This window comes from Aphidius gifuensis, linkage group LG3, assembly GCF_014905175.1.
Source record: "Aphidius gifuensis isolate YNYX2018 linkage group LG3, ASM1490517v1, whole genome shotgun sequence".
In the NCBI taxonomy this organism is placed as follows: Eukaryota; Metazoa; Arthropoda; class Insecta; order Hymenoptera; family Braconidae; genus Aphidius; species Aphidius gifuensis.
The window spans coordinates 21,126,283-21,369,283 of NC_057790.1; the positions used below are offsets into that span (position 1 = coordinate 21,126,283).

The 243,001-nt window shown below is 24.6% G+C and overlaps 42 protein-coding genes and 2 long non-coding RNA genes across 86 annotated transcripts in view; 20 read left to right on the forward strand and 24 right to left on the reverse strand.

The window, feature by feature from the left end:
* Positions 1-6,305, reverse strand: part of LOC122852733 (myosin-VIIa-like) — a 7,769-nt gene extending 1,464 nt beyond the window's left edge. The window contains exons 1-7 of the mRNA XM_044152687.1: positions 6,187-6,305; positions 5,998-6,111; positions 3,476-5,610; positions 3,239-3,413; positions 3,126-3,176; positions 2,768-3,046; positions 1-2,682 (exon numbers count right to left, since the gene is read on the reverse strand). The exon at positions 1-2,682 is cut by the window's left edge and continues 434 nt beyond it. Of these exons, the coding sequence (XP_044008622.1) occupies positions 1-2,682; positions 2,768-3,046; positions 3,126-3,176; positions 3,239-3,413; positions 3,476-5,610; positions 5,998-6,111; positions 6,187-6,207 (5,457 nt within the window). The 5' untranslated portion in view covers positions 6,208-6,305. The remainder of the gene's footprint in view (positions 2,683-2,767; positions 3,047-3,125; positions 3,177-3,238; positions 3,414-3,475; positions 5,611-5,997; positions 6,112-6,186) is intronic.
* A 4,102-nt stretch (positions 6,306-10,407) lies between these two features.
* On the forward strand, positions 10,408-11,377 carry LOC122852734. The gene is made up of 3 exons (XM_044152688.1): positions 10,408-10,463; positions 10,560-10,907; positions 10,998-11,377. The coding sequence occupies exons 1-3, from the start codon at positions 10,410-10,412 to the stop codon at positions 11,286-11,288; spliced, it is 693 nt and encodes a 230-aa protein (XP_044008623.1). The 5' UTR covers positions 10,408-10,409; the 3' UTR covers positions 11,289-11,377.
* Positions 11,378-19,266: 7,889 nt separating this feature from the next.
* Positions 19,267-21,063, reverse strand: LOC122851036 (neprilysin-11-like). The gene is made up of 7 exons (XM_044150085.1): positions 21,050-21,063; positions 20,700-20,758; positions 20,568-20,619; positions 20,461-20,495; positions 20,208-20,377; positions 19,946-20,116; positions 19,267-19,852 (listed from the first exon to the last, which is right to left on the reverse strand). Exons 1-7 carry the CDS (start codon positions 21,061-21,063, stop codon positions 19,673-19,675), a joined length of 681 nt encoding a protein of 226 aa, XP_044006020.1. The 3' UTR covers positions 19,267-19,672.
* A 117-nt stretch (positions 21,064-21,180) lies between these two features.
* On the forward strand, positions 21,181-27,811 carry LOC122851037 (adenylate cyclase type 10-like). The gene is made up of 23 exons (XM_044150087.1): positions 21,181-21,185; positions 21,606-21,754; positions 21,842-22,117; positions 22,175-22,298; positions 22,372-22,649; positions 22,738-22,957; positions 23,027-23,458; positions 23,772-23,877; positions 23,953-24,461; positions 24,532-24,681; positions 24,760-24,850; positions 24,938-25,076; positions 25,140-25,280; positions 25,345-25,576; positions 25,631-25,818; positions 25,955-26,169; positions 26,234-26,396; positions 26,478-26,557; positions 26,624-26,760; positions 26,849-27,141; positions 27,210-27,408; positions 27,463-27,602; positions 27,663-27,811. Exons 1-23 carry the CDS (start codon positions 21,181-21,183, stop codon positions 27,809-27,811), a joined length of 4,416 nt encoding a protein of 1,471 aa, XP_044006022.1.
* Positions 26,941-29,022, reverse strand: LOC122852739 (39S ribosomal protein L36, mitochondrial). Of its 2 annotated transcripts, none has more exons than XM_044152694.1 (2): positions 28,878-29,022; positions 26,941-28,688 (listed from the first exon to the last, which is right to left on the reverse strand). In XM_044152694.1, the coding sequence occupies exon 2, from the start codon at positions 28,686-28,688 to the stop codon at positions 28,305-28,307; it is 384 nt and encodes a 127-aa protein (XP_044008629.1). In that variant the 5' UTR covers positions 28,878-29,022; the 3' UTR covers positions 26,941-28,304. The 2 variants fall into 2 exon arrangements, with proteins under 2 accessions (XP_044008629.1, XP_044008631.1); XM_044152696.1 differs by lacking the exon at positions 28,878-29,022 and adding an exon at positions 28,745-28,795 and having other exon boundaries at positions 28,215-28,688.
* Positions 29,023-29,162: 140 nt separating this feature from the next.
* LOC122852738 (ATP-dependent Clp protease proteolytic subunit) lies at positions 29,163-30,206 on the forward strand. Its single transcript, XM_044152693.1, has 4 exons — positions 29,163-29,300; positions 29,380-29,514; positions 29,594-29,984; positions 30,063-30,206. Exons 1-4 carry the CDS (start codon positions 29,262-29,264, stop codon positions 30,179-30,181), a joined length of 684 nt encoding a protein of 227 aa, XP_044008628.1. The 5' UTR covers positions 29,163-29,261; the 3' UTR covers positions 30,182-30,206.
* Positions 30,207-30,552: 346 nt separating this feature from the next.
* LOC122852736 (protein limb expression 1 homolog) lies at positions 30,553-32,883 on the reverse strand. 3 transcript variants are annotated; one of them, XM_044152692.1, is made up of 5 exons: positions 32,865-32,883; positions 32,272-32,380; positions 32,000-32,169; positions 31,774-31,930; positions 30,553-31,699 (listed from the first exon to the last, which is right to left on the reverse strand). In XM_044152692.1, the coding sequence occupies exons 4-5, from the start codon at positions 31,922-31,924 to the stop codon at positions 30,963-30,965; spliced, it is 888 nt and encodes a 295-aa protein (XP_044008627.1). In that variant the 5' UTR covers positions 31,925-31,930; positions 32,000-32,169; positions 32,272-32,380; positions 32,865-32,883; the 3' UTR covers positions 30,553-30,962. The 3 variants fall into 3 exon arrangements, with proteins under 3 accessions (XP_044008627.1, XP_044008625.1, XP_044008626.1); XM_044152690.1 differs by lacking the exon at positions 32,865-32,883 and adding an exon at positions 32,454-32,597; XM_044152691.1 differs by lacking the exon at positions 32,865-32,883 and adding an exon at positions 32,454-32,597 and having other exon boundaries at positions 32,000-32,380.
* Positions 32,884-33,945: 1,062 nt separating this feature from the next.
* LOC122852735 (G1/S-specific cyclin-E-like) lies at positions 33,946-37,439 on the forward strand. The gene is made up of 3 exons (XM_044152689.1): positions 33,946-35,197; positions 35,772-36,378; positions 36,464-37,439. The coding sequence occupies exons 1-3, from the start codon at positions 35,184-35,186 to the stop codon at positions 37,193-37,195; spliced, it is 1,353 nt and encodes a 450-aa protein (XP_044008624.1). The 5' UTR covers positions 33,946-35,183; the 3' UTR covers positions 37,196-37,439.
* A 1,737-nt stretch (positions 37,440-39,176) lies between these two features.
* On the forward strand, positions 39,177-46,214 carry LOC122852740 (interaptin). 3 transcript variants are annotated; one of them, XM_044152697.1, is made up of 4 exons: positions 39,177-39,482; positions 39,580-39,728; positions 42,681-45,514; positions 45,602-46,214. In XM_044152697.1, exons 2-4 carry the CDS (start codon positions 39,597-39,599, stop codon positions 45,795-45,797), a joined length of 3,162 nt encoding a protein of 1,053 aa, XP_044008632.1. In that variant the 5' UTR covers positions 39,177-39,482; positions 39,580-39,596; the 3' UTR covers positions 45,798-46,214. The 3 variants fall into 3 exon arrangements, with proteins under 3 accessions (XP_044008632.1, XP_044008633.1, XP_044008634.1); XM_044152698.1 differs by lacking the exons at positions 39,177-39,482; positions 39,580-39,728 and adding an exon at positions 42,116-42,604 and having other exon boundaries at positions 45,602-45,859; XM_044152699.1 differs by lacking the exons at positions 39,177-39,482; positions 39,580-39,728 and adding an exon at positions 42,116-42,598 and having other exon boundaries at positions 45,602-45,859.
* LOC122852741 (probable WRKY transcription factor protein 1) lies at positions 46,205-49,361 on the reverse strand. Its single transcript, XM_044152700.1, has 3 exons — positions 48,884-49,361; positions 46,954-48,698; positions 46,205-46,876 (listed from the first exon to the last, which is right to left on the reverse strand). The coding sequence occupies exons 1-3, from the start codon at positions 49,005-49,007 to the stop codon at positions 46,652-46,654; spliced, it is 2,094 nt and encodes a 697-aa protein (XP_044008635.1). The 5' UTR covers positions 49,008-49,361; the 3' UTR covers positions 46,205-46,651.
* Positions 49,362-49,483: 122 nt separating this feature from the next.
* LOC122852742 (protein FAM214A) lies at positions 49,484-61,505 on the reverse strand. Of its 2 annotated transcripts, none has more exons than XM_044152701.1 (4): positions 61,065-61,505; positions 55,034-55,272; positions 51,695-54,885; positions 49,484-51,611 (listed from the first exon to the last, which is right to left on the reverse strand). In XM_044152701.1, the coding sequence occupies exons 2-4, from the start codon at positions 55,268-55,270 to the stop codon at positions 51,443-51,445; spliced, it is 3,597 nt and encodes a 1,198-aa protein (XP_044008636.1). In that variant the 5' UTR covers positions 55,271-55,272; positions 61,065-61,505; the 3' UTR covers positions 49,484-51,442. The 2 variants fall into 2 exon arrangements, with proteins under 2 accessions (XP_044008636.1, XP_044008637.1); XM_044152702.1 differs by lacking the exon at positions 61,065-61,505 and adding an exon at positions 55,425-55,761 and having other exon boundaries at positions 50,257-51,611.
* Positions 61,506-62,120: 615 nt separating this feature from the next.
* Positions 62,121-62,605, reverse strand: LOC122852743. Its single transcript, XR_006373860.1, has 2 exons — positions 62,492-62,605; positions 62,121-62,252 (listed from the first exon to the last, which is right to left on the reverse strand). It is a non-coding gene; the product is annotated as an uncharacterized LOC122852743 (long non-coding RNA).
* A 74-nt stretch (positions 62,606-62,679) lies between these two features.
* On the forward strand, positions 62,680-63,689 carry LOC122852746 (dihydrofolate reductase). Its single transcript, XM_044152705.1, has 5 exons — positions 62,680-62,859; positions 62,936-63,091; positions 63,164-63,287; positions 63,368-63,477; positions 63,553-63,689. Exons 1-5 carry the CDS (start codon positions 62,777-62,779, stop codon positions 63,629-63,631), a joined length of 552 nt encoding a protein of 183 aa, XP_044008640.1. The 5' UTR covers positions 62,680-62,776; the 3' UTR covers positions 63,632-63,689.
* Positions 63,677-64,435, reverse strand: LOC122852747 (histidine triad nucleotide-binding protein 1). Its single transcript, XM_044152706.1, has 2 exons — positions 64,123-64,435; positions 63,677-64,004 (listed from the first exon to the last, which is right to left on the reverse strand). The coding sequence occupies exons 1-2, from the start codon at positions 64,336-64,338 to the stop codon at positions 63,735-63,737; spliced, it is 486 nt and encodes a 161-aa protein (XP_044008641.1). The 5' UTR covers positions 64,339-64,435; the 3' UTR covers positions 63,677-63,734.
* A 647-nt stretch (positions 64,436-65,082) lies between these two features.
* LOC122852745 (cyclin-dependent kinase 4) lies at positions 65,083-68,521 on the reverse strand. Of its 2 annotated transcripts, none has more exons than XM_044152703.1 (3): positions 68,146-68,521; positions 65,687-66,647; positions 65,083-65,597 (listed from the first exon to the last, which is right to left on the reverse strand). In XM_044152703.1, exons 2-3 carry the CDS (start codon positions 66,623-66,625, stop codon positions 65,220-65,222), a joined length of 1,317 nt encoding a protein of 438 aa, XP_044008638.1. In that variant the 5' UTR covers positions 66,626-66,647; positions 68,146-68,521; the 3' UTR covers positions 65,083-65,219. The 2 variants fall into 2 exon arrangements, with proteins under 2 accessions (XP_044008638.1, XP_044008639.1); XM_044152704.1 differs by lacking the exon at positions 68,146-68,521 and adding an exon at positions 66,852-66,887.
* Positions 68,522-70,742: 2,221 nt separating this feature from the next.
* On the forward strand, positions 70,743-80,367 carry LOC122852748. Its single transcript, XM_044152708.1, has 8 exons — positions 70,743-71,748; positions 76,265-76,562; positions 76,633-76,935; positions 77,020-79,308; positions 79,383-79,508; positions 79,585-79,792; positions 79,872-80,114; positions 80,198-80,367. Exons 1-8 carry the CDS (start codon positions 71,652-71,654, stop codon positions 80,312-80,314), a joined length of 3,681 nt encoding a protein of 1,226 aa, XP_044008643.1. The 5' UTR covers positions 70,743-71,651; the 3' UTR covers positions 80,315-80,367.
* A 1,552-nt stretch (positions 80,368-81,919) lies between these two features.
* On the reverse strand, positions 81,920-84,740 carry LOC122852750 (protein N-terminal glutamine amidohydrolase-like). The gene is made up of 5 exons (XM_044152710.1): positions 84,630-84,740; positions 84,401-84,562; positions 82,542-82,695; positions 82,169-82,439; positions 81,920-82,062 (listed from the first exon to the last, which is right to left on the reverse strand). Exons 1-5 carry the CDS (start codon positions 84,731-84,733, stop codon positions 81,923-81,925), a joined length of 831 nt encoding a protein of 276 aa, XP_044008645.1. The 5' UTR covers positions 84,734-84,740; the 3' UTR covers positions 81,920-81,922.
* A 273-nt stretch (positions 84,741-85,013) lies between these two features.
* LOC122852749 (F-box protein SKIP2-like) lies at positions 85,014-87,399 on the reverse strand. The gene is made up of 3 exons (XM_044152709.1): positions 86,462-87,399; positions 85,929-86,386; positions 85,014-85,860 (listed from the first exon to the last, which is right to left on the reverse strand). Exons 1-3 carry the CDS (start codon positions 86,799-86,801, stop codon positions 85,120-85,122), a joined length of 1,539 nt encoding a protein of 512 aa, XP_044008644.1. The 5' UTR covers positions 86,802-87,399; the 3' UTR covers positions 85,014-85,119.
* Positions 87,400-90,821: 3,422 nt separating this feature from the next.
* On the forward strand, positions 90,822-92,665 carry LOC122852751. Of its 2 annotated transcripts, XR_006373861.1 has the most exons (6): positions 90,822-91,071; positions 91,326-91,397; positions 91,638-91,711; positions 91,969-92,075; positions 92,186-92,326; positions 92,408-92,650. It is a non-coding gene; the product is annotated as an uncharacterized LOC122852751 (long non-coding RNA). The 2 variants fall into 2 exon arrangements; XR_006373862.1 differs by lacking the exon at positions 91,638-91,711 and having other exon boundaries at positions 92,408-92,665.
* A 2,905-nt stretch (positions 92,666-95,570) lies between these two features.
* Positions 95,571-109,267, reverse strand: LOC122852752 (serine/threonine-protein kinase 26). 3 transcript variants are annotated; one of them, XM_044152713.1, is made up of 7 exons: positions 108,524-109,267; positions 108,341-108,432; positions 99,556-99,780; positions 98,335-98,500; positions 98,073-98,230; positions 96,754-97,994; positions 95,571-96,676 (listed from the first exon to the last, which is right to left on the reverse strand). In XM_044152713.1, exons 2-7 carry the CDS (start codon positions 108,353-108,355, stop codon positions 96,667-96,669), a joined length of 1,815 nt encoding a protein of 604 aa, XP_044008648.1. In that variant the 5' UTR covers positions 108,356-108,432; positions 108,524-109,267; the 3' UTR covers positions 95,571-96,666. The 3 variants fall into 3 exon arrangements, with proteins under 3 accessions (XP_044008648.1, XP_044008647.1, XP_044008646.1); XM_044152712.1 differs by lacking the exons at positions 108,341-108,432; positions 108,524-109,267 and adding an exon at positions 103,931-104,172; XM_044152711.1 differs by lacking the exons at positions 108,341-108,432; positions 108,524-109,267 and adding an exon at positions 101,196-102,524.
* A 431-nt stretch (positions 109,268-109,698) lies between these two features.
* On the forward strand, positions 109,699-113,428 carry LOC122852754 (UPF0430 protein CG31712). Of its 2 annotated transcripts, XM_044152716.1 has the most exons (6): positions 109,699-110,054; positions 110,156-110,299; positions 110,447-110,494; positions 110,731-110,956; positions 112,901-112,984; positions 113,062-113,428. In XM_044152716.1, exons 1-6 carry the CDS (start codon positions 109,912-109,914, stop codon positions 113,227-113,229), a joined length of 813 nt encoding a protein of 270 aa, XP_044008651.1. In that variant the 5' UTR covers positions 109,699-109,911; the 3' UTR covers positions 113,230-113,428. The 2 variants fall into 2 exon arrangements, with proteins under 2 accessions (XP_044008651.1, XP_044008652.1); XM_044152717.1 differs by lacking the exon at positions 110,447-110,494.
* On the reverse strand, positions 113,110-117,820 carry LOC122852753 (tubulin glycylase 3A-like). Its single transcript, XM_044152715.1, has 13 exons — positions 117,707-117,820; positions 117,464-117,631; positions 117,084-117,397; positions 116,800-116,927; positions 116,456-116,729; positions 116,172-116,385; positions 116,020-116,110; positions 115,539-115,709; positions 115,170-115,423; positions 114,909-115,090; positions 114,582-114,839; positions 114,350-114,514; positions 113,110-114,274 (listed from the first exon to the last, which is right to left on the reverse strand). The coding sequence occupies exons 1-13, from the start codon at positions 117,798-117,800 to the stop codon at positions 114,041-114,043; spliced, it is 2,547 nt and encodes an 848-aa protein (XP_044008650.1). The 5' UTR covers positions 117,801-117,820; the 3' UTR covers positions 113,110-114,040.
* A 1,001-nt stretch (positions 117,821-118,821) lies between these two features.
* On the reverse strand, positions 118,822-121,627 carry LOC122852755 (sulfhydryl oxidase 2-like). Its single transcript, XM_044152718.1, has 3 exons — positions 120,943-121,627; positions 120,631-120,877; positions 118,822-120,499 (listed from the first exon to the last, which is right to left on the reverse strand). Exons 1-3 carry the CDS (start codon positions 121,205-121,207, stop codon positions 119,164-119,166), a joined length of 1,848 nt encoding a protein of 615 aa, XP_044008653.1. The 5' UTR covers positions 121,208-121,627; the 3' UTR covers positions 118,822-119,163.
* An 830-nt stretch (positions 121,628-122,457) lies between these two features.
* LOC122852756 (protein O-mannosyltransferase 1) lies at positions 122,458-124,779 on the forward strand. The gene is made up of 2 exons (XM_044152719.1): positions 122,458-124,511; positions 124,593-124,779. Exons 1-2 carry the CDS (start codon positions 122,488-122,490, stop codon positions 124,777-124,779), a joined length of 2,211 nt encoding a protein of 736 aa, XP_044008654.1. The 5' UTR covers positions 122,458-122,487.
* Positions 124,780-124,858: 79 nt separating this feature from the next.
* Positions 124,859-127,758, reverse strand: LOC122852757 (BTB/POZ domain-containing protein 6-like). Its single transcript, XM_044152720.1, has 3 exons — positions 125,837-127,758; positions 125,580-125,759; positions 124,859-125,506 (listed from the first exon to the last, which is right to left on the reverse strand). Exons 1-3 carry the CDS (start codon positions 127,058-127,060, stop codon positions 125,342-125,344), a joined length of 1,569 nt encoding a protein of 522 aa, XP_044008655.1. The 5' UTR covers positions 127,061-127,758; the 3' UTR covers positions 124,859-125,341.
* Positions 127,759-127,847: 89 nt separating this feature from the next.
* Positions 127,848-134,110, forward strand: LOC122852758 (rho-associated protein kinase 1-like). Its single transcript, XM_044152721.1, is given in 8 exon segments — positions 127,848-127,985; positions 128,526-129,012; positions 129,108-131,081; positions 131,409-132,717; positions 132,719-132,794; positions 132,874-133,090; positions 133,168-133,384; positions 133,848-134,110. Coding segments are annotated over 7 exon segments (4,062 nt in total). The 5' UTR covers positions 127,848-127,985; positions 128,526-128,831; the 3' UTR covers positions 133,936-134,110.
* On the reverse strand, positions 133,993-145,949 carry LOC122852760 (schwannomin-interacting protein 1 homolog). Of its 5 annotated transcripts, none has more exons than XM_044152725.1 (10): positions 145,664-145,949; positions 144,139-144,204; positions 143,691-144,058; positions 143,308-143,627; positions 142,972-143,235; positions 142,340-142,873; positions 137,217-137,328; positions 136,780-137,144; positions 136,493-136,704; positions 133,993-136,114 (listed from the first exon to the last, which is right to left on the reverse strand). In XM_044152725.1, exons 2-10 carry the CDS (start codon positions 144,192-144,194, stop codon positions 136,105-136,107), a joined length of 2,241 nt encoding a protein of 746 aa, XP_044008660.1. In that variant the 5' UTR covers positions 144,195-144,204; positions 145,664-145,949; the 3' UTR covers positions 133,993-136,104. The 5 variants fall into 5 exon arrangements, with proteins under 5 accessions (XP_044008660.1, XP_044008658.1, XP_044008659.1 ...); XM_044152723.1 differs by having other exon boundaries at positions 133,993-136,064; positions 145,664-145,939; XM_044152724.1 differs by lacking the exon at positions 145,664-145,949 and adding an exon at positions 144,722-145,110.
* Positions 145,950-147,626: 1,677 nt separating this feature from the next.
* On the forward strand, positions 147,627-154,558 carry LOC122852761 (uncharacterized transmembrane protein DDB_G0289901-like). 20 transcript variants are annotated; one of them, XM_044152746.1, is made up of 7 exons: positions 147,627-147,750; positions 147,907-149,040; positions 149,869-150,399; positions 150,745-151,455; positions 151,509-152,534; positions 152,592-153,645; positions 153,811-154,558. In XM_044152746.1, the coding sequence occupies exons 1-7, from the start codon at positions 147,696-147,698 to the stop codon at positions 154,316-154,318; spliced, it is 5,019 nt and encodes a 1,672-aa protein (XP_044008681.1). In that variant the 5' UTR covers positions 147,627-147,695; the 3' UTR covers positions 154,319-154,558. The 20 variants fall into 20 exon arrangements, with proteins under 20 accessions (XP_044008681.1, XP_044008676.1, XP_044008669.1 ...); XM_044152734.1 differs by having other exon boundaries at positions 147,628-147,750; positions 147,907-149,928; positions 150,136-150,399; XM_044152738.1 differs by having other exon boundaries at positions 147,628-147,750; positions 147,907-149,523.
* Positions 154,559-154,689: 131 nt separating this feature from the next.
* LOC122852764 (growth hormone-inducible transmembrane protein-like) lies at positions 154,690-156,578 on the forward strand. Its single transcript, XM_044152751.1, has 5 exons — positions 154,690-154,874; positions 155,049-155,283; positions 155,497-155,608; positions 155,732-156,364; positions 156,462-156,578. Exons 2-5 carry the CDS (start codon positions 155,088-155,090, stop codon positions 156,547-156,549), a joined length of 1,029 nt encoding a protein of 342 aa, XP_044008686.1. The 5' UTR covers positions 154,690-154,874; positions 155,049-155,087; the 3' UTR covers positions 156,550-156,578.
* LOC122852763 (TBC1 domain family member 25) lies at positions 156,421-160,323 on the reverse strand. 2 transcript variants are annotated; one of them, XM_044152750.1, is made up of 7 exons: positions 160,133-160,323; positions 159,770-159,985; positions 159,596-159,705; positions 159,414-159,509; positions 157,423-159,342; positions 157,188-157,360; positions 156,928-157,154 (listed from the first exon to the last, which is right to left on the reverse strand). In XM_044152750.1, exons 2-7 carry the CDS (start codon positions 159,809-159,811, stop codon positions 156,937-156,939), a joined length of 2,559 nt encoding a protein of 852 aa, XP_044008685.1. In that variant the 5' UTR covers positions 159,812-159,985; positions 160,133-160,323; the 3' UTR covers positions 156,928-156,936. The 2 variants fall into 2 exon arrangements, with proteins under 2 accessions (XP_044008684.1, XP_044008685.1); XM_044152749.1 differs by having other exon boundaries at positions 156,421-157,360; positions 160,133-160,302.
* A 447-nt stretch (positions 160,324-160,770) lies between these two features.
* Positions 160,771-164,854, forward strand: LOC122852766 (equilibrative nucleoside transporter 1-like). 2 transcript variants are annotated; one of them, XM_044152752.1, is made up of 11 exons: positions 160,771-160,917; positions 161,609-161,728; positions 162,793-162,913; positions 163,004-163,085; positions 163,162-163,286; positions 163,364-163,509; positions 163,613-163,698; positions 163,781-163,927; positions 164,014-164,313; positions 164,385-164,590; positions 164,678-164,854. In XM_044152752.1, exons 2-11 carry the CDS (start codon positions 161,635-161,637, stop codon positions 164,799-164,801), a joined length of 1,431 nt encoding a protein of 476 aa, XP_044008687.1. In that variant the 5' UTR covers positions 160,771-160,917; positions 161,609-161,634; the 3' UTR covers positions 164,802-164,854. The 2 variants fall into 2 exon arrangements, with proteins under 2 accessions (XP_044008687.1, XP_044008688.1); XM_044152753.1 differs by lacking the exon at positions 160,771-160,917 and adding an exon at positions 161,031-161,209.
* Positions 164,848-167,917, reverse strand: LOC122852767. The gene is made up of 5 exons (XM_044152754.1): positions 167,699-167,917; positions 167,521-167,607; positions 167,155-167,421; positions 166,509-166,667; positions 164,848-166,413 (listed from the first exon to the last, which is right to left on the reverse strand). The coding sequence occupies exons 1-5, from the start codon at positions 167,772-167,774 to the stop codon at positions 166,265-166,267; spliced, it is 738 nt and encodes a 245-aa protein (XP_044008689.1). The 5' UTR covers positions 167,775-167,917; the 3' UTR covers positions 164,848-166,264.
* A 4,349-nt stretch (positions 167,918-172,266) lies between these two features.
* Positions 172,267-174,791, forward strand: LOC122852768 (TBC1 domain family member 20). Its single transcript, XM_044152755.1, has 5 exons — positions 172,267-172,937; positions 173,029-173,272; positions 173,339-173,542; positions 173,621-173,840; positions 173,930-174,791. Exons 1-5 carry the CDS (start codon positions 172,631-172,633, stop codon positions 174,233-174,235), a joined length of 1,281 nt encoding a protein of 426 aa, XP_044008690.1. The 5' UTR covers positions 172,267-172,630; the 3' UTR covers positions 174,236-174,791.
* A 13-nt stretch (positions 174,792-174,804) lies between these two features.
* On the reverse strand, positions 174,805-177,284 carry LOC122852769 (phospholipase A2 group XV-like). The gene is made up of 6 exons (XM_044152757.1): positions 176,746-177,284; positions 176,491-176,633; positions 176,180-176,414; positions 175,648-176,047; positions 175,461-175,583; positions 174,805-175,376 (listed from the first exon to the last, which is right to left on the reverse strand). Exons 1-6 carry the CDS (start codon positions 176,846-176,848, stop codon positions 175,154-175,156), a joined length of 1,227 nt encoding a protein of 408 aa, XP_044008692.1. The 5' UTR covers positions 176,849-177,284; the 3' UTR covers positions 174,805-175,153.
* A 145-nt stretch (positions 177,285-177,429) lies between these two features.
* LOC122852770 (tudor domain-containing 6) lies at positions 177,430-187,658 on the forward strand. 4 transcript variants are annotated; one of them, XM_044152758.1, is made up of 6 exons: positions 177,430-177,608; positions 177,704-179,999; positions 180,220-180,291; positions 180,502-182,647; positions 183,132-183,299; positions 183,615-187,532. In XM_044152758.1, the coding sequence occupies exons 2-6, from the start codon at positions 177,868-177,870 to the stop codon at positions 186,987-186,989; spliced, it is 7,893 nt and encodes a 2,630-aa protein (XP_044008693.1). In that variant the 5' UTR covers positions 177,430-177,608; positions 177,704-177,867; the 3' UTR covers positions 186,990-187,532. The 4 variants fall into 4 exon arrangements, with proteins under 4 accessions (XP_044008693.1, XP_044008695.1, XP_044008694.1 ...); XM_044152760.1 differs by lacking the exon at positions 183,132-183,299 and having other exon boundaries at positions 183,615-187,658; XM_044152759.1 differs by lacking the exon at positions 180,220-180,291.
* A 1,585-nt stretch (positions 187,659-189,243) lies between these two features.
* Positions 189,244-191,021, reverse strand: LOC122851039. The gene is made up of 2 exons (XM_044150088.1): positions 190,577-191,021; positions 189,244-189,466 (listed from the first exon to the last, which is right to left on the reverse strand). Exons 1-2 carry the CDS (start codon positions 191,019-191,021, stop codon positions 189,345-189,347), a joined length of 567 nt encoding a protein of 188 aa, XP_044006023.1. The 3' UTR covers positions 189,244-189,344.
* A 168-nt stretch (positions 191,022-191,189) lies between these two features.
* LOC122852771 (probable RNA helicase armi) lies at positions 191,190-195,359 on the forward strand. Its single transcript, XM_044152762.1, has 2 exons — positions 191,190-191,397; positions 191,503-195,359. The coding sequence occupies exon 2, from the start codon at positions 191,880-191,882 to the stop codon at positions 195,279-195,281; it is 3,402 nt and encodes a 1,133-aa protein (XP_044008697.1). The 5' UTR covers positions 191,190-191,397; positions 191,503-191,879; the 3' UTR covers positions 195,282-195,359.
* Positions 195,349-197,650, reverse strand: LOC122852772 (eukaryotic translation initiation factor 3 subunit E-like). Its single transcript, XM_044152763.1, has 8 exons — positions 197,478-197,650; positions 197,227-197,343; positions 196,987-197,148; positions 196,794-196,916; positions 196,487-196,719; positions 196,294-196,411; positions 196,013-196,224; positions 195,349-195,934 (listed from the first exon to the last, which is right to left on the reverse strand). The coding sequence occupies exons 1-8, from the start codon at positions 197,565-197,567 to the stop codon at positions 195,676-195,678; spliced, it is 1,314 nt and encodes a 437-aa protein (XP_044008698.1). The 5' UTR covers positions 197,568-197,650; the 3' UTR covers positions 195,349-195,675.
* Positions 197,651-197,742: 92 nt separating this feature from the next.
* Positions 197,743-200,285, reverse strand: LOC122852773 (F-box/LRR-repeat protein 14-like). 2 transcript variants are annotated; one of them, XM_044152764.1, is made up of 4 exons: positions 200,063-200,285; positions 199,161-199,986; positions 198,652-199,094; positions 197,927-198,568 (listed from the first exon to the last, which is right to left on the reverse strand). In XM_044152764.1, exons 2-4 carry the CDS (start codon positions 199,309-199,311, stop codon positions 197,927-197,929), a joined length of 1,236 nt encoding a protein of 411 aa, XP_044008699.1. In that variant the 5' UTR covers positions 199,312-199,986; positions 200,063-200,285. The 2 variants fall into 2 exon arrangements, with proteins under 2 accessions (XP_044008700.1, XP_044008699.1); XM_044152765.1 differs by lacking the exon at positions 200,063-200,285 and having other exon boundaries at positions 197,743-198,568; positions 199,161-199,576.
* Positions 200,286-200,399: 114 nt separating this feature from the next.
* Positions 200,400-204,795, forward strand: LOC122852776 (zinc finger protein Xfin-like). Its single transcript, XM_044152766.1, has 2 exons — positions 200,400-200,484; positions 200,584-204,795. Exon 2 carries the CDS (start codon positions 200,830-200,832, stop codon positions 204,760-204,762), a length of 3,933 nt encoding a protein of 1,310 aa, XP_044008701.1. The 5' UTR covers positions 200,400-200,484; positions 200,584-200,829; the 3' UTR covers positions 204,763-204,795.
* A 773-nt stretch (positions 204,796-205,568) lies between these two features.
* On the forward strand, positions 205,569-207,585 carry LOC122852795 (rac GTPase-activating protein 1-like). The gene is made up of 3 exons (XM_044152805.1): positions 205,569-205,887; positions 205,962-206,107; positions 206,187-207,585. The coding sequence occupies exons 1-3, from the start codon at positions 205,612-205,614 to the stop codon at positions 207,520-207,522; spliced, it is 1,758 nt and encodes a 585-aa protein (XP_044008740.1). The 5' UTR covers positions 205,569-205,611; the 3' UTR covers positions 207,523-207,585.
* Positions 207,586-208,012: 427 nt separating this feature from the next.
* On the forward strand, positions 208,013-209,870 carry LOC122852818. Its single transcript, XM_044152891.1, has 4 exons — positions 208,013-208,480; positions 208,573-208,986; positions 209,054-209,162; positions 209,230-209,870. Exons 1-4 carry the CDS (start codon positions 208,301-208,303, stop codon positions 209,640-209,642), a joined length of 1,116 nt encoding a protein of 371 aa, XP_044008826.1. The 5' UTR covers positions 208,013-208,300; the 3' UTR covers positions 209,643-209,870.
* A 951-nt stretch (positions 209,871-210,821) lies between these two features.
* Positions 210,822-220,686, reverse strand: LOC122852777 (neither inactivation nor afterpotential protein C). Of its 2 annotated transcripts, XM_044152769.1 has the most exons (20): positions 220,388-220,686; positions 219,020-219,604; positions 218,768-218,952; positions 217,122-217,226; positions 216,315-216,703; positions 216,145-216,235; positions 215,984-216,079; positions 215,728-215,913; positions 215,474-215,662; positions 215,206-215,405; positions 214,780-215,120; positions 214,503-214,713; positions 214,284-214,425; positions 213,752-214,222; positions 212,878-213,669; positions 212,290-212,811; positions 211,799-211,950; positions 211,642-211,732; positions 211,483-211,564; positions 210,822-211,421 (listed from the first exon to the last, which is right to left on the reverse strand). In XM_044152769.1, exons 2-20 carry the CDS (start codon positions 219,549-219,551, stop codon positions 211,336-211,338), a joined length of 4,863 nt encoding a protein of 1,620 aa, XP_044008704.1. In that variant the 5' UTR covers positions 219,552-219,604; positions 220,388-220,686; the 3' UTR covers positions 210,822-211,335. The 2 variants fall into 2 exon arrangements, with proteins under 2 accessions (XP_044008704.1, XP_044008702.1); XM_044152767.1 differs by having other exon boundaries at positions 210,822-211,564; positions 220,388-220,684.
* A 1,071-nt stretch (positions 220,687-221,757) lies between these two features.
* On the reverse strand, positions 221,758-229,314 carry LOC122852811 (protein Wnt-10b). Of its 2 annotated transcripts, none has more exons than XM_044152877.1 (5): positions 229,284-229,314; positions 227,553-227,691; positions 224,853-225,106; positions 222,982-223,268; positions 221,758-222,434 (listed from the first exon to the last, which is right to left on the reverse strand). In XM_044152877.1, exons 2-5 carry the CDS (start codon positions 227,654-227,656, stop codon positions 221,856-221,858), a joined length of 1,224 nt encoding a protein of 407 aa, XP_044008812.1. In that variant the 5' UTR covers positions 227,657-227,691; positions 229,284-229,314; the 3' UTR covers positions 221,758-221,855. The 2 variants fall into 2 exon arrangements, with proteins under 2 accessions (XP_044008812.1, XP_044008811.1); XM_044152876.1 differs by lacking the exon at positions 229,284-229,314 and adding an exon at positions 228,446-228,706 and having other exon boundaries at positions 221,759-222,434.
* Positions 229,315-243,001: the final 13,687 nt, after the last annotated feature.

Consider the following 243,001-nt stretch of genomic DNA (forward strand, 5'->3'; position numbering starts at 1 on the left):
TGTATCATTTGGAAAATAAATACGATGAAATATTTGTAAACTTTTAAATCTAATTGCCTCAACTTCAAGAATATATGGAGCATATTTTCTATTTCCAATTTCATTAATTTTTTTTAAACGTTCAATACAATTTTCACTAATAGAATTTGATGATAGTTCAAGAAAGTTCATGACTTCTTTTCGAACTAGACTTGAACATGTCATTATACCAGTTGCCAGCCACATTAACTCCCAGCCTCTTTCTTCACTCAAACGAATTTTATTGTTTGTTAATTGACGTATTATTTGACAATATACTTCATCACAAATGTCTAAATTTTTTAATGCTGGTTCAAAAATAAGATCAGTCCAATCAGTACCACCTCGTTGTTTATTACTTGGCATATCTCCCATGTATTTTAAAATATTTGAAAATATTGATACACCAATTTCTGATAGTTCTTTGCTTTCACAAGTTTTTAATAATAATGGAGATTTTATTGGTGTTCGTGTGTGTTTCCATAAAGTTTCTGGTACTGTTCCTTTTGCTGTTTGTAAACTAGAACTTTTTGATACAGTAACATTGTAACTTTTACGGAAATATATATTAGCAAATTTCTTCAAAGTATATTCATGATTCTTGTTGTTACTATTATTATTTAATATTTTTTTTCTTGCCAGAGTATTATTTTTTGTGTAGATATTTTTAAAAATTTCCATAACTGGTGTTGTTGGCTTTACCAATGTTGGAAGAACATGCACACATTCTGATGGAAATTTACCTTGAATACCATTAACTTCACCAGTTCCCCAGGTGGAATTTAAAAGACTCAATCCTCGACAATCATTTGTTAATTTTACTAAATCTCCTCGAAGTAAAGAAAGATATTTATTCTCTTGTTTTTCTAAACCATCATAGTTGTTAACATAATCCTGAATTGCCACAGCATAAATAGATTTTTCACGAAGACCATCCATTAAATAATTAATCAATGATGCTAAATCTTCAGCTTCAAAAATTTTAAATACAAATTCTTCTCTTTGAATTGTCGTTAATACAATATTTTTTTTTGTATCAATTATTAAATCAGCCAATTCTGGAAATGAAATTTCTAGCAGTATTTCTTCTTGATTATCAATAAGATAAATTCCAGTCCAATTGACAGCAATAATTAAATTATTAACTGAAATTTCTGGTCCAGAAATTTTAACAGCTTCATAAAATCTTGAAAATAAAATTGGCCAAGTTTGTTTGGCAAAATAAACAATGTCATCTTTAGCTTTTGCAATTGTTGATTTTTCCATGATATTTATATTTTTTTTATATGCTTCTAATATTAGTTTTTCCCATTTTGGCAATGCCTCATTAGCAGCTGATTGTAACAGATGATCAGGTATATACATGTGAATAGAATTTTTAATATTTTGTTGAGTCAATGCTGATTGATGTTCAATGTATAATTGTTGTGCAACAATCATTGCAACATCAGCCTCATTGTTACATCGATATTCACCAAATTTAATACCTCTTATTATTTGATGATAAATTAAATTTGTTGATACTGAATCAAGACTTGAATCATGCCAAGGTGAAAATATTTCTTTTCTTAAATATAATTTCCATTTAGCTGAACGTTCAGATTGTCCTTGTTCTCTTGAATATTGTTCACACTGACAAATTGCATCTAATACATGATCTTTTCCAGCACCAAGTGATAAAATTTTATCATACAATGTAATAAATAATGAAAAACCAAATAAATCTTTTAGCTTAATATTATTTGAAATATTATTTATAATTTCTTCTGATGTACTTGCTGAATCAGCTTCAATTATTTTTGTATTTCCATCCATAAAAATGATATTTAAAAATATTGGCTTTTTAGTTTTTGTTGCATCAAGTTCAAGCCAACTTGGTGGTTGTTTTCTAGCACCATTTTTATATGTTCTTGTTAATTTAATATCACAATATGATGCAAAACCAGGTGGACCAGAATTAATAAATGTTCGTAAATAATTTATAAAACGTTGACTTGGTGGAAAACAACTTAAACATAATGACAATAATATCCATCCTCTTGCATGTGAACTTTTTGATGGATTATTTATTAATTGTTTAACAATTTGACAATAAATTTCATCACGAAGAACAGAACGAAGTATTCCATGTCCAATTATAAAATGAAGTTTTTCTAAATTTGTTCTACGTGTATTTAGCCAATTTTTATAACTATGATTTATAAATTCATCTTCAATGATACCTTTACGAATATCATCACTAAATTTATTTTGTCTTTTCAAGGTCATTCTTATAATACGTTTTTCATTTCTTTCTTGATACATTAAATTATGATAATCTTTTGAAAGTGCAAAGCTCTTTGATAATGTTTCTGTAACAGTTGACATTACAGTTTTATTTGCAGGTACTTCAATTGGATTTCGAGGCTCTGATAGATCACCCATAAAACGTAATATTGTTATCCAAACTGATGTTGCTGATAAATGATCTGCTGGTAATGGTAAATCAAGAATTGCTTGTTTTAAAATTTTTTGAGAATATTGAGCAGTCACATTAGAGGCAAAGTACATTGCTGCAAATTTGCTAAAATGATAAATTGAAAAATCCAAAGTTGTTGATGCTTCTTTAGACATTTTTAAAACACTCTTTGTATCTTCAGAAATTTTTTTCTCTTTCGACAAGTCCTGAGGTATAATAAAAAGTAAAAAAAGCATTTTTATTTATTAAATAATTTGTTGATATATAATTATTAATTAAAACAAAACTTACTGCATAAATATCACCAGGTAAATTTTGATTATTAATTGATACTTTTCTATCATTTGGTAAAAAATCAAAAATATCATCAATATTATTGTCTGTTGTTTCTTTTTCGAAATTTTCATTTTCATTTATTTCGAAATTCGACAATGTTTTACGAAGCTCTGCAATTCGTTCATTCATTTTTTTTTCAGCTATAATTTTCCATTCAATTTCTCCAGTTTCTTTGAGGGTTTTTTCATCGGCAATTAAAAGCTTTTGATTCTCTAACATCTTAGTGTGTTTCCACTTGATTTAATTTCAACAAAATTATTAAAAAATTATTGTTAAATATTTTTAAATTTAATTCATCATTTAAAAAATTTACCTGTAATTTTTTCTTGAAGAGAATTCGTGCAAGATTACCTCGACAAAGTGCCTGTAATATTACATGTAATTTATTTATAAAAAATTAGTCATTTTTTTATACTTAAAAATTACCTGAATTGCTATAATAATTTTTCTTTTATTTTGAAATTGTCTCTGTAAAATTCTCGATCGAATACGAGCTTGCAATCTTTCATATCCTAATTTTAATTTTGCATATTTTTTTCTCAACTTGTAACCCTTCCAAATTCGTTGAATCAGTACAACAGATTTCAATATATTCAAGTATCTAAAAAGAAAATATTTTTTAATTAATTACAAACTCTTAAAACCGCAAAAAAAAAATACTACCTTTTTCTTACGATCCATGTTCTAACAGTACGTTGAATAATTAAAATACTTTTTTGTAAAATCATACTTCTTTCTCTTTCCAAAATAATTTCTTTTTCTTCTTGAAGAAATATTTTTGTATTACCAAGTTGATAATCTATTCCTTCTCTATTATTTCCAAATACACTTGAACAAATTACACCAGCAGTAGCTCTCAAATTACCATCAATTCTTTTTTTAACAATAAATTTAAATCGTTCAACAAAATCAGGATATCCATGTCTAATTGGATAACCAGCTTTTCTAATTTTAGCTGTTTCCATCATTCCCGAGTATCTCAATTGACGACAACAAAGTTCTCTATCAAATATACCAGCTTTTTTTTCTTCATTTGGTTTAATACATCTTACAAAAAATGGATTACATGCTTCCAAAGTTTTCATCAATAATTCCAACGAGTTTCTAAACTCCAATGAAACTGATAATGATTTTTTTTTTCCATCAATAAAAGATACATCAAAATCTTGTTTAAAAATCATTTTTAAAAATTCATTATCAGATACAGTAACCAACTGTTTTAAATCAGCTGAAAATGTATCACGATTTTTTTCTAAAAATCCATTAACATTATAATTTACTGAACCAGCAAAATGACAAATACCAAATGCTTTTACAGAATCTGATTTTGGCTTTAAATAATTAACATTATTTAAATGTATTTGATGTAATTTATCAAGCAATGTATTATCATTACCTTTTGGAAATTTACTCTCTTCATCAATTAAAGCCATAATATTTGATGACTTGATACCAATAAGATCCAAGACTAATTGATTATCAATAAAATTAATATGCTTCCAAATTATTCCTTCATTTGTATAAAATTCTTGTTCTAATTTAAATATATGATGAACAAAAAATTGTTGCAAGTGTTCGTTTGCATAATTAATACAAAGCTGTTCAAAGCTATTATTATAAAAATTTTCAAAACCAAATATATCAAGTACACCAATTGAATTATTATCTTTAATATTTTTTTTATATATTGTATTATTTATTTTATCAATAATCATTATAAATAAACGTTCATAAATTGCTTTAACAAATGCATCTCTTATTTCAATTGCTTGTGTTATTGATAAATTACTTTCAACTCTTTCTTCATATGCAAAAATTGTTTTTTTACTTAATGATTGTTTTAATATATCATTATTAACTTTTAATATATTACAAATTAATTTAATATTTATATCATCAATTATTTCAACTGCATCAATATTTGATATAACAACTGATTTATATTTTATATTTCCAATATGTAAAATAACAGATAACAATTTAATGATACTCCAAATTTCATCATCTGTAAAATTTAATATTTTTAAAGCTGCTTTAACATTTGTAAATTCTTTGGTATCATTTCTATCATGACATTTTATCATACCATTACATAAATATTTATAATTATTACTTGTTTCAAGACCAATTGTTTTTTTTTCTTCTTTTGTAAGACCATTTAAAAGTGCATAAAATATATGATAATTACGTTCACCATCAGATTGATAAACTAGACGACATTTTTCAAGTAAATATTGTTCAATTTTAGCTCCTTCAATATTACCATTTTTATTAAATTTAATACTAATATATTTTCCAAATCTTGATGAGTTATCATTACGTATTGTCTTGGCATTACCAAATGCTTCGAGAATTGGATTTGCTTCAAGTATTTGTTGTTCAATCCATGAATGTTCACCAGATATTGCAGCTAAATATTGAAGTATTAATTTTGTACTTTCAGTTTTTCCAGCTCCACTTTCACCACTTATTACAATACACTGATTAATATTATTTTTCATCATTTCGGTGAAACAATTATCACCAATTGCAAATATATGAGGTGATTCATCACCAATTTTTTTATTTCTATAAATTGATAGTTCATTTTTTGTATATATATTTAATATTTCATATGGATTTATTGCAACAAGCATATTACCAGTGTATGTGTAGATATTATTTTTACGATAACGTATATGAAGATTTTTTAATATTGCATATTCTTGTAAATCACCTAATTTAATCATATCTTCTACACTTGAAATTGACGTTGGATGCATTTGTTTAATTATTTGATTTGAATTTATAGTCAACACCTGTTAAATATTAATTTTATTTGTAAAAAAAATTAATATAAAATAAATTATGTTTATTATTAAAATAGATATAGAACTAGTTAATAATTTTTTCTATTTGAAGAAATATATTTTTATCAAAGTAAATAGATTTATTTACAGAATTTTTCATGTATAAAAAATGAAAAATTAACTAAGTAGTTTATTTTTTCGAAAGTGTTATTCGCACCGATACGGGGAAATTTTACGGGAAATACGGGGACTTGTGTAAATGTCCCCGTAAATTCCTCCGTACTCGGTGCCAATAGCGATACCGTTATTTTTTTTTTTTTGCTTTTTTGTTTTCTATATTTATTTACACGGAAAAAAAAATATTTAAATGATAAAAAATAAAAAAATTAGCTTTACCTTGTCATCATCATTTTGAACCTGGAATGTTTTTCCAACCATACCAACAATTTTACAGCCTTGAGGAACATTAAATTCACCTTGGGATGTTCCATTAATCCAAACAAAGTCACCCTATTTTTATTAAAATAAAACTACAATTAGTATCTTGAGTTATATTTTTAATTAGATGTATATATATTTACTTACCACTGTGTATTTAATATCCATGGCTATATTGGGTAATTTTTTATATATACAAATGAATTATAAATTTTCTAAATCCATGAAAACTTGAGACTTGTTTTGATAAACTTGCACAGTGGAATAAAATTTTTCAACTGATTAGTTATCATTTATTATCAATATGTTATCAATAAAGTGCATGACAATATGTGTTCATATATTGCAATGTAAACATCAAGTATATATTAATCCATAATAGCTAGATAATTTTTTATTCATTTTATTCATGACTCATGAAATATTGACAAACAAAAAATACAATCTTGTATTAGATTAATTATATGAACAATAATATTTTTATTTATAATCCAGGTATTTTAGATTAAAAAAATAATAACTCTAAAATATAATACTTAAAATGGTTAAATATATTTTAGAGTTAAATATTTTTTTTAATTTAAAATACCTGGATATATATTTTAAAATTTTAATTGAGCCAATTCCGGATAAATATAAAAAAAAAAAATGAGATAAGGAAAATAATTAAAGGAAAAACCTGGAGAAATAATTTTGTCGTTAAACTTTGTATATTTAAATTGCTATAAATATCCCAATCGATCAGAAAATCTATTTAACGATTTTTTCATCGACAAAATATATAAATAATTTTTTAAAAATATAACAGCATAAAAATGTCATTAAAATTTCATTAATTTTGTTATCTTTCGTGTATGAATTACGTGAGAATTAGCATGTATTTATCCAGCATAATAACAGATGACATAGAATTGTGTTTAAAAGAAAAAAAAAAAGCTCTGAAAAAGAGCATTAAATGTTATATTAAAAAATAGACATTTAATAGTATACTATGTATCATTTATGATAAATTAATATTATGTAAAAATAATTGTAGAATAGTTCTTTATAGTATAAATACCATAAATTTGAGTTATATTCGTTTAAATAAAAAATTAAATGGTTCAATTACTGTCATTATTTATTTATAGACTAATAGTTGTTTTATTCATAAAAAAAATTAATTGAAATAAAAAAAAAGACAATAGCTAAAATGATTAATGATTTTTCGAATAATAATTAAATTGTATAAAATAATATTAAATTGTATAATTAAAAAATAAAGCATATTTTGTTCCCGTCCAAGCCGCACACTTCGGTTGAGGATCAAATTTTATAGTACAAACCCTTTACAGAATTCATTTTCACGTATGTCTAAACTAAAAATATTTAAAATGATATTTGACGGTAGTGAGGATCTACTTGATTCATTAAAAGACGTTGTGGATACTTTGAGTGAACTCACTCTAGCATATTGGAGTGGATACGTAACTTTCGATTTGTATTTTAAAAAAATAAAACTTTTAATTTCAATTTATTTTTTTGCCATGTTGTACGCTTAAATAGTTTTTCGTTTTTACCGATTACTTCCGAAATTTTTTTAACATGCAATACATACAGTAATAATACAGTAGTAATAATATTACTACTGATATACGGGCCCTTTGTGGCATAAATATTGGTTCAGTAACGCAACTGGAAATCAAACTTAATAATTTTTTTGAATAATAATTGGATTGTATCAGGAACATAGAATAGGCGAAGAGGTTTTTGATGTTTTATAAACCCGTTTTTTAAAACGCAGCTCACGCAACTTGTAATTACCACTTACTCAAAATTGGCTCCTAGACAAAAAAAATATGGCTCATTTTGTTCCCGTCCAAGCCGCATAGTAGCGCATAACGGTTTTCAGTACCTGCAAACGCAAATAGTATTTCTAGTCTTCTTGCTGGTGACTTTGGACAAGAATAGTCATTTAACCACGTGCCTTCAACGTTAATTTCAGCTGATCATCTAAAGTACCAACTGTCAGTTAGTAAGCTATCCAAGTAAGTTAATAACACTAGTAAAAAAAAAAGGAAAAGATACCCAGCTATACAAACTACAAAAATTTTTTATTATGACGGAGTTTAAAATGTTGAGTGATTCAAAGTCGAGAATAAACTTGAAAAGAAAATTTGAAGAGTCTCCAAGCCCAATTTCAAGACAGTCCTCGAACAAAAAGCGTAAGATGGTAATATAGTAATTTATTAACAATATGGTTGTAGATTAAATATTTAATTCTTAGTAAACATAAATATTGACTATTCTTTTTAGATCGACTATCAGCATCTTATAATAGATAAGCGTTTTAAAAATGATTGCCTGGCTGAAATATTCATGTATATTCCAATATATGAAAGACCAAAAATTGCACTGGGTATGATATTTTTAGCACATCAAAAATTTAAGCAAAAAAATTATTTAGTAATCGTTATACATATAATATAATATGTTTTTATTTGATTAATTTTTTAGTATGCAAACAATGGAATAGAGCCTTTCATAGTAATTGGTACAGAGTCAAACAACTTAAACTGTCTCATTGGCAATATGATAATCATCGAAATATTTTTGAGCGAAACATAAATACTGATGGATCACGTTTTTTAAAATTTCTACTTCATAATTGTGGTCCTTATTTAACAGAATTAGACTTGGTGGCCTATGATGTTTCTGACATAGTGCCTTTTGTTAATAAATCTTGTCCAAACCTTGTAAAACTTCGGTTGAGGATCAAATTTTATAGTAGTAGTACAAAAAAATTAAAAAATTCATTTTCACGTATGTCTAAACTAAAAATATTGAAATTGATATTTGACGGTAGTCAAGGTATATCTGCGACTGTACTTGATTCATTAAAAGACGTTGCGGATACTTTGAGTGAACTCACTTTGGCATATTGGAGCGGATACGTAACTTTTAATCGTGAATTCCCGAAATCATTACCTGCTGTAAGTTACATTTAATAATTTATTACAAAAATGAAAAATATTTTTTCCACACTTACTCATATAAATAATTTATTTTACAGATAATTTCTCAACTTAAAAACCTACAAAAAATTGAAATTACTGGTATGAAGATTACCAGCAGTTTATATGAATCTATAAAAAATATTGGGTTAAATAGATTAATCGATAATCATCAGGGTATTTGTACAAAAATATCCAACATATTTATAGTTATAAAAACGCTTGATTTGATGAATTACGAAGTTACAGATGATCTTCTATATACTTTTGTCAATAACATACCATTATTAAGATCAATTAAGGCATTGTCTACACATGTAACCGATGTTGGTATACAAACAATTACCAAGATCAAGCTTTTAAAATCTCTCTATCTTTACGGTGATAACCAGCACATTACAGACTCTTCAATCAAATTACTTAAAAATCTGGTAGAATTACGTTTACCATACAGTAATAAAATTACTAATGCTTCAGTCACGGAAGTACTTAACAATTCACCTAATATGAGGTGGTTGTCGATTATGCACACAGGTGTAACTCCTGAATTTTCAAAAAAAGCATCAGAAATTGCATTAAAACGTGGAAAGGATTTGATACTATGCGTTAGTTTTGATAAAAATATTTTTTCTTCGAATGGATATCAATTACCATATTTGACGATTCATTACCACGACCAAAATATTGAAGCAAATGAAAAACTTCGTGAATGCTTCCCTGAAAGAGTACTCTAGTCGAGTTAATCTAGTCAAGTATGAATAATTTAAATAATGAATGTTATTTTTTTTTATTATTTTTAGCATGTAAATAAATAAATAAATAAATAGATATATAAATAAATTTAGTATGTCAATTATTTAAAGTCAATTATTCAGCAATACTATTTTTCATTTAATTTCTCCAGTTTCTTTTGAGTGTTTTTTATCAGCGATTAAAAGTTCTTAATTCTATGACATCTTTGTGTGTTTTTACTTGATTAAATTTCAATAAATTATTATAAAATTTTCGTTAAACATTTTTAAGGTCCACCAATCAATCACTAAAATCAATCTATTTAACGATTTTTTCATCTACAAAATATATATAAATAATTTAAAAAAAAAAATAACAGCATTAAATTGTCATTAAAATTTCATTAGTTTTGTTATCTTCTGTGTATGAATTACGTGAGAATTAGCATGTATTTAAAAAAATAAAAAAATTTGTTTGTTGTATGTAAATACACATACGTGACAAATGTCATGAACCAGTTGAATAACCATCTTTTTATTATGAAATCATACATGTGATCTAAATAATAAAAAGCAAAGTGGGAAAAAAAAATTCGAGTATAAATACAAGATGAAAACAAGCATAAGCTTACAAATTAATTTCACAATGAATCAACTACTTATTTGTTTTATTTTATTGACAACAGCTGTTTCCATTCAGGTAATTTTTAACTATAAAATTTTATATACTTAAATAGTTCAATGTGTTGTAATATAACTAATATTAAATAAAATGTTAATTTGTTTAATTTTTCAGTCACGTCTGTTGGACAAAAATCAGGTGAATCCTTATATTGAAAAAAATATAGGGCAAAAATTAAATTCCACAATGCAAAATCTTCACGATGCATTGATAAAAAATTCAATGAAATTATCAGAAATTCGTGTTAAATTTTTATTGAATTTAGAAAATAATTTTAATAATGTTACTGAAAAAATTAGTACACAAAATAATTATAATGGTAAAAATAAAACGTATGATCGATGTACTAATTCTGCCTTGAAAAGAATTTTTAAAATATATAGTCATATTCGTAATGAAACTAGACAAGTTTTTAATAGTAAAATTAATGAGATTGAAGATATATTATCCTTGGAATTTCAAGTAAATAGAAATAGATTCATTTTTTTTTTTTAATTTAATTTTTATAATAAAAATAAATAAACATACTTGATTATTTTTATTTTTTTTTAGATGTCAAATAAACAGCTGTTAAAATTTCATCCAGAAATGAAAAAATGTACAGGTGAAGAAAACCGTGGTACTTTGAGTTGTATTTTTTATCAAACAAGTGTCGCTAAAAGTAATATAAAAGAAACAATTGAAGACATAAATGATGTAAATTCATTGGGAAATGAATTATCAAAACAATTGGAAGATTCAAACGTTGAACATTTAAAGGAATTTTATCATTCATCCAGCATAATAACAGATGGCATAGAATTGTGTTTAAAGGAGAAAAAAAGCTCTGGAAACAGGCATTAAATGTTATTAAAAAATAGACATTTAATAGTATACTATGTATCATTTATGATAAATTAATATTATATAAAAATAATTGTAGAATATAAATACCATAAATTTGAGTTATATTCGTTTAAATAAAAAATTTAATGGTTCAATTACTGTCATTATTTATTTATAGACTAATAAATGTTTTATTCATAAAAAAAAATAATTGAATTAAAAAAAAGACAATAACTAAAATGATAAATAATTTTTCGAATCAGGAACACAGGATAGGCAAAGAGGTACTTGATGTTTTATAAACCCGTTTTTTAAAACGCAGCTCCGGCAACTTGTTATTACAACTTACTCAAGTTTCCGTACTTGTTCCCGTCCAAGCCGCAGAGTAGCGCATAGCGCTTTTTAGTACCCGGCAATAAAGTAGGTATGAGCATATTTACCTGGCAACTTTGGTCAAAAACCATCATTCAGCTACACGTGCTTTCAACGTTAATGTTAGCTGATCATTGAGTTCAGAGGTAATCCAAAGTAATCCAGTAAGGTTTGTTTTTTGTCTTTTTTAATATAAATACATATAATTGACGGAATTTAAAATGTTGATGGGTGATTCAAAGTGGGAAATAAACTTGAAAGAAAAATTTGAAAATGTTGCAAGTCAAATTTCAAAACAGTCCTCAGGTGAAAAGCCTAAGAAGGTTAGTAGAATTTTGTTTAAACATAAATATTGGGTATTCTTTTTAGATCGACTGTCAGCATCCTATAATGGATGAGCGTTTTAATGATGATTGCCTGGCTGAAATATTCATGTATATTCCAATATATGAAAGACCAAAAATCGCACTGGGTATGATATTTATTAACACATTAATTATTTAAGCAACAAAATTATTTAGTAATCGTGATACTTATAATATATTTGTAATTGATTAATTTTTTAGTATGCAAACAGTGGAATAGAGCCCTTCATAGTACTTGGTGCAGAGTCAAACAACTCGAACTTTCTCATTGGCAATATGAAAAACATCGAAATATTTTAGAGGGATTCAAAGAAACTAATGGATTACTTTTTGTAAAATCACTACTTGATAATTGTGGTTTTTATTTAACAGAATTAGATTTGGTAGCGTATAATAATTCTAACATAGTGCTTTTTGTTAATGAATCTTGTCCAAACCTCGTAAAACTTCGTTTGAGATTCCAAATTTTTAAAGATGAAGAATTAAAGAATGCATTTTCACATATGTCTAAACTAAAAATATTAAAAATGATATTTCACAATTCTCATCATATACCTGAGACTGTACTTGATTCATTAAAAGACGTTGCGGATACTTTAAGTGAACTCACTCTGGCAGATTGGAGCATATTCATAACTTCAAATTATGACTTCCCAAGTTCATTCGCTGCTGTAAGTTTCATTTAATATCTATTACAAAAATAAAAAATTTTCTTTCCATGGAACTGACATATAAATAATTTGTTTTACAGATAATTTCTCAACTAAAAGCTCTGCAAAAAATTGAAATTACTGGTATAAAGATTAGCAGCAATTTATATGAATCTATAAAAAATGCTGGGTTAAATCAATTAATCGATAATTATCAGGGTATTTGTAAAAACCTACCCGACAAATTAATATTTGCATATGATCTCCATTTGATGAACTGCGAAGTTACAGATGATGATTTATATACTTTTGTCAATAGCATACAGTTCTTAAGGTCAATCAAGGCATTGTCTACACATGTAACCGATGTTGGTATACAAACAATTAGCAAGATCCAGTTTTTAAAATCTCTCCATCTTTACGGTGCTAACCAGCACATCACAGACTCTTCAATCAAATTACTTAAAAATCTGGAAGAATTACGTTTACCATACAGTAATAAAATTACTAATGCTTCAGTCACGGAAGTACTTAACAATTCACCTAATATGAGATGGTTGTCGATTATGCACACAGGTGTAACTCCTGAATTTTCAAAAAAAGCATCAGAAATTGCATTAAAACGTGAGAAGTATTTGATACTATGCGTTAGTTTTGATAGAAATATTTTTTCCTCTCAAGGATATAAATTACCATATTTAAAGATTCATCATCATGATAAAAATATTGAAATTGATGAAAAATTCCGTGAGTGCTCTTCCGAGAGAGTTGATCTAGTTTATTATCAATAAGTAAATTAATAAATGTTATTTTTTAAATTGTTTTCATCATTCAAATAAATAATTGTATAAAAAAAAAATTTAGTGTTTTCGGTAGCTTACTTTCAATATACTCAATATTCCCTTGATTATTCGAAAAATTTCCTGTATATTGTTCAAAAAAAATCATAAATACTATTAATTTGCGAGTTATAATTTGTTTAAATAAAAAATCGAACAATTCAATCACTGTCATCATTTATTTACAATAATATTTGTTTTATTCATAAAGGATTACTTTATAGCTCTACCCTATAAACCCGTTTTTTTAAAACGCAGCACTGGGAGCTAGTAATTGGTTCCTAGGAAAAAAAATGGAGCTTTTTGGTTCCGACCAACTTTATTATGTTTCAGTGGTTCCGTCTAAGGCACATCGTGGCGCTTTACTTTTTTTAGTACCTGGCAACAACTGGCAAAAAACGTCTTTCAGCCACGTGCTTTCTATGCTTTCTATGTTGTTGGTTGATTTAACAGCTCATTGTTGCGTATATATACGAAGGTAGTAACTTCTGGTAATTTCTATTATCTAACATTTGTTAGTTTATAGAAATAAAATTGAATAAAATATTTCAGGTTATGCACAAATTCATTGCGGGTGTTGCGGGGCGCTTCTGACGTCACAGACAAAACTGAGATCGGGCTACACTGTAAAAAAATAAAGGAAATTGAGTATAAAGCGCCAATATATGTGACTGTGTATGTGTGTGTGTGTGTGTTTGAACTTGCCATACGTTGCCCGATCCAATTTTTGTAGAGTTTATAATTAATTACTCATTTATTGACCGATCAACATATGAAAATTTTTTGCGCAATTAATAAAACTTGGTTTCTAGTATATGTGTGATTTTTTTCAAGACTTTTCATCATTTTTTCTATCCGAAAAAAATGGTTGAAATCTCCATAAGAGCCAATGTTAAATAATATTTTCAATAATTACAAAAAATTCAACCGATCAACATAAGATATTAATTATACCGTCGTATTCAGAATAAAAAAATCTAACTGTGTACAAAATTTCAGAACATTATCATTATATTTAAAAAAAAAAGTGTTAGCTGCATTACCTCCTTAACAGAAAAAAGTACCAATCTATAAAAACTACAGAAACTAATCTACAGTCACTATAAAATATAACTAAAACCAAAAAAAAAATCGATTTTAGGTTTTAACCCTAAACCCAACTCCGCTGACCATCTATTCAGCAATTTAAAAATAGGCTTTATTCTTGGTTATTTTTCATTATGACGGAGTTGAAAATGTTGAGTGATTTAGAGTTGAAAATAAACTTGAAAAGAAAATTTGAAAAGGTTGCAAGTCCAATTTCAAGACAGTCTTTAGACGAAAAGCGTAAGAAGGTGAGTCCAGAAATTATCAATATAGTTGTAGATTAAATATCGGATTTTTATTAAACATAAATATTGACTATTCTCTTTAGATCGACTGTCAGCATCCTATAATCGATGAGCGTTTTAATGATGATTGCCTGGCTGAAATATTCATGTATATTCCAATATATGAAAGACCAAAAATCGCACTGGGTATGATATTTATTAACACATTAATTATTTAAGCAACAAAATTATTTAGTAATCGTGATACTTATAATATATTTGTAATTGATTAATTTTTTAGTATGCAAACAGTGGAATAGAGCCCTTCATAGTACTTGGTGCAGAGTCAAACAACTCGAACTTTCTCATTGGCAATATGAAAAACATCGAAATATTTTTGAGCGATTTAAAGAAACTAATGGATTACTTTTTTTAAAATCGCTACTCGATTATTGTGGTCTTTATTTAATAGAATTGGACTTGGTAGGCTATAATAATTCTGACATAGTGCCTTTTGTTAATGAATCTTGTCCAAACCTCGTAAAACTTCGTTTGAGATTTAAATTTTTTAAAGATGAAGAATTAAAGAATGCATTTTCACGTATGTGTAAACTAAAAATATTGAAAATAATATTTCAATATACTAATAGAATATCTGCGACTGTAATTGAATCTTTAAAAGACGTTGCGGATACTTTGAGTGAGCTCACTCTGGCATATTGGAACGGATACGTAACTAATTACGATGATGAATTCCCAAAATCATTTTCTGCTGTAAGTTTCATTTAATAATTTACTACAAAAATGAAAAATATTCTTTCCACACTTACTCATATAAATAATTTATTTTACAGATAATTTCTCAACTTAAAAATCTACAAAAACTCGAAATTACTGGTACAGGAATTACCAGCAGTTTATACAATTCATACAATTCATACAATGTATACAATTCATACAATAGCAGTTTGTATGAATCTATAAAAAATGCTGGGTTAAATAGATTAATCGATAATTATGAGGGTATTTGTTCAAACCTACCCGACAAATTTATACTTGCATTTGATCTTCATTTGATGAATTATGAAGTTACAGATGATGATTTATATACTTTTGTCAATAACATACAGTTTTTAAGGTCAATCAAGGCATTGTCTACACATGTAACCGATGTTGGTATACAAACAATTAGCAAGATCCAGTTTTTAAAATCTCTCCATCTTTACGGTGCTAACCAGCACATCACAGACTCTTCAATCAAATTACTTAAAAATCTGGAAGAATTACGTTTACCATACAGTAATAAAATTACTAATGCTTCAGTCACGAAAGTACTTGAAAATTCACCTTCGATGAAGTGGTTGTCAATCATACACACAGGTGTAACTTCTGAATTTTCTAAAAAAGCATCAGAAATATTATCAAAACGTGAAAAGTATTTGATACTATGTGTTAATTTTAATAGAAATATTTTTTCTTCTCAAGGATATAAATCACCATATTTGAAGATTCATCATCACATCACGACCAAAATATTAAAGCAAATGAAAAATTTCATGGATGTTCCCCCGAGAGTTTATCTAGTCTATTATATGAATAATTAAAATAATGAATGTTATTTTTCAAATTATTCTTATCATGTCAATAAATAAATATATTATTATAAATTGAATAATTTAGTATTTTTAGAAGCTTACTTTTTTTTACTCTATGTTTTTCTGTTTATTTCGAAACAGTGTTTTTATAATAAAAATACCACATATCAAGTATCAAAAAACATTTGTAGCAATTAAATAATACGCAAACATCAGACACATAAAAAATAGGTAACCCATCAAATGGTTTTTGAATTTACTGAAATTCATGATTGATGGTGATTGATGGCATCTATCGTTGACCAACGCTAGCGTGAGATCTGTGAGTAAGTTACCATCGCATCATATATTTACATAGCACGCCATCTTTCTTATCCTTCTGTCAACTTTGAGCCACTATTACTTTACTACTAATATAGGACACGTTCTTATTGACTAAATCTACACTATGACGCATTTTTACGCAATGTTTTTCTAGCCTAATTTCTTTACTACGTTTTTTTATGTATCTGCATTTTTTTATCGTCATATTTATCTTTTTTTTGATAAATTTTAATAATTATTACCTAAATAATTAATTAATATTTGGCTAAGTTGACAAAACAAGTAACAATGTTTACCTCTATTAATAAAAAATTGCAATATTTACACTGTAAACAACGTTTTGTTTATAAAAAAGGTAACAACATTAATACTATTATTGTTATTGTTATTAATTAATAATACATGCGTTTATTGTTTGTTACTTAAATTAAATATTAGTTTACCAAAAATAGAAGGATGCCTGGAACATTTGACCTTGATTGCCAAATTGTTGATAAAAAAATATAGTGAATATAATATCATTTAGGTTCAATTAACCTTAATCAATCAAGAAGCACAATTGATAATTAATTTACATCATTTTTTGAAGGTAATTTATAATATCAATTTTATTAAAAAAATCATTATTTATTTATTCTCAAATTTATCAGTTATTGTAGTTTAGCAAATTAGTTTTTAAATAATTTAATAAATAATATGATTCTTTGAAATTAATAAAATAAATTTTGTTTATTTAATTTTCACTTTGTTGTGATAAGTTTTATCAATTATTTCAAAATTTTTATATTGAAAATTAATAAACAAATAAAATTGAATATAAATATTGATTTTTGATAATAAAAATATTCATTTTTAAATATACAAAATAAAATGAAAATAAATTTTAAATTTATTTTTCCTTTGATTGTATAGATTTTAAAATTGATTATTTTTAATTTTATTTTTATTTTGCTGTTTCTTATTGTATTATTCTAACAGAAAAAATATCAGTTTAAAGCTTGTCTTGCATTGATAAACACGTATATTTCTTGATCAAAAAAATAAATTAAATTAAATTAAATTGTTGTCTCGAAATTGTATTGTTTTTATTTGCAAGTGTTTGTTCAAGTATTAAAGTTAAAAATCATATAAAAAATAAAATTTAATAAATATAATTTTATAATCTTTGAAAAATGTCGATTAATGATCTTAAACCAAGATATCTTGCTTTAATATTCCAACAGTTACCCTATGTTGATCGTTTAAATGTGGAACATGGTAAAATATTGGTTTTTTTTTAATTTAATTTATTTATTCATTTTTTTTTTAATTTTTTCATTATCAATCAAAAATTTTAAATTTAAATTTTTAACTGTTGATTTTTTATGCAACAGTAATAACTAGCTCCCATTATTTTTTTTTTTTGTTAAATTTATACATAAAATTTTACCAATTAAATTGATAAACTGCTTTTGTTTTTTCGTAATAGCTATCAAAATATTAATTCCACCAAGTTTTTCTCAACTTGCTCATCACAGTTTAATATATCTCCCACTGTATTTATCATAATAATTTTAATATTAGTAATTTGTTTTTTTTTTTTACTTGTGCATTTTACAGTATGTGAAAAATGGAAGCATGTAAGCAAGTTACATGCTTGGAACAATGTAAACAAATTTTTTGGCGGTGACTTTTGTGCTTTTAATATTAAACACTTTAGAACAAAAAAACCATCACAAGAAGTTATTAAAAGTGTTATTGAAAGATGTGGTCACCATTTAAATACACTCGTTTTAAATGACTATATCAAATCTACCATATTGGCCTGTGTTGCATCAAATTGTCCAAGTCTAAAGTATCTACAATTGGGTTTAAATAAATATGATCTCATCGATTTTCAAAATGTAATAGAACGTCTTCTCAACTTGGAATGCATATATATTACAGTAAAAATAAGAAAAAAATGTAAATCATTTTATTGTTCTGTTAATACAATTTATTATTCAGGTGCAACATATAATGAGCTTGTACCAGACAACAGTTTTGGGATTATTTTCTCTCATGTAAGTCATTTTTTAATTATTATTTATTTATTTACTTATTTAAATTAACTTGACCTACATTTAAACGCCAAGCACCAGCATAATTAGAAATGTAAAATAATTTTTTCGTGTTTCAGGTAATTGATTATCTTTCATTGCTAAGCTCAATAACACTCAGTGATATAATCATTGATAGGAATATTTTCGAAGCCATATGTAAGAAAAATACTTTGAGCCATTTGGGTTTAACTGTTTGTCGCTTGCCACCAAATTATAAGCACATCAAAAAGCTGACACAATTGAAGAGTCTAGATTTACATCGTGTTACAAATATTAAGCCCAACTTTTTCTCAGTAATGTGTAAATATTTAAATGAGCTTAAAATTCTAAGTATAAAACAGCTGCTGTCGCCAAAGTTATCAGCAAAAAGTATTACCGGCCTAGCTAACCACAAACTTAAATCAACTACGTTTATGCATGATGGAACGTGAAATTATCACAGTATTTTTTCAATTTCAAAATTTAATAAAACTAGAATGTTGTGGTTGTCAATTAGTGACTGATGTTGCTATTCAAAGAGTACTTGAAAATTGTCCTGCACTTGAAGTTTTAAATGTCATGGGAACTGCTGTAACAGTTGCTACTATTCAATTGGCTGATAGAGCAACACGTCATCGTTTTGGTAATGCATCAAAATTACATGTATTTATACATCAAAATATCATCAAGGACTTTGAATGTTTAAACACACCGGCCAATAAATATCTTGTACTTCAACACGATGTTTTTTGGCAAAATCAAACACGTGTTTTTAATTAATTCACAAAATTATTATTTGTCATCATTATTTTAATAATAATTCAATTATACTCTTCAATTTAAACGAGCACGTAGATAGCAAGTTTGTATAATTTTAAAATTTATTTTTAATACCATAAACCACATTTTGTTTGTGGATTCATTATTGTTTTGTTGGAACATTCAAACACATCAGAAAATTCTTTCATATTTGAAAGTGTTCCAGTCATCCGAAAAGGAGCTGGTGAATGTACATCAGTCATCAACATATTGAGCATTTTATTTAAAGGCATTGCTTCACAAAATGACTGAAAAATAATCATGTAAATAGAATTAATTTTTTGAATTGAAAAATATAGAGAAAAAAAGATATTGTTAAATTAAATTTTCAAGTTGCTTACGTGTGCATATGAAAGAAAAAACAATTTTCTGGTGTTTATATTTTCCAAACCAATTAGCCGCATATTATTTGATGAATATTTTTCAACAGAGTGTTTTTCAAATGCCTTAAATACAGCTCGTATGCCTGTTGAATCAGCAATATTTTCTGACAATGTTTTTATTGAATTTAGCTAAAAAATAATAACTCAATAATCAATAATTAATTGTATGTAACTTGTTTTTTTTTTTTCATAAATGTAATATTTAGATTTTTTTTTTTACCTTGTAAGTTGTATTCTGCGAAACAATTGCGTATTTTTTAAATTTTTCCACCAAACACCAGGCTCTTTTTTTATAGTCATTAAGTGTATTATTTGACCACCAATTTTTTAAATTACCATTATTGTCATAACGACGTCCAATGTCATCAAATCCATGAGAAATTTCATGACCTTAAATTGATAAAATAATTATAAATAAAAACAATAGATTAATGATGATATATAAATGCTGTTATTATTAAATAATATGATACCTATTACACCACCAATCCCTCCATAATTGACAGCACTAAATTTGTGAAAAAAATCATATTATTTTTATATTTATTATTATTCATTATGTTAGTAAATAAACACTCACTCTGGTTGTTCTTTACTGTAAAATGGTCGTTGTAAAATTACTGCTGGAATTGCTACAAAAAAAAAATTCTATGTTCATGATAATTATATGTAATATTTAATTAAAAAAATATTTATATTATTATTTACTTACACAAAGAATTTTCTAGATAATCATAGTAGGCATTTACAACAGTTGCAATTAGATTTGACCTTTTTATAAAATAAAAAATAATTAATAAAACAAATTCAATTCAAATTTTAATATTTATAAATTTAAGAAAAATTAATTATACTTTTTTCTATCAACTGGTGTATTGAATAACTCTAGATTATTTTTAATATTAAATTCACGAATTGATAAATAATTTTCCATATAATTATCACCAATTTTGAGCTGAAAGAAAAAAAAATTTATTTTTATTTTTTGCATTAAAAAGATAAGATAAACATAATTAACTAAATTATAGTTAATTAATATAATAATAAATAAATAATTTTTACAGCTTCTTTTGCATTATTTGGAAAGTATTTTTTAATATACACATGTGAAATTGCATATTTCAATTTATTTTCTGCTGTATAGATAATCCATTTAGTTATTATGAAACAAAAAAATAATAAAAATATACATGATGAAGCAATAGATGTTTAACAATAAATAAATAAATATTATACCTCGGTTGAATTTCTGTCGTTACTGGACTAAATTCTCTTGATATATTTAACATTTCTTGATTTGTATAAGACAAGAGCTCACTTATCAACCACCAGTGCATTGTGTTAATTAAAAAAAAAATTTAACGACCACATTTTTTTAAATAAAAAAATTATTTTAAAAATTAAAATAAAGAAACGAGAAAAAAAATTTATTTATTTCATTGACAACGGTTTAAGAAAGAAATACAAATAGTACGAGAGTGAGAAGAAAAAAAACTTTATTATTTATTTCAAGATCGCTGACAACTTCTTGTATAAGGAAATTTAAATTATCAAATAATATTATTATTTAAAAAAAAAAATTAAATAGTCAAATATATAAAAAAATGATAACGTTAAGTGAAAAAAGAAGAAGACCATCTGAAATAACGAAAATTGAAAAACACACTGAAATATTTGCTTCAATGTGTCCAGATGAAATTTTAGATTTTTATAATGATTATAACACACGTGATTATTATACAACATTGATGCTGGGCGATGTCTCAGGTTTTCAAATTAATTATAATTTATAAAAAAATAAACAAATCAATAATAAAAAAATTAATTATAATAATTTTACATAATCATATTTAGGCTTTACAGAATTAGCTGAAAAATATACAAATTCTGGTGAAGGTGGTCCATCAAAATTAACTGAAACACTTAACAATTATATTGGTCCAATGATTCAAGAAATTTTATCACATCATGGTGATGTATTAAAATTTTCTGGTGATGCATTTATTGTCATGTGGAAACTACGAGATGGTATTGTGATGCGTGATTTAGCAACAGATGCAATGCAAACAGCTTGTGTTATACAAAAACATTTTGGAACATATGAAACTGATGTTGGCGTAACACTACGAGGTATATAATTTTCATTAAAATAATAAATTAATTAATATAAATAATTTTATGCTACAGTTAAACTTGCAATAGCATCTGGTAAAATTTATTTTACATCAATTGGTAATCCTCAAACAATATCTCATTATATTATAACTGGTAAACCAGTATGGGATATAAAAGCTGCTGAAGCATTATGCAAGTAATAAAATAATAATAATTAATATATTTATATAATTAAAAATTAATAAAAATATATACATGTAAATTAATAGAGGTGGTGATACTCTTGTTCTACCAAGTTGTTGGAAATGGGCTGATTTAAATGATTATGTTTATAAAATTCTTCCTGATGGTATTCATACGCTAATTATTGATTCAATAATTTCATGGGATAATCCAAAAGAACAATACAGTGATATTGATGCTGATAGTTTACAAGATACAACACCACCAAAAATTTTATCATCAATACTTGAATCTAAACGTCAACAAGATGGTAATAATTATACTTATGAAATTGATCAATATCAATTTACTGTTGATTACAGTCGTAAGTACATTATTATATTTCTTATATACATGGATAATTTTATTAATTTAAAATATATATATATTGCTTTATATTTTAATGATTTTAGTTAGACCAAAAGTAATACAAGTTGCAAAAAAACATTTAAAAGAAGATTTAAAAAGTTACATGTTACGACCAGTTATGAGATCAGTTGAATTAGATGAACCTTTGGAACATTTAACTGAAATTCGTCAAGTTGTTATTGTTTTTATAAATATTGTAACAAATAGTATTGGAAAAAAAAGAATGATTGATTTAATTGATTCTGCATATAAATTAATATGTAGGTAAGATTTAAAAATAAAATTAAAAAATTATTACAAAGATATGATAGATAATAATTGATTATTTTCAAGTATTGTCAGTGGAATGCAAGGATGTGTTAATAAAACATCATTATTTGATAAAGATTTAATGTTTCTTTGTATATTTGGTTTAAGAGGTGATAAACATGATTTTGAAGCACAAATTGGTCTTCGTTGTGCTGCAAAATTACAAAGAGAATTAAATAAATTAAATAATATTAAATCAATATCAATTGGTGTTACAACTGGTATGACATATTGTGGTGTTGTTGGACATATATTAAGACGTGAATATACTGTTATTGGAATGGCTGTTAATAAAGCAGCAAGACTTATGATTGCATATAAAAATAAAGTTATATGTGATAAAGATACATTTTTACATTCAAGATTTGAAGCAACACATTTTACATTACAAGAACAAAAATATTTAAAAGGAATAACAAATGTTGGACCTATTTATGAATTTATTGAATATACCAAGTAAATTTATTACTAATTACTTTACATTTAACTCAATGAATTTATTAATAAATTTTTTTTTTATTAATAGTATACCACGTAATGAAATAATTCATAATCCATATCCATTATTAAGTCGACATATTGAGCTTAATTTATTTAAATTAATGATGACAGATATTGCTAAAAATTGGAAATTTAAAATTCAAGGAAAAAATTATATCAATGATTTTAATGTTCTCATAGTAAGGTAATTTTAATTCTTCAATTATAATCCATTTTTTCTTGTTTAAAATCAATTTTAAAATTTAATTATTTATTTTTTTCCCACAAGAGGTGAACCAAGAATTGGCAAGACAAGATTATTGGATGAAATATCTTTACAAATTCCAAAAGAGCTAGCTTGTAATTACATAAATTTAGTCAGCAACTACACTGATGTAAATTAAAAAAATATTTTATAAAAATACATAATGAAATTTATAATTAAATTCAAAATGAAATTATTCTATTAGGTACCATTTGCATTGATATATTTAATATTCAGTGCACCACTAGATTTTACAACTATTTCAACATCAAAAAATCGTGAAGAAAAACTCAATTATTATCTTAAAGATTCTTACAATGAAAAATTTTTTTGTGCTTTAAATCCAGTATTTAATGTTAACTTTAATAATGATCCTGAATATACACAATTATCAAAAAATATAAAATACAAAATTAAAAAACAATTGATTGTTTTACTTATGCGTAAATGCTTCAAGGATCTTTGGATAATAATTGTTGATAACATTGATAATTCCGATAAAGAATCATTAATATTAATTGATGCAATTGTTCAACAAGATCATGTATATTTTGTTTTAAGTTGTGGTAAAAAATGTATATTTGATAATCATAATCATTCAAATATTATTAAAAAATCAAAACTCATTGAATTAGTTGGTTTGGATAAATGGTTTCATGCTGGTTTAATATGTCAAATATTAAATGTCACAGCAATACCAGCTGAATTAGAAAAGTAAAAATAATTATGCTAATTTTATATGTTTAAATATAAATTATAAAATTTAAATATTAAAAATTAACAGAGTTATACAAGAAAAAAGTATGGGTAATCCAGGCTGGATTGAAAGCTATTTAATAAGTTTAATACAAATTGGAGGAATTGTATTGAAACAAGTTATGAAAAATAAATTAAAAGAAATGGGACTTGTTGTACCAACAATTATAACAGACACGTAAGTTTAATTTTTTTTAATTAAATTTGTACAATCTTATCTAATTGTTTTATATATTTTTTATCATTGGACAATTAGTCAAGAATTAAAAAATTTAATATCTAATGATGATTGTGATGGTACAGATGAACGTTCAGATGGATGGAAAATGTATAAAACTAGTTATGGGGTTTGTTATTAAATAAACAAATTAATAATGACATAATTAGCATTATTTTAATAAAAATATTTAAAAGAAATTTTATTTGTTATTTAGGAAAGTACACCAACTTTAAAACATAGTAAAAAATCATTGCCTTCAATTGATAGTAATATTTCGAATGATAAAATAACAGTATGCACAATACCTCGTGGTTCATCTCTAGAAGAAATAAATCCAGAAATAGCAATGGATGGTAAATTAATAATTCAGCTTAAATATTTCAATGGAAATGATAATATTTAATTTTTTTATTTAGTTATTATTATTAAACTATTTGATTCACTAAGTCCATTGGATCAATTTCTTTTAAAATGTGCAGCTGTATTGGGTGAAATTGTTAATCGAAAAATGCTTGAAAAATTAATGGAAGGAACACCAACTCGTGATATTGCTCTAAGTAATAGCTAAATTAAATATTACATATTATTAAATAATGGTTTTATTATTATAATTAATTATAGGTGTTAGGAATTTATTTGAAATGAGAATAATTGGCTGTGCTGCTGGTGATTTTTCACAAAATAAAGATACATTAACAATTTATCGTGGTGCTAAAACACTTAATGGAGAAATTAAAATACGTTGTGCTTGTATGGGATTAGAAATATTAGAAATTGTATCTGATTTACCAAAATATGCATCTTGTGGATTATTGATATTTAAAGTTGAAACATTTCGTGAAACAACTTATAGGTAAATTTTCTAAAAAATATCTACTAGTAAATAATAAACTAATTACTATTATAGATTACTAACAGAGTATCAAAAAATAGAACTTCATAGAACAGCTTTAAAATATTTAAAACGTAACACAAAAAGATGTGAATCATGTGGTGGTGGATCATTTACAATATTACTTGGTAAATTTAGCAATGAAACACCAAGAACAACAAGAATTTTCAATGAAAATGATGATACTATTTTGTCTAATCAAAGTATGAATTATTTATTTTTCATATAAATTAATAAAATAGAAATTAAATATAATTTATTTAGTTTTAGTTAATAAAATTAACAATGAAAATTTGATAAATGTATCAAATGAATTGTCAAATAATTACGATGATAAAGTACCAAATACATTTTCAAATATTGATTTTAATAATTGTCATTGTAATTTAATTTTAATAACTGCATATACACAAATATTGGATCATTGTTGGGGTATTGATCGTAAAGACAAAGCTCTAACAGCAATATTAGAATTTGTAGAAATTCTATTAACAACATCAAACATACCATTAGCAACAAAACTACTAATTGATGCTGAAAAAATATTAAATCAAGTAAATTAAAATACAGAAAATAAAAAATAATAGTAAATTAATAAGCTTTCTTATTTTTATGTAGTTGTATAAAACAGATATTGAAGAATTAGTAACATATTTATATTTAAAAGGAAAAATAAAAACACTTGAGGGTAAATGTCATCTTCATTGTGGTCTTATTGATGAATCATTAGCACAATTAACTGAAGCAATACAAATATTAGGATATAAATTTCCAAAATACAGTGGAATTATTAAATTAAAAGGAAAAATACTATTTGAATGTAAAAAAATTATGTTTAAATATTTAAGAATATATGCCAAAGAGACTGATGATGATGATGATGCTGCCAATTACAATGATCAATTAGCAAAAATATTAATTTTGATGTTTGATATATTTCAAGTAAATCACAATTGTCCAATGATCAAAATGATTTATCAATTAATGAATATTGTTGTTTAAATTTAGATTAAAAGAATGACAAACCATGCAAGATTTGCAGCAGTTTGGGCATTAAATGCAGCTTTAAAATCTTGTAAAGATTTTTCAACACTTTGTTATGCATATGGTAATATGATAACAAGTGCACACAACAATCAATATCAGTTAATAAATAATAATCTTAATATTTTTCTTATATAAATAATAAATATCAAAATAAATATTTAAATATTTTTTTAAAAAAAATTACAGTGATATCATAAGACATCTTGAAAAAGATGGTTTAAAATTATGTAATAAAAAAAAAAATGATATAATTGAATTACATGAAACAAAAGCAATTGTACATTTATATAAAAATATATTTTTTTCACGTTTTTTACGTGGTAATATTGAGGATGCATATTCAATTGGTTTAATATCACGTAAATTATCATCTAATGTTAAATCAATAACACAAGAAATTATTATATTAGCACGAATAATACAATTATTAATTATTAAATGTCAATATTCAAAAGTCATTGAATTACTTAAAGAATTACGTGAGTAAGCTATTATTATATTAAAAATTATTACTAAAAAAACATAAATAATTGTATAAAATAATTAGGCTCACTTGCTGATGTTGATATTGATAAATCTGGACGTACTTGGTATTATGCATTTTGTATTGATTTACAACTTGAAGCAGGTATAACAATATTATCATTTGAAAAATGTGAACAGTATTATCTTGAAGAAGGTAATACGATGATTGATCTATTAGATCCAGAAGCAGAAAAACGTTATTTTACATCAATGTGGCTTTGGTAATAATATAAATAAAAATTTACTTGTATAATTTAAATAATTTAAATTAACAGGTGTATCAGAATGAATAAATGGGATGCAGCAACAATTTGGAAAAATCGCAAAACAAGTATAACTTATCCAGTTAATGATTTAACAGTTGCTGCTTCAATAACTGTTTTAAAAAATCTTGAAGGACATATTATATACTATGGTAATTTAAATATAAATAATTATTATTATCAATTTAATTAAATTTTATAATTTTTTTAAGTGTGTCGTGTTTATAATCAATTTAAAAAAAAACCAATGAAAAGTATACTTGATGTTATTCAACAAGATTTTAAATTAATTAATAAAAGAAAACATATTTTAAAAATTACACTTGCTAGGTTTGTTAATATTTATTCTTTGATCAATTAAATAACGTAATTAATATGCTGAATTTTATTGTTAGATATAGTCTATTAAAAGCATACTATCATCTTGCAAATTTTAATCATAAAGAGGGTATGAAATATCTTAATCAAGCTAAAATTTATTCAATTAAAATGGGAATAAAATTAATATACAATTGGGCTGAACATCTTGAAAAGGTAATAAATATTATTTTAAATATCAACTCATGATAAGAGACTTTTTTAATTAATTTTTTTCATCAAGGCTTGGAGCAATAATGAAAGCACTTATGATAAATGGAAAGAAGTATGTTTAAAATCCGAAAATATCGACACAATTGTAAGCTACACTTTACCATTACCTGAATGGTAAATAAAAAAAATTAATAATAAAGGAAATGAGTAAATAAAAAAAAATAATTGTCAATTTGAATATACTAAATTTTATACTTTAATTGATGAATAATAATTTTAGTAATAATAACACAAAATTGATGTAATTATTTATGTTAAAAATACTACCACCATGGTCTTTTTGGATGTTGACAAACTGATGTTAATATCCAAGTATTTCTTTCAGCTTTTTGTCGTTGTGCTTGTTTATGTCTTGGATGAGTTTTACATCCAATATGCCATCTTCCTTTTGCAGCATAAAAATAACAATCTTTACAACGACGTTGTAATTTACCAACAACTTTTAATCCACATGATAAATTTAAATATGTTTGACTTGGTTGTAATAAGCTTTTAACACTGCTATTATTATTTAATTGATTTAATTTACTTATTAAATTTGTATTTAATGAATGAAATCCATGACTTAAATTCATCTCATTATTTTTTGGTAATATTGGCAATAAACGTGTGACATTACGATGAACTGATCTCATAAGTACATTCATCTAAAAAAATATTATAAATTAATTTTTGTTATTAATAATGTTTGTGTTTTTTGTACCTTTTTAAATTAATAATGTAAAATTTTTTTATAAATAAAAAATAAGCTAAGGTAATCTAACCTATAAAACAAAATACAAAACTAATATCAATATAAAAAAATTAATTAATGAAATTTTAAATAAACAATGTACCTTAAATTTATTGTTTATTGATGTTTGTTAATTTTTTATTTACTTTGTTTTGTTTATATTAAAACTTGTTCTTTCAAACAATTATTATTAAAATATTAATAAAAAATTAATTAAGGCTTGTGTACATTTTTTTAACGACAAGATAATATTGTCGCTCTGTCAAAAACAGCTGTCGCAATTTACATGGCCACCTGGTGAAAAGAAAAATAATTAGTTCAACTAGACAAGAGAGAGAGAGAGAAAATAGATCACTATCTAAAAAACCACTCAAAATAATAGAAAAAAAAGAGTAAACAAAAATATTTTAATCAAGTGATAATACTTACTTGATTTTATTAATTTGTATTTTAACAAATCACCAAAACAATTAATAATTAATTCACTATGTTGTTGAAAAGAATTTGCAGTGTTTTACAAAATACAGTAAGTATTAATGTAATTAATTATATTTATAATGTTTAATTATAAATAATAACCTTGTTTTTTTTCAAATTTCTTACAGAATAATCGACAAATAATATTGAAAAGAAATTTAAATCTAGTACCAATTGTTGTTGAACAAACTGGACGTGGTGAAAGAGCATATGACATTTATTCTCGACTTCTTAAAGAGAGAATTATATGTCTAATGGGTCCAGTAAGTATTTAACTTGAATATTTACATAATTTCGATGATTTAGTTGTATTATTTTTATAATTGACATTGTTGTTTATAGATTTCAGATGATATATCATCATTGGTTGTAGCACAATTATTATTTTTACAATCAGAAAGTAGTAAAAAACCAATTCACTTGTATATTAATTCACCAGGTGGTAGTGTTACTGCTGGTCTTGGTATTTATGATACAATGCAATATGTATTACCACCAGTTGCAACATGGTGTGTTGGACAAGCATGTTCAATGGCAAGTTTACTTTTAGCTGCTGGTGCACCAGGTATGCGTCATTCATTACCAAATGCAAGAATAATGATACATCAACCATCTGGTGGTGTACAAGGACAAGCAACTGACATACAAATACAAGCTGAAGAAATTATTAAATTGAAAAATCAAATTAATCAATTATATGTTAAACATACTGGTTTAGAATTATCAAAAATTGGTAAAAGATTTTTTTATTAAACATTGTTATATTGATTATTTATCAATTTATTTTTTATGTTTAAATTTTTTTTTACAGCAAGTAACATGGAACGTGATAAATTTATGTCACCAGTTGAAGCCAAAGAATTTGGAATAATTGATAAAATTTTGGAACATCCATTACAAGAGAAAGAAGAAAAAAATAACTCAAAATAAAGTGTGATGAAATAAATTCAATATACATTTGGTAATATTATAAAAATTATATTTAAAAAATAAAAAAATTTTAATAAATTTTAAGATTAATTTTCTGAATAGTGATAATAATTGTTAATTATAAAAATTGTTATAATTATATATTATTTATAAAATCAAAATTTTAATTTCGATATTTTTTTTTTTCATTACTAAAGAAAAAATAGTAATATTATTAAAATAAAAAAATAAACTTCAACAATTTAAGATTTTATCACATAGCAAAATAATTTTTTTTCTTTTTTTTTATTCTGCAATACAGAGACTTAAAATTACAAAATTAATTTTAATATATTTTTATAAATGTAAAAAAAATAATGAATAGTGCAATCATTTAAAATTTGATCAAATTAAATCCAATTGGATTAATTGAATAATTAAATCTTATTTTAATTATCGAAATTTTTTTTCAATTATTAAAATAGAAGTGAATAATTACGAAAAGATAGTCTACGATGAATATCACTTGGGCAAAATAGTTGTAATTTCTCGCGAAAAAAAAAATGCCCAAAATATAACAGTACAATATAATTTTTTTTTTTTGATGGAAGACTTTTACAACAATATAATCCCACAATCCCAATATATAGGTATATACAGTAGTATGAAAAAATTAATCTTTTTCCTTGAATTCAAATAATTAATCAAATAACAAATCGAAAAAAAGAAAAGTAATAACTAAAATGATTATTCATAGTGAGACGAAATTGTTTGTAAATAATAATTTCCTTTTTTTTTTTTTTTATTGAGAACATACTTGAGTATGTGCAAGCATAAGTATATCTTTTTTTTCTTTTGGAAATCTCAATTCACGTCCAGCAAGTCTTGCAGTTTCTAATTCTCTTTCAGCAATAGCAAGTTCCATTGACACAATACCACCACCATTTTCATGTTCTCTAGCAACCCAATCAAGTGCCATTTGACTACGCATATCATCATCAAGTGCACGATGACTATAATGTGCAACAACTTCTTGTCTACTACATTGTCTTTCTCTCATTGCCTTTAATGAACCATTCCAATGTAATAATTGAAATACAGTCATTAATTCTTGAAATTCAAGCATTGTTTTTTCTCTATTACATTCCAACATAAAACGAAATGCACCAATACCAGTATTTGGATTTTCTTTTTCATCATTACAATTAACTTGTCCATTAATTGTTGTTGGTTTAATAAAACTAGCTCTTGCTTCACCAACAGCTTTTTCAATAAATTCATCAGTTATTTTTCTTGATGGATGTTCATTAAATACAGAATTCATAAGTGCTATTTTAGCTGCTGATCTTCTTGCTTCAGCTTTTGTTGGACAATTTTGAAAACTTCCAAAACATGAACCACCAGGTAATGTAACATAACAAACATATGGTGGACTTGAACCAGGTACTGATTCATAAATAACAAGTGCACCATTACGTAATTCAGCACCACGAGTTTGTTTCATTTGCCAAAATTCTTGTAGTGCCTCAACAACATCAACTATCAAATTACAAATATTAAATATTAAATTTAATTAAATATTTATCTATTAATTAGCTTATCATATACATTACCTCTTCCATATCCTTGTGTATGTTTAGCAAAACTATTAACAACAGCATCAACAGCTTCACGTAATACTTTTTTAGCACGTGCATCAACTAAACCATCAGAAGCACCCATATTTTCAGTGATCCTTGACTTGTTGTTACTCTTCACCGGCATAACGCCCTGTAATAATTAAAATTAATTAACATTATTATAAAATTAAATAATATAATAATATTAAACAAAACTTACGAGAAGAAATAATCCAGATTATTTAGATAAATTTATCAAACTATTATTGTTATTTGTATATATTTTTTGACGTTTCTTTTTTTTTTGTATTATTGTTTCTTGTTGTTTTTTTTTTCTTTAGTTTAAGTACACGTATACACTAGATCATCACCTGGTATTATGGATTGTACCTGTTGATATTTAATCATGTAGATATATCAATATGTCTATGTATAGGTATAATCGATTATATTAAAAAAGTAGATCAATTCTCACGCGTCGTAGATCAGTACCTGTACATAAACTGATGAGAGAGAGTCGAAATTCCTTTCGTTGCAAGTATAAGTGTGTATATGTGATGATGATGATGATGATGATGATGAATATTTTTCTATGAATCACCTGTAAAAAAAAATAGATGATAAAGTATCTGTTCTAATTTTAATAGTTTTATTTAATTTTATATCTTTGGTACTTTTGCGTGTGCAATTGTTGATATGTTTAATAAAATTTATATATAATATATTGAAAGATACAGTAAATGCGTTTAATGGCCCCGCAGACCCCTTACAATTTCCAGAAAACCAGGGACGCCTTACATATTTATTTATGCCCCCTTTTTTGGTACTCCAAAAAATATATAATGTTAAATTGTTTATAAAAAATAAATTTAAGCATCAACAATACAATTAAGATACTTTAAAAATTATAAATAATATCTGCATATATTTTTTTGGAGTATTATTCATTTGTTTTAAATATTAGCTTTGTTATTTTAGATAATTTAAAATTATTGTTAATAATTAATCATGTTTATATATAATTTATCAAAATGTACACAAGTGATATTATATCACTTTGGCTTAATTTATTAAATTGATTATACCTGTACACAAAATCACTGTGGATTACTGGCGTATCAGAGGTTCTCATTGTTGTAATATTTAATTGTTGATAATAAAAAAAAAAAAACAGCAAGAATAATTCAACTATTAATTGAACTAGTAACTTTTTAATTACCTCTAATATTCCATTTATCTTTATATGTATTTTAATTGTAATAAAAAAATTAATATAATTAGACAATTAAAAAATTACACTTAAACAAATATTATTTTTTATCAACAAAAAAAATAATTATTATTACTATGTTATTTAATAATAATAATAACAATCAAATATATGATCTACTTATATAGTGACCTTGTAAAGAAAATAATGTCATTTCATAATCAATTAATAAATTTCATCATTAATTTACATAACTCATTGTTTATATTATATAAATATAAATAAAAAATAATGCATTGTTAACATTTTACATGAAATTCAGTTAATCAAATATTTCCAAAATATGCAAATAAATAATGTAAAATATATTTATTATAATTAAATTCAATATTTCAATAATAAACTAAATCAATAATATTAATTATTGTTAATTAAAAAATTCCAGAAAAAAAAAAAAATTTCATTAAAATTTACAATTAAACATGCATGAATAAATTTTTAAAAATTATTAAAAAGCATATATATTGAAACTTAATGTATTGTTAATATTTATTTATAACAAAAATGAAAAAAATAAAAAATTTATGCATTAAAAATTGCGTCTACGTGTATATAAAATACGTGGCATATTAACGTCGGCATAAATGTCCTACAAATAAGTTTGGCGCGATTATAAAAAGGGGAAATTTTACGCGGGTATATTTCCCGCGTTGGTTTTTTCATCTCACTTTAAAAATTTTTTACCCTTACATTAATCTCTTCTCTCTACTCTCTTCCTCTCTCGACGCCATTGTTGAGACACCCCAAACGTTTTTTTTTTTAATATATATATGTATGTGTTTTATACCTGTGGCATGCAGCTTGTTGCTGTTGTTATATTTGTATGTGTTATCGGCTCGTTGCCCCCTTTGCGGTAGTGATCAGCTGAGTGCCAGCTGTGCCGCAATATTCAACCAATCGTATTACATTATTTATTTGTGTGTGGTGTCTATACAACAAGGGTGACTAAAAATGCTCAAAGTGGCGGTGAAAAGCGCCATAAATACACACAGTCACATATAACAACAATTAATTATATTATTTAGGGTTATTATATTATTATACAATTATTATTTTTCAATAAATTCAATACCTTGTGCTGAAAAACATCAATAATATCAACAATTTTTTGGTTATGTTACTCAATTTTTTTTCATTGTGTACATAAGTGCGCGTTGTTTGGGTTTGTTTTGTGTGTATTTTGTTGATTAAATTTTTAACTTTTAACAAAAAAGTATTAATATATTTGTGAATTTTAATTATACCTAATGTGTAGTTAATTAATTTGACAATTATTTGTGAAGGAAAAATGTGTAAAGTGATGTTGATGTTGTTGCTTGAAATTTTGTTGTTGACACATGAGGCCATTTTTTAGTACAATATTTAAGCCAAATTTTAACATATAAATAATGTATATTATTGAATTTTAATAATTACAATTGATAGCTTAATATTTTAAAATATAATTGGAGTAATTTTTTTTTCGGATAATTAGTGAAAATTAAGGGTAAAATTGAAATTTTCCAAGCATTCCAAAAATTTGTGTGTGTTTGTTTCATGACATTTGTGAATTATTGGCTGTTGCTATTTGTTTATAATAATCAAGAAGACATTATAGAATATTGAAAATTAATATATTAATTGGAAAATTGCTAATTTTCACTAGGTTATGGTGTATACAGAGGGCGTGAGTGTACCGGGATTACAGAGGGGTTGGTCATAGTTTCGCGCGCTGGTCTCCCGCGCTCTGATTATCCAACTCCCGCATTTTTTATTCTAATAAACAATAATTTATTTATTTATTTATATAATATAAATTTTTTTAAGTTAATAATATATATAACAAACTAATATAATGTGTAATTTAATAATTAATTATTAAATAAAAAAAATAATTAAAAAAAAAAAAAAGTATTTAAGTGAAGTGGTAAATGGACAAGGGAGAGACTTGAGCATTATGGCGATTCATTGATATACCCAAGCATCGCGCGCTCTTAATATTTATTAATTTTTTTATATATTAAATAATTAAATAATATATATAAAATTAATTTTTATAATATTATTAATAAATAAACAATTGGATATATTAATTTTATAATTGTCAAGTAATATTAAATACAACTTTATCACACGTCATCAAATCATAATCAAGATGCCACAGACTAGGTGAGTGACGAGACATACATATTTTTAATTTAATTTTAATATAATATTTTATATATTATATTATAATAATAATATAATTATTTTTATCAATTAATTTTAATTAATAAATATACAATAATAATAATTAAATTTTTTAAAAAAATTAATTATGGAATGTTGAAGAAAAAAAAAAAAAAAAAATGTCATTTGACATGGAAAAAAAATTTACTGCTCTAACCTGTTTTTATGTGTGCAGTCGAGGGCGTGCACGCTACACATATTTATTTAATTTTAATAAAAATTATTAATATAAATTATTGTTATAATAATAAATTAAAAATTTTATTAATTATCATTATTTTATATATTTTTTTTGAGCCTATTATTGCCACCATTTTAGTCTCTAAATTGATAATATATTTGGTCATATTGAGACAAAAAATTTATTTGGACAATGGCGGTGAAGTGAGAGTTGAAATAAATATTTTTTTTTATATTAATTAATATATAACTAATTGAGTAAATAAATATTACATGTAGTTAATAAATAAATTAAATACATTATTAATTTTTTTTTTTTTTTTACATTGATTAGTTTGCAAGAAAAACACCAGTCACATTCTTACCTTCAAGCAATGAAATTATCACAATCATCAAAACGTAAACGTAAAAATACTGAACCATGTGAAGATTCAGAAAATATATATCCACCAAAAAAAATAACAATTGGTAGCAATAATGTTGCTGATACACCAAAAACACCACAGTCAAATATAATAACATCATCATCATCATCAACATCATCATCATTATTTAAAGAACAACGTGAACCATCAACATGGACAGAATTACGTACAGCAACATGTTTTTTAACACCATCAAGTTCATCAAATAAAACATGTCCATTACCATCATTTCCATGGGCAGATGGTTCACAAGTATGGTCAGTAATGTGTACTGGTGATCAAAAAACATTAACACAAAGAGATCCACTTATGTTTCAACGACATCCAACATTACAACCACGTATGCGTGCAATATTACTTGATTGGTTAATTGAAGTATCTGAAGTTTATAAATTACACAGAGAAACATATTATCTTGCAATGGATTATATTGATAGATATCTTTCAACTCATCAAAATGTACCAAAAAATCAATTGCAATTAATTGGCATAACATGTTTATTTATTGCTGCAAAGGTATTGTTTATTTTTCATAAGATAATTTTATTGTAATTTAATTCATTTAATTAAAATTTAATTTTGTTTATTTGTTTTGTTTTAGGTTGAAGAAATATATCCACCAAAATTATCAGAATTTGCATATGTTACTGATGGTGCATGTACTGAAGAAGAAATACTTGGTAAAGAATTAATTGTATTAAAAGGACTTGGTTGGAATTTATCACCAGTAACACCACCAGGTTGGTTAAATGTATTTATGCAAATTGAATCTGGTGATTGGTCAAGACCAAATGCATTTATTTATCCACAATATAGTGGATTACAGTATTCACAAACAGCACAAATATTGGATTTAGCAACACTTGATGAAGGTAGTCTTAAATATCCATATAGTCATATGGCAGCTGCTGCAATATATCATACACTTGGACGTGAATGTTCATTACGTGTATCAAGATTAACATGGGAACAATTATCACCATGTGTTAAATGGTTAGCATCATTTGCAAATACTGTTGCTGATGAAGGACAACAATTATTATTAAGAACAGCAATACCATCTGTTGAAATTAATTCTGGTTCTGGTTTACGTGCAGCAGTACCAAATATTGTATTAGATGAAACACATCGTATACAAACACATGTTGTTGATTTAAAAATGCTTGAAAAAGCACAAACAAGACTTATTAATAATGATTCAATTGATAATAATTCAAGTCTTGATATAACTGATAGTCCAGATAAAAGTGGTATTTTAACACCACCATCAAGTAGTCAAAAAAATTCACCATCACCACCAAGATTACCTCCACAACTTGAACCATATACATAACAATTTTTTATAATTTTTTTCCTTGTAAGTAAAATGAAAGAGAGAGAGGGAGAGAAAGAGAGAGAGAGAGAAAAAAAAAAATGAAAATTATTATGGAGGTGTTTGTGTGCTTGTGTAGGTGGATTGGTGGGTGTGTTTTTTTTTTTTTTAAGTTTATTTTTTTTTCTCAAAATGCCTTGATGCATTTTTTGATTGCTCTTTTAATTGTCTAGTAATATTTTTTTATCGAGGGCGAGGCATCGTGACTTTAAAAAGCTATCATCAGTGATAAGAAAAAAATAATAATCATTATTAAATAAAAAAAAAAAAAAAAACGAATAAAAATATATATATTTTAAAACCATGTTAGATACAATTATTTAGTGTTGCATAAAATGTTCTAAGTCGGAGTATTTTTTTTTTTTTTTTTTTTCTATGCCGAATAGTTTTTATGATAGGAAAATTAATAAATTGCTTGATACTGAGCTAATATAATGAAATTGAGACTCGAATTAAGTAACAATTCGTCAATACGCTTTTTCTTTTTTTTTTTTTTTTTATTTTATTTTGTTAAAAAAGAAAAAAAAAATGTGAGTGCTAATTTTTTTGGAGAGAAATGATAATAAATTGGTTAAAAAATTGATAACGAACATGAAAAAAGTGCCTTTTTTTCTGTGATTAAATAAAAGAATCAGCAAATAATTTTAAAAAAATAATAAATCATAATATTTGCTTGCTGAAAAAAAAATATAATCATTATGCTAACCAATTTCAGTGCCTTAATTTTCTACTGGTTTTTTTTTTTTTTTTTTTTCTTAACAAAATAAATATATATATATTATATTTGATAAGCAAGAGAGAAAAAATAAAAAAAAAAGAAGTTGTAAATAATCTTTTATACAAATTATGAGCATAACATAAATTTAACAATCAGTAAAAAATTAAAAAAATTAAAAATATGTTATATGATTAACTTGCATTAAGAAAGAATAAGATAAAAAAAAAAAATTTAAAAATAAAAAAAAAATAAAAAAAACTTTATTACGTGTAAATAGTAACATTTATATAGTGTGATTATTGAGAGTGTATGTATGAACAAGTATTTAGTTTATAATAATGAATGAATTTAAACGAAAAAAAAAAAAAAAAAAAATGAAAAAAAAACAAACAAAATATCTGAAAAAAAATTATATATATATAAATAATTAATTAATAATACAACAAAAAAATATCTAGTACACTTATTTCTATTATATATTTTTTTTTTTTTTTTTTTTTATATACAAAGTAACTCATAAAACTTGCATAAAAAGTGTATGAATTTATTTATATAAACCCTCATTTGTAAAAATTAATTTGACAATAAAGATTCATAAATCCACATGATATTTTATAATTATCATAAAATATAATATTTTTACTTTAATAATCAATAATAATATTATGAAAATTAATAAATTTTCATTCATGATTTTGTCATTGTTTTTAGTACTAAAGTAAACAATCTCAAACGACAGATGTGTTACTTTTTTGATTCAAGTACACGTGCGTTTTAAATCCCGCGCAAACTGTTTTACCGATTGAGTTGAAGTGATATATAAGTCATCATTATCAATGTTATCTTTAAATAACAAACTACTAAATTAGTCTAGTCATGTCTATTATCTACGACCCGTATTATCTGACACAGCTCAATACGTGTTCAATTAAAATAACACGTATTAAAAAATGGCCAAATAAATTTTGAAGCAAAGGATGATGATCGTCGTATTAAAAAGCGATCAATATTAATTATTTAAAAAAAAAAAAAAAAACCAGTTTTAATATTAATAAATCCTTTTCCAAATAACTTTCCATTATTATTATTATTTTTTTTTTTTAATAAAATTGTCTAATGAAGCACACAAAAAATACCTAATTTTAAATTTAAATAATCCCGCACTTTTAAAGACGGCCATGTTTGTTTTGTATATCACGTGATAATATTGTCGTCATTTTTAATCGCGAAGAAAAAAAATTATCGTTGCGACATAACGATGCAAACGCTCTCAAGTGGTGATGTTTAAAAGTTATGATTAATTTTGATTGGTGCATTTGTTTGCATTCAAGAACTTGTCAAACGGTGTGTGTAACAAGAAAAGCCGTTGATAAAAATTTTTTCATAACCAACGCAATTGTGTCTTTCTAATAAAAAAAAGCCGGTTTTTTTTATAAATAATACTACAAAAAACGATACTACACTACGTATCATCAACAAAATAATTTATATAAATATAAAGGATAATTAAAGTTCGAGCTGAATTGATTGGTAATATAATTATTTAAATAATCTTGTATGTTGGTTGTCGGTTGATGATGACATTTTATCAAATCAAGTTTAAATAATAAATGTTGTTTTATTTTAGAATATAAATAATATACAATGGATAGTCCAGCAGGACAACATGATAATCCTCTGGGAAATAATAATCGTGAAGGTACCAGAGTTATTTTACGTGAAATAACAGCAACGCTCCAAAATTCACCACCTTCAAAAACGCCAACAAAAAACAAGGTACATATTTTATTATTAATTTATTTAATTTTTTTTTAAATATCATTTGATATTGTCAATTAATTAAGGCTATTTAATTTAAATCCATCTAATGAAAAATGTATTTTTATTTTATTTTTATTGAAGCTTTTATCACGTGTTAGATTTTCTGTACTTTCTTTTGTTCCCTCCAATGGCTCCAATGGCTCCAACTTCATCACCCATCTTGCTTTTTTTCCCCACCACTAATAATACATATTTAAAATATTATTCTTGACTTTTTGTGTCTGACAGAGATAAATTAAGATTTTTATTTATTTTACATTTTTACAACTATCTATTTATTTTATTTTATTTTTTTGATCTAAAAATAATATCTATCGTTGGGTTATAATATATACATATATATTTATAATGAATTTTTTTAGTTCTTCATTATCTTCTTTTTTTTGTGTATTTAGAGATATAAAATAATAAAAAAAAAAACAAAGAATTATTAGTGACTCTGACCTTCCATTTGTGTCTAGTCTATTTTCTCAATTTAACACTCTATACATATAACAACTTGGATCCTTTACATTGGGTTATTAACCCCTTTGTATTTTTTTTTTTCAATTTATTTTAATTAGATTCACAAATAAATACTTATCGAGTTTAATCTATTTTCATTACACAACTATTATCTAATAAATTCTTTGTACTATTCTTTAAATGACCTTGATCTTATGTTTTTCTTTTTAAATTTTTTAAAACTAATTAAATGTAATTTCTATTTAAAAAAAAAATTAAACTCATTCAAGTATTAAAAATATATTTATAAATTAATTTAAATTACATTTTTATAAAGTTATTTTAAACAAAATTATTATTTTTTATAGTAAATTTAATATTTAAAGTAGAAAATTTTGAAAAACTTCAATTTAAATTATGTTTGAATAATCATTATTTTATTCTGCTTATATTTTTTTAATTAATCAATTTATAATTTAATCAGTAACATCATTAATAAACCAATATTTATATTCAATTTAATAAATTTTTTTTTCTTGTTATCATTACAATTCATGTAGAGTTGTTGTGACAAGTAAAAAAAATTCTACTGTATTTATCTCCTGGAGATGACGCCACCAGAATAATACAAGACCACATATATTTTTTTTTTTATATCAATTTAATCTATATATAAATTTTTATATAAACTTGAAAAAAAAAATTAACTATCTTTATATTCAATACCACCTCCAGTCAATATAATATACCATATTTGGTGATGCAAGTACTAAACTATACATTATCTCTCCTCACACATACACACATACAAGCCTTGATAAGTAAGATAAAAAAATAAATAAATAAAAAGTATAGGTACTTTAACAGTAAAAAATAATTAAAAAGAAAAAAAAAAAAAAAAAAAGGAAAGAAAACCTAATATTACCGAGCGTGCGCGATATTTAACAATAGTTACAAGTGCAGAGGTTTTGCGGCAAGTAATGATAAATTAAATTCATTAAAATATCATTGAATTAATGCATAACTAAATAATTAAAATATTAAAAAATCAATATACAATTATATTTATTATATAATTATTATTATAATAACAACAAATAAATATAAGGTGAGCAGTGTTTTTTATGTGAGTACGTGTTATTTTTTTTGGAGTTCATTTTTTTTTTTTTTTTTTAATATATTATTTACATGAGTGTACTGTACACAAATATATTTACAATTATACAACACACTCATTGCAAGAATAATATGTAGGATGATACATATCTATTTGTAATATTAAAATTACAAATTTTATTTTTTAGTTTTTATTTATTGTAATTACGTTAGTAATAATAATTTTACTTAGGACAATTATTTTTTTTTCTTTTTCTATTTGATAAAATATTTGAAATTTAATAGTTTTAATAGAAAAAAAAATAGTTTAACTAGATGAATAATTGGGCAGGGCTTCTACCAGATGGGAATGACTCATTTACGTTTCTGTTGCTGTCACGGTCATTTCCTTATAAAGATACTTACTCTTGTTTTACCAAGATATATATTTTTTTTTTTTTTAATTTTGTCCTTGTTCATAAATGCAAGTTATATTTACAATTCAATATATATATTTATAAATAAAACACCAACGCATTGGGTGTGTGTTTTTTTAAATTTCGTTTTAACAAGAAAAATAGAAATAAAAAAAATATGACAGGATGTATACGCTCTGTAGAATTTGTTGAATGAATTTATGGATTAAGTTACAAATATATATATATAAAAATAAACAAGGTAAATAAAATATAGCTTAAACTTCATTTTAAGATAATTAATTTACTTGAATATTAAGACAGTTTAAGTCTAGTAATAATGGGAAATTTAATAATGCGTTTGGTAATTATTTAATTGATTTTTTTTTTACCTGTCATGATATTCACGTGGTTAATGAATTTATAAAAAAAAACATATAGATTAAGGTCATTGTCATGTTTAAATATTTATTCTAAGCAATGTTTACACTTTGAAATTTGACAGTCAACTGAATTTTAAAAAATATCAACAACGTAGTCTTGATCAAAGAAATTCGATGCCAAAAAAACTTTATTATTAGATATTAGCAAAACGAACCTGGTCAATCATTATGCAATAAATATAAGCTTTGTTTGCTTATTTTTTTAAAAATATATATGTATTTTTTTTTACCACCACCCTGATGTGTCAAATCTATCAGCTGTTGTTTTTTGTGTTTAAAATAGTTTTAGTTCTTTGTTAATATACACTGAGTTAACATATTAGTTAAAAATTCCATCAAAAAAATAAAAATGGATTTAATTAATCGTATATTAAAGCGTAATTCACCAAATTCATCAAATTCAACAACACCTGAACCTCCAATTGAGGTTCCTGTAAATAGCATAGATCATTAAATTAATATAAAAACAAATAAAAACTTATCTAATTATTGTATAATTTATTTTACAGACTGGTATTGATGTCACAAGAACACCAGAACATGAAATCAAAGTAAAATTTGCACGTGAATTTATTGAAATAACTGATGATCAAATAAAAAAAACAGATAAACAATTAAATGATAATAATAGTTTATCATCAGCAAGTAGTTTTCAAAGTTTAACAAGTACATTAAGTACAAAAAGTAGTAGTGGTATTTGTATTGATAGTCCATCATCAATATCATTTGATACATCATATGCTAATTCAGATATACCAGGTTTAGATGATTTATTAAGTGCTTGTGCTGGTATACGTCTTGAAGATTCATATGCTGATGCATCATTTGCATCAGCAAATGATCAAAGTAATCTTGATATAACACAAAATATAGCTGAATATAAAACACATGATAATTTAAATAAAACACAAGAAATTTGTAAATTAAATTTAACACAAGATATTGCTACATCAAGTGTTGATATATTTTCAACAGATTATAAAAATTCAAGAGAATCATTGTCTCATACATTGACTGATGTTGATACTGATGCATTAAAAGCTGATAAAACTATTGATTCAATTCAATCATTACCAGTTACATCAGACAGCTGTTTGTCAAGTGACAGTGAACATACATTTTCATCATCAATAATAGATTTAAATAAAACAAAAGATACAGTTAAAGAAGAAATAATATCTCAAGCTCAAAATAATATTGAATTTGATAACTGTAAATTTGTGGTTAATGAAAATATTCATATACCAAGTGATGCAAATAATTTATCATTTGTAAAAACTGATGAATCATTACAAGTTACTGATACTGAATTAATTGTTGATGATAATAATGTTGTAGAAAAAAGTGAAGTTGCTGTAAATCAAGTAATCAAAGCAGCTGAATCATTGTCAATTGAAAAAATTATTGATAATCCAGAGGATAATATAATTACAGATAAAGTTGAAAAGTCTGTTGTTGAAAAAACAAATGTTATTTATACTTTAAATCAGACTGTTGAATTGACCGAGTCATTGGCAATTGAAAAAGAACTTGATCATAAAGATAATATAGCTACAAGTGAAATTAAAGAAGCTGATGAACAATTAAATTCTGCTACTGATTTAAATCAAACTATTGAATTATCTCAACCATTGGTAATTGAAAAAAATATTGATAATCAAGATAATATTGAATCAAGTCACGTTGAGCAAACTGATGAACAATCAAATGTTGTTTTTAGTTTAAATGGTACTTTTGAAATATCTGAACAACAATTGGCAATTGAAAAAGATTTCGATCATCAAGAGAATATAATTTCAAGTGAAAAACCTCATGAAAAATCAAATGTTGTTGTTGATAATTTAAATAATACCGTTCAAGTATCACAGCCATTATTAAATGAAAATAATATTGATGATAATATTATTGTAGAATCTGATGAAAAAACAATTGTTGTAGAAAATATATCAGCTAAATTTGATGAATCAAAAACTTTGTCATTTGATAAATTAAAAAGTGAAATTTTTGAAGCACTTGCAGCTGAAAAAATAAGTGATGATGTTGTATCAATTACAAACGAAGTAACTTCACCATTATTGATTGATAATAATCAAGATTTTTCACAACATCAAGAACAGCAACAACAAAAAAATACAACACTTACACTTGATGATACTGATGATGATACATTAAATTGTGCTAATAAAAATACAACAGTTGTAAAAGAAAATACATTTGATGAAACAATTAATGTAAATGTTGATAAAGATAAAAATTCATCATTAAATTGTGCTAATAATGTATTATTGCATGATGATAATAATACAGGATTTATAAATTCAGATTATGATTTTGATAAATTAAAATTAGAAGCACAACGTGTTGCTAATGATTTATATAATACATCAATTGATTGTACTGATGATAAAGAAGAAGAATTTGTATTAGCATCAACTGATTTATTTATTGATCCAATGAGTGTTGATTTATCAAGTTTAAATTCAAATAAAACAAAAAATATAACAGATAATACAGCAATTGATAGATTACGAGCTGAATCATTATATGTTAAATTTGATCCACTTGTATCAAGTATAACAATGTTGCCACAGGGTAATATATCAACATCACAAAAAAATGATACAACAATTAATGGTGATAATAATGATACTTGTATAAGTGAATTAAATTCTTCACCAAAAAGAAATCCAGCAATTGCAGCACTTGATAGATTATTAATATACAGTCCTCTACCACCATCATCAATTGATAAAAAAAATAAAGAACAAGAAAAAATATTAACTAGAGAAAAAACACCAGAACCAATAACAATTATTGATACAACAATGGCTAAAGAACTTGAATTAGTTAGAACAAATGTATTACAATTAGAAGAACAAATTGAACAACAAAAAATTAAATATCATACTGATATTAAAACAATTAATGATGATAAAGAAAAATTAGAATTACAAAATATAACATTACGTGATACAATAAATCAATTAAAAAAAGAATTACAACAAGAAATTAAAAATAAAAATCAAGTTACAATTATTGTTGATGAATTTCGTAAAACAATTGAACGTTTAAATATTGAAAAAGAAAAAGATAAAAATAATTATGATAATATTAAAACAAATTTATATGATGAATTACAAGATGCTAAAAATCATCTTACAGCAACTGAAGCAGCATTTAATGATGTACATGCTAAGTATGAAAAATTAAAAATTGTTGTTACTGAATCAAGAAATAATGAAAAAGTACTTAAAGAAAGTATCGAGGAAAATATTGAAACAATTAAATTATTGGAAAATCGTTATGAACAAATTAAAAGTCATGCTGCTGCGCGGCTAGAAAAGTAAGTTGTTAATTTTATCTGTCTATCCAATTGTTTAATTAATATTATTATTTAATTAATATGTATTTATTTATTTTTTTTTTCAAGGGCTAATCACGAGTTGGATACAATTAGAAAACAGCATGAATCTGATAATGTTAGAGTTCGTGCAATGCTTAGAAAAGAAGAACTTAAAAGTAATTCATTGGCTGAATTGGTTGAACAAAAAACTAAAGAAAACAAAGAACTTACACAAATTTTGGATGAAGTTATATCAAGAGTTGGTCAAAAATCTGATGATTAATCAGAATAACATCAAAAAATAAATAAAAAGAAATCTCGTTATTTAATTTTTTCAAATTATTCTTTCTTAATTTTTAATTATATATACTTGATTTAATAATTTTTTATTTTCAACATTTTAAAGTTAAAATAATCATTATTATTATTATTATAATTAGATTTAACAAATAATAATAATAATATAGTTTTTAAAAAAAGAGTTAAGAAAAAAAAATTTGTCACTTATCTTTTATACTTGAATAGTGTCTCGATTGATGCCCTATTCAAAGAATAGTTCATCCTGTAAATGTATATCGTTTATAATAAAAAAAAAAAAAAAAACAAATAAAAAATATAATTATATAATATTGATACTAAAAAAAAAAAAAAAATGAAATCATTAATACAAGAATAAAAGAATAAAAAATATTTATCATTTAAACATAATTATTTTATTTACAAATTTAATTTATTATAATAATTTTTTTTCGTAATTTAAAAATATAATTTATTTATAAATGTAAATATATATAACCGATTTTTCTAATAACCACAAAATTTTACATAAAAACAAAAAGGAAAAAAAAAAAATGGGTAATTAAAAATTCGACAAAATTAATTATAAAGTCGGACAAACAAAAAGAAAAAAAAAGCCGTTAAAAATCACAATTTATTATTTAAACAATATATATTATTCCTAATAATTATTATATATATAAAAAAAAAATAATAACACAACAGTTTTATGACAACTGTATATTTAATTGAAATAAAAAAAAGCAAAGCAAAAAAAAGATAATAATTATTTTTAGAATAATAATTAACATGATTAAATAATACAAAGAAAAAAAAAAAATAATAATTAATTAAACAATATCAAGTTTGTGTTGCTGGTTCAACAGTTAATATAACTTGCCTTTTAGCATATTTTAACATTCTATCAGTTGTACTACCAGGTTTACGTGGAATATTTAAATTTTCTAATTCTGGCATTGAATTTTTAACTTTTTTAGCAATTTGAGTTGCATATAACTTAAATTTTGGATGTGTCATTGTGATACCTCGTAATCTTAATGCTTGTGATACAGCCCAAAGTAATTTCTGTAAATAAAAAAAATTATGAATTAATAATTAATTCATTATATTTAATAAAAAAAAAAAAATGAAAATATACTTACTTTTCTATTGGTATCACTCATTTCAGTTGTAACTGGTTGTGATACTGATTGTGTTTTAATATTAACAGAATTCATTGAATATCTATCATTCCATGAATTATTTTTTTGATCAAAATTATCAAATGATAAACTTTTTGACCATTTTAATTTTGGTCCATCAAGTTCATCACAACTTTTACGTTTTTTAGACAAATTATCATTATCATCAATTTTAACTGGTGATTTAAATAATGTACGTTTTATTTTTTGATTTATTTGACTTGGTCCAGGACGTTCTGTTGTTGCTGTTGTTGTAGTTGTTGTTATTGTTGTTGTTTTTGTTGGTGGACTTTGAAATAATGCACGTTTTGATATTTCTAATTTTGTTTTACGTGGACTTGATTTATTATCAATTGATAATCTACGTATTAATTTTTTTTTAGCTGAATTACGTGGACTTTTACCTTTTTTATTTGTTAATTTTTTAATATTTAATACTATTTGACGTTTATCACTCATACCTTGAAGATTTGCACTTGAAAATGTACGTCTACGACGTGCAAGATGACTTAAACGTTTACCAGGACTTTGTCCAATATTACGTTTACATAATACACCACGTTTTTTAACACTATTTGGTGGATTTTTATTAAACCATGATGTACATGTTGATTGTGTTTCATTACCAACATATCTTTCATATAAATTAATTGTTAAATTTTCAAAATCTTCAATATATTTATTTCTATTATAATGTATACCTGGTGCTTTATGTCCATATGCTAATGACCATGGTAAATCCTTGGCATTAATAACATCAATTGTTTTAAATATTGCTAAATTTTCATTTTGTGGTATATCAAATTTAACACGTTTTATATTATTATTATCATTTAATGGTGATTCAATGTAACTTGTTGCTGGTGGTAAACTTGTTGTTTCACTATTTGTATGATAATTTATATTATTATCAATATTATCATTTGAATTTATTTTTATATTTGATATTGATGAACTTGATACATCACATTCATCAAATGCATTTGTTAAATTTCTTAAACTAGCTGGTTTATTTATTATTTCATTATTTTTTGCCTTTATATTATTATCTTTATTGCTGTCTGTTGTTGTTGTTGTTGTTGTTGTTGCTGCTGCTGTTGATGATAATGATGATGATGGTGGTGGTGATGATGATGATGATAAATTTAATTCATTATTATCACTTATTTCATTAGTCGTTTTATCATCTGTCATAAATGGATTATTAATCCAAAAAAATCTATGATTTTCTTTGATTAATGTTAAAAAATCATTACAATCTTTTTGACAAATTGTATGTCTTGGTGGCGGTGGTACACCAGATAAATATTTATTTATTTTAGTCATTAAATAATTATCACTTTTTAATATCATTTCTTCTTGACTTGGTTTATATGGTGGTGTTGTTTCTTTATTAAATTGTTTTGATAATATACGATTAAATGTTGATCTTCTATTATTTGCTTTATCATTATTATCATCAACATTGTCATCATCATCATCATCACTGTCAAACATTTCTGGACTAGATGCTTGTTCAATAACAGACTTTATGATTTTTTCTTTATTAATTTTTTCAGGATAACAACAATCCATTGTTTCTTCATTTAAATAAACAACTTTATTTGTTAATTTATATTGTGTTTTTTTTTCTTCATTTTCTTCAATTGTTAATTTATATTGTGTTGATTCATTTTCACTTGTTTTTTCAATTCTTTGTAATGATGCTAAAATTATAAAATAAAAATTATTTAAAATAAATAGTTCAAGTAGGTATATTTTTTAATTCTAACCTAAAATTAAATTTATTTTTAATATTATAAATAAAAGAAATGAAAAATTCAACAACTCTTTTACTTAATTATATAAACAAATAAAAATATATATTCAAAAAAAAAAAAAAAACAATTACCAATTGTTGATGAACTCAGTGCAAGATCCTCTTCCAATATGGAGATATTATTTACTCCATATTTAATTGAGGATGTTTCAGAATTATCCGCTGATTTAACAGGTGTATTATTTTCCAAAAACATAATTATTTTGTATCTAATATATTATATCTACTATTTATTGACTATTCAAATCACTTGTATCAGTAAACATACTTACTGATAACGTATTCAACAAGCATTAAATTTCAACACTCAATTATTATTATGATTGTTAATTCTTTAAAATATAAAGAATTAAATAATAAAATTATTTTTGCAATTTTAAAATATATTTTCATACAGATTATACTACAATGATTAATTTATTGTTAATTATATTAATAACACACGTGTGTTATATTTTTTTTTGTCGATGTTTTTATATAGATATAGAAAAAAAAAAGATTAATTTTCGCAGAGTATCGTTACGACAGCGTTGTCACCACTTTTCTCTCCTTTTTTTTTTTTTTTCACGTAAACATGTTCACACACACTTACACACACATGCATCAACAATTTTATCATTTTTTTTTTCTCCCACAATTCTCCCGCCAAAGTCATCAGCTGGCCTATGTATATCTGCGCTTTAAAAAAAAAAAAATATATATATATCCAAGCCAATGTGAAGTGACCTAGGACACGCATGTCAAATTGGTGTTATTTAAATGAAATTTAAAAAACTTATAAATTAGTATATTGTTTTTATAAAAAAAAAAAATAAAATATACAATTAATTATTAGCTTCAAATTGATGTCATATTTTATATTTTTTTTTTTCGAAATTTATTATGAATCTTTCGTAATAATTACTTTGGCTTTATTTTTATCATTAAAAATTATCAAATTTTTTTTTTTTAATTTTTTCTTATCAAGATTCACGTAATGACACATTTAATTAAATTTTTTGTAAAAAATTTTAACGTAATATATAATTGCAAATAAATTAACATATTTTCAAAGAATAAAGCTGATTAATTTTTTAATTTTATTGCAAATAAAGCTATACCATACATAAATTGCAAATAAAATTTTTGTCATACAATATAATCACAAATATACATATATATATATCGATATGCAAAATAATTATATTCATCTATATGCGAACTTGATTAAAAATAATTTAAACTAAAAAATAACGCATGCGAATTTGGCACCTCGTGTACACAAAATATAGGATTATTTTATATATTATTATTATTATTTACAACATCATTTATATTGATGGAAAAATAAAGAAGCAATTACTTTTTTTTTTTTTTTAAATTTTTTGTTATGTTTTTATCATCAATTAATTTTTGAAATATATCATTCAAAACATCAAGAACTTTTTTATTTATCACACTGGCTATTAAAGAATTATTTTTTTAAATTATTTTGATATTCATTGTTAAGCTGCTGAACACAAATTTTTTATTTAACTTGATTAAAAATGATAGTGAAGATTGAAATTTTGAAGCCTCACTTAAAACTAATTTATATTTTTTAACGTTTTTAAAAGTTTCATAAACCTTTTTTGTATTTAATTATTTGTTATATTATTATTTCCTTGAGCCTGTTTTATTCTATGAAAAATACAGGACGCCATGGCAGTGGTTTATGCAAACAATTATTTCGTCATAATATATTTATTAACATCAACAAAACTACAAGAACCACATAATATTTTAAAATATTATTAATAATTAATTTATTAATTTATATTAATTATTAATCATTTAATTATTATGCTCGATGATAATTTTATTGCTATTAAATTAGAATTAATTATTATTGAAATAAAAATTTTTAAAGCAACAAGTGATGTTAATTTAAAAATAACTTTTTTTTTTTTCAACTATCAATTTTTTATGATTTAAAAATACGATAAATAAGACATTTAAAGATAAATATAATTATGGAATATTTTTATCCATTTTAAATATGTAATTTATTATTTATTTATATTTTTTTTATACTTATTCAATACATTCATCACAGTGCTACAGACACAAAAAAATGTGTTCTTTTATATTATTAATAATATTAATTGTCTATTTGTTTTTTTTCTTTTAAATCTTAAATTATTCCAAAATATTTTTTTTATTCTTTTTTATTTTTTCATCAACATAATGGCAAGGAAAATATTTTTATTATTATTTAATTAATTTTGTTGATATATATATTATTTAATTTGAATATTAATCTCTAATTTACTTTTATTTATTTACAAATTTTTTTCTTGTTTTATCATAGAATCGCTACCCATGGCAGTATAAATTCAGTAAACGTGAATGAATTATTATTATTGTATTTGAAATTTCGAAAAAAAAAAAAATAAAATAATATTTACAATTTTATTCAAAAACAATAAAGTCATTATTATATTTTGCTTGATAATTTAATAATGAATTGACAATGATTGACTTTATAATTAACTATTGATTTTGAGATATTTCGTTTGTTTACTGTCAAATAATAAATTACACATGAACGCTGAGGGTAGGACTAGATATACGAAAAGGTTGACAACATCCCCACGTTATAAACCACGAGGCTCAGCATCTTGGTGAAAATTTTGGATTAGTAGGACCGTGTATATAACTTCTCAATTCTTTTTGTGGTTCTAATCCAAAATCTGATGCAGTATCAACATCTGATTTTCTACATATTATTATTCTTATATCAGTATGTAGATAAATTCTTCCAGATTTACCAGACATGAATCTAAAAAAAAAAATTAACAATTATTAGTATACATTCATCAAAGCTAGTATAATATATTAAATTATTAATAATTTCATATTAACCTGAGATGAATGAGGTAGCGTAATGTTTTATCTCGAAGTGTACGTTGACGTAAAAATGTATGTGAACGTGGTGGCATATCAGATAAATCATAAAGTACAACAAACATTTTAACAACAGTACCTAATGGATTTAATAATGTAACTTGTATTGTACCACTTCTTGGTACTTGATAACCTTTTTTTTCAAGATTAATATGAGCTAAATATGGAGTTGATACTTTATCATTATCACCAAGTGTATAAAAAAATACAGTTACTGGTAATTTTCTATGTTTTGGACAAAATGAACCACTTGCACCAATATCAGCAGTAAAACCATGAACAGTTGATACTGGCTCAAGTCTACCATTTAATGCTGATTCTTCAAAATTACCAAGTAATGCATGACTTTGTGGACGTATACGTGATGATAATGAACGTTTTTTTAATTTATTATCATTATTATAACATATATTATCAACTTCACGATCAGTTTCTTCTAATGATACTGCACCTGGACTTGGTGGTGTATTTAATTCAAATATAGCACTACGTTTTGATGATACTGTATTTAAACTACTATCATAATCAAAACAACAATGACCTCTTCTTAATGGTGCTGGACTTGATGTTAATGGTAAACCAGTTCTACTATGAAATACCATTGATGCTGCATTTTCAAGTGAACGTCTAAATTTTTCTTGTTCAATAACTGATGGTACATTTCTATCATTAATATCATCATCATAATATACATTATCAACTTTATCTATCACATCCTCGTCATCCTCATCATCATCTTCATCATCATTATCATCATTATTATTAATCATTGTTTCACAGCCATATTTATTCATTTTTTTTTCATCTGTTTTATTATTATTATTATTTGTATCATTAACAAGTGGCTCATATGCTATATTAAAATCAGCAAAATCAATTTTACGTTTTACTGTATTATTAATATTATTATTTTTTTTTAATTTACGTAAATCATGTTTAGCATTGCCATCGTCATCATCATCATCATCATCATCTTGTGATATATCAGTATAAATTTTTGGCTCTTGTTCTTTTTTAAATAATTTTTTAATACGTAATAATGGTTTATTTATAACTGATGGTAAAAATTTTTCATCATCTAATGGTTTTATTTTTAATGATAATAATTGTCTTTGTTTATCATCATCATCATCATCATCATCACCACCATCATCATCGTCATTCGTTGTTGATGATGATGATGTTATTGTTGATGTTGACGTTGATGTTGATGTTGAATCAATTGAATTTGATGTTATTGTACATTTACCATTTGATATATCACTTAAACCTTTTCTATCATTAACACGTAATATTGCACCAAGTAAAATATCAGCTTTATTATCATTTTTTTCACATAATATTGTATCGTTATTATTATTATTTTTATAATTAATAATTGTATTTGTTTTAATATTATTTTTATTTTGTTTATTAATATTATTAATTGTTGAATTTTTAATATTTATTTGTTCATCAAATTGATATTTATCTTTTTTACGTTGATTTTTAACTGGTGTACGACGTTTACTTGATGTTGTTTTTGTTCTTAATACAGCCAATACTTCATTAAATTCACGTTGACTTAATTCTAAATTACAATTATTACTATTAAATTTTTTATTTTTATCTTGTTCAATACATTTATCATTATTATTATTATTATTAACATTAAGTACTCTATTTGGTACTTTACTAATCCAATCAATAATACCAACTTCATCTTTAATATATTTTTTTGTTTTATCTTTTGGAAATGATAATTTTGACATTAAATGTGTTATTTCACCAGATGGTAATATTAATTTTTTTTCATTATTATTTTTATTAATATTATTATTATTTTCAATAATATCTTGTGGTTTTTTAATAATTTTATTATGAACGTTACATGGTGTTAATTGATTATTATTATTATAATTTGATGGTCCTGGATTATTTATTGTTGAATAAAATGGATTAACAATAACATTTGTTTTTAATTTATCAATATTATTATTATTTGTATTATTTAATAATTGATTATCATTTGTTAATTTTAATGTTTCAAAATGTATACAAGCTTCAGATGATGGTTTATAACGTTTTTCATTATTATCATCATTATCATCATTATTTGATTGATAATTTATTGTTGAATATTTATCATGATTATTTAATATAATATAATTTAAATTATCACTTGTTAATTTATCATTCATTATATTATTATCATCATAATATATATTACTATCATCATTTTTATCAATTATATTATTATTATTTGTTGAATTTACTTCTGATACTGATGATAATAAATTATTATTTCCAAAATTTGATGTTGATGGTGTTGTTTGATCAGATGGACCACATGGTAATGATCTTCTACGTTTTCTTTCACCATTTAATTTTATTGATGGTGATGGTGGACTACTTTCTTCATCTTCACAATGACAATGATGTTTACCAGATTGTTCACATGATGTTTGTAATCTATCATCAACAATTATTGGTAATATCATATTTGCATTATCATTATTACCATTGTTTAATGTTAAAAATGATGCTGATGATGATGTCGTTGTTGTTGCTGTTGCTGCTGTTGTTATTGCTGTCAATGCTGTTGTTGATGGTGTTAATGCACATGCAACATTATCATCATCATTATTAACAACAGCAATTGATTGATGAATTGTACATAATAGCTCTGGTACATCTTCAAGTCTTGGTAATGCCCATAATGTTACTTCAACTGAATTACCATCACCAATTGATGCCAATGGAAATGTATGTTTAATTGGTGTTTCACGAAATTTACGTAAATTATCTTGATTATTATTAACAATACGTGTTGATATATATGATGGTTTTGTGCCATTACTACGTGACCACCATGCAGCAATTTGACTAAAATGTAAACGTGAACGTACAGCTTGATATAAACCTTGAATATTCATTGTTTCTGAATTTTTACTTGATACTATTTTAATACACCAATATTCAAGTACAATTTCTGATGTATTTGACCATTGTAATAATGTTGATGGTATTGATGATGATACTGGATCATTACATGTTGCTGTTGCAAGACCACATGGACAATCAGAACACATAAATACTTCAACACATAAACTTGTACCCATTGCTGTTCTATCAGCTATTTCTTTAACCAGTATGACATATCTATTACACTGTAAATAAAAAAACAACAAAATATATAAATAATGATTAAACAACTATTATAACAGTTATTTTCTTAAGGACAATGACCTAATAACGACTATGTATTATTATTTTTCTATCAATTGACAATTTTAAAAGATAAATAAAATTAATTACCATGTAATCATCTTTTTTACAATTATGTTGATTTATTGGTGATTGAAGTGGTGCAGCACAATGTGGACCTTCTCTATAACCACGTGGTGAACCTTGAATTCTTCCTTCACATACTAATACTCCAAGTGCTCGGATTACACTCAAAATACCTTCTCGATTTGCACTCATACTTCCTAGTGGTGATGTACTCATTGTTGTCATTGTTGAGCTCTCCGTAACACCACCAAGACAATACATTTCTTAATGAAAAAAATAAATAAATAAAACAAATTAATATTATTTTATTATTAATAAATATTTATATTTTTAATTTTTATTATTTTAATAGCTATCATGCACACACGACAGCTGATAATATAATATTTAGATAAAGAAAATATAAAATTCTCACGTTTAGACAGACTTCCAAAAAATCATATAATAAAAAAAAAAAAAAATACAAAGAACTTTTCTGATGGGTGATTACACATTTAGTGTCATGCGCAAATGTAATTCTTTGTTTTCTCAATATAAACTTTTTAAAATAAAATAAACTTTTTAGAAACTTTTGTGATTCATTTGAAAATAAAATAAAAAAAACAAAACAAAAATTAAAAACAAAAAACGTAATATAAAAAAAAATAATATTAATAAATAATAATAATTATTATTTAATTTATTAACTATACACATGGAAAATGATAAAATAAATTTTAAAACAAGTTTTTCAAGCAAGTGTAGATTTTGTCAAACTGAGAAGCATGTGGAAAAGTTGAAATAAACAACTCATAATATTGTGATGACGATGTTAATGACGATGATGATAATGATGACGATGATAATGATGACAATGACCAAGTCACGTGGAATATTATTGTCATAATATTATTGAATAAAAATACAAGTTGTTTACTCGCATGTTAATAATTGATTAAAATAAATTTTCAATATTATTAATAAATAATATTGAACGAGAGTCAATGGCAGAAGAATATGATCAAAAAAAATAAAATAAAATATATATAGATGGGTAGCAAAAGAGGACGTTAAAAATTGTTAGCAGGGGATTCGTTCACCTCAACCAACAACTACTGGGGCCAGACACAAAGCGAACACAGCAGGTTCAACGTCCCTTGCTTCGAATTTCATGTACATCACAACAACTTGTATACACAAATGTACAATAAATATATATATATTAACATTTAAATATATAAATACAATTTACGCATTTAAATATATGATTTACATTCAAAATATTATTAACATTTGTTAATGAATTTAATTATATTAATTTATTTTTTTATTTTTTTCCAATGAGATATTGAGAAACACTGGTTGATTAAGGGCATTGTGCGTTTTATATAAATTTAACCAGAGAAAAAAAAAAAAAAAAACAGAGGGAACCAGAGGAAGCCCAATTTTTAAGCATATAAATTTTTATTGAAAAAATTTATTTAACGGATGTTTTGAATTGGAGCTCGACAATAAGAAAAGAAAAAATAACAAAAAATAATTTTACAATTTTATTTTTATATATTATTTTTTTGGTAATAAGTAGAAAGACTAGTAAGTGCTAGTGTAATTTAAATTAAATAGAATAATATTATATGTTTTAAATGGAAAATTTAATTGGAGAAAAAAAAAATGTATTGATATAATTTTATCTTGTTATTGTTAGTGACGTATTTTTATATTCAACTCACATTTCTAACAAAATTCAATTTGTTATTTATTATTTTCATTACACTATGAATTGCCTATTATTTATTGATATAATTTATAGCTTTTATTTATTATTATTATCATAAATTTAGTATTTTAATTTATGTGGCATTTTGTTAAAAAATCAAGACATGGATTATCAAGTATTTTCAAGTGATACATACAATCACATTTTAAATACACTTGTAATATTGAAATGGAAAAAAAAATATAATTAAACTCAATCTAAATACTTGATGGAAAATTTTATACTTGAAATGAAAATAAAAATTTTTTTTTCAATGAAAATTCTTATCTGATTATATAGAAATATATATTTATAAATTTTTCATGAATTTTTTTCGATAAAAAAACAAATCAAACTGGCAAAAGCAAAATTTATATAAACACAAATTTATTTTAATATACCGGATTTAAATTGACTAAATATAAATTTAAATAAAATATTTAAAAAATAATAACAAGTGATTTTACAATAATAAATTATAAAATTTAAATATTCTTTTTTTTTTTTAAATGAATAAGCAAATATAATAATAATAATTACAAATTACACGTCACTCAAATTAAAAAATCAAGGTCAAATGTTTTTTTCTCTTTGTGTCTATTATTATTATATTATAATGACTAACTTTGGAGTAATTGTTATAGAAAAATAAACAAAAAAAATAAACAATTAGTTTAAAAAAAAAAAAAAAAACAAACTTCAATGACGATTAAAATATTTGCTTGATTTTAAAATGAAATATTCAAATGCAAAAATATTCAAGAGTCAAGTATCCAATCAATCTTATACACACATAAATATATATATTTTTTTTTTATCTACACATGTGTATATTAAAAATATCTTAATTGATATTGAGACCCCAGGCTAAGAACTGTGCGGGAGTTTTAAAATTTATTTTTCATTTATTAATAAATAAATAATAAAATTAATTTAAAAATGAATATTTTTTTGATATTTAAAAAAAGGAAATAACAAGGAAAATTTTAACACAATGATAATTCTAATTAAAAAATCAAATATTATATATTTTTAATAATCAAGTGTGTATAACAAACGTCGACGTAATTTTTTTTTTTTTTTTTTCATTGCGCAACATTTATGCACGTGTACATGATATTCAATGCTCTCGTGTAACAAACGCAAGGACACCTTTGTGTTTCGCCTTGTCAATATTGCACTGTCTAAAAAAGGAAATAAAAAAATAAAAAAAAAAAACTAACAAATTGATTTAACAAATAAACTAATAAAATTGTTATAAAAAAAATTAATCAAGAATATCAAGGCTTTATTGATTTTATCTACCAAAAAAAAAAAAAAAATTGATAAAAATACAACTCAAGCCTTTATTTTTAAATCGTAAAAATTTTGCATATTTTTTTGCATTAAATATACACAAGAGTGCACAAGAGAAGGGATTTAATTTAAATAGCAATTTGAATGTCATGAATAATATATATAAATATTTTGAAATAGAGTGTCAATAAAAAAAAAACTTTATATAACATTTAAAAAATTGTTTTTTTTTTTAAATCTTTTTTAAATGACAGTAGGAAAATTAAATGACAGCTAGTAAAAAAAAAAGAGTGGGGATTATTTTTAATTTTTATATATGTGTATGTTTAATTTTATAAACATATATTTGTGATTTGGGTGGTGGTGGTGGGTGGTGGCGAGGTCAGCTGTCCGATCGAGCCCGCACAGCTGGGACGAGCCCTACAAGATGGCCGACAAAACAGCTGATTGCACAATTAATGCGCATGCGTTATTTATTTATTTATTTTTTAAATAACACTAAAAATATATACGAAAATTTTTCAATTTAATTTATTTAATTTATTTAATTATTTTATACTTTTTTAATTATTTGTTAAAAAAAAAATTATTTAATAAAATCTAAAATTTTTCTTTTTAATTTTTTCTTTTTGTAAAATAAATTATTATTTTTAATTTTTAAACAATAATGTTAATGTTTACAGATATTATTATAAACGTCAAATAAAATTTACCAAATGAAAGTTTAAAACAATTTTTTTAAATAAAAAAAAAAAAGAAAAAAAAAAAAAACTAATCTTTACTTTTACTTGGTTTGCTTCATTTATTTAAAAAAAAATTATTAATAATTATATATATATATGTATATATTAACACGTGTTATCGAAGCACGTGTCCTTTCACTCCTTCAACAAAATGGCGTATTAAAATTTTCATAAAGATATAAATGTGCATATGAAAAAAAATAAAAATATATATTTCCAGTTATTTCCTTTCCATTTATACGCTTTCACTGGTATGATTTAAAAGAAAAAAAATTTATTATTTAATAAAAATTTATTAACAAATAGATTAAAGTATATAGATAGCACAATAATTTATATACAAGTAAGTATTATTTGTGCAATCGACATTGCAAATAAAAATAATATACATGTATAAAAAACACACATACAAAAAAACAACCATGCATAGATTTAATATAGCCATAATAATTTTTAAAATTTATTAAAAATATAATTGCAATTTCATATGCTAATAATAATTTATTAATTTTATTATTTATTATATTTCAATTGGAGTAAATGATATACTTTCGACCTATATTTTACATTCAATTTTCATAATTTATTTCTTTCAAATTTTATTTTTGTATTTTTTTTTTTTTCTAGACTACTTGATTTTAGGCCTATCGTATTTAGAGGCAATGGAGAAAGGTATATAATAGATATATACACAAGCTTCCAAAGTCTCTAGTTGTGTAGCATTTAATATATCTGGGTTAACCCGCATTTACTATGTTGACATTATGCAAGTATCCCTGCTGACAACATTATCGTATTGAAAATAATCTATCAATTCAATCCATCAAAAAAAAAAAAAAAAATATATTTAAATATCAATATATTTTATTATTAATATAAAGAGTAATTAGATTTTTTTTTTTTTTAAATTATGGAATTTGTAACTTGATACAATATATACCGTTATGACAAACCCGGAAATGCGTCATTACTAAATAAAAAAATTTCTACATCATCTATAAATGAAAAAAAAAAAATATTATAATTACAAAAAAATATATAATAAATGTTCATTAATATCTCGTATTACACAATGTGTTAAAAAACAAAATCTATTTTATATACGAAAGAAAAAAATATCCAATTTAACTGAAAGCAAAAAAAAAGATAAAATATTGAGAAAGTAAATATTGACGAATAATAAATGAAAAAAAAAAAATGTTTTATTATTATTATTTTTTTGTAAATTTCATTATCAGTGATAAGAAAAAAATCATTGGCATAGGTCTTGAAAGAATTATAATTAATAAAACATACATTTGCGTGATATTTAAAGAGATTAATATTCGTGAAAGTTTTAAAATGATAATTAACATTTAAAAAAATTAATAATAAAAAAAAAATTAAGGATTGGCCATCATCATCATCACAATAGGTCTTATGTCGAAATAAAATTAATAAATATAATAAGGTGTGTGTTATACAAGTGCACCATTGAACGTCATTTTGATTTGAAAAATAAAAAAAAATAAAAATGTAGGTCAAGTAAAGTCACAGTTCTTCTGAATAGAGTAACATAGTTAACTTCTAGCATAGTTATAAAATCTGTACGTGTCTTGACAACATGTTAAAAAAACATAATAAAAATATATCATTAATTTTTTTAATTTTTCTTAAGCTCAATTTACAAGGACAACACACAAAAAGAAGCAAAAAAAAAAAAACTGAAGCAAGATGATATTAAAACCTTGAGAGATATAAATAAATAAAGTTGAAAAAAAAAGGGTCAAATGAATTTTAATAATAATAAAGGTACAACGAAGGGAGTTTGCGCAAGAAAAGGGATCATTGAAAAAAGAAAAGAAAAAAAAAAAATTTGACATTAAATTGGATGGTAACAGAGTGTTGTCAATTTGTAAATATATAGGTGTGCTAATTGTCATATGTTACATGACATTATTTACATCAATGCATGTCCTTGATATTTCCATATTATTGTCTTTGTCTATGTTAATAAAAAAAATATAATAATTATTAATTAAATCACATGCTAGTCATAATAACATTGACGTTCATTGATGATGATGATAATAACAGGAAATTTTTCTTTTCCTAATAATTAGCAATAATTTTTTCTTGTCTAAATTAATAAAATTATTTTCCTTGTACAATATGGTGTCCCATACGGACTTTCAACAACACTTTCACAATATTTTTTTTTTTTTTTGCTAGTAACTAGCGTCATTGTGTGCTACAATATATAATTTTATTATAAATAATTAATTTGTAATATATTACTTACCGATTTGGTAATAACTGACAAAAAATAACACAATCAACCGAGCAAGGAGCTGATCACTTGGGTCAAATAATTTCGTCAGAATCCATGTCCATATTATCACACCTCTCAATAAAAACTACACAATGGATTTTATTTTTTTTTATTTTTTAAATAATAAAATTAAATGGCGTTTTTAATATTAAAAACGCAATAAATGTTTTTTAAAAATCACTTATGTTTTAGATTGAGTAAAAGAAGCAATTATTGTAATGATTCAACACAAAATAAAAAATAAAACAGACAAATAAATGAAAAAAAAAAACCTCGTGTAGTGTGTGGATCTTTGGACAATGTATAACAAAAAAAAAAAAATATTATTAAAATGAAACACAACCACCGATGGTCTGTTGCCAACTGACCCAGGCAAAGTGACAGTTCTCTGCAATGGAAACATTGCAACCATCAAGTAAATAAAAAATATTCCTAGTTGTATTATTAATTTATAAGATTTTCATAATTTTATCATCTATATTTCATTAATATTTTATTATTAATATTATTTCAAATGATAAAATATTATTATTATAATGATAAATTTAATTTTTAATATTTATTTATTAATTTATTGTTTAAATTATATTTTAGGGAATTTTTTTATCAAGTTGGCTACTTTATTGATCATATGGCAATCAGCTGTGTGCTTTATTTTGGAAAAAAATTTACCAGAAATATCAATTTATCTATTAATAATAATAAAATTATGAAAATTTTAAAAAATATATTAAATTATTTACTACTACTACTACTTGAATGAATAAATAATCATTTGTTTATTAAGATGAAAATAATTGAAAATTTATTGTACTAGTTATTTTTTTATATTGTACAAAGAAGAAAAAAAAAATTTGTATTTTCTTTTTACCAATAAGTGAATGATTGAGTTTCATTGTGATATTTTTTTTTTTTTGTAATCTTCATTATTGTTGTTGTTATTATTATTTTTATAATTTATATTACTTCTTGCCAGATTTTTTAATTCCACCAGTTACAAGTGGACCTTTTTGTCCGGCTTTTTTAGCAGCTTCAGCAAGAGCTTTTTGTGCTTCCTTCTGTTTTTGCTTGAATGCAAGATCATCTTCATCAAGATCCTTGACTTCTTTTTTTGGTGCTTTTAGTGGCTTTTTTTTGCCTCCTTCACGACTAGACATTCTGTAAATTAAAACATTTAAATTAATATTATTATTAATTTATTTCTCTGTACATTACATAACCTCCAAAAATATTAAACATAAAAAAAAAAAAAAAAAAGAATGACCACGCTTTGTGTTTAGGTTAATAAAACTATCAAAATGTATTTATTAAATTTTATAAAATAAATATTTTAAATAAAATATCAACACTAATTATTTCTTAACTTTTTTTTTTTATTAATAATTTATAAAACTTACGTGATTAATTATTTATATGAAGTTTTTCAAATAAAAAATATATCAATTCGACAATGATGGATGCTTTATTGTTGCTTAATTTCCATGTGTCGTTAACGACTACTCCAAAAAGTTTACAAAAAAAAAACTTGGCAGCACCTGTGCACGAGAAGTGCTGCCACCTGACTTGATTAATTACACATAAAAACATCAACAAACAAACATTTGTTGTTGTTGTTGTACTCATTTTGAAGTAAATAGTAATAATTATTTATCTATATAATTATTAATAATTAGATTGTTAAAATGGAGCTTAAATTAAATTTAATTGCAGCAGCATGTGAAAATGGAGGTATTGGAATTAACGGTCGTTTGCCATGGTCTCTAAAGTATGTTAAATATAATTAATTAAATAAAATAACAGGAAAAATATAATTGTTTAATTAATTTGTAATTTTATTGCAGAAGTGAAATGAATTTTTTTACAAATATGACAACAAAAACAAAAAATATTAATAAAAAAAATGTTGTACTTATGGGCAGAAGAACATGGGAATGTATACCAAAAAAATATCGTCCACTTGAAAATAGAATAAATATTGTTCTAAGCAGTCAATCATTGTAATTAAAAAATTAATTTAATAATATGTCTTTAATATATTTTAATCAATATGATTATTTTTTTTTTCCTAGAAAACTTGGAGATGAGGCATTTGTTTGTAAAAGTATTCCATCAGCTCTTGAATTTATTTCAAAATCAGATTTAAAAGATCAAGTTGAAAATGTCTGGGTCATTGGTGGCAGTAATGTTTACAAGGTTTTTTTTATATAATTTAAAAAAAAGGACACTTCAAGTTAATGTAAAAATAATAATTAATACTTTATTTCTTTCAACAGGCTGCAATGGAATCACCTAACTTTTATCGTCTTTATCTGACTGAAGTTAAAAAACACTTTGATTGTGATACATATTTTCCAAAAATACCTGATGACTTTGTTGCAGTTGAGTATGTTGATAAATTTTTTTATTTTGCAAAATAGTAATTTTAAATATGTGTATTTATTAATTTATCAATTTGCAGAGATTTAAATGTACCACAAGGTATTCAAGAAGAGAAAGGAATCAATTTTGAATACAAAATTTATGAAAAGAAAAATTGACAATTGATAAACAACATGTTAAATAAAAATAAAGACAAATTATACTTTTAATTGTTTCAAGTTTATTATTTGGAATTATTTATTTTTTATTATTATTAAATAATTAACCAGGTGGCCATTGTAATTGTCTACCACCAAGAACATGAAGATGTAAATGATAAACAGATTGTGCACCATCTTTTCCATCATTAATTACCAAACGAAAACCATTATCTAGACCTTGTTCTTTTGCAATTTTCCTTGCAACAATCATCAAGTGTCCAAGTAGAGCTGCATCATCATCATCTGATTTTGATAATTGGGCAATTGGTTTACGTGGTATTACCAAAAAATGAGTTGGTGCTTGAGGATTGACATCATTAAATGCAACACACTAAAATAAAATCATAAAATTAACAAAAAATTGAGGTTATAATATAATAAATTTAATTATTAACATGTAATATTAATATTTTTAATGATAATTATATTTTTTTAATATAAACTAATACCTTATCATCTTCATGAATGAAAGTACATGGTATTTCTTTTCTTAATATTTTACCAAATATTGTATCACCACCGGCACTTGCACTTTGTGATTTTTCAACTTCAGACGCCATATTGCAATGACCAATTCCATTGATAAATAACGAATTTAATTTATTAGAATTTAATAAAGTTGCATATTTTGGTAAACGTAAAAATGTACTAGTTAATAATTTCATTGTATTGTAAAAAATTAATAACAATAATTATTCAGTTGATAAATTTTTTGTGTTGAACAAGTTTCTTGACTTAAAGTCCACCATCCAAGGCCACAAAAAAAAAAAAAGAAAAAACAATTTAAAATATATGAAATTAAATAATTCAATAATAAATAAATTTTAAAATTATATCATCATTTGCAGCTGGCATATTGTTTTGATATTAAATTTTAAATAATCCATTAAAATTTGACACGAAATTTAAAAATAATAAATTATCAATAAACATTTACAAAATATATTTTACTTTATTATTTTTAATAGTTAAATAAACATTAAATTTTAATAATAATGACAAAAAAAATTTGTTATCTGTTATTATTATTTGTTTCTAAGAAAAAAAAAAAATGTTATTATAAATTTTTAGTTTATTTACTTTTTTATAATGATCATAGTTGATCCCAGTCTTAAATATTTTAGATGATAATAATATTATTTAACTATCGTGATACTGATAATATATCAAATGATAATTATCAATTATTTTTATAAGAAAAAAAAAAAGAATATAAACTATTTTTACATATTAAAATTAATTCATCTTATAAATATATATTTAATTATACGCCAAGTCTTCTCAAATAATAATTATTATAAATTGTTTTAATTATATAAAACAATCAACTTAAAAATATGAGAATACTTAGTGATAATACTCATTATAATATTACGGACGTTTTTTAAATTACAATTATATTTAGAAAAAAAAAAAAAAAGTTTTTATATTGAAAAATGAGCTGTAAGTAAACGCCAAGTATTTAAGTCTTATTATTTTTTTTTTTTGTTTAAATTATTTTGATTCTATGTTGAAAAAAAAAAAAAAAAATGTATATATAATAATATCAAGATTCAGTTTGAAAATAAGCATGACTGAGTGCTTGAGCAGCTGTTAATCGTACACGTGGATTAAATGTCAACATATTTGTGATAAGTTGTAATGCATTATCATCAATATTTGGTATTATTGATTTAAGTGATACTCCTTGTCTTTGTGGAAATGCACTCCAACTTAATGATACATCATTTGGCCATTCATCACGACTTGGTGTTCCTAATATTTGAAATATACGATCCAATTGATCACCCTCACTTGTTCCAGGAAATAATGGATTTAATGAATTTAATTCAGCAAGTATACAACCAATTGACCATAAATCAATTGGTGTTGCATATGTACAACCCAATAATACTTCTGGTGCTCTATACCAAAGTGTAACAACCTGAGAAATAAAATAAATTAAATAAATAAATAACAAAATAACATAAAAACTTTACAAGAAAAAAATTATAAATATAAAAAAAAACTTACTACTGATGTTAATCTCATATCAAAATCATAACTTTTAGCAAGACCAAAATCAGCAATTTTAATTTTATTATCACGTGTTACTAATAAATTTTGTGGTTTAAGATCACGATGTATTATTCTATTTGTATGTAAAAAATCAACACCAGTTATAATATCATTTGACATACTTTTAATTAATGTTTTTGATATTGATGTATTTTTAAAACTACTAATATATGATGCAAGATCACGTTCAACATGTTCAAATACAAGCCATAATGTTAATGAACTATTTAATATATCACATTTTTCATTATTTAAATTTTTATTTGGTGATTCATGTGAATTACCTTGACATACATCAAGTAATCTAACAATATTTGGATGTTCAAAACGTTCAAGCTGTTTTAAACTTGATATTTCACGTAATGTTGATGTTGGTAAACCATCTTCTGTTATTGGTACACGTACTTTTTTTAATGCAACAATATTACCACTTGTTATATCTTTTGCTTTATAAACAGTACCATATGCACCATCACCAATTAATGATAATTCTTTATAATTTTTATTTTCATTTATAAATGTTCCAATATTTGTATTTATATCAATTATTGATTTATCATCAGCTTTATTTTTATTATCAATATATGATGATGTACCTGGTAATGATTCATTTTTATTATTAATTTTTTTATTTATATTACTTGTTGTATTTTCTGGTGATAATAATCTTTCATTTGTTTCAAGATTTTCAGAACAATCAATTTCATCAATACAATCTTCTTTATTAACTTCTGGATATTTTGATTTTTTTGATGGTGGTGATGATGATGATGAAGAAGAAGATGATGATGAAGATGATGAGGATGAAGTTGTCGACGACGATGATGACGATGATGACGATGGAAATAATACTGATTGAGGCTCCATGTTTGGAAGCCTTCGTCTTTCTGCCATATTACCACATAACTATTTTAATCTGAAAAAAAAATATATTCATTAGTAACTATTCTATATTTTTTTATATAATAATAATAATTAAGTATGGGGGCTTATTATTGACCTAAAAAAAATTCATCTTAGGTAAATAAATTCCCATATGAAAAACGATACAAGACATAATAATAATAGTGATAAATAAAATAATGAAAAAAAAAAAAATAAATAACATCTGCTTTAGCACCTGCCTGGTCTCGTTGACCCTGTATAATATTGACGGCCCTGACTAAAATAACGTCTTGTCGTCTTTCATTGTGTAGCACCGCCTTTGTTTCGATGATCAAGCATTCGAAATGAAAAATAAAATAAATATAATAAAGCTAGCCGAATGAAAAAAAGAAACCATATATAGACGAAAAATAAATTTAGCTTTATAATTATTTCATAAATAAATATAATTTTACGGAAAATTTTATGGAATATTTTTAATAATTTTATATATGTCTTATTGTTATATTTAATATGTCTTTTTTTTTTAATTTAAAATTTTTTAAAATAATCTACATACGTATTTGTCAATCGGAAGTGCATCCGTAACGATGTCATTTTATTTATATTAACTATATCAAATATATACATAACGTTAGATAAATAAAATATGATAAACTTTATCATTTATAAATAAAAAAATACAGAAAAAATTTTATAATCAACTTCCGGATAAAAAAAATATTTAAAAAAAAAAAAACAAATTTTTAAACTTTCATTGAAAATTGACATTATTTTAATTCACTTAAAAATTAACTTTTACAGTCTTTTAGATCGTGGGAAAATTTTTAAAGGATCATCTCGTCATCATGAATGAAATACATAATTTTTATCACATTAAAAAAAATTTTTTTTTTTTGAATATAAAATTCTACAACTGTTTACGTTGTCATATTGATAATCTTTCATAATCTAAAATAGAAAAAAAAAGAAAAAGATATACAAAGTAAAAAAATAAATAAAAAAAAAAAAAAATGATAAAAAGCCTAAACAAATTTGTCATTAATTGAATAACAAAAATAGTATACCTATTATTTAAATTATTTATTTAAAATTAAATAACAAAAAAGAGAAGAAAAAAAAAAACTGTTAATATCAATGAAAATAGTTTTAAAATTAATTAAATATATATGACACATAAAAGAGAATAAAAAATGAGCAAGATGACACTTGATATTATCCCACGCTCTCATTCAACATGTTTATACATATATATTTATATTTATATATATAAATTATATACATATATATACTAAAAAGATAACCCACGTGGTCAAATTGTGAGCCGGATGTCTCAGCATCTTAAAAAATCTATTCATTTTATCATATTAAATTTTTTATTTTTTTTACTCAATTTTTAAACATCAATATTATCAATTTGTCAAATTCAATTTAAATGACCAAAAATAGAAAATAAAAGCCCCTTTAAAATTCCAGGAAAAAATTAAATTTTTAAATTACATAAATAGAAAATAAAAATTTAAACTTACCACTAATTTCACCACAATAATTATTATTTTCAATTAAAAATAAAAATATTTATTTATAAACACTTTTAACTCTGAAGAAAAAAAAAAAGGTATTTTTTCTTGTTTGTTTATGAAATTTATGATGGAATATTTAAATAATAATAATAATGAATTTTAAATATTGTATATTTCGAAATTTCGAAATACTTGAAAATCGAAAAAACAAATTTGCATCAATAGTGTATTTATAATTGGATCAAGTATTCAATAATAATGAGACAAATTTTTTTTAATAACTATTATTACAAATATATTATTAAAAATAATAAATTAAAAGTCCTCATCGTCCGGACGACGCTCTCATACTGCGTCGCATCCGTGTGAGTTTCTCTCTCGATGGCAGTGAAACATGAATGGAATGCTTGACTGCTTTTTGCTTCCACCTTCGAGCAACAATATTTCGTTTGAGCCTGGGGGACACACATATTTTAAAATGTATACATAAATGTATATATATATATATTAACTATATAACAAAAGTGTGCGGTGCAAAAGAGAAATAAATATATACAGTTTGATGTACAAACAATAAAGAAGAAAAATTGAAAAAATATAATAAATAAAATAATAATAATAAAAATTAAGAAAAAAAAAAAAAAACATTATTAGAAAGAGATCGTTGAAGATTCTCTTTTCAGGAGCGTTGTCACTATTTATTGGTGCCCTTTAAATTTTAAAAATTTAATTGGAATTTTTTGGAGTATTTTCATCTTCCCCATTCTCGAAATACTCCAAAAAAAAATTAAATTAAATATATATTTTTGTAATTTTATTAGTTAAATAATTAGATAATTTAATTTTAGTTAGAAAACTTTATATGACAATAATAATAATAATAGATTTCATTTATTGAAAAAAGAAAAATTTTAATTTTAGTTTTTGAATTTTATTTTTGTAAATATTTAACTTTTGAATAATATAATGAAAATTTAATATAAACACAAAATATTGTGTTTATATATTTTCTTTTTTTTTCTTTTTTTCATCAAAAAGTTTATATTAAATAAATTGATGATGATGTAAAACGATTTCAATAATGCATAACAAAATCGAGTTAAAAATCTGAGAATGCCAAAAATGCTGATGACCTCGTTAAACTAGATATAGCAGACAGGTTCGTTATTTTTTTTTATTATAAATTTTTTGTTTAAAACCCTTGAAATATTTGACGTTTTGTTTTAAATTTTTTATAAACAAATTATTATATTTATTTGAGTTAATAACAATGATTGAATTTAAACGAAACAAAAAAAACTTCAATTATATAAAAATGTTAGAAAAAAAAAGAACATTCACACAAAAAATTATAACTAAATAATATAATTATTAAAAAATTATTTAAATTATTAAATTAGTTTTATAATAAATTAAAAATTTCATTATTTCAAATTTTTCAATTCGATTTACTGTAAGTTTTTTAATAAACTGTATGATTTTAAAAAAAAATATTATTTTGAATTTTTTTTTTTTATTTTTATATATTATTAGTTAATAATAGATATCTTATTTAATGATAGTCGATAAATAGCTTGATATTGATAAAGTAGAAAAATCGTAGCAACAAAAAAAAAAATAATAATAAATTATATTATTTAAACAAATCACTAATTCAAAAGAAAAAAAAAATTCTTTAATTTGTAGTTTAAAAAAGAAAAAAAATAATTGAGCTAAAATTTTAATATGATATTATTTTTATTGTATAATTCTAGATAATTATATGATCATGAAATATTTTTTTATAATATGATATAGTTTATTTTAGAGTACCCAAGCTTGAAATGTACAGAAAAAAAATAAACAAAAATACATCATAAGCAATTTTTACTAATTCAACTCAATTAAAAAAAAAAAATACATATATTATATTTTTTTATTAATATTAACTAAAAGATATAAAGCAAAACTAATGATAATTTTTATTTAAATTTTTTTGTATTTACGTGGATAATTTAATTTTTAAATTACCTCTAAAAAAAAAATTGAGGACAATGTTATTCAAATAGATAAGATAACAAAATTTTCTAAAAAATAAAAAAATTCTATTTTTAAAATTAAATAAAATTTTTATATATATTTTTTAAAATGGGATGAATCTTTATATACAGGAAATGATTTGAAAGAAAATCATCAGACCAGTTTTCACCCCTCATTTTCCATTGGAATGCCACAGCCCCCCCAAAAAAAAGAAGAATAAGATACAAATTATCAAAATTTTCCTTCCAAAAAATCTCAAGTATATAAAAAAATTTTTACAAATAAAAATAATTGAAAAAAATGAAAAAAAATTTATAAATTCATTCTCCATACAGAAACATCAATTTAAAATTGAAAAAAAAAAAAAATTGATACGGCCAATCGTCTGCAGGTAGTCATAATAACTCTCAGGAAAAAAAAGCACATAAAAAACTGAAAAATATATGTTATTCACTCACGAGTTACCTGTACCATCATCACCATCAACATCAACGTGGCTAGTCTTATTTCTCCTTCTCAAATAATAATTTTTTTTTTCATTTCTTTGCCTTTTTTTTTTTCAAAACCATCATCATTCCACTTCATTCCTTCCTTCCAACATGAACAACAAGTGGTAGGTACCAGTTGTGACTTTGTGAGAGTGTATAGTATAACAAACCAGTCATTTATATATATATTTTTTTATATACATTTTTTTGTGCCCCTTTACCTGACTTTATCATAGGTGTATTTTGTGTCTGTGTTGAATAAATTCAAAGTGGGGAAAAGGTGCATGTTATGGAGGGTAATCCTTCTGGCAAATGCCTATGGCCATAGTATATTCCAATATTTCAGTGCAATAACCACGACGCTGTTCAAGTTGAATTTTTCAAAAATATTAAATAAATATATCATAAATTTATAAAATATATTTTCATTTTTATAAATATAATTGTTTAACTAAAAAACAAAAAAAATTCAACAAGTGTTTTTTCTAATAACTCCAAAATATAGTGATGATTTTTACTTTTTTTAAATTTCATTTGTTATTTAATTAGCAATTAATTAAATTAATAATTTTTTAAATTTATTATGGAAATAAATATAACTGGTTTTAAGGATTGAAAAAAAAACGGAGGTTTTTTTTTCTTTTTTATAAAAGTGGGTCAATCGTTTCAAGAGCAAAGACCCGCTGAGTTCAGTGAGACACATACAATCTGTTCACATGTACACGCAATTATTGTGATAATATATTAAAAACAAAAAAAAATAAATAATAAGTTAAGTTTTTTAAAATTTTCATAATGCAGATTTATGATGGGTTTATGTGTGATGATGGTGCAAGTGTATTTATTAAAATTAAAAATTGACATTGGACCAAGAAGAATCAAGTCCATCAAGAGTCAATGAAGATGGCGGCAGTTGGATAGATATTGAAATAAAAAAAAATATATATATAAAATTTTAAAATATATAATTTGTTATAATATTTACACAACAATAACATTATTGTGATGATAATTAATATTTTTAAGTTTGTTAAAAATAAAAATATGAAGGGGAATAAATTTTTACAATTTTATGTTGTCACTTTGTTGCTACATATAACAAGTAAGTTTATTATTATTTATAAAATGCTATTTTTTTTTTTTTGATTCCTACTTCTCATTTTATATGAATTTATTTTTTTCAAAGCTTTATATGAATAATATTATTCATCTATTTATAAATTTACATTACTCATAATACTAAATAATTTTTTAAACTTAAAATCATAAAATCATAAAAAAAAATATACTTTCTTTTACGTGATTATATGAGTCATCATGGACGAGTTGAGGTGTTTCGAAAGTCAATGACGACAATTTCATCTGTATATCCTGGTGCTATTATTTTTATTTTTTTTTATTTTTCAGAATTTTGTAATAATTTTTATATTATTACTAAGTTAGTGAAAGTTTTATTCTTTTTTTTTTTCTTATTTCTATTTAAATAAATATATCAAAAATATATTTGAATCATTGTTTTATAAATTCAATCAATTTAGTTTATTCTATTTTCATTGAAATAGGTATTTTTCAATTTAATCGTGGAGCTTTTCAAGTCAAGGCAAAAAAAAAAACCGTAGAAATTGTAAAAAATATTAAATAATGCTATTAAAAATAATTAAATTAAATTAATTAATTAAAATATTTTTAATTTCTAATTTAATCTAGAAATTTCAATTAATTTAATAAAAAATTTTAAACAATAACCGAGAAGATGCATCTACCACAAGTTGAAGACATATAGAAAGTTGAGTTTCGCATGACGTCGCAATTTTATTTCGATTCACGGGTGTTGATTTTTTTTTTTTCTAAATATATATAATTTTTCTATATATTTATTTATTTTTTTTATTGTCTTTAAAATGCAACCCGCATGAAAAACTCATTACACTTAAGTGTGGTAAAAAAAAAAAGTATTAACTTGTATGAAAGCAGAGCAAAAAATATTTTCACCTTGTTTAAAAAATTTAAAAAAAAATTACGACGGTTAAAATTAATTTTAACAAACAAAATATAAATTTTATAGTTTAATAAATTTATGGTAAAATTATTTTTTCTGTATTACTATTTAATAAAAAAAAAAAAACAATAACACTCTAATAGTAAAAAAAAAATTTCCATTTCTATTTTATTATAGTCATGAAAATATTTCTCCAGGTTTTTTTTCTATTTAAAAAAAAAATCAACCGAGTAATCAAAATAGCTATTTTCACATTAGAATAAAATTGATAATTTTTTTTGATCAATATTTAAATTATTAATTAAAAATATATAAACAAACTATCAGTGATAAAATTTGAATTGGTGATTACTTCCTGCAGTAATAATGAAGATGGAAGTACGCGTGGCCGCAGCCGATTTGCTTTATTTCATCGGCTGTATCAAAGTACCGTAAATATATTTATTTATTTTTTTTTTCTATTCGTTTTGTTGTTGCTCATACAGAAACACATAATTTTCCAGTTTTAAAACACAAGAATTATCAGAAAGATAATTTTTTTTTCCATTTTATTTTCATCAAATAGTATATCTATCCATATATATTGATTATTTTCCTTTTATTTTTTTCATCAATATAATTTAAAAAATTAACAGAATAAAAAAAAATAAAAATTATTCATGTGCATATTTATTCATCCGGTTTATAATATTATAAATAAACACATAAGTATTGTCGCGTGTGTATTTCGTCATTTGACTTTCGCCTTGTTGTATATTGTTCTGTGAAAGTGTCACAATATCATCATAAACATATTTTTCTTTGCATTGTAACAACTAAATAAATTTAATTTAAATATATCATATTAACATTAATCATTGAAAATATTTAAAAAGCCTATAAATATTATTATATTAGCTATAAAAAAAAATTGATTACTATTTAAATATTATTGTATAGCTTAAAATTTATTATGTAATTTTTAAAAATTAAAAATTAATAATTTAACGATAAAAAAAAAAAAAAAAAAAAACGGTAAAAATAATATTATTCATTAAATAAATTTAACATTCGTTTATTTAAAAAAATAATACAAAAAAGTTACTCAACTAAATTTAAATTTAAAATTTTTTATGCAAAAATAAAAAAAATTCAAATATAAAAAAAAAATGATCCGGTAAATAATAATTATTTAAGAATGTTAGAAAATAAAATTAGAATAAAAGCTTGTAAGGCCTAACCCAGTGTGTGTTGTCAAGTGAAAAGAATAAATATTGAGCTGGAATGGTATAAAGTACCGCTAAGCCTTCCGTTAACGCCTGAAGAGATACAAGCCAAACCTCTTATTCCACCGATTCTATATATATTATTTTTATATTTCACATATGACTTTACTTACACGCATTATTTAAAATATTAAATTCCATCGAATAAATAACAACAATATACAATAAACCAAAGAATTCGCGTATTCGCATATTCATCGATGCGCGATCAAACGTAACCACATAACAAAAAAAAAATATAGAAATTCGAAAAAAAGAAAAAAATCATTACACCATGCGAAATAACAAAATAAAAAACCCAGTAAAATTTACAAAATTACATTATAATATAGAAAATTTAATAAATACTTAAAAATAAAACAAAAAAATATTTGTTAAATAATAGAAAGAAATTTAAAAAAAAAAACTAAGTCTCAATCGAAAATTTCTACAAAAATTTCTACCGAAACAAATGATTAATTACATGTATAAATTATAAATATAATAATAAACCAATTAAATATTTTCATTTGTAATTAAAAAATAAAGGTCATATCCCTTTTTGCATTTACTATAATTTTTTTTCCTCACTTTTTGTATATATAAAATAGTATATAATGTGTGAGTTTTAATCCTGTTATGTTGTGTCTGATGATGCACCAATACAAGACAGCAATTATATTATTTTTATAAAATAAAAATAAATAAATAATATATATATATATATACAGTGAGGTAAATAAATTCAAGTTTGTATTTGTGAAGATTATGATCGTGAGACCAGTTTAATACTTGTCTTGTAGTCTTGCTTGTCTGATGATGATGATGATGATGATGATACATACCTGTTGCTGTTTTATATATACACACATAAACATACTAATAATAATTAGTATAATATGTGTGTGTGTGTATACATGACCACAAGAGACATTCCATTCCACCCATAATATTTTTTTTTTTTATTTTTAATAATAATATAGTATGTTAAATTTGCCCCTAAGATAAGAGTGTCTCGAGGACGACTCACCTATATTCACATGGTACTTTTATTTAAATCATGTATGATGAATTATTTTGCACTCAATCAACACGCAATATTTTTATTACTATATAATTATTTTGCAATCATATATTTAAATAGAAAAAAAAAAAAAAAAAAAAAAATGAATAACAACTTTCTTCAATTTATATTTTTATATTTTACTAATATTATTATTAATTTTTTTTTTTTTTTAGCAATTTTTTTATTGTCATTTTGTGAAAGTAGTTTAACAATAAATTTGTATTGGAATGCTAAACTTTTTTTTTGAAGCAAATTTAGTAATTAATTGGCAAAAAAAAAAAAAAAAAAAAAAAATCGAAATAAATTAGAGAAATATTTCTATAGAAATAATTTCTATCGGATTTATTTCGATTTACTTTGGAGTTAGTTGAAGAAAATTGTGAATGAAAAAATTTACATTAAATTAGAGAAATTATATAAATTTTTTTTCGTTTGATTAATGAAAAAATTCAAGTAGTATTTAAATAATTTATATACACTAATCTTTCAATCAGTATGTGAAAATGAATTATTTTATACATAGACCCGTTAGTAATCCGCTATACTACTTTGTTATTATTCTCTTAGAATATTTTATTATATACTACTGTGACATGGCCCATTCTTGCAACTATATATACCGTGTGACCGTTAATCCACTTGATAATTATTTAAATAGTCAATTTTTCATTGTCATAATAATTATTAATTACTTTGATATATATATATTAAAATCATCAACTGTTAAAAAATAATTATTGTCATCACTTTCTTGATTTACAATCCAATTAGTCTAATTCCCTGTAAATTTTATAACTATTTTGCAAATTGTGTGAAAATTTAATTTACAATTTGTTATTGTTTTTCTTTTTTATAATTTAAAATTATACGATTGAATAGTGAGCTTGTATTATTTATATATACAAAATAAAAGAAAAAAAAAATAAATTTCATGAATAATAAAATATTAAATCGATGACAAGTCACGCCCGAAGGGGGCAATGATCTTTCTCTTCTTGTAAATACCAGGAAATTCATGGATCAAGGTTTTCAATCATGCTATAAGGTAGAAAAGAAGAGTCGCTTTTATATACTCGCGTAATATCACAAGTACCTTAACTTGTCGTTTCTTTTTTATATATATAAAGAAAAATATACCGTATTATTTTTTATATATATATACCTATATACAAGACTTGTTTGATCAATTTATTTATTGTTATATTTGGCACGTAGTCATTTTTGCATGACACTTCTATATACGTACTTAGTTTGAAGGCAAAAAAAATATATTAATTTTCATTTGTTATTTTTTTTTTTTTGTTTCAAGGTTCAACTACAATTCAAAATGAACCAACATCATCAAAATCATCAAATGATGATGTACAACTCAGTGCAAGTTCATTTACACCAGAAAAAACTAAAGATTATAATAATAAAAATATAAATGATGTTATGAATAATTTTGCAACATCAAAAATACCATTTTTATTAGAAAGTTCAAAAAATTTTGATATTAATTATGATAGTCAATCAGATATTTCACTTGATGAACAAGCAACAGCATCAAAAAATGTTAAAGATATTGATGAAAATAATATTGAAAGTAAACCTGGTGATTATTTTGAGTAAGTATTTTTTTACTATAAAAAACAAAAACAACAATTATATTTATAATTTATTTAATTTAAAAATTAGATTTTCAACAACAACAACAACTGAATTGTCGGGGGAAGGGCAGGGGGCTCTGCAAGTACACTTGAACTTGTCGGAGCCCCAACAGCCGGTTGGATTACTCCAACAAAAACGGCATGGACGTCAAGAAATACCGAGGATTTATAATAATCGTGAAATTGAATCAAGTATGCAAACAGTACCATCAAATAGACAAGCTAATCCTGATATACAAGATATTATAACTGGAATTGTTAAATTACTTAATGGTAATGTTAATGTTGCTGTTAATACTGTTCGTCCATTAAAGCCAATTCAAGCAACCAGGTAAACAAAAAAATAAATACTAAAACAACAAAAGACCATCATTATTTATATGATTTATTAATTTTAAAATATATTTTCATTTAGAATAAATAATAGAGGACCACCAAGACTATCTGATCTTCCACAATTACCACAAGATTTTAATACACCTGGTATGAATCCACCACCTCCACCACTAGCACCAGAACATCCATATCCATTTGAAAAACCACCACCAGAAAGACCATTAATTAATCAACTTCCACCAGCACCAGAAAGACCATCAATGCGACCATATGTAAATGGAATACCAATTCAAGAAACAACTGTTTCAACAAATACTAATCGTCCATGGACAAGACCATATCATACAACTAATAGACGTCCACGTCCACCATTTAAACCACTACCAAATCACAATACAAATATAACAATTGAAAAAAATGAATTTACAACATCACTATCAACTGATTTATCAACAAATAGTGATTTATCAACAGAAATTTTAAATGAAACAATTATGGAAGTTACAAAAAAACCACCAAAATATCAATCACCATTAAAACAAGATAAAATAAATAAAGATAATACATTGATACTTGGTGGTGGTGAAATTCAACCAATTCCAATTCCAATTGGAACAATAAAACCACATGAAAATATAAATGATATTAATCATAAAATTCAAGAATCAAAATTAAATACAAAAGAATTATCATCAACAGCAACAACAACAACAACATCAACAACAACTTCAAAAATTGAAACAACATCATCAATTTTAAATATACAATCAACAAGAAGTACTATTGAAATTCAACCATCAATTGTATATCTTGAAAGTACAACAGATAATAATAAAAATTCATTAATAAGTTCATCAATAACTCCATTGACAATAATTGAAACAACAAAATTATTAGAACCAAGTAAAATAATTGAAGAAACAAATGATAAAATAAATATATTTTCATCAATACCAACTGAAGAATTACCAATAAAATATCAAACATCATCATCAACAACAACATCAACAACAACAGCAGCAGCAACAACAACAACGATATTAAATAAAGTTGAAAGACCAATTCAACGTCCAACATCTATGACAACATATCAAAAGCCAACATTACAAAATTCATATTCTCAATATCGTCCTCGTCCAGGAATTGTTCTAGATGATACATTAGATTATACAAAATCACAAAGTCATGCAACACAAAGACCTTTTAATCCACCTCGACATCCACAAATTGGTGATATATTTGATGTAACAGTTTCAGCAATTCAAGGACCAGGAGGTGGAGGAGGTAATCAAAAAGATAGTGTTAGAGTATCTGTTAATCAAGGCACTGCTGATGTTATAGTAACATCAGCTGTTGAAGGACAAAAATATGTTAGTATTGATGGTAAAAGAACATATCTAAATTTATTTGATGGCAATAATAACAATGATGAAACATCATTACCAACACAAATACAAATACAACCAAGTCATACACAAGAACCAGCTATTATTGGAACTGGTCATGTTGTACCACAGCTAGATGTACAATCATCATCATCATCATCATCACAAAGACCAAATTTACCAGCAAAACGACCAACATTTCATCGTCGTCCAACACAACCACCAGTTAGAATTGATACATGTATTGTTGGTGATACAAGTACTTGTGATATAAGTCAACATGAAGCATGTGCAACTGTACAAGGTGTATCAGCATGTCATTGTAAACCAGGTTTTGCACGTATAATACATACATTACCATGTAAAAGAGTTGTTAGTATTGTTGTATCAATAAGAATTGATCGTATATATGATCGTGATGTTGTATGGAATAATGAACTTGATGATAAAGATTCTGAATCATATCAAGTTATTGCATTTGAATCAAATAAAGCAATTGAATCAGCAATGTCAATGACACCATTTTCTGATGAATATATGGGATCATTTATAAATAGTATTTATCATGGTGATGTTAGCCAAGGACAAGGTGGTGTATTTGTTAATGCAACACTTAAATTAACATATGAATCAAGAACAGCAAGACCATCACTTGCTGGTGAATTACAAAAACAATTACTTGGTGTTATACATAGACGTTATAATAATTTTGGTGAAAGTGCTGTTTATGTTAATTCACCAGCTGGTTCAATATCAAATCTTCAAGATTTAGATGAATGTGCATCATCAGAATTAAATGATTGTCATTCATCAGCAATTTGTACAAATACATGGGGTGGTTTTAATTGTGTATGTAAATCAGGATTAAAAGATCCACATAAAGATGATAATGATAAATCAGGAAGAAATTGTTTATCATGTCCATCATCATATTGTAGTAATCGTGGTATTTGTTCTTATCAAGGAAATGAAATGCAATGCACGTAAGTTATTTTATAAATTATATTTTATAATAAAAATTAAAACATTTATAATTGATTGATTTTTATTATTCAAGATGTACTGGAAATTATTATGGTGAAAAATGTGGTGTAGATGGTGAAGTATTGGCTGTATCAATTGGTGCTTGTGTATCAGCATTAATAATCATAGCACTAACTGTAATTTGTTTAGTTATGTGGAGGTAAGATATTTGTAAAAAAAGTAAATACAAAAAATTAAAATAAATTTTATAATAAAATTACTTTTTTTTTTAATAGCCGAAGATGGTCACGTGAACAAAAAGCACTTGGTTCACCAGTATATGGTTATATGCAAGGTGGTATACCAGGTACATTACCAAATACACTTGCACGTGTTGGATCAATGGGTACACTTGCATCAATAAAACAAGGTCCACCAGGTAATTTGCCACCTTACATGTGGGGACATATTGCTGATCATATGGCAACAGCAAATTTATATGCTGTAAGTTAAAAATTAAATTTTAAATATAATAATAATTAATAAAAATCAATTAAATGTATATATTATTAATTTAATTAAGGCTGAACCAATGGGACCAACACGACCAAGTTCAGCTGTATTTGGTTATCCAACAATGAGTATGCATGGTACATTACCACCAGTACCATTACCAAGACTTCAAGCACCACCAAGACCAAGACAAAGACATCAACCTGAACCAGATAGTTCAGATTCAGAACCCATGGATAAAGATAGAGCTGATCTTATTCCACAAAATAATGGATTTCATGTGCCTAGACCAAAGTCAAGATCATCCTTGGCAGTAATTATTTTTTTTATATATATTTAAAAGTTTATTTATATTACTTTGTTTTTTTTTATTAATTTATTTAATTATCATTTCAGAATCAAAGTGAAATTTATTATGATGTTCAATATGATCAGGGTGATGCTCATCATCTCTCCAAAAATAATATACCAATGTCAACTTACAGCATGGCAAGACCGTATTACAGAACGTAATTTATCAAAAATAAAATAATAAATTACAATAATATAAAATAAAAATAATAAAACAATATTAAAATTTTTTTAAACATCACAAGTGAATGATAGTCGTTGATGCCAATTTATAATTGGTATCCTAATATCTTATAGCTCAATAAATATTCTTAATTTTAAATAATATAATTTCATTTTATAAAATAATAAATATAAAAATTTAAAAAAAAAAAAAAAATAGTGTTTATTTTGAATTGAAATTATTATTTATAAATGAATAAATTGCAATTATTTTTCTTTTTTTTTTTTTTACGAATTTTCAATGGAAAAACTGTGTACTGAGAAATTTCGAAATAAAAGAAAATTTTTTGCAATTTTAAATTTGTAAAAAATCTTTAATAATTAAACACTGTTGAAGGATTAATAGGTTGTTGTTTGCCAGTGAATATTTTTTTATTTATTTAATTGATAAATATTTTCTCCAGGCACACAAGCTTTAATTAACATTGATAAAATTGATAAAAAGATTTTTGCATAATAAAACTGTGACAAATATAAAATTTTATATTATAATAACAATAATAATAATAATATATCTGTATTTTTAATATTATATATTGATAATTATTAAATAAACTGAATGATTTTCATAAATAATTTATTTTATAATATCGAAATATTATTTGAATATATTTAACAATTGTAAAGAGATGTTAATAATAAAAAGAGTCATGCTTTTTTGCTATTTTAATATTTTTTTTTTGATAATAATAATAATAAATAAATTATTATATGTATATTATAATAATGATTGAAAGATTATAATTTATTTGAGGACGTGTTTTCTATTGATATATATTTTTTTTAAAATGAATTTCAAAAAAATTTAAATAATTTTAATTTGCCTTTTATTTTCGTTGTTAGATTTTTCTTTAGAAAAAAAAAAAATAATAATAATTATTGGTCAATGATTTTATTTATTGCCTAAAAATATTAAACAAATTTTTTTTTTTCTTTTATTTTGAATTATGAAAATCTATATAATTACATTAATTTGTTTTTTTATTTCTATCGAAACTTTTTGTTGAATTTATCCTCCTCTTTTTTTTTTTGCATAAATAATATTGTTTGTATAAATAATCATCACCAATTACGAGTTCAGTCTTGAATATTTGTACAAAATAAAAAAAAAAAAAAACCCAAAATATGACTGACAAAGCATTAATTAATAACTATTAATTATTATGATATTTAAATGTATTTTATCAAGTAAATTATTAAATTTTAATTTTTGTAAATTCCATCAAGGCAATATTACTTATTTAATTATTATAATATCAATAAAGTGTTTTTTTTTTTATTTAAAAATTATCATAGAAATTGAATTAATTATAAATAGAGAAAATTTTACAAAGAAGATTTCAAAAATGTATTTTATTTTTTTTATTTTTCAATGATAAAAAATATTCAAGCAAATATTTATAAATTCATTATATGAATTATTTTTTAAATATTAAATTATTCATTTATTTAATATTTTTATACCATTAAATAAATTCTTAAAATTATTGTTGTTTCAATTAAACAACAATAAAAACAAAAAAAAAAAAAAAAGTAAATTGTGCTTACTTATTTTGTAGTTGCTTGAGACTGAGATTGATTAACTTTTTGTCTATAAAATTTATTAACAAATTGTTTAAGACTCAGTACAGTACCAAATCCAGTTCCAGGTTCCATGTTGATGAAGCTATCAAGATTGTCTTTGCATGCTAAAATATATTAAATATAAATATTAATTATTCTCATTGACTAAAATGCCTAGAATTTTTAATAACCAACCAAATAAATAAATAAATAAATATTAAACAAACATACTTGATGTTGATATTGGTGGATAATTTGGTGGTGTTTTAATCCAACTACCATCTTGACGTTTCATATGACCACGATCAGATGAAAAATTTTGTAAATAAGTTAATGCTGGTATAACACGAAAACGTCCATGTAATTTTGGATGTAATACTTCATCTGTTCTAAATGTTTCATTAGCATATTTCCAAAAATATGTTGGAAATGGTAAATCACTATCTAAATCATAAACAACAGCTCTTTCATCTGGTGCATATATAAATATAACATGATAATCCTAAATAATAGAAAAAATACATTTTTTTTTATTTTTTATATACATATTTATAAATCAATATTATTATTATAATTAAATAGGGGAATATTATAATTTATTTACCCAGAATATGACCTTGTTTTCATCTTTTCCATCTCTTTGACGTAATAATGGTACACTTCGATTGTCATTACTTATAAAAGTAACATAACAAAAAGGCAATTCAGATTGATTCTTTGTTGCAACATCCTGGCATAATTTCCATACATTTTCTTCACTATAAAAAATAAAATTATATTAAAATAAACATAGACCATGTATATTATATAAATTTATCAATTATTTAATCTTATTTTTTTTTTTGACATTTAATTATTTTTATCTAGATTTTATATCACTACAGAATTACTTTGGCTTTTTTTTTTTTTATATAAAAGTATATTTTTTTAATGCATATTTAATGAAAATAGCGTGTTTAACGTTAACAAATTTCATGTGTTTAATCTCTCACATAAATTATTAATAGTCAAGTAATGTTATTGAAATAAAAAAAAAAAAATATAATAAAATGTCAAGTTTATAAAAAAAAAAAAAACAATTTACTAAAAATGAATTAATTAAATTAAAAAAAAAAAGCCATTGTAATTTTATCGTTATTTTTAATTATAAAATTTATGATTTTAAAAAATTATATACTTAAATAATAATAATAAATTAATTTGAGATGAATCTTTTGTCTTGGAGAGAGTTTATCGATCCAATGAATAATTGACTATACTGCAGTATTTTGATGAGAAAAAAAAAAGCAATTTATGAATGAAATATAAAAAAATAAGTAATACTTAATTTATAACATAATGATATTTATTTGTTTAATCCACTTACCAATAACAACTTGTGTAAACACAATCAGCAGCTCGTGGAAATAGTGGTGCAATAGGCTTTGTTGTTGTTGTAACACGATTATCCAAAGCCATTATTATTTATTTACAAAAAATATAATCACTTGTAACTATTAAAATATTCTAAATAAATACTCCAATTACACAATTTTAATTTTTAACTAATTATTTATTACTGAGTCAAAAAATTATCAAACTAAATATTTATGTTGACTTTTTTTTGTTTGGTAAATAAAATTTATAATTGTGGTTAGAATTTTATTTTATCAATCAATTGTTTTGAATTAAAACAATAATACTATTGATTGATAATTCAAGTACTTGTTGATTGATAATTTTTTTCTTCTTTTTTTAATTAGAGTATACTTAGTTAATAAAACACACTGTTGTTGAGAAACTATTTGATACTGTGGAGGTGGACTGTGTGTGCTCAATGCTCATATCAATAGCAAAACTATTTTATATATTTGTCGGCGACAAAGGTTCAAGTGAAAATACACCTTAATTTGTCGAAAAAACAATAATAAATACGCCACATTCGAAATAGTTAAATTGTAAAAAAATTGTATAATTAATTATACAGACAATAAATGTTTAAATAAAATGAATTATTATAAATATTAATTCACTGTTATATTAAATATAAATTGATGAAATGAAGTTACCTGAAAAAATAAATACAAGTTATTAAATAAAATAAAGACAAACTTTGACTATTATTTTATGTAAAAAAAAAGTTATTTTTTATTCTAAATCAAAAATGAATCAATCATACATGACAATAAATAAAAAAAAAAAGACAAACTGTTATTATGATATTAATTTATTGAATTCCAGTTGATCCAAAACCACCAGCTCCACGTTCAGTATCATTGAGACTTTTGACTTCTTCAAGTTCTGGATAAGCAATTTTTTCACAAATTAATTGTGCAACACGATCACCAGGTGATACTTTAAAATCAACATCACTGTGATTAAAAAGCATAACTCTTAAATCACCTCTAAATAAACAAATTAAAAAAATAAAATTAATAAGCATATAATTAAATTAAAAATAATTATAATCATCAAATAAATTACCTGTAATCAGCATCAATAACACCAGCTCCAACATCAATAAAATTTTTCCAAGCTAACCCTGATCTTGGTGCAACTCTACCATAAGTACCTTCTGGTACTTCAATCTGAATATCAGTTTTAACAAGTTCCTTACCCTTGGCAGGAATAACATACTCGTATGCACTATAGTAATTAAAAAAAACAATTATTAATTTAAATAAAAATCATTAATTAATTTATATATATTAACCTTCTTAAATCATATCCAGCAGCAAGAGCTGATCCTTTTAATGGTGCAAATGCTTTATCACTTAATTTTGCAAATTTCAAAACACAGCTTGATTGAACAGGCATTTTTAAATTATTATTAATACAACAATTAATATTGAATGTAAAATAATTGTATGAAAATAATTCAACAAGTCGTTGACAAACAGCAAGCAACAGTTGTTGTTTGGTTATTGTTTGTTAAAGCCGATTAAAAAAGCGCCAAAAATATACATCTCTAAACCAGTGAAAATAAATTCACAAATTCTCAAATAGATTGACAAAATTATATATATTTTTTCTTAGCCATCAATTGGAGATCCACAATACCGACCAAAAAAATCAAAGCACCGACACACATATATAATTTTTGTTGCATATAGTGATTATTATTTTTTTTCCATTATTACAAATTAATATTGAATTATGTAAAATTAAAAATACATAAAACAAAATTTTTTATTTATTATAAATTAATGGATATTAAAAAAAAAAACTCTTCTACCACGTCTATATTGAATATTATAATTAACATGATTTCTACGATTATCAGTAATAATTTTTTTCTTTTTTTTGCACTCTTCAATAACTAAAAATTTTCCAATATTATTAATATCATCATATTTTTCAATAAGTTCATCTCTTGCAATAATATATAATTTTTTATTATTATTATTAATACGATTTTTAGTTATATCAGCTGCTGTTTTTAATGATAATATTGTTGTACCAGTATCAGATATATCAAGACGTTCAATATTTGGTGAATTATTTAATATTCCAATAATACCAGTATCAGTTATATCAATACAACTACGACATTCTAATATTTTAATATCATGTAAACGATTAATAATACTATCATCAAAATTAAGAATACCATTTATTAATAATTCTTTAAGACTCTCAGATGTACCCAAATGATTTAGTGAATATTTTGTAATATCAATACAATTACTGATATTAATATGTTTTATAGATTTGCAATTATTTATGATATTTCTTAATAAATCATCATCAATATTTTGTACATCACTGACATCTAAATATTCTAAATTATTTAAACTTGATAATGATTCAGCATCAATAACTTCACAATTTGATATATCAAGATATTTTAATGTTGTTTTACGTCCAATAACTTTAATAACTTGTTCTTCAAGACTCCAATGTGATAAAGTCAATGATTTAAGTGCCGTAAACTTTTCAAGTGACTAAAAAAACATATTAAAATTACATAAATTAATACAAAAAATATATAACAAGATAAAAATTTACTTACACTAGCAAAAACTTTTGCTAAAGCTGAATGACGTAGTGATGGTGTTGAAAATGTTATTTCTTCAATATCAAATGGTAAACTAATTAATAATCCATTGTCATTTGTTATACCAGATATACGTTGTCTAATATAATTTTTAATTTTTATATATTTTAGTTTATCCATTTTTGAAAATGCATTTATAAAATGTTCATCATAATAAACATTAAAATAAAGTTCAAGTTTTGTTAAATTAACACAATGTTCACTTATATATGACATTATTTCAGAATTATATTTTGGTACAATTGATAAATGTGTTAAATATTTACCACATTTTAATAATACTTGTATTAAATCTGATTGTAACATAAAACGTTTACCAAAATTTTTACGTACAAAATCATAATCAAAACAATTTAATATTGTTACGTCATGCCAGCCAAGTTGATCAATAGCATCTTTCCATTTAATGCATACTAGAAAAACAAAATTTTAATTAGTATATTGCATATTTTTTTTTTTTTTTAATTATTAAAATATATTTGCTTTACCTTTTTCAGCATTGAGTCTTTCACCAATTGATAAATATGATAATACATTTGCAAGACAATCATAATTAAGTACATCAATTGTTAATAATTTTTTTTCCTCTATTTGTTCATCAATATCATCAATATTATCAACGTCATTAATGTCATTAACATCAACATCAATATTATCTGACTGCATTTTAATTTGACAAATTTCTGTTGTATCATTTGTTATTTTTTTTTTCTTCAAATCAATATCACAAATTAAATTAGTTGATGAATTATTATTATTACAAGCTTGGTTTTTAATTTTTAATATATTTTTTACATTTATTATTGAAGATAAATTTTGTTCTTCCATATGTCAATTTTATAATAAAATCTTTATCAAGTTTTTTTTTTTTTATATATTAAAAAAATGGTTAATACTTAACCTTAAAATTTTAATTTTAAAACAACACAATAACTAAAATAATATCTCTTGGTTAATTTAACATTTAACAATAAAATTTTACTGATTACTCAAATTTTAATTTGTTTAATATATATTGTTTAAATATATTTTTTTTTTGATCAAAATAGTACAAAAGTAATGTATTTATGTTTTTTTTTTTTTTCTCTATCGAACTGTATCGAACTTTAGCCTTGTCATTTGTCAATAATAAATGCTACTTGCGCGCACTTCATGAATAATATTTATTAATTAAAATTGAAATTAAAAAAAAACTGATAAAAATTGTTGACAATTAATATACAATTACTAGAAAATGTAGACATTTAGACAATAAAATCGAGACCAAGACAAAACTTAAATGACGGCAAATGACGGAGTGTGACGGAGTAATTTTTTTTCAGTATAACATATATATATATAAAATATAGTTTAGACATTACCGACTGTCAAAATGCGTTCTCCGTCTTTTCCTTGAAAGTCTCCATGAATTATTTTACAGACTAGATTATTTTTACAGCATTCTTTTCTATTAAAAAAAAAAAAAATACTCTGTCAAATAGCTGTAAAAATAATCTAGACTGCGAATAAATTCATTTGGCAAGATTCTTTCTTTAATATATATAGAGGAGGAATATATAAAGGAAACTTTTAGGCATTTTCACTATGCCACTATCACTTGCTATGATAGGACATTTTTAGCAATTTTTAGCCTTGATTAAATGTGCACTATCACTATACTCACTATAATATAGACATTTACGTCACACCTTTATACTTTATATATCACTATTAAATTTTAAAACCCGGAAAATACATATAATCCCGAAATATTTTGAATATAATTTTTGGAAAAGTGCATTTAATGTCAAATGAATAAATCTTACATACTAACATACATTGCAATTGGAAAAGGGTGATAATTTATCTATTATAAATTATCACGATAGATAATAATAATACATCCTAATCACCCCCGTCTACTCTGTTTGAGGAAGACAGGGTTAATCCATTTTGACTTTTATATACTATGTATATACCAACATTTAATTTGTCATTTTAAAATTGAATATTATTTTATTAAAAAAAATCAGTCAAAATGAATCTAAACAACAAATGAAATAATAAAATCCTAATCACCCCCGTCTATTCTGTTTGAGGAAGACAGGGTTAATCCATTTTGACTTTCATATACTATACCGCACCATTTAATGTGGCATTAAAATTGAATATTATATTTATTTAAAAAAAATCAGTCAAAATGAATCTAAACAACATATACATATATATCAAAAATATAAGTTTGGAACGACAAGAAGCTACAAAAAATAAAAAAATAATTTTTCGTAACTTCAGGGACATTAAAGCACTTTTCCGGGATAGGTTAATAATTACAACTAGTCAGTTTCGATCTAGAGGAACTTACCTTATGTGCAAAATCTTGTAGAAGTTGTCCACCAGGTAGTCTGCAATAATCACGTTGAATCCTCTCAGCTAAGCCATGTAGTTGTCAATGTAAATTCCAATATCATCCTCTAGTATATCCTCTCGGTGCACTTCATAAAGTCAGGTAGGTGTAATCATTATCAGCAACAACAACAGGCACTATATTTACACTTGTATACACTTTTTTTGTAATAACTAATTCACAGTAATTTAACAAACACCACGTACACATTTAAAAATAATAACGACACTTGCACTATATCACTGTCACACTTGAATGGCCATATTATTATTATAATTTTTAAATTATTCAATTGAAAAAAATTTTTATATTAATTAAACACTTGCACACAGTCTAGATGAAAAAAAAAAAATCGCACAATACAATTTCAGAAAGAAAAAAAATTATATGATTAACACTTAGTCACGATAGTGATAAAAGTTTATACACTTGCACTTTTTTGATAAATAAATAGTTTATATCGTTTATAAATTAGTTTAGTCATCTCACCTCATATATTAAATCATTTTAAATATTATTTTTAACGCTATGAGTTGAAAACGATTTATCAAATTGAAAAAAAGGATCTCAAGCGGGCTGTACAGCACGGGCTATAATATTCTTCACATTTTTTACTACAGAGAGCAGTGCGGACAGTGCATTCTCGCAACTCTGGGGAGGTCAATTGAGTTCAATTGTGAGAGTAACATCAGCAGAGTTTGCCTAGAAAAAATTATAATCAATTTAACACACAAGTAAATATTTACCAATAATAACAACAATAATAAATAGTAGTACATTGAAAAGAACATAAAAATAAATCACACCAAAACCATTTCAGGGTCTACCATTTCGTAGTATAAAAAAAAAAAAAGTGAAGTTTTCTCATAAAATCATAACAAATAATTCTTGAAGTGTTGAGATTCATTCAAATATTTTTCATGCTGTTGCTGTTTCATATGATGATTGTTGAATTAATTTTTAAAGCACGAATGATGATTTAGATGGTACAATTGACAATGATATATAATTTTACCTAAGACAAAAATAATGATAAATATCAAAACAATTTTATTTTTTTTTTTTTCAATAATATATAATAAATTTTTAATTTCAAGTAACTGTTGTTAATCAGCTCGGATAACAAATCATGGAGGAAGCTGAAAAATACTCTGTTGGATTTATCTCAGCACGGGGCTTCACAAGGGTCATAGTTGAATTTTGAGTGGTGATGATGGTGTCACGATCATCGTCATTTTTACCACTTGCTCAATCGTGATGAAACGGCACACTTACTCGTCAAATAGTCTGACTGTAATTGTAAACAAAAAATATTTTAGTCAAGTATTCGATAGAAAAATATTTAATTAACGATAAATATTGATATATTTACCATCATTTGTTGTTTAATAAAGTGTCAAGATCTTTGTCAGCAACAACATCCGCAAGCCCCGTCCTCACCAACGCTGCATGTTACCGCCCGCGTCCTGTGATGCACTGGTGTTCTGTCTAGAAGCCAAGACTTTTATTACTGTAATGTCATTTTTCCAAATGATTCATGGTTATCTTTTTTGAATCTGTAAACATTTTTATTGCTATTATTTATTCAAATATTTTGACAATCAACATTGCATGTTTAATATTTATTTATTGCAAAAATTTGTAAACAGATATGCAACAACAAAACCTAATCTGTATTGTTTTTCACTATAACTCATTATTTAATACTTTGCTAGTATTATTATCAAAACAGCATAATTTGAACCTGCTACGATTTTGAGGTTATTATTGTCTGTTTTTGACAACTTTACATATTCGCGATATTCTGTAATTTCACAAAAATATTTAAATAATGGTCCTTAATATTTTATATAATAATATTGTGTTTAATTATTTATTGTGTCAAATATTTGATTTTCACACGTCAATTTAAACCTAATCAAATTTTTGGGCTATATATAATTATTTATTTATATTTTTCTCTTATACGATTATTGTTCGACAAAAAAGCTAACAATAATAAAAATATTTACCTGCGGCCATTTTGTATCATAAAATTTCGATGCTGGACGCTTTAAATTTAAACAATATTTTTGCCAAAATAGACATCCAGCAATAATTATGCATCTCACCAGTTATGAGTTAGCGAATCGATTTATTATAAATAAACATTAATTGTTGCAATTTATTGTTATCACTTGAAGAAAGAATCTTCACGTAATTTTTTTTTTGTTGAAACTGAAAATATTTTTTTTTATAAGAAAGTCATAAGAATTTTAGAAAACGACTGCAGCGCCGCCACACAACAGGAATATAAACTATTACCGATCGGTAATTTAGAAACACAGCGCTACCACGCGGCCGGAGTATCAACTGGCCTAATGTGATTTACCGACTGGTAATAGTTTATATTCTCATTGTGTGGCAGCGCTGCAGTCGTTTTCTAAAATTCTTATGACTTTCTTATAAAAAAAAATATTTTCAGTTTCAACAAAAAAAAAATTACGTGAAGATGTGCTCCCGTTTCACAGTGAAATTATTAACAATAAATTGCAACAATTAATTGTTTATTTATAATAAATCGATTCGCTAACTCGCTGGCTACAATTTGAGTGCATAATTATTGCTGGATGTCACGTATTTTGGCCAAAAAATGATATTGTTTAAAGCGTCAAAAAGTGGCCGGGTCACAAAAGGGACATCATGAAATTTTATGATACAAAATGGCCGCAGGTAAATATTTTTTATTATTGTTAGCTTTGTTTTTGTCAGACAACAAATAATCCGTATAAACAATAGAGAAAATATAAATAAATAATTATATACCTATAGCCCAAAAAAAAATTTGAGGTTAGGTTCCTTTGTCGTTGCAAGTTGGGCAAAGTCAAATGACATTTTTTGCAATAAATAATTGTTAAACGTACAATATTATTATATAAAATTATTAAGGAACATTATTTAAATATTTTTGTGAAAAAAAATTACAGATATCCTTGAATATGTCAAAAGTTGTCAAACCTGGACAGACGCAATGGCATTTACTCCAAAAATCGTAGCAGGTAAAAATTTTTTTTTGTTATTAGCTTTGTTTTTGTCCAAGAATTAATAATACGTATAAACAATAGCAAAATTATTAATAAATAATGAGTTATAGTGAAAAAACAAATTTGAGATTATGTTCCTTTGTCTTTGAAAGTCAATTTTCAATTTTTACTATAAATAATTATAAACAATGCAATGTTATTCTATTAAACAATAAAATATATTTGTTTAAACATTTTTGTTTTTTAAAATTACAGATTTTCTTTGAATATGTCGAAAGTTGCCAAGCCTGCATGGATGCCATGACATTTACAACAAAAAGTGAGAGCAGGTAAACAATTTTGATTGTTATTAGCTTTGTTTTCATAAGACAATAAATAATACGTAAAAAAAATAGTAAAATTATAAATAAATAATTAATTATAATGAAAAAAACAATTTTAAGATTAGGTTTTTTTTGTTGTTTCATATCTGTTTACAAATTTTGCAATAAATAAATATTAAACATACAATGTTGATTGTCAAAAATATTTAAATAAATAGTAGTAATAAAAAATCGAAATAATCATCAATATTTAATGTTTACAGATTCAAAAAAAGATGACCATGAATCATTTGGAAAAATGACATTACAGTAATAAAAGTCTTGGCTTCTAGACAGACACCAGTGCATCTACGATTCTGTATGACCACAGGTAAATGATAATTATTTATTTTTATCATGCAACATAATTTTCAATAATTATTAACATCAAAAGCAGAGTAAATATACATAAAATTATAAATTGTTGTTTAATGTTTATAGATACAACAAAAGAATGGCCAAGAATTATACGGATAAATGACACCCTGAATGTCAATTATAGCTAGGCTAAATATCATTATTTGGAAAATATGCCTTACTAGCTGACAAAGATCTTGGCACTTTATTAAACAACAAATGATGGTAAATATATCAATATTTATCGTTAATTAAATATTTTTCTATCAAATACTTGGCTAAAATATTTTTTGTTTACAATTACAGTCAGACTATTTGACGAGTAAGTGTGCTGTTTCATCACAATTGAGCAAGTGGTAAAAATGACGATGATCGTGACACCATCATCACTACTCAAAATTCAACTATGCCTCTTGTGAAGCCCCGTGCTGAGATAAATCCAACGGAGTATTTTTCAGCTTCCTCCATGATTTTTTATCCGAGCTGATTAACAACAGTTACTTGAAATTAAAAATTTATTATATATTATTAAAAAAAAAAAAAATAAAATTGTTTTGATATTTATCATTATTTTTGTCTTAGGTAAAATTATATACCATTGTTAATTGTACCATCTAAATCATCGTTCGTGCTTTAAAAATTAATTCAACAATCATCATATGAAACAGCAACAGCATAAAAAATATTTGAATGAATCTCAACACTTCAAGAATTATTTGTTATGATTTTATGAGAACTTCACTTTTTTTTTTTATACTACGAAAGGGTAGACCCTGAGATGGTTATGGTGTGATTGATTTTTATGCTCTTTTTAATGTACTACTATTTATTATTGTTGTTATTGGTGAATATTTACTTGTTGTGTGTTAAATTGGGTATAATTTTTTCTAGGCAAACTCTGATGTTTCTCTCACAATTGAACTTAATTGACCCCTCAGAGTTGCGAGAATGCACTGTCCGCACTGCTCTCTGTAGTAAAAAATGTGAAGAATATTATAGCACGTGCTGTACAGCCCGCTCGAGATCCTCTTTTCAATTTGATAAATCGTTTTCAACTAATAGCGTTTAAATAATATTTAAAATAATTTAATATATGAGATGAGATGACTAAACTAATTTATAAACGATATAAACTATTTATTTATCAAAAAAGTGCAAGTGTATAAACTTTTATCACTATCATGACTAAGTGTTAATCATATAATTTTTTTATTTCTGAAATTGTATTGTGCGAAATTTTTTTTTTCATTTAGACTGTGTGCAAGTGTTTAATTAATATAAAAAATTTTTTCAATTGAATCATTTAAAACTTATAATAATAATATGGCCATTCAAGTGTGGCAGTGATATAGTGCAAGTGTCGTTATTATTTTTAAATGTGTACGTGGTGTTTGTTAAATCACTGTGAATTAGTTATTACAAAAAAAGTGTATACAAGTGTAAATATAGTGCCTGTTGTTGTTGCTGATAATGATTACACCTACCTGGCTTCATAAAGTGGACTGAGATGATATACTGGATTCAATTTGATGACATTGGAATTTACATTGACAACTTCATGGCTTAGCTGAGAGGATTTAACGTGATTAATACAGACTACCTGGTGGACAACTTCTACAAGATTTTGCATATAAGGTAAGTTCCTCTAGATCGAAACTGACTAGTTGTAATTATTAACCTATCCCGGAAAAGTGCTTTAATGTCCCTGAAGTTACAAAAAATTATTTTTTTATTTTTTGTAGCTTCTTGTCGTTCCAAACTATTATTTTTGATATATATGTATATGTTGTTTAGATTCATTTTGACTGATTGAAATATAATATTCAATTTTAATGCCACATTAAATGGTAGTAGTATATGAAAGTCAAAATGGATTAACCCTGTCTTCCTCAAACAGAATAGACGGGGGTGATTAGGATTTTATTATTTCATTTGTTGTTTAGATTCATTTTGACTGATTTTTTTTAATAAAATAATATTCAATTTTAAAATGACAAATTAAATGTTGGTATATACATAGTATATAAAAGTCAAAATGGATTAACCCTGTCTTCCTCAAACAGAATAGACGGGGGTGATTAGGATGTATTATTATTATTATCTATCGTGATAATTTATAATAGATAAATTATCACCCTTTTCCAATTGCAATGTGTATGTTAGTATGTAAGATTTATTTAATTGACATTAAATGCACTTTTCCAAAAATTATATTCAAAATATTTCGGGATTATATGTATTTTCCGGGTTTCAAAATTTAATAATGTGACGTAAATGTGAATAGTAATAGTGCATTATCATGGCTAAAAATGTCCTATCATAGCAAGTGATAGTGGCATAGTGAAAATACCCAGAAATTTCCTATATATCAAAGTTAATAATTATTTTAAATAAGTGTAAAAAGTGTATTTATATATATACCTATAGGCATCTTTTAGATACAAGCGAGTATGTATTTTTTCTTCTACATATTTTCTTTTTTCGAAAAAAGTTTAAAATTCCATTGAAATAATCATATTTATTTTCAGGTGTTGTTGATTAATCAACAACAAAATCGTAACATATATACTAAAATATTGATAAGAAGTAAAATCCAAAATGAACAAGTACTTATATGTTTCATCAATTAATCGACAACAAATAGTAAAATTATAGCAAATTAATTAGCAGCAATTATGACAACACAAATAAGACCAATAAGTAGAACAAGTTCATAAAATTCATTATGATATTATTAATGTTATTAATGCATGACGGAGAATGCATTTTGGCAGTCGGTAATGCCTATAACTTTGCATATGCGCTATAACAAGTGGCGTTCACCTGAAGATCCAGGTAAACACAGGTACCCGATAAATAATAACGACATAAGCTAGCGCCAAATGGAAAATATGTGAAGGTAAAAATATTATTATTAATAATTATTTAATTATTAATAAATTTATTCTATTGTTATTTTATGATTTTTACATTTATTAATAACAATATCGATATAAAAATCATAAAAATAACAAAAAAATAAATTAATCATTGATTTTTTTTTTTTTTTTTTTTTTTTTTTTGGTTTTTTCGTTCTATATTTTAAAGTTTTAAAAAACCAATTCAGTGTACACACTCATCAATTAGATGAAAAATTTATCATTCATTATTTTTACTTAATGAAGAAAAAAAAAAAGAAAAAAAAAAAACAATTCACATTTAAAATAATTAAAACAATAATAATATTTATGAACGAATTATAATTAAATCTTAATTATTAATAAATAAAAATATAATTGTAAAATAAAAAAATGATTAATTTTTGATTATTATCATTAGCTTATTTTACTTTTTTATTTTTTTTTCGATAATAATATAAAACTTTTTCTAAATTTATTTTTTTTAATTAGAGTTTAATAAACAACACTAAAATTTTTATTAATTAAACGCACAAATAAATCGTTTATGGAAAACTACCTACACTTTCACCCTGTTTTTTTTTTATATTTCTTTTTTTTGTTCTGTTTACTTTATAAGATTTGTGTGTTAATTTTATATTTTTTTTCTCTGATTTAACATTTTATCTAAATCTCGTTTTAAGAACAAGAATAAAACTGAGAGTATTATTTAAATATTTTATTTATTTATTCAAAAAAAGGATAAACAAAAAGAATAAAAGAAAAATGTTTATTTCTTAAAGTAGTTAATAAATGTGTGGAAGAGAAAAAAAAAGAAAAGAATATATTAAAAACAACTTGTCCAATGTTTTATAGGTGTTAAGAGAGGGTAACATTTTATACCTTATCTTGAACGTTTTTTTTTTTTTTCTTTAATATATCTATAAATATATTTTTGTGGAACAAAACTCCCATTGTGGGTGTCAGAACTTGGGTGGAAACAAGTTGACAGAATATTGTCAACCATAACAATAATTAATTAATATCTTATATTTCTAAATACATATTTACATGGCATTTTTATTTTTTTTAAATTTATTATTTTTATATCAGTAATAAATATATTACTGATTGCCTTTTTTTTGTTTTAATTTTTTATTTTATATATAAACTAACTCTAGATGCGCAACGATTAACAAAATACTTCAAAACATTTACTGCCCATAATGGTAAATAATTTTAAACTTTTTTTTTTTTTTTATTATTACCAGCCTATATTAAAATTAAAAAATATAAGAAATTATATATAATAAAAATCAACAACTTGAGAAAAAAATATATTATTTGTTTTTTTTTTTTCAAAAAAAACAAACAACTCAAAGAAAAATATACATCTAGATTTTTTTTTTTTTTTTTTTAAATAAAAATCGTCTGCATCAAATTAATTATTATTTTGTTATTTTTTTTTTTTCAACTTTAAAATAGGCAGGAATTTGAATAGACCACTGGCACGTGATTATCATTATCGTGATTTTGTTAAAATGGGTCATCCAGTATTATCAGCAAATAATTTTAATCGCATATTTAATTACGATATATTATATTTATAATATATATATATATTTATTTTCACAACGTTAAAGTCTTGAAAAATAACAGTCTCTTGGATAAATTTGTCCATGCCTGTTCCTACGTGTCCCTAAAAAATTAACAATAAATAAAATTAAAATTTATAAAATAGCAATTTAACAATAATAATAAATCAATTAAATTTACCTTAAAATAACTTTTTCCATGAGCATAGACAATCTACTGTCTGAATGATTTGCTGGTAATAATGCCTTAAGAATTTCTCTGACAAGTGCTTCATTAATACCAGGTGATGTTCTTTCAGCAATTTCAAATGCGCTTTTTAATTCATCAATAGCACCACTACTACTATTATTATTATTATTATTTATATTATTATTTATATTATTATTATTTAAATTTCTTCCAGTACTAGATGTTTCATTATTATTATCTCTTGTTGAATATTGATATTTTCTTTGTAATTCACTTAACAATGGTATTATAACAGATGTTAATACTTGACTTTTAGATGTTTTAGAATCTTGTGAACTTCTTGGTCTTTGTTTATCATCATTTTGTAATACTGTTATATCAGTTTTACTATTTTTTTTATCTTGTGTATTATTATTATCACGTTCACGTATATCTTTTAATTCTCTTTTCCATTCACAATAATCACGTTTATCACGTAATTCAACTGGTGGTGCTGGTGCAATATCATGTGGTCTTACAGGTGTATTATTATTACTATTATTATTATTTGTATTAATATTATTATTATTATTATGTTTACTTTGTTGTCCAATATCATTTCTATAATGTTGATTTATTGTTATATCTTTTGATGGTGATTTATTAATACCACTAATATTAATACTACTACCACCATTTGATGTTGTTGTTGTTTTTAATAATTGTTGATTATTAATATCACCACGATGATTTATTGTTGTTGTTGTTGTATTTGTTGTTAATTTATTTTGATTTAATGAACATGATTGTTCATCAATTTGTGATAATACTGTTGATACAATATTTGTTTTACCAACATGTGGTCCTTTAACAGTCATAATCCATGGTTCATCTAAATCACTATCTTGTTTTGATTCTTCTGAATCTGAATTTTCACTTTCAGTTTCAGATTCTTCACTTCTTTGTGATTTCCATTTTTTATATCTATCAATTAAATCAATAAGATATGAATTTTTTTTAGCTTTACGTATAAATTGAAATTTTAATAATTCTTTTGCTGTTGGACGATTTTCTGGATCTTTATTAAGACATGCTTCAACAAATTCTTTAAATTGTTTTGTATAATTTCCAGTTAATTGAGGTGGATTATTTTTTGGTATTAAAAATAATACTCTCATTGGATGTAATTCACTATTTGGTGGTTCACCTTTTGCTAATTCAATTGCTGTTATACCAAGTGACCAAATATCTGCCTGAAAAAATTTTATAAATTAATTTAAAATTAACCAGGAGGATACTTTTTTATTTAATATTATATTTATTTAACTTACTTTTGAATCATAGGCAGATTGTTTAATGACTTCTGGTGCCATCCAAAATGGTGTACCAACAAATGTATTTCTTTTACTTGTTGTATTTGTTAGTTGACCAGCAACACCAAAATCAGCCAATTTAACATCACCCATTTCACTCAATAAAACATTGGCAGCTAAATAAATAAATTAAATTAAATTAATTGATTAAAACAAAAAAAGAAAAAAAATACAAATTTACTTATTTTAATATTATTATCATCATTATTATAATCATTACCTTTAATGTCTCGATGAAGTTTTCGTTCACTGTGTAAATAATCAAGGCCTTTTAATACTTCACGTAGAATAACAGCAATATGCATTTCCTCAAAGCTTCCGGCTTTCATGAGATCTAATGCTGATCCACCACCCAAATATTCCATGATGATCCATAATTTCGTTCCCTTAAATAAGCATAATTAAAAAAATATAAATAAATTATAAAAATTAATAATCCTTAGAATGCAGATTTTTATCTTGCTTTTTTCTTTCACCATCATCATCATCATTTTTTTTCAAGTTAGTATAAAAGAAACAAGTTGAAAAAAAAAAAAATACAAGTAGTGTAAATAAATATGAAATGTCAATGACGTTGTGTGAGTGTAGTATCATTTAAATAAAAATAATTTTATTAAAATAATGCTAAAGCTAAGAAAACTGTGCCACCAATCATCGCACACCGTTATAATTATATTCATATAATCATCATCGATGATGAAGACACCCAATACACACTATGATTCTATACGTTCTAAAGTATATCCAACTCTTTATATGTACAAACAACAACAACAACAACAACAACAACTGATACATGCTGCTTTATTTTATAATATATTGCATGTGTCAATAAATAAATAATCCAGTACACGATGGTTTAAATCCCTTGTGTTATTAATGCCCAATGGTTCGTACAAGGACAATCAAGATTTTTATGTTTTTATCATTATTTTATTTTCATGACGTTGTTTCATTAATGAATAATTTTTACAGCTATTTATGCTTGCATCAACGAGATGATAAAAATTTATTATTAGTTATTTTTTTATTTATTTATAATATGAAAAAAAAAAAAAAAAAAAAAATTCATTTATACAATAACCAGGACTTTTATATAGTTGAAAATTTTTTTTTTTTTAATATAAAATTTTATTTATTCTTTGGAATTTTTATTTGTCATTTGGAATTTTTTATTACTAATAATAAATTAAATAAAATATTTATTGATATTTTGAATGAATTTTTTGTTGTTGTTGTTGTTAAAAATATTAAACAAACAAATTAAGAAAAGAAAAAAAAACGACTCGTATTTTTATGACTTCGAAACCTTGTTAACTTGTCATTGGTATTTTTAAAAATTATAAAATCAAACAAAAAAAAAATGATAAGGCAATTAAAATATGAGTAAATTAAAAAGTAAATATTAAAAGATTAATTTTTTTGTTTTTTTTTTAAATACCTTGAGATAAGATCCATAATATTTTGTGACATATGGACTGTCGCACTGCGACAATACCATAATTTCTTGCTGAATATCCTCAATTTCATCTTCAGCTTCTTCCAAATCAATGATTTTAATAGCAACAACTTGCTGACTTCTATTGTCAATACCCTTGAATACCTCTCCAAAACTACCTTTTCCAATTCTTTCTTGTTTTGTAAATATCAATTCTGGATCAACCTTCTGCAACAAAAAAATAAAATAAAATTAACAATATAAAAATATAAAAAACACAATGAATCTAAATTTTATAATAGAAATAAATATAGAAAATAAATTATTTTTAAAAAATTCACACACACGTGGGTCTAATAATTTTTTTTTTCTTCAAGTCAAGTCATTGTTATTTCATATTACGAAAGTATCAATGAAACTTACAACAACAATGCTGTTTACCTTGGCTCATTTGAAATTAAATACTTATAGAAATACAAATAACGAAATAATCATCAAATATAAAGAGACGAGTAATCATAAGAAATTTTTTTTTTCTTCTATTTCTTCAACTCCTAGATAAATAATCCATTCCTGGACCTTGAGTATAAAGACAATAATTTGTTACTTGTTTTTCAGAAAGCGAAAGTACGATACTAAAATAATCATCAAACTAAATTAAACATCAATAGAGTAATCAATAAATAAAATTTTTTTTCTTCTATTTATTTCTTCAACTCCTAGATAAATAATCCATTACTGACACTTGAGTATAAAGCAATAATTTGTTACTTATTTTTCAAAGTTTTCAGAAAGTACGAAATACTATAATTCACTATTATAATTCAATTACTTCATTCATTATCAATTTTCATTTACTTTACTTTTTACTTAATTGTATATAAAAAAAAAAAAAAAAAAATTTCACATTTTGAAACACTTAAATACATATTTGACATTCAAATTCCTTTGGCGAAATAATATACATTATACAATTACTTTACATGTCGAATTTTCTTTATTGTATAGTTTCTAAAAAAAAAAAAAGAAAAAATTGAATTAAATAAATAAGGATATTTAATTGAAAAAAATATAAAAATTTTAGGTCGTCTAGATTTCAAAGCGTGTCGTATTCATACATTGCAAAAATATCAAATACGACGACATTCCCACGCGACTTTAGTGTATATATGTATCATGATTCTTCATCTCATTCGACATGCAGGTCTCGAATTTTTTTTATAAAGCAAAAAGAAAGAAAGGACATCGTGTTTTGAATGAAAAAATAAAATTATGATTTTCTCTTTAAAAAAAAAAGATAAATAAAACTCTAATAATAACCGTTATAAATTTAATTTAAAAAAATATATATAAATAAAATTGATTATATATATATTTTTTAATCAATATTATTATCAATTTTCATATAATCAACATGTGTACATGTGTGTGTGTGTTATCAGATATGAACAATATCTATACCATTTGAAAATAATAAAATTACAAAAAAAAAAAAAAAAAAATATTACACACATGTTGAAATAATAATAACAATAATAATAAATGATTAAAATTATTATCATTATTATTAAAAATACACACACATAAATTTTAAAATGTGTTTTATAAAAATTTATGTGGGTTTATTTGACGTGGTGACTCACCGAGGGCGTCGTACTTCTTGTTTGCGTGATTCGCGATCGCGGAAGAGAATTATTTTTTGATTGTTGTTGTTGTTTTTGTTGTAATTGTTGTTGTCCACCATTAATATTACGTTGATGTGTTGTAGGAGATGCTTGTGATGATGACGATGATGATGACGAGGATGATGATGATGATGTTGTTGTTGTTGTTGTTGTTGAGGGTGATGGTGGTGGTGGTGGATGAGAAATAGGTCTATTACTACCATTACGTCTTTGATTTTGATTTTGTTGTTGTTGCTGTTGTTGTTGTACAGTTTGAAATTGGGACCAGGATTGACGAGACACATAACCGACATATCCGCCGGATATAAACTGTGCCGATCCGTTCAGGTGAGGCGGCGCCATCACCGCTGTTTGTTGTGCCTGAGCTCCGTTTCGCATTTTTATTTTTCTCGTTTAGCTCTTTTTTTTTTTTTATTTTTAAATTTTAATATGGTTTTTTTTTTTGTTGGTGTTGTTGTTATTATTAACAAATATATTGATAATTTTTTATTCAGTTTTTTTATTGTTGTCGTTGTTGTTGATGATGATTACTTTGGCTTTTTTTTCAAACATGTTTTTATGGCACACCTTGTACGCATTCTTTTGTGTATACTCTAAAAATATACAACGTCAAGTCATGATATGCTTGAGTGCATTCACGATGTTCATTTATGATGACAATTAGTGCACAAATATATATTTTAGTTATTCATCAGTAATAAATTATATAAAAAAATATTTATATTTATCTGTATATATCTAACACCTGGTGAGATATTATTCAATGTGTTTTTTTTTATATCAAATAATTCTTAGCTATTATACCACTTGTTGCTCCAAAATGAAAAGAAAAAATTGATATATATTTTAAATCCTCATTTGGATAATATAATATAATTATTTTCACCTGAGCTATTTTATGCTCTAAATAATTCACAAATATATATCAAGTAACAAAATTTAATATGCAAAATTATTAATTTGTTATTTTAAATAACAAAGAGAAATTAATTTAAAAATCCACTTGTGCACAAAATAAAATTATGAAATCAATGCACAAACACAAAAAGTATGTAATGCAATTTATACTTTTATCATTATATTGTATAATGACGTTTAAATAACATAAACTTATACGTTTAAATTGTAAAAAACACTATGGTTTATAGAAAAATATATAAAGCCCGTTATGACTGGCACTCGGATGCCAACTGACAAGCAACCAAAGGAACCGTGATCGCGCAAAGAAAAGCAGGAGTTGGGGATTTGTGTGTTGGTTTGCCAACGAAACTATGTGTCTCTCCAACAAATCCAGTTGTATATACCATAAGAAAGGTAAAAGATAAAGATAACCAATCAAATGATAAAGACAGGTAGTTAAATCTCACAGTTGTACATAAGCTTGTATATGTGACTAATACATAAAAAAAAAAAAGAAAAAAATAAAAAAACAGACTGAGACGTAACAACCAAGTTGTTGTACTAGTTGGTATTAAATAAAAGTATATATTTTTTTTTTTTTTTTGTATTTTCTACTCAACTGTCAGTTGAATAAAATTTATATATGAATATAAAAAAATAAATAAATTAAAAGAAATTCACTTTTTTAAAATGAATTTTTAATTAACGAAAAAAAAAAAAAAAAAAAATACAAATTATATTGCAGGTTTATTTATATATAAATTTATTTTTTCAATTTTTTAATGATTATTTGATCTAGATTAATTGATATTTTATAAATCAAATGGAAATATTAATAGAGAGTATATTTATTTTATTTATTTGATTTTTTAAAAAAGACAATGATGTTGAAAAATAAATTATGTGTGGGTTAAAGATACTAACAGCAAAAAAAAAAAACGACACATTGTGTTAGACTAGATAATGCATTGTTCAGCTAGCATTGCATATAGTTTAAATGGAAAAATAAAAAATGAGGAGTTGCAAGTGATGGTAGTGGTGTTGGTCGTCGTCATCGTCATCGATGGTCTGATGGTCGCACATAGTACTGTAAATATGGCCAAGTCACCAAGTGAAAGGCGACAACACACATACACACAAACAAACGATCGCTGTTTCGATGATGCCAACTTTGCTATTTTATATTGCAAATTTTTTTTTTCATATACATTTTTATTTTTTAATCATTTTAACTCGGCACAACTCGGTGCATTTCGTATCGTTTCGATTTTGCATATTATAAACTTACATGAAATAATAACAATTGCATAAAATATTATATCCTCAATGCAATATATATATATATTGAAAAATAATGAAGAAAAATAAAAATAAACATGTATTTATCATTTATTTAAATGACAATTTATTAACTATCAATTAATTTTGTTTTTTTGATAGAAAAAAAAATATATTAAATATACAAATTTATAAAAACAAGAATTAAAAAAATTAGTTATTTAAATTTAAAAAAAAATAGAATTAATTATTTCAATTTTAATGGATGATTTAATAACAATAATTAAAAAAACAAATAGAAAATATTTTCATTGTGTATAATTATTTTACTAAATACTTGAAAAATAATAATTTGATGAATTATTTATACGAGGCAAAGACAGTAATAATTGTTTAATAATATTTTTTTTTTTTTCTTTTTTTGTTGTACTGTATTATCAATAACAAGGATAATTTATAAAACGTAAATTAAATATATATAATCTTTTTGTATATATATAAAGAAAACAACTCACCGTTGTTGCACCAAATGCTCGATTTCGATTGTAAACGTAGTTATCATTAATACGATTATTATCAATTAAATTGATAAAATTATTATTGATAAGATTCATTCGTATTTTATATTTTTTACTTGAATTACGTCTACCATTATCATTATTTTTATTAATATTTTGTTTCGAGTGTTTATGAAGAACCATTGCAGCAAACATTTTATATTAAATTCCTTAAAGACTGCACACTCACACACTACGATCTTTCGAAATTAAAAAAAAAAAAAAAAAACAACAACAATGAAGGTTACTTATCTTTAATTTATTTATATATAATATAAATGACAAATCGATTTAAAAAAAAAAAAAGTGACACGTGTATGTAAAGAAAGAAGCAAAAAAAAAAAAAATCGAAACACTTTTAAAAAGTTTGTAAAATTCGATAGAAAAAATAATAGCAAATTTTTTTTTTTTGTTAATAGAAAAATATCGACAGGTGGTAGAATATTTATCCGGCTTTTTGTGTTACTTTAAATAATAAACTTTTCATATCTATTTTGCATTATATATATGCTAGATTGAAATAAAAGAAAAAAAAATAATTTTATCACGAGAGAAAATTACATCAACTATTTTTTGATACAGTAAAATAATATATATATTTTTTTTAAAAAATTTAAAAATAGTTATCGAAACTTTTGCAGCAGTTAAAACTTGACATGAAGATCGATAGCCGACTCGTAAAGTTGCATGAGTGCAATTTGAACTCTGGGTTACTTTGTTCTATGTTAAGTAAAAATGCAAATTAGACCCAAAAGGACAATCAACTTTGAATATTGAATTTTATTATTATTAAATATTTTTTTCACCCAAGTTTTTTTTTTTTTTTTTATTATGAAAAATATATATTAAAAAATTTTAAAAATTGTTTTTTATTTTTTTAAATTTAAATAAGAGTTTAAATTAGCAACGAGTTAATGTAAAATTATAATTACTGTATCTACAACGAGATAAAAATAATGAATTTATAAAAAAAAAAAAAACTTGATAAGATTAAAGTCTACATTACAAAATAAAATAAGCTAACGTATTTTAATTGAAAAAATTAAATAAATAAAATATTTATTACTTTAATTAATAAAAAATTTAAAAAAATAATTTTATTTAAATAATTAGACAAATATACGTTAGGTAATATCACGTAAATTTAATTATTTAAATAAATTTTAAATAAATAAATAAAGATGACACCGATCGAGTCAGTTAAAGCGTCGCGTGTCAACTGAAAAAAATAATTTTTTTTTTCATGATACAGAAAAGTAAAACCAACCCTCTCATACCGCCTCTCTTTCATCACTTATACACCCCAACGTTGAGCATCGTTTTTCCATAGTTTTCATAAGTAATATATATATACATTCACATACAAAAAGTATATATAAAAACATCCCTTCCATACATTATATAAACCCTTTAAGCGTCGGCGCAAAAAAGTATGTCTACATTTATCTAGATGTGTGTTCAATCACCTGGTCTGTTTATTTTTATTTTTGCCTCGTCTATAACGTCACTTTTTTTTTTTATTTTTAATTTTTTTTCTCCACTTTCAAGTGCCAATTTTTCAAGCACTCTTTATCAATTTTTCAATACAAAGTCTGATTATATAAAAAAAATTGATAAAAGTCTTTTTAAATGATTTAATTTTGTTTTTTGATTGAAGAAAAGAAAAAAAAAAGATAGCATTATTTAAATTGAAAGCATGAATAAATTAAAATAGAATTTTTATTATTAATTATTTCATCTAGTATTAATATTTTTCAAAATTAAATTAATTTTTTTGTTATTTTTAAATAATTATTATGTTATTGTTATAAAATTACTGAGATAAAAAAAAATAAAATTCAAAATAAAGAAAAATAAAATTACATGGAATGGCAATGACATTCTAGGATAAAATATAAAAAAAAAAAAAAAATTCGTAAAAGTATGGATGCGAGGGTAAAAGTTGTGTCTGGGCATCGACCTGTATGTCTGGCTCCTGGGGCAAAGACCTTGGCTTGCGTCCCGACGACGACGACGACGCCGCAATAAGGATCTTTCATTCTCTTTATCATCCCCAATCATCCAGAGTTATTTTATATATTTTTTTACCCCAATAAAATTCATCAACTATCATAAGATTAACTACCAAGACTTTTTCTATTTTGTAAAAAAATAAAACTCGAATCATTTTGATAAATATCATCGTGTAAAATGATAAAATTAATTTTTTAGAATTTTTTTTATATTTTTTAACATAAAATAATAAATTGGAAAATAAAAAATTTACTCTATCAAGGAAAATATTATTTTTTTCTTTTATTATATTCCAAGTTTATGTATTATGATTTTTTTTTTTTTCTTTTTAAAATTTTTATTTTTCAAGTTGTTAAACTATATGCCTGTACTAGCATGTGGCTATAAAGAGGAGTAATATAAATGGAAACCGTAGTGAGTTGCGATAAGAAAATATTTTTTTATATATTTTTTTTTTTCCTGGTTGTGTTTGGCCGAGCAACTAAACGGTAAATAAACCGCTCGATTCATGGGTTACACATACTGTATGTACCACAAACGACAACAATTCAACACATTTTTTTTTTATCAGTAAAATAAAAAGAGAAAAAAAAAAAAACAAATTTCAATACACACGTTAATTTAATTTAAAAAATTTTCATTGTTTATTTTATCAGATTAATTTTTTTTCCATTTGAATTAAAAAAAAAATTATATCATAAAAAAATAACCATTTCATGGTGTTTCAAAAAAATTTAAATAAATGAAAATTAAATTATTTTCCTTGTTTATTTTTATTATATAAAAATATTTTAAATAAATAAATAAAAAAAAAATGTAAATCAAGAAGAAGAATGACCACTTCTCATTGATGCTATATATGAAAAAAAATTAAAAAAATTCAAATGAATGGAAACGAGGGCTAGGCTGATATCCCGTTAATAAATTTATATATTTATTATTTAAAGTGTATTAAATATATACATCTTGATATATATTTTATATAGAAGCCAGTAAAGTACTAGTTTTATATTTTTATAGGCTAACGTCCCTACACTGTCAGTATATATAGTTTTCTATGGAATTCCGGCGAAAGTCAGAATTATTATACTACACAATATATATTTATTTTTAAAATATATATAATATTTATTATTTTATTTGTATAACGTCAATAAAATTAGGTTAACAATAATAATATTTAAAAAATAAAATTACTAAAATAACAATAACATTATAATTATTATTATTTATGTTAATTTTATTTAAAAAAAAATAATAATAAAACATGTAGGCTTTATCAACTACTTTTTTTTTTTTTAGTTTCATAAATAATTAATTAACGTGACCTTGTACTAAAAATTTTGGATAAATTATTGAATATATATTTTATGTGAGTATATATAAAAAATAAATACAGAACAAATAATTAAAATTTCAGTTGAATAATAGTATATAGATCGATTAAAAAAACGAGGCAATTATATACTCTTTTGTTTGGTGATGTTATTTATTATTTTTTGATTGTGCAACAGTTTGAAAAAATAAGAAATAATAAATAATTACATGTCTCGAGGGGGTATATAAGTCAGTCATCAGAATTATATGACGTGATGTAATCGCTCGAGTGGGTAGCCAACTGACTAATTTCAATTCAAATATTATTATTATCATTAATACATAATAATAATATAAATAATATAATATTTTTTTGAAAGATTAATTTTGTTTAGAATTATAGGTATATTTTTTTAAATGATTTTAATGTCATTGGTCAGTAAGATAATCAACACGTGACAGTATCTAATAAAGTTATCTAATTGAAAAAAAAAAAAAGTAATACATATTGTTGATTAACTTGTAAAATAATTATTTTTTTAAAAAAATTTCATTTTAATTAATTTTATAACTGGATAGTTAGAAAGCGAAACATAATTTTAACATGTTGATGATGTTACAGATAATATATTATAATGACAAAATTTTAATTTTTTTTTATTTATAAATTTAATTTAATTATTAAATTTTAATGTTGAAATATTTTTCATGTTATATAATCAATTGATTTTTTTTTTTTTTGAATTAAAATGTGTATCAGCTGGTGCGCAACCATGTGAAGATTGATTATTTTTTTTGTTTATATATTAGAATTAATTTGGTTGAATAATAAATTTAGTAAAAAAAAGATTAAGTCAAAAATAAAACCACATAATTATTGTATAATAAAATGTATAAATTTAATATATAAAAAATATAAAAAATATATTGACAGCTGGAGTTGTAAAAATAGGTTATGTTTTGTCATATATTTTTTATATTTTTAATTGACGTATTATTGATATATTAAAAAAAATATTATAATTAAATTAAACTCACCTCATTGAAGGCCATTTTTGAAATTATTTTATCCGGTGGTTCAACCCGGTTGATGTAACCTGCACCTCCTTGTCCCACCTTGTCAACTTGACCTACAAATAATCAATTTTTATTGAAAAAAAAAAAATCAAGAATTATTTATAATTTCGTAATAATTAATTTAATTATAAATAGGTACATTACTTTTTTAATCTTGATAGTATTATCGTCGTCGGCTACCTTGCCGACGGCGTCAACGGTTTTTTAAAACTTCCTGGTGATGATTAGATATATATTTTTGTTATCACTTGATTAACATTTATTTTTTTTCATTTATCTTAGTTGCCTTGTAGTTTATCGTTTTTATATTATCGTTTTTCCCTTTGACAAATTATTATTTAATATTGTTGATTGATGATTATATGGTTGTTAATAATGTTGTTGTTGTTGTTTTTGTTGTTGTTATTGTTATTGTAGCGTGATTATTTACACACTTGCGTCACAACTCTGAGTGTACCTTGAACCTGTTTTTTTCTTTTTTTTTTTCTTCAATCTTTTATTCTAAATTAACTATTGATACTTTTTAATTTTTTTTCTCACGTAATTGTTGAAATATTTACTCCAATATTCATTGGTAGAGTTTTGTAAATTTTTTTTATCTACTTTTTTTTAACAAAACGTCACACACAAATATATAGACTCGTGGAAATTTTGATGAATTTTTTATTTGTGTGTGTGTGATTTTTGTACAAATTTTTTTTTTTGTCGTATTTTTTTGTCTAATACTTTTTCTAACACTGCAATCTTCAAGCTGTTACGTTGATTTTTTTTATAATTTAATTATTGTGAAATATATTTATTAGCACTATATTTTTTTTTGTTCATGACTTTTTTTTTTTTTTTTTATAATATTAATGTTACATGTATTTACATTCTTCACAACTCTACACACATAACCACTGAATCACTAATACACCGCATAACACAGTATTATATCGCAGCACCATCTTTGTTTATTCAAAAAAAAAAAAATAATGGCGTAATTGACAGTAAAAAAAGAGCGGCAGTTTTGAAGAAAAATATGTAATTATTTTATTCCGCTTTATAATGTGTCATTTAAAATGGTTTGAAGATTTAGTGCAAGTGTTTTTTTTCATTTATTTATTTATTTTTTGGTAAGTAAATATTTTATTTTTTATTATATAATACTTTTATAAAGTTAGTCGAAATATTTTTTCGTAAATTTAAATAATGGGCCATCTTAGAAACGAGAAAGTTATAGTTGCGCCATCTATCCATCAAATTACCAATTGCTATATATTTTTTTCTGATCTCTCTTTTTTCATTCTTGAACAAGTCACACACACCTTGATAATTAATATACACATTACACATATGTAAATCACATACAAACACATGCTTTGTTGCTGCACTGCTTGACATTTTGTTAACAAACTATAAATAATAATTAATTTATAATAATATCAGTATCATTAACAAAATAATAATAATTGTGTGGTGTGTGTTATCAATCAAGCTTAAAAATTGATTGTTTAAAATCAAAAATAATTGAAACAAGTAATAGAAAAAACATGGGTAGATCAAGAACACGTAGTAAATCGCCAAGTAGACGGCGTCATAAAAGCAAACATTCACGTAAACGTTCAAAATCAAGAGATAAACATACTAATAATAAATATATAGAAAAACCAAAAGAAAGAAGTTCAAAATCAAGGTAAGACTTCAAGATTTCTATAAAATATTGTGAAAAAAAAAAAAATATCAACACAATAAATAATTGGTATATTAACATTGTTATTATTTTATTTTAATTAGAAAACGTTCACATTCACCATCATTTAGTGCTGATTCTGATGTATCTGATGATGTACATATTGTTAGTCATAAAAAACGTTCATACAGAGATAGAGAACGTAAAATGGATGAGGTTGAACGACTTGCTGAAATGGAAAGACAAAGGTACATTAATTTATTATGATAAAAAAAATTTAAAGATTATTATTTTTTAACTGTTATTGTTTTTTAACTTCAAAAATGAAAATTATAATTTATTGATTAAAATTTTCTTTTACAATATTTAAATATTTTTATGCTTATTTTTATCAGGAAAAAGAAAGAAATAACGAATAATATCCTCACCACAAATACAATTCGGTAAGAATTAATAATTAAAAAAAAAAAAAAACGAAAAAATTAATTTTAACAAATAATAAATGCCTATAAATTAACATTTTATTTTTTGCAAATTAAAAAACATAATTATATTGCTTATTAATAAAATTCTATATTCTTTCTTTTTTTTTTTCTTTTTTAAATATGATAATTAATTAATTAATTAATGATAATTATATTTGTAAAATTTGTTGATAATGATTAATTAATATTTATAGAAGACAACGTGAATCTGAACAAAAATTAGTTGAAGAAGAAACAGCTAAAAGAATTGAAGAACTTGTACAAAAACGTGTTGAAGAAGAATTGGAAAAACGTAAAGATGAAATTGAAGCTGCTGTTCATAAACGTGTTGAAGAGGCTAAAAAAGCCATGGAACGACAAATGATGGAAGAAATGGAATGGCGCCAAGCTAAATTACTTGAAGAGGAAAAACGTAGAGAGGTAAGACCAATCCAGATAAACATTGGAAAATATTATTTTAAAAATCTTGAACGATTAACATTTGCATTAGGCTTATTTATCAAATAAAAATAAAATATACACATACTCTAAATTAATTATCAATCATCATGTTTATTCACATTGATAATTAAAGAAAAATTAAAATATTAATTAACGTAAATGTGAATAATCATGAACAAATGGAAAATTAATTTTTTCATTTACATTCATTTGTAATCGTTCAAGTATTTTGCAATTTTTTTTTTTTTTTGTTTTTTTTTTCATATATTTATTTATCAATTTTCTATTCATGAAAATGAGATATTTTTGTCTCCATCTGTTTCTTCATGTTCCAATTGTAATCAATTTTTATGAAGATTATTTTTTTTTTTTTCTTTTTTGTTTATTTTTATAAATGTTTTTTCTTTTTTTTTTTTTGGTTTTTTTTCCATTGTTAATTATCAGGAAAAACAATATGATACTTGCTAAATTAGCATGTGTATCAAACGTAAGTGCAGACTGACAAATATATTTTAATTATCATATATTTGTGTATGTTATTAAAAATAATTTAACGTAAATTGCGTTAATGAAATTTGTCGATCAATTTTTTATATTTAAATAACTATTGTGACTAAAAAAATCAAGTATAAAAAATTCAAAAAAAAAAGAAAAGAAAAATTAATACGGAAATTTCCCTGCGTTAGCAAGTTGACAAAACGTGTCTGATTGAAATCTTGATAGTATACCCTGATGATGATGTTTTTTTTTTTTTTTTCATTAAAAAAAAGAAAAAAAAAAAAAACAAGAAAATAAATACTGATTGACAAAGAAAATATTATAAACGGAATTAAAAATCCGGTTAAAATTAAAATAGCGAAATAAATCAACTGATTAAAATCCCAACGAAATAGCATAAAGAAAAAGAAAAATAAAATATAGGTCAGCTTGATAAAATGAACTACCAAGAGAAGATGCCGGTTAATAACTCACTGCCAAGTGATTGCCGATGAAGCGAAGGCATCCCCTACGTGTGTCCTGGCGTGTGCTACATTCAGGTATTATCCAATTTATAATTATTTCATTATATAAATATTTTAAAAAAATTAAAAAAAAAAAAAATATTTAATCATTGTTATTCGTTAATATATATAATGAGATACATGATATACATTATTAATAGAAATTAATTCTATTAATTGTATTTATATGCTTATAATTTTTTTTTTTTTTTTTAACATTTATTTATTCATGTTTTTTAAAAATATTATTCAATTTTTTATTTAAAAAAAGGTATGTCGTCAATTTTAGGAAACAACAATAATTTAAAAATATTTAATATAATTTAAGTTATTTTTTTTATTTATAAATATGATATATTTTTTAATCTCTTTTATAAAAATTTTTTTATAATTTTATTTTCATACAGCTACTTATGAATGGAGTGATATTTAAAAAAAAAAGTACAAAAATATGTATAACAAGAGTAAGAACCCTTCATACTTGATAAGAAGTTGATAAATTGCCCAAAATTAGTATAATTATTTTTTTTGTTTTTATTAATGGCAAAAAAATGTAATAAAAAATTTTTGTGGCATTTGTCACTTGAAGTTCAGTTTGTTGGGTTTTTACGTACAATTAACAACACAATGAAACATCAAGAAACTTTAATGTATATTTAAATCAACAAGAGGATTATTTAAGTCAGCCCAACATGTGAGGAACATTAATTCAACTACGTCGAGGTCTATTTGTCATTAATGAAAACATTATTTTTTAGATCATATGACCATTTTTATCCTTGTTTAATTATTTATTTTTATTTATTTACATATAGTTATTAAATATTATATTAATTAATAATAACAGTGTGATGATGACTAAAAATGTCAGGGTGAATAATTAATTTTTCGTTGCGTAAACTTTTTAAATTGTCGTTTGTAGGAGGAAGAGCGGAAAAAACGTGAGGAACTTGAAAGGATCATGGAGGAAAACAACAAGAAAATCGAAGAAGCACAAAAGAAACTGGTTAGTATTATTTTTTCTAATTATTATAACTAATTAATTAGTTTTTGGATATTTTAATTTAAACAATTTTTTTTTAGGCTGAGGAAAGATTGGCAATGGTTGAAGAACAACGTCTCATGGAAGAAGAACGACAAAAAATGAAAAAAGAACAGGAAAAACGTGTTAAAGAAGAACAAAAAAAAATACTTGGAAAAAATAATTCAAGACCAAAATTATCATTTTCATTGAAACAACCTGTTACGTGAGTCGTGTGAAAAAAAAAAAAAAATAAAAAAAATAGTGTTATTATTATTATTAATTAATTCTTTCTTTTTTTTTTTATATATTTTTTTCTGTGGATATTAATTTTTATTGTGATATATTGAAGATGATGATAATGAAGATGATTATGTGAATCGAGTGAAATTTATTTGCGTGACGATTCAAAAAAAAAAATAAGGGGAATTTTATTAATTATTATTGCATGAATAGTCAATTTGTAAATTAAATGAAAAATTTTATTTATTCCTTTTTTTTTTTTCCTCGTTCAATTAACTTTGACTAATTTTTGTTTAAATATTTTTCATGAATATCCTTATTGATTTCTTAGATAAAAGAAAAATACGCAAGATCGTTGCTAAATAAATTTTATAATGATCTACATTTTGTATACAATTAAAAAGAAAAAAAAAACAAATTTAATTCAGATTTTAAATAACTGAATTATTGAGTTTAAAGTTTTTTTTTTTACATAAAAAAAAAAATTCTAATTGTTTTTGATTAGGGCATTTAATTTAATTTATTTATATATATTTTTTTTTTCGTTCTGATAGGAAATAAATTGACAAACAAATAATTAATAAAATCTTTCTTTTTTTTTTTTTCGTCTACAAGATTGATAAATAATTTAATAATAAACTAGATTCATTAATGATAATAATTAATTTTTTTTTTTTTCTTTTTTTTTTTTGAATATAATAAATAAAATAGACGTTGTATTTTATTGCCAAAACATTTATTATGTACAGTTTGTGAAAGAAGAAAATAAGAAGAAATGAAAAATTATATTATTATATTTTATTTTGTTATGCCAAGACCAACTGCGTATATATCATCAACAACTGATGAATCTTTGACTTTTTTAATTTTACTTTTTTGACGTATTTTATTATTACTCAATGATGATGAACGTGTTACTCGACTTATTGATTTTGAAGGTACAATAAGTGATGGTAGTGCTGGTACTTCAATCGATGATGTTCCATATATTTTATATTTATTCATAGCATTTTTCATTGCCAAACTAATTAACTAAAATTACAACAAATTTTATTAAACAAAAAGTTTTTTTTTTTTTTTGTTTAATACTTAATTATTTTGACTTACTTTTTCTTCACTTGATATTTTATTTTTTATTAAACTATCTGTTCTCAATTCACCAGCAGTTTTAGCAATTTCACGTCGATTTTTAATTTTTTTTATTGAATTTTTTTGTTGTACATCATTGACTTTTTTAAGTTTTATTATTTTACTACTATTTTTTCGACTTGGCTTTTAATTAAAAATAATATTTTTCATTAATTAACATAATGATTAAATTTAATTATCAATTTTTTACCTCTGGTGATTTTGTACTTGATGCAATTCCATTTATTCCATTTGTTGTTAATTGATTTTTATCAATTTTTAAAGAAGTACTTTGTGGTGATATTGATGATGATATAACTGGTGATGAATTTACTGAATCATCTGGTGATTCTAATTTACAATAAGTTTGTAATTCTCTATCTAATTGAATTTCTAATTCTTCAATTAAATCAACAATTACTGGTCCAATATAACTATTAGCATTTAATTTTTTTTTTGGTAAACAGCTCTATATTAAAATAAATTAAAATAAAATTTCATTAAATAACATAGTACCTATTAATTAATAATTATTTACCATTGGTAATTTTGGTACTGTTTTTGAATCAATATATAATTTTTTATCATTTGTTGTTATTTTTTGTCCTTGAACTGATAATGCAGTACCTAAATATGGCTGACAATTTGGTATTTTTTGTTTATAAATTAACTCAAATAATCCAGTATCAGAATTTTTATCTTCACGATAATCCACAACAACTATTTTATTATATAATAACATAAAAAATATAATTAAAAATACTTGTTTAGGTATTATTATTAAAAAATAAAAAAATACCTTTTATTGTATCTTCCATGACTTGTTTACATAATCTAGTTGTAACACTTGTAGAATTACTCATATCTGGATGACTATTTATTTCAATTAACCATACTGTAAAATCATCCATTATCATAAAATCAGCTCCATATAATTCAAAACTATTTTTACGTCTATCCATAGCTTCTTGACTAGCTAAAAGTGAACCAACAAGTCCTTGTTTCATTCCAGGATATATTAATTCATCCCATACATTTGTATGACCTTGTGTACTATAAATTAATCAAACATATTATCTATTCAAGGATAAATTAATTCAAAAAAAAAAAATTAACTATTTATATTGATAGATATTATTTTTGTCTCAATAATTAATTTAATAGTTACTCTAAAAATTGCTTAAATGTTGTTGAATCCCACATGTTATCAATTGGAAGAGCTGGATGACGATCAGTACTATTTTTATATTTACATTGTATTGCATTATTACAAAGATGTATTGATTCATGAAGATCAGCTAATTGAAAATTTTGTGTACAAAATCTTAAATAACTTTCTCTATAATAAAAAATTAAATTCATCAAAAAAAAAATATCTATATCATGCAAATAATTATTGAGGTCAAATTCATTGTAAATTTCAATATAAAAAAATTAACATTATATATTATTTTTTAAGTAGATCAAGTAGTTGAATAATAAAAAAATAAAATACGGTCAAACAAAGTTTTTTTATGAGTCAAGTAGATTTTGTTATTAATAGGAATAATCAACTTGATTTTAATTTTACTGCAAGTTAAATTATCAATCTATTTTTAAATTTATTTAGACACGCAAGAAACTTGTGTTGATATATATAATAAACACACCTGTACATCCATAGAGTTAATGGTTGTGCACATGTTACAATAAACCATTGTCGAATATCAAATTTTGTATTGTATATTAATAATGGTTTTTCTGTAAATTAATTTTGAAAAAAAATTAATATTTATACTTAATAATTATTTTTATTATTTACCAATATATTTTTGTACAACAAAACGTGTATCTGATTTATTTGCTGGATTAATTTTAGCAATAACATCTTCAATTTTATTAACTAATACAATACCACGTCCTCTACTTTTATTTCCTGGTTTTAATATCCATATATTTTGAATACCATCCATATCTAATTGTTGCCAATAAATACGCATTCTTTTTAAAATATGTTTTGATGCTTGATGATATTTCTAGTTAAGAAAAATAAGGATTAATTTGATAGATATAATTTAAAAAAAAAAATAAATTAATAACACTAACATTGAGTGAAGTATTTATGCTAATAAATAATTCATCATTTTGTATTATTTTATAATAACAAGATATAAATTGATCCCATTGATGTTGCCAAACTCTTTCTCCATCTTTGTCAATGTCTTCATGTAATAATGCCTCAATATAATCACTACATCTTTTAATTGCAAAATCCATCATTTTTAATGGTACTGTACCAGTTGATGAAATTATTGTATTTTCACCTTCATTATTTATTTTATCAACAAACCATTTTAGCAAACTTAAACAAGCTGTCATTCTAAAATCAATATACTTATTATTATTTTAATTATATATGTGTATTATAATATTTGATTGATTTTTAATACCGAAAATCTTCAATAAATGCATGCATATGATCAGCTTGACAAATATTATAACATCTTGGAAATAGTGTATTTGCAATACCTGGTTCATAAAACCAATGCATTTGTCTGACATTTGTACATAATCCAATCTAATTAAAATAAAATGGTGTAATTACTTTTCTATAATTTAATTTACAATTATTTTTAATGATGATAACAATGGCTTGATGATAAAAAATATAATAATGATTACTTGCATATGGTTAAATAAAAAAAAAAAAAAAAAAATCAAATAATTGTATTACTTTTGATGTGAATGCAGCTCTAGTAAAACGATTAAAAATTGTTTTTTTATTATCTTGTGATGGCCAACCAGGCCAATCAGATCCAGAATTCCATAATAAATCAACAGTATAATTTGATAACATTTTTGACATTAATAAACGTTGACTTTGTTCATCTTTTAAATCACCAACACCTGATAATAATATAACTGGACTTGTATCAATACCCATTGTTTGTTGATTTGTTAATCCTTGTAATTGTTGTTGTTGCTGTTGCTGTTGTGATTGAAGTTGTTGTTGTGGTTGTAACTGTTGTTGTTGTTGTATTTGTTGGTCTGTTGAAAAATTACAACGTGAACGACGTAATGTACGTATTGTTAAATTATTTTTAACTTTTTCACCATTACTATTACGACGATTTAATTTTTCAATCCATCCTCTTTTTAATAAACATTCACGTATTATTTTGGCACGACCATAAATCATAAATGTATGATGTTGTAATATTGATCTTTTAACAATTTCTTTTATACTAAGAAAACGTTCTTGTAGTGTTGATGATATTGGAGCTTTTTTTTTTAAGAAAAATAATTAATCAATTAATTATAATTAATGAATAATTTTATGAGAAACAAAATTCTTACTTTCAAGTCTTGCAACAACAACTAAATCATCTGGATTATCATTAACATCATCAATATCATTTGTCTTTGAATTTATTGTTAAATTATTTATCATTTTTTTTTCATCTTCTTTTAACATTGTCATATTTTCAATCATTTTCGTATTTTTTTTTTTTTTTTTATCAGCCTCTAATTATCTCATTAAAAAAACTTTGAAAAATAATATTTAATATAAAATTGATAAATATCATTATTAAAAATTTCAACTACCTGTTGCTGTTGTTGTCGTTTAAAACTTGATGAATAATTTTTATTGTAAGCAGCATCCTGAACTTGCAAATTTTTATTATTCAACCAATAATTTTGAAAAAAAAAAAAACAAATATATAATTTACAAATTAATTAATTAATCAAGAGAGATAATTTATTTTTAAAATATTAATATTAAAAATAAATTAATCTAATTATTTTTGATATAAAAAATAATACTTTAGGCAGTTGTTGGAAGCCCTGACATTTGTAAACTCATGAATGTAAATTTTTTGTATATTTTAGTTTGTATATTTAGAAATTCCACAGGCGCAGAATCACTAGGTATTCGTTAAATAAAATCAGGATTATTTTGATATAATAGTAGAGGGGTTTACAATTGAGGCACGTACCAGCTAGCACCCTTTTCACCAGTTAAAACTTTTATTTTTCTTTCTCTTACAAATTTTAATCTTTTATAAAATAGAAGAATAAAAAAAGTACTCAATGAAAGTATTGAAAAAGAAAAAAAAATATCATGAAATTATATATGACCTCATTTTATTATATTTTCTTCATTGTGTCAACATTATTTTATTTTTTTCAAACTTTTAAATCATGACAACACATCAACCCCTATTATTATCCTTCTTTTTATTCTCCAACGACTTTGGCCTTTTTTTTTTTTTATATCTAAATTTAGATTCAACCTATTGACCCCGTAAATAATTTGATACGAAAAATTTCACGTTAAACCAATGAATTAATGTTACTTAAAATTTTATTTATCTTTCTTTTTTTATTCAATTAATTTTTTTTTTTTTTTTCATATAATTTTATAATCCAAATGACATATAATGAAAAAATAAAAAAAACATGCTACAATCGTTATTTAACGAATTCATTTATTATCAAAACAAAATTAAATTAATTTATATAAACAACTTGTTATTGACATAAATAAATTAAATGTACATATTGAAAATTATAATTTTTATTTTGTATTAACAACAGGAAGATAAATATAAACAGTCATTAATATATTACATAAAAAATAATATCCGTGGACGGTGGAAAAAATGGAAGTTATATAATTATTAATTTAAAAAAAAAAAAAAAAATCATTGGAAAATTATTATTTTTTTTTTGTTTGATATTCACATTAATTAATAATATATTTACAAAATAAAAATAATAGAAATAATTGATTAAATAATTAATTATTATTTCTATTTAATATAGAATGCATATAATTTTTTTTTTTTACCATAACGTTTACCAAAAAATTTACAATAAACAAGTATTATAATACAAACAGATACAAAATAAAATATAACACAAATACTAATATCAAAATCCGTAAAATTCCATGTAAATATATTTGGTTTTGAATTATTATTATTTAATGATTCATATTTTGTATTATTATAATATTTAATTGATGTATAGCCATGTTTATTTTTTAAATAATCTAATACTTCATCTTCATTCCATGTATAATCATTATTTCTACATTTTTCACAATATTCTCTTGGTGGATAACGTACTTTTGGAAATTCTGGATCTTCTGATTCATCACCAGATAATCTAACATTAACAATATTATGTGCACGCCATAGCCATAATACAGAATCATCTGTATTTTCAATATCAAATATTTTATGTTCATTTGACATTAATAAAAAATGTTTAACACAATTATTACAGCCAAAAAAATTTTTAATATAACCATGTATTGCTGATAAAACTTCAATTGGTTCATTTATATTTAATTTTTCATTTTTATCAGCATGATTAACAGTTAATGTATGAAATAATGTCCATAAACCACATGGATAACCACGATATTTTTCTTGACTACCTTTACATTTTATCCATTTTTTATCTTTATTCCATATTTTTGGTAATTTATTTTCATAGCTATTGATTATATCCAAAAATGTTTTACCACTTATTGATTCAAGTTTTTCAATATCATTATATATATTTAATAAATAATTATTATTATTATTTAGGGGATAATATTTTGATAATATTTTTATATAATTTTTTAATGCTATCATTGATTCATTTTCAATTAATTTTTTTAATGGTATTTCATTTTTTAATGAATAACGTAATGCATATTCTAAATCAGCTTCATAAACATCATCATTTTCTGGATATTTATTTATAATATTTGTATTATCATTATTTGTGGTATTAGCTATTTTTTTTGACTCTATTTTATCATCTTTATCATCAATCATAATATCATTTGATTGTAAATATTTATTCAACACATTTACGATTTCATTTCTTGTTGATGATGTTGATGGAAGATCTAATTTTAATTGTTTATTTTTTCTATCCATAACCATTAGCGTTGGAAATTTATTATTTATTTTATACATCATTGTTAGCCATAAATTATCACTCATTATTTTACGTATTTTAATTTCATTTATTTTATGCATATCAAGAATTATTTCACTACCAAGTGTTGAATTTACTTTATCAAATATAAAAAAATAATATTTTACTGTTTCTGGTGCTGCATGCCAAGCATCTTCCAAGTCGTCATTTCTGTTGAATAATTAAGTAAATATTGTTTTAAAAATATTGACATAAATGATATAAAAAAAGCAAGCCATCATAAGCCAAGAGTTAATTAATTTATTTGTTATTTTAAATTCTAAGTAAATAATTCTAAATACCTAAATGGTGATAGATTTGGCCAAGAATGTCCTTTTTCTTTTTGTTGATCATCTTGTAGTTTTTTAACAAGTTCACGTCTAAGAGTATCAACTGTTTTTCCTTTTTGTACATCAATACCTTTTGTTTTGTCATTTGGTGAAAAATATCTAACTGTTGGATATGCCATTATTTCATAATCACGACAAATTGGATTATTATCATCATTAGCACAATCAATAGCACCAATTTTTACAATATCATTCCATTCTATAAATTTTAATTATCATTAATAAACAAAAAAAATAATATAAATTATAAATAATTAACATTACCATTAACATCTTTAGCAAATGATTTCCATATTGGAGCAAAATTTTGACAAAAACCACACCAACTACTGTAAAATTCAACTAAATATGCTGAACTATTACTGTGATAAATTGTTGAATTTAAATTTGTATAATTTAACACAATAACATAATCACTTGAATTGTATAAACCTTGTTGTTGGTCAATTGCTCTTGCATCACCATGTCCAATAATAACAATTAAAGTAAATAAATAAAAAATCCATTTAATTAATAAATAATATAACATTTTTATTCACAATATTATTATTTATTTATTTTTTTTTTTTCAAAACATCTGTATAGAAATTAACCTCAACAATTTTGTTTGTTGTTGTTTTTGTTATAAAAATTTTTTAGTAAACATTGGAAAACATTATATCAAAATGCCACGCTATACACAAAAAACTATTTAAAAAAAAAAAAAACACCTGAAAACACCTAGCTGACAAGAAGAAGAATTGTTTAAGTGTGACGTGTCTGTCTAATATTTGGTGTTTTATACCTATATAAATGGGGGGATATATAAGAGTGTGTATGTGTTATCATCTATCTGTCAATTGAACATTGGTTCATGTACAATAACATGTTTTTATTATCAATTTATCACATGTCAGTTTATTCCAGATTAAAATTATTATTGTTAATTTAAATATTAAATAAATTATTATAATGAATTTATAATTTATTATAATATATATTAATTAAATTATCATGTAAATATTATGATGATTTATTAATTAAAATGCTCTATTGTTGTTGTTAATGATGATGATGATGTTGATGATGATGAACAGTATTGTTTTATATAAACATATACACTTGAATATTCTTTACCGTTATTTTTATATAGTTTTAATATGGAAAATACTTGTTTTCTTAATACCTCCCCTTCTTTTTTATCATCATCATCACCACCAGCACCAGCATCATCATCATCTTCACATGTATTTCTGGTAGGATCCAGAGAAACTTGTTGATTGGAGCAAACCATTGGAATTTCTTGACATTTTTTATTTCTTTTTATGTTGAATTTAATTCCAGAAGATGAAAAGAGAAACAAGTTGGGTTTTTTTTTTAATTCTTCTTGGTCTTTTTGAACGCGTGTCAGTGATTTCTTTCTCTTTTTTTTTTTTTCTATCGTATACCTATATGAACGTCATGTCTGACTGGAATAACTGTTTATTTACTCTTTAACTTGTTAAATCCAAGCACTGTGTATTTTAAAAAAATATATTTTCGAAAATTCATTAGTTTTAGTTAATGAAATAATTAAAAATGGATTTGAGAAATCGTAAAACAAAAATACATGATAATAATAAACAATGTTCAATTAGAGATTATAATAAAAGTGTTGAAAAATGTGAAGAAATAAGTGATAATTATGATAAAACAATTAAAAATATAAAAAAAAATGAGGTAATATTATTATTTATTTATTTCATCTATTTTATAAAAATTAATTAACAAAAAAAATCTTTATTTCTTTATTAGGTAATAAATGATGAATTAAAAGCACAAGAAAAATCAATGATAAATCATGAAAAATATATTAATCTATTACAAGATGCTTTTGAAAATTCAAAAAGAATTGTTATAAATTTAGAATTTGATGTTGTTGCATTATTTTTATTTATTGCTGGTATAATAACAAGATTATATAGATTAGAAGAACCAAAAAGTGTTGTATTTGATGAATTACATTATGGTAAATATGTTGGTTTATATATGAAAAAAACATTTTTTTTTGATACACATCCACCACTTGGTAAACAGTTAATAGCAGTAGTTGCTTATTTAGCTGGTTTTGATGGTAATTTTAAATTTGAAAGAATTGGAACACCATATGATAATAGTGTACCATTATTTGCTCTACGTTTAGTACCAGCAATATTTGGTAGTTTAATATTACCAACAACATATCATTTATCACGTGAATTAGGTTTAAAACCTTGGAGTGCAGCAAATGCTGGTTTAATGTTACTTTTTGATAATGCATTTTTAACACAATCACGTTTTATACTTATGGAAACTATGTTAATACAATTTTCATTATTTGGTCTTTATTGTTTAATGAAATTTCGTAAAATAATGGATAAACCAATAAAATTATCATGGTGGTTTTGGTTAACAATGTCAATAACAAATTTAACATGTGGTTTATGTGTTAAATATGTTGGTATATATTCATTATATCTTGGTATATATTTAATTGCTAAAGATTATTGGAATTTAATTGAACGTCGTGTATTATCAAATATAATATTATGGTTTCATTTATTAGCAAGAATAATTGTTATAATATTAAGTATTATAATAATATATTTTGGTGTATTTTATATACATTTAACTGTATTAACAAAAGCTGGACCACATGATTCTGTTATGACAAGTGCATTTCAAGCAAGTTTAGAAGGTGGTCTTGCTAGTATAACAAAAGGACAACCAATTAAAGTAACACATGGTTCACAAATAACATTAAGACATTCATTTGGACGTGCATGTTGGTTACATAGTCATATTGGTGTTTATCCAATTAAATATCCAGATGGACGTGGTAGTTCACATCAACAACAAGTAACATGTTATTCATTTAAAGATGTTAATAATTGGTGGTTTGTTAAACGTCCAGATATTAATGATTTAGTTGTTAATAATCCAATAATACCATTAAAACATGGTGATATAATACAATTAGTACATGGTATATCATCAAGAGCATTAAATTCACATGATGTTGCTGGACCAATGTCACCATCATGTCAAGAAGTATCATGTTATATTGATTATAATGTATCAATGCCAGCACAAAATTTATGGAAAATTGATATTGTTAATCGTGAACAAACTGGTGATAATTGGCATGCTATTGAAAGTCAAATACGTCTTGTACATGAAGTTACAAAAGCAGCATTAAAATTTAGTGGTAGACAATTACCTGATTGGGGTTTTAATCAACATGAAGTTGTTGCTGATAAAATAATTGAACAAGATGATACTGTATGGAATGTTGAAGAACATCGTTATACTAAAAGTGATGATCAAAAACAACGTGAACATGATTTATTAAATGCTGAAATGATACCATTAAAACCAACAGTATTAACATTTTGGCAAAAATTAATTGAAATACAAATTAAAATGTTTTTTAGTGGTAATGATAATCCAATGAGTCATATGTATTCAAGTAGTCCAATTGAATGGCCATTTATGAATCGTGGTATTGCATATTGGGTTGCAAATGATAGTAATGCACAAATACATTTACTTGGTAATATTATTGTATGGTATTCTGGTACAATATCAATATTTATATATACAATATTATTAGTATTTTATTTAATAAGAAGAAGAAGATGTTTTTATGATATTAGTGATTATGAATGGCAACGTTTTACAAATATTGGTGAAGTATTATTAATTGGTTATGCAATTCATTATATACCATTTTTTTTTGTTGAAAGAACATTATTTTTACATCATTATTTACCAGCATTTGTATTTAAAGTTATATTAACTGCAGCAACAATTGATCATGTTTATTATTTAATCAGGTAATATATATATTAATATATATAATTTTATATTTTTCTAATTGAAATTATAATTAATGTGTGTGGTTTTTTTTCTTTCAGCAATAATTGTAAACGAAAGTTAATTGTTTCTATTGTTAAAATAACAATATTAGCATGGATTATTATTATAATTTACGTTTTTCGTAAATTTTTAGTATTAAGTTATGGTATGACACCATTAAAAGTAACTGATATCATGAAACTTCGATGGAGTGATACCTGGGATTTTATTGTTCATAAACAATAAAAGTACTATGTTTGATGACTGAAAGGATATTTTTAAAAAAATTAAATTATCATTAATATATTTTTTTAAATAATACATATAGTTTATAAATAAATTTTACATTATTTTATTAATCACAAAAAAAATACAATTTTGTTCTACAAATTATTAATATTTATTTATCAAGAGATTGTGCAATTAGTAATTTATCTTAATGAATAATTTAATGAGTATTTGTACATTAAATCAAAAGACAATCATAAGTAAATATATCATTTTTTTTTTTTCAATTTTAATATCCTAATATTTGTTTTTATAATTTAACACACAAGATTGTTTTTTTTTTTTATTTTAACCAATATGAAGAAAATTGCACTGTAAAATTTATAGTTATTTTACAGTGATTTTATTTATTTATATTTTTTTAAAATATTGCATAATAATTTATTCGATAAATAAATTTTATTTTAAATCAAATAATAGACGTTATTTTTTAAAATTTTTTTACAGCATAAATTTTTTTCATTTTATCACAATTTTTAATGGAGAAAAAAAATAAAAACATTTGAAATATGATTATTAATTAATGATAGGTAAATACAATTGAACGAATTAGACCATCTCTAATTGAATCAGCACTATTACCAACACCAAATGAAAAAAATACAGTGTCACAAGTCATTCTTTGTACACAATAGCCCATTGGATACCATCCAGCTTTATTAAATACAACACCAACTCTATAAACCTTTAAAAAAAATATCAATTAATATTATTTATTTAAAAAAAACAACCCCCAAAATTAATGTAACAATAATTACTTTATTTTTTTGTATATAAACTGGACGATCAAATCCAATTTCAACAAGATTACCAGTTGTAGCTTTTGTTGTATAATGTGTATAAGTTAATCTTGAACCATCTGAGTCTAATAAATGAGCATATAAAACTTCAGTATATGAGCCATCAGTAGACCAACATGATCTAGTTGTTGAACCAGCCTAAAAAATAATAATTAAATATTATTAAATAACTTGTTGTTTAATGTATATTAATTATGAATAGAATTTTTAATTACTTCATATGGTACTTGTGTTGGTACTTGTACTCCAATAACACAAATATTTTTATCAACACTAAATGTTACAGAACAATCAAGTACACCAGAATTTAAACAATCAGTTTCTTGTCCCATTGTTCTTAAACAATAATATTTTTGTGGATCTCTTGATGTATTTTCCATTGATGAATTTTGTGCAATTGTACGTGTTGTTGATGATGATGTTGATGCTGTTGATGAATTATCATGTTGTTCATTTCTTATATTTCTCATATTAATTTCAATTGGTTGTGGCCATGAATATTTATCAATACTTGGTTTTTTTGGACGTCCATTACAATGAAAAAAATTTGTCATTTGTTCTTTTGTTCTTGTTGGATTAGTACGATGTAATGGATTTTTAGAAAAACCATCAGGCATTGGTATATCACTATCACTTGATGATACATTCATTAATATTGCAAATGCTTCATCACGTGATAATAATGGTGATTTACCAGGACCTTCAGCAAATTGTTGTGGTGTTAATGTTAAAAATCTAATTTTAGATAATGCATTACCAACAACTGATTTTAATGTTTTTGAATCAAGTGTATCAAGTGATTTTCTACTACATTCAGCTTTTGCCCATTTTTCAATTGCTGTAAATAATTCAATTTCATTATCAATATTTAATTCATCTTGTTCAAATACAGTTAATATTGTTCCTAATTCAACTTCTTCCCAATTTGTTTCATTTAATATTAAATTTGTATTATTACATATTATTGATAAACATTTTTCCATTAATTCTGGTTCTTCAAATAATTTTGCAAATTCATATGCTCTACATGCTTTATTTAATGTTAAATCAGACCATAAAAATTTTGTACATTCTTTAACAAGATATGGTAACATATATTTTTTAGCACAATAACAAAGTTCACATGCCAACTCAAATGAACCAAGATTTACTTTATCAGTATATATATATTCAAGTAATGTTTTAAATGCTTCTGGTTGTACATCACGTATTGGTATTGGATCTAATTTTTCAGCCATTGAACCATAAAACATTGCTTCAAATACTGGACTTGACATTGCTAAAAATAATTTATGTCCTTCAAGTATTTGTTGTTGTGGTTCTTGACCAACAATAAATTTACAATCAGACCATTGTCCAGTTTCTAATATATAACGTCCTCTTTCTGTTAATTTATCTCTGGATATTTGCCAATCACACGGTAAATTCATTTTTTTCATATTTTTTTTTATACTCAATAATCACTGAAAGTTATTATTAAAACACAGCTGAATTACCTAATTTTTCTATAGGTATATATAAAAATAGATTATATGAATTTTGCAAATTTTTGCTATTTCAATTGGTGTGATGATGTTTAATCAACAATTCACAATACAATTTATATTTAATGATGATGAAAAATCACAATTGGTAGTTTAGTACTTGTATTTTGTTGCTCTTTTTCTCTCAATCAAATAAAAAAACACTTTGCTTATCTCATTTTTTTGACAGTTCTAATTTTATGTGTAAGAAGAAAAAAAAAATATTTACTTTGTCAAATTGCATGTATTAAGACTTCTATACAAAGTATAAATAACCGTTAAATTACTTTGTCAATATATAAACAAAACAAATAAAAATTTTATTATTATAGGTCATTAAAATAAAGCAAATTATTATTCAATTTATATTTTTTTTTAATTATTATTTTTACTGATTTTTACTGAATTTAAATATTATTATTAAAATTAATTTTTTCTTTGTTTTTTAATCTTGTATATTTTATTTAACAAACTTTTTTTTATTGTCAAGCTAAATTATATAAATTTAATTGAAATTAAATTAAATTAATTACTCCAAAAATAAAATAACTCCAAAATTTTTATGATTTATTTTGATTTTGTTCATTGTTGTTATTGTAAAATAAGCTTTATTGTGTTCTAAATATTCTGATTGGTTGACGAAAAAACAACAAGATAAAAATTGTGGTTTTTTTTGATATACGTAGTAGATTAATAACTCGAATGGCGCATGCACGGCTCAGCTGGTATATACCAATAAAAAAAAGGTTATTTGCCGAATTAAAATAATATATTTTTTACTTGTTATTTTTTCAATCAAATAAAACAAGTGCTGGACACTGTAATATTCATAAAATAGGAGGTATGTTGAATTATTATTTTTTTTTTTAAATTATTTAATAATTTAATTGTTGATTATATTTATGAATTGAATATGTGTATGACTCTTTTGTCCATGATGAACAAAAAAAAAAAGAGGAAAGATAAAAAAGGAAAAAAAAAAAAAAGTTGCAACCTGCCTCTTTAGAGACACCACCTAGCTCATCTTTTTTATTATTATAATATTACTAATTGAAATTTACTATCAATATAATAATATATATTAATCATGCAACAATGTAAACAATCATAAAACAATCAACTTTTAATTATTATCAACAATGTGCTTGTGTGCATGTGTGTGTAACCAAAAAAAAAAAAAAAAAAAGAATTTTATTTATTTTTTATTTTCAAAAATGCTGATAGATAAAAATCACCAACACATATATAAAATATATTTATGAATCTATTTTTTTTTTTTTTTTTTTTTGTTATTGTTCATTGTTGAATAATTAAAAAAAATTAATACATGGAGTATATTTTTATTTGTTGATAAATTAATGTATGTTATTATAATTTTCAGATAAAATGGATTTGAATGATGTGGTATTTGTTGATGCAAAAGTGTCATTGCATCATTGCACTTAGTTAATGAATGAAAAAAAAGAAAAAGAAACCTATAAATTCACAAGGTATCATTTACAATATTATTATTTCTTTTTTTTTTTTTTTATTTATTTATTATTTTTAATGAGTCAACAAGACAAGTGGTGGAATAAGTTAAACGTGTCATTGTGAAAATAATAATAAATATATAGGTGTATATTATAAAAATTGATAGTGTGTGAAAAAAAAAAAAAGTGTAAAAGAAAAACAAATAATAATAAATATGGAGGGTGTTCGTGATGAAGATAGAAACAAACGTTTAAAAATGTTGGAGGATAAAATAAAAGATCCAAGAAGTGTATCAAATATTGATTGTTTATTAGATACTGTACAGGCACTTGTTGCTGATTGTGATCATTCAAGTGTTAAACGAATGAAAAATATTGAAACTTATATGAATCGATGTAAGTATAAATTTAATTTAAATCAATGTTGATGTTAATGTTAATAAATTTTTTATTATTAATCTAATTATATTATTGTAAATTATTATTTACAGATGATTCAGTTGCTCGTGATATATGTAAAATGCGCATGCGTACTGATGATTTTACATTAATTAAAGTAATTGGACGTGGTGCATTTGGTGAAGTACAATTGGTACGTCATAATTCAACAAAAAAAGTATATGCTATGAAATTATTGAGTAAATTTGAAATGATAAAACGTTCAGATTCAGCATTTTTTTGGGAAGAACGTGATATAATGGCACATGCAAATTCCGAATGGATTGTACAATTACATTTTGCATTTCAAGATAATAAATATCTTTATATGGTTATGGATTATATGCCTGGTGGTGATTTAGTTACTTTAATGGGTAATTATGATGTACCAGAAAAATGGGCAAAATTTTATTGTGCTGAAGTTGTATTAGCACTTGATGCTATTCATAATATGGGTTTTGTACATAGAGATGTTAAACCAGATAATATGTTACTTGATAAATATGGACATTTAAAACTTGCTGATTTTGGTACATGTATGAGAATGGATAGTGATGGTTTAGTTAGATCAGATACTGCAGTTGGTACACCAGATTATATATCACCAGAAGTATTACAATCACAAGGTGGTGAAGGTGTTTATGGACGTGAATGTGATTGGTGGTCTGTTGGTGTATTTTTATATGAAATGTTAGTTGGTGATACACCATTTTATGCTGATTCACTTGTTGGTACATATTCAAAAATTATGGATCATCGTAATTCATTAGAATTTCCAACTGAATTTGATATATCTGAATTAGCTAAAAATTTAATATCAGCATTTTTAATTGATCGTAATAATAGATTAGGTAGAAATGGTATTGATGAAATTAAATTACATCCATTTTTTAATAATGATCAATGGACATTTGATAATTTACGTGAATGTGTACCACCAGTTGTACCAGAATTATCTGGTGATGATGATACAAGTAATTTTGATGAAGTTGAAAAAGAAGATACATCTGAAGAAAGTTTTCCAATACCAAAAGCATTTTCTGGTGATCATTTACCATTTATTGGTTTTACATATTCTGGTGATTATAAATATCTTAATAATAATAATAATAATAATAGTAATAATAATAATAATTGTGGTAATGAAAGTGTTGATGGACATGATAATCATATTAATAATAATGGTATTATTAATGATGATATTAAAATAACACAATTAGAAAATATAATTGAAAATGAAAAAAGACAAGTTGAACTATTAGAACAACGTCATCGTACATTAACAACACAATTTGAAGAATTAACACAACGTGAAATAATATTACGTGATGAAGCTGGACGTGCTGATAAAGATTTAACAATATTACGACATAATTATAAAGAAATACAACGACGTATTGATCATGAAATTGATTTACGTAGAAAAGCTGAAAATTTATTAGCTGATTTAAAAAAAAAATTTGATGATGAACAAAATAAAAGAGCTAGAGATGCAACAACATTTCAACAAACATCTGATAGAGTACGTACACTTGAAAAACAAATTAAAGAAATGCAATCAAAACTTGAAAGAGATACTGAATCAGCAACAAGAGTTAGAAATTTATCAACTGAAGTTGCTGTTGGACGTGAAACAATAAAACAATTAGAAAATGAATTACAACAATCAAAAATATTATTACAAACACAAACAGATGTATTACAACAAGAAGTTGCAACATTACAAGGACAATTATCAAAAGAACGTAGTTCAAGAAGTCAAGCATCAAATTTAACAGCTGAACTTGAATCACGTTTATCATCATTATATACTGAACTTGAACGTAGTCGTGAAAAAGAAGAAAAAGCAACACAAGATAATAGACAACTTAATGAACGTGTATCAGCATTAGAAAAAGAAGCAGCTAGTTTATCATTGGAACTTAAAGCAGTACAATCAAAATATAAACAAGAAGTTCTTGCACATCATGAGACTGAAAGATCAAGAATGTTATCAAAAGAAGAAGCAAATATGGAAGCTGTAAAAGGTAAGTTTTTTTGTTTGTTTATTGAATTTAATTTTTTTTTTTTAAATATCGAAATTTAAAATTATTATTATTGTTGTTATAAACATGCTATGCAGAAAAATTTAACAATGTTATAACAGGTAAAAGCTCAAATTTATTTTAATTAATTTATTAAAACTTTTCATTATTAACTTTTTTTTTTTCTTTAATTTATTCTGCTGCGATAATTTAATCTTTTGATTGACTTACTACGAGTATGTAATATAATTTATTTATATTTATGTATATATATTGATGTCTATGAAAGGTATATTATTATTAAATGAATTGATTAATTTTTTTTATTAGCTTTACAAGTCAAGCTCAATGAAGAAAAAAATGGCAGACAAAGAGCTGAATTATTGGCACAAGAAAAAGAACGTCAAACATCAATGTTGTCAGTTGATTATCGTCAAATACAACAAAGATTACAAAAACTTGAGGGTGAACATAGACAGGAAGTTGAAAAAGTTAAAGCATTACAAGGACAAGTTGAACAAGAACAACAAAAACGTAATGTATTACAAACAGAATTAGCACAACAATCATCAGATGCTGGTAGATTACGTGCACGTGAACAACAGCTTGTTGTTGAAGTTGGTCAATTACGTGAAGCTAAACGTCAAATTGAAGAAGAATTACATAATTTAAAAACACAAAGAAATGTTGATTTATTACAAACAAAAGAATTACAAGAACAACTTGAAGCTGAAGCATATTTTTCAACATTATATAAAACTCAAACACAAGAATTACGTGAAGAACTTGATGAAAAAACTCGTATACAACAAGAATCAGATGAAGAAAGAATTTCATTGGTACATCAATTACAATTATCATTAGCACGTGGTGATAGTGAAGCATTAGCACGTTCAATTGCTGAAGAAACAGTTGCTGATTTAGAAAAAGAACGTACAATGAAAGAATTAGAATATAAAGATGGTCTTGTTAAACATCATCATGAAATTGCAACAAAAGAACAAATTATCAATAGATTAAAAGATAATGAAAATGAATTAAAAAAAAATATTGAACAACATATTAAAGATAAAGATGAACTTAATAAAAAAATTAAAGAAAATAATGATGAACTTATTAAATCACAAATTGATCAAGATGAAGTTGATAAATTAAATGCTAAAGTTAAAACTGAACAATTATTAAAACAACAAGCAATTAATAAATTAACACAAGTACTTAATAGAAAAGATATGGTTGTGGTACATGGTGGTAAAAATAAAAAAGCATCATCTGCTGATTTACGTAGAAAAGAAAAAGAATGTCGTAGATTACAACAAGAAATAACACAAGAACGTGAAAAATATTCACAATTTACAGCTAAATTTCAAAAAGATTTTCAAGATTTACAAGCTCAACTTGTTGAAGAAAATCAATCAAAATTACGTTTACAAATGGAATTAGATTCAAAAGATTCAGAAATTGAAACATTACAAATGAAAATATCATCAATGAATTCAGAAACAGCAAGTGTATCATCAATTGAAAATGATGGTGATGATTCTGTATTACCAGATCATGGTGCAAGAAGACTTGAAGGATTTTTACATGTACCAAATAAACAAAATATTAAAAGACACGGTTGGAAAAAACAACTTGTTAAGCTTTCATGTTAGATCAGTTACACAAGGTGATGTTATTAGAGCAGACGCCAAAGATATTCCTAGGATATTTCAGGTTATTATTATTTAATCATTTATTAATTTAATAATTTAATTAATTATTATTATAATAAAAGTTTTATTATATTTTTTAGTTACTTTATGCTGGTGAAGGTGAAGCAAGACGTCCTGGTGATGAAGGAAATACATTACCAACTCCAGAGTTACCTCAATTGACTGATAAACCTGGTACTCAACCAGTTAAAGGTCATGAATTTATTTCAATATCATATCACATGCCAACAACATGTGAAGTATGCTCTAAACAACTTTGGCACATGTTTAGACCACCACCAGCACTTGAATGTCGAAGTATGCTAATTAATATTTGATTTATTTTTTTTGTTTTTTATTTGTAAATATTAAATTATTATATATATTTTTTTTAGGATGTCATATAAAAGTACATAAAGAACATCAAAAAGAAGATACGATTGCACCTTGTAAATTACATTATGATCCAAATAGTGCACGTGAACTTTTATTACTTGCTGGTAGTCCAGATGATCAAAAATATTGGGTAACACGTTTATCAAGACGCATACAAAAATGTGGATATAAAGCAAATTCACATGTTGATTGTACTGGACAACGTGTATCACCAAGGTAGCGTAGAGATAAAAAATAATAATGGAAAAAAATATTTTATACAAATAAATGAAAAAAAAAAATACAACAAGTAGCTTTTTGTTTTTGTGAAAACGCATGATTGGGTAATTTAAAGTTATACTTTTACTTGTTTTTAAGTATGTATATTTTTTTTTCTTCTAAATTAAGCTTTGTTTTTTTTTAAGCTACATTTTTTGGAAATGGTTTGTAATGTCAAATATATATTTGCATATATATTTTACACGTGCATGTTATTGATGTATATCTTTTACTTTTTTTTAAATTTATTTTTTATAATTATTATTAAATATATATGCTACTGCTATTTTTTTTTATTGTTATTGTCTTTAGAAAATTGGTATTTATTTTATTTTATTTTTTTTATTGTGATGTTGTTGCTTTTATTTTCTTTGTATATTATTTATTATTTTAAATTGAAAAATTTCAAATTATATTACAGAGAATCAACAAGATCAACACTCAAGCCATTTTTATCTGTTCAACAAAGATCTGCAACTTTACCAGCAAATGCAAGCATGGGAAAATAAAAACGAAATCAATTTTTTTTTTTTCTTTGATTAATTTTTTCTCTAATTATTATACAAATTTGATGAAGCTAAAAAGCTCGCCAGTGCTATTAATCATGTTGCTTCGTTATGATAATAGAACCTGATAAAAAACAACAAGAAAAAAAAAAAGAAAAACGAATCTCAATTGTCAAAAGCACAATCAATTTATTTCGTTTTTTTTTTTTTTTTCAAATACATATTTGCCATTTATCGCGAGTCTTTCTTGCCAAGTGCCAGGGAATTGAGTCTTATAATAATAAAATTTTTGACAAATTCTTTTTTTTTTTTCCAGTTTTCTATTTAGAAAAAAACATAAATGGGATATTATTATTATTATTATTTTTTTAAGAATATTTTTTTTTTTTTTTTTGATTTACCGAAAAAATTTGATCGTTAATATTTTCTCTGCGAAGGAATTGTGTTTATTATTAATTATATAAATTTATATATATCCATAATGAAAAAATACGATTCAGAGTTCTGATCATTTTTATAGTATTATTACTTTAACATGTAATAAGGTTGAATTAAAATTTGATATAATGTTTAAACGGTTTAAAACATAAATTAAATGTCTTTATATTTTGGATGATTTATTATTGATTTTTTTTATTTTTTAATTATACAAATCAAACGACAAAGATGATGATGATAATGATGATGATGATTAAATGAGGTCCAAGTGTTTTATTGTATAGTAGATTTTATGATTATTATAAATACGATTAGATACTTAATAATTTTTCAACTTTACAAAAAAAAAAATAATATGTGATTAATACATTTGAACGCGCATCAACAATTTGATACAACATTTTTTTGATGTTTTTTTTTTTTCGACTAATGAATCTCTTGAATTTTTTTGCAAGTTAATTATTTAAATGCCCAATTCATCTGGTGCTATTATTTATCAATGTAACAATAATAACAAGACGATAATTATGAGAGCAAGGATAGTGCCAACGAAATAAATCAACTTGAAAATTTTATAACGAAATTTTTTTTTTTTTCGTTTTTAAATTTAATGTATATTCAAACTAGACTGCCCCTGTGCCTTCTCGTCCATGCTCTCAATCAATGTGAGTCCTTTTTTATAAAATATTTAAAAAGAAATAGTTGAAATTTATATTTAAAAAAAAAAAGAAATACAACAATTATGGAAAAATGAAAAAAAACCTTGTTACGTTAGTTATTTACAATTTGTATAATATTAATTATATATTATTACAATTAAAAATATTTTGTAGATAATATGTAAATGTTGACTTACTGAAATTATAATAATTATTTTTTTTTTAAATTGTGAATGATGTTTTACAGTAAATATAAATTTTTAACAATATCTTAAATAATTTATGAAAACATTATGATTATTTTTAAATCAATTATATAACAGAAATTTATTTATTTTTTATTATTTAAACATTTATTTATTAATATAATAATTGTCATGATTATTTATTTTTTTCTTTTCTATATCATTGCTTGTTTTTGTTTATCTGGAATTTTTTTTACTTTTCATTTTAAAGATATTGCCAACTAACAGGAATTTTTATTTCTATAATATTTTTTTTTCTATTTATGATTTAAAAATTATTAACTTGAATATATATACAACATTGAATATCTATTTTGAAATTCTATGTTTATATTTTTTTTTAAATTTTGTAAATAGTGGTGGTTCAATTAAAAAGACACATGCATGGTTGAATACACGAAGGGAAGATATTTAAGTTTAGTTATAAATAAAATTTAAATATTTTTATATATTTTTTTTCTAAATTAATTATTCATTATATTTTTATTATTTATGAAGCTGTAAAATGTTTTTTTTTTCTTTCTGGAATACGTAATGATTATTATGGATTTTTTTTTTTTTAATTTACTTTAATTATTTTTATTATTATATTATTGTTATTATTTTATTATATGAATATTGACGATATTTAATAATTTATTTACGAACAAAATTAACCAGATTATGATTAGCAATACAATTTTTGATAAATGTAATTTTTTGTTGAGCTAAATAACGATGTTTTCCAATAATTGTTGATGATTGTTCTTTGATGATTTGACGTTTTTTAAATGCGCTCTCCTTGGTACCACTAAAAAAAAAAAATAAGTGCTCACCTCATACACCGACGTCTACTTATTTCTAAGAGACGATAAGGTAAGAGGAAATTGAGCGATAGAAAAAGCAAAATTTTTTTTTTTTCTTTGTGTTTTAGCAAAGCAAGATCACACACAGTGCAAATAAAAAAAAAAACAAGTAAACTTGTCGAAACATTTCTTTTATACTTATACATTCAGAAGTTTTTTTTTTTTTTGCTATAATAATATTTAACGAGTTTATATAAAATTTCTTGGAATAATAAAATATGAAAATAAAATACTGAAAGTACTTTCTAATGGTAATCATAAAAAAAAAAGGTAAAATTAAATTTCAATTCTTCTGAATTAAAAATAGTAGATTAACCAGTTTCGACATTTAAAAAAATTTAATTAATTTTATATAGATAAAAATAATACTTACAGATATCTTGTGAGATCTTCAACATCAACAAGCATTGAATCTTGTTCCATATGAAGATCATCACGTCTTAATAAACCTTCAACAAGTGCTTCATTTAATACAGCAATTCTTGCATGAAGATCATTTGCAACAACTTGAAGTTGTGCAACATTTAATTCTGTTAATAAAACTCTTGATAATCTACGTCTATCTTCACCTAATTGTACACCAACCTGTATAATTAATGGGTTAAATTAATTAATTTAAATTAATAAAATACTTAATTAATTTTCTTTTTTGTTTTTTACCTTTTCAAGACTAGATCGAACCATTTCAGTTATTGGACTTTGTGTAAGTCTTTGTCTTTCAACTTCCATTTGCATATGTGCCATTTCTTTAGCTTGTGCAAGTGCCATTCTAGCTTCAGTTTGTAATCTAGCTTGTCTTGCAAAAAAATCAGCTTCATCAATTGGTCCATCAATACCACTTTTTTCAAGTCTCAATGATGGAAGATTTAATATTTGTGGTCTACTTGCTGCAGCAATATTTGTTTGTTTAATAATATTATTATTTTTTTGTATTTTTTTAATACTTGGTGATGATTCTGTTTCTGAACTTGGTGATTCATTGTCTGATGGTGTTTCATTCATAAAACATATTTGAAGATTCATACCTATTATTAATAAAATATTTTTATTTAATTATTTTTTTATATTAATTTTAATTTTAATATTATTATAATTACCACTTTGAAGACGTGATTGAAGACTTGGTTTTTTTCCACGTTCTGTTTTAATGTCATCAGCATCTGGACCCATTGCAAGTCGTTTACGAATTTCTTCTCTGTCATTTCGACGCTATAAAAAATAAAATTACACTGAGAAAAAAAACTTCTGACATTTTATTCGGCTTGTGCTTTTGAAAAGAAATAATTTTTTTTTTTTATATAAATTATAATCAGTTTGTGGAGAAAGAAAGTTCGAAAATTTATTACAGATGGTGTTTTGTCGAGATTTTCGTCAAGGAAAAACTTCAGTATCCACGGACATAACACTTCGGCTGACTATTCTTTCGAACGACAGGGGTAAGGCGTTTCGACTGAATATAAATGTTGATGATGGTTTTTATCGTTTTTTAAATGAAGTACTATTTGTTTTAATTAATAAATTATTTAATCAAATGATAATAAGCAAATGTAAAATTCTTTTGACAAATTTTGTTACAAACAATTAAATTATTGTTTACAAATCAATTTTAGCTTAATTTAAATAATAAAAGTTTATTAAATTTGAATTACCAAAAATTATTGAAAAAGAAATTTCTCATTTTATTAATTTTTTTTTCGTCATTTCATATTTATTTTGTTCATAGGGTCAATATATATTATTTGTTCCTAAAATTTATCGAAACCTGAACCCTTCGTCGCATGCTGAATGTAAAATTTTACTTGCATATTTATCCTTGAATATGAAGAAAATGTTAATGTTATGTTTATTTTTTAATTGTCGATATCAATTATTAAATATCAAAGAAAAATTTATTGTTTTATTATAATAAATATAATGCATGCTTCTTAGACATAAAAATTGTTTTTTAACTAAATTATTTATTTTTCATCATAACTGAGAGTATTAATTTGAATATAAAATATATAATGAGGTCGGGATGCAATAACATCGTCGAGCGCCGAAGTCAAAGTATGTTGCCGTGGGTGAAAATTAAAATTGTAAATTGATAAAAAAATAAAGTCGTCGATAAAATTAAAATACATGTTTTTCTCTAAATTTTTTTTATGTTTGTTTATAAAAACGAAATGAAAAATACTTTTTAAATCATATAACTGAGACACCTTTATTTATTCCGAAATTTTGATCATGAAGCGTCGATAACAAAGTTGTCTCATTTATTCATATTGTTTATTTTTTATTATATGATTATTTAATGTCGACAATGTGTCTAACTTTGAATGAAAATGAGTCCTGAAATGGCAATTCGTCAACTTGTCAGTTGCTTGTTGAGCAGTATCAAGTTTTTACAAATTTTCAGATATTTTTAATAATTATTTACTGAGTTATTAATTTAACAACAAATTGCGAGCTGCCGTTAGGGCTATGTATGCGTGATCGTCAGCCCCCTCTCTCGCGAACGCGTATGTTCGCGCGTTTGTATATCCATATAAATACAAACAGTATACGCGCAATTTGTTGTTAAATTAATAACTCAGTAAATAATTAAAAAAAATATCTGAAAATTTGTAAAAAACTTCTTGATATACTGCTCAACAATATTGCCACTGACAAGTTACTCAATTTTTAAATTTCTCCGACTCTTTTTTCATTCAAAGTTAGACACATTGAATTTTTCCTCGACATTAAATAATCATATAATAAAAATTAAACAATATGAATAAATGAGTTTTTTTATTATACTGTTGCAATCGGTAGCTTATAATGAAGCTACAGTCAAAATTTCAGGTCGATTTATTACTTTTTAAAGAAGTTGTCTCGAGTTATATGATTAAAAAAAAGTATTTTTTTCAAAAAAAAAAATTTCGTTTTTATTTTTTATCTCGTAAACTAATTATCATATAAAAAAGTTTATTTGGAGAAAAACATGTATTTTTTAATTTTATCGACGACTGTATTTTTTTTTTTTTTAATTTTTTAATTTTAATTTTTCTTATTTTCCACCCACGGCAACATAGCATTTTCTTGACTTCGAGCGCTCGACGTGTTATTGCATCCAGACCCTCATTATTAAATAAAACTGTAATTTTATATTCAAATTAATACTCTCAGTTATGATGAAAAATAAAATAATTTAGTTAAAAAAAAAAAACAATTTTTTTTTATGTCTAAGGAAGTTTTTTTTACATGCATTATATTTATTATAATAAAACAATAAATTTTTTTTTTTCTTTGATATTTAAATAATTGATATACGATGATTAAAAAAAAAAATAAAACATAACCATTAACATTTTCTTCTAATATTCAGGTTCATCAAGTACAAGAAATAAAATTTTACATTCAACATGCGATGACGTGGCGCAGCGGTTAAGACGTCTGCTTCCCTACTCGAGGGTCTAGGTTTCGAATCCCGGTTACGGCAATTTAGGTTTAGTTTAGTATTTAGGTAGATTTTTAGGAATAAATAAATGAAAAAAACTATATATAAATAATTAGACCCTTCTCGACAAACAAAAATTAATGATGAATAAATATAAATGACAGAAAAAAAAATTAATAAAAAATGAAATTTCTTTTTCAATAATTTTTTTTTTAATTATTTCCAAATTTATTAAACTTTTAATTATTTAAATTAAACTAAAATTGATTTGTATTAAACAATAATTTAATTGTTTGTAACTTTAAATTGTTTGTAAGAAATGTCAAATTTTTTATTTGAAAGCCAAGTACTACTTCCTACATTTGCTTATTATCATTTGAATTAAATAATTTATTAATTAAAACAAATAGTACTTCATTTAAAAAAAAACGATAAAAATTTTCTATCAAACATTTACTATTCGAGTCAAACATATTGTGGCATAACTTTAGAAGTTTATTCCTTAAAAAATACCCCCTGTCGTTCGAAACAAGAATGTAGTCTATTATAGGGAACGTAGTAGTGTTAGTGTCAAGGCGTGGTGGGGATACTTTTTAGAAGTTTTTTCCTTGACGAAAATGATCTATCGTTTGACACAAAACGCCATCTGTATGAAATAATAAAATTTCGATTATTTCAAGACTTTTTTCTTTCTCCTTACAAAACAATTATAATTTATATAAAAAAAAATTATTTCTTTTTTCAAAAATTTTCTTGCCAAGAAGTTTATTTCTATTATCGAGAAATATTCTTCTTTTTTTCGTCAAAAAATTTTCTCAGTGTATATTTTATTATTTTTTTAATCAATGATAAATTAAAATATCATGTTGTTTATTTTTTTTCTCTTTCAATTATAATTTGTTGATAAATATAAATACATGATTCACTTTTTAAACAATATTTTCTACCTGTTCATTAATATTATCTCCACGAATAATTCTATCAAATCTCGTTAATAAATCACCCCTGTCAGTATTTAAACACGATGATTTTTTATTTTCATCAATTGGCTCAATAATTTTCTTCACTTCATTGGTATCTTGGACTAGATAATTATCAGGCTCCTCATCATCAAACTAATTATCAAGACAATTTAAATTACAAAACTATATAAATTTCTATTATATTAATTATAAATGTTTATCACATTTTTTTTTTTATTCTTGTTTTATTTTTATTGATAAAACTCACTGATTCCAAATCTTGATCGTATGTAAATGTATACAAATCAGCAACAAATCTAGAATCTTTTTTATAATGCCTTGGCCAATTTCTGTTACTACTTCCCATTATTAAATTTATTTATTTTTTTTATTATATTACATCTACGCACACTCATCGAAAAACAAAATTAAACTGAGATATTTTTTGTTGAATATACAGTATAGCCAAGTTAAATTATTGTCGAGTGAAAGTAACATGTTACTTGCTTTTACCCGGTGTTAAAACGCCTTGGGATATCATTTAGATATTCCATCATTCCTATTTTCTCATTTTATAAATCTCACTGTTTAAATGTACACTCATGTTTTTTTCATTTATCAAATAATTATAATAATAATAATTACCTTTTGTTTGAAATAAAAACAAAATAAAATCAAGTATTTGATTAAGATTGATTTATTTTTTTATATTATTTTTCGTTTTGTAAAAAAAAACTGTATGCTTCCGGACGATAATCGCTTGATTGATCATGCAAAACGACAACTCATTGTCAGTTTAAATTTCAATAAAATTATTATTTTTAAAAATTCTTAAAATTTATCTTATATTAAATATTTTATAGATGCTATAAAATTTTACAATAATCAGTGACCTGTTTAATAATTTATTGATAGTATAAAAGGTCATAAGAAACGTAAATAATAAAAAAAAAAAAAAAAGTATGATGCTAGTTATATAAAAAATTTAATTAGCAAATTTTATAATATACCTGATAATTTTTCCCGCTTAAATTAAGATTTTTAGGTCTATCAGCAGATATATGTTTAGTCCAATTAGTGTGCATTTTTATCACATGATATTAGCAAACTTACACAATAAAAAAAAAAAAAAAATATTAAATTAGTTGAATTAAATGTCAAGTTGCATGTGTCATTACTTTAGCTTCGTTTAAAATAATAATTGTTTAAATTATCTCTTACACTGAGTTGTAAAAAAGAAAAAAAAAAAAATATTGTATAAACGATGATACTCAAACTAGCACATTGAAAAAATATTAATAGAAATTTTATGAATAAATGGAACAAGCTCGTGTTATATAAACAGAATTCACGATAGAAATGCATCAGTTTTGATTTAGTTTTTTTTTTTTCATCTTATACTATGGGATTATTTTTATTCACCCAAACACCCCCCTTGTTATTGGACATGGAACACTGTGAACGAATAATGGGGGGATGATAAAAGTATTGGGGGAGGTTTAAACAAACCCTGTGTTGGCCATTGATTTTTCAAGTTCAAGGGAACAAAGTAAAAAAAAAAATATATTATTCATCTCACTGAGCATGTTTAGTAAGATAAAATTATTATTATTATTTTCTTAATTTAAAAAAATAATATAAAAATAAGCTAACACTTCAAATTAAGTTTGTTTTTTTTTATCTATGATTAAAAATAAAAATAAAACTTGAGATGGATTATATCTAGCTTTGCGCGTGCTCTATAAAGACTTTAAATGAAATATCCATGTTTTTGTGAATCATCATCATTATTATCAACAACAACAACAAGAAGGAAAAAAATAAAAATATTACTCACACGACGTTCTTCTTCACGTGCAGCACGTAAATGTGATTCAATGACATCAAGATCAATTTTTGGTAATGCTGTTTCAATATTATAAATATCAAAACTACCTGGTACTTTATCAACAGCATCTTGACGATATTTATTATCATTTTTACGTTGATTAATATGTGTTTGTTGACGTCTACGTGCTTGATGATTTCTAGTCATTTTTTCTTTTTTACGACAATCAATTATTGTTGTATCAATATTTTTATCATCATTAAATTTATTTGTATCTTCAATAATACCATTTAATGATTCCATTGCAACAACATCTGGTACTGGTTGAACGTATTTTTCAAGATCAACACCAATATCACGTCCAATTGATGATAATAAATCAATTTCTTCAATTTTTGTATATGGCTGTTGTTCTGGTGTTGATATATCTGATTCTGTTATTTCAATATCATTTATATTTTTTGTTAATTCATCATTTATCATTTGAGGATGTTTTGTTATTTCCGTTATTAAATCCATTCGCTTCATTGAAACTTCCTCTTGCTAAAATTAAAAAAAAATATACATATTTATTTTTAAAAAATAATTATAATATTTTTAAGTTATTTATTTATTATAAAAAATTTAATAATATATATTACCTCACAATTTTTAACTGTATCAGATGGTATTTTTTCAATTTCTGGAAATTGTGGTAATTCAATTAAACTTGATTGTAATTCAGCAACTTCAAATTCAATTGGTTGATCGTGATTCCAAGGTTGTAAATAATTACTATCAATAATATCGTTTGAATTACAAGGTGTTACAATAATTTTTTCGTTGTGTGAATCTTTTATACTTTTAACGTAATTTAAACACTTTTCTGATGATGATACAACACCGTCATAAAATTCACTTACCGCCTGATAAAAAAAAAAAGATAATTAAAATTAAAAAAAAATAAAAATCATCAAATATATGTTAATTATATTTACCTGTATATTTAGCTTTGATTTTTCATAAAAAAATTTATTTTTTCCTTTACAATTATCAAGACGATTAACACTATCAAATTTTTTTATATTAACAATATTATTATTATTATTTTTAACTTCAATATTTATTGAATCTTGTTCATTTATTTTTGATGATAAATTACTATCTGGTTGATCTTCATCAGCAAATATTGATAAAAATGATGATCCTAAATGTTGAAAACCTGGATAATTTGGATTAATTATACCACGACAATGTCCAGGAATAATATTATCTTCACTATTATCTGAACAATCTGAACCTGCTGAATATTCATGAGCTAGAAAAATAAATTTTCATTAAAAAATTGTGTATAAAATATAAATTTGTATTTTATATTTACCTTCGTAGTCTGATAAACTATCAGCAGAACTACTCAATGATAATCTCGAAACATTTAAATTATTATTATTGTTGTTGTTGTTGTTGTTGTTATTGATATTATTATTTATATTATTAAGTGTATTTATATTATTGTTGATGTTGTTGTTAATACGTTTTGAATTGTTAACATTATTAACATTTGAACGTGCAACAGCAACTGATGACCATCTTGTTGTATCTTCAGCAACTCGAAAACCTTGAATTTCGTATCCAAGTGTTTTATTGTAATCACCACTAGTATGATTAATTTTTTCACTTGATGATAATTTATTATCATCAATTATTTTTGATCCAGATGCTGTCTCAAAATTTTGACGATCAATTTGACTGTTATTAAATAAAATATTAAATATGTTAAATTATTAGTAATATATTTTTTATCAATTTTTTTTTTCAATTTAACTTACTTGTTGTTTACTCCATTGTGGATTGCAATTGGCACGAGGGCGTCTTTGATCCGCATGACGTATTTCCTGTATTATAAAAATATAAAAAATATATAAAAATTAATGATATAAATTGATTTTATAAATATAAAAAAATTTAATAATTTAATGATAAAATATAATTAAATAAAACCTTATAAATTTAAATTTGTTTAAAATCAATTTTAATTTTATTTTTTTCTTTTTTTTTTTTACGGATCAATATAAATAGAAAACTTATATCGATAATAATAATTTATATATTTATATAAAACTATAATATAAACAAAATAAATTAAATGACCTCGAAAAATAATTTAAAAAAAAATTAATATAATGTTCATCGACCGCCAGCCACCATTTGACGCATCACACGTTCTTTGCTAAATTCATTGACACTTGTTCCGTTTTCTCTCCGCCCATTTTTACCGCTCCAAATAGCCACGAAAAAAAAAATAAATCCATTATAAACATTGTCTCAATCAATGTATCAATCTCAATGGAATCAAATAATTTTTTTTTGCTTTATAAATATATAATTTTAGCATAATATATTTATACTCACCGGTGATCATGTTAAAGCCGCGCGCATATACACAAAAACTATTTTATAATATATTTTTTTATATTTTCATCGTCATTTATCGACTTGACATGTACACATAGTGGTACACAGCCTTGAATAATATATATATATATTTTCATGCACACATAAAAAACCGTTATATATGTATTTTTTTTGTTTTTGTCTTGATTGAAAAAATTTCAATTTAACATTCTTTTTGTTTTATATTATTTTTTTCTTTGCACAGTTTTAGATAGACTAGGTATTTAACCACCCACCTACCCACTTTATCAACCCATCCACCCACTCGTATATTTGCTTACATTGTATATCTGTATTTTCATTCTACTTATAAATGCATTTGTATTCATTGACCGTGCCCTTTCCGCGCTGGCGCGATTTCCTCCTATCGCATTGCTCGACATTGTTCACTTTTTTAATAATTGATAACAATATAAATAAACAATAAAAAACAAATTTAACATATCAATTATTAAAATATACTTTTCATTTAATATTATATTGTAAATTTTATTTTTTTTCTCGTTTAATTTTATTATGAAATATATACCTACACTCTCTCTTTTCCATTTTTTTTTTTTGGTCTTTCAAAACAAATCGATAATACTTACTATGACGTCATATTTACAAGTACTTATTTGGATTCTAAATGTCGCCGAGAGTAAATTAATTTTAATTTATAAATTAAATATAATAATTAAAATTTAATTTTATCTATTTGACATATAATGTTGTTGTGAAATAAAATTATAAAAATTATTTTTCTTGTTTAAAATTTCGATTAATTTTATATTATTTGTAATATTTTTTTTGCCATTAATATTATGCTTTAAATAATATTATTATTCTATTAAATTAATGGCTATTATTTGGTATTATATTTAAAAAATTTTACATATGCACTAGAGGTCATTGACTTACCTGTTTCTCTGTAGATTTTAACGCTGACAATCTTCGAGTTTTTAGAAAAAAATAATTTTCTTTTTTGAAATTTTAAATGATCGATAAGTTAAAATAATTTGAGGGAATTTATTGATAATATTAATTGAATATTATGTTAAATAAAAATTTAAACTGTTAATTATGTTCTTTTTTCATATATGTATAACAAAAAAAAAAAAATATGGGTGTGAACACAATAGTAAATTTTTTAGCTAGCTGAGCGAACCGGATCGTACTTTAGCCCTCTGTCTCTTCTTTTATTATTGCTCTGTAAAACTACCCCTTGAGAGTTACTCGCATGCGCAATATTTATCGTCAACAAGACGTAAAAATAAAAAATATTTTCTTATTATTTTATGTTATATTATTATACTGACCGATCAATCATCAATAAAATAAAATGATTGGAAATATATTTTTTCGAATTTCATTAAACGAAAAAAATTAAAAAATAAATTAAAAAATTTAATATAATTTTTAGATGATTAATAATAATTAAGGCATATCTATTTGTTTTTTTTTTTTTTTGTTAGTTTGCATTATATATTTTTTTTAACCCTGTAAATACTATGTTAGTTCATTATTTTTATTTTTTCATTAAAGATGCATTGTTAATTCGACAAAGTTCTGATACCTGGCATCACGTAAAAATATATTTTTATAATCCAATTAAATTATGAATTAATTTAAACAGATAAACAAATATATAGCTCGTTATAAATTTAATTTTACATTCATTTAAATGCATATCTTTGAAGATCAAAAAATTACTTTAATCACTTATCATACTGTGACCATGAAATTATTTGATTTAAAATTTTTTTTGTATTTGAAATTTGCACAGCTGTTGATGACGTAAGATTTTAATTATCGACAAGTATAAAATATTTAAAAGATCAAGAATTTTTTAAATATATATTTCAAATGAAAATACTAGGAATTAATAATGAAAAAATAAAAAAATTGCATGCTAGAATAAACTTTGATAGTTTAATTTTTTTAGTTGGAAAAAAAATTTGAGATTATTTTATGATTCGAAATTTATTTACATTATGATTAAGAGAATAAAAGATAAATTAATTTTAGAATAAATTTATCAAGTTTAATTATTATTTAAAAAAAAAATATAATAACATAAATATAATTAAACATGCAGATATAAAATGTAAATAAAATACATGCAACAGCCAGTAAACAAGACTGAAAAATTTTTTAATATTAAACATTATTTTATAAATAATTACTAATGTTTTTGTAAATAATAAAAAAAAATATTTATATCATCGATTTTTTTTTTTTTGTTTTTTAAAGATTTTAATATGCATACAATAAGTTGACTATAAGCTAAGAAATTTTTTTTATTTTGATATAGAAAAATCTTTGAAATACTGTAGTTGCAATTGATCGATTTTTAGAACTCTTTTGAAAACTTTATTAGCTTGTTTTAGATTGCGAAAAAATACATGATGCATTAAAAAAATATATATTTTTTGATTGATAGAATAATATTATACAAAGAAGCAACATGATGTTTATGAAATAACAATCAAGAAATATATATTTAAAGAATATGAGTGAAATTATTTAAAAAGAACTTTGTGTAAATGAAAAAAATGAAAACATATAATATTTTTCACTGGAGATTCGTCTTATCGTTTCACATAATAATATGATTGTAAATAATTACATTAACATTTTTATTATAAGTATCTCATGAGGATTTGATGTTGTTTATATAATTAAGAAAAATAAGTATTGATCAAGATGGCATTGATTGATTTTGAAGTCGATAAATAAACAGGAAATTTTTGAATAAACAACTATTTAAAATATTTAGAAAACAAATGAAAAAATAATAATTAACAAAAAAAATTGATGGTACTTTCTTTTGAAAAAGAATATCAACAGACAGTTAAATATTTTTTTATGAATAAAAGATAAAAAGAAGAAATTTTTTGATGAACAAAGCAGAGCAAGAAGAACTACTGTACGATAATCAAAAAATAATACGATGATTCGGATCACAAAATTTCTAGTGTTCAGCATTTTTGCTGTGTACTTAATTGGTAAGATTTTATAATAATTAATCTTTTTTATTTTTGAGTTAACGTGATTTTGGTTAAATTGTAATAAAAACGACCGATTGATAAGCAAGTAGATTTATGTGTAAAATTTATATAAAATATAGAGAAAATTAAATTTATTTATATTGTGAATTACAGCGGCAACACCAAGTAATTCACGGGCTGTGAATAACGGATGGGGTGATGATAATTACGACATACCTATATCAAGTGAAAATGGAAATGACAATGGAGGAAACAGTGGAACTAGTGCAATAACCGGATCACAATCATACAGCTACTCTGGATCAGTAGGATCTAGCAATACTGGTACAGGATCAGGAAGTGGATCAGCCAGTAGTTCTTCAGCAGGTGCAAGTTCAGGATCCTCTGGTCAAAGTGGATCAGCCAGTAGCGCTGCAGCAGCTGCAGCAGCAGCAAGTTCAGGATCATCAAGTGATGGTTTAACAGGTCAAAGTGGATCAGCCAGTAGCGCTGCAGCAGCTGCAGCAGCTGCAAGTTCAGGGTCATCTGGTGGTGGCTCGTCTAGTCAAAGTGGATCATCCAGTAACGCTGGATCCTCTACGAGTACAGGACCAGCTGGTACTGTTGTATCCAGTAACAGTGGATCATCTAGTAATTCTGGATCATTGACAAGTACAGGACCATCTGGTACTGTTTCATCCAGTAACAGTGGATCATCAAGTAACGCTGGATCATCTACAAAAACAGGACCAGCTGGTACTGTTGTATCCAGTAACAGTGGATCATCAAGTAACGCTGGATCTGCTACAAAAACAGGACCAGCTGGTACTGTTGTAGCCAGTAACAGTGGATCATCAAGTAACGCTGGATCAGTTACAAAAACAGGTTCATCTGGTACTGTTTCATCCAGTAACAGTGGATCATCAAGTAACGCTGGATCTGCTACAAAAACAGGACCATCCGGTACTGTATCATCCAGTAACAGTGGCTCATCAAGTAACGCTGGATCATCTACAAGAACAGGACCAGCTGGTACTGTTGTATCCAGTAACAGTGGATCATCAAGTAACGCTGGATCTGCTACAAAAACAGGTTTATCTGGTACTGTTTCATCCAGTAACAGTGGATCATCAAGTAACGCTGGATCATCTACAAAAACAGGACCAGCTGGTACTGTTGTATCTAGTAACAGTGGATCATCAAGTAACGCTGGATCAGTTACAAAAACAGGTCCATCTGGAACAGTTTCATCCAGTAACAGTGGATCATCAAGTAACGCTGGATCATCTACAAGAACAGGACCAGCCGGTACTGTTGTATCCAGTAACAGTGGATCATCAAGTAACGCTGGATCCATAACAAAAGCAGGACCATCCGGTACTGTATCATCTAGTAACAGTGGCTCATCAAGTAACGCTGGATCATCTACAAGAACAGGACCAGCTGGTACTGTTGTATCCAGTAACAGTGGATCAACAAGTAACGCTGGATCTGCTACAAAAACAGGACCAGCTGGTACTGTTGTAGCCAGTAACAGTGGATCATCAAGTAACGCTGGATCAGTTACAAGAACAGGACCAGCTGGTACTGTTGTATCCAGTAACAGTGGATCATCAAGTAACGCTGGATCAGTTACAAAAACAGGTCCATCTGGAACAGTTTCATCCAGTAACAGTGGATCATCAAGTAACGCTGGATCATCTACAAGAACAGGACCAGCCGGTACTGTTGTATCCAGTAACAGTGGATCATCAAGTAACGCTGGATCAGTTACAAAAACAGGTCCATCTGGTACTGTTGTATCCAGTAACAGTGGATCATCAAGTAACGCTGGATCTGCTACGAAAACAGGACCAGCTGGTACTGTTGTATCCAGTAACAGTGGATCATCAAGTAACGCTGGATCTGCTACAAAAACAGGACCAGCTGGTACTGTTGTAGCCAGTAACAGTGGATCATCAAGTAACGCTGGATCAGTTACAAAAACAGGTCCATCTGGTACTGTTGTAGCCAGTAACAGTGGATCATCAAGTAACGCTGGATCAGTTACAAAAACAGGTCCATCTGGTACTGTTGTATCCAGTAACAGTGGATCATCAAGTAACGCTGGATCTGCTACAAAAACAGGTCCATCTGGTACTGTTTCATCCAGTAACAGTGGATCATCAAGTAACGCTGGATCAGTTACAAAAACAGGTCCATCTGGTACTGTTGTATCCAGTAACAGTGGATCATCAAGTAACGCTGGATCAGTTACAAAAACAGGACCAGCTGGTACTGTTTCATCCAGTAACAGTGGATCATCAAGTAACGCTGGATCAGTTACAAAAACAGGTCCATCTGGTACTGTTTCATCCAGTAACAGTGGATCATCAAGTAACGCTGGATCATCTACAAAAACAGGACCATCCGGTACTGTATCATCCAGTAACAGTGGATCATCAAGTAACGCTGGATCAGTTACAAAAACAGGTCCATCTGGTACTGTTGTATCCAGTAACAGTGGATCATCAAGTAACGCTGGATCTGCTACAAAAACAGGACCAGCTGGTACTGTTGTAGCCAGTAACAGTGGATCATCAAGTAACGCTGGATCATCTACAAAAACAGGACCAGCTGGTACTGTTGTAGCCAGTAACAGTGGATCATCAAGTAACGCTGGATCAGTTACAAAAACAGGTTTATCTGGTACTGTTTCATCCAGTAACAGTGGATCATCAAGTAACGCTGGATCATCTACAAAAACAGGACCAGCTGGTACTGTTGTATCTAGTAACAGTGGATCATCAAGTAACGCTGGATCAGTTACAAAAACAGGACCAGCTGGTACTGTTGTATCCAGTAACAGTGGATCATCAAGTAACGCTGGATCAGTTACAAAAACAGGTCCATCTGGTACTGTTTCATCCAGTAACAGTGGATCATCAAGTAACGCTGGATCCATAACAAAAGCAGGACCATCCGGTACTGTATCATCCAGTAATAGTGGATCATCAAGTAACGCTGGATCAGTTACAAAAACAGGTCCATCTGGTACTGTTGTATCCAGTAACAGTGGATCATCAAGTAACGCTGGATCTGCTACAAAAACAGGACCAGCTGGTACTGTTTCATCCAGTAACAGTGGATCATCAAGTAACGCTGGATCAGTTACAAAAACAGGTCCATCTGGTACTGTTGTATCCAGTAACAGTGGATCATCAAGTAACGCTGGATCTGCTACAAAAACAGGACCATCTGGTACCGTTTCATCCAGTAACAGTGGCTCATCAAGTAACGCTGGATCATCTACAAAAACAGGACCAGCTGGTACTGTTGTATCCAGTAACAGTGGATCATCAAGTAACGCTGGATCATCTACAAAAACAGGACCAGCTGGTACTGTTGTATCCAGTAACAGTGGATCATCAAGTAACGCTGGATCAGTTACAAAAACAGGTCCATCTGGTACTGTTTCATCCAGTAACAGTGGATCATCAAGTAACGCTGGATCTGCTACAAAAACAGGACCATCTGGTACTGTTTCATCCAGTAACAGTGGATCATCAAGTAACGCTGGATCATCTACAAAAACAGGACCAGCTGGTACTGTTGTATCCAGTAACAGTGGATCATCAAGTAACGCTGGATCTGCTACAAAAACAGGACCAGCTGGTACTGTTGTATCCAGTAACAGTGGATCATCAAGTAACGCTGGATCAGTTACAAAAACAGGTCCATCTGGTACTGTTTCATCCAGTAACAGTGGATCATCAAGTAACGCTGGATCCAAGCTGGTACTGTTGTATCCAGTAACAGTGGATCATCAAGTAACGCTGGATCAGTTACAAAAACAGGTCCATCTGGTACTGTTTCATCCAGTAACAGTGGATCATCAAGTAACGCTGGATCATCTACAAAAACAGGACCAGCTGGTACTGTTGTATCCAGTAACAGTGGATCATCAAGTAACGCTGGATCCATAACAAAAGCAGGACCATCCGGTACTGTATCATCCAGTAACAGTGGCTCATCAAGTAACGCTGGATCATCTACAAGAACAGGACCAGCTGGTACTGTTGTATCCAGTAACAGTGGATCATCAAGTAACGCTGGATCTGCTACAAAAACAGGACCAGCTGGTACTGTTGTAGCCAGTAACAGTGGATCATCAAGTAACGCTGGATCAGTTACAAGAACAGGACCAGCTGGTACTGTTGTATCCAGTAACAGTGGATCATCAAGTAACGCTGGATCAGTTACAAAAACAGGTCCATCTGGAACAGTTTCATCCAGTAACAGTGGATCATCAAGTAACGCTGGATCATCTACAAGAACAGGACCAGCCGGTACTGTTGTATCCAGTAACAGTGGATCATCAAGTAACGCTGGATCAGTTACAAAAACAGGTCCATCTGGTACTGTTGTATCCAGTAACAGTGGATCATCAAGTAACGCTGGATCTGCTACAAAAACAGGACCAGCTGGTACTGTTGTATCCAGTAACAGTGGATCATCAAGTAACGCTGGATCTGCTACAAAAACAGGACCAGCTGGTACTGTTGTAGCCAGTAACAGTGGATCATCAAGTAACGCTGGATCAGTTACAAAAACAGGTCCATCTGGTACTGTTGTATCCAGTAACAGTGGATCATCAAGTAACGCTGGATCAGTTACAAAAACAGGTCCATCTGGTACTGTTGTATCCAGTAACAGTGGATCATCAAGTAACGCTGGATCTGCTACAAAAACAGGTCCATCTGGTACTGTTTCATCCAGTAACAGTGGATCATCAAGTAACGCTGGATCAGTTACAAAAACAGGTCCATCTGGTACTATCCGTAACAGATCATCAAGTAACGCTGGATCAGTTACAACAGGTCCATCTGGTACTGTTTCATCCAGTAACAGTGGATCATCAAGTAACGCTGGATCAGTTACAAAAACAGGTCCATCTGGTACTGTTTCATCCAGTAACAGTGGATCATCAAGTAACGCTGGATCATCTACAAAAACAGGACCAGCTGGTACTGTTGTATCCAGTAACAGTGGATCATCAAGTAACGCTGGATCAGTTACAAAAACAGGTCCATCTGGTACTGTTTCATCCAGTAACAGTGGATCATCAAGTAACGCTGGATCAGTTACAAAAACAGGTCCATCTGGTACTGTTTCATCCAGTAACAGTGGATCATCAAGTAACGCTGGATCATCTACAAAAACAGGACCAGCTGGTACTGTTGTATCCAGTAACAGTGGATCATCAAGTAACGCTGGATCAGTTACAAAAACAGGTCCATCTGGTACTGTTTCATCCAGTAACAGTGGATCATCAAGTAACGCTGGATCATCTACAAGAACAGGACCAGCCGGTACTGTTTCATCCAGTAACAGTGGATCATCAAGTAACGCTGGATCAGTTACAAAAACAGGTCCATCTGGTACTGTTTCATCCAGTAACAGTGGCTCATCAAGTAACGCTGGATCATCTACAAAAACAGGACCAGCTGGTACTGTTGTATCCAGTAACAGTGGATCATCAAGTAACGCTGGATCAGTTACAAAAACAGGTCCATCTGGTACTGTTTCATCCAGTAACAGTGGATCATCAAGTAACGCTGGATCAGTTACAAAAACAGGTCCATCTGGTACTGTTTCATCCAGTAACAGTGGATCATCAAGTAACGCTGGATCAGTTACAAAAACAGGTCCATCTGGTACTGTTTCATCCAGTAACAGTGGATCATCAAGTAACGCTGGATCATCTACAAGAACAGGACCAGCTGGTACTGTTGTATCCAGTAACAGTGGATCATCAAGTAACGCTGGATCAGTTACAAAAACAGGTCCATCTGGTACTGTTTCATCCAGTAACAGTGGATCATCAAGTAACGCTGGATCATCTACAAAAACAGGACCATCTGGTACTGTATCATCCAGTAACAGTGGATCATCGCTGGATCATACATCACTGTTTCATCCAGTAACAGTGGATCATCAAGTAACGCTGGATCATCTACAAAACAGGACCATCTGGTACTGTTTATCCAGTAACAGTGGATCATCAAGTAACGCTGGATCAACAGGTCATCTGGTAACATCCAGTAACAGTGGATCATCAAGTAACGCTGGATCAGTTACAAAAACAGGACCATCCGGTACTGTATCATCCAGTAACAGTGGATCATCAAGTAACGCTGGATCATCTACAAGAACAGGACCAGCTGGTACTGTTGTATCCAGTAACAGTGGATCATCAAGTAACGCTGGATCATCTACGAATTCCGGAACAACTTCTGGCAGCGTATTATCTAGCACTACTGCATCTCCTACAAAACCAACTAAAATTTCTGGCAGCGTATCATCTAGTACCACTGCATCCCCCACAAAACCAACTAAAAATCCCGGCAACGTATCATCTAGTACTATTGCATCCCCTACAAAACCAACAAAAGCTGTCGTCAATCCTCACAACAGAGGTCATTCAGGTCATGAGCATCATCACCACAGAGGTCTGCATTGGGGTCATAAACTTAGAGAACACATACGCCATGAACGAATCATTCCACATCACGAGATAAGAAAGCATTCTCAACGTGATTGTTAAGACAACTTAGACATTATTTTATTTTGTCTTCTACAACAGATGTTCAATCTAAGTCATCCTATTTTTAATGCTACTAATTTATGTAAATATATTGAATCATACTTTTTTTTTTTTTTTTTATCTTCCTATATTTTTGCAGTCCTAACAGTGATTATTTTCGTACTGAATCATATTATTATAATTTAGTTTTATCTTAAGTTTTCCTGTAAACGTATAAAAGCATTTCACAATAAATAAATTTTAAATCCTATAAAAATGTTTTATTGAAAATTAATAGAAATAAAAAAAAAATACAAATTTCGACTAAAGTTATATTTAAATTTTAGAACTTTGTTCTGTACGAATTTTCACGATGGCGCTACAGTCTAGTCGAGACTAGAGTAGCAACTCTCTAGCTTTATTTTGTTCTATGTACATACATATGCATATGTATTTATATACATACACAACGTCACACATTGCACATTGACATTGCACACATTGTAATTCGTGACATCGAACAGTCGAGAGCGGTCGAGATCAAACATTTGGAGAAAAACAAAAGAAATTGCATCATGTGAGTTATTTAGCTTATTTTATTAAATTTATCCTCTAATTAAAAATTGAATTTTCTCTACAAATTTAATTTTTATCTTATTTTACAATATAACCAATCTATTGCAATATACAATTTTTTTCTACCATAAAATAACAACTTGATTTTATATAAAATTATTTCTCGAATTTTCAGAATATTGATTAAAACTTTATTTAAAAAAACAACATAAAAATGATGCTAGCAAGAGTTTGTCGAGCAACAATTTCGTCTCAAGTAACATCCTTGTTGAAGGCACCAGTTGTACCAAGGATTAATAAATTTCAACCTAAACGTCTTTATTCCAGTAATGGAGGTTCAACTTATGCACGTTCAGCAAGAGCGGCAAGAGCTGAAGCTGAGAGTTTATCTAGACCTGCAGGTGAAACAGGTAATTTATTATTCTAGAACATTCATTAATTAAGTATTACTCATTGTGCATTGTCAAATATTGCAATGAATATAATAACAATGTTGCTAAATTTTTGCAACAAATTGCATCATCTTTTTAACCAAAAAAAATATATATTATTTATTTAAATTAATTTTAATTTTCATAAAACAATAGTATTTACATTTACTAAATAATTTTTTTTTTCTTTAGCTTTTAATGTAGGCAAAGGCTTTGCTGCTGGTGGTGCTGCAATTGGTCTTGGAGCTTTGTGTTATTATGGAGCTGGTTTGTCATCAGCCACTGGTGCCATAGATCATGCTGCGTATGTATTTTTAAAAAATTAACATTCACATATTAATTATTTTAACTTGAAATTAAAATATTAATTTTTTGTTTTCAATATATTTGTAAGGTTATTTAATGAAAAAAAAAAATTAATTTACAGATTTTGGCCTGAATATGTTAAGGAACGAATTCAAACAACCTACATGTATTTTGGTGGTTCAATAGTAATCAGTACAGCATCAGCAGTTGCATGCTTGCGTTCACAAGCATTAATGAGATTCCTTAGTAGTGGTGGTCTTGTTGCTTTTGGTATTTCAGTGGCAGCAATGATTGGAACAAGTGTACTTGTAATGAGTTTACCATACAAAGAAGGTTTTGGAGCTAAACAAATGGCTTGGATGTTACATGCTGGCACTGTTGGTGCTTTTCTTGCTCCAATATCATTTTTCGGTGGACCATTAATTTTAAGAGCAGCATGTTATACAGCTGGTATTGTTGGTGGTTTATCTGCAGTTGCTGCATGTGCACCAAGTGATAAATTTTTAAATATTGGTGGACCACTTGGAATCGGTTTGGGTGTTGTGTTTGCAAGTTGTGTTGGTAGTATGTTTTTACCACCAACAACAGTACTTGGATCTGGTTTACATTCAATAGCTTTATATGGTGGTCTTGTTTTATTTTCAATGTTTTTACTTTATAATACACAACGTGTTATTCGGGATGCTGAAACTCATCCAGTTGCATATCGTAAATATCAAGGAAATGCAGTCAGGGCTTTTGATCCAATTAATCAGTAAGTTTTTTATTTATTTATATAAATATAAGATGAAATTATAATTTATTAATATATTTTTTTATTCCTTTTTTTTTTTTTGTTTATTTTTATCTAGTGGTGTAGCAATTTATATGGATACTGTCAACATCTTCATCAGAATTGTACAAATTCTTGCTATGAGTCAAAATGGAAAACGAAAATAAATAATTTTATCTAACTTTGTATTAATTTTTTTTCTATATTCAACACATTCAAAATTAATTAAAAATTTTTTGTTTTATTATGTAGAAATGAAAATAAATAACAAGTAAATTCATCTTAACTATAAAACTAAATTTTAGTTGTAAATAAAAACAACATGATTAAAAATAAAAATGTAAACGATATTATTTATGAATAAATTAAAATAAATTATTTATAATAATAAGTCTATTAACAATCTATTGTTCTGTTATGTCTTTTGGCCTTAGGAAATTATTGGAATTGTTGAATTTAAAAGAAAAACAATTCAAAATTAATACAGCATCAAGTACAATTAACCTTGTGGTACTTGATGCAATTATTATTACGTTTTTATTTTTATTAAATATTTAAACACTGATATAATCAGGTCTTCCAGGTGCTGAATATCTTCTAAGATATCCAGCAAATAATTGTCTAGCTTGATTTAAAACACGTGTTACATTGTGACGACGTACCATTTTATCAAAATGCATTGCCATTTCATTGTAATCCATTTGATTACGCATTATAAAATCACGATGTTGAATTAATAATGTTATACATAGAATCATAAGAAATGGATTACCACCACCAAATTCAGATGGTGGTGGTAGTGTACCATCATTACTTGTTGTTGTTGTTGTTAATTGTTCATCACTTGTACCAGCTGTAATTAATGCTGTTAATTCAGTTGCTTCTTCACCTTGTTCTTGAGTTGTTGGTACAATTGTCTCGGCAATTGTTTGACTCTGTCGCCAGCTATCTCCATCACTTTCAGATGCTGATAATGATCTGTGAAAAAAATAAATTAAATATAGCAATAGAAATTATTTAAAAGCTTGCTATTTTTTTACCTAATTGCTTGCTTTAGTAGTCTTATTGGAGTTACTGATTTAATACCATTTTCATCTTCCATTATTTCACCATCATATTCAAGTTCAGCTTGTTCATCAGGTGTTGTTGTACGAGATGAATTTTTTCTCAACTCCATAGCATGTAATGGATTTTCCCAAACAAATACATCAGCTGCTGGACTAAATTTTTCAACTTGACCATTAATTATTTCACTCTCATTATTAATTGGTATATCTAAATTAATATTATTTTTTTTAATAAAATTATCACTGTCTTCATCAAATTTTGTTTCATCTGGATCTTGTGATTGTCCAAATACTTGTCTATCAAGTAATTCAAGCTCAAGTCTTAATTCACGTGTCATTGATGTTGTCATTGGAAAAAAATCAGTTTGATCATCTGGTGAACCAGCATCATCATCACCACGTATAACACGTATAACACCACTTTCACTTGATACACGTCGTAATTCACGTTCATCACTTGGTCCAACTTTACTACGATTTAAACTTGTAAAATTTAAAAATTCATTTAAATTTTTAACAACACGTGCACATTTTTTTTCACTCTCAGTTTGTTGTTGTTCATTTATTTTAATATCATTACTGCTAATATTATCACAATTATTATTTAAATTTGTTTTTATTGTTTCATCAATTGTATGATTTTTTTTTGAGCTTATATCTTCATCAACAGTTAAATAATTTGAGCTATTTTCAATGCTACTTGGTTCTTCATGATTAATTATATCATCACAATGTAAATTTTTTTTTTTTCCACTTGCAATACTTGCTGATGAACTTAAACGTCTTATTGCACATACTTTGGTATATGCATTTTCTCTAATATGTTTAACATTTGGACTTGGTGGTGGTGATGGTGGTGGAAATGGTATTTCAGCTAATGATAATTCACCATTTGGTGGTGATGCTGGTAATGCTGCCCATAATACTTCTAACATTCTTAATGCATCATCAAGTGCAAATTCACGTTTCATTTCTAGCAATAACCAACGATAACAAAATAATAAATCATCAGCTTGATGTGATTTTAAATAATAATAAAAATCAGGATCATAATATTGTAAACCTTCAGCAAGATGTGTAAATTTTTTAGTCATTGATATACCATCAAGCATAAAATTATCTTTTAAACGACACATTAATGCACACAAACAAATATATGCTTGTGCTTCATCTCTCATTGTAACAAGTAATGGTGATGCTAAATCACTCATACCTTGACAATAACTAACACTTGGATGATTTAATGCATATGTTGTTAATATATTAAATAAACTTGCTGTATTTTGATTATCATCAGAACCACCATAAAATTTATGATGTCTATCTGTTCTAAGTACATCTTTTCTTACCATACTTGTAACATAACTTAAATCACCAATATTTTTACCTTTTTGTATTAAATTACGCCATCTTTCTCTTAATGTTTGATATTCATGAGCTTTTTTTTTCATATAATCCATTCTTTCTTTACCTGACATACCATCAGGATATACATTTAATATATGTTTCCATACAACTTTACGTAAACTTGGTTCAATACCACCAAAATAAATAACAGCACGTAATTCTTTTGAATGTATAACTTGTCCAATTGGATCTAAAAAACGACGAAATTCAGCATCAGTTAATGGTGGTCTTGGTGGTTGTATATTTTGTTGATTTGTTTCATCACTTAAATTTCCAAGTGCACGTTGTACTAAATTTAATGTTTTTTCCATTTTATTCATTATTAAACCAGGAAGTTTTTGAGTTTTATAATTATATGGAAATAATGAATCTTGTTGTCTTGTTGTTATATCTTGACTATTATTTTGTTCCCAATCACAATCACAATCACCAGATTCACCAAATGGTTTTAAATTTACTTGAAGATATAAATATGGTTCTGAAGCACTATATAAAACAAATAAACAAATCCATTTATTTATTATAAAAATTATTTGCTAAATATAATTCAAGTTTACCTGATAAATGCTGCATCCAAATCCCAATCAGAAAGTAAAAATAAATATGTTTCTGTTCCATAATCATCAATTGCTCTGTATGATATTGTAAAATCACTGAAATTTTTTCAAGTTACTATTAAAACAGGTACATTCAAAGTATTAATATTATTATTAATTACTATTTTTTAAAATTAAATTACCCTTTAATGTCAAATGCTTTTATCAGTATACTTTGTAATACTTCAATTGATGTTATTTGTGGATCAACACTGAATTTTCTATACTCTGGTTGATGTCTTGTTTCACACTTCTAACAAAAAATTTTATAATTAATTTTATTATTCATAAAATTTAATTATTTTTTTTATTATTACCTTAACTTTTACACGTACAGCTTCTCTTGGTGATCCAAACATTTTGAATAATCTTTTTTATTTTCTTTAGATTAATTTTTTAACAACACTATTATCATATAAAATAATAATAGTTTTTATTGAATAATAATAAAATACAATAGTTGCAAAATTTTGTTATAATCTTGATCATTTTTGGTAGTTAATTAGCTGGCAAATTTTTTCATTCATCTCAATCTGAAATATAGTTAAACAATGGTGAATTAAAATAGCTATTGAATAATAAAATGAATGAATGAATTGGCAGGATTAAATCAATATCAACAAAAAGGTGTGTGATAAAGAAAAAAAAAAAATGATAATAATTAGAGTAAGGTTACTTACAATTCATATATATTTCAATTTGAAATATTATTTTTATTAAAGTTTATACTTGGTTGATTGTTAAATCTATTATTTACGTTTGATTACTTTTAATAAATTTTTATTTATCTTATTTTTTGGAGTGCAATTGATATCACAGCTGCGCGAGTACATGTATCTTTACCATATGTTTTTTCTTTTTTTTTGTAAATAAAGAAAAAAAAAAATTTATTTTTTGTTGTGTGTGTGTGTGATAACGAATAGTTCGACAGTCGTAAAAAGATGGCGTACTTTAATTCATTAAAATTTGAAAAGACAATAAAATTATTCAACTGGAAAAGAAATTGTTGTAATTATTATTATTTTTTATAAAAATAATAACAATTATAACTGATTTCTCAATTTGTAATTATAAAAACTATGCAAATAATAATTTGACATTTAAAATGATTTGATAATTATATTTTAATTGGATAAAAATATAATAAATTACACCGTAAATTTAAAAAACATAAAATTTAATTTTTTCCAACATTTTTCAACAACTTTTACATCGTAGAAATTTTTATTTAGCGCTATAATTAATTTAAATACTTCCCGCGAGTATTGCCAGTACAGTCGCGCCTCTTATTGTTAAAAATAAGAGCTATTTTTCTATAAAAAAAAAAAATACCGACAGTGTGTCTGGCCTGGTCTAGAGGTGAGCATGAGCAAAAACTTTAATTGTGCAAAATTGTGACTTTGTGAGCAACAATCAACAAAGTGCGGTGTCTTAATTGTCACGGATTATGAACTTTATTTAGAACGTAAGTATTATTAATTATTATCTAAAATAAATAATATAATTTATGAACTTTATTTATTTATATAATCTATGAATTTAGTAATATAAATAATTTTTTAAACAAAATTTTTGCAGTAAATGCGCATTGAATAAAAAAAAAAAAAATGATAGGAACCATGTGGATTTGACCATAGCGACCTTCCTCGGCATGTTTTTGTACGAAAATTTATTTGATTATTATTTCGTCGTCGAAATCAAATTCTTTTTTGGGAATTTGGACCGCAGTTTATTCAATGTCCTCGTGTCAAGCTCATGTAAAATTACTCCAATATATTAATTTTTTTTATTAACTTTAAAAAAACGCGATAATTATTTTAAAAATATTCATAAAATTGATAAAATTTTATTATTGAATGATTAATTTAATTTTTATCTTAATTTTTATGTGTCACAGCGATTATTTAGAATTTAAAGCTTAAAAAAAAAACATAACACTGGATTTATGTTATATATATTTTTATATTATCTTATTCCGGTTTTTTTAAATATCATTTTTATTTTTTTTTTGTTCCCATCATTCTTTGTGTATTTTTATTTCTTTATTTGCATTTCTTTATTTCATTTTTTTTTGCTTATTTTACAAACACGTTTTTCTTATATGTATATATTTTTTTTTGTCTGGTTCTTTAATATTTGTCATAAAATGATTTCAGAATAAAAAATAAAACAAATCACAAGAATGTCTGAGAGTTATAAAAAACGTGATACTGAAGAGGTTGTTGAAGAGCAGACACTGGTTAAAGAGACCAATGGAACACGAATTGTTGCAAAGGGTAAATTTAAAAATAATATTATTTATCATTATCAATTTAAATGTTTACATTAATAATTATATTTTATTGTTTATCAATTTTATTATTTACATTTACTCATTACATTTTCATTCCTTCAATTTTTTTTTTTTCCTCTTCAAGTTTAAAAAAAAAAAAATAATAATCAACCAGTTGATTGGAAAAAAAAAAAATCTTTTTTTTTTTTTTATCTATGATGAATTTTTATATATTTTTTTTTTGATTAACATGACAGCCACACCTAGGCTTGTACAAAATTTTATTCAAATTTATCGCCTCAAAGAAAAAAAAAAAAAAATAGAAATTTTATTTTAAAAATTTTTAGTTTTTTTTTTATTTATTTTTATTCTCAGGTAAAAAAATTGACGGGCTTTAATTTATTATCTTATCACTGATAATATACTCAACTATCGTACTTTTCAATAAAAAGTTTTAAAATAAATAATTATCATTATTTATTTATATATAATTATAAAAAAAAAAAAAAAAAATTTCATATTTAAAATAAGAAAATAATAATTATATAAATTCGGCTTTATCATTTTGTTGACGAGCTTATTTTAAATATATATACTTCGTATTATTAGTATATTTTATTTATGATTAAAATAAACTTGGCATAAAGAATGAATAGATATGATTATACTACTATCAACCGGTTCTCAAACGTTATAATGATTAGTACGCAAAAATAAATAAAATAAAAAACAAGTTTTTTTTTAAATATTTTATTATAAAATTATTTAAATATTCAATTGACATTTGAATTAATCAACATCTTAAAAGTTATTTAACGCTCAATGAAACATAAAAAATTTTTTAATTAAATTAAATTATGTAAGTTGATCTAAAAGATCTTACCATTTACAAATTTATCCGTGTGAATAAAATTAAATGTTTTATAATTGACTGCTCATTGTTGTTCAATTAATCATATGATATGACAGTATTTATCAATAATTTAAATGACAAAATAGTATTATAATTATCTATTAAATTGCTTGATAATAAATTATATTAATAATAAATTTTATTTTGTAAAATAGCTAGTGAGTCAATGAGATTATCTCCTGGTTGGAAAAGAACCAATAAATCTGATGATGAATCCAACGGTAAAGATGGTGTCTTGGATCATAATGATCTTGATCTTAATCCACCAAATGATAGGTAAATAAATTCTCATATATTTATATTTCTTTAAAAAATAATTAATTAAATATAAATAAATATTTTAATGATGAATTTTTTAATTTTTAGAATGAAATTTCTTTACGTGACCATGGTACTTCATGGTATTGGAGTTCTTATGCCCTGGAACATGTTTTTAAATGCAAATGAGGTATATAATTTTTTGTTAAATTAATATTCTATTTAATAAAACATACAAATTAAATATATTAAATTTATTTTTATAGTATTTTCAAGATGTCAAGTTGAAGGACAATCTATATTTTAAATCTAATTACATGTTTTATCTTACATTGACTGCTCAATTGCCAAATTTATTTTTCAATTGGTTTAATGTATTTTTTTCAACTGGGTAAGTTAAATAATTATATTGTTTTTCTATAAAAAAGGACATAAACTTTTGTTATATTAAATTAATTTTATTTGTAGAGGAGATATTGGCAAAAGAATTGTTTGGGGTTTAGTTGTTGAAGCTGTTATATTTTTATTCACAATTGGAATGGCCATGGCTGATACTGAAAATCAAACAACATTATTTTTTTGGGTTACAATGGGATCTGTTTTTCTTTTAAATAGTAAGAAAAAAAAATTCTTTGTTTTGTTAATAATAATACTGTTTTTTTTTAATTAAAAACTAAATCTTATAAATGATATAATTTTTTACTTTTTGTTCATCAGCTGCAAACGGTATTTATCAAAATTCTATATATGGTATGGCTGCAAAATTACCGGGTAAATATACTGGAGCTATTGTTCTAGGATCGGTATGTATTTTAAGCCAAACAAAATAAATTATGATTAATCAAATAAATTTATCATTATTAATCTTTTATTAATATCTTACAGAATCTCAGTGGAATAATTGCAACAATCATTGGTATGATAACAAGAGGGATAACGAAAAATTACACATCTGCAGCAATATATTATTTTATAACAGCATTATTTGTTATACTTGCTTGTATTGATACTTATTTTTCACTTCCATTAAATGTAAGTTTAAAATACAAAATTTATTCAATTGTATATTTATAATAATTTGATTTTGTTGATTAAATTGTTTCCTTTTTTTTTTCCAGAAATATTTTAGATATCATGAACGTCTTGAAAAGAAACAACAAATTAAAACTGAAATTTCATCAAGAAAAGAAAAAATACCATTTTTGATGATTATTAAACAATGCTGGCTTCAATTATTATGTGTATTTTTACTTTTTTTCGTTACACTTACAATATTTCCAGGTATTCAAATGAATATTTTAAGACAAGAGGATTCAACTTTTTTTATTGACTCAAAAAAGTATGTAAATTTCATGTGCTTTTTATCATTTAATATAACTGCATTCCTTGGTAGTTTATTGGCAACTTTGGTTCAATGGGTAAGTTATTTTTTAAAATTTAATTTACAAATATAAATTGTCAATTAATTTGTTATTTATTTTATTTATAGCCAAGTAAAAAATATCTTATTGTACCAATAAGTCTTCGTCTTTTATACATACCAGCTTTTATGTTTTTCTGCAATTATGCACCACCTGATTTCGTAAGACATTTACCAATTTTATATCACAATGATTGGGTTTATGCTATACTTTCATTAACAATGGGTTTTTCAAGTGGTTATTTTTCATCACTTGCCATGATGAACTGTGGAAAGTACGTATAAAAATAAAACACTTATTTATTTTAAATTTCATTGTAAGATAATACATGTTTATTACATTAATATTTTATTTTTATTAGATGTGTTGAACCACGATATGCAACAGTAGCTGGTAAACTTGCTGGTGCTGCATTAAGTTCTGGAATTTTTGCTGGTATTTTAACTAGTATGGGAATACAAAAAGTCATGTTTTCCCCAAAATAAAATACACTTGTTTCAAGGAGAGAAAAAAAAAAAAAAAAACAAATAGTTCATTGTGAACTTTTATTTTTAAAATTACAATCAATTTTTTTTTTTAAATTCATTAATGGTAAACATTATTTGTCACTTTGACATTTTTATCAATTTATAAATAGTCATTTTTTTTTTTCTTTTAGAGATTAAAATTATTTACTACCGATAAACAATAGGTTTATTGAAATTCATATCAAATTTTTGAATTATTTTAATAGTAAATATTTTCATTTTATAATCAATTTTTATAGTCATTTAAATTTTTTATACGTGTCTTATTGAAATTAATATTTTTTACGCTGCCATATTAATCGCACACAAAAAAAGTCAGTTTTATCATTTTTATATTTTTATTATCGCATTGAAATTACTTGAAATTATTTTTGATTACTATACCAACCATTCAACTACCTCCTTTATACTCACTTTTAAAAATTTTAACGTTATTATTTATTTTTTAATTATTAATTAAATGAATCAGTCAAATTAAGATAGTACGTCTGTTAATTTAAATTTGTTTTTATAATTTTTCGTACTTTTGTTGATAAAATTTAAAATTTTCCTACATAGTTTTAATCATAGTATTATTGAGAATATATAATTGTAAATGATACGTTTTAAATACCAACTTTTAAATATTTCAATTGATATTTTTATAAATAGGCATTCTAAATTTTTTATTCTTAAATTATATTGTGGACGTACTAGCCTTAATAAACAAATTAAATTGAAATTAATCAATGACGATAATAAAAAATTAAAAAATAAATATCAATGTATAATAGCGATAAAACAAATATCAATTCTGATGTACAAGAATTTTTAAGATAAGTGAAATATTTTTGTATAACGTTAATTCGAAATTTGTTGAAAATAAAAGATAGAAAAATATATTCATTTTGTATTTGAATAATGTAATTATGATTATTTTATGAAATAAATTTTTATGACAAAATAAATGTAGACTCCTAATAAAATTGGAGAATACACATTTTAAAGAAATTATTTTTTTATTTAAAAATTGTTTTAAAAAAATTTGTAATTGCTTCGGCTTAGAGCCCCTGTTAGCAGCAGCATTTATAAAGTTAAATATTGAAAAAAATTAAATAGAGTTAAATAAAAAAAAATCTCAAAACGATTCAGGGGGTGTTGGTTTTAAAGTACAAAAAATTCGATAGATAATTTAATTTTTAAACACAACTTGAATGACATAGAATTTTTATTTATACTGATAAACATAAAAATTAAAACAATCGATAAAAAATGAAGTACAGAGCTTTTATTTAATTGTGTATTTTTTTTTTTTTTAGTACAAAGAAATTATTAAGACAATTAATATAATATTTAAAAAGTATATTAGCACCAACAGGTAGATTTCGGCTTTCTTTAAAATAATAACAATTGTTTATTATTAATTAATATCACTAATAAATTTATGGAAAAAGATCTGAGAATGGAATATTAATCAAAATATCATTAGCCATTTTTTTAAGACTTTCATTCCAGCTTTTTGCTGCGTATGGTAACATTCCTTGATAAAGTACTTGCCAATATTGGTTGACAAATTCAAGTGCTACCTTAGCTAAAAAAACAAAAAAAAGGAATTTTTAAAATTAAATTATATTCTATCTATTCAGCAGTTTAAAAAAAATTCTAAAAATAAATATTATTGCTTACTTAGAGCTTCATTTCCTCTGAATAAATTTGATGCCCACACTTTCATGCTGCCAACTTCTGGTGTTAATAGTACTTCATCTAAAATCCATCTGTCATTGACAATAGATCCTTCCATTTGTACTATTGATCTCACATTTTCCATGCTTACATTAAATTGTCCTGATAAAAAAAAAAAATTAATTTATTAAAAATTTATACAAATGTATTGATACTTTGATCAATATGTTAATTTAAAATATTTGCGTTGTCATTTAGCTGTAGTTGCTATTAACACAAGCAAATAAAAATTGCATAAAATTAAATATAATCGTTGTTAAATTACTGGCAATTTAAAATATATTAAAATAATTATTAATAATTCATTTGCAAAGAAAAAAAGTTAATTGAGCTGTTCTTAAGATTACACAACTGTAACATTTTCAAACTATAAAATAGTGCTTATCATATTGAAAAGAACGTAATAGAAAAACAAAAAAAAAACAGATGACATTGCACAGTTGTTAAATGACAGTTAATTTTTCCTTTTTTTTTTTTTAATTTTAATTAAAGATTTAATAAAAAACGTTAAATAATATTTCTTAAATATTTTAATATATATATTAAAATAGAAATTATTATTGTCATTTAATTTTTAAATTTTACAAACCTTTTCCATTGTGTCTAAGTGTACCAATTGATCCCTCAGCTTTGTAATCACCTTCTACAAGAACTTTTGGTACTGTAAAATCAATATCCAAACGGAAATGATTTTCACTATGATAAGGTCTAATTGAATGAAATTGAATTTTAGCTGCTCCATAAGATTGTACATTTTTAACAACCATTTTACCAGTAACTTCTCCCATTTCAAAATTAAAATGTTCAACTTCAGTTACAAATGGATCAAGTACTGGAATCTTGTATTCTGGAATACCTAAAATAATTCAACAAATATAATTAAATAAAAATAGCCAATAACAAAAGAAAACATCACTCGTATTAATTTCAATTATTAATAGAAAAAAATATTTACCCCGAACAAGTGTTGGCCAATTTTCCTGGAATGCCAATCTCAAACATGATGAATAATCATTAGAGTTTTTCGAGCATGTTTTCAAAGCTGATAAAGAAAAAATTCATGTATATATCAATAAACTTTAAACAATGAAATTATTTTTATAGAAAAAAAAATTAAAATAAAAATTACTTACAAGCTGGAAGTTCAGCATTGACAATTGAAATAACAACACTGACAACAGCAAGTAAAAAAAAACTTCCAAATGCCATGATGGCTAGAGAATAAATAAAACCACTGGATCAAAATTTAACGTAAAAAAAAAAAAAATTGAATGACTGTTTTAACTAAGATGAAAATCTCCATCGACTGGTAGGCACTTTATATAGATTTTCGAGCCCAAGGACATTGTGTCGTGTGCTGCGTTGCAAAATTGCATGTCATTAAACAGAGTATTATCAAGAGAATGGGGGATATCATATTAATGGGTAGGAGTAACATCTCACGTTAATTCAAAAGTTTAAATTAAAAAAAAAAGAAATATATAATTGATAATATAATAGTATTTACAATTTTTTTTAAAAATACCTTTTTTTATGGATTAAATATATATACTAATTGAAAAAAATAAAAAACGAAATGATATTGAAAATTTTCAAGGTAGAACATAAATTATAAATTTAATTTGATAATTATGTCGCAGTGTGAAATTATAATTTTGACCTTGTTGAATTTTATATATTATTTTTAAAAATTTAATATCAATAAAAATTTTATTGAATAGACACAAGTCAAGAACAAGTTTTTTTTGTTTATGATATTCTCCTCGATAATTGCTTGTTTATATTTTCAAATTTTTTTACAAATAACAATTTTTTTGTAGAATTTTTTTTGTTATATAATTATGGAAATAAAAAAAATAATACATAAATTAATAATTAATTAATATGATATTGAATTTTATAAATAAGTTTATGTGATTTAGAAAAAAACAAATGATCCTGGTAGAAAAAAAATTTATATATATTTATGTATAATAGTAGTTTAGATAGACTGATATATATTGGTAAAAAAAAAAAAATGGAGTTGTAGATACTCATAGATTTTATAATAATGTTTATGTTTATATCAACATTCACAATAGATAATTAATGTGTAAATAAATTCACATAATATTACGTTTTCCGCGTGTATGTGATAAAATATGTGATGAAGGTATGAAGTTGTCGTCCTTGTACATCTCATCAATAACTTTTTATTTTATATAATCAATTTTTCTATTTTTTAAACAGATATAATAAATAGGTGTTATTTATAACAATGAATCAAATAACAAAAAACTTGTTTGTTTAAATTAAAATGATTAATATTTTTGTTTGTTTTGAATTTTAAATTTTTTAAAATAATTTTAACAAACTGTTGTTTATTATTCAGATCTATAAAAAAAAATATACCTATATATAAATTTAAGAGTAAATTAAATATTTCGACACAATACTAATGCTTGGTTTTTTTTTTTTCAAAAATTTTTTCTATTTGCTGTAATTAAGACGAATTAAAAAGTGGAATGAGTAAGTTATGGCGCGAAGGATGATAGGACAAGTTTTTTTTGTATGGTAACAAGACGTAAATAAGTGGGACGTACGTTTTGATCGATATATATATATAAACTTTTATTACGATTGTAGCTAAATAAAGTGTAAAAAAAATTACTGAAAAAATGGCATGCATTTAAACGAGGACAGATTAGCACACACAACATGCTTAATGAATAGTTAACTTTAAAAAAGTACACAAGTGTTTTTTAGAAATTATAAATAATATATTTTTAATAATATTAAAAAAAAATATTAATTGTTAAAGATATAATATTATTTTAAAATTACAAATAAATTTATTTATTAATTATTAGTAATATTAGAATGTTGATATTTACAAATTTATTTAAACAATAAATAATGCTAGATTATTCTAAAAAATAAATCAAACAATAGAATGATTTACATCTTGTAATATCAACGCTTGATTATTCAACAAAGGCAACTCGATAATGTCCTTCTGCTACTTTTTCTGTATATAATAATTTTAATGGGAATAGAAAATTAAAAAAAAAAAAAACAAATCATTTATTCAAGAGATATCGTACATCTATTGATTGCTCGATGATGCGTATATTTACAAATTACAAAAGAATTTAAAATATCAACAAAAGACAGGTCAAGTACAAATTATTTTCTCATAATAATAAAAAGTATTTAAAATATAATAATGACAATGATTTTTTACTATTTATATATTTGATTATCTTGAAAATTTATTCCAAAAAATAAAAACCATTTTTCAATTCATTTTATATTTAAAAATTTATTTGATTGTTATGATTTAATTTTGTAACAACTAAAAAAGGTGATTTATATTTTGGTTCTTTTAAAATATCTTCAACAGATTGGCTAATAAAAGAAACTAAAATATATAATTTAATATTATTCAAACGTTTTCGTGTTAAATTTGCAGCAGATGATATTAATTCAAATGTTATTGACGTGTAGCTGACATTTAAATTTTCAATATCAGGTGAATTTAATAATATTTTTTCAATTGAATAATTAGTTATTGCACAATTACCAGAGCAATCAAGATATTTTAAATTTATAAATTTTTGTATTGAATTATCACCGATGAGCATACTTCCTCTTTGCATTTTAATATCCAAATAATATAAATTATTTAATTTTGATAATTTAACAATACCTTGATCAGTTATATTACTACAATATGAAAAACATAGGCTTACTAAATTTTGACATTGATTTGAAAGACTTTTAAGAAAATCATCATCAACATCAGATACTTTCATTAAATTAAGATACTTTAAATTTTTAAGTTGTAATATTAATTCAATACAATAACGATTTTCAAATTTACAATTTATTAGTTTTAAAATTTTTATATTATGTTTTTTACTTATGACTTTCATAAAATTTAAATTGACAATGTAATCCTCAATTGTAAGACTACATAATAAATTAAATTTTTCAAATATCTGTAAAAAGAAAAAACAAATTATAATTATATTTAAACAATTTAATAAGTAAAAAATAAATTAATAATATTTTTTATAAATTACCGGTGATGAAAAGTTAATTATTAAATTGTAATCTGTAATATCAGCTTCTTTATCACCACGATGAAATGCAATTGTAGCTGCAGTCTCAGAAATATCTTGAATTTCTTCAAATAAATTATCTGGTATTTCATAAAGATTTCTAATTTCAAGTACCCTTAGTTTTTTCATATTTGAAAATACACCACGACAATCATTTGCATTGTAAGCCATTAAACCAAGAGACAATTCATCGAGATTTAGACAATTTTCATTGACAATTTTTAGTATTCTTGAATCACAAATAGAAGTGATTGATAATTTTTTTAAATGTGGTCCACATCGAAGTAGAATATTTCTTGTATACAACAGCTCTTGAATTCTAGACATGTTGAGTGATGGAGGCTTCATTATAACTGCAACTTTTTCATGTTCCCAAGCTTGATTTTTACTCAATTCTCTCCAACGTTTACAGACTAAAAAATTATTTTAATAATTATTAAATGTAATATTTAAAAACCTTATTATTTTTTTGAAGGATCTTTGTTTTTTTTTTTTTTTACCTGATTCAACTACAATTCTATCATGTTGATCTAGATACTTGAATATTTTTACAAGCCATTTATCATCAAGCCAATAAATATTTTTTTTCGTATGCAATTCTACCCATACTTGGGTTGTATCATTAATATCATTGTAATCGTCCATTCTTTTATATTTTTTTATAAATGATAAACATGATGAATTAGTATTACCCATTGAAATATTTTAATAAAAATAATGTAAAAATTGTCTGAGAAAAAAAACAACAACGTGTCAAAACTGTGACGTGATAAAGGAATTATATTTTTTATTTTATTTTTTAACTATTATCACACACTTTAACAAAACTAGACTATAAAAAATATTAAAAATAATATTTATTATAAAATTTATAAAAAAAATAAATTAATATATAATATGCTGTGAAAAAAAAAACAACAGGTTAACAATATTGTTAGCTAATATATTTATAAACTCACTAATGACCACACAGTTTTTTTTTTTGTTGATAAAAAAAAATAACCGAAACTTGATGATAATTTTTTGTCATCATTTCTAAAAATAAACTAATAATAACTTTGAGATTTAGGAGGACAAATAACACCTAATCCTTATCAGTGGTTTTTTTTTTTTTCTTTTTCTTTTTTTATAAATTTATTTCTGACTATGCAGCTTTTAAAAATGAGTATTGTATTTTATTTTTTTTGTCCTTTTATAAGAAAATAATAAATAGAAAATTTTAAAAAAATTAAAGAAGTTAATTGTAGGTCTTTTTTATGCTTTACAATAATTTGTTTATTTTATTTTTTTATCTCATTTAGAGACGGAGAAATTGAAAGCATAAAAAAAAGAAAATAATCCAGTGTTAAATAATAATTACAAGCATTTATTGTTAATTTATAAAATTAAATAATTAAGACAACTATAAGTTGTTATAATTTTTTACTAAAATTGTTTAAAATATCGGTCTATTTTAAGATTTAAAAAACCCATTTTAGTGACATCTCTTATCTTGTAATTGCAAACAAGAAATAATTAGAGCTGACATCTATTATAATTAAAATAAATCCACAAATGTCAAATACTAAAAATCACGTGATTACAAATTTTCTTTCTTCATTCTATCTTTTTCTTTCTCATCATTTTGACATGAGATGCAATGATAAAAAAAAAAACTGACGAAACAAAATAAAAAAAACAGTCAACAATGCCTGTCATAAGAGAAAATAAGTGATAACATAAATTAAAAACAGATTGCAATAACAAATATGTCAAAATTAAAGTTTATTTAAATAACAAAATTATGTGGTAAATAATTCATGAAAAATTATTAACGTTGACGTTTAACCATCCAACAAAAAATCATGTGTCACTGTTTACTATGAATCATAAATATTTATTAGAAATAACTACGTGTAAAAAATCATTGATTGATAATTTAGAAAAATTTACAAAACAATTAATTAATTAATAAATAAAAAAATGGATAAAAATCAAGTATTAAATAATTATTCAAGAGTGCCATTAATGTCACTTGATGATTCTGAGCCAGCATGGAATAATGATGATGTGCCATGTATACCAAAATTATCAGAAATAAAACAATCAATAAGTAATGATAAAAATACAATATATGAAGAAATTAAATTAACTGATAATTATGATGACACTAAAAATTTAAGTCGTTTAGATAAATTAAAAATTAATGTTATACGAGAAAGAGTTACATCAAAATTATCATATGGTGATCTTAAATTACTTGGTTGCAGTAACCTTGGTCTTGTTACTGGTAAATATAATATTTAAATTAATTAATAATGTAATAATAAAAAATAATTACATCATATTTAATATAAAACAATTATTAATTTTTTTTCTAGATGATATAAGAAAAATTCTTTGGCCTCAATTATTAAGAATTGAAGGAAAAAACATTCCTAGTATTGATGAATTAAATGATATACATAAAAAAATACAAGATAGTGTTTATCAACAAATTTTAAAAGATGTTGCAAGAAGTGGTGGACATTTACCAGCTGATGCAAGTGAATTAGAACATGAAAAATTTCAAGATAAACTTGTTAAAATAATATGTTGGGTACTATACAGACATCCAGAATTAAAGTAAGTTTATTATTTAAATATAATTAAATTTATTTTTTATTATATTAATGATTATTTTAATTACAGTTATTATCAAGGTTACAATGATGTTGCAGCAACAATTCTCATTGTCATGGGTTTAGAAAAAGGTCTGTGTATACTTGAAAGGATAACACTTGAATTTTTAGAACGTTTTATGGAGCCAACAATGGAAAGAGTTAATCAAGAATTATTTTATATATTTGCATTATTAGAAAGAATACATCCAAAACTTTTGGAACATTTAGAAAAGTAATTAAACATTATGTTGCATTAATTATATATCTATTTTTATTTTACTAATATGTACTTTTTTTTTTGTACTTTTAGTGTTGAATTATTTCCTCATTTTGCTCTTGCTGAATACACAACATGGTATGCTCATAAATACGCTGAAAATCGTAAATTATTACATCGTTTATTTGATTTTTTTCTTGGTACACAAACTTTAATGCCATTGTATTTGAGTACTGTTATTGTTGCACATAGAGCAACTGAAATATTTAATACAACACCTGATATGGGACATACACATAAAGTTTTGTGTACAGTAAGTCAATTTATCAATTTGAAATGTTTGATATTAAAATTTAGTTGATTAATTAACAGCACATTCATGTTTTATTTTTATTTTTACAGCTATCAGATGATTTACCATTTGAAGAACTTTTAATAACAGCTAAAAATTTATACAGAGATTATCCACCAGATTCAATAAGTAATGATGTTTATGATTATGATCATAAAAGAAAAAGAAAAGAAAAAGAATGGAAAATAAAAGCTGAAAATAATAGAATTGAACGTGAAAGATTAAGAAAATTAAAAGTTGCTATTCCACAATCACGTATGCCATATCGTTTACGTAGTTACAGTACAATAACTGTTGTTACAATATTAGCTATTGGTATTTATGCATTTTTAAAAACTGGTACGAGCATCAACTGACATTAGCTTTATACTTGGCCTATTTATTTATCCTACTATAGCTATCTTTTAATTGTTATCCAAAGATACAATTCATTTTAATTGAAACAAGCATTTGAAAATACTTTTTTTTTCTTTTTTATTATATGGTTGATTTATTCATCCAAAAAAAATCATAGTCATTTGTTTTTCTACCCTTTTTTTTTTGAATTTATATAAGCTACTTTTTTAAAAAAATAAACAAACATTTTTCCTACGTAATTTCTCTTTTTTTTTTTTTTATGTCAATATGAAATATTTGTAATGAGTATACACAATGGTTATATAATTAAATTATTATATATATATAAAATTATGTGTATTGTAAAATAATATGAAGAATGAATGATTATTTATTGAACTGAAATTAAGATAGTACAATTCACTCAACATTATTGCCAAAGTGCAAGTTGTAATTTATGTTTATCAATAAAAAAAAAATATATATATATAAAAATAAAATTGAATGTTGCATTTGAACAAGCATCCAAAGAAAGCTGGGGAATATTTGCTAGTAAAAAATAATAATATCTAGAACTACAAGTAATTTTTGTTAATTATTTTTATTTATTATTATCACAATGGAAGAAAAAAAATTGTTCATTATAATGAATGATTTATTGACAAATGTCAAAGGAAGAGATATTATTATTGGACTGTCTTAGCACTTATTTGTTTTCTATTATATTTAATTATTTATTTACACAAAACGTAAGACAGATTTTTTAAAATAAAAAAATTAAACTATGAAAATTATAAAGTGAATAATATTATAAATAAAAAATTGTTTCTCACTGTAAATGAATGTAAAAAAAAATGTAAAATTATTGTTTTCAGCAAGAAAGAAGATAACGTAATAAATAATATCTCATGGCAAATAAAAAAAAATAAAAAATAAATCTAATTAGCACTCAAGACAGATTTAATGTACTGCAAAACATTTGGATTACGTAAAATTTCCATGTGATTTGTATTTGGAAATGGTTGATGATATATTTTTTGTTTTTGTTGATCTTTCCAGTGTAGACAACCCTCAAGACTTCTTTTATTAACAGTACCATCACCATCACCGTTAATAAGTTGAGGATATCCATCAATTGTAACACCTGGTTTGTAGTACAATCTAATAATTCAAATTGATAATTAATAAAAAAATAAATAGTTGTATTATTTATTTAATAAGATAATTAATTAAATATTAAATTACTTTTCAACTGTGTTCACAGCAATTCCATGTAGACAATGGATTTCAACACCAGGTGCTGAATAATCAGCTTGATATTTTTCAGTATCTTTTCTAAATTCCCAGGCATTTGGTACGTTAATATTTCTAAAAGAAAAAATTATATAATTTGTAATTTAATTTGATATATATTTTGTTTGTTTAAGCTCACATGAAATAATCTTGAAGATCAAGAAGTGTATAATTTTTTGTTGCTGTTTCAACAAGTACTTCAGTATTTTTCCAAAAATATTTTGATGGTAAAAGCCATCCTAAACTTGGACTTGTTATTTGTTGATCTTTTAATGTTCTTTCACGAAGTACATAAGTACCTAAATCATCACCAATTGCAAATACTTTAATTGCTTTAACAGAACCACCCCAAACAGCAGCAAGTGTTATTAATGAATTTATATATTTATTTTTCCATGCTGTTGTTTGTTGTTGAAGAAATAATAGACACATTGGTCCACCCATGCTGTGAGCAATAAGTGTAACTGGCTCATTATTATTCATAGAATATGTTTCTTCAACAAGTGCCTTGAGTTTAATGAAAAATTCTGCATTTTCATCTGTTAAAAAATGAAAAAACAAGAATATATAAATCAATAAAATAATGGTAAGTAATTTAATGTTGAAATAAAAATTTAATGCATGTAAAATAGCCAACTTAAATGCCGTAACAAGTTATGATGTATTCATACTTGGTGCTTTTCTAAAGTCATAAGGTGCCCCACGTAGTGATAAATTTCTTACATATCCCAAATCATTGACCAGCATATCACCAATATATCTAAAATATGAACCAGGTGATGCTTTACTTGGATCTAAATATTCAACAACAAATGGATCACCCCAACCTGGTATTTTAATATCAACACCAGCAGTATTTTTTGTTGTTCTTGTTACATTATTATATGTTAATTTCATATTATCAATCTACATAATAACAAAAAACAAATTTTATTAATTAATATTACCTTGTTAAAAAATTTAAATATATTTTAATACATACAAAACAATCGATTATTATTGGAACAAGAAGTTCAAGGTTCAGCCAAATATTAAAATAATCAGTTGATGTTTTTTCACAAAGATAATGAGGTACTGTTGTTTTATTTATTTTAGCCTCTACTTGACTTCCACCATCTCCTGGAACTTGAATTACAATAACAAAAATTAGTATTTAGATTATTAAAATTATTCTTCGAATATAAACAAAATGATTAATGCGTTCGTAGAATTTTGATGATAATAATAATACACATACCAAATATAACTGGTGATTTTTGTTTTCCTTTGAAATGCCATAACTGGACATTATCAATGATAAATAGTAAAATAATAATAATTGTAAAAATAAAAATTTTCATATTTCTTATTAATTATATTTAAATTTAAATTAAATTATGTTTATTTTTGATTATAGATTAGAGAGCAAGATAGAAATACAAGTCATAACTTTGATACACTTGGAGGACATTCACAATCAAACTATTGTCTGTCATTCAGCATCAACTTGACTTGTTGTTGCTTGTTGTTGTTGTACACATATACAACACACCAGTCAAACAAATATCAGCTGATTATTGAACAGTTTTTTTTTTTTCTGTTTGTTTATTTAATTAATGCATGAGAGAGAAAGAGAAAGAGAGAGAGACAAGTAACACAAATCTCAGTCGCCATTTCTAGCCGGAAATGACGTCACAGTTTTAACTTTTCCTGGACTTTTTTGGCTATTATGAGCTATTAATAATTCAACCAACTGATCAACAACATTGGTGTCAACATTTTCTTAATATTTATATTTAAATAAATCTAAAAATATCGAAATTGTAATCAGAGAATTTTTTTTTTCGATTGTCTTTTTTTTTTTTTTCTTTGATGTTATCGACTGTAAGTTATAAAGAAAACACAATATATACCGTTATTTACTCCTCCCACTACTTTTTGCCATTTTGGTCATACCGATTTCATGGAATTTTGGTCACTTGCATTGATTCATTTTTTCTTAACGGTCGCATATTTTAACAACCATGGAGTAGCTCTCTCTACAAAAGATTACGTTATAATTATTTAACTATTAATAAATATAAATATATTGTTAAATTTATATAGTGTCATTATATCTTGGTAAGAAAATAAAATTTATACAAAATATTTCCATCAAATTAAATCATAAAATAAGAAAAAAAAATATATAAAAGTTGTTGTTCTTTTGTTCTCAGGTTTGTTATTTTTATTATTTTTTTTTTTTTTTTTTGCCTGCCGCCAAAAGCGTGTCTGTGCCCCGTCGTCATTCTGGACAAATTACAACATTGAAAATAAATTTATTGGAAAAAAAAAAATAATAACAGCTTGACATTATTTTAATAATATAATATTGTTAAAAATGTCATTAAACATTCCATCAGAGACATTCCAATTGTACGTGACTCATGTTGAAGCTGAAGGGCCGTTACTCAAAATATGGGGTCAAAGCAACAAAGAAGAAGCGTCTAGAATTGAAACAATAATACATCAAATGAGCGTCCATTTTGATCATGGTATTGGATCAGTTGCACCTGATACATTATTAATTGCAAATACAATATGTTGTGCTTATCATGAAGATGGTTATTATCGTGCAAGAATATGTCGTGTATTACAACCAACAAATACTGTACTTGTACAATTTATTGATTATGGAAATGTTGAATCAGTACCATTTTCAAAAATAAGATTACACAATGATACAACTGAAGGTATTAGACTACAAACATTACCAGGTGTTGCAAATGATTTTACATTATCTGATGTATTACCATTTAATCATCAATGGGATCCACGTATGGTTGATTATATTAAAAATTCATTACGTTATCATGAATGGCCAGCATGTGTTGTTTCAATTGAAGCTAAAAAACGTTGGTTAAATTTATATTATCAAGGTAGACGTTATTGTGATCATTTGATATATAGTAAAATGGCTGTACCAGCACAACGTTGTGAAATGATTGAAATTATAAAATCATCACCAACTATGAACCATCATCATCATCATGTACAAAATCAATTAGCAAAACCACGTAATCAATTACCAAATAATACCAACAACAATAATAATAATAATACATGGAGACAATCTGAATCAGCTACATCATCAAATAAAACAACAACAACCACAACAACAACAGTTATTGAAAAATCATCAAGTATACAACCACAACTTGTATTTACATCACGTATAATTGATAAAAGTAATCAAGTTTATGTAACTGTATCACATGTTGATGATGGTCCACTTAAATTTTCAATACAATTAAAAGAAACACACGATGAGCTTCTTAATCTTATGAAAAAAATAAGTAATTATCAAGCTAAACCATTATCAGAACCACCAGATGCACCAGGTACTGTTTGTCTTGGTAAACATTCAAAAGAACATGTATTACGTCGTGCTGTTATAATGGCTGTTATTGATTCACTTGAAGCTAAAGTATTTTATATTGATTATGGTGATAATGAAAAATTATCACATTCAGATATATATGAATTACCAGCTGAATTTATAAATCCACCACCATTTTCATTACGTTTTACATTAAGTGATGTACGTAATTTAATTGTTGATCAACAAGTAAAAGATTATTTTTCACAAATTGTAAGAAATAAAACTTTATTATTACATGTTAGACCAAGAGAAGATTCAACTCTTATACAATATTGTTGTTTGTATGATCAAAATGGTAAAAGTATATTAGATATGATTATTGATAAATTTCCTGATTCAATAAATACATGGCCAGAAGCAATAACATTAAGACAATCATCACGTGAAAATGTACATGTATCATATGTTGAAGGTTGCAGTAAATTTTATGTACAACTTGATAAAATGTCAAAACATTTAGAAGAAATAACAAAAGATGTTGCTGAATCAATTAAAACATCACCAAATGTTAAACCTGAACAAATTAAAATTGGTGCAAAATTTTTAGCACAATGTACTGCTGATTCACAATGGTATCGTGCTAAAATAACAAGTGTACAAAATAATAATAATCAAGTTACAGTACAATATGTTGATTATGGTAATGATGAAACATTACCAATAACATCATTAAGATCATTATTATTTAAAAGTAAATCAACAAAAATTCCAGCACTTGCAATACCATGTATACTAAGTGGTTATGAATCAGCACCATTTAATGAAGAAGTTGATTATAAATTTGAAGAATTGGTACTTGATAAACCATTAAGTGTTGAAGTCATTGAAGAACGTGCAAATAAAAGTAACATTGTTAATTTATATGATATAAGTACAATGCCAATTGTTCTTATTTCACCAATGTTGAAAATTACAACATCAACTACAACAACAACAGAAGTATTATCAACAGCTTCTACAAATGGTGATACAACAACTTTAACTGCTTCTACAACACCAACAGCTACTGTACCAGTTGTGGCTTCTACTGAATTTGCTGTACCTGCTCCTGTAATGACAGCATCACCAGGACGTGGTGGTCGTGTTCAAAGGTAAATAATTACATTTTATTTATCTATTTTCTTTTAATTCCAACTTGATAAATTCTTTTTTATTTAATTACTGAGAATTTTATTTTCTTTTATTTTATTGTTATTAAGCTCCCAGATTTTTTTTTTTTTTTTCATTTATAAATGATTATTCAATTGTCTCGTAATTATATTCTACAAATGAAAAAGAAAAAAAAATGTCTAAATATATCTTGTAATACAGGTCAGGCCTCAAAAAGCAACCTACTTTGGTGCCTCAGCAAAAAGCCAACACAAAAAATACAAAAAAAAAACGGTAAAGTTTTAACTAGAAAAAAAAAAAAAAAAACAATAATCATTGAGGCTTTTTGTTGCTTGAATTAAAAAAAAATGTCATGACATTAATTTATGATAATTACATGTGCACGTTTGCTCATTCATAAGCTTTACTTCATCACTAATATTGTTAAAAAAAAAATATATACAATTAATGTTTAAATAATAATATAATTTTAATTTTTTACAGTTATGAAAATGATCTAAATAAATCATTTGAAAATACACCAGCTGATATACCAAAAAAATCATGGAAAGATGAACAAAATGAACAACAAAAAAAACCATTTAATCAGCAAAAACAATGGCAAAGTGGTGGACAAGGAAGACAAGGTCAAGAACAACAAACTGATGATAGAAGAGGAAGACGTGATTCATGGGATAAACAAGGTCAAAATGATGGTGCTAATGATAGAAGAAATTCATGGAGTAAATCATCAGATAGACAAGGTCAATATGATAATAATAATAGAGGTCGAAAAGATTCATGGAATAAATCATCACAACGTCAAACTGATGGTGCTAAAGATACATGGAATAAATCAGCTGATAGATCTTCAAGTGATAAAGATTCAGATACATCTTCAATGAGTGGTAGTGGTGGAGGAAGACGTGGTCAATATGAACAACGTAATAATAATTTTAATCAAAAAGACCAAAGACGTGAACCAAGAAGAAGCAATGATTTTAGTGATAAACAAAATAATCAAAATAATACATCATGGGATTCAGATAGTTCATCAAAACAACAATCAAGAAATCAATCACCAAGAAATAATTATAATAATTCACCAAAAGAATTTAATACATCATCACCAAGAGAATATAATAATCAAAGAAATAATAATATTAACACAATAAATAATCAAGAATTTAAAATTCCACCACCAAATATAACACTTGGTGCTATTAAAAATTGTTTAATTGTATTTGTTACAAATCCATCAAATTTTTATTTACAATTATGTCCAGATAATTTAGAGCTTGATAATTTAATGGAAAAAATTGGTAAAATATATGAAACTGGTGGAACGAAATTATCTAAATCATCAATGAAAATTGATACAAATTGTATTGCTCAATATTCAGAAGATTTAAGATGGTATCGTGGAGTTATTAAAAAACTTGAAGCTTCTGGTGCATTAATTGAATTCATTGATTATGGAAATACTGAAGTAGTTAATTATAATAATATCAAAGAAATTCAACAAGATATATCAAAATTATCAACACAAGCAGTACACTGTAAATTATTGGGGCCAATTATTAATAGTAATTGGAATAATACAGATATCGACAAATTTTCAGCATTAGTAGAAGAAGAAGCACTTGAAGCTGAATTTGTTGGTAAAGACGAACAAACTGGAGTGTATGAAATATTGCTAAAACGTGTTGTTAATGGTGTACCATCAAGTAGTTATATTAACAGTGAATATGCACCAGGAGTTGATTTATTAAAAGCCAAAGAAATGTTAAAAAATAAAAATCGCAGTGTTCCATCAAGACAAACAATGACACCAGCAATATCATCAACAAATAATTATGCTTCATTTGATGATAAATGGCTACAACGTGAAGTTGTTTTGTCTAGTACAGAAAAAGTTTTTATCAGCTGGTATGAAAATCCAACAACATTTTTTGTTCAAGCATTGACATCAGAAAAACAATTTAGACCAATGATGAATGAACTACAACTTGCATATGTCAATAAAAAACCAATAAATGAATCAAATTTAACAGCAGGTACACCAGTTATTGCAATATATAAAAGTGATGGTGCACTTTATCGTGCTGATATTGTAAAATCAAATGGTGCAAATGGTTACATTGTTAAATACATTGATTTTGGTAATGAAGGTGCTGTACAAAAAAATCAAATATTTAAAGTTGATAAAAAATTTATGACATTACCAAGACAAGCTGTTAAGTGTTGTTTAGATTTAATACCATCACAAAATGATAAAGTATGGTCTAAACAATCAATTGAACAAATTGAAAAAATACTTGATGTTGAACAATTAGAATGTACTTATGTTAAAGAAAATTCTAATAATATATTTGTCGTGTCATTGGTCAATAAAGGTGTTGATTTAATAAAAGAAATTATTAAAAAAGGATTTGGTATTTTACCACTTCCACCAGTACCAACAAAACCAGATATCATTGAATCACTACCAATGGTACATGAAAATATTGACATAAATTTGTTGGTTGGACAAACATTACGTGTTAATGTTTCTAGTTTTGAAAGTACTGCTAGATTTTTCATTCAGTTACCATCAGCAACAATCAGCCAAAAAGCCATTGAAAGTTTTATGGCCAACAAGGATCCAAAGGTAAGATTTTTAAATTAAATTAAACATAATTGTTGCATGCAAGCTTTTTTTTTTTTTCCTTTCTTGATATGATATTGCACATGGATTGCTCATAATTCCAACAAAAAAAAAAAAAAACATATATATAAAAATAACAACATCAAAATCCCCAGTGTTAATTATTAATCTGTATAAAAAAAAAAAAAAAGCTATGATTGATTAATATTGTATGGTATTTATTTAAAACTTATGACAAATTTTTGATGTTTTAATAATTATTGTTTTAACAATGTAACAATTAATGACAATGCAAATTTTTTAATCATTGTCCTGAGCCTTGTTTATAATTCTCCTCGGCTGTATCCTTAAATAACAAGCAATAATAATATAATCGTCAAAGTATTAAGCAAAAAAAAAAAAACAGAAGAGATAATCATAAAAAAAAACTAAAATTATTTGACGTAATAAATATAAAATCTAAGCAACAAGTATGCCAATATGTTAGGTGATGAAAAAACTATCAGTACGCGAGGTTACTCACCTCGGAGCTGGTTGTCTTGTACAAATTGATAAGGAATGGCAACGGGCTGTTGTCATTGATTGTTCACAACAATCTGGATTTAATGTGAGGCTCATTGATACTGGAGAATATCAAAAAATACCAGTGAATTGCGTGAGTTTTATTTTATTCGGTCGAGTCAAATACGTTATTAAAAATTATATATTTATTTATCAATTTAAAAAACCATACATATTTAATCAGTTATAAATTTCCTAGACCTTGTTGTTGATGTTAATTATTATATATATTTTTTTTTAAAACCCCCATGTGAATGGTTTTTCATTTTTTAAATTTATTTCCAAGCACAAAATATATCTTGAATGATTATTTGGATTGATGTTATTAATTGTATTTTATTTTTTAAGCTCTAGACTATTTAAAGATTTTTTTTTAAAATATGTATTTTGTTTTTTTGATGACATTTAGATGCTGGCATTGCCAAATCAACTGGCAGTAATGCAGAATCAAGCAGTCGAGTGTTTTATTAAAAATGCACAAACATCAAATGCTGAAAATCAAAAACTCAAAGGATTAATTGAAAAGAAACATGTTATAATTTACATTGAAGAAATACAAAATAATGGTAAACTTGTAGTTAAATTATATGACAATATGGGTAAAAAAATTAAAACAGCAATGAATGAGAAAGATGAAGTGATAAGTAGTGTATGTCAGTTGCCAATATTAAACATAGCAAATAATGTAATAGTAACTCATGTTGAACATTCAAAAAGTATATGGATTAAAAAATGTTGTGATGCTGATACAGATGCTATATTACTTCAAGAGTTATATGATTATTATTCAACATTAAAAGGTACACCATTGTATCCAGCAATTGGTAAATTATGTGCTGGTTTAAGTATTGATGCAAATTGGTACAGAGCAATTGTAAGAGAAATAAATGACAATGGTGCTATTGTACAATTTATTGATTATGGTAATTATGAACAATTACATCCAGATGCTTTATATGAACTTGAACCAAGATTTTATGTTATACCACAACTTGCTATTAAAGTTGGTATATCTGTTCTTGTTCGTGGTACTGAATATGAACAAAAAAAAATATTAGAACCATATTTACTTGAAAAAGAATTTATAGCATCATTGTATAATATTCATAATAATTGGATTATGGAAATGGAAATAACACCAGGTGAAAAATTAAGTACAATATTAAAACGTTTAGAATTGGTTGTTGAAGAAACAGTTGCACCAGTTGTTGATCCAAATGAGCCAAAAGATATAATTAATGGTGGTAAATATATTGTAACTGTAACACATGTTGATAATCCAACACAATTTTGGGTACAAAGATTAAAAGATATTGCATGTATTGATCGTCTTCAAGGTGATTTACAAAATTTAAGTAATGGATTTAAAAGTATCATTGGTATACCAGAAGAAAATTTAATATGTGCTGCTGTATATTCAGTTGATGAACAATGGTATCGTGCACAAGTTATTGATGCTGATGAAGAAATAGTTACAGTACGTTTTATTGATTTTGGTAATACAGATGTTATATCAAATGTTAATAATAATAAAATTAAACAATTACCAGGTGCATTTAAAAGTGTACCAAAATATGCAATTAAATGTCGTCTTGATTTATCACCAATTGATCAATATGATTGGTCAGAAACAGTATGTCAACGTTTTGATGCACTTGTAACAAGTTATGAATATTTAAATGCAATTGTTATTGATAATACAAATCCAATTAAAATACAATTATTAAGTGGTACACGTGATCTTGGTGATGTTTTAATAAAAGAAAATTTAGCAATTAAAATGGATAATCAAAATGAATATGTTGATGAAATAATTGAAAGAGTACTTGATCCAAAATCAGCATTTGTTAGTCATATTAATTCACCAAGTGAATTTTGGATACAACAAGAAAAATATGTTCCTGATTTAGAACTTATTGCTGATCGTTTTGTTGTTGCTGATATGTTTCCAGTATTAAATAAAATTAATCAAGGTACACTTTGTGTTGCTAAATTTCCTGATGATGGAATGTGGTATCGTGCTAAAGTATTATCAACATCATCACCCAGTGGAATTAATGTTATATATATTGATTATGGTAATTCAGCAATTTCAACTGAAATACGTGAAATACCAAATGATGTTGCATCAATACCACCATTATCAAGAAAATGTAGTTTATTATTACCATCTGGTTATGATAAATGGTCTGATAAATCACGTGAAGAATTTATTAAACTTTCTGGTGATGGTGCAACAGTATTTCATCTTGAAATTATTAATGAAAATAAAGATACTTCAATTGTTAAATTAACAATTGATAATAAAGATATTACTGATGATTTAATTAAATATTGTGATAAATCTTCTCCAATTGTTAAAGATAGACCAGCACCAATTGGTGAAGAAAAATTATGTGAAAGTGTTTATGTAACTCATGCTATATCACCTGGATTATTTTGGGTACAAGCTGAAAATAAAGTACCAGATATTGATATGATGCTTAATAATCTTGTTAAGGCATCAGATTTTATGAGATTAAATAAACTTGAAAGTGGTGTTATTTGTGCAGCAAAATATCCAGAAGATGATACATGGTATAGAGCTCAAATTGTAACACATACATCAATTGATGCTGAAGTACATTTTATTGATTATGGTAATTCATGTGTTGCAAATCAATTTAGATTATTGCCTGATAAATTAAAAAATGTGCCACCACTTTCACGTCAATGTGGATTAAAATTACCAGCAAATATTAAAAATTGGTCACAAGAAGCATGTGATAAATTTTTCGAGCTTATTGATGGTCAAACATTTTTCAATTGTCAACAACTTGATCAAAATTACGTACGTTTATCACTTGATGATCAAGATGTTTCAAATATATTACTTCCACTTTGTAGTAAAACACCAATTTTTATACCAACAACAATTAGTGATATGAATGATGTTCAAAATTTATCAAACAATACATCTGGTGTAGGTGCTTCAGCAGTTTCAGAATCATCATATACACTAAATACTAGTCACGAATTAAGTGTTGATGATATTGTTGGTCTTTATAAAGCACCACCATTGTCAGGTAACTCTGTTGAAAGTGAAAATTATAATGTACTTGAAAAAACATTTCCTGATATAGATGAATTACCATGTTCACCAATGCCAGAACAAATGAGAAGAGAAATAATTGGTTGTGATGATCCTACACTTTCACCTGGTTTTGAAATTTCTACACCTAAAATAATTGATCCACCTGATACTAAAATAATTGATGAATCTGAAATTATAATACCAGATATTGAAACACAAACTCTTGATGATGAAATGTGTGATTGTATTGAAGAAGTTGTTTTATCACCATCAATACCATCACCAGTTGTTAGTGAAGGAGAAGTATCACCAAAATATCCATTTGATAATGATGAAGAATTTGTTAATGAAGTTGAAATTAATGATTCACCAGAAGCAATAATTATACCAGATGTCATTAATGAAGAAATACATGAATACAAACTTGCAGAAGAAGATAATGATGTTGTTGAACTTGTTGAACAATCAAATGTTACAACAGATGATAATATTATGATAAGTGATATTGCTGATGAAGTTATTGTTAAGGATGAATCAAATGCTTTAATTATTATTGATGAATTAACTGATGTGGAAAGTGAATATTCACCACCTTGTCCATTAGTTATTGATACTGAAACTGATTTAAAAAAAGCAGCAATTGATACATCAGATATTTCAGTTGAAGATGTTACTCTTGAAGTAATTACTTCTGAAATATCACCAGAGTAATAGACATCTTTTTTTTTTTTTTTTTTTTTATAATTAGAAAATTTATTTATAAAAAATACTGTGTATTATTATGAGCAACTTGAGCAACAATTATTATTTTTTTTTCTATTTAGTTGGTATTTAGTTGTAAGAAAAAATTATTGATTAATATAATTTATTTTAGTCATTAATTTGCCATATAATATTCATTAATCAAAATATATTAATAAAGTCTTGAAAAACACAAATGAATCAAAGAAAAAATAAAAAAAAAAAAAGTTAATTGAAGACTGATGTTTGTTGAAATGGCAACTAATAAATATTAATATTTTGTTTTTGAAATGGTGCTTCCTTATTTTTAAATTAGGACACTGACAGTATGATGACTATTTATATTCATGTTCATTTTATTATTATTATTTTTTTAATTTAATTATCAGCTGTTTTTTTTTTTTTTTTCATTAATCATACTGGAAGTAATAGTTGTGTATTTTTGACAAATATATGAGTGATAAAAAACAAAGAAAAAAAAAAACTTCGCTTGAAGCTGGATAAACATAGTTTTAGTTTGATAAAAAAAAAAAAAAATAAAAAAGAAAAATGTATAAAAAAAAAAAAACATGTTTATTAATTGTTGCTAATTAAAATTTTGTATGCTGCAGCTCAAATATTATTTTTCTAATTAAAAAATTGTCTCTTTATTAATTAATTTATTATTATTTTGCTTGTTAATTTTGTTTGTAAATATTTATTTCAGGAATTTTTTCGTCCTCGTTTCTTTTTCATATTTTTTTGCTTTAATTTGTCTAAAAATTTATTAAAAAATATTAATGAGTTTTATTTTATAAATTAATATGTGAATTTATAAATTATTTTACCGTTTCTTATCATTTGAGGTTTAATTTTTTCATCATATTTTTTATGTCTCTCATCAGCAAGAATTTTTTGAGCAACTTGTATTTAATCTTTTAAAAACCATTTTAAAGTTGCTTGATTTTTTTTTGATGTACTTATCCATTTTATATATTTTTTTTTCTTTTTTAAAATATTTTTTAAACAATTTTATATTATTTTCAATATGCAACAAAGGCACGACCATCTTGGATTTAAAAAAAAATTCACTCGCGCTATCTAACTAAAAAACTACCGACTATTTTTTTGTAGAATTTTATCGACAATTATGAATTTTTTAAATTATAAAAGCTGCAGGGTGTCGTACACTCGGAGCTCACCTGGAGTTCCAGATAAAGATTATGTTGAAGGTAGTTGAAAAAAAGGTCTTGTATTAAAAAAAAAACTAAAAAAAACTTTTAAATAAACATTTGGATTTTTTGTAAATTAAAAAAAAAGAACAGCAAATACGACAGTGAGTGCATAATGAGTGCAAAAAGAAAATATGATGAGATAGACCAACAAACCTTTGATGATGGTGACAAGAATAAAAAAAAAGTTGTCATCAATTCACTGGATTACGACTCATTAGCACAAATCATCAGTTTGTTGCCAATACCAGAAATAATACTTATGGAAGAAGGTCTATATTATTACCAAAATAAAGTTTATTTTTTGTTGATAAAATATCATACTGTTCAAACTGTTTTTTGAAAATTCTGATAAAAATTATAATTATAAAAAAAACTTCGCTTGAAGCTGGATAAACATTATAATAAAAATTATTTTAGTTTGATAAAAAAAAGAAAAAAGAAAAGTGTATAAAAAAAACATGTTTATTAATTGCGATTACCCAGGTAAAGGAACAGATCTTGAAGATAGTACAATTATTGCGATTGCTAATAAATCTAAATATTTTACAAATTCGAAATCACGTGGCTATTACCGAAACAGCTCTTGTTGCTCTGACGACTTGGAAAACTTACAAAAATTATTTGTAGAATCTCTTAATAATATTACAGACGATTTTATTAAAAATATAAAAAATAATTTTATCGCGGAGGAATTTTTTACGGATTTTCTCCACCCAAGTCGATTCGGAGAAAATTTGGAAAAAAATTTTGATACCTTTCTCCACTCGTTTTCCGCATGGGCCAATTTGGGAGAAATTCGGAGTAAACGCGGAGAAATTCAGGAGAAATCGCGCAAAGAAATATTTTCACCAGCTTAATTTCTTTTTTTTCTTTTTAACCTGATTAATATATCAACAAAGCAACTAATAAAATTATTTTTTTTTTCATTTATGTAATTTTTTTATTTTTTCAACTAAATAAATAATACTAGTTGCTATTGTTGTTGTTGTTGATGATGATGAGTATTATTAACAGGCATCAAATAAAAATTCTGTTAAAGAAAAATTATAAATAATATGATAATGAAATATGTTTTTTTTAATAAATAATAATGAAGTACTTACAAATTAGATTATTGAAGTTTGAGAAAAGTGAAGATATTTCTCAATTTTCCTTCATCAGCTGTGAATCTTTGCAAACATGTCCTTACGAGTGTATCAAATTCATCTCCTCTCTCTATTGCAAGAAAAGTCTCTGTTTAACAAAATAAGTTATAAAAATATAATAAAAAAATTTGATTGTGGTTTAAGAAAATAGAAGACATTCATCAATTCACTTTTATTTGTAAATTTTTCCAAACATCTCTTGTTGACGAGTCAATAAGAGATGTTTGGAAAAGTTTACAAATAAAAGTGAATTGATGAATGTAACATTATTATTTTTCTCTTTTCTCTATTATTTTTGTAAAAATTTTTTTATTTTATTTTCTCTTTTTTTTTTTTTTTTTTTTTTAAAATTAAAAAACTCAATATAATAAACATATTTAAGAGAAAAAAAAAAAAAAAACGAATACAAAAAGAGTGTTGTACCGATAAAATAATTGAATAAAAAAAATAAAGAAAATAGACTTACCCTTCAAAGACAAATATGTTGTTGATACCTTTTTCCACTCATTTCTCCGCATGGGTCAATTTATTGGGAGGAATTCGGAGTAATCACGGAGAAATATTTCCACCAGGGTAAATTAAAAAAAAATTTACATGGGTACTTTTGGATAATCATAATAATTTAATTGTATTACAAAATCAATCATAATATATATTATTATTGATTTAATTATTATTGGTGATGAATCAACTGATTCGCAGTGAATATTTTTTTTTTTTTTTATAATTAGAAAATTTATTTATAAAAAATATTGTGTATTATTATGAGCAACTTGAGCAACAATTATTTTTTTTTTATTTAGTTGGTATTTAGTTGTAAGAAAAAATTATTGATTATAATATAATTTCTTTTTAGTCATGACTATATTTTGATTAATGAATATTATGCATTAATTTGCCATAATATTCATTAATCAAAATATATTAATAATAACTCTTGAAAAACACAAACCAATCAAAGAAAGAATAAAAAAAAAAAAAAAAGAGTTAATTAAAGACTAATTAAAAAATTGTCTCTCTATCAATTAATTTATCATTTTTTTGCTTGTTAATTTTGTTTTTAAATATTTATTTTAGGAATTTTTTCGTCCTCGTTTCTTTTTCATATTTTTTTGCTTTAATTTTTCTAAAAATTTATTAAAAAATATTAATGAGTTTTATTTTATAAATTAATATGTGAATTTATAAATCATTTTACCATTTCTTATCATTTGAAGTTTAATTTTTTCATCATATTTTTTATGTCTCTCATCAGCAAGAATTTTTTGAGCAACTTGTATTTCATCCTCTAAAAACCATTTCAAAGTTCCTCGATTTTTAACTGATCTACCATATGTAGAAGGCTTTTTTTTAATTTCAATTTCTTCTTGAAATGAACTACCTCCTCCAGTTTGATCTGGTTGACGATGAAAAGCTGATGATTTTGCAATATCCTGAAGACGAAAATGTAAATCTGGTCTACTGTCTTTTAAAAAAGTATCTGAAAATGCTGATTCAAATGGTGGATTTTTTATATTATACTGAGTATTATAATCTTGATGATTTATATCACAACAAAAGTTAAATGGTTTTTTTAAATTATGTAATTTTAAATTTCCAATAGTTGGGTTTTTTGTTGCTTGATTTTTTTTTGATGTATCCATTTTATATATTTTTTTTTCTTTTTTTTAAATATTTTTTAAACAATTTTATATTATTTTCAATAAGAAATTTCTACATGTCAATTTTTATAATTTAAAACAAAAACATAGGTGAAGTGCGCGCCGACTATAAGTGGTGGTGGGGATTGTTTATATATTTTTTTTTTTTTATTTCTCAGAATCAAGTGTGATAATATCAAGTTTATTTTCAACAAACAATTTATTTGTTAAAGTTTCAAGCAATTTTAAGATTACAATTATAACATGAACATCTAGTAAATGGTTATTAAATACTAACAATTTATCAATACTACATGTATTTAATAATAATTGAGTTTATTAAAATATAGATTTTTATAATCTGTATTTATTAAACTGGGTAAGTACATGTTATTTTTATCTTTTGAGGTTATATTTTGATGTTTTCAGTAGAAGAGTAATTTCATTGTTAAAATAATAATATATTATTTAAATTTTTATTTAGATAAATAAATAATTAACTGAGAAATGAACTCATCGGCAATATCACCAACATCAACATTGGGAAATTCATCAGGACGTAGTGAATCTCAAGATTCAGGCTTAAGTGCAAGTGGTACACAAACATCAAAAATTCTCAATCAAATGAAAGCTGATTTACAAGTACAAAAACAACAAAAGAAATTAATCAAAGAATTACATGCAAAACGTGTTAAATCATTAAGAAAAGAATTGGATTATTTAAAAGCAACTGAATGGAGATATCATACTAGTGACAGTTACAAATAATCAAATAAATCAATCAGTCAAAATTAAAATTAATAAAAACAATACACTTATTAAATTACAATAAATAATATATAAAATAAATTAAATTTAAAAATGTTATCTGTACTAATGCACGTAGCTAAATCAATGCTTGGTTATTCAACAACTGAAGAACCAAGTATTGATGATTTAATAGCACGTATTGATAATGCCAATATAAATACAATGACATCATCAAATAAAGATGATAATCAAACATCAGATGAAATGACAGTTGGTGCATTTTATAAAAGTGGTACAATAACACAAATATATGAAGATTCAGTTGTTATTGATGATCATTTTATTTGTGATTTAACTGATATTACAATAAATAAATATGAAATTGGTACAAAAGTAAATTATCTTGGTTATTTAAAATCTGAAAATGATGAGCCAAGAATACGTAAAATAATATCAATATGCGATGGTTTATGGGACAATAATAATAATTCAAAAACAAATGAGGAATTAATTGATAATAAACAAATAATGAATAAATTTATAGTTGATAAAGTTAAAAAACGTGAAGGAAGAAAAGTTTATTTTGAAACAATTGATAAAGTGATTGATTTAAATAAAGTTGAATCAACATTTGTTCCTTATGTTGGTGATTGGATACAGCTTGAATCATTACTTGAAGTTGATGAATTATCACATGATTTAAGTGGACAAGTATTAGAAGTTAATAAAATACAACCATTAAGATCTAAAATTAAAATTGGTCTTGTTACAAAATATGATGCAAAAACTGGTGTTGGTTCAATTGAAAAAGATATTGTATTTAATAAATATTCATGTGAAACTGGTTATATACCACGTCTTGGTGATAAAGTTGTTTGTGATTGTATTGAAAGTGATCAAGGTATATATATTTGGCGTTGTTTAACAGTTGTATCACTATATCATTTACAAAAACAAAATAACAATAATGGTGATGATGATGATGAAGATGAAAATAATATTAAAACAGTTGAAAAAAATAAATTATATGATCTTGAACAAAATAAAAATGGTATAACAATAACAAATATTGATTCAACAATAATGATGGAAATAAATGAAGAAAAAGAAATAAAATTAATTGTTAAAAATTCAAGTAATAATTTTCATATTATGAATAATATTATAACAGATGATCAATCACAACTTGAAATATTATCTCTAAAATCAAGTTATTGTGAAATAATAATTGAACCAAATGAATCAATTGAATATTTATTTAAATGTTTTGGTAAATTTGTTGGTTCAACAGTTGAATCAATAACATTTTCATTTGAAGGTTTTAAAATTCGTCGTAGTATAAATATTATTGTTAATCCAACAGAATTAACAATATTATCAAATGTCATTGATTGTGTTAAAAAAAAAAATATAGCAAGACAAGATAATTATAATCAAGCATCTTATATACAAGGTATTAGACCAGTTAAACCACCAAATTTTATAAAAGTTAGAAGTGGTGTATTTAGAATACCACAACGTTATTGGGATTTAATATTACCATTAATAAATGATAATAAATCACAAAATGAAATTGAAGCAATTGTCAGTGAAAATATAACATTTTTAACAAAAGGTTTAAATGCAATGAATTATCGTGATAGATTTCATGCATTATTATATCTTGAAGAAATTGGTTTAACAATTGAAATGCAAAAATATGATATTGATAGTGGTATATTAATAGCAAAAGATGATTATCTTGTATTAAATGTACCTGGTTTAGTTGAAAAACGTCCATCACTTATTATTGGTGATCGTTGTATTGTTAAATTTAGATGGGATTCATCTGGTGGTAATATTAAATATGAAGGTTGTATACATAAAATATGTAGTACAAATGTATTATTAAAATTTAATCCAAAATTTCATGAAATATATCATGGTGAAGATTGTATTATAACATTTAAAAGTTCATATTCATCAATTGGACGTTGTCATAATGCTGTTAATTTAGCAATATTATATTTAGGACCAGAATTATTATTTCCAACATATGTTAAAGAAAAATTATCACAAACAAAAATATATGAAACAATATCATCATCTGATATTGTTAAAGAACATAAATTAAATTGGTTTAATAAAAAACTAAATAAATATCAAAAAGATGCTGTTTATAATATATTATTAGGTATTGCAAGACCATTACCATATGTTATATTTGGTCCACCAGGTACTGGTAAAACAGTAACATTATGTGAATCAATATTACAAATATTTACATTAATACCAGATAGTCGTATACTCATAGCAACACCATCAAATAGTTCAGCAAATTTAATATCAGAAAGATTACTTGATAGTAATGTATTAAAACCAGGTAATTTAATACGTTTAATTGCACATCATTGTCTTGATGATGATTCAATACCAGAAAAATTATTACCATATTGTGCAACAGCATCATTAGCTGCTGAAGGTACAGCATCAAATTATAAAATATGTGATAATGGTACAAAATTAAATTGTACAATGAGTATACTTGGTAGACATCGTATTACAATTGGTACATGTAATGCACTTGGTATATTATATAATGTTGGTTTTCCACGTGGACATTTTACTCATATTGTTATTGATGAAGCTGGACAAGCAACTGAACCAGAAATAATGATACCATTAACATTTACACATTCTGATCATGGACAAATAATACTTGCTGGTGATCCAATGCAACTTGGTCCAGTTGTAACATCAAAATTAGCTGATTCATTTGGTCTTGGTGAATCATTTCTTGTACGTTTATTACAACAATTTCCATATCAACGTGATAATGAAGGTTTTAATAATGGTTATGATCCAAGACTTGTTACAAAATTACTTATGAATTATCGTAGTTTACCTGAAATACTTGAATTACCAAATGCATTATTTTATGATTCTGATCTTGTTGCTAAATTATCAAATAAACATAGTAAAGAAGCTGAATTATTAAATAAATTAACAGATATATTACCAACAAGAGATTCTGGTATTACACCAGCAATTGTATTTCATGGTGTTAATGGAGAAAATCGTCAAGATATTGATAGTCCAAGTTGGTATAATACAGCTGAAGCAACACAAATTTATCTTTATTTAACAAAGTTATATAATAATGGTTTAACATCTGATGATATTGGTATTATAACACCATATAAAAAACAAGTACGACAAATACGTGATTTGCTACAAGAATTTGATGTTGCATCACCAAAAGTTGGTAGTGTTGAAGAATTTCAAGGACAAGAAAGAAATGTTATTATTGTATCAGCAGTTAGAACAACTGAAGATTATATTCAACAAGATATTAAACATTCATTGGGCTTTGTTGCATCACCAAGAAGATTAAATGTTGCTATTACAAGAGCTCGTGCATTATTAATTATTATTGGTCATCCAACTTTACTTTCTCAGGATCCATATTGGCGAAGTGTTATTGTTTACTGTAAAGAACGCAACTGTTATACTGGTTGTAATTTTTCACTATAATTTTCATTCTTATTTTCATTAATTAATTAATTATATTATTCGTAAAAAATAAATAAATAAATTTATATTAATTTGAAATTTTTTTTGTTTATTGGTATATTTTAATTTTAAGATACAAAGGTGAATTTTTTTTTTTATAAACAATAATATAACTTGAAACATTTTTTAACTTTCTTTTTAATTATTTATAATTTAATATAAATAATTATGTGAAAAAAAAAGGACTTTACAAAGATTATTTATTATTTAAAATTAAAATTGTGCGATGGAAGTAGCAAAAGATTCAATGAGCTCAACTGATTTATAAGATTATTTTGATGGAAAAAAAAAAAAAAATTGATTCTAAATTTATTTTACAATAAAAAAAGAATTATTAGTATGTTCGGTAAGTTGTTTAGTTCCAAACAATACTAACTGGATCTTGATTTTTAGCTTTCAATTTACGTTCAATTAAATTTTCAAGTGCTTCACTACGAACACTAAGTCCCTCAATTTTTTCAACAAGTTGTTGATATGGTGATGCTGGCTGTGTACCCATAACAACATGTCCAAGTTTACTATCAATTTTAGCACCAAGACGTGCATTACGAATTAAATTGACAATCCAACATTCAGCAACATCAGCTTTCATGTTTAATTTTTCAGCAAGCATTCTAAAATTAATTTAAAAAAATTAATTTAATATCAACTATCTATTTAATGTATTAATAAATATAAAAAATTCTACATACTGAATGCTAATGCATTGATGAATTCTGCAGAAAGTTTCGAATATCATAAGTCTTGCATTTTCAACAAATTCATTTAATAATGCAATTAAAAAGAAATCATTAAAAACAACAGTTTGACATTCTTGAAGTTTTTGACGAGCTCCATCAAAATCAAAATTGACATACAAATGTTCAAGAAATTCAGTGATTGGATCTTTGTATGTATATGATTCCTAAAATAATATAAAATTAAATTATCAATAAATAAACAAATTAATTATTATAGCTAAATAATAACTTACTTGTTGAATAACTTTAACAAGATCCTTCAATGTTGATCGTCTTGAGCGATTGACAATAACAGCTGCTGCCAAGTAACGAAGAATATGTGGGCACATTGTTTGAATGGCATTCAAATAACTAAAACAAAGTCATCATAAATAAGATAACAACAATGCAAATGAAGATGCAGAAAATATTGATATTAAAACTTACAGTGGACGATAGAGAAACATCTCGATGATTAAATCTCTACCCTTGGCATGATTGAAGAATACAAACAAACTCCAGTGAATGAGCCATGTACGTTGTTGCAAAACTTGAAGTGAATTACCAATAGCATTGCTGTCAATATATTCTCTTAGTTTATTAACATCTTCAAGTGCTGTATCCCAATTTTGAGCAAGAATTTCAGATGCTAATTTACCCCAAAGAACATTTAAATAGTTCTAAAGAAAATATAAACAAATTATTATCATTAGCTGTTTATTCATTTATCTTTATTTAAAAAATAATTAATTACCTTGTCAGTTGGTGGCATAATCAACATGTACAAATAGAGATAAGATGTTGAAACTGAATAATTACCACACTCGTATCTGTATTTAGCAAGTGATACAAGATCATCCATCATTTCAACTTTAAACTGTAAACAAACAAATTATTATTTAATTACAATTTAAATGGTATTTTAAATTTTTTTATGATCAATTTACCTCCCATTCTTGAGTCAAGTAATTGATAAGAGCTTTTGAGTCACGCATTTCCTCCATTTTTTTCATAGCTTTCTCGTTATTCATCAATGCAACAACTGGAGAAACTTTTCCCTGAAGTCTTCCAAGCTCTTCAACAACTTCATCACGTCGAGCTTTTAATTCCTAAATTAATAATTTAAAAAAATTAGTCAATCAAGTAATAATAATGATAATAATCAAAGAAAAAAAATATTAAATTACCTCAGGTACTTCGACATTTGGATACAGCTGCATCCTGATGTCGATAGCATAATCAATCATGTTGGTTTTACTGAGAATATCAAGTTTTGAATGAAGTAATTCAGTTTCATTGTAAATCTATCAACAAAATTAATATATTTATTATTAACAAATTATATGTATTTATTTATTTATTAACAACAAATTATACAAGTTTATAATAACCTCAAAATTTAACCACATGTATAATGAAGTTATTAATTAATTCATACCTCTTTTGCAGAAAGAAATTCCAAAAGTGGAAAAACCAAATGCCGATCTAGATATTGCCCTATACGGGTTGTCAAATCGTGCCTAGCCATTGTTAATTTAGATATTCATTTACTTTTTAAAAAATACCTGATGTCAGATATTTATTTAAAAAATTAAAAAACAGCCAAGTTCTATCACTTGAATTTGGCTCAATTTAATTCGATTATCGATGTGTCGATATATTAGCGGGAACGCCATTATGAATTTTGAAAAAATAAACAACCATTTAATTTATTATATAAATAAACATCATATTTAATCATTATAAATTAATTATTATTATTTACATAGATTATTTTTATAATTAAAAATATAAATAAACTTTAATTTTAATTAATGGTTGATGAGGTAGTTTTTTGTGACTGAGCTTATAATTAATTTGTATTTTTCATTTGGATAAATATATTATTTAATATTTTAAAATAAATAAATTAGGAGATATTTTATCTCCAATATTAATGAAGCTACTTGCAATATTTTCGTCAACAAAAATATTTAAATTAATATTATTTCCACGTTTTTTCATAACATCAGAAAGGCAATTTAAAGTTTCACTTGTAATACCAGTTTTAAATATATTTAAATACTCAAGATTTGGAGAATTATTAAGAATTTTTATGATACTTTTATCAGTAACATTTTGACAATAAATACATTCAAGTGATTTTAAATTTTGTAATTTAGTAATGATGGAATTATCAACTTTATCAACACCATTTAATAATATCTTTTCTAAATTTTCTAAATGTCCAAGTTGACTAAGACCAAAATTAGAAATATATCTACAATAACTTAGATCAATCTTTGTTAATTTTTTACAATTATTTTGGAGACTGATCATGAAATTGTCATCGATATTTTGGATAAAAGTTAAATTTATAATTTTTAAATTAGTAAGATTTTTTAGCCAAGTTTTTTTTCCCAATAAAGTTGATCCTTTGAGGTCTAGATGAGTGAGATTTTGACTCTGTGTCATGGCATTCATCAAATTGTTATCAAGTTCAAGGTTTTGTAGTTTCAAAGAACGAAGATTTGTGAATTTTAAAATTGTCTGTTAACAAAAAAACAAACAAAAAAACATTATAATTATAGTAAAATATTAAAATTAGAATATTAATATATTTTAATACTTGCCATTGCAATATTTGGTGCAACATGTAATCCATTTACTCTTGGTGATAACAAAATATGTTCAATTGTCTTTGGTAAATATTTTAAAATACCATTTGAATAAATCACATGACTGTCAACTTTATAATCATAAATTTCAATTGTTTTTAATTTATCCATTTTATCAAATGCTCCAAAAAAATTATTATCATTGTAATTATTTAAATGAAGTTTTAATTCAATAACATTATGACAATGTTCACGTATAGCTGACATAATTCTTGAATCATAATTCCAATTTAATGATAAACTTGTTAAATAAATACCACAACGTGTTAATAGCTTTTTTACTTGAAATTGTTTTGGATTATGTTTGAAATTATCACCAATAAATTTACTATCAAAAGAATTGTAAATTTTTATATCACACCAGGTATGTTTACTTGCATCTCTCCATGTTTTACAAACTAAAAAAAAAAAATTAATTAAATTTATATTTATGAGAAAAATTATTATCAATTATTATTAATTACCTTCTTCCATTCGTAATCGGTCTTCAATTGATAAATATGCAAAAATATACTTCAAACAATCATTATTAAGAACTGGGATAGAAATATTTTTTTTTAATTCGAAATTAATTGAAGTTTCGACAGATAATTTGCAAATTTTTTTCCTTGACATTGCTGATAATTTAATATTAAATAAAGAATTGAAATAATTTCGATAGATACAAGTGTGTTATTACGATGTTTCTCTGATGACTGTTGAGCTTTAACTGCAGCAGTTAGTTTTTGTTTTTTATGTACATATACCACATTGACTGCATGTTTACTCTTGAAATCACGAGTAAACATGTTTATTCCTGTTTTCGAATTTCCATGGTAACATATATTGATTTACACGACAAACGAGTGAGTCATCTATGACTAAACTTGGCTAGACAATATAATAATAACATTAAAAAGACTCAAATTTAATTTTATTGTTTTTTAATGTATATTCATTTTTTTTTTTGTTTTATTATAATTCATAGAATTTTTATATTCAAATGATTATAATGTTGTTAAAAATTAAAGAAAAAAATAAAACAGAATATTTGTATTTAAAATTTACTTTTTATTTTATTAATTATTATTTTTAAAAAACTGTATAAAATTATATACCTATATGAATATGTAACAATTAAAAATTAATCATTGAATAATTATTAATTTTTAGTAATATATATTATTAATAATAATAACTTAATATTTAATCCACAAACATGCCCTGATGATGAAAAAGAAGACAACTGTTGATCAATTTTGTGTCAAAAAGTTATCTGGTTTTTTATATTCTATATTTTTTTGTGTTCATCTATTCAAAATAATAAATATTTAAATTAATAAATAATAATAGTAATTTAGCAATTAAATTAGTATTTACATCATACCTTTTGTATATTTATTTGGGGTTAAAAAAAACATCTTGAAAATTGAAATCACAAATTTAATAATAAATTGGAATGTGTTGAGTCATGTTGAGCTTATGAAAACGTCATTTGGTATTAAAATCGATGATTAGATTTTTTTAATCTTCTGGGAACTTTTTTTAAAACAATAAAATAATTGTTGATAATATGAGTTCAATGAATGTTTACATAACTTAAATGTAAACAACAATGGCGGCTCTATTTTTGACCTAAAGGTGTGTTTTTACTGAGCGACACTGATCAGCGACTTAAGTCGCAAATAAGATTCAATGAAAATCATCGTAACAAAGTAATGTGTGTATTTTTTTTTTTTTTTTCTATATCAATAATGTCGGCCCCATGGTATATGTAATAAATATTTTAAATATAATAAATAAACAAATGTAAATTACTAGCATCTATAAAATAATTAGAGAATAATTTTTTATTATTTAGTATATTAACAATTAAATAATATCTGTGTTTTTTTTTTCTTTTTACAGTTGAAGAAATGTGAAGAGTTATAATTGCCAAGGTGAAATAAAAAAAAAAAAAAAATAGGCAATTGAGCATCATTTTTGTTGAAAGGTTTGCGTAATAAATATAGCTAATCATATGAATGATATTGATAGATATAAAATAAATGTTGTGCAAAGTGTGAACTAGCTTTATCTAAAGTTATGATTAGAGCTTGTATTTGAAATAATAATAATTGAGCTAGTTTTACTAACGGAGATCAAATAAAAAACATGGACGCCGTTAGTATTGACACAAATGAACCGTCACAAACTGCTGATGATGAGCCTGTTGATCAACATGATGATATATGTCGTATATGTTTAACAACAAGTGTTGTAATGAGAAATTTATTTATTGAAGATGATGTTGTATCATTATCAACAAAATTAATGGCTTGTACAAATATTAAAATGATACCAGATGATGGTTTACCAACTCAATTATGTTGTGATTGTGCTGATAAACTTGAAACAGCATATGAATTAAAATTGCAAGCAGAACATGCTGATAATACTTTGAGAGGTAAACTTGACAAATGGTCAGTTAAAGATGAATTTTTTTTTAATGAAGTTGAAGTACATCTTGATAATGAAAGATCTGTTGATAAAAATTATGAAAATAATAAAAAACAACAAGAACAACAACAACAACATCAACAAATTGATTGTCATGATAAAAATAATTTAATGGAAGTACAAGAAGATCTTGGTAATGATCATGATCATCATGATGATTGTAGTAATACATGTAAAACCGAAAATTATAATGTTCCTGAGAGTATAACAATTGGTGAACATAATTATATGGTACAACAAGATTACTCATTGACAAATGAAGAACAAGATAAAATTTTAGAACAAGATAGTAATCATGATACAACAGATTATACAGTTATTATTAATGAAAATGTTATGGATCATCAAAATGAAATGATTGATGATGAAAAAAATGCAAAAAATCCTTTACAATTAAATAATTCTGGTTCTGATAATAATGAAACAAATTATTTTGAAAATTTAAGTTTAAGTTGTAGATTAAAACAAGCAAATATTGATAAAAAAAAAGATATCAATAAAATATTTTTCATGTGTTTTATTTGTGATAAACAATTTACATCGAAAAATAGTATAAAAGAACATATGAATTCACATGATGAAATTCGTAATAAATTACCAGAAAAAATTATAAAATCACCATTACAGCCATCATCACAACCATTAAAATCTACATCATCTGGTAAAAAATTAAATAAATGTCCATATTGTGGTAAAGAATATTTATATGTTATATCATTTAAAAAACATTTAAAACAACATGAAAATTCTGATGATGTTATTGGACAAACAAGTATTTCACAATTATCAAATGATCAGGAGATTAATTTTAATTCTGATAATGATTTTGATAATACTGATGGTACATTTGAAGTTATAACTGATGATAGAGATGACAATGACGATGATGATGATGATAATGATGATAATAATTGTACATACACTGGTACATTAGAAGCAAATCAAGTTAATGCTGAAGAAGAAAAGTCAACAAATATTATAACAACAACTGATCAAGCTACTTGTTCAACAAATGACAATTTAAATAAACATATCATTCTTAATGAAACACAATTAAATATAAAAATGCATACTTCAGATAATGATTCTGATTTGTTGAAAAATTCAACACAATTCAATATCGATAATAATGAATTTATTGAAGATAATTTACAAAAAGAATTAAATAAAAATAATGAAGGACAATTGGAAAATTTATTAACAACAAATGATAATAGCCATGATGATGGTGATGATGATGATAATGGTGATAATATAAATAAAAAAATAAATAAACAAGAGACAATCATTGAATCACGTTTACCAAAAATAAAATATAGATGTAAAATATGTTTACAAGAATTTCATAAAAAAGATGAATTAAGTAGTCATGCAAATGAACATGCTGCATTAAAAAATATATATAAATGTACAGAATGTAATAAAAATTTTGGTAATGAATTGACATTGAGAAATCATTTAATAGCAACAAATCATCGTACAATAATACAAGGTAGTGAATATGATCCAAATAAAAGAATAAAAAGAGTTGCTGCAAAAGCAGCACAAAAAATAATTGATAAAATAAAAATAGAAAATGATGATGATGATATTGATTATAATGATAAAAAACCAATAATAACAACAACAACAACAACAGCAACAACAAATTTATGTTCATCTGAAAAATTATTACTTGCAATAAAAAATAAAACATATAATTTTGGTAATAATAAAAGAGATATTGAATGTGAAAGTTGTGGTAAAAAATGTAGTTCAAAACAATATTTAATAAAACACATGGAACATCATGTTAGAGAAGAAAAATTAATGCAACAAGATGATGATAATAAAAAAGTTAAAAAAATAATTGATACAAATACAAAAGAACAAATTTCTAAAAAAACAAATTGGAATACATTTAATATGCAAAATGATTTAATGAATACAGATGATGATGAAGATGATGATGATGATGAATTTGATAATTGTATGAATTGGCCAATGGATAATCATGAATGTCCAACATGTAAAAAACGTTATAGTACTAAAAAATCATTATTACGTCATCAATTATTACATGATGATCCAAATTATGAATGTGACATATGTAATGTAAAATTTTATAGAAAAGATAAATTAAAAGCACATTATGATAAATGTTCAGAAAAAAATCCAGATCAAGTTAGAAAATGTAATATATGTGGTGATATATTTGAAAATAATGAAATTCTACGTGAACACAGATCAAAACATGTTGATGAAGGTATATTAACTGAAGAAGATTTACGTGAATTAGAACCAACATCAGATGATAAAACAAATAATGAAAAAATACCAAGAAAAAGACGTACAGATATTGTTGGTTTAGAATGTACTGAATGTAATAAACAATATACATCAAGAAAAGGTTTATTACGTCATATACAAGTACATGAAGGTAAAAAATATTTGTGTGATATATGTCCTAAAAAATTTTATCGTCGTGAACATTTAAAAATTCATGTTGCAAAACATAATATGATTAAACCATATAAATGTTCACGTTGTTCAAAACGTTTTATTAAAGAAGAACAATTATCACAACATTTAACAAAACATGAAAGAACAGTTAAAAATAAAATTAAAGATACTGATAGTAATTCAAAAAGATTTTTATGTGAAATATGTTCAAAAAGTTTTACACAATCAACAACACTTGTTGCACATTTACGTGCACATAATGGTATTAAACCATTTGTATGTGAAGTATGTGCACGTCCATTTACAACAAATGCATATTTAAAAATGCATATGAGAACTCATACAAATGAAAGACCATATACATGTGAATATTGTTCACGTGCATTTGCAAGAGCAGATACACTTGCTAATCATTTAACATCACATACTGGTGAGGCTAAATATTTATGTAAATATTGTCCAAAAAAATTTAGACGTTTAAAATCATTAAAAGAACATGTATTTATACATACTGGACAACGACCATATGCATGTCCAACATGTGATAGAAGATTTAATAATAATGGAAGTAGATATGCACATAGTAAAAGATGTAAACAAAATTTAATGCAAAGTGTTGCTGCTGCACAAGAACCAAATCAAACAAATATTATTGAAATTCAAACACTTGAATTACCACAACAACACCAACAACAACTGCAACAACACCAACAAGATCAACAAGATCAACAAGATCAACAAAATCATCATCATCAACAACATCATCATCAACAACTATTACAACAACAACAACAACAACAAGAACAACATCAACAACAGCTTGATGATAATGGTGATGATATGCAGCTTCATAATAATTCACTTCAACAACAAACACAACAAATACAAGTACAAATACAACAAGAACCACATCCAACACATATACATTGTGCAGTTAATAATACAATGCAAGTTGTACAAAATAAAGGCCTTAAAACAATAACACTAAGGCCTGATTTAGTTACATCACATCAATTAATACAACAAGATAATAATATTTCACTTCCATATTTACCACTTACTATATTACCACTTACTGTTGCACTTACTGATGATGATGAAGTTATTCTACCAGAAGGTGCAAAATTATTTACAACAACGCAGTAATTAATTATCAATAATATTATTATTATAAATAATAAATATGTTAAATTAAACATTTTATATGAAATTTTATGTACTATTATTATATGATAGATAAGTACAACGATATTATTTTCATGGACAATTGCTTGATGAATTTTTTATATATTATTATCTTAAAATGCAGGGAAATGTAGTTTATTTAAAAATACATTTTATTATTATTAACCATAATAATCATTGATTTAGCAAGTAAAATCGTGTAGACAGTTTATTATGTAATCTATAATTAGTTTTGTCTTTTAATTGATTTTTTTTTTTTTTTTTTCTTTTGTCTTTATTACGATTAATTTTAAATTAATATTATTTCTTATTTTTATTGTAAATATTGTTATACATATTTAGTGAATAAATAGAAAACTTTGAAATACGTATTTTTTTTTAAATATTTTTTTTATTTTTAATAATAAAATAGTAGTTTTTAAGAAATAATTTATTAAAATTGTTTAAAATTTCATAGACTTGGGTGGGGTAAGTATTTTTATAAAAATAATATTTGTATTTTGAATTTATGATTCATCAATTTATTTTTCAAATATAGATAAAATTAATATTTACATTTTGAATTATTATTTTAAAGCAACTCAGAGAGAAAATAAATAAATAAATAAATAACAATATTGTATTTTGAAACTGTAAATGTAAACAAAATTTACATTATAATTAAAATTATCGTCGTGTTATAGAGGCAGTATTTTTATTGACACAGTAAACAATTTTAATTGACAATATATTAATTAAAAATATAATTAAAAATAAATAAGATAGATTGAAATATTTTGTGTGTAATTTTAGTGTTAAAAACAATTCAATATGTCAATCATTGCAACGTTTGATGAACTTGTTCAATGTACAAATGCTCTTGTTGATAATTCTTGTGAAACTGAATTTTTAAAATTTGTAAAAAGCCAAGAAATAGTAAGAGAAAAATGGCTTGCAGCTGTTGTTGAATGTGAACAATTGCAAAAAGCATTGGAAAAATCTAAAAATGAAACAATTGATTTGGAAAGAAAATTATTTCATGCACGTCGTCTTGTTGATGATGAAAAAAAAAAACGACGTATTGTTGAAGTACAAAAAAAGGTTCTTGTAAGTATTAAAAAATTTTTTTCTAAAATAAATATAAATTGTTTAATATATTTGTTTTGTTTTATTTTTTTAAGAAAAGTAAAATTGTCATGGCACATGAATTGTTGTATGCCAAGAGTGGAAAAAATATAACTGATGAAACACGTGAAAAATTTCAATTTTTAAACACCGAAATCAATGGAATTCATGATACAATTGAAATTGAAATTTCCAAAGAAAGGTAAACAATATATGCTTTTGTTAAATATAAAATTTAATAGATATTATAAATCAGATGGAAAAATTATTTATTTTTACAGATTGAGCCTGATAAATGAACTCGAGAATAGCACTTCATCATTGTTAAGTAATTCAAGTTGCTATTTAAAATCTGATGATGATTTAGATGCAAGTTTATCATTCAATCAGAGTTATAAAAAACGTGAATGGAAAGAGCACATTCCAAGTGATAATAATTCTATGAAAAAACGTAAATTATCAGCTTCAAATAATACTGAAAGTACAGTTGTTAAAACACATGTTGAAGGACCAAAAAAAGAAACAAACAAATCAGTTGATGATGTGGTATCACTTGAAGATAAAGGTCAGCATATTGAATCATCATCATGTGGATCTGAAAATGATAAAAATGATAATGATGATGTTAATTTATTGTCAACAGAATCAAAGTTAGATCCATCTTGTCATGCATTAAAACCAAAATTTATGAGAGGACATAATTTTAAAACAGTTATATCAACTGAAATATGTATACCATGTGGAAAAAAAGTACAATTTTTAAAAGGAGCTGTTAAATGTAATGATTGTAAAACTGTTGCACATGCAGAGTGTAAAAATATTGTTGCATTACCATGTGTACCAGTTGGTAATGCAATATCATTACGTGGTGCAAATGGTACAATTGCTGATTATACACCATTAATTACACCAATGATACCATCACTTGTTGTTCATTGTATTAATGAAATTGAATTACGTGGAATGAATGAAAAAGATTTATACAATGATAATAACAAAACTGTCATGACAGATGTTAAACGTTTAAAAAAACAATTTTTAAAATGCAAAGGTGTACCTGATTTATCAAAAATTAATGTTACAATATTATCATCAACTGTTAGAGAATTTTTTAAATCACTTCGTGAACCATTAATAACAATTTGTTTTGCTATTGATTTCGTACGTGCTAGTGAAATGACAAATAAAAAAAATTCAATTGCTGCATTTTATTATGCAATATCTGAAATGCCACAACCAAATCGTGATACACTTGCATTTTTAATATTACATTTACAACGAGTATTGATAAATCAATATAATAAATTAACAAAGCATAAAATTGCTGAATTATTTGGACCAATATTAATTGGATATAGTAAAATAAAACAATCAACATTAACATCAAAAATGAATGAAACTAAAACAAAGATATTAATTATTGAACATTTATTAAATATACCATCTGACTATTGGGCACAGTATGTTCAATCAAATGACAATGATGATGATAATGATATTAAAAAAAATAATGAAATAACATATTCAACTGAGTCATTATTTAAACGTACATTATCAAAGACTTTTTTAAATCCATCATCACGTAAAAATAATTATACATTTATTAAAAAAAGTTAAAACTAAATTTACGTGGTTATTGTTGGATAATTTTTTAATAATAATTAAATTGATAATAAATTTTAGCAATACCAAATATTTTTTTTTCTTTATGCTTGTATTTTTCATAATTTAATAGTAAAGTCATTCAGACTATTTAGCTGGTACCTTCATTTTATGATTAAAGAATAATTTTTATTTGTTAATTAAACACTGCTTTTTATTAAATAATAAATGAACAATAATGTTATTAATTATATTTAATTGTATTGTAATTTTTGGAGTATGTGTAACTATATTTTTTCAGGGCATTTCATCATCATCATCTTATGGTCAACCATGAAGAAGTCCCACTGTACTTCATGATGATTCCATCAAGATCAAAAGATTCTAATCAATTCTAAGTACATTTAAATTCATGTTTAGTTTTGTTGAATAATAATAATAATAATATTCTCTGGTGTTAAATAAGAGAACTGATAAGATTATTATTGTTATCATACGCCATATTGTCCCCCACTGATGTGACACAACAGATCCAACAGAACCAACAAACATACTGACAAGTAAATTAAATGGATATTATAAAAATATTGTATTGACATTAATAAAAGTTATAGTTAATATATCCGGCAATAAAAACAATTTATTGGTTGTAAAATAAATATAATGTATAAACGTCAAATGTTGACAATGAAGTTGTTGTAATAAAAAATTAATACTCAATAATAAAAGCATAACTAGTTTAGTGTTGTTTATTTTTTAAATGGATTAATTGGACATTGATAATTAATCAATCATGTCTGGACAAATATGTTTAAAGTGGAATAGTTTTTTAAATAATATACAAACAAGTTTTGAAAGTCTTTGGGAAGATGATGGTTTAGTTGATGTTACACTTGCTAGTGATGGACAATGTTTAACAGCACATAAAGTTATTTTATCAGCAAGTAGTCCATTTTTTAAAAAAGTATTTCAGGTAATTTTATTATTAATATATATAATATACTTTGTTGTTTTATTTATTATTATAATTTTGAATTAAAATATATTGATTGTTTTTAATTTTAGACAAATCCTTGTCAACATCCAGTAATAATACTTCAAGATGTACATTTTACTGAATTGGAAGCATTATTGTCATTTATATACAAAGGTGAAGTTAATATTGAACAAAAAAATTTACAAGCATTATTAAAAGCTGCTGAAACATTACAAATACGTGGTTTATCAAATGATGATATGATTAATCAAAATTCATATACACAATTTGATGAATGTAATAATCAATCAAGTGAACAATCATCATCACAAATAATTGATGAAATACCAAAGAAAAAAAAGCTTAAAATAAATGATAATAATAAAAAACATGATAAAAATAAAAAAAGAATTTCTCGTGAATCAACTAGTAGTGATAAATCAGACAGAGATGATGAATTTACAAATAATTTAAATACTGTTTATCGAAAGCTGGATATGAAGGTTAATATTTATTTATTTTCCTTTAGTTTTATAGAGCTATACTATAATTTTTTGTATTATTTATTAGATGGAACCAATTGAAGTTTTGATGACTGACCTCAATAAAGAAGTTGTTGATGGAGAAGTTGATGAAGAAAATGAAAGAATTGAAATTGGACAATCTGATAGTGACCAAGGTATGTAGAAAATTTGATTGCTTGATAATTAACAATAAATTAAAATGATAAATAATATTTATTTTAGGAGAAGCAAGAGGTACTGATGATATTTCAATTGATTTTAATGAAACAACTCATGATAAACCAGTACTTTATCCATATCAACAATTGCCATATGCTGATTTATTACCAACTCCAGCTGTTATTTCAACATGGGCATCATCAAGACCAATGGATCATCTTGCTTGTGATATTATGAAGCTATTATTTACACCTGAAGAACGTATATTATGTAATGTCAATGGAAAAATGGGAAAACAACAATTTAACAGTAACAAAATACAATTAATTAGAGAAGTTTTAATTCAATTTAGTGGTATATCACCAAATAGTACTGAATGGGATGAAGCATGGAAAAATTGTGTTACTAAAATTGATACTAGTAATCGTGGATTAAAAAGATATTTATTTCAAAGAAGATCTGTTTATACACAATGACAAGCAAGACAACGGTCAAGTGTCAAAAAAAATAGTTGTCACTGGCTTTAAATAATTTTTTATTTTATTGTTATTTTTTTTTTTGTTTTGTTTATTTAATGATACTTGAATATAGTATTTATTTTTGTTATATATTGTCATTATTTTTCATGGTGGCTTAGTTAATTTCCAAAAAATAAAATAGATTTATTTAAATAAATACTAGTGAGGCTATATTACACATGGATATTATTTAATATTATTAGGCACGTTAAGTATTTATGGTATTTAAATAATTAAGCTTTATAAATTAATATAGAAATATATATTCCAAAGGCTTTTAAAAAGTTTAATTAATTATGTATACAACAATTAAATTATAATATTAATTATAAATATATAAATATCACAAAAATACCTATAAAAATTTGTATTTATTTTCTTTTTTATAAATAACTTGAATTTTAATTGTTTATTCAAGTTAATTTATGTATTGATTTTTTAAACATTGGCACAATTGCAATTTCTAATTATATATATTTAAAAATTGCGCGCGTAAGTAGCCATCTTCTTTAAATGGCGTTATGTAAGTTCGTATTTACGTCACAAGATGGCACAAGGTACCGGGCCTTGGGGAGAAAAAAAAATACGCGGAATTGTATTGTTCGTGTAATCATCGCTTTTGTCGGTCGTGTGTGTGTTTTTCAGTGTGTTTTTTTAGCTGTGAAAAGAGTGAAAATAAAAAGAAGAAAACAACAGGTATCCTCTAATTGATTCACGATGACAACCTGTATCGATGTCAACAATTGGCAGTACTTTGATTCTTCTATTACGTGAGTAATTCTTTTTATTTTTTATTTCAATATTACGTCATTTTTTTTTTGGAGCAACTTCGAGCGGGCTCTTATAATTTGCGAAAAAAATCCTTTTTGCTCCGAGCGTATTTGTTTTTTTTTTTTTCTAATTTGCTCCCGATTGACAACAAAAACAAATGATCCATTTGTCAATTAGTTTTAGTGCCAGATTAATCGTTTATTTTTTGGATGAAAAATGCAATCTTAATCATCAAATTTATAGAGCAAAAAAAAATGGCGGTTACCCCTTTTTTTTTTTTTTTTTTTTTTTTTCAAATTTACAATTTTAAAATGGCTGTCAGGATGAAATATTTAGTACTAATTGCTAAAAAAATAAATCAAACAATTTTATTAATATTCATTTAGTTTATTGGTTATTTTATCAATAAATATTTTTAATTTTTAATTTTTAATTAGAAATTCATTGTAAACACCACAATAGGTCAATTTACAACTGAATTTTTTTTTTTTCATCAACACTGATAGATTATAATATATTATTTTCCATAAATTTTTTATATTTTTGTTTATTTATTTTTATTAATAATTAATGCAACAATTATTTTTTGCTATGAAGAAATTTATAATTTTGATAATATATTTATAACACAAGTATTTTCATAAACATAATTATTAAATTTGACATTATTTTTTTGATTGATGATAATTATTTTAAAAATATTTTTAAAATAATTATCATCAAAGATCGGCAATGTATCCCTTAACAGTAACTCCTGGTGCTAATTCAACCAATGACAATCCATCCGATGCAAGTAGTGTTGTTTTATTATCATCAAATCCATTGACATTGTCATGTTCCTTGTCATCATCATCTTGACGTCCATATTTTTCTGACATTCTTACCATTTCATTTGGACTCCACTCTGGTGATTCTTGTTGGCTGCTAGCTCGTTTATTTGCGATTGGCACAGGATCACCTCTGGGCCTGGAAGATATTTCGTGGTTACGATGATTTGTTGATGACGATTGTACAAACGATCTTGGACCTGTTGGCTTGTTGTCATAGCTCTCATAAATTGGTGTTCGCTTCATTGAATCACGATGATGTGGTGTTTTTCGCAGCATTGCCTTTATTTTATCATTATATTTTCTAATTAAATTATATATTTTATATTATTTTAATAATTTAATTAACAACATCAAACCTGAAAATTAAATGGTGGTTCATCATCTGTGTTATCGTAAACAGCATTACTTTCACGTGCCATTGTTTTTAATTCATTTATTGGATTAACACTGAAAGTAATTCCAATTTTATTGATTTGTATTGACAAATAAAATAATCATTATAATTTAATTTACCGATTAATATTTGTTGCATTTTGTTTTGATCTATCATCATATTGCCAATTATCATCTTCATTATATTGATTACGATTTTGATTCATTGGTACTGGTGGTGGTGGCATCTTTTTTCTCGAACGAATTGAATCATTACGACCGTGATTTATATTCTAAAATATTATCAATTAATCATCTAATTCATAATTTAATTATTTTTAATAATAATCGACAATTATATGAAACAGTAAATTTTTGAAAAATATATTCAAGTTAATTGATTTTTTTGAGACAGTGGTTCTTGTCCTTTTGTATCTCATTGATTTTTCAAGTCTAAAAATTATTTTAAAATCATTGTGAAAATCTAGAAAAAATTCTACATGATGTTAAATTTTTAACAATTTATAATTAGCATTTATTTGAATTATAGATAAATTGTTGGACTAAAAACCACTGCTCAAATAATATATAGCTATAGCTAGTTGATTTTTTTCGTCAAATGTTTAGCTTACTGAACGTGGAATATGAGAATTAACAGATGGCAGTAATACTCTATTTGTAGAAGAATTAATTTGTCCTTTTTGTGATGAATTATCTGGTGGTAATTGTATTGGTACATTTGGATCTCTTGTAAATGGTGTATATATTATACTTTCACCACGATTAAGTGGTGCTTTTGATGAACGATGTGGTGAATTAGATGTTTGTATTCCAATATCACGTCTATTTTTATTACGATTATTTCCAAATTCTGGTTTTCTATGTAATGGTGTATCCCAAGGTTCAATATCTTCATCAGATCCTGATGAATTATTTGAACCAGGTCGTCTTCTACCCTTTGACATTTCATTGATATATGTTGTTTTTGTTGAATTAAATTCACTTGCCAAATCAAATGGTAATTTATAAACAGTTCTTGGCATTTTATCAGCAAAATCAGATCTTTTTATTCTTGGATTTATATCATTAAAATTAACATGTTGTTCTTGTTGTTGATGAAGATTACCAACTAGTGCTTGATTAAATAAATGAACCTGATAGAAAAAAAAAAAATAAATTAAATAAAAATATATTAAATATCAAGATAGGATAGTATTTACTTGTTGTGAAAATTGAACCAAATCATGATAACGTGCTGATCGATAATTTAATAAAACTTGAAATATACTTTTTGATTTCCATTTGTATCCATAATGACTTATAAATTGTCGTGTTTCTTCATCAAATTCACCATGTATTTCTTTTCTAACTTTACGTCCTCTAAATGTACTTTGAATTTTAACTGCTGCTTGATCCTCTGACATTTCACGACTAGCTTTATTTTGATTATTTAAATTTGTATTTTTTTTAACTGTAATTTTTTTTTTTTTAGCTTCTTTATCAGCTTTTTTACGTGCTAATACAGCTCTAAGCATACTTTGAATTTTAATAATTTTACGTACATGTGTTTCATATAAACGTGATAAATATTCTTCATTATAATATTTTAAAAATACTTTTGTTTTACCAATCATCCAACCTTCCATTTTTAATCGAATTAATAATAAACGACAATTATCTTTTGTTGTATCAACATTTTCTTCATAATCAAATGCAAGACATTTGTATCTTCTTAAAAATTCTTGAAATGATATTCTATGTGAATAACCTTGTTGTCGTGCTTTTGATGTATCAAGTAATGCAAGTGCTCTTATTTGTTGTCTAACAACTTCTCTATAAAAACCACGTGGTGATCTATCTAAATCAGCACGTATACATCTAACAAAATGTGTACCACCACTACCAGCTGATAAATTTTTTAATATTTCAAGACTTGTTGATCTAAATGTTGATGCACATGTTCTCATTTTTCTTGTTTGTGAAAATTGTCCTTTTGATGGTGTATTGTAGCTCTGTAAATTTTTAAAAAATTTATTAATATTTTTTTTCTTTTTTTAAACAATCACATATATAAAAAAAATAAATTTTAATTACTCGTAATTTTGGAAGCTCTTGAGTAACCAACATTGGACCTCTTCGTATTTTTGTTACTGTTTTTTTTTGTAATACATTTAAATCATTATTTGAAATTGTTAAATTACCAGCTTTTGTTAATTGATTTGTAAATATTTGTTTGATATTTTCATCAATTGATTGTCTCATTGTATTTGTCATTTCTGGTGGTACAAAATCACGATTTTTTTCAATCATATCACTTGAATCATACATTATTTTACCCGTATAATGAGCAATTGTAAATTCATGATGTCCAGTTGATTTAATGTGTACAGTTTTAGCACGTTGTTTTATTTTTTCAAGTAAATAATCATCATTTTCAAATTCTTTTGATGCTAAGTCAAGCATTTGAAATAAACTATGATTTTTACCAATTAATTGATTTATTGCTTCACGATTATCATAGTAGTGTAATGTATGACCACGAATATCTTCTTCTTCAAGTTCTTGCTAAAAACAAACATATTTAATATATTTTTTTCTCCTCTTGTTTTTTTTTTTTAATACTCACTGTTTCCCAGGCAAAAATTTTTTGATTGTAATAACACTGTAATTGTTCATTCATTGTGTTGACAATTAATTGCTCCAATCTATTTACTGAAAAACACTCAAAGCCAAATAGATCCATAACATTTATCACAAATTTATCACCACTGAAATTTAAAATTCAATAAATAGTATGAAAAAAAAAAAAGAAAATATCTTTTTTTATTTTTAAATAATTACTTACAACAATGTTCTTGTCATTGAAATTTTCATATTTATATTGTTGATAATCCAATCAACAAGACGTTGATACAAAGTATTTGCCAATACATTTCTTGATTCTTTGGCTTCATTACATGTTTGTTTTCTACGAACTGCTGATCCATTTTTTATAAGACAGTAATTTGTCAAGCACCATAAAAATTTTTTTTTATCAACTCCCAAATGACTTGCAACTGTTCATCAACAAAAAAAAAATTTATTCAACTAATTTTAATTTTTAAAATTAAATATATACTTACCAGTATTAGCTATATCGTTATTTTGTATTTCAGCACCACCATTTGTATCTTCAGTGAATTTAATTTCACCAAGTAGTAATATTCCTGCCAATGTTTTCCAAATAAATTCTAAATGTTCATCCATTTCCATTAATTTAAGAGAATCATTAATTTCATCGTATTTTAATGAATTTCCTTGTGGATCATTTCTTATTTTAAATGATCTTTTATTGCCACTTGCTTTATCAGCAATTCTTAAATAACGTAAACGTCTACCAGGTGGTAAAGAATAATCATTTAATTTACCTCTTGCTTCAAGTCCATCATAAAGATAATAAAAAATATGAAAATTTGATTGATTTCTGTAAACCACATGACGAATAATATTGAATAAAATAAAATCAAGTAGTACAAATGATTAATAGTCAGACATTATAAATAACTTACTTGTCATATGTAGAAACTCTCCATTTTTCCAATTGATATAACCAAAATATTGCACCAGATGCTTTACCAGTTGATCCAAATGTTATTTGTGTTTGTAATACACATCTTGTTGAATTTGAATTTAATGGAGTTGATGCTTGTGTAAATGAATGAATCAAATCAATTGCTCTCATAACTCTTACACCAATGTCTTTCATACTCTGTTAATTTTATAAATAGCAATTATTATTAATTATTATTTTTTAATTTATTTATTAAAAATATATACCTTTCCAATGTACATTAAATGTCTAATTAAGTGCAAGACATTTGTTGTTTTTCCTGAATTTGTTTCACCAGCAAATAGTATACTTTGTGGCTCTTGATTATGAAGAACATCTTGATATGCACGATCAGCAACTGAATAAATATGAGGTGCATTTTCTGATCGACATTTGTAGTTGTATTTTTCATGATACTAATAACAAATAATACCAATTTATATTAATTTGTTTATTATTTTTATGTTAAATTTATAATTACCTCAAAACCATAAATATCTTGAATTTCATTTGGATTTAATATAACTAATATATCACCAATAAATGTTTGAAATTCACCACGACGTAGTCTATCATGTAGCTCATCAAGAATTGTATCTTCAGTTAATACTTCTAAACCTGCTAAATCTTCAGACAGCATAACTTCACCTGGCAATGATCTATCAGTCTGTAAATTTTTAATTTTACATATATATTTTTTTGTATATATTTTTATTTAATTTATTTTAGTTTATCACCTTGAGATAGCCATTTCGAACCATTGTTTCTGGTGGTCTTGTTACAGGTCCTTGTTCAATCATACTCAATACTAATCCTCGTATATCTTGAGTCATCTATAAATTAAAAAATTAAATAAAAAACCAGTAGAATTCTATAAAATAAATATTAAAATATTTACCTGATAATCATTTTCTGGAAGTTCACTTAAAAATGGATGTTCAATTATTTCTTGCATGGCTGGACGATTGTCTGGATTTTTTTCTAAACATCTAAAATAATTTTTTTTCATTATATAAAAATTATTATTTAAATATATATAGTATGTATATTGTATTTTTATAATCATACTCTGATATAAAATCATTAAAATTTTCCGACCAATTAATTGGTCTATGAAGATTTGGTGGTGGATTTCTAACAATTTGAAATAGCGTTCTTGTTGGATGTATATCTTGAAATGGTGCTTTAACATCAGCCATTTCAATGGCAGTTATACCAACAGACCATACATCTGATCTAGCAGTATAACCATCATGTTTATTACCAATACTTGTAACAACTTCTGGTGCCATCCAACATGGTGAACCAATACTTGTTTGACGTTTTCCCATATGACCTTTAGTCATTTTTGATAAACCAAAATCAAGTATTTTAACTTGACCTTGTTTTGTTAACATAATATTATTACCACGTACATCACGATGTATTATATTATTTTCATGAAGAAATATAAGTCCCTGAAATAATTTAATTAACAAAAATTAAATCATATAATTATTATTTATATGTTTAATTTTTTTTTTTTTTTTTCTTTTTGAATAATATAAATTATCTCTTTTGATTTTGAAATGTTAAATATGATATATTTTTTTTTAAATAACATAAATGTTTGAAAAAAAAAATATATATATATTTAAAAAGACAGTAATGTGAAATTGAGGTCAATGAGTATTTATTTCGCGTGTAATTTGCTGGTATTAAATGTCAAGCATTGCCTGATTTACCGCAAATAAATTGCTACTGTTATATGGAATATCGAACCAGTTACACACACACTCGTATACAATATTTCAAGGTTTTTTAAATTATTATTTATTTAATTTTATTAACATATATTATTTAAAAATAATAATGATAATTTATATATATATATACCTTTATTGTTTCTTTGAGAATATAGGCAATATGTTCTTCTCGTAATTTTTTTTCTGTCTTTGCAAGACTACGAACAAGATCCATGACTGTTCCACCATCAAAAAACTATAAATTTACAGAGAAAAATAAATAAAAAAAATTCTAATTGTAAAAACATTACACTGTGTTATAAATTAAAAAAACAACAATCATTTTAATAAGTTTATTTTTAAAAATAGATAAAATTAAAATTAAAATTTGAAAAAAAAAAAAAAAAATAGCTAGATGATGTAAAGTGTCGAGTGATGATGATTGAAATACCTACATAATTGCGGAAGTAATTTGTCTTGAAATTTATCAAGAAAATTAAAATTGAATTGTGGTCTGTTAATTATTCTTATATTTCAATTTTAAATGTTTTTGTTATTATTGCGGTTTTGTCTCTTGATTATACAAATATTTAATAATTCTCATGTATATAAATAATTTAAATAATCTAGAAAATTTTTCCGTGTACATTTAAAAAATAAAATAAGCTGGTGAAAAAAAAAAAAAAAAATTCATGATACTTGAGAAATAAAAATAAAGACATTTGTAGATTGTAAAAAATAGTATATACATAGAGTTTGTAATGTTTTTAAAGATTCAAAGGTATAAGTAAATATGAAATATATATACGTGAAAATAAAAATAAAAAAAAAATAATTATGTTTATATTGTGAGTTGAGCTTGAGTATCGAGAAGAACTTAGACTGGGTATATATAAGAGGATGCATAACGACAATGTGGCTGAGATTTATCGTCAACTATATATCACATTGTACATTTATGATCCCATATAGTCGTGAGTCTTGATAGCGAATGTATATCCTCAACTTTCCTCTCTCTTTCACTTTTTTTTTTTTTTTTTTCATTGTAAATTTTATTTTTTATTTCTTATTTAAACTCTTTGCATCCATTGCTAAGATGAGACCATGATTTTATAAAATGTGTGCGCACCTTGCATAGTTTAACCAAGTTATTACTTGCATTGCGTATATATTAAGAAAAACTAAAAATAACTCGTGATGACTCATTGAGTGTATATTATTTTTAAAACAAAAATTTAACTTAATATAATTTTAATATTGAAACAAAAAAAAAAATATTTATAAAATATCCTAAATCAAGGTATTAACACAGGGTTGAAACGCCCGTTGCTGTGAAATAACCGTTCGTTACCGTCTCGTGATAAGTAATAATATTTTTGGAGCACACACCGATGGAGGTCTTTGGTCATAAATTACATAAGCGACATGGCAGGACCTCACCTGCGTATACGAACGAGTTTAATGATTGTTTAATAGCCAAGTGTATCGTAAATTATCCATGTATTCGAGCATCTCAAATGCTTGAAATTGCCTCCGGGTTATGAGGGAGATATGAATGTTGCTATCAAGTATTTAATGCAATATAAAAAAAAGACAAAGAAATAATATAACTAATTTAGTAATGCACAATGAAACATGTATGTTATATGTTTGCATATATATACCAAATAGATATCGGTTTATCAAAATTAAGAAGATGAAAAAAAATACGGAAATAATTAGTAAGACAACAACAACAACGAGTTGAATTTATTTATAGGAATAATAAAATTAATATTTTATTATTTTTTTTTTTACCTCCAAAACGAACCATATTTCATCATATTCGCCTTTTTTTAATGTTCTTTTACGATAAATTCCATAAAATTCAGGTAAATTTGGATGATGACCACCAAAATCACGATATACTTTGTATTCTTCAACAATTATTGGTTGATTATCAGGTGTTAAACTCTGTACTTTAACAGCAACTTTTTTATTATCTATAAAATTAAATTTAAATTAATATTACATATAAACAAAAAAAATTAAATTAAAAAAATGACGAACCAGCTTCAGTGTCAATTGCCAAATGTACAGTTCCACAAATTCCTCGACCAATGACTTCTTGAAATAAATAACGTTTTTCTGGATCACGAATACTGTCAAGTGATTGAAGTGGTCCTCTAGATGGTTTTCCACCTCTTGTGTCATCATTATTTCTTATGATATTTTTTTGTTTATTATGAGTATCAATTTTTTTTCGATTATTTAATTCATGTTGACGATTATGTTTTTTAAAATCATCTTCATTTATATCATCGTGAAATTCAAAACTTTCACTTCTTGTTGGACTTACTACACGACTCTTATTTTGAGTTGGACTTACTCCACGATGATTATTTTGAGGTGGACTTACTCCACGACGATTATTTTGAGGTGGACTTACTCCACGACGATTATTTTGAGTTGGACTCACTCCACGACGAGGTGGACTTGATCCTCTATAACTTGAAGATGGACTAACACCACGACTACGTTTGCCCCGTTGACGTCGACTATTTTCTTCATCATAGTCAGGGCTATGAGCTCGTGAACTCATTGTTTATAATTTTTTAACTATCTTCAATTTCGATAAAATAAATCATCAATAATCTAGAAAGAAAAAAAAAGAAAGTTATTTTTAATGATTTTTTTTTTTTGTTATTTATGACTCATTGATTTTCATTAAACTATCACGAGGTCATTGAGGCTTTCATAGTCTATAATCGGATTATTATTTGACCTCCATGCATCAGTAAGACGACAAATAATCGCATCACTTGAAAAAAAAAAAGAATAATGATAAATAAAATACAATTTTAAATTAACATTTACTCTAAAATATTGAAATAAAAATTTGATTGTTTAAACTTTACAAAAAAAAAATATATATATATAACAATTAATTAAATACATATATGATTTAAAATTTTTACAATACATTGAAGAGTTTATGTCACATTTAGACAAGTAGAAAGAATCTTCTTCTTCTTCTTCTTCTACCTTTTATATATATAAAAAAAATTTAACACTGCTATATGTTGACTGTCGAGAGAGGATGGAATCATATAGATAAGGTCCTAGTCACGTGCTATGTGTATGTTTTACACCCTCTTACCCTTTCCCCTTTATCAAGACTTGAGGACTCTTGGAATCACCTTTAAATTATCTTTTTATTTTTTATCTTTTGCTTATTCCTGTCAAGTATTATTTTATTTTTATATTTAAACTTGACACACCATATCGAGGTGATGGATTCTTATCAGCTTGTAAATGATGTTCTATACTAAAACTGATGATCAAAAAGGTGATGGTGTCAAATACATGAATTGATAGTATATAATTAAATTTAAAATTAATAATAATTAAATATGAAAGAAAATTAATGAAAATTACCTTAAATTTGAATTTTAATTATAGATAATAATTTTTAACCCTTTTCTTTTTTTGTAATTTTAAAAACACACCTCACTTATTTAAACCCTCAAACACACAGGGTGGTTCGTTGATATCACATCCACATCATCAACTATACTGACTGATAGAAAAAAAAAATATACAAGTACATACAAATTGGTAAATAGTGGGAGAATATGAGTTGTAGCTTTGGCTTCGTTGATCCAATAAGTTCGACTTAATTAACTGTTGGGCTAACTTCCAAGCTTGTTAGCCCATTGATCTCAATTTTTCCTTGATAAAGTTTTAACTTGTATCTACATTCTTAATATTATTTAAATAAAAAATAAATATATGTTTACATAGTTTAAATAAAAAAAAATTAAAAACAATATTTAATAAATTATTACAACTGTTGCATTGTGCAAAAAATAAATTTGTTTTTACAATTTTTATTTTCAAGGCTTGAATTATTGTTGCGTTGATGTTGTTGATGTTGGGGGATTTTTTTTTTCTTTTAAATTGTAACAGACACTTTGTATCATATACTATAACGCTTCGCGCTGCTAAGCGAGTGTCGCGTCAAAGAAATACCGCCTTGACTTGTTTTCTTTGCTTGCTTTAAAGTTGATTCATTTCCCGTTGAGTTTATTTTCTCTGTATTCTTGTCTTCAGTGTGCAAAACATTTGTGCCACATAGTCCAATGACTACTTTTCTCTTAAAACTACATTATTTATTTAACCATTTTATTTTTTTTTTTATCTCATATACACATTTTTTTATTGTTGTTTTTAATTATCATCAGATATTATACTCAACAAATTTATTTTTCAATATCATCGCATTGTTTAGTTAGTATATACACCATGTTACTTTTTTATTATTATCATTTTTTTTTTCCTTTTCTTTTAATATAAATAAAATGAACATGCAGATAATTTTTTATACCACCTGCAGTTAGCCTAAATTTAAACAAAAAAAACAATTAATTTTTGATCACTCAATGATCGATAAATTCAATAATCAAAAAAATTATATACAAAAATAAATATATCAAGTATAAAAGAAACCTTATATACTATACAAACACAAACACACAATAAATACATATATATTTATTTTTAATTTTCCTTATTTACTTTGTATATTTATTTTATTTATTTTTTCATCTTTATAAATTGCAGTACGATTATCTAATAATACTGTGACAAAGGTTTCATTACAGTTTTTTTTTTTTTTTTTTAATTCCATGAAATTAATAATTATAATTGTAATTAAATAAAATAATAATAATATAAATTACTAACATTTTAAATAGATTGTATACATGATTGTTATTTTTTTTTTTTTCTTTAAAAAAAAAAAATAATAATTATTCATATGTGTATAATAATTATCCACTTGAATATAGTTGAAGCCATGCATTTTTATGTTTTTTATATAAGAATAAACAAAATAATAATAATATTATTTGCATACTGTTATCCATTCTTCGACAGTGCAATTGTCACACTGTACAAAACAACACCAGTGAAATTTGCATCCGCATCTTTCTGTTCTTCTTTGTCTTAAAACATTGTAACCACGTCCACAACACAATGATCCACATCCATCACCACTTAGACTGGTTTTATTACATCTACGACCAGCTGTGCCTGGTATATCCTGATATGGATCCTTTTCACAAAAATTTGGTGATTTTTGATAGTAAAAAAGTTGCTTAGCCATATCTCGTTTTTTTTTTTTATTTTTTCCTACATTATATTCATTATTATTATGTTTATTATTATGATGATTATTATTATCACGACGTTTTTTTTTAAAACGTCTATCTGGACGACGTTTACGTGATTTTCCTCGTATCCTTGTTAATGGTGTTATATTACCTAAATTACTTTGTGCAACTAATATTGCACCACGAAAACGTTCTTTAAGTGTTTTACCAACAACACGAAAATCAGGTGCAACTTTCCAACATGTTTTTAATTCACATGAACCTGACATACCATGACATTTACATCGTACTTGCATATTACTTGCAACAGCCTAAAAAATAAAAAAAAAACGTTTCAAATAAAAATTAACAATTAAAAATAAATAAGCTAAAATTATATTGAATTAACTTGTTTATATGTATAATTTATAATAATATAGTGTATATATGAGATAAAAGAATGACTTGTTTTGTTTGAATTGTTGGGGAAAGGGTGGGAAAGGGTTGATAAAAAGAGAGAATACAATTTGGCTTTCCTTTAGACAAAGAGGTGTCGCATACAAAACAGTTAATGAGTCTATGGCTGGGTGGTCCAGCCTCAGGCTTCGTCTTAATAACGTCGAGGCTATAGTGTGTAGATGGATGAAGGGAATTTTTTTTAATTTTTTTTTTCTCTTTGCTCTTACTTATATATATATACTCAATGATTTTTTTGTTTCTTTATTTTTTTTTTAAGCTATCTCATCTTATTTATTTACTTTTTAATTTTGGTATTATTTTTATTTTATATTATTAACACGATCATTCTTTTTTTTTCTTCAACTCACTCTTACAATTAAATATATAAATATATAATGATAATAAATTTTATATATTTACCAAACGTCCAGCTTGATTATTATGAAGATTAACAGTTGATTGTATATCACCAGCTTTTTCTTTAGTATCTAAAAATTGACGTGAAAAATCCATTCCATATTCAAGATTATGTGAACAACCACCCCATTTCCAATGTGTACCACGTGCAGCTTTTGTTGGTGTTTTATCTTTGTATGTTGTTGAATCACAACCACATGATATTAATTGTCCCATACTACATGCTCTTGCAACATTATGTGCAACACCTGCTGCTGATATTGCATAAGCAAATGCTGTCTCTCGATATCCTATATAAATTTAAAAATAAAACAAAACAAAGTAAATATATATAGGTATAAAAATAAAATAAAATAAAAGGAAAAAAAAAACCATCATTTATTGGATTGATGTATGTAAATGTCGAGTATTTGTATAGTGTTGTCAATTAGGTAGTTGAAAAGACGACATTTGCTTGTCTCTTTCAGTTGAAATTTAAACGAAAGGATAACAGAGATAGATTTAAAATACTTTAACGACAACAAGGAGAAGAAGAAGAAGAATGAAGAGTTGATATCCATGGTTGACTTGGTACTCGTCAAGTCAAGAGTTAGCAAATTGCAAGTCGTATATCGATTGATACACATGATGATGCTTAAAAACAAGTATAAATCTATGCCAAAATAATATTTAACTGATGATATTTATTTATTTTTAAAATAATATCAAGTTAAATTGTTATATACAAATCGAATAATCACAGTCAAGTACTGAGTGATCCTTGAAATCACTTGCCTAATATGGAAAGTAAGAGTTTTTTTTTTTTTTTTTTGCTTTTGTTTTTTCCATTGGCATTCATCACGTATGGAACCTTTGTCTTTATTTATTTATTTATTTTTTTTATTCCATCTTTTTCTGTTGTCTCTTCTTATTCTTTTGCTTTTTCTTTTTGTTCTTCTGGAGTATAAAAAATATATTTGGAAAAAAATAAATAAAAATAATATAAATTGGAATTGGAATGTGATTGAGGTAAATGGAAAGAGGATTATTCAAGTGTTTGTATTTTCAATTCTTTGTCAAAATAAAACGCGTTTCAGTGACATGCTTAAAATCAAGTTAATGTCAATCTTTTGACTTGAAACTGTTGGGGGACCGGTTGAATCAATTCGTAATCAAATACAGAATACTCAAGTTATGTATAATTCAAATGGGAATTTTATTATAATTTTGGTAATCTAATTTGATGATAGACGAGTGTTCAATACGACCAATTAACTCACACCACAATAACAAAAAAAATTAAATATACTTAGTATTTATTTAACAACACAACAAAAGTGTTGATAAATATTTTCATTTTTAAATTCATAGAAATTGAAAAATAAGGATAATTTAAAATAAAAAAAAAAAAGAAATAGCACAAGATGAAAAATAAAAGGTACAAAAAATAAAAAGTGTATCATAAAATCTAAGATTTTTTCGACGGAAGCCTTTGTACGATATACGTCTGAGATGAAGTAAAAAAAAAAAAAAAAGGCATGTGCACACTGATCAAGAAGAAAAGATAGTGCATGCCTGACACATCACATCTACTTCGAATGCATACAAATACATAAACAGAGATCCAACACATCCACAGATGGATACTTGGTCTCTTTAATGTTTCAGGTCATGTGTGTTGTCTCTTCGCACAGAAACGGTGCGTGTACTTGTTTTCTTCACTGTTACCAATTTTTTTAAAATTTTTTTGTTCATAATGCTGTACATGCCTACAACCAGCTTTTGTATACAAGAAAATATTTTAAACTACAATTTTTACATTGTTGTTAAACATCATATTTGAAATTTAATTCAACTAGTTTTAATGTAATTTATATTATTTTAAATTAACAAACCTCTTTGTAGTAAAACATTGCTTTTTTGTGTTCTACTATTTGCTGTTAATGATGAACAATTCCATCTATGCCATGTAAATTGATGTTGACATTCTGATATTGCTATTTGTAAACCTCGTAATGCAGCAACAGTTACATCTGGATTTCCATAACACAAATCTCTTTGTTCTTTGGTTAAACCTGGTATTCCATTGCATACAACAGCACTACCACTGACCCAATTGTCGATTGAATTACTCATCAGATTTGTTGCACTGTTGACAATAATTTTTAAATAATATAGCACATTTTTTTTTTTTTAAATACCAAATTAAATAACTTAAAAAAAAGATGTTTAGTATATTTTTTAACTTGCAAGATTTTTGGCAGTTAAACCCTTCTGTTATTATAACCATGATAAATATATTTATCATGAATTATTGATTCATCAATAACCATATTTAAAAAAAATAAATTGAAAATTATACTTAAGATAATACTAAGAGTATATCTTATCATAATTTGTAACTATATTCTAAAATACATTGACCTCTTGTTTGGCCTTTACTGACTATAATTCTAGTTGATGATGTGAAACAGACAAACAGGCATGCATACAATATCAAAACCTTGACTTATTGAAAATTATAAATTGAAAATACTTTTTTTATTTTTAAATATGACGTATTAAATATTTGTTATATATATATTAAATAAATACGTCACATTTATATAAGAAATTTTTTTATTTTTTAATTCTTGAAAAAGTTTAAATTCAAGGTGTAAAAAAATATCTTTGGTATATTTATTTCATGAAAATGAATCACAACTGTTCCAAAAATATAAGAATTTCAAATGTTGTAAATTTATTTTTGTTGTTTTTTTAAAATTTTATTTATGTTTAAAAATATTCGAGGCATTTTTTTGGATTATTGAGAGGTATCATTAACCGGTACAACATTGCGCTTATCTTTTGCACTATTGATGATTAACCAAAAGCAAATTAATGATCCAATGTGAGTTCAACAAATTGCCACATGAATACCGACTCTCAGGTATCTCAAATTGTGCTTCGTGAACGATCGTCTTATGTACACTCATTTAATTTTTTAATTTTTTTTTTTTTGATATAACTGGTTGTTGTTGTTGTTGTTGATTTATTTTTAATTTATTTTATCATTCAGTGTGTTAAATATATATTTTATTTTTTTTTCAAAAAGCTTTTACTGTGTTTAATGAGAATTAAAAAATTTTTTTATTTTAATTTTGTGACACGTGCTGATGAAAAATACAGTAATTTAACTGACAATGAGTAATCATTGTAAAAAGGGTTGACAAAAAAAAGGGTTAATTTTCTTTGAACATTGAAAATGACATATTTTTTTTAAATACAATCATCTAATTTAAATATACAACTGCATTTTACAGATGATTGAATTTTTTGCATGCATTTTTATTTCAATTAAATAATAAATTTTTAATTATTACTGGTAATTAAATTTAAAGAAATGAAAAAATGAAGAAATAATTTAATAAATTTAAAAGTGAATAAGACATATGTTGATTGTTTTTTAAATAAAAAAAAAAAAAAAATTAAAATTTTACAAAAGTAATGCAGTATCGTGGTTGTTGAAGTGAGGTGCATATCAGAACGGTAGAAAGAACGCTATCGCGCATGTCTTGCATTTTTGTAATAATCCCAGAGGTTGCAAAAGAATTCAAGATGGCGTATAAACTTAACTCATACCCCTTTTTGTATATATAATCACCAACTCAGTCTTTTATTTACCCTCTTTGGTAAAATATATATATATTTTTTTTATTCCTTTATATTTATTTATATTTATTTATTTTTTTTTATTTCAACAAGCACAAAATAAGAAAAACACGATGAATAAAATTCCACATTTAATGGGGGGATTATATATACGTGTGTATCAAATACAGAAGAAATAATAAAAATAATAATTTATATAAAAAAAAAATATATATTTATTACCAAAGTGAGAGAAGAATTAAGACAGAGAAAAAAATAAATTTTAAAAACGAATTCTATCGATAATTATCAACGAGTTAATTAAGCTCAAAAAAAAAATGTCTTATTGTGTGAATGAATTGTTCAAAACTCCCTCAAGTCATTGTCACAATTTAACTAAATGATTTGAATAAAAAAGAATAAAAATTAAAACATAGTTTTAATTGTTAAAAATTAGTTGTGATATAATTAAGATGAATAAACAAATTGCAAGTCATTATCCTTCATTGGAAAGAATATAAATTATATAAGCATTGAACAATCAAGTCAAAGAGAAAATTAAAAAAAATAAAAATATATATATACCACGTTGTGAGTATTAATTATACATGTAAATGGCTCATTTGCTGTAATTATAATGATGATGATGATGATGGTGATTGGTATTTCACTTTGTAACGCATATAAGGATGTGAGAGATATTTATATTATGCTTTTAAGTGTGTAAAAATTTGTTAACGTTTATTTGAGTTTGTGAACCAGTTTATAATACAATTACCACATCTTGCACTTGGTATATATAATGTTAACAAATTACTTTGTGCTTGCGAGACAAATCATTTTTCTATATTTATTTTTTATTTAATTCAAGGTATAATATTGGTTTATATATTTAATTCCGAGTAAATGATGCGGGCATTCAATGGAAAAATATATTGATGTTTAAAATTTAAAAAAAAACTCACCGTCTGCTTTCAGCAAAAAGTAGTATGAGCAGTATAATTGTTGGCAGCCTGTTGCAAATATTAAGCCAACATTTGTTTGGGACACGTGTCCGATTCAAAGGCATCCTGTCATCGCCGTCGGTGTGGCTCCTTTCTGATTCTGCTTAAAATAACAAGTATATATAATTTATTGTATCGATAAATCAAAGCAATGACAAATTTTATTAATAACTCAATATAGTTCTTGGATTTAAGACAATCGTTAAATATATAAATACACTTTATGGGTATATGTTTATTATTTTTTCCTGGAGAAATATAATATAATCTTTCGATAAGTCAAATTTCAAAATGAAATTATAACTATAATTTTATTTTGTATCCCACGTTATTTCGTACATTGTTATTTTATCAATTAGCTAAAATTAACGTTGAAAAAAAATAAAAGACAACTGAATATACAAGAAATCACAAAGAAAAAATCACCGAATTATTTTCAAGTCATTACGAAAATATGTGCAAGAGTATGAACACGATGTTCATGATACCCCAAAAATTCAAGAGAAAAAAAAAAACATTACAAATTGATTAAATTTTGGAAATAAAAAATAATAATTTGGCAATATCGCCAATTTATTATATTGACCTATTAATATAACTCAAATTTTTTAAAAGTCAATTTTTCGTTTTGTCTATTTCAAGTTACTATATATGTCTCCTTCAATTTAAGTTGCAAAAATGATAGTGATGATGATGAAAAGAATGACAATGATGAAGAGAACAAGAAAGAAAAATAAAAAAAAAAAAAGATCTGATGTAACGAGCGCAACCCCTAGTGCCCGGACAACAAGGCAATAGTGTTGTTAGACCCCTTTTGGATCTCTTCTTAGCAAGTATATTATACATATACGTACATTATAACGTAGGCCAAGTCACGAACCGTACAGACACGGCGGTACCTCTGATCAGTGGTGCGGCACGCGTCGAGGACTATTCGCCCTCGGGCAATACGGCGCTTCTGCTTTGACGTACGTCAACGTTCGAGAGAGCTGCAATCTGCCTGGGTGCATCCACTGTTGTTTTCCACTAGAGTTTCTCAAGAACCCCAAGGATATCAAACTCGCGAGCACACACCACGACTATTCTTTTTTTTTTTTTTCTTTTCTTAAAGTCTTTTTTATTATTATGCTTTTTTTTTTTAATAAAAGTTTTTTATTTTTTTTTTTCTTTTGGACTGATAACACTTTAATTAATTTTTATTATAATTTAATTTAATTTTTTATTTCAAGTCATATCAAATTTTATTATTGCCACTAAGTTGTCTTACACCTTTTTTTTTTTTTCGTTTTCACCTCAATTGATTGTAGCCTTGATTTATTAGTAATCAAACTTCCGATTAATATATATTATCATGCACAAGTAAATATCAAAATTATAAATATATTAAAATTATTCAATGTTTATTTATGATAACTCTTTTATTATTATTTTAGTTTTTATATTATTTGGATTTTTCGTTCAATTTTTGATTTGATCAACAAGTTTCCATTAAAATCAATATTTTCTTTTTTTTTATTTCGTTAAATTATTTTAAAATTCGTTTTCCCTTCTTTTTTTTTTTCTGTTTTCTTTTCCTTCCCTCCACCACTGTCTTCTCTTCTTTCTCATTCCCTTGTATTCTTATAATTCTAATTTTTTTTTTTTTTTAAATTTATTTAAATTTTGTATATGTAATAAATTTTTTTTACACACCTTTTAATTATAATCATTAATTTTTCATCAATATAATTTGAATAATAAACATAATTTCAATAAAATAAAATTTAAAACTTGATAATTATAAATAAATATATTTAGTTTTTCTAAATTAAAAATAAAAAAAATTTCAAATAATTTCACTTGTTTACTCCTTGCTCAAGTATACTTCCGGAGTAACTGTTATTATTATGATATATTTTGATTATGAAAGTATATAGAACACGTTGCTTAACTCAATCCGGATGATGAGATGAATGTGATTCACTTGGTCTTGGCAAAGCTGTCAGCCAGATCGCTCTGTCTATGATGGACCTCAGTGCGCACAGTTGCTCGTTGTTAACTAAAAAGAAAAGAGAGAGGGGAGGATATATAACTAACTTCCTATAGGGAGAGAAAGGAAAGATACAGGAGGAGAGAAGTAACACAAACAAGGAATCAACCCCCACCATTATATTTCCTTCTTTTTACCACTACCATCGAGTTTATCAAATGGCTTATAAGCCTCCACCTTTACCTCCACCACTACCGTCATCAGCATCATCATCATCATCGTCATCACCATCATCACCATCATCGTCATCATCAACTGCAGAAGAAGTATCACTTCAATCCACCAATATGAAAAAAGAAAAAAAATAATTTATTGAATGCCCTCAGAGTAATACACACATATGTAATATATAAAAATGTTCAACTATATATTATCAGATGATACATTTCAATTTTATAAAATACCTTATATATTTTTTAAAATTTATACAACTTGATGATTACTTGATGGAGCCAATGATACTCCACATAGCATCACATGCTACCAAATACTTGTCTCTTCTTTATACGTGTACTTATTTCATTGGAATTTTTAAAACGTAATTTTTTTTTTTTTTTTTCTATATGAAGGTCTTTGCAATTTTCAAAAGTTTATATACATATATTTACTTTTTTAAATTATCAACATGACTTGTTTTTTTAATTTGAAAAAAAAATTTATTTATTAATGAATGATGCTGTTTTAAATTAAACAATTCTATTATTATTATATTATGATTTTTTTTTTAATGCAAAGGTAAAAAAGAGTTATATATTTAATTTTACATTTGAACTGGGGGATGAACACACCCTGGATGTAGATTGAGTTACTCAACAAAAGTAGGAAGGCGTTTGCTTTGTATCACGTGATATGGTCCAGTAGGAGGAGCTATGTTTCTCCCTCTCTTCTTAAATTCCATCCCACAATTGTGTGATTTATCATCAATTGTATACACATGTTACAATCCACTTGTTCATTTGCAAAAATAAATAAATAAAAAAATATACCAATAAATATTTATTATTATGAAAAAAAACCGCAGATAAAAATTGCTGATAAACATTAAAAATAATGATTATTTTTAGACAAAAATATAGATATATATTAGTTGTAATATAAATATTTTAAATTTAATTTTATAAAGTTGATGGGGGATGAATGAATATGATAAAAATGAATGAATGGCTCGAGTGCAAATGCTCGAAGAGAGAAGCAAATGATTTCATCGTTTCTCATTGGGGATGATTGTCTGCCTGAGGTGATTAGCAATCAAACCAATATCCCGTTTGTATATTATGTCCTTGCTCTACAATATTCCCCCTTTCTCATCACTATGTTGTTGTTGATGATGATGTAGATGATGATGATGATACTCTTAATGCCACGTGGTTCCCGAGATCAAACGATCATACTGTGAACCCTCGATTATTATTTAGCCCTTTGCCGCATTCATTGCTCTCATGTATGTATGCATCAGCATAATCAATTCATGTATATACAACAATACGCAAATAATTACAATTTATATACCTTATTTTTAATGAAATATAAATTGTTCCAACCAAATTATTATCCAACGGTTCTTTCAATATATTTTCAATCATCATTTGACATTTTTTACTAATTTTTTTGTCGAATTTTTGTTGCAGGTAATATGAATTTAGTTGGACAAGCCAACCACTTCAATGTCTTCAATCTAAAACCCTCATCATCAACTGCAATAATGGTGAGTTTAGCAATTTTTTAATCTATTTTATTGTGATTTTAAGATGGAAATTTTAGTACCGTTTGAAATAAATTGTCAAGTCGTTTTGTTGCAATACTGATAAGTTGACACTGATCAATCAACGTGTCAGTTAAAATGACAGTTTAAAAAATATATATTTTGCATATTCAACTAAAGTACAGTGACATGTTTTTTAATTATTTCAATAATAACTATTATTAATACATATATAAATTAAATGTAAATTAAATAAAAGCTGACGAGAAAAGTAGTTTAATTTATGTATAGCCATTAATGTGAATAATAATATTTGCATGATAATAATATTGTGGGCGTAAACATAAATAAGTCATAATAATTAAGATAATATATTAAATTTTTAATTATATTATTTATATAATATAAATATATTAAGTGGACCAATAATATGTAGGTAGATCATGTTGCTAATTGAACTTCCATAAAATTTGTTTTTATGGAAACTGATGATATTGCTTTATGAATATTTATATATCGCGTGTGTGTAATAGTATAAATATACACCACTCATAATATGTATAAATATATATTTATTTATGTTTTTTTTTTGATTGCCATAAGCGTATATTCATCTCTTGTTTTGCTGTATAGCTAATATATAAATTAAGACGTGCTCAATGGTGCAAGAAATTCATGGAGTATATGAAATAAAAAAAAAATCAACAAAATCCAATCGACACTGATTGAAAATCAATAGTAAAAAAAATATAAATAAATAATAAAAATTAGGAAAAAAAATCCATGAAATCGTTTGGTAAACTTCGTGGGTAGTCTTAATTTTTTTTTTATACCTTCATGGATTCGTTCTGCAATCATCAGATTCTTTGTAAAATTACAAAATTAATAGTTTTATTTCAAAAAATATTTTTTTTATTATTGTTGAAAAAAAAAAAATCTTTGTTTTAAATTATTTTATTTTTAACCTTGTAAGATTTTTTTATAAAAACAAATTCTTTTGCAAAATAATATAAAAATTTTAAATGACCCTTTTTATTTTTTTCTTTTACTAAAGATGTAAACAAAAAAAAAAAAAAATGACGAGATAATTATATATGAAAAATAATATTTAAAAAAAGTTCAGAATTTATTATTTAATCGGATGGAAATAAAAAAAAAAAAAAAACGATAAATATGTTGGATATGTGATTGAACGAAAGTCGATGGACAGGATGAGAAATAAATTGAGAATTGTCACGATACGTGAGAGTGAATGTGTCGCGATTATGAAGACGTATATCTTTATAACTAAAAGACCGCAAACAGATAAAAAAAAAAATTTTTTTTAAAATAATAAAAATAAATAAATACCATTGGAATTTATAACCGTAAAAACGCGGTGAAGAGATGACGAGTTAAAGACACAGAGGGACCGGAAGTCACAAAAACAAAGTACATGACAGCATGACTCCTTATGGTGAAATCAATTCACTCAACTTTTATTGATTGTAAGAATTTTCACGACGTGTTTTACGACTATCAAAATGGATAAGATAATTTATTAAAACGTTTCCCAATTTTTTGTTCTCTTTTTTTTTTCGTAAATGACTAATTAAGGTATATATATTTATTAATTAAAAAATATTAATTACCATATTATTATTTCATTAAAAAATATCATACATTAATTTAAAATTTAAAGTTTTTTTTTCCTCACGTAGACAATATATTGGTTGAATAATAAATTTTTAATTATTATTATAAAATATTGATATTCAATATTATGTTTTAATTTTTTTTTAAACTTTTTTTTTTTTTTTATTGGTTATTCAAAGGATTTATTAAATTATATTATCTAGTAAATACTTGTTAAGTTATGAGAAGTATGATGTGGTATATTGGATCAAAAATATTTAAGTATGAATTAAAATTTTGTTATATATTATTTTTATTATATTTTTAACGTTGGTTTTATCCCTCGGTATATTCAACGGGGTGCCTTTGCCAAGCATGGAATGCTTTAATAATGCATTCCTCAATGAGAAAACGCTTTCTCTATATATACTCTGAGTTACTCTTTCAATCTATATTCTCTTTAAATTAAATTTTATATATTAACAAAAAAAAAATATAAAATACTTTTCTTTTTATTTATTTTCAAAGATGATAAAATATTTTTTTATTTAAATTTAATAATTGCTCAACTAAAAGTTTAATAAATATAATAATAATAAATATAGATGACAATTGTTTAAGTAAATCTATAATTAAATATTTATAAGAAAACACCGGTGTAGTATAGTCTATATTAAATTCTTTGATAAATATTTATAAATCAATGCCTGACAAAATTTTTAAATTGCCAAACCCCTTATTAGCCATTATGTGCAAGCTCTAGTAAATTATATTTCAATGAAATATAAAACATACATATGTCGTTGTCACGCCTTCTTCTTTCAAAATTAGTAAAAAGATTTTTTTAAATATATTTTTTGGGCGTTTAGAGTGTACACCGTTGTATCATGAAAACAATAAATAAATATATTGCTCAATGGATCATCCCACGCTCGTGTGAATGAGCCGGAATTGAGTAGAATAAACGAAAAAGCTATTTAGAAATAAAAAAAATAAATAAATTATAAAAAATATATATATAAGAATGAAAATTGGTAGTAGAAAATTTAAAGGATCGTATCGCTGGCACGTTAAAATGCCTGAAATTATTCAATGATTGTTATTATCCGGCTGTTTGGACCCTGTAATTTTCGATGACATGGGAACTTCAATTTAATAATGTAAAAAAAAAAAAAAATTATTATCATGTTTCGCCATTGAAATAACAAAAATTTAAACATGGTTATATTGAATATAAATTTTTTTTTTTTTTTAATTAAATATTTTAAACTTTAATATATAATAAAATTTTGAAAGACGTTTTTTTTTTTTTTATTTATTCTTTTTGAATATATAAAATTTTTAAAAATTATAAAAATATAATAATAATATATTTGTGAAAAAAAAAATCACGTATGAATTTTTTTTGACTGAAAAAAAAATAAATATATATGTATATGATGAAGCATCCCATTGATCTGCAGATCCATTCTTGAATATAAAAAAAAAAAAAAGTCCCTAAAACCAAACAGGAAACGGCAAAGCATACCTTATGTTTAATTATCCTTAAAATTGTAACTGGGTGATGGGGTCGATTATAGCTTAGCACATCTGCAAGGTATAAAAAAAAAAATATATATATAAATTTTAAATATAATAATACACCATCAAATATACCCGCCTTATTGTGTCGCATCAATACCAAAATAATCCTCTTGACGGGAAACTCAAGTCTGTCAGTTTGATCTCATCTGATCTTCTTGTAAACATTGTGTGTCGATGATGGTGATGAAAAAAATGGTATATAGTATCGTTTTCAATCACCCCCTTGTGTTTCTTTAGACTAAAAATTTTCCTTAAAAAACAACAACAAAATAGAAATATGTTTCACGTAAAAATAAATGCGTCTTGTTATATATTGTTTACATGAAAAAACACACGGTACCATATTTATTCTTTATTCACTAGCTGCATTCGCTTCATCAAACATAACTTAAATGCAAAAAGCCACTTGTTAGCAATCGTCCGTGCGTGATATACATTTTTTTTTATTTTTTATTTTCATTGATCAATGGCATAAAAAGTGTTGTTCTCTTGTACTTGCTTGTTGCTTTTGACTAATCTCCTTTACAGGATCATTTCAAGGCATATCAAAAAAAAATTTTCAAAATCTTAAAATTATTGTTTAAAAATTTCATTCATATGATGGGATTATTAAAAAGATTTTCTCATCTGGATAATCGTCAATTATACATCTTTGGAATTTTCATAAACCCTTTGATAAATTTTTTTTTTTTTTTTAAACTATAAGCGCCACTTTAAAAATATTTTTAAAAATATATCTTCTTTTTTTTTTTTTATTATTTTTTCGTTAAGGATATTATTAAATTTGGTAAATTTTTATAATAAAAAAAAATTAATTAACTAATTATAATTTAATATATAAAGTTGAAAAATGCAATCAGCTAATAGCATCTTGTTTTTTCATTTATTATTTTTTTTCTTGATGATAAAATCTGAATTACCATCAAAAAGATGAAAAAGAAAATTTACAATATCTTTGTAATTAACACTTTGTGTTATTCATGTTTCTTCGATCGATATATGTATATATACGATGTATTAATTCGCAGACATGTTTTGACAAAAGTGATCTCATGCGGTTGTAAAATTCAAGGATTAATTATACATGCAGTATAATAACGATTAGTGACAGTTCGTCAGTTAATTATATATTACAATAATAAATAAATAAAACAAACTTAAATTTATATTAAAAATTTATTATAATACTTGATTATTATTTTTACAAAAATATATAAATTTAAGTAATAAACAAAAATCAAGAAATTAATGCATATATATGAAAAAAATAAAAAATAAAAATTTGAGTTATGTTTGTAGTAAAAATAAAAAAATTAGTGAGGTAAATCATTTGACGATGATAATGTTTTGATGGAGGCTAATCAATCTAAAACTGTAGGTTCAAATGAGGCGTAATATAAAGCCAAGTAGTGCCATAAATACTCGTTTGTACCGTCGTTATTCTCCGTCGACGCCTAGAAATATTATGCGTTTTATATATATATACAAGAATGATTTTGTAATTAATTCATGTGTGGTAGCCAGTCGGGGTCCCAACGGTATTCGAAAAAAATAAATAAAGATAATATAATGATAAAGAAAGAGAGATCCAACGATCAACAAATTTGCCAGTCTCGACTCTTTTAATTACCAAAATATTTTTTAGTCAAAAAAATAAATGTTTTATAAAATATATTCATTAATCGTGAAACACAACATTATAATAATAAATTGCATATTTAGTATTAATTTGCGATGACTACTTTTTTTTTTCCTTTTTTTTTTATTATGATAATATATTTATTAATGTGTATATGACGTGATTTGATCGACCACACGAAATCATTCGATAATAATATGATCGATTAATTCATTGGAAAGTAAAAACATGACGTATTAAATTTTATACTGAGACTTTAATCTGTGGGAACTTATTTATCTTTTTTTAAATTATTTTTTTAACATTTTGATTATTGAAAAAAAAAAATTAATGAAAAAAAATGTTTAAAAAAAAAAAAAATCTATTCATTCATTTTTTTTTACCTGCTTCTTTTTTTTTTTTTGAAAATGGAATAATCTTATAAAGAAAACCAAGAAATTTCATTCATGCTAAAGTGGTATTATCAACTGAATGATTTTGCTTCAATGCACGAAACTGCTTCTTCAGATTAACGACTTATATATCTATACAAAAAAAAATTATAATTCTGTTATTATAATGTTTTTTTTAGTGTATTGTCAAGAATTGATACTTGTCTATTTTTTGTTTAAATTTTTTGAATGTAAAAAGGAAAAAAATACCAGACATTTATTTCTTACTTTCGACAGGCAAAAAATAATGAATGAAAAAGAAAAAAAAAAAAAAAACACTTTCGTCTGTTGACCATCAGCAATAAAAAAAAAAAAAGATTTTTTTTTTTTTACAACGTCCAGGAAATAAATAATAAAATGGCAATAAAAAAAAACATGGGAATTTTGGAAAAATAGTGTGTACATAATAAAAATAAAAAAAAGGAAAACTTAAGTGCAATATTGCCTGTTAAAAAATGTTTTTCCTTTTCGGCATTGAAGCCCTTCGAAATTCACCTGTGTCTAATATACCGAAACAAACAATCGAGGACCCACGCACTATCTTTATGACCATGTAGGTGTTCAAGGTTGAGAGATAAAAACAAATGAGAAAATAGCTTTTTTTTTTTTTTCCTCTCATTTCCGCTTTTTTATTTTACCTTTTTTTTTTTTTTTTGTGTTGAGGGTTTCTCGGTTTTTCGTTAGACCCCAAACAAGCAAAATTTGAGATAAGAGCTTTTCTATAAATGCCTTTGTACCTTTGAAATATTTCATTCATCATTTTAAATAAAATATAAAAAGTTAAACTCAACAATTTTATACACCGTGTAAACTTACTTATCAAAAAAAAAAAAAAAAAAATTAAAATTATTTATCGACACTTTTATTTTTTGAGATGTAAAGAATTTTATTTTATTTTATTTTTGAATTTTTAATTGTATTTAGCTATGGATTACAAAGGATTTGTTATACAAATAATGAATACACTCATGTATTTACATTTATAAACCTGCTCTGAAAAAAAAATTAAAAAATTTCTTTATATTTGTCTATTTTTTCACATGTTCAATCAGTCAAGTTTACATTATCTTTTTATTTTTATTATTTTCATTTCTTATCTTGAATAAATTTTGTCCCTTCTTTTCAACCTTCTCTGTATATTTGATAATAATATAATATTTTACAAATATTTTTTTTTGCTTTTGGGTCAGTTAAAATAGGCACTTGATAAAGATAAAATCAAAACAATTATTTTTCAAAAATAATTAACAATTACTAATTAATGAATAATAATTGTCTTCTACTTTTACAAATAGACATTTTAAAATTTAATTATTGTTATTGAGTCATCAATGATGACTAAAATACATTTGACCATATGGTTTTTTTGAAAACTTTAAAAAGTAAAAAAAATATCTGATGATGATGAAATATATTTACAGCTATTTTTGTATTTTAAGCGATTGCCCCTCAATTAGGTAAATTAGCGTTCCATAATTTATATGTGTATAAATAAATAGAGATAGAGATATATATTTATTGATATATATATAGGGTATACATATAAACAACCGGTGTTGTATAATTTCATCGAGACAAAATCGATAGTATATGTGTTAAAGAAAGAAATATTTCAAGACGAAAACCGTAGATATGTGGTATGGTATTTTGGTAATTAACAATCCACTTTGTATTCAGCTCACCTGATTCACAACTTGTGCGGTCTACTGTGACGTCATAATTTGGGCCTCATCCAAGATGGTTACCGCCCCTTTAATACGGGTCCCAACACCTTCAACTTGCGATCCAGCACGCACTACACTATTGCGTACTCCTCCTCGTCATTTATTTATATATATATTTTTTATTCCTTTTTTTTTTTTGGGTCTACAGTTTTGCCAATATGTAGTTTAACACTATACATATATATGTTCTTATATAGACATGTATATACGCGATGATGATGATGATGATGGTGAAAAAAAAATTAAGGGTATAAATGAAAATAAAGATATATATACGAAAATTTAAAAATGATAAAAAAACAACACGAGTATATGATTGAAGAAAATAAATAAATAAAAAGATTAAGGTGTATGTGAATATGGCTTTTATATACACCTTAAAAATGCACCCAATGATGATGATGATGATGATGATGATAATGATGATGATGATGATGATGATGATGGTATTGGAGTATAGATGGAAGGGGCGAATGCTATGAGATATATAATGGATCCTTTTTGGACTTCACACGAAGCCGATAGTTTCGATGGTTTAAAAGAAGATGATACAGACCTCAGTGATGCTAAACAAGGATGTAAAAGCATCAAAATTCTCATGCAACCATTTCTTTATTCATTCTTCTTTTCTTTCCCCGTTTTTTCTCTGATCTTCTCTATTTTTTACCTTTTTTTTTCATCTTCTTCATCTTCTTCTTCTTTTTTATTTCATAGTTTTGTTCCTACAACCTATTTGTTCATTATTCATTCGCTTCCGTTTTTTTTTTTAAACTGAAAATTCAAGATGAGTTGGGTTTATATGCATTCAATGCCAATGTGAATATATTGATTTTCCGGGCGTGAAATGATTTAGATTTTTTTTTTTTTAAAGACCACACCATGGTTTTTTTTTTTTTAATTTTGGTCAATTTTTTTAGCTCTGTATAAAAAAATGTCTGAATTAGTCTCGCAAATTCTTGGTAATCAGCAAGATTCCATCGTGAAAAAGTTTTTTTTTTTTTTTTTGTCCATATTTCAGTTAAACATCATCTTCATGGTTATTATTTTAAATAATGGGATATTCGAAGAATTTAGATGAAACAAGAATAAACATGTATATGTATTTAGATTTATATATATTTTATTTGAATTTAATTATAATTTTTATTGAAATTAATTTTTAAAGGATACAATTATTTATATATATAAATTTCAAGATAAAAATATAATTAAAATAAATCGAGTTTTCATAAAATTAAGATTCTCTTTAATTTATTTGTTCGATGATAAAATTCCAAGCAAAATAATATCTATTGAATTAAAAAAAAATATGAAATAACTTGCACAATTAGTCGTCATGAATAGTTGAAAAGTTGCACTGTACATTTTTATATATTTCCTTTCAATTTTTATTGACATTAATAAATTTTTTTTTCAACCAATTAATGTTTAAGATAAAATGTTGTGCTTTCTATTAGAAAATAAATTTTAAAAAATATACATTTATTTGAAGAATAAAATTATGGAGGAATAAAAAAAAAAAAAAATTAAAAAATCCTGTTTTTTAAATGTGAAAATAAAGAAAATCTTGAATCGTAGAAAATTATATTCATTTGAGAAAAATTATATGCTCAATTACAGTGGAATTTGAAGTGTTTTTTTGTGGACACGTAATTTTTATCTGTGTATATATTTATTATTGTGTTGAGGCTATAGGTGTTGGTCTGAAAATAAAAATAGATGTATGAAAAGTCATTGAAAAAATAGAACATAAAGTGTATATATATATTTTATAAAAAAAAAAAAATATATATATATATATAGCAGTAGCTGCGGTGGTTGATGTCGACTGGCGATATATAGTGGCGCGGTACTTGTTTCATAATAACAGAGAGTGGCAGGTCCGGTACTAGCCTGATGACTTCATTGAACCCGTTTCTTGGGGCAGGGTGGCCACGAAGGTGCCTGCCGGGGACCTCCCTGAAACCGCCTCAAATTATAACGCTGATGTGAAGAGAGAAGTATTTTAGATACCTTTTTGATGATCTTAAGACACGTTTTAAAAGATGCAGACACCAAAACGCCCCGTGAAAATATTAAACTTCTTTTTTTTTTTGCATGAATAAATGTATATAGGTCTTGATGATAAGTGCATGCTGCTGATTTTGCCTTGTGTCTTCAAAAAAGAAGTAAAAAAAAAAAGCATCATTACGCATACAATCATCAAACTTTTGTTAATTTTTTTTTTTTTTTATTTTTTAAATTCTTCAGGCCAACTTAATAATATAGGATAGTTTCGTGAATAATTTTTTTTTTTTTTTAAATCTCTATTTAGTTTATAAAATTGATACAATATAGATTTTTATATAATTAAATAAAAATATAGATATATAAAAATAATTAATTTCATTATGAAAAAAAAAATGATCAATTGATCAAGTTATTTTTTTTTTTTCTGAAATATAAACTGCGTATATTTTTATGTATAAAGATTGATCGATTTAACCCGATCACGCGTGTTCATTTATAAATAAAAAATACTTATAATTTTGATAATAAAAATATAATAAAACGTGACTTGAAAATGTCTTTGGCAGATCGTGCCAACCTTTATCCCAATAAAATTTTATGACATGTTTGCAACGGTGTTCGCGTGGACTTGCCATAAAATCACTAACATATAGGTTTTTTTTTTTTTTTGATTCGTGTGACGAATACCATTCATTTTTATTTTCATCTCACCCTGTGGAAAAAAAAATACTGTGGATTCTTTTGTTTGTTCATTTCAGTTTTCAATTGATTTTAATTAAAAGTCGTTGAATTTAATTAAATTTTTTTTGTTCTCTACACAAAGTGTGACATGAGTTCTTGGTAAAATAATTTTTTGCTATCATCACCTATTAACTGTACATTAAGAGTTTTATTTATTTAATTTTTTTTTTTTCGTTTTTATTTATTTATCAAGTTACCGGGAATCACTTATATAAATGATACAGAATATTCATTGTCACTGGCTTTTTACATGCTTCTGATTTGTAATCTAAAATATTCTCAACGCGTTTTGTAGATTTTCTTTAATTAACAATGTTTACGATTTTTGCTGTTGTTGGATGTTTAAGAAAAAAACTTGATTTTACCATCATCATCATGTGTCTCATTTATTTTCTATATACATTTTAAAGTGTCTCGGAATTGCGGTATATTAGTCGATGCGAAATACCTAGAATTACATATTACATTCATTTTTTTTTACTATTTAACAATTTATAAAAGTATATACGTAAATGCAATATTAAAATTGATATACCACATTGATAACAATACAAAAAAAAATAATATCTGGAAAATAATTTAAATAATAGCTATACACCATGAAATAAAATCAAAAGATTTAATCATAAATTGCTTAAACCATTATTATATCTGATACTATACCAAACAGTAGTTGTTATTATTATTAATAAATAATAGGAAAGTTAAATATCATGGTCACAATATACTGAATAAAAATATCCCAAAAAAAAAAAAAAAACAGGTAGAAAATATGCCACAACAAAAATATCAACAAGTAAAAAAATAAATTAATTACAAATTCATGAAAAATATATAATAATTATTTTATTTCCTTATTGTTGAATGAGGAAATTTGTATATTTAAAAAATAGATAACAGGTAGTTGAATCAGTATATTTATAAAGAAGAATGAGAGTAGAGGTCCACTACGACTTTAAAAACTGGATGGAAGAATGAGTTAAATTCAAGCTGAAATAAAAAAAAGTCTCTTGATGGAAGAGACTGCATTCCCCGGTAATTAGTTTCACCCATACATTACCATCCAGCAAATTATGTGTCTTTGTTGGTTGTTGAGGTTCTTCCCTCTTAAAGTCTCAACTCTTATATATATATATATTCACATATATTTATTACTTTTACAGTATTAGAATACTGACATTGAAAGAAATAAATACATATATATATATATTTGTTTATTGTTATGTCTCAATCTTCTCAGCATAATATAAATAATTTTTCAACAATTCAATTAGATATTCCATTACTTAAAAAACCATTTTTAAAAAACTCAATGAAAATCATTTACGTTTGAATAAATATAGAACAAAATGAAGAAAAAAAAAAAAACATTCAATATTCACTATTATGTTGAGACAAGAATTATTTATGTTGATGTATTATCAACTGCCAAAGTGAATTAAATTTAAATGGGCCTCTCATTTTTTAAGGAATTAGGTCTTGTTCACACACATGTCTTTTATGAATTATCGAGTGTAATTTGTCAGTGGTTATATAGAAACGTGTTACATTATATATATAATTTTTTTTTTTTTTTTTTTTCATAAAATTTAGCTCTTTTTTTTATCTATTTTTTTTTTGTTAAATTTATATATATATGACTTATGAATCATGAGAGACTTGTCGACACATGGATGATTTCAGATGTTGGATAAAACCATCGCATATATTTTAAAAGCATACATCTAGTTTAATATATACACTTGAAGCTATTGGCCAGACACAAAGTCCTGCTGCTAAATGAGCCATAATAAAAACTCCCGCTGGTCCTTTCACTTCTTTATTGTTTTAATATATACTTTTTATTTATTTATTTATTTTTTCATTTATATATAAAGATTATCTTTCATTGTCACATTTTATGAAACGGAAATTAATCATTAAAATTTTGTTGACA

Excerpts from the sequence above, each read along its gene's own strand:
- LOC122852766 (XM_044152752.1), top strand. The coding sequence starts at position 161,635 with ATGTCTGAGAGTTATAAAAAACGTGATACTGAAGAGGTTGTTGAAGAG. Across the intron at positions 164,314-164,384 it reads TGGCAACTTTGGTTCAATGG|CCAAGTAAAAAATATCTTAT; the intron begins GTAAGTTATTTT and ends TTTTATTTATAG. Across the intron at positions 164,591-164,677 it reads GCCATGATGAACTGTGGAAA|ATGTGTTGAACCACGATATG; the intron begins GTACGTATAAAA and ends TATTTTTATTAG.
- LOC122852772 (XM_044152763.1), bottom strand. The coding sequence starts at position 197,567 with ATGGCTAGGCACGATTTGACAACCCGTATAGGGCAATATCTAGATCGG. Across the intron at positions 197,344-197,477 it reads AATTTCTTTCTGCAAAAGAG|ATTTACAATGAAACTGAATT; the intron begins GTATGAATTAAT and ends TTTTGTTGATAG. Across the intron at positions 196,720-196,793 it reads TTATGCCACCAACTGACAAG|AACTATTTAAATGTTCTTTG; the intron begins GTAATTAATTAT and ends TATTTTCTTTAG.
- LOC122852773 (XM_044152765.1), bottom strand. The coding sequence starts at position 199,311 with ATGTCAAGGAAAAAAATTTGCAAATTATCTGTCGAAACTTCAATTAAT. Across the intron at positions 199,095-199,160 it reads CCGATTACGAATGGAAGAAG|TTTGTAAAACATGGAGAGAT; the intron begins GTAATTAATAAT and ends TTTTTTTTTTAG. Across the intron at positions 198,569-198,651 it reads TTGCACCAAATATTGCAATG|ACAATTTTAAAATTCACAAA; the intron begins GCAAGTATTAAA and ends TTTTGTTAACAG.
- LOC122852755 (XM_044152718.1), bottom strand. The coding sequence starts at position 121,207 with ATGTTATATTATTTATTAATTAAATGGATTTTTTATTTATTTACTTTA. Across the intron at positions 120,878-120,942 it reads ATTTGCTAAAGATGTTAATG|AATGGAATGATATTGTAAAA; the intron begins GTAATGTTAATT and ends TAAAATTTATAG. Across the intron at positions 120,500-120,630 it reads CCAAATCTATCACCATTTAG|AAATGACGACTTGGAAGATG; the intron begins GTATTTAGAATT and ends ATTATTCAACAG.
- LOC122852749 (XM_044152709.1), bottom strand. The coding sequence starts at position 86,801 with ATGGAAGAACAAAATTTATCTTCAATAATAAATGTAAAAAATATATTA. Across the intron at positions 86,387-86,461 it reads AAGACTCAATGCTGAAAAAG|TATGCATTAAATGGAAAGAT; the intron begins GTAAAGCAAATA and ends TTGTTTTTCTAG. Across the intron at positions 85,861-85,928 it reads TAGCAAAAGTTTTTGCTAGT|TCACTTGAAAAGTTTACGGC; the intron begins GTAAGTAAATTT and ends ATGTTTTTTTAG.
- LOC122852746 (XM_044152705.1), top strand. The coding sequence starts at position 62,777 with ATGGAGCTTAAATTAAATTTAATTGCAGCAGCATGTGAAAATGGAGGT. Across the intron at positions 63,288-63,367 it reads GTGGCAGTAATGTTTACAAG|GCTGCAATGGAATCACCTAA; the intron begins GTTTTTTTTATA and ends TTCTTTCAACAG. Across the intron at positions 63,478-63,552 it reads GATGACTTTGTTGCAGTTGA|AGATTTAAATGTACCACAAG; the intron begins GTATGTTGATAA and ends ATCAATTTGCAG.
- LOC122851036 (XM_044150085.1), bottom strand. Across the intron at positions 20,620-20,699 it reads TTATCTAGAAAATTCTTTGT|CAATTCCAGCAGTAATTTTA; the intron begins GTAAGTAAATAA and ends TTTTTTTTGTAG. Across the intron at positions 19,853-19,945 it reads TTTTTCTTTCATATGCACAC|TCATTTTGTGAAGCAATGCC; the intron begins GTAAGCAACTTG and ends ATTATTTTTCAG.
- LOC122852777 (XM_044152767.1), bottom strand. The coding sequence starts at position 219,551 with ATGAGTTCACGAGCTCATAGCCCTGACTATGATGAAGAAAATAGTCGA. Across the intron at positions 216,236-216,314 it reads TTTAATGATTTTATATCAGA|ATGTTTAGAAAAAAATCCAG; the intron begins GTATGATTATAA and ends AAATTATTTTAG. Across the intron at positions 215,663-215,727 it reads AAGATATTTATGGTTTTGAG|TATCATGAAAAATACAACTA; the intron begins GTAATTATAAAT and ends ATTTGTTATTAG.
- LOC122851037 (XM_044150087.1), top strand. Across the intron at positions 25,077-25,139 it reads TCCAGAAATAGCAATGGATG|TTATTATTATTAAACTATTT; the intron begins GTAAATTAATAA and ends TTTTTTATTTAG. Across the intron at positions 27,603-27,662 it reads AGGACATATTATATACTATG|TGTGTCGTGTTTATAATCAA; the intron begins GTAATTTAAATA and ends AATTTTTTTAAG.
- LOC122852740 (XM_044152697.1), top strand. The coding sequence starts at position 39,597 with ATGGATAGTCCAGCAGGACAACATGATAATCCTCTGGGAAATAATAAT. Across the intron at positions 39,729-42,680 it reads AAACGCCAACAAAAAACAAG|ACTGGTATTGATGTCACAAG; the intron begins GTACATATTTTA and ends TTTATTTTACAG. Across the intron at positions 45,515-45,601 it reads GCTGCTGCGCGGCTAGAAAA|GGCTAATCACGAGTTGGATA; the intron begins GTAAGTTGTTAA and ends TTTTTTTTCAAG.
- LOC122852747 (XM_044152706.1), bottom strand. The coding sequence starts at position 64,338 with ATGAAATTATTAACTAGTACATTTTTACGTTTACCAAAATATGCAACT. Across the intron at positions 64,005-64,122 it reads TCATTCATGAAGATGATAAG|TGTGTTGCATTTAATGATGT; the intron begins GTATTAGTTTAT and ends ATTTTATTTTAG.
- LOC122852760 (XM_044152723.1), bottom strand. The coding sequence starts at position 144,194 with ATGCGGATCAAAGACGCCCTCGTGCCAATTGCAATCCACAATGGAGTA. Across the intron at positions 144,059-144,138 it reads CACAATGGAGTAAACAACAA|TCAAATTGATCGTCAAAATT; the intron begins GTAAGTTAAATT and ends ATTTAATAACAG. Across the intron at positions 136,065-136,492 it reads GAAGATCTCACAAGATATCT|TGGTACCAAGGAGAGCGCAT; the intron begins GTAAGTATTATT and ends TTTTTTTTTTAG.
- LOC122852757 (XM_044152720.1), bottom strand. The coding sequence starts at position 127,060 with ATGAAAAAAATGAATTTACCGTGTGATTGGCAAATATCCAGAGATAAA. Across the intron at positions 125,760-125,836 it reads CAACACAAGTACCATATGAA|GCTGGTTCAACAACTAGATC; the intron begins GTAATTAAAAAT and ends ATTATTTTTTAG. Across the intron at positions 125,507-125,579 it reads TTTATATACAAAAAAATAAA|GTTTATAGAGTTGGTGTTGT; the intron begins GTAATTATTGTT and ends TTTTTTTTAAAG.
- LOC122852742 (XM_044152701.1), bottom strand. The coding sequence starts at position 55,270 with ATGTATTGTCTTGGTGGTGTTACGGAGAGCTCAACAATGACAACAATG. Across the intron at positions 54,886-55,033 it reads GTAAAAAAGATGATTACATG|TGTAATAGATATGTCATACT; the intron begins GTAATTAATTTT and ends TTTTATTTACAG. Across the intron at positions 51,612-51,694 it reads CGCTACCTCATTCATCTCAG|ATTCATGTCTGGTAAATCTG; the intron begins GTTAATATGAAA and ends TTTTTTTTTTAG.
- LOC122852768 (XM_044152755.1), top strand. The coding sequence starts at position 172,631 with ATGGATAAAAATCAAGTATTAAATAATTATTCAAGAGTGCCATTAATG. Across the intron at positions 172,938-173,028 it reads TAACCTTGGTCTTGTTACTG|ATGATATAAGAAAAATTCTT; the intron begins GTAAATATAATA and ends TTTTTTTTCTAG. Across the intron at positions 173,543-173,620 it reads CTTTTGGAACATTTAGAAAA|TGTTGAATTATTTCCTCATT; the intron begins GTAATTAAACAT and ends TTGTACTTTTAG.
- LOC122852764 (XM_044152751.1), top strand. The coding sequence starts at position 155,088 with ATGATGCTAGCAAGAGTTTGTCGAGCAACAATTTCGTCTCAAGTAACA. Across the intron at positions 155,284-155,496 it reads TAGACCTGCAGGTGAAACAG|CTTTTAATGTAGGCAAAGGC; the intron begins GTAATTTATTAT and ends TTTTTTCTTTAG. Across the intron at positions 155,609-155,731 it reads GGTGCCATAGATCATGCTGC|ATTTTGGCCTGAATATGTTA; the intron begins GTATGTATTTTT and ends ATTAATTTACAG.
- LOC122852752 (XM_044152711.1), bottom strand. The coding sequence starts at position 101,615 with ATGCGAAACGGAGCTCAGGCACAACAAACAGCGGTGATGGCGCCGCCT. Across the intron at positions 98,231-98,334 it reads ACTTCATCGAGACATTAAAG|CTGCCAATGTTTTATTGAGT; the intron begins GTAATGATTATA and ends TTATTTATTTAG. Across the intron at positions 97,995-98,072 it reads AATCTGCCTATGATTCAAAA|GCAGATATTTGGTCACTTGG; the intron begins GTAAGTTAAATA and ends AAATTTTTTCAG.
- LOC122852811 (XM_044152877.1), bottom strand. The coding sequence starts at position 227,656 with ATGCCTTTGAATCGGACACGTGTCCCAAACAAATGTTGGCTTAATATT. Across the intron at positions 225,107-227,552 it reads CTTTTTGCTGAAAGCAGACG|TGCAACAAATCTGATGAGTA; the intron begins GTGAGTTTTTTT and ends TATTGTCAACAG. Across the intron at positions 222,435-222,981 it reads ATAATCAAGCTGGACGTTTG|GCTGTTGCAAGTAATATGCA; the intron begins GTAAATATATAA and ends TTTATTTTTTAG.
- LOC122852734 (XM_044152688.1), top strand. The coding sequence starts at position 10,410 with ATGAATCAACTACTTATTTGTTTTATTTTATTGACAACAGCTGTTTCC. Across the intron at positions 10,464-10,559 it reads CAACAGCTGTTTCCATTCAG|TCACGTCTGTTGGACAAAAA; the intron begins GTAATTTTTAAC and ends TTAATTTTTCAG. Across the intron at positions 10,908-10,997 it reads TATTATCCTTGGAATTTCAA|ATGTCAAATAAACAGCTGTT; the intron begins GTAAATAGAAAT and ends ATTTTTTTTTAG.
- LOC122852753 (XM_044152715.1), bottom strand. The coding sequence starts at position 117,800 with ATGATAAATAATTTAACAATAAATTCAAAGACAAATGATATTGATGAT. Across the intron at positions 116,386-116,455 it reads GCATAAATACTTCACTCAAT|AAATATCATCAAGCATCAAA; the intron begins GTTAGTGTTATT and ends TTTCTTAACTAG. Across the intron at positions 115,424-115,538 it reads ACATTTAAGCAATTTTTAGA|TACACAAGGTCATACAAATG; the intron begins GTAACTATTAAA and ends ATTAATTTATAG.
- LOC122852770 (XM_044152758.1), top strand. The coding sequence starts at position 177,868 with ATGTCATTAAACATTCCATCAGAGACATTCCAATTGTACGTGACTCAT. Across the intron at positions 182,648-183,131 it reads TGGCCAACAAGGATCCAAAG|GTGATGAAAAAACTATCAGT; the intron begins GTAAGATTTTTA and ends CCAATATGTTAG. Across the intron at positions 183,300-183,614 it reads AAAAAATACCAGTGAATTGC|ATGCTGGCATTGCCAAATCA; the intron begins GTGAGTTTTATT and ends GATGACATTTAG.
- LOC122852750 (XM_044152710.1), bottom strand. The coding sequence starts at position 84,733 with ATGCCTGTTCAATCAAGCTGTGTTTTGAAATTTGCAAAATTAAGTGAT. Across the intron at positions 84,563-84,629 it reads GCTGGATATGATTTAAGAAG|TGCATACGAGTATGTTATTC; the intron begins GTTAATATATAT and ends TAATTACTATAG. Across the intron at positions 82,696-84,400 it reads GTTATTGATGCTGATTACAG|TGAAGAAAATGTATGGAAAT; the intron begins GTAATTTATTTG and ends TATTTTTTATAG.
- LOC122852756 (XM_044152719.1), top strand. The coding sequence starts at position 122,488 with ATGATAAATCATGAAAAATATATTAATCTATTACAAGATGCTTTTGAA. Across the intron at positions 124,512-124,592 it reads CATGTTTATTATTTAATCAG|CAATAATTGTAAACGAAAGT; the intron begins GTAATATATATA and ends TTTTTCTTTCAG.
- LOC122852795 (XM_044152805.1), top strand. The coding sequence starts at position 205,612 with ATGTCAATCATTGCAACGTTTGATGAACTTGTTCAATGTACAAATGCT. Across the intron at positions 205,888-205,961 it reads AAGTACAAAAAAAGGTTCTT|AAAAGTAAAATTGTCATGGC; the intron begins GTAAGTATTAAA and ends TATTTTTTTAAG. Across the intron at positions 206,108-206,186 it reads ATTGAAATTTCCAAAGAAAG|ATTGAGCCTGATAAATGAAC; the intron begins GTAAACAATATA and ends TTATTTTTACAG.
- LOC122851039 (XM_044150088.1), bottom strand. The coding sequence starts at position 191,021 with ATGGATACATCAAAAAAAAATCAAGCAACAAAAAACCCAACTATTGGA. Across the intron at positions 189,467-190,576 it reads ACTTCAAATGATAAGAAATG|AGACTTTTCTTGCAATAGAG; the intron begins GTAAAATGATTT and ends TTTGTTAAACAG.
- LOC122852735 (XM_044152689.1), top strand. Across the intron at positions 36,379-36,463 it reads GTTTATTTATTGCTGCAAAG|GTTGAAGAAATATATCCACC; the intron begins GTATTGTTTATT and ends GTTTTGTTTTAG.
- LOC122852761 (XM_044152729.1), top strand. The coding sequence starts at position 147,696 with ATGATTCGGATCACAAAATTTCTAGTGTTCAGCATTTTTGCTGTGTAC. Across the intron at positions 152,535-152,591 it reads TGGATCAGTTACAAAAACAG|GTCCATCTGGTACTGTTTCA; the intron begins GTCCATCTGGTA and ends CAGTTACAACAG. Across the intron at positions 153,646-153,810 it reads GGACCATCTGGTACTGTATC|ATCCAGTAACAGTGGATCAT; the intron begins ATCCAGTAACAG and ends TCATCTGGTAAC.
- LOC122852771 (XM_044152762.1), top strand. The coding sequence starts at position 191,880 with ATGTTATCTGTACTAATGCACGTAGCTAAATCAATGCTTGGTTATTCA.
- LOC122852776 (XM_044152766.1), top strand. The coding sequence starts at position 200,830 with ATGGACGCCGTTAGTATTGACACAAATGAACCGTCACAAACTGCTGAT.
- LOC122852738 (XM_044152693.1), top strand. The coding sequence starts at position 29,262 with ATGTTGTTGAAAAGAATTTGCAGTGTTTTACAAAATACA. Across the intron at positions 29,515-29,593 it reads TTATATGTCTAATGGGTCCA|ATTTCAGATGATATATCATC; the intron begins GTAAGTATTTAA and ends TGTTGTTTATAG. Across the intron at positions 29,985-30,062 it reads TTTAGAATTATCAAAAATTG|CAAGTAACATGGAACGTGAT; the intron begins GTAAAAGATTTT and ends TTTTTTTTACAG.
- LOC122852739 (XM_044152694.1), bottom strand. The coding sequence starts at position 28,688 with ATGAATGTACTTATGAGATCAGTTCATCGTAATGTCACACGTTTATTG.
- LOC122852745 (XM_044152703.1), bottom strand. The coding sequence starts at position 66,625 with ATGGCAGAAAGACGAAGGCTTCCAAACATGGAGCCTCAATCAGTATTA. Across the intron at positions 65,598-65,686 it reads ATATGAGATTAACATCAGTA|GTTGTTACACTTTGGTATAG; the intron begins GTAAGTTTTTTT and ends TTTATTTCTCAG.
- LOC122852767 (XM_044152754.1), bottom strand. The coding sequence starts at position 167,774 with ATGGCATTTGGAAGTTTTTTTTTACTTGCTGTTGTCAGTGTTGTTATT. Across the intron at positions 166,668-167,154 it reads ACTTAGACACAATGGAAAAG|GACAATTTAATGTAAGCATG; the intron begins GTTTGTAAAATT and ends TTTTTTTATCAG. Across the intron at positions 166,414-166,508 it reads CAGAGGAAATGAAGCTCTAA|CTAAGGTAGCACTTGAATTT; the intron begins GTAAGCAATAAT and ends TTGTTTTTTTAG.
- LOC122852754 (XM_044152716.1), top strand. The coding sequence starts at position 109,912 with ATGGGTAGATCAAGAACACGTAGTAAATCGCCAAGTAGACGGCGTCAT. Across the intron at positions 110,300-110,446 it reads GCTGAAATGGAAAGACAAAG|GAAAAAGAAAGAAATAACGA; the intron begins GTACATTAATTT and ends TATTTTTATCAG. Across the intron at positions 110,957-112,900 it reads AAGAGGAAAAACGTAGAGAG|GAGGAAGAGCGGAAAAAACG; the intron begins GTAAGACCAATC and ends TGTCGTTTGTAG.
- LOC122852741 (XM_044152700.1), bottom strand. The coding sequence starts at position 49,007 with ATGTTTTTGGAAAATAATACACCTGTTAAATCAGCGGATAATTCTGAA. Across the intron at positions 48,699-48,883 it reads ACTGAGTTCATCAACAATTG|CATCATTACAAAGAATTGAA; the intron begins GTAATTGTTTTT and ends TTATAATTTTAG. Across the intron at positions 46,877-46,953 it reads TGAGTGATACCAATAGAAAA|AAATTACTTTGGGCTGTATC; the intron begins GTAAGTATATTT and ends TTTTATTTACAG.
- LOC122852736 (XM_044152692.1), bottom strand. The coding sequence starts at position 31,924 with ATGCCGGTGAAGAGTAACAACAAGTCAAGGATCACTGAAAATATGGGT. Across the intron at positions 31,700-31,773 it reads TACACAAGGATATGGAAGAG|TTGATGTTGTTGAGGCACTA; the intron begins GTAATGTATATG and ends GTAATTTGATAG.
- LOC122852763 (XM_044152749.1), bottom strand. The coding sequence starts at position 159,811 with ATGTTTGGATCACCAAGAGAAGCTGTACGTGTAAAAGTTAAG. Across the intron at positions 159,510-159,595 it reads AAAGCATTTGACATTAAAGG|TGATTTTACAATATCATACA; the intron begins GTAATTTAATTT and ends AAAAAATTTCAG. Across the intron at positions 159,343-159,413 it reads TTGGATGCAGCATTTATCAG|TGCTTCAGAACCATATTTAT; the intron begins GTAAACTTGAAT and ends TGTTTTATATAG.
- LOC122852769 (XM_044152757.1), bottom strand. The coding sequence starts at position 176,848 with ATGAAAATTTTTATTTTTACAATTATTATTATTTTACTATTTATCATT. Across the intron at positions 176,415-176,490 it reads CAATAATAATCGATTGTTTT|ATTGATAATATGAAATTAAC; the intron begins GTATGTATTAAA and ends GTTATTATGTAG. Across the intron at positions 175,584-175,647 it reads GATCTTCAAGATTATTTCAT|AAATATTAACGTACCAAATG; the intron begins GTGAGCTTAAAC and ends TTTTTCTTTTAG.
- LOC122852748 (XM_044152708.1), top strand. The coding sequence starts at position 71,652 with ATGATAATTAATATTTTTAAGTTTGTTAAAAATAAAAATATGAAGGGG. Across the intron at positions 71,749-76,264 it reads TTTGTTGCTACATATAACAA|GTTCAACTACAATTCAAAAT; the intron begins GTAAGTTTATTA and ends TTTTGTTTCAAG. Across the intron at positions 80,115-80,197 it reads AGTCAAGATCATCCTTGGCA|AATCAAAGTGAAATTTATTA; the intron begins GTAATTATTTTT and ends TTATCATTTCAG.
- LOC122852818 (XM_044152891.1), top strand. The coding sequence starts at position 208,301 with ATGTCTGGACAAATATGTTTAAAGTGGAATAGTTTTTTAAATAATATA. Across the intron at positions 208,481-208,572 it reads TTTTTAAAAAAGTATTTCAG|ACAAATCCTTGTCAACATCC; the intron begins GTAATTTTATTA and ends TTTTAATTTTAG. Across the intron at positions 208,987-209,053 it reads ATCGAAAGCTGGATATGAAG|ATGGAACCAATTGAAGTTTT; the intron begins GTTAATATTTAT and ends ATTATTTATTAG.